This window comes from Chionomys nivalis, chromosome 3 (assembly GCF_950005125.1).
Source record: "Chionomys nivalis chromosome 3, mChiNiv1.1, whole genome shotgun sequence".
Lineage (NCBI taxonomy): Eukaryota > Metazoa > Chordata > Mammalia > Rodentia > Cricetidae > Chionomys > Chionomys nivalis.
Genome location: NC_080088.1, coordinates 52,014,544 through 52,302,901, shown reverse-complemented (window position 1 = coordinate 52,302,901; position 288,358 = coordinate 52,014,544). Strand labels below are relative to the sequence as shown.

General features: G+C 38.6%; 1 protein-coding gene across 5 annotated transcripts; it reads left to right on the top strand.

The window, feature by feature from the left end:
• The first annotated feature begins 50,492 nt into the window (after positions 1-50,492).
• Positions 50,493-283,950, top strand: Bbx (BBX high mobility group box domain containing). Of its 5 annotated transcripts, none has more exons than XM_057766021.1 (18): positions 50,493-50,623; positions 53,894-53,963; positions 151,313-151,386; positions 198,875-199,045; positions 203,909-204,151; positions 210,975-211,170; positions 215,754-215,821; positions 227,530-227,610; positions 231,432-231,506; positions 238,619-238,699; positions 253,453-254,458; positions 255,310-255,445; positions 258,329-258,477; positions 269,522-269,611; positions 270,912-270,971; positions 278,403-278,600; positions 280,650-280,833; positions 283,226-283,950. In XM_057766021.1, exons 4-18 carry the CDS (start codon positions 198,884-198,886, stop codon positions 283,311-283,313), a joined length of 2,817 nt encoding a protein of 938 aa, XP_057622004.1. In that variant the 5' UTR covers positions 50,493-50,623; positions 53,894-53,963; positions 151,313-151,386; positions 198,875-198,883; the 3' UTR covers positions 283,314-283,950. The 5 variants fall into 5 exon arrangements, with proteins under 5 accessions (XP_057622004.1, XP_057622003.1, XP_057622008.1 ...); XM_057766020.1 differs by having other exon boundaries at positions 50,493-50,751; XM_057766022.1 differs by lacking the exon at positions 50,493-50,623 and adding an exon at positions 51,078-51,153.
• The last annotated feature ends 4,408 nt before the right edge of the window (positions 283,951-288,358 follow it).

Below are 288,358 nucleotides of genomic sequence, written 5' to 3'. Positions count from 1 at the left end.
CTGTGATCAGGTTTGGGCCTCTAACAGCGGACAATCATGTGGAAAGGCTAATTATTGAAGTTTTACGGAGAACCAGCACTGCAGCTAGGTGTGGTGGCACACCTTTAAATCCCAGCGCTCTGGAGACAGAGGCAGGTGGAGCTCTGTGAGTTCAAGGCCAGCTTGGTCTACAGAGTGAGTTCCAAGACAGCTAAAGATATGCAGAGAAAGAAACACTGTTTCAAAACAAAACAAAAAACAAAAAAACAAAAAAAAAAAAAAGAAAAAAAGGAAAAAGGAAAGAAAAGAAAAAGACCAGCAATGCCTTCAAAATCTCTGATGATTCCCACAGTGGAGCAGGTTGGCACCTGTGTGTTAAGAAATTACAGAATTGCCAAGCAGTGATGGCACACACCTTTAATCCCAGCACTTGGGAGGCAGAGGCAGGTGAGTCTCTGAGTTCAAGGTCAGCCTGGTCTCCAGAGCAGTTCCAGGGCAGCCAGGGCTCAGGGTTACATAGAGAAACCCTGTCTCGAAAAAATAAAAAACAAGAAATCACAGAATCATGTTTACGTGGCTCCCTTTATAGTATTGTCTTGATCCATTTCCTGTTGCAATTTTAGAACATCTAAGGTTAGGTCGCTCATAAAGGAATGTGCAAGCCGGGCGGTGGTGGCGCACGCCTTTAATCCCAGCACTCAGGAGGCAGAGGCAGGCGGATCTCTGTGAGTTTGAGGCCAGCCTGGTCTACAAGAGCTAGTTCCAGGACTGGAACCAAAAGAGCTTCGGAGAAACCCTGTCTCGAAAATAAAAATAAAAAAAAGAATGTGCATACATCGTTCTGGAGGCTGAGAAGTCCAAGACTGGGGAGTCACATCCGGCAATGAACCTCATGAAGCTTCAGCTCATGGCAAAGCAGAAGGGTGCATAGCGCCCGCCCGTCAGATAATCAAAGCACAAGTGGTGGACTCCCTTTGTCACAGCCTGATCCCTGGTAACCAGCCGAACCCAGAGACACAAGAACTCTCCCACATGAGAAAATCAATTTGTCACCAAAGCTTTCCTCTCAAGACCCAAATATCTCCTACACGGTACTCTTTTTCCACACTGCCGCTGTGAAGAATGAAGGGGGGCACAAACCACAAGGCACAAGTGTGTTCCAATTACGACCTAGGATTTTGTCAAGTTTCAAACCCAGGACAAAAGGCTGAGGTGACTAGTTAACATATCAAGGAGGATTTAGCCACTCGGTTCTCCCAACAACCCTCAGTCCCTACCTGTTACTGGGTATAACTGGCATAACCTGTCCTCTACCCAGAACTCCAACCCAGGGGCTGGGCTACCCTTCTCCCAGAGGCTCTTTCCTATATAATCCCGCTCATTTTTGTCTTCCTGGCTGCCATACCTGGTTCCCCTCTCATTTTTCTTTTTTTCCCCTTTCTCGGCTTCTCCACGTGGCCCAGTCCACTCCAGAATCTTCCTTTTATCTACAATAAACTCCCCTCCACCAAACCTAGAAGTGGTCACGAACTTTCCTTTTTTATTTCTTAATTCAAAATTTTAATGTGGTTTCCAGGTACACTTTAATGAAGAAATAAATGAGAATAAAATCTTATGGAGAAGCATCTCAATAAAAGGAGGGTAATCAGGCTTGACTTTGTGAGCCAGGATCTGTGAGAGGTCAATCAAGTTTGGCTTCACAGGGTAGGACCTGTGAGTTGCACAGGCCTACCTGTGCCTGCACTGGGCTTAATCCTGCCCCCCCCCCTCGTTTAATCCATAATGGGCCTGAGAGTGCAGCTCGGTATAGAGGGCTTGCTTAGCACGTGTTAGGTTCTAGAATAGTTCCCTACTGCCACCCAAAAAAGTGGAACTTTCAAATGTAAGTTTTGAACAAGAAGCAGGTGGGCTGTTAGTTCTTGTTTTTCATTTTGCCCAAGTCAGCAAGTTACCTGGTCCCGAAACAAATGGATACGTGGATCGCAGCAATGGTGCACCCTTGATGACTGAAGTGAGGTTGAAATCCTAAACAGAGAAAAGAATTTTACTTTGTTTTTTTTGTTGTTGTTTTTTTTTTAAATGGTAGGAGTTGATCCCAGCTAGTACTGATCTTGCTCCCCAGGGGACAGGGGACAGGGGACAGGGACACAGGAACAGGGAGACAGCCGGGACTAATACACTGAATTATACTTTCTGTGTGCAGGAAAAGTTACAAGATCTGTAGACTGCCTTTAGAGAGAGAGAAATAGCTAATGTGAAGAAAAGCTGCAGCCGAGATGATGGGGAAAGGAAAAGGCAGAAGGGGGAAGGGTGGTGGGCAAGAGAAGACCAAGAATGAAGACTGCAACCAGGATCCAGAAATCCATTCCACCTGCCGCCGTGATCTAAGTCATTGGTTAAGTCATTTCATAAGCACGATAGAACACCAGTTTGGATGCTCTCAACTCACAATTTATAGGCTTGACCTCTGCTATGCTACCTTCCTATAGAAGGTATAGAAGTGATCAGCATAGATGATTACTGAAAAATAAACATTACAAGATTATTTTAAAGCACTCTCAGATGCGTCATTACTCTTGATTTTAACTCTATTGTTTAATTGTTCTTGGATTCTGAGCACCCCGTGTGCCAGGTGAGGAGGGACTTTTATTATTAAAGAGCCTGTCTTCAAGGAGCATAGAGGGCAGAGGTGAAACAGGACAGGTTTGTGGCAAAAAGGACTCCGGCTAAGTGGAAGACGTGGAGAGTGGATGTTACAGATAACTCATGCTGTTCTTTAGGGCTCAGTTCCCCAGGAATGACAGGGGCATTAGAGGGTTACTGGAAATATATGAAGGTTTTAAGTTTTCCCTTCTAGTAAGTACCTGCATTTGAGTTCCTTCTTTGTTGAAACATTCTTCCTCAGTCTTTAGATGTTGAACGTTTGTCTGAGGTTGGAAAGGAATGTACAGAGGAAGACACAGTTCCTGACTCGAAGGGGTTTTTCCCAGTAAAGAGTTCTCAAAGTCAATGAAGTTCTAACAGGAAATGGCTAAGCAGCCTGCCTTGACAGCACAGTTACTGGGCTTCCCCACTGGCAGACCCCCGAGACAAGAATGTGTTTGCATTTATTTGGGGTTGAGGGGAGTAAGGAAGTTAGAAGAGGAAGCAAAGTAACTGGCAATAAAAGAAGCATTACTGAGAAGTTTCCTGCTGGGAACAACTGGAGACCCATCCTCCGGGGCACTCTGAAGACGCTGTGGAAGGCGCCTCTTTCTGGCGAAAACTCCTAGCACCCTCTGTGCCCTGCTGTGTTCTAGGTTTGAGAGGAAAGTCCACAGGAAGCTGTTCACAATCCAACAACGTCCATGGAAAGGCAGCACCTCCAGGAGAAATGCTATTGGGGGAGGGGGATGCAGATGTGAATGTGAAAAGCTGCTAGGAGCGGCGGCAGTTCATCAAGGTCACACAAAGATGGAGGTGGTGACGTCAGAGTGCCAACCTCGGCGGGAGCGACTGTAGGGCTGAAACAGATGGAAAAGAGCATCTTAATTGTCACAGGAGATCGGTCTCCCTGGGGAAGAGGAGTTCATGACTACCAGGGAAGGAGGAACAGGGAATATAACTAAAAAGACAAACAGTAATCGGGTTCAGGCTTCTTCAAATATCCCTTCTATCGGCTTTATTTTCTTTTTTTTTTTTTTTTTTTTTTTGGTTTTTCGAGACAGGGTTTCTCTGTAGCTTTGGAGCCTATCCTGGAACTCCCTCTGTAGACCAGGCTGGTCTCGAACTCACAGAGATCCGCCTGCCTCTGCCTCCCGAGTGCTGGGATTAAAGGCGTGCGCCACCACCGCCCGGCTTATCGGCTTTATTTTCATTGAAATATTTCAGTATATTAATTAGCTGTTGGTTGTTGGCTTTTTTGTTGTTGTTGTTGTTGTTTTGTCTTTTTTTTTTTCAAGTCAGATAACATGGGCAAACTTGATCCTGCAAATAACAGGGGGACTAAATGGGTTTGATTACTGAAGTGACATAATTAAATTTTTATCTAGGCAAGACTGCTCTAGAAATCGCAGAATGTTGGGGGTGGCCGGGAAGAGGTAGACAGGAATTATCTAAATAATAGACCCATGGTGCACTGCAATCAGTGCTGCTCCAAGGGCATTGAGAGTGGAAACAGAAAAGCTCTCACCCTGCACACACCAAGGCTCCCAGGGCTGCATACCATAGAAAAAGATGCAGGAGGAAGGGAGGACCCCAGGAATGAAGGATGGTGACTCATAGAATTGATGTTGTCTTTGACTGAGATAATAAATTATAGCAGGAAGAAGAGATTTTGTGGTTGGAATTCGGGTCTGGTGAATTCAGTGTGGGCTGTTAGTCTGGACAAATGTAGTAGGGAGTTTGAGAAAGCGGTGTCTGGAGCCTCCAGAGCAAGCTAGAGCAACACTCGCTTAGGACTCTTTACAAAGGAGAGCATAATGAAACCACCGTGGGTCGGCCATCAAACACTCAGAATTAGTAATGCTTTCTTTTAAATATCATTTGAAAGGATCATTTTACATGCACACTAATTAGGACTGAGAATTCCCCTTTCCAATTTTTGGGGTTTTTTGTTTGTTTGTTTGTTTTTTTCTTTTTTTTTCTTTCTTTATTTATTAAAGATTTCTGCCTTCTCCCCGCCACCGCCTCCCATTTCCCTCCCCCTCCCCCAATCAAGTCCCCCTCCATGGTCAGCCCGAAGAGAAATCAGGGTTCCCTGCCCTGTGGGAAGTCCAAGGACCACCCACCTCCATCCAGGTCTAGTAAGGTGAGCATCCAAACTGCCTAGGCTCCCACAGAGCCAGTACGTGCAGTAGGATCAAAAACCCATTGCCATTGTTCTTGAGTTCTCAGTAGTCCTCATTGTCCGTTATGTTCAGCGAGTCCGGTTTTATCCCATGCTTTTTCAGACCCCGGCCAGCTGGCCTTGGTGAGTTCCGGATAGAACATCCCCATTGTCTCAGTGTGTGGGTGCACCCCTCGCGGTCCTGAGTTCCTTGCTCGTGCTCTCTCTCCTTCCGCTCCTGATTTGGACCTTGAGATTTCAGTCCGGTGCTCCAATGTGGGTCTCTGTCTCTGTCTCCTTTCATCGCCTGATGAAGGTTAATATTCAGAAGGATGCCTATATGTTTTTCTTTGGGTTCACCTTCTTATTTAGCTTCTCTAGGATCACGTATTATAGGCTCAATGTCCTTTATTTATGGCTAGAAACCAAATATGAGTGAATACATCCCCTGCTCCTCTTTTTGGGTCTGGCTCACCTCACTCAGGATAGTGTTTTAAATATGGGAGTTAAAGGCTTGCAGAGCTGTAAAACATAAACTTTTACGGAGCATAGTGTTTAGCTGTGAATTAAAATATAGGAAATAGTTGGGCTGGAGAGATGGCTCAGCGGTTAAGAGCACTGGCTACTCTTCCAGAGGCCAAGAGTTGAGTTTCCAGCAACCACACGGTGGATCTCACAACCATCTGTAATGAGATCTAGTGGCCTCTTCTGTCATGAAGGCACACATGCAGTACAGAACACTGCACGTAATAAATAAATCTTTTTAAAAAAATGCAGAAAATAGTGCTGGGGAGATGGCTTAGAAGTTATGCACTTGTAATGTTCAATTCCCAGCATCCACTTTGGGTGACTTACAACCAATACCTTGTACCTCCAAGTCCAAGCAATCCAGCACCTCTCTGGGAACCTGAACTCAAGTATACATACTGTCCCTCCTACACACACACACACACACACACACACACTTTCTCTCTCTCTCTCTCTCTCTCTCTCTCTTTCTTTCTTTCTTTCTTTCTTTCTTTCTTTCTTTCTTTCTTATTTTTGGTTTTCTGAGACAGGGTTTCTCTGTAGTTTTGGAGCCTGTCCTGGAACTAGGGCTTATAGATCAGGCTGGCCTCGAACTCACAGAGACCCACCTGCCTCTGCCTCCTGAATGCTGGGATTAAAGGCGTGTGCCACCACCACCCGACTCATACACATCCTTTAAAAACAAATACTAGAAAAAGCTACAGGGGACATAGAATGTAGAACTGTAGATGTAAATTGCACATAAACTACTATAAACTATGTCACTCAGAACTTTGGGTAACGGCTGGAAGTGCTAGATCACGACACCCCGACAGCAGCAACTGAATGATTCTGGAAATACTCCAATTGTGTTACAGAAGGGAAACTACTCACTTTAAAGTATGAAATAAAGAAGTTATCAATTCCTATGTGCCGAGCTCCCCTAATTCGACTCCCCTGCCCCAAGGCCGTGCTCTCTGAGTTCTGTACCTACAGAGGCCCTACACCATATTTCTTGTGTACCTTGAGGCCACCTCTGCTATTTTCCTTACTAACGCCGAGCAGAAAATTAGTCATAAAGACATGTGCTGAGGTTTGTGGAGGTCCCATAAATAACACTGCTGTTTTCCTCACTTGAGTTTTGAAGCAAAAAACATAATGTCGACAGAGAACAAGATACCACTTTTGTCATTATTGCTGATAAAGGCCAGGCTGGAGGTTGTGGCTCAGTGAAAAGTGACAATAGAGAGTTGTTCAATCTCTGCCTCAGATAGATTTATCCAACAAGTTATCTTCAAGGATAGATAACCTAAACCCTCTCCCTGTGTGGGAACTCACCTTGGAACACAGACGTGGCATGGGAAAGTGACCAGAATTCACACTCTCAGCAATTCGCTCTCAAATGAGTGGGAAGACAAGAGTCTGCACATCCTGTTCCTTAGCCTGCCCCTACCAACACATCATTGAAGGACATCGTCTATTGGGTGATTTTGTACTGAAGATATGCTCACGTGGGAAGCCATTCCCCACTTTTTTGTCGCCTCCTGCCCTCTCCACCACCTTGGCAAGGACCTAAAACAAAACAGGAGGTAGAGTTAGGAATGTCTTCAGAGGCTGCAGCCTAAGTGCCTTCACAGAGAGATACGGTGGCTTATTCCAAAGTCACACAGTTAATTAGGACAATCTTAAACTAGCATACTTGAACTGAGAGAGATGGGATTATTTAATCCTGGAACTCAAAATTGCCTTTGAGCAGACTCATCAACTAGATGGTGATGACCTTTTTAAAGAACCCCTAAGCCAGAGAAGGATCATAAGGGGGCTGCGGACTTTCTCACGGCCCCTGTTCACCTTGAATAGAGCGGTATCTGCTGAGCCTTTGGCTATGTTCCTCCTGTGCAAGATGCAGGCTTTTCTCCCTAGAAAATGGGGAAAACATACGTTCTGTTTGCTTGTTTGGGAATTTCCTCCTGACTAGCATAGGGCCCGGTGAACAACAGGCATTCACAAAATGGGATGGACAGATCGAGGAGTGAGTAAATAAACGAGACTCCCGTTTCCCTCAGAAAGGGGTCCAGGATGAAAAATGAACAAATACTCTTCCAGCTGTGGTGATAAAGAAAGCACAATAGGAAAATCAATTTATTAAACTCTGCCAAAAATATTTTCTAAACATTCTGATCAAAATGGAACCAATTATTAACAATTATCATCCCAACTGACTTAAGTAAAAAGAATGAAAAGGAAAGAGGTGGCAGGAAACATCTGAATTAACCACCAGCAGCAATAACAACAGCTTGTCTAGATGCGGTGCTGCCTGGGCCTGGGACACGGAAGGATCCACAAGAGTTCAAAGCCAGCCTGAACTGTAGACTCCAATACAAACAAAGTAGTTAGGAGAGTCTCACGCTTGATGAGGGACAGTTGTAACAATCTCACAATCCCCCAAGTTGACAAGAGAAATGAATCAGGCTCACTCCTTAGCAGAATGCCCCTCACACCCCGACTCCACCCCCACCTATTAAGCTGAGACCCTGACTGGCCTGGAACTTGCTAGGTAGATCAGGCTGACTTTAAAGTTACAGAAATCCTCTTGCCTCTGCCTGGTAGGTGTTGGAATTAAAGGCATGTGCTGCCACACCCAGCCAGCTCCTCCCCTTTTCATACCAGGTCCCCGGTAGGCTAGGAACTTTACACATCCTATTTTATCTTCAAGACCACTCTATGAGGTGGGCATTATAGACTTTACTAAACCAAACACAAAAAAGCAATTAGTGAACTCACTAATAAGTGTGCTACGCCCCTTCAAAACTCACGTTAAGATTGAGCTGTCATTGTGATACTATTAAGAACTGAGATCTTGAATAAATAAAAAGACAGGAATTGAAAAAAAAAAAAAAAGAACTGAGATCTTAGCTGGGCAGTGATGGTAAGCACCTTTAATCCCAGCACTTGGGAGGCAGAGGCAGGCAGATCTGTCCAGCATGGGAAAAACAAACAAACAAAAAGGTGAGCCCTTTAGAGCTGGGATGGTAGCTCCCTTGACAGAATGCTGGCTTGGCATTCGTGAAGCCTTGGGTTCCCAGCTCTTCTTGAAACTAGGTGTGGTGGCTCATGCCTGGAATTCCAGCACTCTAGAGGTGGGAGCAGGAGGGACAGAAGTTCCAGGTCATTCTTATTAATATAACAAATTTGAGGTTAGCCTGAAATACTTAAGAGTCTATTAAAAAAAAAAGAGTGGACTTTTCAGAGATGATTGCATTAGTGAGAGTAGAATAGCTATGTTGAGAATGTGTTTGGTATGAATTAAACCTCAGCAGGAGAGAGCAAGAAAGCAACAGGACTATGAGCCAAGTGAGCTTCTTTTATTAAGCCATACCTCGTGCATTCTGGTGCAGCAGCAGGACATAGACCAAGAAAACATAGGATCTAAAAAAACAAAAAAAAGATAAAAAAAACATGGACAAAACAGACATCGTTAGGGACAAGGGGTGGTTTAATAAACTGAGAGATAGGATGCTTAATCGTGCCACAAGGACATGTGCTCAACTATGTTCATAGCAGCTTTGTTTGTCATAGCCAGAACCTGGAAACAGCCTAAATGCCCCTCGACCGAAGAATGAATAAGGAAAATGTGGTACATTTAAACAATAGAGTACTACACAGCAAGAAAAAATAATGACAGCTTGAATTTTTCAGGAAAATGGATGGAGCTAGAAAACATTATTTTGAGTGAGGTAACCCAGACACAGAAAGACAATTATCACATGTACTTACTCATAAGTGGTTTTTACCATAAAGCAAAGAAATCCAGTCTACAAACCACAATCCCAGAAAACTTAGACAACAGTGAGGACACTAAGAGAGACTTACATAGATCTAATCTACATGGGAAGTAGAAAGTAGAAAAGGACAAGATCTCCTGAGTAAATTAGGATCATGGGGACCTGGGGTGTTGAAGTGGGAAGGGGAGAGACAGAGAAGGGAGCAGAGAAAAATGTAGAGTTCAATAAATATCAATAAAATAAAAAGAAGTAAACTGAGAAATGTAGATTAGAGGATTAAGAAAGATCTGTTGGATGAAGAGCATCACTGCTGATCAAAAGGCCAAATTGCAGTAGGCACTTCTGCAACATGAGGAGATTCTAGTGCTCCTGCCACACTAGGTGAAAGGGGCAACTACATGAACTGATGGACTGGTTAATTTGTGATTGGTTCTCTTCTTCTAACATCCCCACGATTGTTTTGTCTTGTTTTGGGGATCCAGGATCTTGTACACACTGGACAAGCACTCTACCACTAAGCTACAGCTCAGACCTTTATAACATCACTTGCATGATTTGTATACATTCAATAATATTTATTCTAACAGAATCATTAGCTCCATTATAAAATGCAATGTCCTGGATCTTCACACACATCAAGGTGGTGGCACATGCTTTTAATCCCAGCACTTGGGAGGTACAGGTAGGCAAATCTCTGAGATCAAGGCCAAAGCTAGACCTGTAGATCAACAGATGAGTTCCAGGACAGCCCGGGCTACACATAGTAACCCAGTCTCAAAAAACAAAACAAAAGGATAAGTTTCTGTCACAAGAACCTGTCTTTAGTTAGGTTTATGTCTTTTTCTCTTATTGACTGAAGATTTTTCTCTCCTTAATTCATGCGTAGTCTATTAATTTAAAAGTATTTATTAACTAATAGCTGGGATAATAAATTCAAATAAGTTAGCAATGAAGCATTCTATAATGGAATTAAGAATACAATGTTATTTAAATAGCATCAGAAAGAATAAAACACTAGAATAAATTTGGAGAAAGAAATGGAGGACTTGTATATCCAAAATTACAAAATTTTGAGGAAACTGAAGAAAATCCTAATAAATGCAGAAATATTCCATGTCAGTGAATCAGAAGACACAATATTGTTAATATTATCATTCTCTCTAAATTGATCTGTAGATTCCATTCAAATTTTTAAAGTTCTTTGTGGAGGAAATCGAGGAGTAAATCCATTTATATGGTAATGAAAAATAGCTAGGAGACCCAAACAGTTTTACAAAACAACAGAGCTAGGAGGCTTTCATATCCTGTTGTAAAATCTTACTATGAAGCTATGGTTACCAGGACAGTATGGAACCGACTTGAAGATAGACATGGATCAGTGGAAGAGAACGGAGAGTCCTGCAGCCAACGCTTACATGCATGATCAGCTGAGTTTGGGCAAAGATGCTAATGCGCTACTGGGAGGAGGGCTGTGAGCAGGTAGTGCTGGGGAAGAGATGAACTTAGACCTCCACCTCACAGCACATGCAAACATTAACATGTGTGTGCTAGACACAGAATGTATATGTAGTGTATATATAGAATAGATACATAATCTATGTGCGTATATAGAGAAAAGAGGCCTTTTAGAGGAAATCTATATAAAACATGGAAGCAATCTTCAAAACCTTGAGTTAGACAAGGATTTCTTAGGTAAGACACCAAAGGTACAGTCCCTACAAGAAAATAAATAATAAATCAGACCTTACCAAACTTTAAAAGTTTTGCACCTGCAATACATTATTAAGAAAATGAAAAGGCCAGGTGGTGGTGGCACTTGGGAGGCAGAGGCCACTCTGTGAGTTCGAGGCCAGCCTGGCTACAGAGTGAGTTCCAGGACAGCCAGAGCTAAGTACAAAAAAAAGAAAGAAAGAAAGAAAGAAAGAAAGAAAGAAAGAAAGAAAGAAAGAAAGAAAGAAAGAAAGAGAAAAAAAGAGAAAAAGAAGAAAACAAAATGAAAAATACTAGACTGGGGGAAATGTTTGCTACATTCACACTAAGCAGAAGAGTTTTAGCCAGAATTTATAAAGAATTTAAAAATTCAATGAAAGGAAACTAATAACAATCAAACCATGGACATGTCACTGCATTTACCGATGAAGATATGTAGGTGACTGTGAACCACACAGAAAGATGCTCAGCACCCCTATTTATTAAGCTACCACAAAAAGACACGAGAAGACACATTTCATAGCCACCAGAGTTACCAGAATACAGACAACAGCAGATACTGAAGAGGGTGTGGAGAAGTAGAAACCCTCATCCACAGATGATGAGAATGCCAAATGAATGTCTCTGGATGTCTCACTCAAGTTAACGTAAAAGTCTCAGTAACCCAGTAACTGTGCCCTTGAGCATGCTCTAAGGATACAGGGAAGTATATGCTCCCACGAAGATGTATTTTAGGATGCTCAAAACAGCAAGCAGTGACCAGTGTGTGACTGGTTAAATAAACTAGTCAGTAAATACTATAGAATATCATCTATCAATAAAAAAGGAAGAGATTGTTAACTCATACTAGATAAGGGATGAACATCAAAACAAGGGAAGTAAAATAAGCTAGATTCAAAAGACTCAAATTGCATGATTCCTTTTTCATGCTATATATGTAATTTTTCATGTAATATTAAAGTATATGTATTAGTTCATAATACATGCATATGCAATCGACATAAACTTGTAGACAAAGTAGATACACATTTACTTAGGAGTGATAGTGTCAACTGGCACTAACTATAAAGGAGCATATGAGCCTTACTTGAGGGATAAAGATGTTCTGTAACTAGCTTAGGTTGATTAATGCACCACCCGGTAAACTTACTAGAAGCAACTGGACGACGTGCCTGAAACGGGTGAATGATATTAACATATAGTTCAATGAAGTTATTAAAAAATAAGCTAAATTTTATAATGAATTAGAGAAAACAAATGTATCTTGTGATCTTATATGTAATATACACTTTTTGCCAGAGCTCAAACCTTGATCACCATGGAAACACTCCTCTTCTTCACGCACACAGGTCAGGTATAAGCCTCCTTGCTCTTCCTGTGAACTTTTATTACAAGGGTTAATTTAAAAAAAAAAGGCGGTGGTGGTGCGCACCTTTAATCCCAGCACTCGGGAGGCAGAGGCAGGTGGATCTCTGAGTCAAGGTCAGCCTGGGCTACAGAGAGATTTCTAGGACAGTCTCCAAAGCTACACAGAGAAACCTGTCTCGAAAAACAATAACAAACAAACAAAAGTTCCAGCCAGACATGGCCTAGCTCTTGGGAGGCTGAGGCGGGTGGATGCCCAGGTCAGACATAGAGTTACATGGTGAGACTCTATCTCAAAAAATTAAAAAAGGGCTCAGAGAGCTGGCTCAGTGGTAAAGAGCACCGGCTGCAATTCCGGAGGCCCAGAGTTTGATTCCCAGAACCCACGTGACAGCTCACAACTATTCCAACTCCAGTTCCAGAGAATCCAGTGCCTTTTTCTAGCCTCCTTGGACACCAGGCCTGCACATGCTGCACAGAAAGACATGCGAGCAAAATACTATACACAAAAACAAAGTTAAATAAAGTCTTTCTGAAAATTCCCTTTCTAAAGTCACCCCCACAGTACAGATTTCCCTCACTTCTCTTCCTTAGTTGTATTAGAGCTTCCGGTACCCTCCCGTACTCCAGTTACTTACACATACCTACTTACACACAGAATTGATGCCAGAGGGTCTTCTGGCTACACAAATTTCATCAGGTTACAGCCTCCAGCCCTACTGTTTCCACACTGTGTATGGGAGAATGTATGTATGTATGTATGTATGTATGTATGTATGTATGTATGTATGTATGGATGGATAGATGGATGGATGGATTTGGGTTTTCGAGACAGGGTTTCTCTGTTTAGCTTTGACTGTCCTAGAACTAGCTCTGTAGACCAGGCTGGCCTCAGACTCACAAAGATCCTCGAGTGCTGGAATTAAAGGCTTGTGCCACCACTGCCCGGGTATGGGAGTTAATTTTAACTGTCAACTTGACTAGATTAAGGAATACTTAGATGTCTGGGGAAATGTATTTGTGGTGTGTGTGTGTGTGTGTGTGTGTGTGTGAGAGAGAGAGAAAGAGAGAGAGAGAGAGAGAGAGAGAGAGAGAGAGAGAGAAGGTATTTCTAATATGTGCGTGCATGGGTGTCTAGATGAGACAAGTCTTTGAACCATATTGCTCAGTATGCACTAATGTGCCTAGGTGTCATCCAGCGTGCTTGAAGGCTTAGACAGAATAAGGCCGTGGAAGGTGAATTTGCTCTCTCATCCCGAGCTGGGGTATTGGCCTTTGCTCTCAGACACTGGAGCTCTCCAAGTTTCCAGTTCTCCCGCTGCTATGAGTTACAGTATTGGCTTGTGTTGGTATCTATGATCAAGAGAATCAGTTGCCACAAAAACTCCCCCACAGATTCCTCGGCAAGTATCACATAGACCCTATTTCTTTAGAGAACGCTGCTCATTGCACAATGCAGAATTACTTTCCTCTTTAGACCCACTCTATGGCTCTGATTTTGTTTTACTCAGTCAAATCCCTTTATTTGATCAGACTGTATTCCTCACACACACACACACACACACACTCACACACACCTTGAAACTTTTGACTACATTTTCCTCTTCCCTGTGATCTCTCTCCTACTTCTCATCTTCTGCAACACTCCAATGAGACTTGAACTCTTCATAAAAGAACCAGATATTTATTCTGTTTTATGGCACCAGAATTTTGTGACACACAGGGTATTAGTTTCAAAGGGTCATGGTGTGGGAGGGTGACCTCAGGTAGGTGGCTCACACAAACGTGGATTTAGATAAACAACTCTAGATACAAGAGCCTGAGTTGAGCTGGGGGGGGGGAGGAGCGGGTATTCGCTGCAAAAGGTATAGCTGAAAACCAACCCTCCATGGCTTCCATAAGCTTCTGGTGACCACTGGCAGACCTTGCTGCTCCGTGACACAGCCTTACATCGCTGCCTCTGACTTCACACGACCTTTGTTCTCTTTCTCCTTGTTTTTTTTGTTTTGTTTTTCTGGTTTTTTTTTTTTAAAGATTTATTTATTTATTATGTATACAACATTCTGCCTTGATGTAGGCTCGCACACCAGAGGAGGGAGCCAGATCTCAGTACAGATGGTTGTGAGCCACCATGTGGTTGCTGGGAATTGAACTCAGGAACTCTGGAAGAGCAACCAGTGCTCTTAACCTCTGAGCCATCTCTCCAGTCCTTCTTTCTCCTTGTTTTTAAGGACACTTTTCTTTGTTTTGGGGCCCACTCTAATTCTGATGGTTTCCTCTTGAGGTTCCAGCTCAGTTACACCCCAAGTGATCTTTTTTTCCAAAGAGGTCAGCTGCACAGGCATCAGGTAAATGTACTTTTGGGGAGCATTGGGGAGAATCCATTAGATTCCCCTATATCCTTTTTATATCTTTGGATACATTACTTTTCCTACAGAAACTGGAAAATTCTCTTCCGTTGACTTTGCCCAGTCCTACTCAGTGTCTGCATCCAGCCGACAAACCTCTCTAATTCGAACACTGTATTGGTTTCTCCCACTTCTGACCTCTGGCAACACTCACTGTTCCATTCAGTTATGCCTTGTTTATGTTCGTGTTTGTAGGTCTGCTCGCTGACTAGATCTTAATCTCCTGGAAGATGATGTCAAACTCCAAAGCTGTACTGGGCACCTTTGGCTGCAGGCTGAAGCTACGTAGAGATATTTAAGAAGCCCACCCCTCCAGTTTCCAACTTACTTAGTATGGGGTGTATCACATGCATGAATATTCCTTAAGAAGCTTCCTTATCCCATGCTAATGAATAGTCAAGATGGAGAATCATCCTATTTTGAAGCAGAGTTTCTTAACTAGGAGGGATTTTTTAATAAACATTGGCTGTGGTGGGGTAGTATATAAAACTAGACATTGCAATTATGTGTCCCCTTTCACATAGCCATGTACACAAACATATATGTGTATCTAAGACACTAAAATTTCATGGGAGAGAGTTAGGGAATAAATATTTGAAATGACTGCTTAGGGGACAATAATAATAAAATAGTAGGCTTCCCTAAACCGTATTAAATTACCTGTGGAGCTTGATAAAATGCAGATGGCCAAGATCCCAGAGTCTCTGAATAAGGAGTTTGGACCGTGTCCCTGAATTCTGTATATTCCATAACAGCTGACATCTGCCGCATGCTTCTATATGCCAAGTACTGTCCTCGGTGCAACCATGTATCATCTTCACATTGCCCACAAGGAAACAGGCAGAGTGACCAATTCCCCCAAAGTCAACCAGCTAATGAATGGCAGAGAAAAGATTTGAACCCTGGCGTTCATGCTTATTCAATCCATGGCCTCAAGCATGAAACCTCAGAACCATTGTCCTGGTAGGAAACATAACTCATAGTTCCCCTCCACAAAGAAGCCAACGCTTAAAATACGCAGAGGGCAAAGTACCTTTGTTAGGTTAACGTTCAGGAAATAAGTAGAGAACCGAAGGATCAGGAGACAGACAGTAGCAGGACATCCTGTATGCAGGCTGCCAGTCAAGGTCAAGGAAGTAGCTCCCACGAGCTGCCAGGGTTGGCTACCATGAAGCTAACTAAATGAGAAACGTTTGTCTTTGGTCTGAAAAGAGTAGGTAGCACTTGGGAAGCCTCCATTATGTTACTGGTAATGATTAACACAGAGGTAAAGCCACTGGATCTCAAAGTGCCTTGTGCCCATTGTTTGAAAACCACTTGATAATTTAGGGTCCCCTTTGAGCTTGGTTCCCTCACCTTTTGTATATTTCACATGCTTCTCTGGAGACCCTATGTGAACTCAAATAGCACAATATAATATAGAAATGATTTTTTGCGGGGGGTTTCGAGACAGGGTTTCTCTGTAGCTTTGGAGCCTGTCCTGAAGCTAGCTCTTGTAGACCAGGCTGGCCTCGAACTCACAAAGATCCGCCTGCCTCTGCCTCCTGAGTGCTGGGACTAAAGGCATGCGCCACCACCACCCGGCTGAAATAATTTTTTTTTGAGAAGGTGAAGCCTATAAAATGTTTCAGGTATAAATTCATATAAAATGCTGAGACCGTAGCTCACTTGGTAAAGCACTTGCCAAGTAGTCACCAAGTCCCCTAGTTTGATCTCTAGCACCATATAAGGGGGGCGGGCATGCATGTAGTGCACCTCTATGCATCTGTAATTCCAGCAACTGGGAAACAATAGAGGGGGAATCCAAGCTGGGATACATATCACAACAACAATAATAATATTGATAATAAGTGTCAATGTATATAATAAAACCGCAGGATCACAAAGGCAACAATTATATTTATGTACTCTCTTCAAAATGAGTGACTTTAAAAATTTGTCACTTTAAAAATGAGTGACAAAATACTAGCAATGTTTCTTGCTAACATTTTTTAAAAGATAATATGTACAAGTAACATTATACAGACTAAGCAGGTTGCATTTATGTATTTAAGAATATATATGAATATACATATGCATATGTATATATAACAACAATTAATGAAAAAGGAAGCCATGATTTTAAGAGAGCAAGGAGGAATGTATGTGAAAGTTTGGGGGGCGGAATCAGGAAATAATGCAACTATATTATACTCTCAAAATAATAAGAAAAAGATCTTATGACAAATCTAAAAACAATTTAATTTGAAGCAGCAATGAAAACAGACAGTACTTCAAGCTATTGATAACAACTGAAGTATGGTTAGAAAACACTGTAATTCTTGGTTTCTGTTGGTGACTGTCTTAAGCATTGCTCAACACAGGAGAAAGAAGACATCATTTTCAATTATTTACCTGTGGATCCTAGGTTAACAACCCCATTTATGGCACCTTGGCTTTTGAAATCCTATACAACACGCTTATCTTGATTTGAAGAAACTCATTAATTAGTTCAGCTCCATCTCTGTTAACAACTTTTGGCCAAGAGCAGTCTCCAAAAGCTGAGCATAGTCCTTCAGCGCAGCCCAGGTTTAGACACAGGAACTCTGCTAATGCTGAGAATTAAACTTAGCCTTGTGGAGAAGGATTAATTAGAAGAGTGTTTCTGGAAACAGAAGAACTTTTTATCTTTACTTCACTTAACAACAACTGGAATATTCATAAAAAAATAAAAAATAAAAAGCAAAACAAATTCTGGGGTGTATTGGAGCCTGCCCCCTAGTTACCCCTCTCCCCTGACTCAGCCCTTCTAATTTGGTAGGTTTGTGGAAGCCAAGGAATCCGAATTTTCCAAGTTGAGCCTGGATGCTTAAGTTACTGAGAGTTGTGCACTTTGGCCTGGGGTCTAACTCACTGGAGACCTCTTCAGAGGTTTCCAGATCTAAGAGGAAGAAACAAGCAAAGCCTTCCAGACCTTTCACAACAGACGCCAGGTAAGTGGATCAGGTAGATGGCCTGAGGCTGCCACAGTCTATCTCTAAGACCTTACCACAAGGGCCAAGCGGTCCTTTTCCCACCTCAGTAACTATTTCTACTCAAATGTCCTCTTGCAGGAGTGAGAAATACTGTTTGCCTTTCTTTCTACTCCTTCCCTACACCTTCCACTCCTTCCTATGCTGGAAGGTGACTAGAAAAGACACCACCATTCCCAGGGAGGCCTGAACCCTTGATAAAGCAGCCAGGCAAAAGGTCTAATGTTTCAAGGCCCCCATGATTTGGAGCAGATAAGGGCAAGAATTTCCTGGACTCGGGAAGCTTGCTCAGGCTTGCATGTGTGGGATGACTCCTTTCAAATCTATTTATCTGAAATCTGGAAGATAACTTTGGATTGTGTTAAAGGAACAATGATATAGACTCTCTCTCAACCATTCAACCTTTGACTTTTTTCTTGAAGATAAGGAGACAGGCATCAACTTTCCTAAGCCTTTTATACCTTTAGCATCTTCAGATAAAGATTTTTTAAAAATTTAACCAAAGTCAGGTAGCCCTTTCCAGCAGTCCGGGTCTAAGACGACTGGACGCATCAAGATGACAAGATGTCTAGAAATGTAGGGTATTTTTATGGCCACAAAGACACAAATAACATGATTTCAAAACATATTAAATGTTTTTCTCTTTTGAGACAAAATGTCTGGTTAGGTAGCATAAACTGATCTCCAACTTCTATCTCTTGCTTCAGCCTCTTGAGTGCTGAGATTTTAGGCATGACCTCTCATGTCCGGCTAAGAATTTTCTTTTTTTTCTGAAACAGGGTTTCTCCGTAGTTTTGGAACCTGTCCTGGAGCTAGCTCTTGTAGACCATGCTGGCCTTGAACTTAGAGGAAATCCACTTGCCTCTGCCCCTCAAGTGCTGGGATTAAAGGCGTGTGCCACCACCAGCCAGTTCAGCTAAGTAAACCTTTTATGTATACCAAATGACAGTTCTTAGCAATTACAGTATGATTTCTCTTACCCCTCTTGCTGCAAAGATATTTATAGTTTCTGACATTTAATTTAATTTATCATGTTTTAAATGTTTAAAAACATTTTATCTACTAAGTGACTGGTTAGCAAAATGTGTAGAGGTCACAAACCACTCTCTAGTGTTCCTTTTGCCACTTACAAGTAACTAACAATGGCACTTAGTGTTTGTGTGTGTTTTCTTTTTCTTTTCCTGGTATCCCTCAGGTGCCTGCAACAAAGTCAGACTCAGATGATATTTGCTGAATAACCACACACTGTACTTATTATTTTATGGCCACTAATGCCAATTCATTCTGAACAATTAAATATTCATCCGGCATCACATCGGTTTATAAACTAAACACAAGTCTGCAAGGCCCTGAACACATTTCACTGTGTCAGGAAATTTGGAAGAACACTTGAGACTGATACGACTCAGAGCTTCACGCTGCCCAATCTGTTGGTCAGCAAATTACAGCCAAGAGACCAGTTTTCGCTACTGCATATTTTACTGGACCTTTGCTTGTTTCTGTATTGCCTATGAATGCCTTCTTTGGTTCATTTACATACAAGGACACAAGGTGCAGTAGATCAATGGCCTACAGAACAAAAACTTTGTGTCTGGGACCTATTGGACAAGAGCTTAGAAAGCCCACTCTGAAAGCTCACCTGCCTAAGGAATAACATGGAGTTCCAATCCTAAATCTCAATAAAGGTAAACGTGTTGAAAGTATTAGGTAATCTAGGTATGCTGATAGCATGTTAATCCATTGTGTTTCTCAGGTTAATCAGATCTTTTAAAAATACAATCATGGCGGTGGTGGCGCACACCTTTAATCCCAGCACTCGGGAGGCAGAGGCAGGTGGATCTCTGGGAGTTCGAGGCCAGTCTGGTCTACAAGAGCTAGTTCCGGGACAGGCACCAAAGCTACAGAGAAACCCTGTCTCGAAAAACCAAAATAAAAAAAAAATACAATCATGGGCATTTACTACCTTATTTTCTGAGTCTCTTCTCTACATCTAAGGATCATAAGACAGAAAAAGACTTCAGAGAAAGATTGAACGGGAACCAACACCTTGAAAGCACAGAATTCACGGGGAGACCAGGATGAAAATGAGAAAGCTGTTATAACCCACTGATCCACTCTGCATGACCTCTCATTCCATGTATTGTGTGTTCGAGGAGGGAACTCAACTCAATGAGCAAATTAATGGCCATGAAGCTAAATGTACATGGTCATATAGTAACTGAGGTCACCTCTGAGAGACCCTAATGGTGAAGTATGTGCATTCGATAAATGTCCCTTTCTCCCAGTGTTGTGTGGTGTCGGGTCCCTTAAGACCATTGTGAAGGAGAAAGAATGCTGAGCACCACTAATCCAGGCTCCTCTGGGATTATACTCGGTATGATGGGAGTGGATGTCCATGCTTCAGGAGAACTTCTGAAATGAACTTCTGGTACCCGAGCAGCATACATACCACGTCCTTCAATTTCGCTTGCGTGAAAAACTATGCTCCTGATAGAGAGGAAAACGCTTTGCCATTTGAAGAAGACATATTTGGAACTGAAGTATGCATGTTACATATTATCCCTTAAAACATTTAACTTAACATCCATTCAAACACCAACTGACCATTAAACAGAGTCACTGAGATGCTAATTTGAACTTCCTTGTGCTGTTAAGTGTAACTTTTCTTCTGGCTCCCTAATCTGACCTAGATATTGGCTTGCCTTCTGCTGACTTCTGGTGCTGCTTCTACTGGGCAAAACAGTTACAACTTCATTAAGCCCAGCACACAGCAAAATCTCTAAGTTGTTAGTGGATTTTAATGATGTTACCATAGCTCTTTTAGCAATTTTCCAGCATATTCTGAGAGACAGATTTATAGTTGATATATTAATCCATTTGCAAACCCATATCTGAGGCCACAATGCTGGCCTGCAAAACAGGCAGTCCACTCATGCTATTTAACAGCCTTCGATTATTTTCAATTGTGTTGATGATGGGTATAGTTTGCTTTGTTCATGAAAATGACAATCCTTTTCTAGATAAACTTTTTTTTTTTTTGGTTTTTTTTCTCGAGGCAGGGTTTCTCTGTAGCTTTAGATCCTGTCCTGGAACTCCCTTTGTAGACCAGGCTGGCCTTGAACTCACAGAGATCCGCCTGCCTCTGCCTCCCGAGTGCTGGGATTAAAGGCGTGCGCCACCACCGCCCGGCTCTAGATAAACTTATACTTTTATTATTCCCTTTGTGAAAAGAAAAGACTCATATTTGTTTTGTGTTTAATTTTTGTTTTAAAATTATATTAAGCCGTATGGTCACATAATTTACAAATGCTCTTCTTCAGTTTCTTAAAATGTTTTAAATCAATTATTAATTTTTTTCAAGCATTAGAACTTTCACTTTTAGAAGTTCTATATAATTCATCTTCAGAAGTTCTATATAATTCATCTTGGTCATCTGTTATCCTCTCTCTTTGTTTCTGTTGTTGTCATTTGTTTTGAGAAAGGTTCTTACAAGGTAGGACAGGCTGCCTTTGAAGGGATAACAATCCTCCTTCCTCAGCCTCTTATGTGTTAGGATTATAGGCATGCTCAAAATTCTGGGCTTAGTCTTGTTTCTTTTAAAATTATATCAGATGCATCAATTTTCTTGACAATTTACATAGTTAAAGCCTTTGTGAATTTGTTTCTGCTAATTCCTGTAATTTTGTGGCCACTTCTGTGTTTTATGATCTATTTCACAAGTATGTGCGTGTGTGTTTGCACCCGTGGGTGCATATATGTGTGCATCGGTGTGCATGAATTCATGAATGCTTATGTAGAGGAGAGAGAATAATGTCAGGAATGTCACAGTCTTTTTCTGCTGCTTTCCACGGTTTCTTTTCTTTTCTTTTTTAAATTTATGTAAGGTTTCTTGCTGTCCCAGGAGCCTGCTGATTTAGTCTAGCCACACAGTTGGCCTGCTACCTTCTCTGAGGGAGCCCCTATCTCTGCCTCTTAAATACAAGATTATTGGTAGGCCACCAGAACTGACAGACATTATGTGTGTGCTGGGCATCTCAACTCAGTTTCTCTCACATGTGCAATGAGTGTTTGAGCCATCTTCCCAGCCACACAACTTGTGATTTTTGATAGTGAGTTAGTAATTCTTGGCATTTGTCTGTTCGGTTTTGTTGTTGCTGTTGTTTCTTTGTTTGTTTTAACCTGGATTCCAGACACCATCCTTCCCAGAGGGTTTCTTTCCCCAAACTCCTCAGAGACACTACCAAGCTGGGATCACTTTAAGCATGGTCTCAGCTTGTTGTTTTTTTGGACCATGTGGGCAGTGTAAATTCAGGCTGTAATTCTCTCAGGATCAGTAACCTGGACGGGATACTTCTCCTTTAGTCAGCACCATAGTGAAACACTGTGACTTCCTCACGGTTCTCATAGCCAATGAGGAGTAAGAAGATAGGGCTTAGCTCATGGCTGCCTTGACACCCATACAGATTCACACCGTTTTAGCTTCACATGCATCCTGAGGACACAGAATCCAAGCCCCCCTTCACCGTCTGCTGCTTAAAAGGGCATCTGGTCTTTTAAATAGTTTTTCTTGGCCGCTGACATCACACTAAAGCCCATCAAAAGAGTGGAACACTTGCAGGAGAAAGGGTTATCTTTCTTGTTCTAAACGCTGTTCTACCACTCAGGCACCCATGGCTTCTCTAACACCAGGCAACCACTTCCTGGCTTATGGGTGGTTCCTCCAGCCCCTTCGGCAGACAGGAACATCCCTCTCATTGGCTTGGATTGTTTGTTCCTCAGACGCTTGCCTGTGGATAGCTTTCCCCTGTACCCTAGAAGGTATGATTCAAGGGCTTTTTCACTCACCTTTGCAATGCAGTGAGTCATGGTTATAACATCTTCAACGAGTTCTCAAAACTGGGACAGAGTTTAAAAAAAGTTCTTCCCGGACACTTAACCCCACTGTCAAAGGGTAGAAGGTATCTACTGTGTCTGTAGTCTTGATAACTCTGTTCCTCATTTGTCAGATCTCCGGTTCCAGTTAATAAGTCTTTATATTAACTTTGTATGTTCATTTTGTTGTGTTTTTCCCTCTGGTTCTACATGAAGATATCTTTATCTCATAACCTCCTCTCCTATTCAAGAATCTTCTCACCATTATCACTCAATGAAGTTGCACTAAAACGGACAATATGAAAACGATATTTTTGCTAGATATGGTAGTGTGTACCTATAATCCCTGACAAGCTGAGGGAGGAGGGCCACAAATTTGAGGCCAGCGTGGTTTACATAGCAAGATCAAAGACTTCAGTATAAAGAGATATCACCTCTATTATTTGTATATTTACTATTTTTTGTAGGTAAAAAATAGTTCAAGATTGGCAATCTGAAACAATTCAAACTAATATTTTTGTGTAGTTCCTCCTGCATATCTCTAACAGCACTTACCCCACTAATTGAAAACATCAGTTTTAAAAATAATGTCACTTACTGTAAGATTGCAAACTCTTGGGAATAATTTTTAATCTTTTATAGCTCATGCATAAATACCTAATCCAATTCATAGTTAATTACTATATACTTAGAAAAAAATAAAATATGATTGTCGAATTAACTGATTGTGGGAAGTCATTTAGTCTTTTTCATCTTAAATTTCTTTTTTTTCTGAGATTATTAACACCTATTCTATCTAATGCTAAACTGGACTAAATGAATATTTGTTCCTACTTCCTTACTGTATTAGAAGTCAGATCACATGTTACTTCAAGTGAGAAGCCATCTTAAGAGTAATTCCTTTAATAATATAATTTCATTTTTCTTTTCTTCCTATCTTTTTGTGTTTTGTTTTTTGAGACAGGGTCTCTCTGTGTAACCTTGGCTGTCCTCGAACTCACTGTATACTACCACAGTAGAATTTGTAGATTTACTTGAAAAACACACATTATTTTAAACATGAAATTTAAACATAAAATACATTTAAAAAATCCTACTACTTAGCCAGGCAGCGATAACGCATATCTTTAATCCCAACACTTGGGAGGCAGAGGCAGGCAGATCTCTGTGAGTTCCAGGCCAGCCTGGTCAACCTGGTCTACAGAGCGAGTTCCAAGACTGGCTCCATAGTTACTGAGAAACCTTGTCTCAAAAAAACAATTTAAAAATATCCTACTACTCATAGATAAATCTAACAATACTTCATGCTATTATTTTTGACACTTTGGTGAACATTGTGAAACCTAGTATTAGATTAAAAAATATACAGTTATTAAAGCTGTAATCTGCCCTTTCCAATTAAAAGACAGCTCTGAGCATTTTACTCTATCTTTAAATACTCTGAAAAATGCTTTTAGTCACTAACATTCTATTACATGAAACACTAGCAATAATTTATCCAACTAATTACACAAAATATACAACTTATGCTTTAATTTTTGCAAGCACAGTAGTATTAAGGCAAACATTCTTAGAAATATTTATGCACATCTTTTATTGTTTCCTTAAGAGAAATCTGTAGGAGGTCAAAACATATGAACATTTCCATGTTTGTTTTTAACTGTTGCCAAATTTCTGCCCAGAAGTCATCTACTAATGTGCACTCCCAAATGAGAAAACATTTGAATGCCCACTCAACAAGGAGATAGGTTAGAAATAAAATTAACCATTTGGGTATTAGGAATATTGTTTTTGTTATATTTCTTTTATTTTTGTAACATGCATGTATTTATATTTACTAGTCTGAATTCTTTTGCATGTTAGGTCTCTATATGTACTTGCTTTTTTTTTAACTTTTCAAAATGATTAAAAATACCATCATTTGTGGGGTGGGCATTATTATAACATGAATAATAAAAATCCAGAGACAGATATTGGAGTTCAAACTAAAGATCCAAAAAAACAAAAAACAAAATAGCCAAGTCACTAGAGAAGTCTTACCTCTACCAAGGCTGGGCGGCTGCAGACAGAGCCCTGAGCCTCCATCTCCTCTTGTTTTATATTCCCCTTTAGTGCTGGGATTAAAGGTGTGAGCCACCACCACCTGGATTTGTTTCTGCATTAATCTTGTGTAGCCCAGGGTGGCTTTGAATTCACAGAATCCCTCTGCCTCTGTCTTCCACATCCTAGGATTAAAGGTGTGTCACTACTGTCTATCCTCTGGTAGCTTAGTTATACCCTCTGGGTTTTAGGCAAGCTTTATTTATTAAAACAAATAAAATATCATTATACATTATATTTAGAGAAATCAAATCAATGCATTTAGAAATTAATAATAAATATGGGATTAACCTATTTTAATTTTGATTTTGAAAGTGTTATGTATATTGTGGCCATGAGAAATTCATGTAAAACTTTTCTTATTTTCCTGTGAGTTTGTGAGTTTTCTATAGTGAAGTCTTTTTTTCTGTTTGAGACAGAGTTTTAAGCTGTAGCCCAGGCTGGCCTGGAACTTACTCTGTGGTTCAGGCTACCCACTCTAAACTTGGAACAATCTTCCTGATACTTCCTCCCAAGTGCTAGAATTACAGGTGTGAGCTCCTGTACCAGGATGGCCAAGTATTTTAATTATGTATTGAAATGTAAGTTTTCTTAGCATTTCTTGCATTTTTTTCTAATAATATTTTTTTTGAGATTATGCAATTACAACATTTTCCACTTTTCTTTTCTGCCCTCCAAACTCTCTCCCACATACAACAGAAAAACCAGTTTCTCCTCCCACTGGGTGACTGAGACAAACTTGCTTTGCTTCTATCCAAGAGGAATGAGAAGATGAAACGTAGTTTGGGGAAGGCTGGAGCCATCAGGAATGATAGAGGCGAAAAGTCCAGGCACCGGGAGGACTGTTCAGGTAAGTGGGACAAAGGCACTGCCCTTTTCCTGCTGGAATCCTCCCAGGTCTCTCCATTCTGACTGGACAACCTGCGGGTCCCAGAGGGAGGGCAGGTCTGGGCTAGTGGATGTTTCAGGCAGGGGGCTGGGGACTGGTCACAAAGGCTCACATTCCAGGGAGATAAGAGTGGTGTGGGCCTTGACCTCCTCTCAGCTTGCTTGTAATTCTTGCCGATTCCTGTCAACTTCAGGATGGCATCCTTGGAACTAGCATAGATCATTTTGCTCCTAAGAAGAAGACTCTCAGGGACCCAGATAACCCACCGGGTCCTCCTCTTTGTTCTCCTTGGTCTGGTAGGTTGTGTCATAGAGGGCACAGCTAGCCTAGCAGCTTTTTGACAAAGGTGAGTGAGGGCCACACACAGCTTGCTCTACATCACCTACCAGGGTTTTGTGCCAGTCTCCTTCCATCCCTCAACCAAAGAACATTGTCTTCTTGCAATCCATGTCCCCTGGAATCAAGGACTTCTGCATCTTCACGTTACTGAACATCTTGGTGACACCCAAAGTCACAGACATACTGGAGGCCATGTTTCTGGAAACAAACAAACAAAAAAAGACCAGGGGAGCTAACTGAAGAACCAAGCCACTGCCAAGGTCTGACTTGATTTGTTGTTTTCAAAACCAGCCTTATGATAAGCAACAACTGTACCTGCTACCACACAAGGCTGTCCCCACACTCAGGATTCGGAGGGGTTTTGAGGGCTTTCCATTCCACACTTTAGCTCATAGTTCAGAAAAGATGATTCTGATCGAAAGAATACATATTTGCCGGGCGGTGGTGGTGCACGCCTTTAAACCCAGCACTTGGGAGGCAGAGACAGGTGGATCTCTGTGAGTTTGAGGCCAGCCTGATCTACAAGAGCTAGTTCCAGGACAGGAACCAAAAGCTATGGAGAAACCCTGTCTCGAAAAATCCAAAAAAAAAAAAGAAAGAAAGAATACATATTTTCAGTTCAACAGTTATACCTTATTTTATCAGGATCTTAAAACTAAATTAACACAAGCTATATTTTTGTATGTAAGGGATATTAAAAATAAACCGCTATTAACTGTATCAAGACTTCTAGCACTTAAAGTCACTTGTACTGAGACAATATTTTTATGGAGCTGAAAGAGATAATTGTAAACTGCTGGTATAGTCACGGCTTAGGACCAGAGATTACCTTAAGAACAAGGTGAATTACCTAACAGTGAATTGAGAAAAAGAACTCAACTGTCAATTTGGTAGCCTGATCCGGATGCACACCAACTACTTTCAGCAGAGTTTGGATATCAGGTGAGCAGAATTCTTGATCGATTGACAGTATCTCCATATACCATCTTGATGTAGTCAATATTTACAGTAGAAACTGACCACATGCTAGGCAGTACTGTAGGTACTGGATGGTACAATATTCAGGAAACTCTGGAGTTCATAGCCGTGAACAATCTGGTATTGAAAACTAGACCCAGCTAAGAAGAGCTTAAATATTCAACTGAACCAAAATACCAGTTTGAGACAAAGCAGAACATAGCCATTGTCCTGGGTTAGTTTGTCTCAAAGCAGAAAACTTGAAATCCATCAAATCTGGGGTTGTCCAGAAGTCGGGCTTTGCTGAAGGCAGTGGCGTATTCCAGGGCGTTGTGCCTCCAGAAGCCAGTCTACATTCTGTTTCCCGTCTTGAAATACTATGGAAGTTACGCCACCCAGACATCTTTCAAATGCTTATCTAGGATTTGGCATCTAAAAATATTCCCTGGATCCAAGTGGTTTCAAAGTCTGATAGAGTAAATAGGGATTTCTTTTTTAAAGTGTTTACATATAAAAATTACAGCTCAGGATAATTTAATTTGATGAGTCTGGCAAAATAAATTATTGCTGTCACATAAAACAGGTGGTATACTGTTCCTTCTGAATGTCATAGTCTTGCCTTTAAGACTATGGTGTTATAAAATAAAAAACACATTATTTTTGATAGCAGGAGCCAATAATTATGTCAAATTGTATGCCAAAGAAGTGTCTATAATTGTAATGTAAAATATGTTTTTTATTGACAATTGGGTTGTTTTATCTATGTTATCTTACTTATTGTTCATATAATCTACTCATTATATCAGAAGAAATAAAACTCCATTCCTCTTGAAATTTATGTGACATACCCATCACCTGCCTTTGTCTCACCTACTTCCTTATTCTTTTAAAGCAGTATCTGCAGACAAATCATTGATCAATAGCTGTCCTAGGCAAAAGGCTGTGTGGCATCTCGTTCTTGCTCATACCCTGAAATGGGATTCCTTGGTCCTTGCTCTTTTTCCTCCTTTGAATAAACTATGGGTGACTTTCAACCTGTTCTAAGCTGATAACACCCAGGAGGCTTAACAAAATCATGCACAGGAATCAGACTCCTGGATTTATCCACTCCCTGGTCCCATGGAATTGCTCTGTGTTCTGTTCACCTCTACCTTCCTTCCTCGTCAATGCAGGCGACAGGCTTTTCCCTAGAGAGGACTGCTTGTATGGAAAGGTTCTTCCAGGTGCCCTCTGCATTCCTTTGCTTTGTTAACTTTTGACAGTCTGCTCAGTAAAATCCTCACCTCTTTGCTCCATGAAAAGAGACAATGTTCTTGAAGGCAACTTGTAAATTGGAAACCAGTATTTCAGTGCAATCCATTGCATGTTATGAGCTTCCCAAATGAACAAACCAGGCTGATGAGCAGTGCTCCTAGCATGTGCTTCTGGATAAAGGGGGTTTCATGGTGTTATAAATAAAGCCAGCTTTCTTGTCCTAAAAGTATTCATAGCAACAGAAGGATTTAAAAGTCTATAAATATGGAAAATAGAATAGTTACCCTAGCTGGGAGGGGTGAGACCTGCATTTAATCCCAGCCCTCGCAGAAGAGGCGAGGTTCTCTAAAAGTTCAAGGCCAGCCTGGTCAAGTTCCACGACAACCAAGGCTACTCAGAGAAATCCTGTCTCAAAAAAAACAAAAGAGAGGGAGGGAAAGGTACATGCCACTATGTCCAGTCAAAAATAATTATATTTTTAATGATGAGTAATATAGCAGAATAAACCAAAATATTTTTGGTATTTTGTCATTTGTATTTTGCCCTGTCTAGCTTAGATGTTAGCCTCAAGATTTCATTTTTCTTTTCTTCAGATATATTGGCAAAGCCAAGCAGTAGTTACATGAAACAAGTTTGCTCTTAATTTGAGCAAAAATCTAAAGCTATTATGGAGGTTAAGCAAAATACCTCAGAAACCAATAAAAGGCAAGAACACTCTTTAAGGCAGTGGTTCTCAACCTGTGAGTGTCAGCCCCTTGGGGGGGGGGGCTTTAACGACCCTTTCACAGGGGTCAAATATTCTGCATATCAGATATTTCCATTACAATTAGTAACAGTAGCAAAACTACAGTTATAAAGTAGCCACAAAAATAATTCTATGATTTGGGGTCACCATGTGAGGAATTGTATTAAAAAGTCACAATATTAGAGAGGTTGAGAATCCCTGCTTTACGGGTTTCAAGAAGAGAGGAGAGTAGGTAGGTAAGTAGGTAGAAATAAGAGATAAAGGCACAAAAGATCTCTGGGGTAAATGGCCCTGGATTGAGGTCCGCGTAGGGTGAGTTCCAGGTGCAGACTAACCAGCACCAGCAGTGCCTCAGAATCACAGCAGCCCTGAGGCAAAAAGTCTTTCTGAGCAGGCACAGGTTCCAGCAGAGACCAGTGTTGCCTCTAGGCTAATCAGAATGGCTCCTTAAGAGCTTTGTGATCTCAAGACAAGCAGAAATTTTACGTGAACGCATTCAGGGTTGAGGAGCTGCAGTCACCACAGATTGAATCTGGTCGGCCTGAAGGAACGCGGATGTGGACTCTGGTTTACAGGGCTGGCTGAAAAGAGAGGTTTTGTATTTGATTGTTTATTTGTTTGTTGGTTTTCTACAAATTTTCACTGAAACGATAGAGGTGTTGTAATCATAAAGATTGCAGTCATTTTCTCAATCACTTCGTAAAGGATGATACTAGTCAATTTTTCAGAGGGAGTTCCTCCCCAGCCACACACAGTGTGGGGTACTGCTGTGTTTTCAAATTTTGAAAGGATCTTGGAGATCTAGCACAAGTCCTTTATCTTACAGATTAAAAAGCTGAGCCTTCAGAATGCAAGACAAATCCTGCAGAGCCACAGCCTTAAACCCAGGGTAGAATCAGGGATCTGTTCTTCCAGGTAATATCTGTCTACTTCATTGGAGGAGGAGTTGTCAAGAGCACACTGTGGTGGCCGTAGATGAATGAGATATCAAACTGTTAGGAGCCTGACAGTCGTTGGCGCCACAGAAGAGGGAGAGGGCTTGATAGTCATCACCCGCATACTGTGGAAAAGCTGGCTTTACTACAACTCACCTGAGATGGTGGGTTTTCAAGTGTAATTCACCCGGAAAGCATTGTTATTGACTAAAGCTTCACTAGTACTATGTACGGCACATTCTTCAAGAAGACCCACATAATCCTTCTCATATTGCACAAAGACGGGCCATGATTCCTTCCTTTGTGTCTTCCACAGTGGGACTGTGAAGACAATCTTTGATCTACATTTTTACTCTTTCTATAACATGACTGTGATGTAATTCAGAAGGACCAGCAGAAATGACAAAACACAACTCAAGGGGTCAGAAATATTGTGAAACCGAAGGAATGTACATTGTGCAAGGGATAATTTACTTAAGGATCTGCACTAACCTGAAAAGACTAAGTGGATGTGCTTCCATAATGAAAAGTCATTATGGAATGGTGTCTGTATAGCTTACTGTGATGCACAGAGAACCATTCTCTCCTTGTCATCCTGTACATGCTGGCTGAACATTTATTCCAAGTGTTGCTGCCATTTGAGCACTTTTCCTATACACTAACTTAGATGCAATTGAAGCAATTTTAAATTCTCACTCAGGGAAAATAAAACTACCACTAGAAGAAAACATGTTTACTTTGATTTGTTCATATCAATACATTTTAAGTACACACACATACACACTCACAGAAGTAGAAACGCCAGAGGCTTAGTGGTCAACTTAGTATCTTGACTAAGTCCTCAGTGGATCAAATGGTCTTTGAAAAAGTTCCCTAACTCACCGCCAGGTCCTGAATATTTTATGACCAAGGACTTGCATTTGCCTGTGTACCCAGATTTGGTCAAATCAAGACATAAGTCATGCTTTTCAAGTTCCTCTTTAAATGCACAGATTCAGAATCTGTGGTAGGCAGGGCTTGTGCTCCAATGTCCCGCAGGACTGTGTGCTCAGCCAGGCTCATCATGACTTCCTGTGAGGTCCAGGCACTGAGTTTCTCACCCTCTCAGTATGCGTATCTATAAAGGGCAACTGTCGTGGCACCAAAGAACATGTGACATCTCCGCCACAAAGTTGCTCCAGTGATGAGCATGACAGCGATGATGAAAACAAGGATGATGACAAAAACAGGGAGGAAGAGGTTGCTGGAAGCAGTGAGAAGACTGGTGCTGGTGTCAGTGTGCTTTCTCCAAGAAGGCCAGCAAGACGGCTCAGTTGGTAAAAGTGCTTACCACCAAACCCGAAGACTTGAGTTCCATCTTTAGGACCCGAATGGTCGAAGTAGAGGACAGCTGGTTCCCCGAAGCTGTCCTCTAGCTTCCACATGCACTGTGGCACACAGTCCCACAACCCAAAATAAATAATATGAAAATTTAAAAAAAAAACAAAAAACAGTAAGATGAGAGCTAGAATGTGCTGTGTTAGTAGACTGGGAGCAAGAGGAACAAAGTGGAATACTATAAAAACTTAGGCCTTAGAGGCATGAGGATGTTGTTGATCCACCTTTACCCTAGAGGTGTACCAATCTAGCAGACAGGACACGTGTTTCTGATCCCGCATACGAAGCGGAACCTCACAAATGGCAGAACCTTAAGACAAACGAGCTGTCTCTCAATAGAGAGAGTATCCCAACCCATGGACCTATTAGGGATAGGGAAATTTCCTCTCTATAGTTCCTGCGTCCTCAGTTATCTGTTTCTTGGCTCAGGAGATGTATTGCACCGTCCTGTTTTTCCACTCTGTACACTACAGGAACACAGGATTTCTCCAGTGTAATCAAATGGCTCACATTCTGTGCAGTAATCGTATGTAGATAATGCCTAAAATTCATCATGGTCCCTATTTCCAAATCTTAAGATCTTTTTGTTCTTTAACATACCGTTATGGAAGAGATGGAATAGCCTTTTGTGAAATGGAATGTTCCTTTTTCTCTCTGAGTGGAGAGCTAAAGTACCTTTCTCATGACCAGAGCAGGTAAGCCACATGAATGAGTTCTAGCCAACGAAATGCATATATGACTGATGAATACTTCTTCCACATGGTCTCTCTGTTTGCAGTTCAACTGTATAATTTCAGTCCTAGGAAACAGTGTGACCAATGGAAGGAAATAGCCCCGGTCTGAATAATCACATGGAATAGAACTGGTGTCTCTTCTCACCAAATAATCTACTCTTATTGGTCTGGGATCCAAATGAGAAATGCATCTTTATTATATGATGCCACAGAAATGTGGGGAGTTAGGAGACTATCCTGCCTAATTTCAGTACTCATTTCTGCTTTTAGTTTGTATGTGTATACCTTGCTCCAGAAGCTGGAAGGGTTATTTTAGGTTTACACGGCTACCCAAGCACTTTTCCGCCAGTCACGTACGTTACACTAAACAAACAGATGAAGCCATCAATCCCATAGCTAAGTCCTGAATCTCTCCATCTCCATCACCTCTACTTTACTTACCAGGGCTGCTTTTCTCGCCTAGGTTACTGAAACGGCTACCTCTAGCTTTCTCCTTGCCCTCATTTTCATTCCCCCAGCTTCATTGCCTTGTCTATGCTGAGTAATCTTTCTGATATGAAAATTTGGTTTTATCCTTCTTTTGCATAAATTCCATGACTCGACAGCACCTCGCATCAAAGAACAAAATAAATTAGCATACTTTTACAGCTCCCCCCCTTTTTTTGGCTCCTCAGTCATCATACGCCTTAATGTACTACATGGCTCAACCGTCCCCAACTATGACTCTAGAACATTTGGGTTTCAAGACCCTGCTGGGAACAGTTGTGAACTGCACAAGTGGCCCATGTCTCTTTACTGACTGAAGAAGTTATACAGATTGACTATGTATGTGTCACAACCAAATGGGCTAATACATGAAACACAGGCAATTACGTGAACTATTGGTATCACTGCCATTTCCCAATGTGTGTATTTAGTCTTATGATTAATAATCAAAATTTAACTCAGATGTTAACTATTTCTAATGTGTTTTTCAATACAGGATGCTAAAACATAACCTGTCTACACATCAGGGCCTATGCATTTTCATGTTAATAAAAGAAAGAGGCTCCACCCCTCTGAATATTTACACATTGCTGCTCTAGGCATTGTACACTATTTGGAAATCCTCGACTGGACAGAGACACTGATTTTGTACACGTGGCCAATTCTGTGGCTCAGACTGCTCATCCTCCAGTCTGGGTTACGCTGCAGAAAGCAGTAGACATCCTTCCTATTTTCTATTCAAGTATAAGAGCAAAAGCTCAGGCCGCACGGAGGAGATGGATCCCTCTGACACCAGCAACCTGGAGACAGGGCGCGGTCCTTCCCTTGCTCTCCTGGCTGATTTGCTGTGTGTGCACGATTCTGTCGCCGCCTTTCCACAGCAGAGCTCCTGCGTCCATCCTCTGGCTTCATGGGTGTTGAAAGGAAGATGAAGAGGCAGCCACAGCAGGATGTCTTCCTGATCTCTCACGAATGGACAGCAACATGGTCTTGTTGGAATTACTCTACTGGTGACCTCAGTGTGACAGGACTCCATAGTCTTCTGGGAGTCACTCTTGCTAGGCCAGTAGATAGATCATTCTTCTGGCTTTCCCGCGATTTTGCCCTAGTCACCCTGTCCTTCTCATCTTAAGGTAGTGCATTGACTGTTTCATTCACTGAATCCTGACTGGCAGAAGCTTCGGAAAGTCACCCCAACTCATAAAAGCTTTGGAAAACAGGGCTGTGACATGGAACAGATGCTTTTGGCTCCGTTCTACCACTCTGGCCTCACCTTCCTCTTCAAGTCCTTAGTTGGAAGCCTCCACTAACCCCTCAACTGAGTCAAAGACTTACCCTTTCTGTTTCCTGTCCAGACACACCTCTGTGCCGGCACTTTGTACTACTGTATAAGATTGATCAAGTGTTTGTTTGAGCAATTTAGATAATAAATCTACATTTGATTAGTGACTTATTCTCAGGTAATTAGTTATATTGGTAGAGTGAAGAGAAATGAATAAAAGTGGAAAAAATGAGAATAACAATAAAATAAACAAATGTGTAACCAACTTTTAACAAAGAAACTTAGCAGCATAAGGAAGGATGTGTAGTTTTCTTATACAAGGGTACCAGCCCAAGTTTATGTAAAACAGGCACTACACACTTAGTTTGTTTTTTAACTTTAACTTTATGTTATTAGACATTCTAACTAAGAGACTAAGAGATCCATATAATCTAGACCAGGGATTAGCTTTTTTTTTTTTTTTCCTGGAAGGAGACAAATAAGCACTCTGGGTTTCAGAGGCATACAATCCTTTAGCAAATATACAACAATTTTCTTGAGAAAGTAGCCATACCTACATGGGCAGATAATACAAATGCATCAGTGTTCCAGTAACCCCCCACTCCCCCGGTCTATGGACATTGAAATTGAAATTTCATATAATGCACACATGCTACATGGTATCGTTCTTCTCTTCATTTCTTTAGCATTAAAAGATGTAAAAATCATATTGAAATACACAGTGGGAGACAGAAAGGAAGTGAAGAGCAAATCCAGCTTTTATACTGGCAGGAGTTTGCCAACCCTAGCTGAGAGGCTTAAGGAAAGGTCTGAGTTTGTGGTATGAATCAAATTAGATTTTAATTAATTGATTTATTTAAGATTTATTTTTTAAATTTATGAGTTTGTGTTTCTGTGCATATATGCACATGTTTGTATAGGTATTCAGTACCCATGAAGGTCAGAAGAAGGTATTTCATCCTCTCTTGTAAGTGCTGGATATGGGTGCTGGAAACCAAATTCTGGTCCTCTGGAAGGGCAGCAAGTTTTTTTAATGGCTGAGCCAAGTCTCCAGCTCCTATTTATTTATTTATTTATTTATTTATTTATTTATTTATTGTTGAAGGTACTAGGGAATTGAACCTCGGGATCTACACATGCTTGGTAAACACTCTACCACTGATCTATATCTCTAGGTAGTTTCTTAATCATGAAGTGGACATTGGTGGCGTTTCTATTTTTCTCTATATAAAAATGAAGCTTATAACACATTACTGGTAAAATCAATTCTGACATAAAAAAATATGGTTAAAGGTTTTGAGACCTCAAGGACAGCCCGGTATCACATGTAAGAATCTGTAAGTCCACAGAGAGCAGGCTACATCAAGTATGTGGGAACTAACATGTGACAGTGATGTCTTGAAGTTCTATGTATTTGGCAAGACTTATGGTGAACAGTATGTGGCAAGAATATATTATCCTACTCATTTATAAAATGAAAGGTAAAGAGGCACAAATAATATGTGGAAGATTAGCACACTCTATTTTTGTTCCCATCCAAAAATGGACAAATCACCTTAATTACAGTTTTCAATAAAACAGATGCCAAGAGATTATAGTCCTACACATTATACCTGTGCTAGTTCCCAGAAGAAAAAAAAAATTCTTGTAGCTTTTCAAAGACTCATGGAATTAGAGAGGTGGAAAGGACACCGCTTACCACCCCCAATTCATAATTGAGAAAGTCGTAGGCACAGAGCTGTTAAATGACAGCTAGCAAGGGGGTTGGATAAGGTTTGGAGGGGGGCGGCTCAGGGCAGACCCTGCCTCTGAAAACCACTGCCATGCTCCTCCTACCTAATCAAGATGTAAAACCAATTTTGTTCTATGTTTTAATAAAAATTGCCTAAGAGTAAATCTAACCATAAATTTAAAGTTTAATTGCACGTATTTCTATGAGTTACAAAGCATTTGCCTTTATGATATGTAAAGTATTCAGTTTGATGTTACATAAACTCTATTACAAGACACATAAATATAGTATAATTTATCATATTACTTACTGATAACATTATCTATCATCAAAAGTCCTGAGACGTGGAACCATAGTGGGTAAGGGAAGGATAACTTGTGATCCTAAAGAACAGAGTGAGGGGCTGAAGATTATGGCTCGGTGGCTAAGAGCTTTGGCTGGTCTTCTAGAGGACCTGGGTTCAATTCCCAGCACCCATGTGGCAGCTCATAACTGTCTGTAGTTCTAGTTCCAGGGAATATGACACCCTCACACAGATATACATGTAGACAAAACACCAATGCACATAATAAATAAAAATAAATAAATTATTTTAAAAAGAGCAGAGTGAGGCTAGAAAGAAAATAAATAATCATTGTCACTTCATGAGCACACACACACTAATGAGCTACTCTCTTGCTGCATTCCTATTGCATTTAAGAAGTTAAGGAATGATTTCCTACTTACTTTAGGCATTCCAGCCTTTTACTTCTGTCTAAAATTGTACAATTAGACTTACAGTGTTGTACAGACCTCACAAAAAAACCCATTTCCCATGGCTCTATGCTTACGAATCCCAAGAAGTCCTCTCCTGTTCTCATTTAAAACTGGAATGCTCCGACTCCCACACCCTGTCTCCATAAGACTCATCTCGTTTTTCAGTCCGTGGAAATAACTTATTGACTCTGCTTATTGTCTATTGTATTTACGCTCTCGCGTGTAACGTAGGCTCCATGGCTGCTGTCTTCCTTTGTTTTCTTCTCTGATTTAAGAAGGTAGAACAATCTTTGAACACAATAGTTACTTGGGGAATATTTGTTGAATCAGTGAAGTTAAGAAAATAGAGAAATATGGCATCTGGAACTTTTTGACATATTACATGTTTAATTTTTAAAAATACTTGGGGAATATATATGAAAAGACTGCAACAAACAGAATTATAGAATGCCAAAGAACACGGGCATGGCGCTCCTGCGGGTCAGAGTGAGGACGCATCCATTGCCTTGCAGTTCTCATGACGGCTATTGTTATATTCAATTTACAGTTAGTGAAAATGAGGATAGTTAGTCTGTCAAGAACTATACAACTGATGGGGTGGACCGAGAACTCAAACTCCACATCTACTTGACTCCAAAGCCCATGTGCACGGTCATTGTTGTGTGGCAAACTCCTGAGAGCAACCTCTATGATCAAGGGAGCAGATGGAGCCTCCCAGCCTCCTGGAATGGTGCCTTCGGTGACACACCTGTAGATTCACACTGAAAAGATCTTGTAATCTTGACATTTACTACTCGGCATGACTCTTGCTACAGCTAGAAGGATCTCCTAAAATGAATTTTAATCAAAAGAAAAGTAAGCAGCCAGGCACGGTGGTTCATGTCTCTAATCCTAGAGTTGGAAAGGCTGAAGCTCTAGGATTTCTGAGTTCAAAGTCAGCCTGGGCTACAGAGTAAGACATTGTCTCAAACCAAAGCAACATCAACAAACAAAACAAAAGGAAGTTAGTCCCTGTTTCATTCAACAAGCAATCAATCAATCCTCAAAGCACAGAATTTAAAATATCAATCTTTGACATCTTTGCCTGGACAATGGAAAATGGCTTAGCCAACTGAATACTTGTAGAGCTGACATACCGGGGCAGCAGGTAGCAGAGCTGCCTCCATAGCACACCTGCGTCTGTGTCTGTGATTACCTAAGGGTCAAGCAATAGAAAGCAATTTCTCCCTGGATATAATTATAAGCACTTTTCCCTTTCTCTCTCTCGCACTCTAAATTACACTGACATTTTCCCACATATATTTCTCCTCTACTTACAAACCGAAACATGGAACATGATTTACCACCTTCGTGTTTCAAGAAGCAGAATTGGACACCGGGTCCGAATCAAAATGGATATGGAGTCACTACGAAGGTGGGGAGGGAAAGGGACATACAGGACAGGGATGCTGTGGGAACACATGCTAGGAATTTGTGTTCTGAACTGGGAAGGGGAAAGTCCAGTTGAAAGAGCTCAGCCATAGAGACGTTTACATTGTGTGTGTGTGTGGGGGGGGGGGTCTCTGTGAATTCTGACAAGACAATTACTCAGTTCTGCCCCATCCACAGCTTTCTCTTCACTAAACAGGAGTAAGATCTCAGCTGTTGTCACAGCAATTATGGAGAGATGATTGTTTCTGAAGATTCAGAAACAAGTAAATCACTATTAATAAAGTCATTAGGAAACTGTTACTAAGACATAAAGATCCAAGACTTCCAGTCACTTTGCAAGTGTCAGGATGTGTCACAGGGACACCTCACACAAGTGACCATTTAAAGAAGAATCCCAACCACTCAACTCCTTAGAGAACACAGCTTACTTGTGGAACAATTACTTCTTCAGTCAAGCCATTCTTAAGTTTAGGTATTCATAAACAATCAGTGTGGTTGGGTATTTTGTTAATATTTATATATTACTCTATATGTCCAAACCAGACATTTTCTCTTTTAAAGATCACTGGGTGATTCCAATAATCCACACTTTGAAGAATATTATCAGATTTTAGAGTACAAAGGAGTACAAAGGATACAGCATTGAAGTTAAATTGAGTCTCCCCATCTCTGTCCCTGTTTCTATCTCTCTTTGTCTCTCTCTGTCTTTTGCTCTCTCTCCCACCTCTCTCTCTCTCTCTCTCTCTCTCTCTCTCTCTCTCTCTCTCTCTCTCTCTCTCTCTCTCTCTGTGTGTGTGTGTGCATGTGTGTGTGTGTGCCTATGCAGGTGCATGCAGAAGCCAGAGGCCTCAGGTTGATATGGAGATTTCCTCCACTATGGTTCTTCATATATGTTTTGAGATTGAGTCTCTCAATGAAGTTGGGCCTCACCATTAGCCTAGAATGGCTGGCTGTTGAGCACCCCAGGATCCTGTCTCTGTCTCCCAACAACGGGATTGTAGATGCATGCTGCCATGTGCTGCTTTTTATGTTGTTACTGGTGATCCAAACTCAATTCTTCATGCATGTACAGCAAACACTTCACTCAGTGAATAATCTCAGCCTCTCCAAAAATTGAGTTCTTGATCTACTGTGGACGAATATTTAGAAAGCTAAAAGAGTCAAATCAGAGGTACATAAACACTGGGATTTTGGCTGTTATTTAAATAATTAATAATACCACTACCTTTTGTAAAGAAAGTAGAAGAAAATATTTTGTTCATCTCATCCATTGTAATTATTGTGTCACCAAATTAAATTTCAGCATTTTTTAAAGAATGCTCTCGCAAATCTCTCAAGCATTTTAACTAGCTTACTCAGAAGATAAAATTGCTATTAATCACCCTAAGCATCATGGGCTGGACACTAACCATCACTGTGCATGACAAGTCACATAGAAGAGCTGTTACTTGTTGTCAGGAACTATTTTTATTTTCATGGCCATGTTTAATTCTTAAGTCTCAAAAGCAGGCACCACTTTTATCCCCATTTTACCGCTCAGAGAATGGAGGCCTGAGGATTAGTAGGCTTAAGGAGTTTGTGAAAGGTCATATAACTAGGAAATAGCAGAGCCCGTGTTCATTGAAGAGCTTCCTGATTCCAGAATCTCTAGCTTTGAAGCTTGAAGCAGTTCTGCTTCCATGGGAAGCTTTGGTACAGACAGACCCCAGGAAGACATGCAGATAAGGAAAATGCCCAATACAAATTGTATAGCTGACGACAGATACACAGTTCCAGCTGAATAACAGGTCTATCCCATGAGAAATGACATAAAGTCAAAATGCAAGTATGCTTCTCCCAAATAGAAGAAATAGAAGTAAAACCTCACATGTACATCAGTATCCAGCGTCTGTCAATCCTGTCAGACAGGCTTCAACTATGGAAACAATCATTCTTGTTACATGCATTTAAAGTTCTCTGTTCCGTGTAGTGACCACCTGAAGCCTCGAGTGGAGTGTTTTCTGACAGACATTTGTATAACAGTGAATACTTATGGATTTCTCAGTTAAAAGATTTATATTATATTACATATCAGTTTATGTTAAACACTAATGCATTTAGCCTCCTACTGAAATGTCTGAGGCATATAAAATAATGTGTCTCAATTACTCAGTACTATACACAAACTAAGAGTTTAAAAAGAATGAGAGTGATCACACAGACCAGAAAAAGGACATGTCCCAGAGTTGCATTTTGTTTTTCTAGAATACAAAGCCAGCCTAAGAACTTAAAATCCCATAATCCAGCCTTTTGCTTGACTAAGGTACCGCTCCCTTTCCTTCCATCCTTAAGCACTCCAGGCCATGAGGTTAGCTCTTTTAGTGTACTCTCCTCAATACGGCAAGGTTCCTTGTTCTGTCTCCACCATAGTCGTGAGGAACATTTTGTGATATGCTTTACATTGCAACTATACTTGCTACCAGAGCACAAGGTCCATTAACAAAGGGACCACATCGGTTTGATCTCTCCCTCTCTCTCTCTTTTGGTTTTTGAGATGGGATTTCTCTTTGTAGCCTTAGCTGTCCTAGCACTTTCACTGTAGGCTAGGCTGGCCCCAGGCTCACAGAGATGTGTCTGCCTCTGCCTCTCCAGTGCTGGGATTAAAGGCACACACCACCAGCTGGCTGGTGTCTCTTGTGATGCTGGCATATACTCATAGGTACTGGCACTGACAGGTGCTTAATAAGTGTTGCATGAACAAATATATGAGTGACCAGGAAACACATAGGCTCCTGGAGTGCTGTCCTTCCTTGTTTATCTGGGCAACAATGATCCGCGCTTTACTGATTAATAGGAAGAAGAAAGACTTCGGCCACTGCTTTCTCAGGAGATCACTAATATTTCAGTTTAGCTCTTTTCCATGCTTTACTTTGAAAATCCAAAGCAATTCCAGGTTATGAAGGACTCCAGGCACATTGAACCTTACAGCTAGGAAGGCAGCAGATGGGATGGTTGTGGGCTAAGAAACCGACAGACTTTCCAGCTACCTGCTTTGCCTTTCTGAACAGAAAGCATTTTTTGTCTTGTGATTTTATAATCCCAGTACCCAGGAGACAGAGAGAGGTGGCTCCCTGGGATTTGCTGGCCAGCTAGTCTAGATTATTATTATTATTATTATTATTATTATTTGCTAGTTCCAGGCCATCAACAGACCCTGTCTCAAAATAAGAGAGTCATATAGCATTCGAGGAGTGATAACCTAAAGTTTCCTCTGGCCTCCACATATGTGTACACATATGTGCAAATGCACCTCATGTGTACATGTGTGCAAATACACCTGCACACATAAACACACACAGAGTTATGTTTGGAAAGGATGAAGAACAAGACTCTCTTCAGAAATTAAGGGTTAGAAGCAATAATACATCAGACTTCAGCTATTGACTTGATGATGCACGAAGCAATGAGGACTGAAAAGACCGAGAACACTTAATATATTTTACTTTTCGTTAGTAATAATTCTGGTGTGGTGGCGGCAAGTCTAGCTATGGATCCAAACAAACTGCCTTGGGTGTTACATTCTTTACCTCAGTGTATCATTTTTGTAGACAACTTCTCAATGGTATGTGACTCCTACGGTTCCTGCCCTACTCGTGGTCACTCGTGCTTTCTGCATTGAAACTGGACCTCCAGATAACACTCCTGGCCTATCTCCCAGCCGGGATGATCCTCCTTCACTTGGGGATGGGGAAGGGGCTACAGCTTTCTCTTAGTTATTCTTTGTTGACACTTTTGCCTTTGTTTTTCTTCATCTGCTTTGGGACCCTTCTCTGTAGAATGTGATAGGAAGTAAGATATAAAGAAAAAAATCAAGACCATCTATGAATTTAAATTTTCTCACTCCACCGGATAGTACCGAAAGTCTTCAAAAGACACATAATTAAAACTGAACTGTGGAACACCAGTGGAATTGTTGCCAGGACTGGCTGAGGAACGTGACAAATAGGCAGGCATATAAAAAAATAACGTATTTCTGGATTGCTGCAGGTACAATGTTGGGTCATAAACATTGTAAGTAATTGTAGCCAAATTTCTCCAGGTTGAGGAGAAAAGGCAGATTCTGCAAATTACAGGGTAGTAAATGAATCACAGAGTAGAGGCAAGGGTTTAGAAAATGAGTAGACTACCCATTACACTCTGCCATCTCCAGCTAACTCGCTTTTAAGGGAAGTTTTCGCTTAACCACACACTCATATACCCAATTGCCAGCATCCCGAATCCCCATAGCCGTGATCTGAATCTGTCTCCATCATCCCCTCATTCCCATAGCCCAGAATCTATGCCCTTAGCCTGGTGACTGTCAGGCGATGTGCTTTTGTTTTTATGCTTTGTTATCTTGAAGTCCTTGAGCTCTGGGGGAGATTCCAACTGTGGTACAATTAATATTCCTTTTTTCCAAAGGAAGCTTATCTGACAACTGGCTTTATGGCCCCCGAAACTAAATGAAATCCGACTAGACATGCAAGTGAAGGAATGAAAAGTTCTGTGCCACCGTTGAAAAAGAACAAAACAGTGGGCAGATCAGGGAATGGAAGCTCACCCAGAGTTCACTTTCCTAACAGGGTTCTAAGAAACTGGGTTTGCAGAGGATGTCTCGCTTGCCCCTGCTCAATCCCTCTTTGACTTATTTTAGTATGATTTTACTTTTACTTCAGGAACGAAAAAAAAAACTTTCTTTGAAGTAATTTTTTTCTATTTTCTCTAAGTTCATTATTCATTTTAAAAGTATGTTTGACACAGACATGATAATAATACAACATTTATGTGGGCTATAAAATGGACAAGAATTAGATCCAGCTAAGTATTTCTGTCCTAGCAGAAACCCTAGTCTCTTCTACCACTGCCTCCATTTATCCCCTACGCTAGATAATTATTCATGTTTGCTGGAAGAATCAAGCACAAATGTTGTCTTTTACCTGGTTCACAACCTAAGCAGAAAACCTTGGTGAAGCCAAGTGGATCAGCCCTTTTTTAAGTGACACAATAAACGGGGTGGGGAAATGTTGGGGTAAGTTCATGATAATGAAGGTAAACACAATTTCTAATAAAAATGATCTCAATACCTGGAGAGGATGGTGCAACTGGCTTTTCTGAGATTTGATTCTTCAATTTTTCCTTTTATTTATTTATTTTTATTTATTTATTTTTTTATTTTTAAGCCCTATCCCACATCCTGCTGCAAGTTTGCTTTCATTTTTTTTTATTTAGAAAGAGTTATTTAACCCTCATTAAGAACAAATTTTTCTCTGATGAAATAAATGTAAATTAAAAATTTTATAAGTCCTGATAAAGTTGTATCAGATATTTTTTTATGAGTAGGCTGTAAAAAACATGAATATAATGGTAACAAAATAATAAAATGGTGGTCATTTTTGAGGAAAAACTAGAGGAAGACCAGATAAATAGGTTCCAATTTAACCTTCATTGTTTAGTTTTTTAAAAAAATAAATCTGAGGCACTATAAACATGCTAAGTTCTAGTGCCACTCTTAGGTGACTGGAACATTATATCATGTACTATAAATTCCATTGTGTTGAAATAACACAAATTTAGGTGGTTCTATAACAAGCTCAATAAATGTGGCATGCTGATTAATGGGTCAAGGTGAACGTGTTGGAAGGCACATGCTTTGGATTCTACCTTCAACCATACTTTAAAACATTACTAAGAAAAATGTAAAGAAGGTATGAACTTTGTTAATAAATCACAAATGTTGAAATCAGTAGCATATGTGTTGAACAAACTAATTGATCTACAAGATAGTTCTGCAAAGAAATCCAGGGATGAATGTTAGAGAAAAAAGAAAAGAAAAAGAAAGCTATTATTTATTGAACATGCATTGCATACTGTCCCATATATTGCAAGTGTTATTTACTCTTTACAACAATCTTCTGAAATGTTAATATCAGCTGAGCCAAACAGAACAGAAGTGACAAAATCTTCCCAGGTTCACAATGCTAGTATGTGTTAGAATGAGGATACGGATAACAGCCTATATTGGTATAGCCCTAAGGCCCTACTTCAGAACTACTGTACAATATTTAGGGTATAAACCCTTGTACCTCAATTCCCCCAAGCAAATTATACAGCGTTGGCCCATCCTTCAAAGAACCACTTTTTTTTTTCTTTTTGAGAATAAGCACAAAATAGGTCAACAGAGCTTAAAAACATCTTAGTTTGTATTAATAGAACTATTTTATCAAGGATCTGTGGTCACTCTGTACCCTACAGTGCTCAGCCTCCGCCTCTGCGTCACACTTGAAGGACCTCATCCACAAAGACAATAGGCAGGGTCTGTCTGAAAAAGAGCAAGAATCAAGAATGGTGCACTAAAGAGAGCGGTTGAGACAATGGCACTAGCTTGAGAAGGCCACAGAGATAGGTGAGGTTATGAGAGCTGTCTTTGCATGGATGCTGTGCCATGAGGAACAGGGATTAGATTATGCTATGTGGTCTCAAGGGAACAGGAAAAAAAGAACAGTAGCTAAGATTTGAAAGTAGAGAAATTATGTTAAACGCCAGAAAGAACTGTGTAATGATCAAAATTGCCAGAAGATGAAATGGGCCGTCTTGGGAACAGGGCTGCTGCCAGGAGCCGGGTGTGGGAGAACAGAAGCTCCTTGCTGAGAAGGTAGTTGAAGCTTCTGACAGGACAGTGCTAGGAGGGCCTTCCTGCTGATGTTGAATGGTAATCAGATTCACGAGTGGGAAACCGCTTTCCACGCAGAGACCAATTTGTATGATATGATCCTCAAGTGACTCGCTGGTACGCCCACTTCCTCCACTCACATACAGACAAATAAATAAAAAGAAAAAAAAGAGGAAGGAAAGGAGGAGGAAAGAGTGAAACTTTGCAGAGCTAAGAGCCCAGCCCAGCTGTGCAACCAGCGAGCAGAGTTCTATTGAGAGGATCATTTAATCTTTCAGTGCCTGCTTGGATTTTTTATTGTTAAAAAGACTATTCTGCTGAGTATGGTGGTGCATGCTCTAATCCCAGCACCTGAGAGCTGGAGGTGTGAGAATCTTTAGTTCAAGGTCATCCTCGCTCACAGGGGAAGTTCCAGGCCAGCCTGGCCTACAGTGAGATCCTGTTAAACAAGACAAATAACAAAACAAATTTCCCCTGCATCTCCCCTACCCCCCCCAAAAAAAAACCAATAACAAATAACACAATCAAAAAGCAGATCTGAAACATGGATAATGCCAATAGACATGCTAATGGGGGTGAGGAGGAACTCAGGAGTACTCAACACTGTACAATTATAGGCAACTCAGAAATGTTGAGTGGGAAAAACAGTCTTTACCATACAAGAGCACACCAATTGGTTATCCAATACCAAATAGCCAGCCCTGATAACATACAAAAAAAATTAGCATTACACATACACACACAGACATACACACACATACACAGACAAACAGACAGACAGATAGACACACACAAACCAACCATTAATGAAAAAAGAGCCCATGAATTTGAAGAAGAACACGGAAGGATATATGAGAGGGTTCGGAGGGAGGAAACGGAATGGGAAAATGATGTAACTGTATTACTTAAATAAAACAATTACATTATAAATAAGTATATATTACGTAATAGTACACAAATTACAATATAAAATTATATAAATAAAAGAAACAAACATAAAACAATGATGGTGGAAAAGACTATCTTGCTATTTATCTACATTATATGGATTTTAGTGAAGATTCTGGGTTATCTAAAATATAAAATAATTTAGGCAATTAAACAATATGAAAATATAATCTCTGGTGATTATAATGTCAGTTCTGCTTTGGGTTCTAACCTTCAACCTATCTTTTCTATTACCTCTTTCTTTTCTGGATTCTGAGTGTTTTAATTATCTACCTATCTATCTATCTATCTATCTATCTATCTATCTATCTATCTGTATCTATCTATCTGTATCTATCTATCTGTATCTATCTATCTATCTATCTATCTATCTATCTATCTATCTATCTATCTATCTATCATCTGTCTATCTACCTACCTACCTATCTATCTAGCATGGATGGCCTATCTGAGTTTGTTCCGCTTATCAGTTCTGCTGTGGGTTCCACCTTCAAACTGTCTTTTCTGTTACCTGTTTCTTTTCTGGATTCTGAGTGTTTTAATATTTATTTATTTATTTAGCATGAATGGCCTCTCCGAGTTTGTTCTGCTTGTCTTGTTCATTTGTTGTAGAGATCTTTGCTTCCTGCTACACTTCAGAGACTGTATTAGTTACCATTATAGCCACTGTTGGGAAACAAAATGTTGACGGAAATGTCATCGTTTTCTTCGAGGTGTTTGCCGTTGTTTAAAGACTTCTGTCAATACATCAATAATACGACCCTAAACAAAATATCTGGATGCCTTAAAGAGATAGAGATAGAATCCCACAGGGGATCACAGAGAGTAAGGATTCCAAAGAGCTCAGTCTCGGAGAGCTGGTTTTTTCTTCTCTTTCTTCTTTCTGCAACTTCTGCCTGCTCTCTTTAACCCTGTGAATCTCTATTGGTCTGCTTTCTAATTGTAGTCCCTTTACATTGGCCTTAAGAGAAGAGGCATGATTCTCCCCCCCTTACATATATGCATGTGTATTATACAGAAAAAAAGTGAATCTCAGAAAGGTCAAGTAAGAATCATAAACTTTTGTCTAAGGCACTGTAATGTTCTCAAGTTGGAATGTAACTTTCTCAAGTTGGTTTGTGTCAAAGAATGACTAATCAATTTGCTCTTTTTTAGGGGCTATTATACCCAGCTGATTCTTTGCTTTATTCTGGGCTGAGGCCAATAACTCCCTTTCATTCATTCATTTATTCATTCACTTATTTATTTATTTGTTTGTTGTTTGTTTATGGAGACATGGTCTCAGTATATAAACTAGGCTGGCTTTGAACTTTTACACTTTTGCCTCCCACAGATAGGATTACAGACACACACTACCATGCCCATTCACTGACACGTGTAGAAATGCTGGAGCCCATAGAGAATAATGTACAAGGGAATTGCAAACAGTAGGTCAATAAACTGTAACAAGATCTGTAACTCAAAAAAAAAAAATCTGTAAACTTCGTTGGTATGATAGCTAAGCTTCACAAAACCCTGAGCCATTCATCTACCGTTGACCGGTATATGTAAGACATAAACAAAAATAGCACTGATTGACTGCTTATAGATTTCCCACTTAACACACACACACAAATTTTTTTTTTTTTTTTTTTTTTTTTAGAAAGGGTTCTCTATGTAACATTCCTTTGTGGACCAGGCTGGCCTCAGACTCACTGAGATCTACCTGCCTCTGCCTCCTAAATGCTGGGATTAAAGGCATGCACTACTACCACCCGGCATAACTAAAATTTTAATTGCTCTTACTATCCCTATTTTATAAACAAAGAAAGTAAATTGTAAAGTGATTAAGAATTTTCTGAAAAAAAATTTTTCTTTTCGAGGTCAGTCTGGTTTACAGAGTGATTTCCAGGACAGTCAGGACTATGAAGAGACGAGAGAAGCCCTGTCTCAAAAAACTAAAATAAATAAATAAATAAATAAATAAATAAATAAATAAATAAATTTCCCCCCGAAGGTTGCTTAACATCAGGATTTCAACTAGGATTATAAAAGGAGGCAAAATAGGTGAAACGTAGTTACTTATGTAGATAAGTACTTGTGTGTGCACATTTATGTACATATTTAAATTGATCTTCCTAAAATAAGGCTAGGAAACTGGACAGTTAAGGCCCTGAGGAGGACCTTGCTAAGATTATGAGGTCAACCTGGGATTGAAAACAAGCAAAGAAGTGTTGATGTAGGTAAACACTAACTATTTGCATTCATAACCTTCGATTATAGAAATTAAATAAATTCTCGGAAAGCTGCGGGTTTTTTTTTTTTGTCTTTTTTTGCTGCATTTAAAATTTTTAAGCACCATTGGAATTTAAAATTCCTTGATACTCATTCTCAAATGAAATAATAAAAATCTGGAAATCATTTAAAAAAGGGTAAACCAGGACATTAAAGTTAGTCGTAAGCTTCCTTTTCTTAGTCATGAGGACTGCCCCATTCACCACGCTGGAGGCTGGAATTCTATCGCTTCCAGGAGCCAGTAATTCTGGTGCATACAGTGTGTCTGGCATAGAGAACCTATTCAACAAATGTCCTGGAGAAGACTATTGAATAGACTTATAGAACAACATGATGCTCAACACAAATGGACCACTAACATGCATGTATTTTTTTAGTATAATTATCTCAAATCTAAAGGCTCCGTGGACCCACTAGTTTCCAGTAAATAATGACTTGTAAAGATGCCTTCAGTCCACCCTCCCTGAGGCTTTCGTGCATCAGCCCTGGTTAGTTATTTCACGCATTAGCCCCTTTCACTGTAAGAGAGTGTTAAACTAGAATACAAAACCTTGGAGTATAATATTCAAGGGGACTTTGGAACAAACTAAAACTGTAATTTTACTTTTTATTTATGTCATGACGTTTTATTCTTTGTGACCATGTGCTTTATAAAAAATAACGTATTCACACTGATATGTTTTAATGTATAGGTAAATATGTAAACGTTTACCTCCTATACACACACACACATTTTACTGATAGTGTTGGGCAATATGAAAATTTGATCACTGTAACTTTAGATACTTCATTTATGTTAAATGTATTCAACAACAATAATATCCTTGTGACCATAAAGATAAAGTATGTTTTCCTGTGGTGGAAGTTGGAAGTGGAAGTGGGGAGTAAGTTAGCTTTTCATATTTTTCATCTTATATAATATACTAAAAGTAAGTCATAACACTCCAGTCAGCAATTAAATATTATCAACTCTTGCTGATTTTTAACCCTTCAAAAAGAAGTGCCTTAAATTTCTTTGAAAATTTTCCCTCCAACTGCTTCTTGTCTCAGAAGTTTGTCACTTCGAAAAAAGGACCTTCTAGCTGTTCAAAACCTATGAAAGTTCTGCGCTTAATTTTCTTCACTGATATTCTGTGCCTTCCTAGTTTGGCCCTGCCTCCTTTCTCTTGTGGGCAAAAAAGAGATAGCATAGCACGGACTTCAGAGCAGTGTATGTGAATGAGGGACACTTGTTTCCTTCTGTGAACTGAACGAAGAGGGATATTTTATTACCGTCACTATTATCACCTTAAATTCTATGGTTTTATTGGATTTTTCCTTTAAAATTTATATTCTCTTAAAAATAAACAGAACACCACATCTCTACACACGACTTTGTTTTCTAAAACTTTACAAACTTGCTTTTTTCTTTATTATTTCCTTTTTTCCACTCTTACACAAACATTTATTTATGGCTGTGGGAAAAATATCTTAGGTGGCATCAAGGAAATAAAATGGATGGGAGGGATGTGATATCCTATGCCTTTACTCTTAGCACTCTGGAGACAGAGGCAGTGGAATCTCTGTGAGTTCAAAGCCAGCCTGATTTGCATAGTGAGTTCCAGGCCAGGCAAGGCTACAAAGTCAGATTCTGTCTCAAGAAATGAAGAGAAAAGGTTATCTTATTCAGTTTTCTTTTAAATTTTAAACTATCAGCTAGGCTATAAAAATTATACTGTTTAATCTTCAAAACTCTTTATATTTAAGATTCTTGAAAAATTTGGATCTTGGTCAGAAGGAACCTCAGGAAAGCATCTGGGTCCTAGAATAGTGCCAATGCGTTGTAGATGCTGAATAACCATTTAATGAAGGCAGTCTTGGAAAAGCTTATTTTAATCTTCAAATAAAAACAAAAAATCAAATCTAAGAATGAAAGAGACTAAAAAAACTCATTTACCCAAGATTGCTCAACTAGTTAAGAACTTGAGTGTGAATCTTATTCTAATTCTCAGGTTGGCTTTTTTCTCAGTAACCTTTTGGCTTGTTTGTATCAAACTGTTAAACATGATCTGCCAAAGATGCAGCATAGGAAAAATATCATCAGAACTAGGTGCCACGGGACTGGAGAGATGGTTCATCCTCTTCCAGAGGATCCAGGTTCAACTCCCAGCACCCACATGGCAGCTCACAAATCTGTAACTCCAGTTTCAGGGGACCTGACACCCATGGCAAAAATATCAACACATGTAGAAAAAAAAAGACTAGGTATCACATCCACCACCATCTCTAGATGTCACCAAACATACAGTAGTCACATATGGCGGGAAACAATATAAAGCAAAAGGCTATATAATATATACTTTAAAATGTAAATCTTGGCTATTTTGAACCAAAAGGCCCATTTCTAAGGCAAACTGTCAATAGTCATTTTTCCACGAGGTGTTTACTTTTCAGCATATCTGGTATGCCCACACAGGTGATTGCCTCCCAACTTTTAAGTGCACATTCAGATGTTTTAGCAAAAGGTTTATCTTTGTTTCTGTGAGTTGTATTGATTTTGTTCCTCTGAATTCGCCTACGAATGAGGCATTAACAATCTGGATGCATTCTAGTCTTGATAAACTTAATGTTGCACTATTTTGGCCTATGTGATGGTTTACCCATTGACAAAAGAAATTCAAGCTGATAAAAGCGTTTCTCGGCCACTTGTTAGCAGGCCGGGATGTAAAATCATAACACAATGCTCGCCTCTTTCACGGGGCAGCACAAGGCAGCGATCAACCCCCCCTCCCCTCACTTCCATATCCAGTGGAGTTGTAGTTTATTACCATAACCCTCCCAAGTCAAAAGGACACCAGTTCCAAGCCTGGCAACTTGGTCCAGAGAGGGCTTCTCCCCTGATCCTCACTCCGCCGGGCCTCTCTACCTGTCCTCGCCCACTGTCTACAGGTCCCGAACATTAGAAAATAGAAAATGTGATGATCTTTGTGTGTCTCTGTGAAATGTGTGTATGTGTGCGTGTGTTTGGGTGTAACGCGCCTCCTGTTTGGCTGCGCCGCCCGTCCGTCACGGCGCGGGCCAATGGCAGGCTGCCTTATATAAAATGAGTGTTTTCAGTCTCTCCGGGTTGCATGTACTGTATGTGGAGCAGTGTACAGTGGAGCGGAGGCAGCGCGGCTCCGCGAGCTCCTCTCCACTTTCCCATAGAGAGCCCCTGACTGGCCGCTGAGGGCGAGCCATACACACGCCCTCGCGCCGCGGCGAGCCCGCGAGGTAGGCGCCCGCCATCCGCAGCCTTCGCGGGCGCTCTCCCGCACTTTCTGTTTTCCGACTCACTTGCGAGCCGCCGGGGCTGCAGCCCGAGGACTCCGCGGCTGGAGCGGCGGCGGCGGCGGCAGCCGGTAGGGTGGACTTGAGGAAGGCGAGGGGAGCCCGCGCGTCCGGAGCCCGAGCCGCCACCGGCCGGCGCCTCGCGGGCCACTTTCCCTTCAGCCAAAACTTTGGGTGGCGAGAGGTCGGGCCGAGGGTCGCGGCGGCCGCGCGGGTGGCGGGCCCGGGCTGGGGGGCGCGCGGCGTTGCCCGGCGAGCGCGAGCTGGGGGCCGGGCTGGGGAGGAGTAGGCCAGCCGGTGCCAGGCTGCGTTTGCAGGCGAGCACCTCTCGGCGCCCGGGCAGCGCCGCCTGAGGGGGCACGGAGCCGGGGCGCGGGCTGGAGGCGTCGGAGGAAAACAACAACGGAGCGGTCCTCACGCCGGCGGGGCGGCTCGTGGCCGCCCGGGGAGCCCCAAACTTCAAGGAGGCGAAAGTACGTGGAGGAGCCCCGGGCAGGGCTCAGCTGCCGGGGAGGGGGGGGAGGTGGGGCCTTGGGGGAGCCCCGGGGCAGGGGAGGAAGGTACGGGAAGGCTGCCCTCGGTGGGTCGGGGCTACGTTAGCGTGTGCGCGTCGGTGACCGGGAACAGCAGCCCCCAGTTGCTCGTTCATCTGGAGAGTTAGGATTGGGGTGTTCCGGCCCCGAGATCGGTGTCCCCCCCCCCTCGTCCCTCACCCTCCCACCCCCCAGCCAAATGCGCGGCGAGTGGAGAAAGTGCTGTTTTAGTGCCAGAGTAGCCTGGAGGAAGAACAGGGGAGAGGGGAAGAGGGCGAAGAAGGCGAGAGAGGGAGAGGGAGGGGAGGGGAGGGGGAGAGGGAGGGGAAGAGAGAGAGAGAGAGAGAGAGAGAGAGAGAGAGAGAGAGAGAGAGAGAGAGAGAGAGAGAGAGAGAGAGAGAGAGAACGGGAGGGAAGAGAGGAGGGGGGAGAGGAGGAGGGAGGCTGTGTCAGGATTTTGCTTGAATGTGGGATTATGTTGTGTCAATAAGTTTAAGGTGGAGAGAGCGAGGCTGGGGGTGGTGGCGGTGGAGGGGAGGAGGAAGGCCTTGGCTGTTTAAAGACTCATTCTGAAGGTAAGTTATGGCATTGCATGGTCGCGATGACAGAAAACTTGCAGGTCCTTTATCCGGGGATGGGGTCGACGCCTCCAGAAAGAGCCTCCCCAACCCTCTGAAGCCACGCTCGTGTTACACTGTTATTTGCTGCGATCCGGGTAGCTAGTAAATTACAGAAATCCGACTGGAGGCTTCTTTTCCTCCTCCACCTCGCTCGCTCACTCACCCTCAGAAATGTATTATTATTATTATTATTATTATTTTATTTATTTTGGGGATATCGCATGAAACTTAACGTAACTGAGACCGAACCCGAGTCCTGTAATTTACAAGGACCCTGGATACAGGAATCTGGAACACGTTTATGTGTGAAATACCCGCGATCATTTCTGCTAAATGAGGAAGGTAAAACGAAACGATGCAAAAAGCTAAGACACAACATGTACGACAGGGGGGGGGGGAGAGGGAGAGACACAGAGACTAGCTATTTTTTGCTTTCCTTTCTGTAGAAAGGAAAATAAAGCGTGCATTGCCCTTCCTTCCTTGTGTGTAGGGTCTAGTCAATATTTTAACTGTCTGAGGACAAATTAGCCCAGGTGGATCTTGTTGAAAAGTTTCGCGAGGTGGGGTGGAGGTGGGGGGTGCGAGGGGGGAGGTGGGTGGAGGTGGTGGGGGATGGGGACCGAGCTCGCTCTGCCTCGGCTAATGGTCATTGGCCTGGGGCTTTGAAACCATTGCCTGTCCTGCTAATGACACGTCCAGTTCTCGTCTACCGGCCGTGGACGCCGGGCTGCCGTTCCTCAAGCTGGCTGGCGGGGACTGGGGTACTTTCCCTGTACGGGGAGGGGCGCTCTCGTCCATCCCTTGGGGCTGCCCACTCGTGGCGTGGGTTCCCCACGCGCGTCCTCTCTCCTGCGCGCCGCCGCCACCTCTGCTCGCGCGACTTTTGTAGGCAACCTTTCGGCCAGGGGGAGCGGGGGTCCCCGGAGAGGACATCTCTGCGCGGCCACCCGGCGCCCGGCCCCACGCGCGCCACGCCGCGCGGTCCAAGCCTGGAATGGCAGCGCGGGGCCGGGCGGCGGCGGTGCCTCCCTGGGGGGCGGCAGAGGCAGCGGCGGCGGGATCTTCGCCGGGGCCCGCGGGAGGAGGAGGAACGGGAGGAGGAGGAACGGGAGGAGGAGGGGAAGGAGGAGGAAGAGGAGGCGAGGGAGGGAGGCGTTCCCCCCCCCCCCCCAGACCGCCGCCAGTTCGAGCCGGCACGGGCTCAGGGACACCCCACTCGTTGCTCCTGCGTTGTGGAAAGGTGTTTAGCAGACTTTTACGCCCTGAGTGTGGGATTTACACTTCATTTTTTTCCTTCCCCCTCTTCCCCAAAGCAAGATGGACTCTATTGCCTTTCTCTTTCTCGCTCTACCTCTGCCTCTGTCTTGTCAGCCTTTAAGATCGACATTTTGTACTAAGATGCAAACTTGATGGTGACCAGCAACAAAGCCTGGGTGGGATCCCTCCCTCCCTTTTTCCCTCAGCGTTTCCTAGCTTCCCCCACCCCGACCTCGCCGACCTGGTGGCCTGCGCTTGCTGTCGTGAGCTCTGGAGAATGTGTTTCCCCAGGTCGACTCCGATCTCCAGTCTCGGGATTGTGACCCAGCCAAGCTGTTGGGAGCTGGCTGTGGCCGCCCAAGTCTGCAGGTCTGAGGGCTGTGGTACCTGGAGCCGCTGCTGCCGTAGCTCCTCAGGCTGGCTGACTCCTGGGCACAGCGAGGCACGGAGGAGTGCCCATCGATCTTTACGATTTGGTTACTGATCACTTGTGCAAGTTGATGAATGATCGTGATGTAGGCTTTCCTGTTCAGAACGGATCAACTTTCTGCTTTGTACAGACAGGGAGTAGAAAGCAGGGTTCTGGGGAGACCCTGGAATGCCAGCTGGGCTGCCCCCACCGGCTTTGAATAAGCAAAGACGCTTTCCCTTTCTGCCCTTGCAGCTCTCTCAGGGAGGAGGGTGGAGACAGGCAAGGGGCTGCTGTGGAGCTGGACTCCTGGGTTTTGTGCCCTTCCTTGATAGAACTATACTCTTGTAAAGCCTTCCCCTCCTGATGATGTGCCTTTATTTGTTACTTATAGGTTACTATCATCTGACAAAGGCTCTGCTGCTGTTCATCTTCCTGTGGACCTCCGTTTACCTTCTTCTCGGGTAAGTATGCACCCACTTGAGAGCGGGAAGTGGGTATTGACAGAAAGGTCGTTATTAGACACTTATTGGGGTTATAATCCTCCCCTCTCCACCGCCCCCACACCCGGGGAGCTTGTCTCACAGAGTTTCTCTCAGGCTTTACAGTTTAGCTGTAGGCTATTGCCAGTTCAAGGTAGTTTAAATGCTTGTTTGCTTATCTGCCAAGTGTCAACTTGAAAACTAATTATCAAATAGACATTTTAGTTGGTAATGAAGTTTTACACAGAGTTGAAGACCTAGTAAATTTGTTAGACAGTAATGTAGAAGGCTTGTAATGTAGGAATGAACTTATTAAAAGCCCAAGGAAACACCATAAAGAAGACTTCTCTAATTATGTGATGCACTCACTTTCCCCCAGATACTCATTTTTTGTGGTACAAGAAACAGTTACTTTTAGGTTAGGGTACTATAGTAAATCTTTTATTTAATATACAAATATGATTAAAAATTGATCCTAATTTCCGTAAAAATTTATGTAATGGGAGAAATTAGGAGCATTTTACTAGTCTTGTGCATAAAACAAACATATACTCTGAGATTTATTGTTAACTGCCATTTTCAGATATATGTCTCCCAAATCTCCAAAATGGAAAATGTGGCAAAATATGTCTGGGGTACTAAGTGTCTGAAAAGTTTGTGAGAGATAACAGTGCAGTGCAAACAGGATTTGCACAACATTTAAGAACAACACAGTGTCTAGAAACTACAGAAAACTAATTAGCAAGTCAGCCCCTCTGCTGTAAAGGTATTTAGAGTTGCTGTTGGTCTAAGAAAATTAGCTGTACTGAGTTTTATAAATTTTATAAATTTATGATAATACCATAGTGAATTTAAAAATTGTGTTTTGTCAATGAAAATGGGTTGGAGTAAGTTTTCCATAAAAGAAAACTTGAGATGCCTTTCTTGTTTCCTGATTGGCTGGTTGGGATGTTGTATAGATTAATAGATATGTTAGTGTTAAAAGGGATTAAGTTTGAAGATCAGGCCTACATGGTAGTCTATGGCTAGTAACAAATACACTTGGACTTTACTGGAGGGTTTAGGTAATGCGGGGGTTTAAGTAATTTAAATTTAGGCCGGGCGGTGGTGGCTCACGCCTTTAATCCCAGCACTTGGGAGGCAGAGGCAGGCGGATCTCTGTGAGTTCGAGACTAGCCTGGTCTACAAGAGCTAGTTCCAGGACAGACTCCAAAACCACAGAGAAATCCTGTCTCGAAAAACCAAAAAAAAAAAAATTATGTTTTTTTAAGTACTATAAATATTACACTAGCCCTCACCGTTAGGTATTTCCTTCAATCAGAGCTCTCATTAAGTCACATATATAGTGGACCAACTGGAGTGGTTGTAGTCTGATTATTTTGTAAGGTGAATTTAATATGTACCAAAATATGTGGTTTTAGTATTGCCGATTTTTTTAAAGTGTTTTCTTTTCTCTATATGGCAATAGATTCATTTACACACAACACTACATTGTGTTCACTGTGGTGAACATTTAATGTTACTTTTCCCTCTGGTAATGTATTTGACCGATTCAGAAACTTAATATGAGAATCAATATCAGAATAAAAGCAATCTGACCAGCTCTTGCATTTCTTTGAGATAGCAAATGGCTCCTTCATTAAAACAGTGTTTTAAAGGACTGTCTTTGAAGTCAGTAGAGTTATCGTGACAGTGTAAAACTGGTAGTGAGAGCTTTAAAAGTCACCTTGCATTGTTTGCATCCACAATGTATTTACTGGACATGAGGCTTTACTTATCAAAGTAAGAATTTAAAGAGCTTTCTGCTTCTGCATCATCAAGAGTTTCCAAACTTCTCTTATTCTGCATATCTCTATTAAATTCAGAAACTGAAGCTCTGATTTGCATTTCATGTAAAATGCCAGCTATTAAAAGGGTGGATTATCTATGGTGCTATGTCTTTGGAGTATTGGGTTGGTTTGAGGAAATCTTCCATTATAGACTTAGGTATCTTAAAAGCTTTACAATTTGAGACTTAATAAATCCATCTTGATCTTTGCATCTGATTAAAAAAAGTGTTAAGAGTTATGAGTCGATGAGATAGCTTTATTTTTAATATAGAAGGAACAATGAGCCTGAAAATAATGTGTTATTTGGCAGCTAAACTAATAAAACCACTTTTTCATTAAGATGTAAAATTTCCAATTATTATTCATTAGCTAGGATGTTTGAAGGGTGTACGTTTTCCTTACTTCATAAAGAGTAGAGGTGCCAGCAATGTCCACATCTTCAGTTCACGTGAGTCTTGCTGTGAATATCAATTTTATGTTAGAAATCTTTATTTGAAGTAATGACGGATTCCTGGCACTATCTTTAAAAAAAAAAAACCAACAACAATCAACTTTTGGGAACGTGTCCCTACAGATGTGCCTGCCTGCTTTTGCTATACTGTAGGTAATGCCCAAGTTTCTTCCTAGTGTCTCACTGCCGTGCTGACTGTGTTTCTAGCTGTGCTAATTAGATTAATTTAGATGTACGGATCATCTGCAATGTGGGCATCAGGGAGCTAAGTGTTAAGCAGATACTTAGCTCAAGAAAAAGGCACTTTTTCTGAACTTGTACTTTGGCGTCCACTCAGTCTTTAACACCTCACCACCGAGGACCGCTTTTAAAACAGGCTTGACTGATGTTGTGTCTCTCCTGTGCCTTGCATCAGATGTGCCTATATTTTTCAGTCATATCTCAGGGAAGCTAGACTTCCGATTTCACGCAATATGCATAGTTGATCATTTTAACATTTCAGGGGTTATCGTTCCTTGGAATGCCAGGTGTATCATCTTAAAGCTGTCCAGATTTACCCAGAAAAATCCCCTATGTTAGTGGGGATCCTTATCATATTTTTCCTTTCAAAGAAAAAAATATGTTATAAATACTGAAACAAATGCCGATAAAACAAGAACATGCTTAGGAAGACAAGCCAGTAAGGAATTCTATCTAAAACATAAATAGAAGATGAGAAAATGAGGGAATGAAATACTTAACAGTTTAAATTCCATGGAGTATTTGATTTATCCCCAAGAATACATAGTTAAATTATACCAATTGGTTCAAGGATCTCGGTAAGTGAAATAACTCCACATAGTGAGGAGGTTGGATGAAAAACAAAGGGAAAATAATTAAGAGAAGACTCAAAATACTGCAAAATGTGGTTAAATAATTTTATGAGTAGTTATACAGAGACCTCAGAATGACTCTGGGGTTATAACAGAAACTCTTGGAATGGAATAACTAAGATCCTAAAAGTGACAGAAGGTTGTATTTTTTTTTGTAAAAGGAATATCAAAATTACTTATTTAAAAGGAGATAGGAAGATTAAAAATAGTTAATACAAGCTGGACGGTGGTGGAGCACACCTTTAATCGTGAGGCAAAGGCAGGGGGAGCTCAGAGTTCGAGGCCACTGTGATGTACAAAGCAAGTTCCAGGACAGCCAGGGTTACACAGAGAAGCCCTGCCTTGAAAAACTGAAGGGGGAAAAAAGTTAAAGCAGCCATATTTCTTAAATTTCCTTGGCTGAGTTGTATGCAATATAATTGTACTTCCCAAATAGCATCTGAGAACTAAGCAGGTCTCTTGAGACAGTGTACGGTATCATCTGATATTTTATGTCTCTATAGAATCTTTATAAGTTGCATTTGTTCTCAGCCGTTTTATTAAACAAAAACACCAAGTATGACCCCCTAAACTTATTTTAGAACTTACTGTTTGAAAATACCAATCTTGAGTGCTTGCTAAAAATGGAGGCTCCCTTACTAGATATTCTGCTCTGACGAGGCCACCCAGAAACTTAGATTTAAACCAATTCCGAAGGTGATTTTTGAAGTAGGTGGGAAATACTTTGAGAAACTCGGGCATAACGGACCAATGGCTAAAGACTGAGCAGGAGTCACCCTCTGAAATTGTTGACTGCTGAGTTCTGTTCTGGCTTCCCCAGATCGATCTAGGCTGTGTTTCAGTGTGTTCAGTGCAGTACTGACAGAGCCCTCATCACTGTAAATAACCCTGCCTTAGCGTGTACAGGACAAGGGGCAGAGGCTTTGCACACAAGGTGCCTTAGGTTCTACTCTGTTCTCTTTGTTGCAGACTAGTTGGACTTAGAGCGTGTCGCCTCTTAGCTTTAAAACTTCTGTTATTGTATGTGCAGAATGTAATTACTATACGATAGTGTGGGAACTACACAAGATAATAGCATATGTAATGATTCTTAGCTGTAATCAGCACTCAGTATATATTGTGTCTGTGTTTTATTGGACAAGTAATTAGGGAAGGAAATAATAATAATTAATAGTAAAAATAGCCAGGAAGAAGAAAAAGTCAAGGTGTGTGATAGTGGCTTTTTCATTTGGGAAATGGCTGTTTAACACATTTAAAAAGGCAGTGCCAGTTTGGGATTTAACTATGTTGTGGGGTACTACATGTACAAAGTCCTGGCTTCATCCCCTCCTCCCCCCTCACACACAAAAAGCATAGCACAGGACAAGTGGACAAGAAAATGACGTCATATTTCATGGTGGTTAGCTAAGAGCATAGAGCGTTTTTTTTTTTTTTTCCTGATAACTTTTATGAATACTGGGATGACTTAGAATTCAGTGGCTCTCAACTTATGGATTGTGACCCCTTTGGAGGTTGCATTATCAAGTAACCAATTCATAACAATGGCAAAATTACAGTTATGAAGTAGCAATGGAATAATTTTGTGGTGGGGTGGTCACCACAGCATGAAAAACTGTATTAAAGGGTCACAGTATTTGGAAGGTTGAGAATCACTGTCTTAGATCATGTGTTCCTAAACTTCCATTAAGATGTGTAACTGATGTTTCCATATGGGCATCATGATGCCCCTTAGTGACAGACACAGGTAATGTTTTGCAGGTCCTCATACCTAGTACTCTGTCCTGAGCTATATCCAAGCCACACTGTGGACTTTTAACAAGGTTCTCTGTGTGATAAAAAAACCTATCATTTCCTTATTAAGAAGATGTATCGGCATACAAATAACAATGATATAATAAAAATCTTAAATCTACTCATGGACACATATGTGAGATTGTTTATAAGCTGTGGTATTTTATTCTAACTAATTATTCAGGACATTCTTCATATGCCATTGAAATCTGCCCTCTGCCGAGGTAAATTTTAGTGTCTGATAGGTTACATAGCAGAACATAAAGAGGAAGATAAGTTACAGAGAGGATGAATGGGACATGCATTAAAATCAAAATTTTAGTCTAAAAACCAAATGCCTAACCGGGTGGTGGTGGCACACGCCTTTAATCCCAGCACTAGGGAGGCATAGACAGGCAGATCTTTGTGAGTTTGAGGCCAGTCTGGTCTACAAAGTGAGTTCCAGGACAGCCAGGGGCTACACAAAACCCTGTATCAAAAAACAAAATAAGCCGGGCGGTGGTGGCGGAACGCCTTTAATCCCAGCACTTGGGAGGCAGAGGCAGGCAGATCTCTGTGAGTTCGGGACCAGCCTGGTCTACAAGAGCTAGTTCCAGGACAGGCTCCAAGACCACAGAGAAACCCTGTCTCGAAAAACCAAAAAAGGAAAAAAAAAAAAAAACAAAAAACAAAAAACAAAAACAAATGCTCAGAAAAACAAAACTTGAAATTTAATGCAAAGAAAGTATAGAAGGCCGTGTGGTGGTGGCGCACACCTTTAATCCCAGCACTCGGGAGGCAGAGGCAGGTGGATCTCTGTGAGTTTGAGGCCAGCCTGGTCTACAAGAGCTAGTTCCAGGACAGGAACCAAAAACTACGGAGAAACCCTGTCTTGAAAAATTTAAAAAAAAAGTATAGAAGTTAAGTATCAGGGTTCTCAGCATTATCATTTTAAGTTTATACCTTGTTTTGCACATAGACATTCATTTTTAGGTACCTTCAACAACCATTTAATTTATGTAAATGAATTAAAATAAGTAATTTCTTTTTTTCCCTAAGTTTTAGGATTAGCATCCCCAGGAACTCCTTCCTACTTTATGAGCTCTAATTTGTCACATTTTAAAATCCCTAATAAATTAATAAGCTTTGTATATCTTGAAAATGCGTTTGCACTTTCACATGTCTTGGTTATAGAAGTATTTATTGAAGTGTTTTTTTCTTCCTCAAAACTTTGGTATCAACGTTCATTTGTCACCAAAACTTAACCCTGACTGTTACAGGGTTATTTAAATAATTTTCAAGTCCACTTAGACTATACATTTAACTTTAGATATCACAATATATGTTTATTGTTTGCTCTATTGTAATCTAACTGGGAATTTTATGTAATATGTGCTGTTTGTAGCATTTTACTGTATTAAAACCCATGGAAACCCTTAAAGTCTGAATCTTGATTTGTATAGAGATGTATGGGTTTTAAATAAGGAGGGTGATCTATTGAGTTAACTTCCTTAATTCATAGAGTGAATTATCGGCCATTCCTACCAAAGAACCTCTTTCTGCTGACTTGAATCTGTGATGAGCCACCTGGTTTTTTGACTTCACTACAAGCTTGTAACTGCATCGGCTGTGCCTGTGGAATCCCTGTGGTTCTCCATGTAAGGGTATAGGCATAAAGGGTGTAAAGCCAGGGAAGCTAAAGTATTGTCTTTAATGTCTGTATCCTCAGTTGAGCGGCGGGACATGGCTCCTGGAATAGGAAGGGTTACACACACAAACTAGCTTACCTTTAGATGAGTTTCATGTTTTCCATTTTGTTATGGTTTTTAGTTTTATTAAACAAACACAGATCTCTGAAATCTTTAGAATCATTAAGTCTTCTCTTAGAGTGGTGAACACGGTGCAGGCTACCTTTACAATATTTTGCGGTTACTGGAGGTTTACCAAAACAGTTACATTGTCACTTACATGGTGTTTCTTCCCATCCAAAAAATAAAATTTGGTGGTGTGGGCATTTAATCCCAGCACTCGGGAGGCAGAGGTGGGTGGATTTGGGAGTTCGAAGTCTGCCTGGTCTACAGAGTGAGTTCTAGGACAGACAGCCAGGGCTACACGGTGAAACCTTGCTTTGGAAAAACAAAAAACAAAACCTCAAAATCAACAACGAAATGATAGAGTGTTTTCTGAAAATTTATTCTATTCTTAGATAAGAATAATTTTGGTTTTGTTTTATAGAGATTCTCTATTCCTTTTTTTAAAAATTAGGAAATGGTAAGATTATGCCTTTTACTTTTAAATTCCTATGAAACCACCATAGGTAAATGAGAAACTTGCCATGAAGGTGGTGTGTAACAGTGTACAATATGCTAGGGATAAAGTAGCACTTTGTCTGGTTTATAACTATGCTAGAACTTTCCGTCAGTGGTCATTGATAGACACTGAAGCTGTTATACTAAAGAATTGCTGTTTTGATAGTTCATTTATCATTGATATGACTGTACTCCTTGCTGTAGGAAAGCTGCAGATTAAAGACTCGGGTTTTATTAGTGGTGTTGATTATTGTAATATTAATAAATTCTGAGTTGTCACTTCCTCTGACCTCTTCTTAAAGACAGGTTTTTGTCGTATAGTCCAGACTGGTCTTGAGCTCATAATCCTGCCTCTGCCTGACCAAATGCCGGGATTATGGGCCTGCACTACCATACCTGACTTTATTTCTTTTTTTTGGTGTAGCTTTCAAAACTTACCTAAGTATAGTTCAGTGATTGACTACAAATGGGGTGTAGTGGTTCACAAAACAAAACAAGAAAAAAAATCTGTATGTAGCCATCAGACTTCATCTTTCTGAGTTGCAGAAATTTAAATTTTTTGTTTTTCTTTCTGCCTTCTCTCTTTCTTTACCCCACTTTTTATTTATCTTCAGCCACTTCTTTTATCTCTTCTCCCTCTCTCTCCTTCTTCCCCTTCATCCCTCTCCCAATATCCCTCTGAGCCTGTACTCAGTAATATTGCTTGTCATTATTTAAAGATAAGAATATGGGGGTAAATTTTATTTTTTAAACTTTAATTTGATTTTAAAAATGAATAGGTTTTGGGTTGCTTTAGTATTTAACACTGCTCATATTAATAAAATTGTTTGTAAGTGAGTTTGAGAATGTAAGTGTTCTTTCATGTGCCAGTTGGGGTAGTTATGAGGAGACGTTAGTAGGACTTGTGAGATCAGGACACCTGCTGTTTTGATGGTGTAGACTGAGCCGAATTCCTTGTTCTTTCTTTGTTTTTGAAGGCGATAGGATGACTGTGTAGTTTGATTAATACTCAGTGGAAAGCTACATGTCTTTTTTGTAGAACTGTTTCCCAAATTGTGTTTTTGGCTTTTTTGAGACAGGATTTCCCTGTCTAGTTTTGGAAACTGTCCTGGAACTCACTCTGTAGATCAGGCTGGCCTTGAACTCTCAGAGATCCATCCACCTCTGCCTCCCAAATGCTGGGATTAAAGGCGAGTGCCGGGATTAAAGGCGTGTGCCACCACTGCCACTGCCCGGCCCCAAATTGTGTTTTACACTAGGAGAGAAGCTTGGACCGAGAGCCTTCTTTTACTAGTTTACTTTCCATAATCACTTTCAGATGAGAAATGTCCCTGTTCTAATGACAAAGAAACCAAGTCTCAGGATAAATAATTTGTCTGAGGCCACACAGCTAGTGAGGGTTTTTTTTCCCCCAGGTGTAGACTGCTAGTGTGCACTGTGTGGTCTCCTGGGGCTTCGTCTATACTTAACTGCCATCAGGACCACATTCCAAGAAGCTAGACATGAAAAGGGTTGGAGAGCCGGGCGGTGGTGGCGCACGCCTTTAATCCCAGCACTTGGGAGGCAGAGGCAGGCAGATCTCTGTGAGTTCGAGACCAGCCTGGTCTACAAGAGCTAGTTCCAGGACAGGCTCCAAAACCACAGAGAAACCCTGTCTCGAAACTCCCCCCCCCACAAAAAAAAAAAAAAAAAAGAAAGAAAAGGGTTGGAGAATATTTCCACGAAGATGTGCCCGGATTTTCTTTCTCTCCAAAGAGAAGTCTTCATTCTGAAGTGATGGGACTGTATTCCTTATCACTTTTAGAGGAATGATGTGAGAAAGTCTCTGAGTTGGGCCTAATGCAGGAGATTACTGTGAAAGGCAAAACCAGCTCTAAACTTAGTTTGCAAGCTAGTCAGTTTTCTTTTTTGTTGTTTGTGTAGTATGGAAGTGCCCATAGCCATTATTGTTTTAATATTCATTAATTCCTCTCACACATTAGTAGAAACCATTGCTTCTTTTATGAGCAGTTACTTTTCTTAACTGAATAGTCTGTGATGTTTGTGTTTTAGAATTTTTTAATAACCAATCAATAAATATATTTCACTAGAGGAATTTGACAGTATAATATGGGGGGTGAGTATCGTAAATTACTTTTCTGACATTGACTTTGAAAGAAAATTCAATATTAGTGGGAAAATTAGTGAGTGTATTTTAGTTTACATCATTCATATCTGAGTGCCCGTTGATCAAACATGCTCAGATGTGTAGAGTTAGCCAGAAGTTCCAGATTCATCAGTTTTTGAAAGTGGGTTGAGGAGATATGTGTTTTCCCTTTTTTGCCCAAGAAACTTGTTTCTATTTCTTTTGTGATAAGTAGAATATATTCCATAAAATAAAAATTTGTGTGGGAAAATACTTGTGTTTAAAATATAAAGTAACATATTTTGTTGCTAAGATCTTTATTCATATGAAACCAGTTTTTTTTTTTTTTTTTTTTTTTTTTTTTTTTTTTTAGTTTTTTAAGATTTATCTTTGTGTATACGAGTGTTCCCTGAATGTATGTTTGTGTACCACATGCATTCATGCAGTGCTCGTGCAGGCCAGAAGAGGGTGTCAGATCTCCTGGAACTGGAGTTCAGACCTTCTGAACTGCCTGCCATGTGGGTGCTGGAACCACACCTCTGTCCTCTGCAAGAGCTGTAAAAGCTCTTAGTACTGAGCATCTCTCCATCTTCCCAGTCCCACCCCGCAAGGGTTTCTCTGTGTAGCCTTGGCTGTCCTGGAACTCTAAACCAGGATAACCTGGAATTCACAAGGGTTTCTCTGTGTAGCTTTGGCTGACCTAGAACTCTAAACCAGGCTAACCTGGAATTAATAAGGGTTTCTCTGTGTAGCCTTGGCTGTCCTGGAACTCACTCTGTAAACCAGGCTAGCCTAGAATTCACAAGGGTTTTCTCTGTGTAGCGTTCGTTGGCTTTCCTGGAACTCACTCTGTAAACCAGGCTAGCTTAGAATTCACAAGAGTTTTCTCTGTGTAGCCTTGGCTGTCCTGGAACTCACTCTGTAAACCAGGCTAGCCTGGAATCCACAAGGGTTTCTCTGTGTAATCTTGGCTGTCCTGGAACTCACTCTCTGTAAACCAGGCTAGCCTGGAATTTAGAGATCTGCCTGCATCTCTCTCCTGAGTACTGGGATTAAAGTTGCGTGCTGGAATTAAAGATATGTCACCAGCACTCAGCTAGGTTGTGTGTACCAGTTACCTTTTGTTTCCTCCAGCTCCCAGAACTGGGGACTGAGTCCAAGGCCCTGTGTGCTTGCTAGGCAAGGGCTCTACCACTGAGCTAAATAAATCCCTAAACCCTCAAATGTTTTTTAAATCTGAAAATTCAGTGCTCAGTGTAGTTCAGTGATAAAAGATTGTAAGTTTGCTTTCTTAGAATGGGTCTCCTTTCTCTTTATTCATGAAACTTGAAAATACCATATATTGGTAAAGTAGCATTTGTGGGTAGTCATCTTATTAGAATATTGCTTTTCTTGCGTTGGTCAAATAATGTTGAACCATAGGTGCTGGCCTTTCATTTGTTTAACCTCCCACTCTCACAGCTTTCATACTGTTCTCATTCAAGTAGGTTATAATTTGAATTAGTTTAATTTATGATAATTGATACACTTCTTTCTCCTTGATGTGTTAAGTTATACTCAAATAACAATATTTTGCTAAAAAGAAGTCTGATCAAATGCTGATGAGATTTAACTAGTCAAAGTCTTTTCAGTTTAATTCAGCATTTATGAATCAAGTGCCTACCATATGCTGATACTTGACCTGGACTTTGGAGGTATAAAAACAAATACAATAATCCTTGTCCTCAGAGCAAACATGTAGCCAGGAGATGTAAATATCAGTCATATACATTAATATATACTAGTTGTTCTGATAGGTGGGATATAAAATAGTACTAAGTAAATACTAGTGAAAAACAGGTCACTTCTAGCATAGGTGTTGAACCCTGAAATATGGGTGGGAGACCTTCTTTCAATGATTCTTGTTCTAATTGTCATTAATTATAAAACTAATTTCTTGGAGCACCGGGATTCATTCTTAAAAACTAAGTTTATAGTTGGTAGTGGCATATTTCTGTTAATCTCCCAGCATTTGTAAGACAAGAGACTGGAGGATGATGGCAAATTCCAGGCTGTTCTGGTCTACATGATGATTTCCAAGCCAGTTAGGGCTAAATAGTCAGACCCTTTCTCAAAAACCAAACCTAAAAAGCAAACAACCCCCAAAACCCACAAATCAGTTTCGATAAAAAAATCAAGTTTGTCATGTTAATTTTTAAGTTTATTTAAATATCAGTATGTCCTTTTAATAGATTTATTAGGCTACCAGATTTTGGTAACAACTAATTCAGAGTTGTATTTAAGTCAAGTTTTTAAAATTTTGCTTTATAGCTATTGCTATTAATGTCATAATCTGTAACGACACCATGACTGAACAGAAGTGTTTATGTAATATCCCAGAGAGGATTCCATATACACCAATGTGAAAAGCATGATTAAAAGAACGAGAAATTGGAACTAGAGGTGAAAGGGCCCAAAGACATGCCAGTGCAAATACATCTATAGTCACTAATATTTTTACTTAGATAAATTGTACTAATTAGAAATACCTTAATAATATTTCTAGTACAAGTATTAGCATGGATTCTATGGAGGCCCATGAAAGATAATAGTGAGTTGTGCCTAGTTCCTTTATCAAGTACTTTTCAGGTCTTTCAGGGTGTTTTCAACCTGTACGTAGGTTCCTTATTTAGGAAGCTGTGGGACTGGTGGACACTCCAGTTTGGTTCTTATTTTCATTTACTTATAATGAATAGGGTCTGATCTTATAATTGTGGCTTTTGCATATTTTCACCTAGTTTCATTTGTGGCCCTCTCTCGGCTGGTGACTTCTGACTGTTGGCCCAGTATAGAGTAAAACTTTGTTTCTAAAATACTGTACACAGTGTTCCCAGTTGTCAGCTCAGGGTGCTTCTACAACAAATCTATTCAGAAATGATATCATAAGGAAGACGCTAATCTGGGAAAATATTCTTTATAAAGTCACATCACGGATAATGACTGTAATGTTTTCATCAGAGTAGCAAAGAGGACAGAAACACTGTGATTAATAATAATCTGATCTTTTCCCCATTCTCTGATTTGGAGCCATTTGGCTTCATTGAACAACAAGCATTAAATCTCATTATTTCCCAATCCTCATGGAAATAATGAATGTCTATACAAGTCTCATATGTAGACACATGTTCTGGTCTTATTTGGTGCTGTAAAAGCTCAAGGCCCAGAGCACTCATTCAGATTTGTTGTAAGCCTGGGCTTTGTTTTATGTTAATGATTTTCTCCTTATAATCTCTGCATAAATAATGAAAATTGTACACATTTTCTGTAATTTGAAAGGCCCCGAGGAATGGGATCACTCTGTGTGTACAGAACTGTGCCTCTGTGGACACACTCACAGAGTAGTGATGAGCGTGTCGCGTGAAACTCTTGTCATGAATCATTTGTTTCTTTTTAATTTCCTTAAATGTGATCCTCTGTGTCATTCCTGATGCATAGACTTTGAGCCCAATTTGATACAGATGTTAGGAATTAGGAAAAATGTGTACTTTTCTTCATTAATTGAATGGTTTTCTAAAAAGTTTTGACTCAGTTTGGTAATGTCATTTCAGGACACCTCATATTTATTTCTAATTGATATTCACTTAGCAGTGGCTACTGGTTTTACAGATTGAAATTTTATCATCAAATCTCAATGTATTCAGTGTTCCCTAAAGTATATATTGGGGAGCTGCATAAATACAGCATTATTTTGCTTGAGGCATCATAGTACCTGATTGCAAATTATACTATAGATAATAATAACTATATTTTTAATATCTATAGTAACAAAAGGAGTGTAAAAAGACACATTGATCAATGAAATAAAAGAGAACCACAAAATGAACCCACACAGCTATAGCCAACTAATCAAAAAGTTTATTTATTTATATTCATTCGTCTGTCTGTCCGTCCATCCATCTATGTATTTATTTAATGTGTTTATGTCTGTGTGAGTGTATGTGCAGGTGTACTGTACACATGCCTATCCATGTGCAGAGGCTGGAAGAAGGCATCTTATATTCTTCTTTTACTCTGCCTATTTCTTTACATTTGGTGTCTCTCTGAGCTTGGGACTTTCACTTTTCTGGGCTAGGCTAGAAGTCAGCAAGCCCTTTCTTTGTTTCCACCTCCCTTTGAAGCTGGGATATGCAAAGTTACAGACATGCAAAGACACCTGACTTGTTCATTGGATCTATAATCTAAACTGCCCGTCATGATTGCACAACAAATGCTCTTACATTTCTGCAGCCCCCCCCCACCTTAATTTTTGACAAGGATGTAGAAAACAGATATTGGAGAAAAGACAGCTTCTTCTACAACTGGGTCTGGGAAGTTTGGATAGCCACATACAGAAGAATAAAATTAGGTTTATATTCTTCACTCTGTATAAAATCAATTCAACATGGATTAAAGATTGAACTTAATACAGAAACTCTGCAACTGCTGGAGGGAAACACTAGCAAACACTTTGACATGGGCGGAACCTTTCAATAGCACAGGAAATAATCCCAATAATTGACAAATGTGCTTGCTTGAATCTATCTTCTACACTGCAGACAATGGAGAGACAGCATACAGAATGAGAAGACAACCTTTGCCAGCTATCTATCTGACTCTGTAAAGAGCACCCAAATATAACATCAAAACCCATACTAACTATTAAATTGGCCAGATGAATTGAACAATTTTTGAAAGAAGAAACTGAAATGGTCAGTATATATTTGAAAAGTTTTTCAACATTCTTTGTCAATCATCAGGGAAATGCAAATTAAACCTGCATTGAGATTTTGTCTCACCTGATTCCAAATGGCTATTGCGAACAAAACAAATGACAGCAAATGTTGGTGAGGATGTGGGAAAGAGAAACCTCTTTTACTAATGGAGTTGTAATCTGGTACTGTTATTATGAAAATCAGTATGGAGGTTCCTCAAAAAACTGCGAATGGAACCACTTTATGGATCTTGCTATCTCACTCTGGGTGGCCCCTGAAGAAATCTGTAAGTCACAAGAATCCACAAAGATCCATGTTTATTGTTTATTACTGTGCTGTTCACAGTAGTTGATGCAGAGTCAGTTTGGATGCCAACCAACAGATGACGAATGAAGGATATGGTATGTATACACAGTGGAGTTTTTTTTTTCTCCCTTTTTTTGTTGTAAAGAATATTTTTTTTTGTAGGAAAATAGGATTAAAGATCATCAGGTTCAAAGAATTCAGATTCAAAGAATGTCATGTTTCTTCTTCTGACAAAAGTAGAAGACCATGACAGGAGGAATGAAGTAAGGGAGGGCAGAGGTGTGAAGAGGAGGTAATGGGGTGGGAGATGAAGTATCATTTTCATGGAGCTAGAGTTATCCACATAGAGTTCTACATATACGTGAAGGAAAAAGGGAGGCAATTTCTAGGGAAGAAGGGGCCAGTGAGAGGATGGAGGGGTAGCGGAGGTGTGAAGATGAGCAAGGTACAACGACGAATATGTGTGAAAGTGTAATAGTGAAACTTATTATTTTTGTGCCAGCTGAATAATGAAGAAGACTAGTAATGTTTGCAGAACAAAATGACAGTCTTACGATATCTCTAATTTAGTAATAACACATACACACTCTGAAATAGAAAGTTAAGGGCTCATAACATCTATGGGTTATAGGGCTGATGAATATAGGTTGATAAAACATGATTAAAAACGGAAATTAGGGTGGGCTTGAACTTTAACTTTAGCCATCTCCTCATAATGCTTGTTTAATCTAAATGAGAGAAAATGAACTAATGGAGACCCTAGGTTTACCCTCTTAGGCCAAACTTCCCACCCTAAATATATGCTCATCCAAGCCTCTGGTCTCCAGGTTTAAAACGATGTTAAAACTCAGTAAAAGAATTTGAGGATGTATTGTTGATATCTTTATATTTATTTATAAATTACATGTCTCAGGTAATTACAACAAAGTAAAATATTAGAAAGTTACAAAGGTCAATTTAAAAAAAATTCTTATGTTTTCCTCTCATTCCAAATAGATTTTCTGGTTTATATTCTGGGGTTCAAGACCCCCACTCTGCAAACCAAACTGGTTAGTGCCACACCAATTTTAAGTTCTGTGAGGATCAGGGGCTTTGCCTTATTCTTTGCTATTTCCCTTAGCATATAGACAATGACGGGGGTTCCAGAATACTGTTAAATGGATATGCAAATCAGGATAAGGGCAGGGTAAGGGTAAGGGCAGGGTCTAGATTACATATGAGGAATCTGGTAAGAATGGGAACTGTTTTTCATTGCTATATTTTTTTGTGCCTCTAAAAGTGCCTGCTACACAGGGAATCAGTAAATATTAGCTTCCAGCATAGGGGTTTGGAGACTATAGATGAGCTTGAGGTGTCTGGCAAGGCCCATGGATTGATGACTGCTATAAAAAGTTTCAGGACAATGTATGGAGACAGATTCTGTATAGGTAGGTGTAATGATCAGGTGGTAGGGTTAGCTAGCAAGAACGTCTCCCGGGAATGGCTTTGGAGATCTCAGATCTTAAAGGTAAAATTGAGACCATCTTAGACAGTGAGGTCTGATTTTACTCATCTTTGTATGTTTTACTCATCTGTGTGGTATGTGTTCTAGGATGTGGTTAGTAGGTGTCTGATTAATTTTTGTTGAATTGGTTGTTTTATACTGCACTCATGGATAGGAGCTTCTGGCCTATAGGAGTGGACCAGGGGCCTGTAAATGTATACAGCGCTGCCCACAGTTATGCTTTGGTGACCTTGACTGCTCTGATCCTATTCCTTCTTCCCCAGTACTGGAAGTGGGTATGTCACATGTCAGCCCAACCTTATACTACCACAAGTAGGACTGAATTTAGTTGCAAATACATTTTAGGAAAGTAGTTTACATTTTCTTTACTGCTTTGGAATTATCTTATTCAGACCTTTTTCCCCCCTTTTTTTTTACGGTGGTAGAAATTCCTAGTTAGATTCTGTTCTCACCTGTACCATCCGCTTAGCTCTGCATACCCACTTAGAGTGTTTTTGAGCTCCTCTCATGTTCTAGGTGCTGACCTAATGGAATTCCTAACCTTGGAGTGACAGTTTAAAATTGCCTTTTGTATTATTGACTGATGCCAGAGTTGGGGAGAATAGACATTATCTCTCCGAGATGCTGGGTTTTCTCTTTTAAAAACTAGCCACACGAATGCAGTTCTTTGCCTCTGCCATACCCATCAAGACAGGTACATGTTTATTTAAAGCAGTTTCACATCTGCAGACGAAGTAAACTGCAGAATTCTAATTTGCTTTTCTAATGCCTTGTAGTGAATGTAGGAAGTTCCCTTTTTATTGTCTTACAAAGACAACCTGATCTGCCCAAGCTATCCACAGATGAATGCAAGTTGAATTTTTTTCTCAGAAATCCTCTTGCATCTTTGGAATGATCTCCAAATAATATTTAAGACAGCTTTATTCTGACCTTGTTGGTCATTAAATTATCAGATCTTTATTGTGAGACTGTAACCCTTATTTTACTATGCATGGTGCCCAAATCATACACTTGTAACTTAGAGTCTGTATTGTGATTTAATTGACATGGTCTTATTTATACGTATGAATTGTCTGTGAGGTGGCTAGTAAGATATTACTCCCATTTTACAGACAAAGATGCATGCTTAAAATTAGTGGCTTGACCCAGCTGACTGAGTTTGTACTAGCTCCCCTGAGGGCAAAATTTACATATTCTAGCCATTCTTCTAGAAAGCTGCCTCTGTGCAAGACAGAATTTGTGAGCTAAGACTTTTTCCCCTCTTATTTTCAACTTGTTTAGATTACTGTCACCTAGAGCAGCAGTAAGCTTTAGTTGTTTATGTCGAAATGAATCCTAAATTTCTGATGTGCTTAGATGTATTTGTACTTTTAAGTGTTTAAGGTAATGTGAAAAGTTTGTTCTCTGACAACATTTTTTAGAGCAAATGATGGGAAGTAAAAGGACTGTACACTGATGAAGAACGAACTCTGAGTATGTGTATGTTCGGTTCTCTTCACCTTACCTCCTCCCACCTCTCTCTCTCTCTCTCTCTCTCTCTCTCTCTCTCTCTCTCTCTCCTTGTCCTCTTCCTCCTCCTTCTCCTCCTCCTCCTTCTTCTATTTTTTTTTTTTTTCTGAGACAGGATTTCTCTGTGTATCCCTAAACGTCCTGAAAGTCAGAGATCCATCTGCCTCTGCCTCCCGAGTGCTGGAATTAAAGTCCCTTCCCCCTTTTTAAAGATGAATTCTTGCTATTTTGAGAAAGCTAGCCTTGAATTTGAGATTCAAATAGCAGGTTACAAATGTGTGTCATATGCTTGGTATTTTTATGTGGGATTCACATTGTAGTTACAGGGTCTTTTTTTTTCTCTATTGAAACATTTCCGAAATTATAATGAAAATTAATTGGAAACTGTGATTCAATATCTAGATATTTGAACTACTCTTATTTCCAGAACACATAATTTTATGTCAAGTAGTGCTTTCAAAGAAATGGAGGCAAATAGTGAAGTGATATATATCACTAATTTATATATATATATTATACATTAGTTTGGCATGTTTAGGAGAGGCTTAATAACCAATTTGAGGATCTAATATAGTACTGCCAACTTTAAAAAAGGAGACCTTTCAATAGAAAAGTTATTTCATTAATATTTTTTTTCCTTTTTCATTAGTATTTTATATAATGCAGAGGTTGGTTGCATTTGTTATTTGTTAGGCTATACATCTAAATAACCTCAAAAGTAAAGAGATACTATAATTACTTTACTGTAGGAGAATAGTGAAAGATTGATTACAGTAAAACTTTAGAACCATTTGTGTGTGTATGTGTGTGTGTGTATGGGGCGGTGGTGGTATGTGAACAACAAGCTCATGAAAGCCAGAGGTTGGCTGTAGGTGTCTTTCTTTCTCCATTGATTTCCACTGTATTTTTTGAGACGTGGTCTCACTGATTCTGTTAGGCTGGCTGGACACTCAGTTCAAGAGATTCTAATGTCTCCATTAGGACTGTAGAGTAAGCTGTGGTGTTGAGGTATTTTAACTTTTTAAAAAATAGGGGTGCTGGGTTCTTATGCTTACACTGCAGTTTACTTTACTGATTGAACTATCTTCTAGCCCAACTTGAAAAAAACTCGTCTTAAAAATAGGGTTGCATGTATCCCAGGCTGGCTTCAACCTTACTGTGTTTCCAAAGGTGATCTTGAACTTCCCATCCTCCTTTTTTCATCTCCCAAATGCGGGATTGTTAGTGTGCTTCGCTATGCCTGGTTTATTAGAGCTCAAATCCAAGGCTTCCTGAATGCTAGGCAAGCACTCTTCCAATTGAGCTACATCTCTAGCCCTACTTAAACTTAATTTCTGTAATTGTTATTTAGTTAGTATAATGTTTTTGGACATGCTGTAATGTGAACAAATTGAGAACTTGCAGTTTGGCAAAAGTAGAGCATACTGTTTATTTTGTGTAGTATATATTGATAGCAGTGTTAGAACCCTTGAACTTGTTTAAAGTGGCATAGGAAAAGAGAAACCTTAAGATAGTGAGGTAGAATTCCTCCCCGGACTCAGTGGCCCCACTCTTTTCTATCAACTCCTGTGTTGCAGGAATCATCATTCTCAACTTTAGATACAGGAACTGAGCCTCAAAGGCTCTCCCACTTTTCATGTTGTTCTAGTGGTCAATGGATTGGCCATTCTGTCTCAGCTCGTCATCATCCCCTCCCCCGTCTGCCTTTTGTTCTGTGGCATGGCATTTGCACCACCCCCTGGACCTATGTGGACTCCCACTGAATTGTAGTGCCTTGGGTTTTAAAGCCTTATTCTCCAGCTCAGGATAAAATGGCCTTTTTAAAATTTGTGTTCATACATTGTCAAGTAGATTGCTGTGTGTACTTGTTCCTCAGTAGCTCCTTTCTAGAATCGTTTCAAGATTAAGGTAAATTCGTGAACTAAAAAGTTAATGTTCTATAGAGATGGAATATCTGTGATCAGAAATATAAAAGTTGAATGGTTTTAGGTTGAAGTACTGTGAATCTAAAGAGACTAAATAGAATATTAACTATAAAAGAGATACTGGAGATCTTGGAGTAATGTATTCCATCATTTGAAGTTTGAAGAAAGTCTCAGATTAAGGAAGTATGACCCAGGCATAAGTGGCAGGGCTCTGAGTATAACACCCCTTGGGTTGTTTTGCTATGAAAATGGGTTGAGTTTCAAAATAATGTAAAAACATTAGTTGGTTGGTGTCACTGTGATCACACAGAATTATGTGACTTTTTGTTTCTACTGAGAATGAAGCTAAAACTGTTAGACACATTGTATGTTCCTTTTTTTTTTTTTTTTTTTTCCCGAGACAGGGTTTCTCTGTGGTTTTGGAGCCTGTCCTGGAACTAGCTCTTGTAGACCAGGCTGGTCTCGAACTCACAGAGATCCGCCTGCCTCTGCCTCCCAAGTGCTGGGATTAAAGGCGTGCGCCACCACCGCCCGGCTTTGTTCCTTTATTTTATGTTACCTTAAAATCACTTTATATATCTATTACTTGAAATTACTTTCTTAACCTTCCTATGCAAGTTCTCATTGACTTTTTGATATGACCTGATTTTGGTGGCTAACAGATAGTAAAATGAAACATTGCTTCAGTGTTGTTCCCTGGTTTTAGAAAAAGAATTTGCAAAACAATCACACATTGTTAAATGGCATGCTAGTTTATCAATTACCCTGAGTTTATTACTGGCTGATCTTGGGAACAGTCATCTCTGCCTCAGCAGCTCATCCTAATCCTAAGGAGAACAGCCTTTAGACCTTGGTCTGGGGGCTCTTAGACTTGTTTTATCATGAGAGTGTAAACCACTCGAAGCCGATCAGAAGTCTATCAGACCATAATGGAGCTAGTTTTCTGACTGACTTGTACCCATGATGCTTCCTGGTGGTCGTATTCAGAAACTTCTGTAGTGAGACAGTGCTCACTACTAACTGGTCATGGACTGAAGCCATTCGTATGCACATGGACAAACAATAAATTAAGATCCATGGCCATATTTTAAGCCTAGTATTTTTATAACTTTTCTGTGAAAATACTCCTGTTTTACAGTTCAGGAGGAAGTCTGCTGTGACTCTTCAGAGTTCTGCTCCTGGGAGTTTGCTTGGCAATGGGCATTATTCAGTCTTGATCTTCCAAAGACTAAGAACCAGGTAGTCCAGATAGGTACCCTGTTCTATTCTTTGGGTAAATTTTAGAAAAAAAGGCACTTTTTCTTTAAGGTACTTTATTTCCAAATGCTGGAAAATTGTCAAAATAGATTGATTTTCTTGGAACAAGACACTTTATTGTCTTCTGTCAGGAAATCGCCTTATAAGTGTACAAAATATTTGTCTCTGATGTAATGGCACCTTGTTGGGGTGTACATTGTTTGACTTACAGAGATGTAGGCAGAGACTCTGTAGGTAGTTATAGTCCAGGAACTCATGCCTTTAAACACAGATATTAAAACATAAACTCTAGAAACTGGTAGAGAGAGATTTTAAACATAAAATACTTATTAATTATGGAACTCATTTGAAAATTATACACACAGGACAAAAGGCTAAGTAGTGGAGACATTACTTCTGTAGTGCATTACTGACAAAGGCTCGATTCTGTCACACGCCTCTTGGCTTAAACAGTTTTATATATTTTCAGTTAGTCTGTTTTATAAAGTTTGATTACAGAAGAAAAACTATCTGACCTTTATGGAGGGGGTTTCCTTTATGAGATGGGTGCTGTGATAGAATGCAAAAATGACTTTAAGCATCTCCTTTTAGTCATCATTAAAAGCTAATAGTCATATCATATAAGTGAAACTTGATGGTATTTTTAACATACCAAAAATTGGCAACCTGTGAAGAGGCAAGGATTTCTTAGGAGGATTTGAGTTAGGAGAATGAGAGGGGAAAACGAGCCTTTTATAAATCTTAAGTGGCAGCTAAGTGGAAATAAAAGCTTTTAATTTTTGTGGGTCAAGGTGATAACAGATTAGTAGAATCAGAAAGTCTTCAGTGTTGGACATCAGTCTCTAGGGTGGGCGTTCAGAGAGCTGAGGACTGTATATGTTTAATCCTTGCGTATTTACAAAGACAGTAATGTAGCATCTGTATTTGGACTAGTCCCTAAACTTATTTTCTTTTTTAAACAAGGGTGATGATTACTTTCTTACTCTTTAAAGAATAGCAACTGCTGGATTATTTATCAGGAAAACCATTACTATGTGGTGTGTGTGTTGGGGGTGGGAGTTAGCGTTTGTTCTTTGGCTCCAGCTCTCTCAAGTCTGGGTCCTGCTCAGTAGGTAGTGATGATGTGTTAAGTGGTTAAAACCACAATTTTGTGAGGTCCTTCGTTCGTCTCAGTGAGGTAGATGGCTGTAAAACACAGACTGCAGACAGATTTTGGAATTGTGTTCTCTGACCAATCCTCACGGTCTGGTAGAAGGGACAGTGAGACAACCCTGGCTTGTAGGGAAAAGTCAGTTTGGATAAGGTAGCTCAGGGGTGCTAATTGTTTCCAACAGGAAAATTGTACCTGGAAGCTCAAGCTAATCCCAGAACCGTAGCTTTTATTTAGGTCCTGTGAGCTAATGACTGGTTTTCCTACACAGTGATACCTAACCTGCCTTTTTTGCAGTCTCCTAAGCTCTCAGCAGACTGACAGTTGTTAGAATGGTCACACGGCTGCATATTCGTGTTTTCATTCTTCAGTTCTTCAGGTTTCACAATAATGTTACTTGTTTCCCAATTATTTCTGTTGATAACTTATTATTTTATTTTGCCAATGTTCCAAGTTTAGGAAATGTTAGTGTGGCTAACTTCAGGATCATTATTTTTTTAGAACCAGTTGTCATAACAGGGTAATAGTTTGTTTATTTTGGCTTACATAAAATTTGGATTTTTCAGATTCTAGGTCACATGATTAAGCAAGTCATTATTAAGTGATTTTAGTGATGTTTTTCTAGGTATGTATAATCCTACTTTATATGAAACAATTTCTGCAAAAACATTCGTATTAAAAATTCAAGATTTTTTTTTTTTTTTTTTTTAAAAGACAAGATCTCATTGTGTAGCATTGACCAGTCTAGAACTCACTATATAGATTAGGGTGGCCCTGAACTCACAGAGATCACACCTGCCTCTGCCTCTTGAGGCCTAGGATTAAAGACATGCACCATCATACTAGGTTAGAAACTCTCTGGATTTTGACTTTCATTTTCGTTTATGGAAAAGCTTGGAATTATTGAGTTAAATAACCAAACCTTATGCTTATATACAAACCTTTAGTAACTATATGTTAATCTAAAAAATGCTAAATAAGGTCATGTTAGGTTAAGGTATATAATCATAGTATTTGGGACCTAGTGAACTATCGTATTTAAATACAAGATGTTATGGTTATTTTATGTAAAGATGATGCATGGTTTGTTTTTCTCCCAAGTACTGCTTATTTTTAGAAAGAAAAATAGTTGTATTGATCTGCTGAGTAATTTCTTACCCGACCAGTTTCTGCTGTGGTCTTGAAACTTAACTACTCTGCTAGTTGACTTATTCTGACTTGTGAGTAATGAGTATTTTAGATAAACTTCATAATATTCCCAGTGAAAGATTAATCAATGCATGCTTCCTTGCTTTACAAATGTTTTAGCTATTTAATTAGCAATTACTAAGTTGTTGTGTATCATGAAATTATACTAGAAAAATATTTCTCCCTAGTAATAGGAAACAAAGCTCAAGCACTGTTAATTTTTTTGTGTGTGAAAGTTTATATGAATAGTTCTCTTTGGATCTTAGATACAGGGTGATGGGGCAGGTCATATTAAATATTCTACAGAACTGTAAGGACAATTGGAAAGAATTTATGATGACTCTTTAGACAATGCGTGTAGGAAACTAGCAGTTTTGGTGACTGTGCACAGCTACCTGCTCAGTTAATCTTACTGAGCGTCATGTCATCTTAGTTCTACCTGTGATGACTGGTCCTTGCTTGAATGTGCATTATGTAAATGAGCTCTTATGGATGGATGAAGTATAAAGAATTTAGAGATTTTCTGATCACATAATTTTGAGGTCTAATCAGTTCCAGATTTCTGTGACATGTATTCCAGCTGGGTTACTTTTAGCTTTGTATCTGTCTTAACTTTCAAGAAATTAATAAAATATGACATTAAATATATGTATTTATGATCTATTTGTATACAAGGTACTCTTCTAAATATAATTTTCGGCCTATTAAAAGTCATAACAATAGTAGACCTAATTTACCTGAATCCCCCAGCTTGTTTCCTTTCTGTATGTGTGTGTGTGTTTTAAATCCTTTTTTTCTATTCTTTCACACATTTTGAGGCAGGGCTCTCACAGGATGAGTCCCTTACTTGGAATCACATAAGAGAGACTAGTATCTGAGTCCAAAACCACTTCCTTTTCTGCTGCCCTCCAATGCCTGGACTTTTTCAGTTTCTGGACAGTTGCTTTTTTTTTTTTTTCCATTCTCATTTGCTTAGCTTTATTCTCAATATCTTAGATATAATTCTGGTCTCAGGTACATTCTCAGAAAATTAAGTTGGTCTTTTAAATCTTCACCTGGGAGGTACATGCTTTAGACATATGATCATGTGTCAGGTTAGACAACTCTTATTTGAATGTCATGCATGACACTCTTAGCTATGTGTATGTGGGTAAGGTGCATAATTTCCACATATTCTGCTTTCTTTATCTATGAACAAAGAATACTGGTTACCTTTTGGAATTGTTTTCAAAATTACTAGATGTAACCGATGTAAAATACTTGAATGCTTTATATATAGGCAGACAGCATTTATATGTTCATAATTTTTATTTCAAAGACACTCCTGTTTATTAATTGTTTTCAGTATATCTAACTTTATATTACTTTGTCTTTTAAAATGGGATATGTAATCATACATATTTATAATAGAAAAACAAAATTCAGAGAATGAATTTTTTTGTGGTGAGGTGGGGGATACTGATGCTGCAGAATAGTATGCCTATAAAGATGATAAGGAAGAAGATAGCTAGAACATTATTTAAATAGGAAATGAATTGAAACATTTGCTCAATAAACATTTATTGAACTTACTGTGAGATAGGCACCATGTTAATCTCTAGACTATATTACTGTTAATAAGATGGCTGTTAATGTTAGCTGTATGGAGCATGCTTTCTAGTGGGGGAAGACAGACAAAATATATGAACTGTCTATGATGGTAGTTGCTTATATGTCAAAGAAGAAATAAAGCAAGGAAAGGAAGGTGAAAAGTGGAGGTTGCTCTTTCTCCATGGCTTGTTTTTCATCAGGGGTCACACTCTGTACAGAACTGTACAAGCCCAGAGGGGTGTGTCCAAAGATGTTAAGAATGGTGCTGACCTCAGGGACGTCTGTCCTCTTGTCCTGTCTTGCACCAGATTTACAGGGCACCCCTGTTTGGAGCTTTTCTGGTCAGTTGGAAGGCAGTATGTACATAAGGACTCCTCTGTTGTGCTTGAAGAAGACGCCTGGTACTTTGGATGTTCTTTTCTGTGATTGGCAAAATTAGGGGCAAACCACACATATTCCTTGCAGCTAGCGTTGCCATATATCTTTGTGGTTTTTGTTTTTAATTTGTGGTAGAGGTTAAGTGAGTCAATAATAGACATTTAGAACTGAGAAGACTGTAAAGAGCAAATCTGCCTTGTTTTATTTTGTTTTTGAGACTAAGTATCAAACTCAGTACCTGCTGTCACAGACTCCCAGGCACAGCACTGGCTAGCATGTACTATTTTCTTAATTTCTTAACTTAAAAAACAAAAATGCTAAGACAGGTACATTTATATTTTAGATAATTTACAAGAACCATGAAAAAAGGAATATAATTAATGTTGAGCTAGTATTTTCTTTTCAAAAAACCTTAGGAGTTTAGATCTCCTGTCCACTTCTATACATTCATTTATAAACTTTCAGCATATACTTACTGAGTAGGCAGTGAAAATGTCACATAGAGAATAAGAATAGGCAATGTGCCTTTGTAACCCTGAGCGTGAAGAATGTACACTATAGGATGGGAGAGGAAGTGTAGAAATAACCTTGACCTTAATCAGGCAACACAGGAAGAAGAATCTAGCACATTTCTGGGAATATAGTATATGCGCAACACCTGTGAATGCCTGTATTGATTTTCAAATAAAGTGGTTAGTCATTCAAGAGAAATACAGACAGCTTGTTGAAGATGTGGGGATCCAGTGATGTTTGACCTGGTTTTTAGAAATGTCTGGATGTGCTTACGGAAACTTGAAATGGGCCTCAGAGATTGGGTTGAATGTGAACAAATTTCCCTGAGTATGGGGAGATTGCCTTACTACTTATAAGGTTTCGTATTATTTTTTTTCAGGTAAGAGCGAATAGGCTGTCCATAAATTTTTGTTGACTGAATAAATAAGGGGAAGAGATAGTCCTAGTGAGAGGAAATTGCAAGCAAGAACATGCCAGAGACAAGGAAACACAGAGAAATTAAAGAACTCCGACAGTAATTCAGTCAGCTAAAGAAGGGCTTAGTGCAAGAGAAATGGGGCTTCTAGGTTTGAAGGTCAAACCCTGGGGGTCCTAATTGCTGGTCCAAGAAGTCAAATAGGTTCAGTTGTCTATACCTGCACTACTGAGCTGGGAGCGAGCTGCAGGAGCCTCAGGTAAGGAGAATGAGTATCAGAATGGGATGTAATTAGGAACTCATTTCAGGTGGCCGTAGGGACTATGGAGGCATGTTTGCAACCAAGTGATATTTTAAAGGCTGAATTGGCAGCATGCTAAGCCAAGGCTGCAGCTCTGTGGAGTGGTTTTGAATGCCTCCTTTTGCCACAGGTGTTCTTCCTAAGAAAATGAAAGCGTCAAATCACATTTACTGGATTAACTTTTCTGAGAGAGTTTAGCGCTATCTCATTCATTCTCCTAAGAGCCCTACAAACATCATATAACCAAAAAGAAAGAAAGAAAAAAAAATCAAGTAAATGTTTTACATCAGCTCTTAGGTAATTTACAACAGTTCAATTTTTATATACTGTAAATAAATTTTTATAGCCCCTTCGCGTCTCTTGTGTATTCTGTGCTACACACACAGAGAAAAGGAGAGAGAAAAGACAGAAATAACCACATTAGTTACTTAACCAATGTAGCATCTTGCTTTAGTCATGTAGCTCGATGATACTGTGGTTTTTTTTTTTTTAAATATGAAAATTCTCCATGATCATTAGACTTATAAAGTGGTTTCTAAAAAAGCAGTTCAGGGAGTTTTTTTTTTTTTTCTTTTGAAGAAACATGTAGAATAGTAATGCTGTTTTAGCTTTTATTTAGAACAATACATATTTGTTAGGAAAATAATTCTTTAGAGATGCTATCTCAGCTTTTGTCTTTGTATCTAGCAGAAATGGGTAACACTAAGAAGAGAGTGTCTAAGCGTATGGTATTCCTGATTCTTCCCTTCAGAAGGATAGGCCTTATTAACCCACTGTGTAAATAGATGAGATTCTAGCTGGCACTTTTGCCTTTCTGAAGTGAGTAACCTGTACTAGATCCTTTATTTCATCAGGCCTCAGCTTTCCCAGCTAAAGAAGAGGCTCTTCTGAAACGATCAGAAACATTTTTCATTTTTCTAGAAGTAATTTCCTGTGACTTTTGTGAGAGCTGTAGGGGGGAGGACCTCCCATAAATATGGACGATGTGTCATTATAATATTCAGATGATTTGCTGTCCTTCAGAAGTTTGTGATTTGTGCTCCCCAACAGGAGCCCCAAAGACCCATGTTTACTTTAGCTGCAGAACATTAGGCTTTTCTGAGCAGAGTGCATGGCGCATGGACGATGCCCCAGTACATAATTGCTGGGTTTGTTTCAGTTGTGAGAGACATTAGTGTGCTGAGGGATTCCTCTTGGACTTGTCTGATCCTCTGCTCATGTTAGAGAAGCAGTTGGAACAACTCTTGCTGTATTCAGAAGGAAGCTCTCAAATGGATGGCCACAAAAACCATTCTATTCACTGAATGAGCATTTATTGAGGTCCTGCTACTGCCCCAGCAGGCATATATTAAGCTCTGAGAATATAAAGTAAATACAAATAGACCCCCGCCAGCTTCTGTTAGGGACTAGGAACGAGTATGTTCTACTCCAGTATTACTAGTAGGAAAGGAAAGTGAAATCACACAACTGCTTTTAAGGGTATTTATTTATTTATTTATTTATTTATTTATTTTGACACTATGTGTCACCTGCTGGAACTTATTATGTATACCATGTTTTCCTTGACTTTATGGAGATCAGCTTGCTTTGGTCTCTGAGTACAGGCCTTAAACGTATGCACCACCACAACTGGCAAAGTTATTGTTAAAATAATGTCTTAAAAAGTTCAAATATTATAAAAAGATTTATTTCAGTTTCTTCTCCTTTACTTTAAGATTATTTCCCTTGGTTTCTTCTTATGTCAGTTGTCTTTCCTAGCCTGATTGGAGGCAGGGAGGTATGCAATCTTTAAGGACATTGCAGCCCCAATTGTATAGAAATCTATAGATTAAAACTCCCTTTAGTCTTTTTTTTTTTTTCCTGAGTAGTAAAGGTCTCATTTTACAGACTCTGGAATGTCTATGCTTCATTTGAGTCCATAAGGAAGACAATTCAGACTTTTTATTTTTGAGTATCAGAGTTATATGTGGTTGTTAAACATTTGTTAACTTTGCTCAGCTTGAGTATATACTATTCAGTAGTGAAAGTTTGGCTTATTTGATATTTTAGATATCCCACTAAAATGAATGATAGGCATTCTCCTTGTCTTGTATTGTGATCGTAACCTTTTATTGTTGCTGATTATCAAGGAGTATGTACCATACAGTATAGTAAGCATTCATTTATTTGAGGCTTTATAGTCTCATGTTACTCAATCTGACCTCAAATTTGCTGTGTAGCCAAGGATGATCTCAAACTCCTGATTCTTCTCTTTTCTTCCTGGTGTGCGCTACCCAGTTTTATGTGGTGATGAGGATCGAAACCAGGGCTTCCTGCTTGGTAGCACTCTGTCAACTGAATCCCTCTTCCAACCCTACGACAGAGTTTTAAATAATTTTGTTTAAACTTAGAATAGCATTATAAAGTAGAAACTGTGTTCCACTGTGACTGGGAAATAATACCCATGTAGTTGTTTCTTTGCTTCAGGATTTAAATTCTGGTTGTTCTGTCCTTAGAGTCTAAAAGTCAGTGACCAATTTTCTACCATACCCTCTGCATCTAAGAAATGGTGCCTAAAATCCAAGCTATATTTTTTTAATGCATAGGCCAAAGGACAGATTGAATAGGCGAGGGTATGAATTTGAAGCTATCATTTTGGAGGGAAGCCAGGGTCTGTAAATAGAAAAGGTGCATTTTAAAAGCCAAGGCAAATATGAGAAAACTGTAGCCAGGAGGAGAATACAGACCAGCAGTAGAATCCAGTTGCCCATACACTAAGGCGAGTGGGTAGAAGAAGCTATGGAGGCTTTGAGACCTATCTGTGATACTCAGCTGCTACTTCCCTGGTCTATTCCTAGATAAGCAGAATGTCCAGAGTTGAGTCAAGAATCTTCTTATTTTTTATGTCCTGCTGTTGATTCTGAAATGCAACAGATGCCCACAGGAAACCAGATAAAGCCAAGTAGATGGGATGGGGTTTGGTATCTAAACTCAGGGGTGGGGTGTGGAGGCCTTCTGCTTTTCTGAAGAGCAGAGGGTGAAGATCAAGAAAACTGACAGGGAAAAAAAAAAAACTGACAGGGGTGAGACTGTTGGTTACAGATTTGAGGTTTTAGCTCTCCTTAATTTTTAACTACTATTCTTACGTAATTGCTATAGAAAATAAATCGTCTTTTCCTTTGTGATTTCTGTGTGTAGCATGGTCTGTCTTAAATGCCCCAAAAGGTTTTTAAATAAATAGACTGATAGGGCTGTACGTGGTGGCGCACTCCTTTAGTCCTGGAACTTGAGAGGCACAGGCAGGTGGATGTCTATGAGTTTGAGGCCAGTCTGATCTACAAAGTGAGTTCCAGGACAGCCAAGCTTGTTACACAAAGAAACTGTGCCTCAGAAAGCTAAAAATAAATAAACTGATAATATTACTTATTTTTTGATCACAGTATTGGTTTTTAAGAATAAAAGGTATAACCATTTACCCAGTTTAATTTATTCATATTCTATTATTTCTTTTGAGTTGGCTGACATTTAATTCCTGAGTCTAGTTAGTCTTCTGTATCTGTAGGTCCTACATCTTTACACTGATCTAACCACAGGTAGAGAAAATTTCTGGGGGAAAATTGCACTGGTGCAAAACATGTCCTGACTTTTTGACTTCTCATTATTCTGTGTATACTGGAGTGGCATTGTAATTACTTGATTGTATTATAAGCAGTACTGAGACACGTAACATGTATTTGAAGATATTACAGGCTATATGAAAATACTACACTATTAATATAAGGGGTCTAACTAAGTGTGCAAGGGTCTGGATAGCTACTGCGAATCCTTGAGCCAGTTGCTTGCAGATGCTAAGGAATAACAACCCTTATTTTCCAGGTTTCTGTGTTTGAATGTTTCAGGAGAATGATGGCGATATTTCAGCTCTGTTTGTGATTTTTTTCCCGTGTGTGTGTGTGTGTGAGTGTAAATATGCACACGTGCATGTATATACATGTGGAAGCCAGAGAACAATCTAGGACATTGCCTTCAAGAACTCCACAGCTTCCTTTGTGACAGGGTCTTTCATTTGCTTTCATTTATTTGATGGGTGGAGGAGGGTGTTTGTGTTACAAGGTGAATATAGAGACCATAGGACAGCTTTCTCAGGAGTGTTTCTTGTTCTACCATGTAAGTTCTGGGGATCAAATCCAGGTAGTCAGGCTTTGTAGAAAATATACGGACTCATCTTCTTTGCCTGCTTTTCAAAAAAACAAAAACCAAAAAACAAAAAAACCCTCTAAGTAGCAGTTAGCCTGTCTGATGCTGGCCATGTGGTAATGTCTTCTGGGATGTGAATGTGAATACCCCAAACTTGTAGTGGTAATTTCCTCTGAAGCCCTGAAAAGTAAAAAGAGAAGGATAAATGTTGGAGGTGTTGGAAATGCTCTTGAAAATTAGATAACATATGCAAATATTTTATGTCAATTAAAATTTTAAAAAGAAAGATGGCGTGGAACCAGGTCTGTCAGAGGATAGCGCAGCTGCACCAAGCCTGCCTAGAGGGCTGTCGTGAGGCCTTTGCATCCGCAGCAATTACTAAAATAATTATTATAATTTTTCCTTTCCCACACTGACTAAATCTCTTTATTCCATAGAGTACTTTTGGTAAAAAATAATGTAATGTAAATGTTTGAAGATGGCTTTATCCTAACATGGAAATCTATACTTTTTAGTCTCCTGTAAGACTAAGGTCTCCCTATGACATCTACCTGCTTTGTGTCCCACCTTGCATCTTTCCTTTTCTGCTTGCATGTTGTCTGTTTTGAGCCCGAGATCTGAGAACATGATGAATGGACCAAATACTACAGTGTAGTTGGAATACTTTTCTTGAAGTTGCCGCTTAGTTTAAGGTTTTAGCTGTAGTTAGCTCATAGAGGAATTTCTAGGTTGCTAAGGACACTTTAGCAATGGAAAGAATGTACAGAGGGCAAGATAATCCACCAGGTCGTTCTTCATTGAAAACCCTAGAAAAATCTTGGAGAGTGCTTATTTATTTTTCAAGAAAACATAGATCTTTATGACCACATCAATGCTATGATCATAAAAGTCCAACAAAAATATTTACCAGAAAGCAGAATTGGAACCCAAACTGCTATCACACCCATGTTTAAGAACACAATCTTTGAGTTCTAAAAATACAGCATTGCTGGCTCAGAAAAATATGAGTTATAGAAACTTCAGAGAAGAGCGTCTATAAGTTCTGGGAGGGCCAGTTAGGGTAGCAGGTGATCGTAGTGAGACTGAAGATGTCTCCTGTGACAGCCTGTGACAATATGGATAAAGTAGCTCAGCGTGTTATTCTCAGCTCAAATTCTTGTAGAGTTCAGTGAGTAGGAATTTCTCAGGGTCTTAACGTTTTCTGGATAAGTAATTCCCTCAGCCCCCCCCCCCGCCCCCCCGCATGCAGACAGTCTTAAATGTTAGGGCCATCATGTTGTTGCTGGAGAAGGTAAGGGAAAATTTATATTTCTACAAAAATATCGCCTAAGTTAATTGATCGTAGAAAACTATTGTAATGTAATTTTAAGTGGGAGATTTTGGATTTTATCTATAATCTTGTGAGGTGTGAGAATCAAGAAAGCCATGTTCTTCATCCACAAACCCTTGTTTGTCTACAAAAGTGTGGCTCAGGAATCTGAGTGTCACTCCCTCATGTGCTCTGACGCCACATCATTGTTTGCCCACCAGGACTTTGTTTTCCTAAACTTGTAGTGTAGGAAACTCAACAGGTGTTTATTCAACAGGTTGCATGCTTGCCATTATATATGAAAATCATTCATGTTGGGTATGTTATTTTAGTGTATATACATATTTATTCTTTTAAACCCTATGCTTTAAATGTTTAAATGCTGGCTGTGAGCCAGGACCATTCTGCACAGTACACTTTCAGAGCCCTTTTCTGCAGGGGAGTATTAACCATAAATATTAGGTAACTTTCTGCAGTTATTCTTAATTAACAGGTCCAGTGAGGCTGTTGCGTGGTCTGATTCTTTAGTGGCTATAGATTTTTTTTTGTGTATATGCATAATATATAATATATTATATACACATATAATATACACATTATATATACATATATTATTTTCCTAGCTGCTGCTGTTGTACTATTATTAAAAAAGATGTATTAATCTTTAATTTATATGTATGGGTATTTTGCTGCATCGTGTGCATGCAGTGCCTGTGGAAGCCAGAAGAGGGCATCAGATCCCCCTGGAACAGGAGTTACTGAAGGTTGTGAGCCTTTTGTTGGTACTGGGAATATAGGGCCTAGTGCAGGATCAACAAATACCCTTAACTGCTGAACCATCTTTCCAGCTCTTTATTTTCATTTCTTAAGAGATTATTTTAAAAAACATGCATTAAGGTATATCAAGTGATAATCCTATAAGGATAAATACCCATTTATATTTCTAGAAAATACCCAATTTACATAAAATAACCAAGGCAGATGTTGGAAAACTTTTAAGACTCAAACATCTTTACATAGATTCTGGTAAACCTGAAGTCAGATACAGATCAATCTTTGACTATTTTAATATTCTAATTCTTAAGTTTTTCTACTCAAATTTTTAAATGGCAGATGGAAATAAACTCATATTTTTATCAAGTCATAGATTTTGGTCTGTATTTGCTACTAGAACTCAGACTTATGATTTTAGAATGTTTTCTATAAGATATCCATTTTAATATTACATCCTGTTCTATAATATGTGCCTCTTATTTTCCTAATTAAGATAAAAATAACATGGTGAAATGCATTGGTGTCTAAAATTTTGTTTACTTTTTTCCTAAGTAGGCAGTCCTCTCCCCCCCGTAACCTAGGTTCACCTCAAAGTCATGACAGTTCTCCCGCTTCAGCACTCCAAGTGCTGCCAAGGGATTGTATGCTTAGCTGAAATGTATAGATCTTAAATATACAGTATAAAAATGTACATTGGATTTTAACAGAATTCTCCTAATTCTGTTAAATCACACCTCTGTTATATTATAGAAGTACTGTTTCAAGTGATTTTCCAAGGAAATTGGTGTCCTGTGAATATTTACCTTTTTTTGTGGATTCCACCTGTTATACCTATATTCCCAAAGGTATGGTGATGTGCAGTGGGATGATTATTCCATTTTTGAGACTAATGTAGGCTTTATCAGTGTGACGGTTGTGTAAAGTGACTAGGTGTCTTAATGGGTTCTGTTTTCCTAGAGTCTGATACTAGCTAGAGATACTGAACAATATCAGTTCTTCACTAAAACATACAAAATTTCTATTTGTCCAGTTGCAAGTAGTTTGTCAAGTTCTGTAACAAATCAGGAATATTGTTTTTGAAGCTAAATTATTTTACAGATAAAGTCTTTTGTATATATCTGGGATTTACCATTTCATTCTATTTATTTTATTTATTTATTTAAGATTTCTGCCTCCTCCCCGCCACCCATTTCCCTCCCCCTCCCCCAGTCAACTCCCCCTCCTTCAGCAGCCTGAAGAGCAATCAGGGTTCCCTGCCCTGTAGGAAGTCCAAGGACCTCCCACCTCCTTCCAGGTCTAGTAAGGTGAGCATCCAAACAGCCTAGGCTCCCACCAAGTCAGTACGTGCAGTAGGATCAAAACCCAGTGTCATTGTTCTTGACTTCTCAGCAGCTTTCATTGTCCGCTATTGTTCAGCGAGTCCAGTTTTATCCCATGCTTTTTCAGACCCAGTCCAGCCTATAATTCGTGATCCTAGAGAAGCTAAATAAGAAGGTGAACCCAAAGAAAAACATATAGTCATCCTCCTGGATATTAACCTTCATCAGGCGATGAAAGGAGACAGAGACAGAGACCCACATTGGAGCACCAGACAGAAATCCCAAGGTCCAAATGAGGAGCAGAAGGAGAGAGAGCACGAGCAAGGAACTCAGGACCGCGAGGGGTGCACCCACACACTGAGACAATGGGGATGTTCTATCAGGAACTTACCATTTCATTCTTTAAGCATCCAGATTCAGGATGACATCTGACACTTTCATTTCTAATATCCTCAAAAAACTCACTAATGACTGCTATCCAGTTTCCAGTCCCATTTCTTGAATTCTCTATTGAGCATTGCCTGAAGCAACTGTGATAGAATGCTTACACTTTTTCCCCCTCCACTATCATTTAGGAAGTAGATGTTAAAGTCCTCTTTAGTAGAGACAACAGTTTGGTTCTTGCCTGGCACAGTGCATAATACCTGTAACCCAGGGTCTGATGTTAGTGGTAAGTAGGGTGTTCTGTAGTTAAGGTGCAAGGTTGAGTGAAGGATGGGTAGAGCCTTTGCTCAACAAATGCTTGAAACGACATCGTTGGTTAGGGTTAACAGCATCAGCATCTTCTATTACTCATGAATACTCTCACGTCTCCCACCAAGATTCTGAAACAGAAACTCAGGGCAGTAGTAACCTGTGGTTTAATAACTCTGTTAGGTGATTGTGATTGGTGATAAAATTTGAGAATGACTGATTTAGAAACGAGGGAAACAGTGAGTTCTTTTGGAACCTAGCCCCTGGAAGATCCTTCAGGGAGCTTGGATGTCTGAGACCATAGAGATGCCATTGAGAAAAAGGGTTCCCTCAGTACTCTATTGTTTGTCATACAATGTTCTGGGAGTTGCCTCAGCAGGCAGGCACTGAAGGCAAGGTGAATTTCCCGATTCTCTGTGCAGTTGGTAGCATTATGTACTCACAGCAGCTAGATGGTGGGCGCACTGGTTGTAGGGGAGAGGGTCTGGGTGGGGTATCATTACACTGAGGCTCAGGAAGTTGTGGAATTTGCTCCAAGTCTCACAGCTAAGAATGGGATTTAATTACTTATTTGGGGAAAAAAGAGAGGGGTGGATGGAGGCAGGAGACAAAGGCCATGATGCAGGATCTGGAAAAGAAACCTTTGCTTTCTTTCATCCATCTGATATTTTGTTTTTTTCATTTTCTCTTCACTGACTTAGAAATCAGTAAAGGGACTAAGTTTTCCTTTAACCTATTACATAAAATGTAGCTTCAGTGTTCATTTAGGTGATAGGAGTGAAACGGAGCAGGAAATGGAGACCAGGAATTGGCACCCTACCTGACGTCAGTCTTCTCTCGTTATTTTCACCCTCAAGAACCGTGCTCTCAGCACCAGTGGCTGCCAGTCATTGACTTAACAGTGAAGGTGACCGAGTGGGCCATTCACTGGACCCTAAATTTGGCCAGCATCTCAGCTTCTTGTCTGATACCTTCACAGGAAACAGTGGTTGCCAGTTTCCAGCCCTGAACTTGAGCCGCAGTGTGGCTACATACTCTTGCACCCTGTGCTTCTAGACTCCACTCACACATGTAAAGGGAACATGACTCGAGGCAGCCAGCAGTGTGAAGGGTTTCCCATCCTTTGGTCCCAACTCCAGTATTGCTTCTTCTGAAATGTCTTTTTGATCTGTTTCTTCTTTTCTGTTGTAACTCAGAGCAGGTCCTAGTTTATCCCATATACTTGCTGCTTTTAACCGTGACTCTTTTCTGGGTATCCCTGGTTTCTCTTCCTAAAATTCATTTTACACATCTCTTTTCGTATTAATTTTTCTACAGTGCAATCTGACTTCCTTACCTCCTAGGATAAAAGGATATCCATGAATTGTCATTCACGAAAGTTGAACAACTTTTCTCTCAGAATTCTTCAAAAAATCATGTAGAAACCCAGCAGAATGAACAGATTTCTCACACATATAGCCACATCTCCAAAATGAAAAGCAGGGGAGGATGAATTGCATTGTTAATGTTCCCGACTCTGGTTTTGGGAATTGCTTCTTGTTGAGGATATTCTTTGCATTATTGAATGTTTAGCATATTTGTTAACTAAATGCTAGTATCACCCCACAACTAAATACGTGTCCAGTACTATTGCTCAAGTCTCACACAGAGCAAAAGACACTTCTTAAGGAGACATTGTGCTAACTAACCTAAGGGATTGAGCCAAAACTTGTAAGTCAGATTGTATAGCACTTGTGCTTGGGACAGGTTGTCTTAGTTATATAGAACCTATTTCAAATCGTACCATAACTTGATATAGTCCCTTAGGGGCGCATTTTGCCAATATCCAGCAAAAGTTGAAAACTAGGAATCCACATATATATATATATATATGTGAGTTATAGGCACACTATATGGATTAGTTGTAGATATGCTAGTTTATATTATATAATATAAACAATACAACATTATATAACAACATATCACATATTATATATTAACATGTGTATATATAGCTAATACATTAGTTATATTTGTATACATACTAGTTACGTATGTACTAGTCATATATCCCAGAGAAACTCAGATGTCTGCGCAGATGGTGTATGTGGATATTCCTAGTAGAATTACTTATAATGGAGATCTGGGAATAGCATCAGTGACCAGCAGCAGGGAAACAGGTCAGTTATGCTGATTAATAGGAGAGAACTAATATGCAGTTGTTAAAATGGGTGGATTAGTATGGATAAGTCTAAAGAAGTTGCAGTAAAATAAGAAAAGTGCTGGATAAGTTTTCATGATAGCCTCTGTGTGGCCTAGAAAACACCCCAAACAGTGCTGTGTATCATTACTCCAGCATCTCCTTAGAAGGAAGGAGCGAGGAAGAATGGCAGCAAGGACAGCAAGATGGAGGACTTCAGTTTAATTGATTTTTCAAAATGTCTGAAATTCATGATTGTTCAGTTTGGTACATTCATGTATATTTTATGCTTGTTCTTTGTGGTCTTATTTTTCAAATTAATTTGTGCACTTGCATTCATCTTTTCAAAAATAGAAACTGTTTTAAGACTTGACATTGTGAGTTGCTGTTCTTGACTAAAGTCGTACTATTTCCTGAGAAACCTTCTAGCCGTGGATTTAGTTGTAAATGTTGAAAAAAAGTGACTTCTGCTCTGTTTCTTATTCACGTTTTCATGTACTAAGCCGTGGCTTTATGATTCACTCCTGTACAAACGTGTAGATCTGGATTCTCACACATTGAAATAAATGCAGCTGTGTTTATTTCAGTGCGATTATGTTCAAATAAACACACATGCAATCCCTTATGAGCATGAACCCGTAAAACACTTGTTGATTTGATTCTGAAATTGTGTGTTCAAATAAACACACTTGCTTTAAGGGAAGTTTTGCTTTACTCTGTGTTCATGTCTTGGCCATGTGTTTTATAGAGGGCAGATGTGAGTGCCCTAACAGAATAATAGTTCTTTAGAGTCTAAACCATTGCTTCAGACTAATGTACATTTAATATATTGGTAGTTGTACCTATATAACATGAATAGTCAAAAAAAGTACTTTGTTTTATTTTAGACAATGTAACTAAATGGAATATAACTTTAAAAACATTTAATATATTAAATTTAATTTATATAATAAATTTAATATATTTTAAAAACAGATTGTATTTATATTTATTTATATATAAATATTTTTATATTCATATAATGTATAATATATTTACATATAAATTTAATATATTTTAAAACAGATTTAATATATTTAAAAAAATCAAAGTTAAAAAAAGATTTTTAAAGCCTGCTTGTTGCATAATCAGACTTATAAATCTATGTATTTAACATTTAAGATTTTAGAATGAAGGTAGAGAAAAATTCTATCTATATCAAACGGTACTGTTCAGATTTATATTTCTTTTTGAAATGGTAATAGGTAACCTGAAAATAAATGAGTTAACAGCCTTCTATAGGATATCTTAATCAAATGCAATGTAACTTTCAGGGAGCCTATATTTGAGGTTATCATTTCTTATCGAATGAACTGTTCACTATAGCAGTCAGTGGGCTTTTTCATCCCCCGAAATGTGGGGGTGGTTTCTATGTGCGGTATTATGAAAATATTTAGGGAGTAGGCAAACTGAGGTCTGTTTTTAACTTGAAAGTCTGAGCATTTCTTTATAGTCCTTGTAAAGTTCTTTGGTTCAGAAGTGTTTTGCGACCCACAGCCTTAGGCTGTATGGTTTGCCCCTTCTGCTGTTTGGGAGGAGCTCAGGATAGGAGTGTATATTGGGGAGGGGAGCAGTTAATGGAGAGACAGTGCTTCATCCAGGGCCCAAGTGTTTGTATCCTCAGGGACCTATCCTGCCTTGCCTACTCAGGGTCCATGAAACTTGTTCACAGCTTCTGGGAAGCCCAGTGTGGCTCCCAGCTTCATCTCACAGGACCACATAGAAGGCCATTTGTTGTAGTAGATGTACAGATACCTTAACACAAAGCCTGCAGTTCTTCTAAGAAATCTGTGTTTTTTTGTCAGTCATTGTGAGTTTGTTTTTTTTTTTTTTTGGAGTTTTTATCAGGCATTTCAGAAGGTTAAATATTTTAAACATATCTCCTTGGAAAGTAAACTATTATAGAGCAAATAAAATACAATCTTTTTTTCTTCTTTTGACAAAGATTAGTGAATTTCACAACAAAATAGTCTGGTTTATATTACCTAGTATTTAATCATTTCTGAAATTATCTTAAAGTGAAAATCTTTTAATTGTTTATGTTCATATAGCCCACCTCATCCACTAGAAATGAAATTTTATAGAATGAAATTTCGTTTTGTCTGCTTTTACTTGCAATGCTTGCCGAAGGGCTGGAATGCATTAGACACTATATAAGACGAGTCTTTAAAAAATTATTCCGGTTCTTGATGTCTTGTCAACAGCTCCTATGCTAGCTACTTGAGTGTGTATTTCTTAGAGCTCTTTCTTTCAGTACCCTTTCCTCACGCCATCTCACACAGGAAAAGCACAACATGGGCACCATTTCCCTTCGCTTTTTTTTTTTTTTTTTGAGATGGTTTCTCTGTGTAACCCTGGATATCCTCGAACTCCCTCTGTAGACTAGGCTAGCCTTACACTCAGAGATCTGCCTGCCTCTGCCTCCTGAGTGCTGGGGTTAAAGATGCGCCATCATGTCCGGCTCCATTTTCCTTTGCTTTACAAATTTAGTTACTATCATTCTTCTTTAAAGCTTCTCGTCTGGTGTGTGAAATGCAGTTTGAGTTTTACAATAACCTATGAAATCAAACACTCAGGTGTTTATTGGACAGTTTTGCTCCCTGAAAGTGTGGGCTCATATATTCTTTGCTCATTAACTATTGAATTGCCCCCTTTCCTCCATAGTCTGTATACTCTTTCTTTGTCCATTTAACTATGCATGTGTGAGTTTATGCGGCAAAGAGGCAGTTTTCAGCCCCTCCTATGAACTAACTGGTGTTTTCTTTCAGTTCTAAGCAAATGATTTTTATTTATCACATGCAGGAGTTTTTGAGTTGGTGTTTGAAGTTACGTGTTCTTACATCACTCTGTTTTTCTATTCCTGTGGAAATGTAAGACTGACAAGTAGTTTTAGAACACCCTTACCATGTGATGGTACACTTATTCTCTTCTTAGTCTTTTACACTTTAAGAAGTTATCCACATAAATGTAAAATCACTTCCCGAGTAGAAATATTATAATTAAAATTTGTCTGAATTACATGTAAATTAATAGAATAATTTGCAGAAAGCTGTCATAAAATGACTTCCTTTCTGGGAACATTCATTCCATTTAGTTTCCTCTTCCCAACCTTAGGATATCTCCCCTCCTTCAAATCTTGCACACCTCTTTTCTCGTTTATTCTCATATATTTATTAGTTCTTGTTGTCATGATGAAAAGGATTTGTGCTAAACATAATTTCTCATTGATTATTCTGTTTGATTAAAAAGAACCAACATTTATCATCCATCTGACTACCCTGTGGGCTGTTATTAGTATTACCAGTTCATAGGTTGACCCTGTCTCTGTCTCTGGATCTCTTCCTCCCTCCTTACAGAAAATTGAGTCATTATAACAAATGACATTTGTATTGGCCTATTCAGTCTTTGGCTTCCCCTTTGGATAATGCAATCACTCATATTTCAAGTGTGGCCTATCCTGAGTTACATATTTTTATGTATTTTGATCATCAACTATTTATATCAGTACTATGCACAATGTTTTGTTTTTAAAATGTTTCCTTGCCTGGTGGTGGTGGCTTATTGGAAAGTAAATTATCTGTTCTATTCTTACTGACTCTATACAGGCTTAAGTGAGGTTCAGTCAAGATAGTTTCCTATAATCTCTGTATGTTATGGGAAAGTTTGGTTGAAGTGGGAATTATTTACTCTTAATGTTTATCATGACTTCTGCAAAAATGCCCCAGGTCTCTTACCCCTGCCTTCAGCATGCGTATCTTTGACAACTGCTTTCAGTTTTCTACTGTGGTTATATATTACTGACTTTTCTCTCCATTTCAGATAAGCTTCACTGTTTTTGGTGGTAGGCTTTTCTTAGTGTTTTCTTCTGATGTCCACTTTCTGTGTCTAGCTCTTGTTCTCCATACATTTATTAGATTATTTTGCTTTAGTTGTTTTCTTCTTTTCCCCAGTTTATATTTTGAAATAATTCATTACCAAAGTTATTATTGTTCTCTGAGTTTTCTCTTGATGATGATTGTTGCCAGTGACTGGGATATGGGCTGGTGTCTTCCAGGTACTAGGCTTCTTGTTCAGGGAATTAGAATAAAAGCTAACACACAGTGCAAAAGGAGTAAGGAGATTTTATTCAAAGTGAAGTGGTGGTGCAGACCAGAAAAAAATACATCGTGTGAGGCACACGAGTGAAGGGGCTTCTTCTTTACAGGATTCAAAGGCAGAAGAAGTTTAGTTAATAGGGGTTTTAGTTTGGGTTATTCTCTGTTTTGATTGACAGGCCTGGGTAAAGTAGGTCTTTGCTCATATATTTCTTCCCACAATGCATCTAACTTTAATCGTATGCCTGTATAGACATCCATAGGCATACAATGGTAAATAGGGGCTTCTCCCTAGAAATTCACTTTTAGGACACATTTTGCCTTATTGCACATGTACCAAAAACAGTTCAGGCCAGATCAGCTTTCTTACTCTCTACCTGGATACAAGTGGAGACCCATTTAATAGAATATAAGTTTGATGGTCCTTAAGGGGAAGAGAAACTTACTCCATTGAGTTCAGTGTGCATGCACCTGCATGCAGGTGGGGATCCTAGATTGCTAACAGGTTTCTAGGTACATTGTTCAGAGAATTGCGTGTGCATATGTTCTGATGAGGGTCCTAGGTGCTAAGCGTGTTGTTAGAAGCAGGTGTGTGCATAGGCCCAAACAAGTGGTGTTCAGGTTCCCAAGTATTCCTTATGTTTGACTGATTCAGTAATTCCTCTGGGTGAGCTTTGATAGTGTGGTACAAAATTTTCAAGGTAGTATGGTCATTGTTATACACTTTGAAATATTTCAAAACATATAACTTAATTCTTAACTCATGTTATTTAGAAATGTGGTTTAAAATTCCCAGTTAAATATTTCTTTTTTTTTCACTGTCTTTTTGTGATTGATTTCTTAAGTCACTGTGATAGCAAAGTGGGTTGCAAGAAAGTAATAGGGATTTGTTAGTACTTTTTGTACCAATTTCTATGTCATGACTTTGCTTTGTTTTTTCTTTTTTCTTTTGTACTTAAAATCTTTTTATTGCTTACTTTATTTATTTATTTATTTATTTATTTATTTATTTATTTATTTATTTATTATGTGTGTGTGTGAAGGTCAAAGGAAAACTTGCTGGAGTTAGTTCTCTCTTTACATCATGTGAGTCCTGGGAATTGAATTCAGGTCGGCAGGCTTGGTGGGAAGCTCTTTTACTTGCTAAGTCATACTACCAGCTTCTTTAGTTGGTGTTTTTGAGACAGTCTCATGTAACCTAGGCTGGTAGTGAGCTCTCTATGTAGTCAGCATCTCAAACTCCGGATCTCCTACCTCCCAAGGGCTAGAGTAATAGGAATGTACCACCACACCTAGCTGCGTGTCTTTGAAACAAAATGCAGCCCCTTTAACCTAAGCTTCAAAGTGCTGCACCCTATTTTTTATGTTACTGTCATGTCTATGTGTAGAGTTATAGGTGTCTGTAGTTTTTGAAACGAGAGGGACTGACATGCGTTCTTATTTTCCTCTGCGCATCTCTTGACCATCTTAGGTTGATAAAGATAGGACAGGTCCCCCGTGTTGTTAAAAGAGAAAAATCTGGTTTCTCCACTCCTCTGTTCCTCCCTTTTCTCCCCTCACCCTGTTTTTACTGAGACATTTTAGGATTACCTGTTCATCTATTACTAAAATGTTTCCTTTGGTACGTACTCATGGGTGCTTTGGTCTCAGCTTACTTCAGTCAGCACTGTACGGCTGCTTTCACATGGGCCATGTTCTTCATTTGGTTTTTGTTGTTTTTTTTTTTTTGTTTGTTTGTTTGTTTTTTCAACACAGTTTCTCTTTGTAGCTCTGGCTGTCCTGAAACTTGCTCTGTAGACCAGACTGGCCTTGAATCCACAGGATCTGCCTGCCTCTGCCTCACATGCTGGGATTAAAGGTATGCACTACTGATCAGCTGTGGGTCGTGCTTTTTATTTTATCAAATTATTGACTGCGCTGTTTTCTGATAATGTCTCAAGCCTCTCTGCTCTCATTTGGGATAGCCATCAGGTGATGGAAATGGATGTCGTGTCTGTACCTCAGCCTTTTCTTTTTGCCTTTTATTCTTTATCTCTTGTATCTGTGTGTGGGTGTGTGGGTGGTCACAGCACACGTGGATGAGTGGCTACTTCTTTAACCATTTTGTTTATGGGTATTGAACTCAGGTTGGTGAGTTTGGCAGCAAGTGCCTTGACCTGCTGAGCTATATTGCAGACCCCTCTGAAATTCTTTATTTCTCTGCTGTTTGTATATGTGTGATTCTTGTGGTGTGGGCACACATGCTGCAATGAATATGTGGAGGCCAGAAGACAATTTTGTGGGAGCAATTCTCTCCTTCCACTTCTAGGAACGGAACTGAGCTCCCCAGGCTCGCAGAGGAAAGACCTCTCCCACTTCTGGAGAAATCCTTGGGCCCTGTGTGACTCACCACTTTACTCCTCTGTGGTGTCCTGTTGTTCTACTCTTTCTGCTCACTTCAATAAATACTTGTTTATTTTCAGTTTTTCCTAGGATCTCCTTTCTAGGGTTTAATGTTCTTTTTATGTCCACTCAGAGGATTTTTGAAATCCATATAAATTATGAATCTGATAAAAACAGTAGGCATATTATAGGTCCCAGCAGTCACACACAACTGCATTCTGACTGAGATGTGCTGCCATTTACCCTTGTTAGCTGCTTACTTGGTATGTGGGTTCGAGCTTTGACTTTCTAGCAGAGTAGCCTAAAAATGCTACTTTCCTGTACTTTAAGAATAAATTTCTCTAATAATAATAAGATTAGGCAGCTCATTAGACACTGTGTGCCAGGAGCGGAATTAGACTAATTTTCTGACATGTTATCTCATTTAATGCCTTTTTCCTTTACAGAAATCCTAAGTGTATGGCTGTGGCAGTTTCTCAATGTCTTACTTACTCCCTTGTAGAATGACTGACTGACTGGTCCTGTCACTCTTGTGAAAATTCACTGCAAGAGCAAATCTTTGATCCCTCACGGTCCTGCTGGTTTCCCAAGTTTAAAAAGTTGTCAGTGTTGTCAATAAAGGTGCTTAGCCTGTCTTGATTGTCCATATTTGGAGATTTTGGAAAGCCCACTTTCCTGCTCAGTTTGTGGATATGTGAGATGTGTGTGCGCGCTCATGAGAGTATGTGGGTGGAGTTCATTAGCTGTCTAGACACCCTTTGTGCAGCTCTTCCGGCTTGCTGTTGGTTGTGTAGGACATTCACTTTTTCTGAAATGACAAGTGTGCTTATTTTATGGAGCAATTATTTTGTATATAGGAATTTATAACCTGCAAGTATACTGTCTTTATTATGGTACTTAGGATGTGCAGACATTCCTGGGCAGAACCACTGAAAACATCTGACTCCTGACTTTTCCTAACTTCAATATTCAGATAATTCTCTCTTTGGTCCTCAAAAAGTCATAGTGAATTTGTTACATGCTGCTTTTACAATAGACAAAAAAATGAAACTTTTTTCTGTGTAATGCCTTGTTTGGAGACTGTTGGTGATTATTAAAGGAAGTCAGCAGTACCTAGAATGAATGGGGGAATTCTCATATGTCATAGTAATTTCGTATTAGTTAAGCCTTTATAGATAAATGCTTTATGATTGTAAATAAACTCTCAATATATGACTTCCTTTATTTGAAACCTTCTGATCATTACTATGTTTACACATTCTTTTTAAAAAGGTTAAAATTAACATCAATATTCTATAATCATTTAAGTGTTTAATATACAGACATATAAACGGGTTGATTTTAAAAGTAGGATTTAAATTATCAACCATTCAAATAAAAATTATGTCTATTGAAGTATGCCTAAGGAAGGCAATCTTTTTCTTTACACTGTCTTGTTACATTAAAATGCTCATTTTTAAGAATGTATTGCAGTCAAAAATGTTCCACTAACTGATGTTAAGTGAGCCACCCTTTTGTTAATTTTGTCCTAGGAAGCAGTCTGTGCCTTTATCTCACTATCACTGTACCAATACATTTGCTTTCTTGCCTCTTTCAAACTTTTAGCAAATTTGAAATTAATGTTTTCAATATTATCCCAATTTAAACAAATTAGCCATGTAAAAACAGTGATAACATTATCTTCCATCTTATATCCTTGTGAGAATGAGATCATATCCACAGTAATTAACTTGCATTAATGCAACTGCTTCTCAGTCTTTCAAAATTATGATCCTTTAATATGTACCAAAGCTAATTTAAACAATACCAGAAAAGAATCAAATAATTATGTTAGAAGGATTAAGAAGTGTTCTTGAAGATTTAGTTAAATCATCTGGTATTTCTAACTCAAATTTTTTTGAGTACAAGTAATTAGATGTTAAAATGTTGTATAGGTGTTAAAAACACACATATGTATGTAAATATATACACACACAACATGGTCATAGTTTTGTTAACTATTTTCAACATATTTTGTAGAAAATACATTGTTTTGGTCAGCTGAGATAATCATAATTTAAAATCTCTTGCATTGTCTTCATAAGTATGATTATACTTTTCTAGATTGTATATTTCTATGATTTGGTTTATTAATAGTTATCAATTACTGAATCCTCAGTATGAATTAAATAGCTAAGAATCTTTCAGAGACTATATTACTGGAAAGCCACAGGTCAAAACTGTAAACATTTTCATTTTAGAAACAAGGAAATTGAGAAGTGAAAAGTTAAGTAAGTAATCTAGAATCTGGCACCTAATAAAGGTCTCAACTTTATTACTTGAATCCTCTTGCTCAAAATTCACCTGATAAATTACATTTGAGTATTTGGTATTTCATTGTTTGAAGTGTGGCAGCTTTAGCTAGATCTGTGAAGAAACATAATTTCAAGGACATATATATTGTTAGTGATTGTTAAAATCCAGGTGAGGAGCAGGGGAGATGGGTCAAGCTGTAAAGTGATTGTTGTTCAAACACAAGGGTCCCAGTTCTCATAGGAAGAAAGTAAAGAAGAAAGTAGGCGTAGTTGCTCAGGCTGCAATAGAGGAAGACTTCTGTTGTTGTCCCTGCCTCCACATACACACCAATGTGTGTGCACAGAAACACGCACACACCACACATAAAATGTGTAGTAGGTGAATCTTTGGAAGTTATTAAGGATAAGGATCAGCCATACTGTTGGTATGTGTGTGTGTGATAGTAAGCACTAAGGATTTAAAGTAAAGTCAAGATAGTTCTTTGTTGGCAACTTAGTAAATAGAACTGAAAAACGGCCAGCAATGTTGAAAATCAAACTTTTAAGTTACCATCGTTAATACAAATGATGATGAAACTGAGTGCCGAGGGATACTTCTTGACTCCTTCCTTGGTCGAGAAGCATTTTCCTTCAATGGCAATGCTGTAGAGGGCACTGGGAGCGAACTCGTGGACTTCTTTGGGGTAGGGAGGTGGAACAATAGTGCTATTGTCAAAGTTTTTACTCAGGTCTGAGACCCACGTATCTGACTATTATTAGACTTTTGCACACTGAGAAACGAGATAGAATGTGAGGTGTGTTAGAACCAAAGATTCATATAAACTCAAAAAGAAGTGAGCAGGGAACAAAAGCTGTTTCTACTTGTGTGAACTCTAGTGGCATAACCAAGTTTCTGTCTTGGATAAGTTCATCTCCCAAACACTTGGGAGTCTATAAACTTGATAAAGTTACATGTAAAGAATTTTCTCATTATTTTTTCCAGCTGTATAATTGTAACCTAAACAGGTAATTTCCCATTGTTCCCCTTCATCTTCACTCACCTCTTTGCTGTGAAAACATAGACTATTTAATTATTCATCTAAGAAATTGTGAACCATTGCTAAATTTGGAAAATATTTTAATTACTAGGTAAGTTTCATAAGATAGTCATTTGCTGTTATTCCTGGATGTCTTGAATATGTAGGTTTTTTATTTTTTTATTTATTTATTTATTTTTAGGGAATGTGACATTTCTCAACCTCACTACCCTTTTCATTTAGGAAAGGCCAGCCTGGGCAGTGCAGTAAGTGTTAGTCTGTTAAACATCAAAATAAAAAAATACATATATTTGAAATGGTCTGCAATGATACTGGTCATTATACTAATTTCATCAGATAATACTATCTAATTTAAATAACTTTAGTAGACATGTGGTCCTTGAGTAACATACCATCTCAAAAGTTTGGGAAACAGTTGCTTAACAGGGTTTTAAAATGTTGTTAAATGAAGCGTTGAAGATGGGAGTGCTGCCTTCAAGATTTTCTTGTATGTTTGACTGGAAAAGAAATGTGATGGGGATGATGTAGTGGCATTTCACTTGTATTTTAACAAATAAAACTTGCTTGAGGATCAGAAAAGTAAAACAGCCACACTGGCCAGCCTTACAGACCAGGCAGCAATGATACACACCCTTAATCCTGGTAGCCACGCTAGTTTGCCATAGAAATTGGGTGGTAGGGGTGCACGTTTTAATCCCAGCCCTAGTGAGGACTGTGAAATGGGAGGACATAGCTCTGAGACTGAGACTGAGGTAAGAGCCAGTGGCTGGCTGCTTCGCTTTTTGGGTCTTCAGGTCGAACTCCAGCATCAGTCTCTGAGCTTTTATTAATCGTGCTTTAGAATAAGGAAAACAAAGTTTATAAAAAGAACTTTAAAAAATACTAAAGAACAGAGACCACATTTGCATCACAAATTTTATCAGCTTATAATTTTGCTCAATTAACATCCCCCTGTTAATAATTCTAGAAATCATTCCAAATTACAGATTTTATACATGTGCAATATAAGCCATATATATATATATATGTTGTGTGTAATGCTATCTCACCCATAGTCCCATTTAGTTTTCACAGCCACCTGTTGTTGGGATGCCTACACAGATGTAGATGGAAGAATACTGAGGGTCAGGCAGTGCCAGGGAAACACTGGAGTGGAAGTGGTTCATGAATTTGAAGACTGCAGTGGATCCCAGTCCTGTTGAGATTGTTAGCCTGGAATTTTGTGATTTTTTTTTTTTGTTTTGGTGTACTAAGAATCAAAATATGCCTTTGTTTTTCAGAGTAATTTTCTTTTTAAAAATGAATTTATTTTTATTTTTAATTATGCTTTGTGTGCGTGTGTGTGTGGGGTTGGGGATATGTGCATCGCAGGTGGCCATGGAGGCCAGAAGAGAACCTTGGGCCATCTGTTTGAGTTACAGGTGATTATGAGCCACCTCCCATGGGTACTGGGAACCAAACTCTGTTCCCTATAAGAGCAGTATATGCTCTCAATCACTGAGCCATCTCTCTAGTTTCTACTTCCTTTTAACTAGAGGATAGGCTACCTGAAATTAATTAACAATTGCTAATTTCAGTTCAGGAGTTTTCCACTAATTCTCTGACTGGGATAATTCATAATTTTTAGTTTTCTTTAGAAGTCTCTGAGTAGTCCACTATCTATCTATCTATCTATCTATCTATCTATCTATCTATCTATCTATCTATCTATCTATCATCTATCTATCTACACACATATACACACAGCATATATATATATGTTGAGTAAATTTGTGATGCAAATGTGCCTTCTGGTCTTCAGCATTTTTAAGGTACAGCTCACTATTCAGAGGATTGATTGATCAGTTGATTTAGTCATATATCTTGGAGATAGTTACCTGTGATTTTTTTGGGGGGCAGTGTCTTAACATTAGGGTTCTAAGTCTGTGATTACAAGAAACCAAAACTTACGTTATGATTTTTTTCCCCCTAAGACTCCTTAAAAACATTAAATCAGCAGAAGACACTTATTAATTGATTTGTTCTTATGGTGCTGGCGATTAAACTCGGGCTCTTATGCATGCTAGGACCGAGTTACATTCCCAGCCTGAAGACACTTCCTTCTATAACGTCCCTAAAAGCATATAATATTTGTTTCTTGTAAGCCACATTAATTAAACACTAGGATGGAACCTTAATGCCCTAGCCCTCAGTAAAGGAGTCTTGTAGTGTTGGATTGGGTGTGGAGCACAATGCGAAGCCCACATTTGGCCTTATATTTGTAAAAAAAAAATATGCTTTGCAGTGGGAAAATGGAATAGAAGGAAGGGTTGGAAAGCAAAATTGTTCTGCTGTCTTCCTAGTTGAGGAATTGAAGGCTAACTAGTCCTTGGGAACGCTACTCATATCGTCCAAACCTCAGTCTCCTCACCTGTAAAGTGGGAAAACTGGAGTACTCGCTAGTGCATAGGAATAGATATTGTGATAAGGACTGCAGCGAAAAGATGCACAAATGGCTTTGATATTTCTTGGCACATAGTTTTTTCTAAGTAATTGATAATACGATGTAGTAGTTGTTTTGCTACGGTAACGCTGAGTGAAAAATCAATGCTTGAAGTGCATTGGAAGCAACTGGACTACAAAGCAGGTAAAGGCTTACCAGCCCATGTGTGATGTGAGCTATGCAGAGGCATTGAGGTAACTGATGGCAAGAAAGTGTCAATTGCATCATGCTGTCTTTTACCCCAAGGAAGTAAGATGTTCACAGAGTGAGTTACAAAAATCCAAGACTTTTTTTTTAAACCCATTTGTTTTAGTGACTGTGCTATTTTAAACTCCATTGGTAAAGTGTGTGTTTTTGCTTCTGTCTGAATAAGCACTTCAAGTTCTCAGTACTCCTTTGTGTCTAGTCAGTGTGCTGTCCAAGCAGTTAGATGGCAGACTAAAAATGCTGCTTTACTTTATTGAATAATCACTCTTTAAGATAAACAGTATCTGGAACCAGGTACATTCACTGAGCTGTAAGAGGGAGACATGGGGGGAAGTAGTCAGGAAGCATGTAGGTGGGAAGGGTTTCCTGTTTCCAGGCAACAGCAAGGCGCTACAGAGGAGAGCAACTTGAATATCAATTCATTCAGGAGAGGGCATTTTACCACCTTGCCTCCTATTAGGGACACAGACTTAACTCTGAGAGAGAGGGCAGGGTTTAAACTTCATTTTTCAGTAGTTATCAGAAGCCTTTTCTCATTAGCTTTTGTGTGTACTGAAAATATGGTGGGCCAGTGACTCGGTTAGAATTCTACGGTATTTTCAAAGCAGCAGCGACTACATTTGCCTTCTTTCTAGAAGCACGGCGTTTCTGTGGCTTCATTTTCCTGCCAGTCTGCTGAGAGAGCCTACGGTGCTCTCTCGGGCCCTAAGCAGTCTTTTTCTCTGTCTGACTCCATCTGCGGGAAGGAAGGGGAAGCGCAGCGCCCTGGCTCCAGTGGAGGTTCAGCTCTGTGGTTCACCCGGGCAGATGAGCACTCCCTGAGCTCTTGCTTGTGACATTTCCCCACCTTGAACTAAATAAGACAGTGGTAGAATTGGAAGTGTGGCACAAGACGCAGGCACAAAAGGCACCTCTCTAGTTAGGATGGATTAATTTTGAGTTTTTGGAGATAGGTAGTTATTTAAATTTTGAGACACCCCCTTCCCCAGTGATTTTATATCTGTTGGTGTCACCTGTGGCCCCCGGACACTCATTCTGTACTCCAGCCCCCTTGTAAGTGGGGGAAGAACTCCATAAGCATGCAGAGCCTGCGATCTTTCCTGATTGCATTTCCTCTGGAGTTGTTGTTGCGAGCTGCTTTTCTCCTAAGATCTGCCTTCCATTGTTTCATTTTACTGCTTGGGCTTAAGTTTTCTTCAGAATCGGAGTCAGACGAGTGGCCTTGTAAAGGGACCGGCAGATCACACACTGGGATTCCTTCTTTGATTAGACATTGAGAGGAGAGGAGAGCAGGTGCTGCCCACAGTCTTCTTGGAGCTGCTGTGTGTTTATCACTCCATTACGAGTCTGCTGTAGTCACTTGTCCTGCGATTTTAGGTACCTTAAAAAGACTTCCCACTTAAAGGACCATAGAAAGCTGTGCTGCGGCTTAAGCAAACACACAGGGTCCAGGCTTTATGTAGGATCCCCTCTCGCCATGCATGTCCTGGGATGAATCACTTCTTGAAGGGTCTAATCTGTCTCCTTATTGTCCTCTTGGGAAGGGGTCACATTATTTAAGTGTAACTTCTGAGAGCCTGGCAGGCCTTTTCAAGGAAATGTTGATGGATGCGCTGTAGTTCCTCCCATCCCAACGGACGTCTTTATGCTTCTTTCTACTTAGACACTTAACCTATGTTTAGGGCGCCTCTTTTATTACCAGAAAGAAGAAGTTAAAAGAGTAATCCTCACTATTCATACGATTTGTTCTTCCCCAGTTTGAGCCCTGGGCTTTTAATCAGGCACGGAGCTGCCTCTCCCAGTCCCTGCATTCATTCTGTTTGTGTTTAAGTGCACTAACGCCCTATCCTTGGTGACCTTAGAGTCCTTATTTTCTGTAGGGTTTTAAATGTCTGTTAGGATTCTGAGCTAGTAAACTCTGGGATATCTTTGTTGATTATATCATTGTTTATGGCAGAGGACCCCATTTCCTCAATAACTGTATTGCATTTGAAAAACTTATTTCTGAACACAACAGGTATTAAGAAAAAAATTCTTATGTTAAATTGATTATTTAAATTATTTTTATAGTCAGTCTAGATACTTTTAATCATTTTTGAGTCTACATAATTTTTCTCATTTTATCAGTTCTATTTATTTCATATATTGGAAATTATAAAAAGATAGTAGTTAAAGTAGATTATAGCCCCCCCCCCGGCTCTCTCTGCTGGTTGCCATCCTGATTTTAAAGACATGACTCTGTTGCAGTAATTTGGACAGAAGGTGGGCATTGGGTTTTCCTCGGTTAATTTTTAAGATTATTATTCTCCCAGTTTCCCTTCAACATTGCAGTGATATTTAATTCTCATGGATGCACAGCATTGTTTTTGTATTATGGCCTCACATTCATGCAATAAAATTTACTTAGAATTTGTTTTATTTTACTGTCAATAGCAGTAAGATTTCCTATCAGATTTAATTAGGAAAACATTGTAGTCTTTTGATGTCAATTATATTAAATGTCTATTCTTATCTGATATTAGGTATGTTATCAGAAGAAACTATCCCATGGTTTAAAAATATTAGGGAATATTTTAAGTAAATGTCCTGATTTGAGTCTCCTATAATTATGGAAATAAATGTTTAAATATGGAGAACTTAAACTCAACCTTTTAAAAGTTGACTTGTTTAACCATAACTCAAACGCATTCTTGGATGAGTTTTGTTTTGTGTATATTTCAGTAGAATCCATCAATCAAGCTTTTGAATTTTCAAGCAAGCTGTGGTTTTGTTTTAAATATCTTCAATTATATTTTCCTTTATTGAGCTTCTGTAGAGTAATTATGTTTATACTATGGCTGTTGCTGCTGTGTGCTCTTGGTAGCTTGGAGTAGATAGAGGAAAAATTCAAAATCTTCCCCGCCCCAAGTCCTAGGAAAGAAAAGACTTTTCCCCTTTTGTTTGCTTGTTTGTTTTTAGACAAGGTTTCACTCCGTAGCTCCTACTGGCCTTGAACTAGACTTGTCTAGAGAGACACACTCGCCTCTGCCACCCTAGTACTGGGATTAAAGGTGTTTCGCCTTTCCCACTCTTTGTTGGTTTGTTTTGAGACTGTCTCAAAATTAGTAAACAGGCAAGGTTGGCCTTGAACTCTTGGCTTGGGAGTGTTACCACGACTGTCTTCTTTTGTACCTGGCTCCTACTGAGTCTGAAATGAAGATTCCATATTTTCCTTATCCTTCTGACTTCAGATGTTTTAAATATGATAAATAGATAATAATTGTGGAATTAAGCAGAGATTTTTAAAAAGTAGCTTCAGGAATAGAATTGAATGCCAAATTATAATGAGGGGTTTGCTAGTTTCCCTGTGTTGTGGGTATGAGCTTTGTATCCACTGCATTCATACTATATGGTTAACGTCCTGAATTAGCCATGTCTTTTATTTGACCAAAAGGAATTTCAGGTAAGGATTTGAGTTATTCATAAATAATATAATATACCAGGAACAGGGAAGAATTTATAGAATTTATTAAATCTTCTTATTAATCATATACTGTGTCCTCTTAGGAATACTTGTCATATATTTTTAGAAAAGAGTTATGGTATATTATTAGTAGTGCTATTATTAGAGTTTAATACAGCTTAGATCACTATTACATAGTATTTCTGCATTGATAGTGTATGTATAAGATGAACTGAGATATTTCTGTAAAAAAAGGCTATAATTTAAAATTAAAAGATTGAAGCAGAAGTAGTTATTTCTTTGTTCAGACACTAGATATTTTGTCTAGCTTTTTGATTAATAAAAACATTTTTATTTGCTTGCAGAATATTTTTAAGTACTTCTAAAGTACTTTCTATAAGTAACAAATGTTGAGTAAATTTTGAAATATTTGAAAATATTTGGAAAAGGATTTGTGCAACTTTTGAGAATTTCTAGCAAACAGATATCATGTGTGGAAGCTCTTAAAACATTTTTCAGTTTTGCTTAAAGTCATTTATTCTCTTGCTTAGACAACATATATAAGACTAATGTGTTTTTAAGATATTGTTTCTTTTCTATAGAAGCACTGAAGCTATGTCTTTAGGGTTTTAAGTATCCTATTCTGCCAGTTAAGGGAGTGTCCTTGAAAATCATAGCCATTCAATTGCCAAAGAATTAATACTTTAAGTCAGCTTCTAGGCGTGAATTTAGTTCCTTCTTGTGTAAAGTAGTAGTGTCTTGCCTCAAGGTTGTTGGCACCTAACTAAGGCTGCGCGTCTGTGCTGGTGCTTTGTTGCAGGGCTATAATGTATCTGGTAAACTATAATGCGCTACTGTAAGTTCCAGAAGTTTGTTTTAACAGGTGTCTTGTTAGTGTGTGGGGTGAGTGAGTGGGAGTGGACGCCAAAGCACAACTCTGTGGAGTCAGTGAGTTCCAACTGTGTGTCGGCTCCAGGGTCCGAACTCAGGTCATCATGCTTGCACGCGTGAGCACTTTACTGGATCATTTCTGTGTTCTGCGGTAACGAGTTTCAACTGTAAAAAAGAAAAAAAGCTTAAATTTTAAGCTTTTCAATAATTCATGACTTATTTTTCTGCTTCCATAAATGGGATTTAACAGAGAATCTCCAAATTGTGTTCTATTTGTTTATTTTTGTAAGTGTACAGTTGCCATTGTTCAGTTACGGGTGAGAAATGGGGGTGCAGGCGCCGTGTGCTTGTTGCTTCCCTGAGAACTGTAATGCTGTTCTTTAGAAAAAAATCTGGGCTTTTGTCGTTTTTCCATTATCATTTGCTTATTTCCAAGGTTGTTAGCAGTCTAGTTGATTCGCTACTAATTAGACAGTGAGGGAAATGTGAATTCCTGCACTTCTGATGACAAAGTTAGCGTGTTGTGAAGTTTAAGGGCCTGCTTTAAATACATGTGACCTACTGCATGTTAAATTTAGCCACGCAGAAGGTTTTCAGTGGGCTTTTTGTTATTTATTTGTTGTTGTGACTTTATGGGGTTGTCTTGTATTTCAGATAGCTTTGAGTCTTATAAGCAGGCTTTTTCATTAACTAGGATGGTACTATGCTAAGTTTGTTGGTATAACTTTTAAGCTTTAAAGAGCTACAAGGACCAAGTAGATAAACTTTTCAACCACTTTATCAATGACTTTTAAAAGATTAACTCCTTACTACCCATAGTGCATGATAACGTGATTTTTTTTTAAAAAAAGTTTTATTTATTCTATTATGTATGTGAGTGTTTTGCCTGCAATTATGCAAGCATACCTCGTGTTCCTGGTGCCTTTGGAGGTCAGAAGAGGGTGTCAGGTTCAGTGGAACTGAAGTTATGAGCAGTGGTGAGGCTCTGTGTGAGTGCTGGGAATTAAACTGGGTGCTCTGTTCTTAACTGCTAAACCATCTCTCCAGCACCTTTAGATTCTAAAGCAATTATTGATTCAGTTATAGTTTAAAGAGAAAATTGAATTTTTAAGTGCTAATTTAGCTTTATGAAATACATATTATAAGTAAATATATTCTAAGTGTTCAGGATGTAACTCCTTGGTAGAGCACTTGTGTAATACAGGTAGCCCCTGTGTCAGTCAATGGAGAGGTCAGGTTATTTATCTGCTAAATAGTATTCAGTTTTCATTTTGGGACTAATTTTCATAGAGTTGCTTTATTTAAAAACGGAAAGGCCAAACATGCTATTATTCAAAATAAATTGTACTTTAAACTGTACACAGCATCCTTTTTTCTTCCCTCTTTTATTAATCAGAGTCTTTTCTCATATAACATAATCTGAGTACAATTTCCCCTCCCTCTATTCCTTCCACTTCCTCCCCACTTCCTTTCCATCTGGATCTACTCCTTTTCTTTCATTAGAAAAGAACAGGCTTGTAAGAGGCAACAGCAAAACATAACTAAATAAAATATAATAATGTAGTGTTACTTTCTTGTCAGGTCTGTCAGTTCACAAATAATGACTTGGAGACTTACTAACTATGAAAGCTCGACTTTAGCTTAGGCTTGATCCTAACTAGTTCTTATAGCGGAAATTAACCCATAATTTTAAATTTATATTCTGGCACATGGCACATCTTTGTACTGCCCATCCTGCCTCCTCCATGTCCCACCTTCCTCTTCCCAGTGTTCTCTCTTCACGGAAATCCCATCTATTCTGTCTTGCCTCACTATTGGCCATCTAGCTTTTTATTAAACCAATCACAGTGACACATGTTCATATAGTGTAAACAAATATTGTGCAACATAATAAGATGATATGAAAAATCATCACATTAAAGTTGGACAAGCCAAGCTAACAGAAAAATAGAAGAGCCTCAAGAGAAGGCACAAAAATCGGAGACACACTGGTTCACACATCCAGGAGTCCCATGAAAGTACCAGCTGAAAGCTGCTGCACTTATTCAGAGGACCTGTAAGCTGTTCACAGTATGTTTCTTTCCTTTTCTTTTTCTTTCTTGTTTTTTTGAGACAGGGTTTCTCTGTAGCTTTGGAGCCTGCCCTGGAACTAGCTCTTATAGACCAGGCTGGCCTCAAACTCACAGAGATTCACCTGCCTTTGCCTCCTGAGTGCTGGGATTAAAGGCGTGCACTACCACCTCCTGGCCACAGTATCTTTCTTCTGAACTTGATTCAACTATTTTGTAGTTGATCTGTTTTTAATGCTGAAGTCAAGTTATTGATGCAATACTTTTATTTTCCTCTTTTTTAAGCTTTGTATACCTTTTAGAAGCAAAATCAGCTGTTTTAGCTTAGTTTGTAAAAGTCATCCTGATAATCTTGTATCTAAACCTGTGCGATGGGAGCCAGGGACCACAGCCCCTAGTTATCTTCTAGACAGAGCAATCTGCATCCAATTGTTACTATTACTAGTTTTCTTTTTGGGACTGGGTCTAGCAACTCACTATGTAGACTAGGTTGGCCTTGAATTCATAGATCTCTACCTGCTTCTACCTCTTGTGCGGATCTCTACCTGCTTCTACCTCTTGTGCATGTTACTCTACCTGGTATTAATAATTATTTTTATTCCATAAGTGCCTTAAAAGGAAAATAATAGAGCAGTAAGAAACTTGTGGATTCAGGATGTGTCCCCAGGATTGTTTGTGTATTTACTTCTGTTTTCAAAGCTGAGTAAGTTTGAGAATTACTGTCTTTAAAGGACTGTACTAATTTATGCTTATGCATAAATAGATTATTTATAAGCATACTTCGGGGAGTTTTGTCTCTGGTCTGTTAAAATATATTCTCTTCTAGATTTTAGAAAATAATTTAAAAGTTAGAAATTGAATTGCTTTTGGTGATCTTTTAAGAATTGAGTTACATATTAGGGGCCTGGAGTGGTGGGTCAGTGGTTGAGAGCATTACCTGCTGTTCTGGAGGACCTGAATTTCCTTCTCAGCACCCACATCTGGCAGTTCAGGCAGATACTTGTTTCCAGCGCCAGGGGATCTTATGCCCTCTTGTGGCCATTGTGTGCACTGCCCTCAAGTGCTATATCCACATAGAAAGCATATTAAAAACAAAACAAAACAAATACTACAATGAATTTAGTTACATATTGGAATAATTTGGATTTTCTTATAATTCTAGATAATCTACACTAGAAATTTCTTTTCACGATTCCTAAAGAATTAGAGTATGAGGTTTTCATTTTGCTGACTTCTGTAAAAGTTTTGGTTGCTGTCCCGAAACAGAATCTGTTTTGGGGCAGGTACAGAGGTCAGTAGTAGCATGGCTTTGTCAATGGGGGCTTGAGTGAGAGCAGAGAAAATAGGGGCATCTGGCTCTACTTCAAATGAGACTTTACTAAGTCAGAACAACACAGTTGGAGGCCAAGACTAACTTTAATCAGCTTTAATCACAGTTTTAGGCCTGCTTCCCCTCTCTCCCCTCCCTTCCTTTCCTTCTCTCTTCCTTCTTTCCCCTAACTCCCCTCCCATTTCCTCTCCTTCCCTCCCTGTCCTTCCTTCCCCCCTTCCTCCCTCATACCTTTCCTAATTAACTGATTACTAAAATGTATCTATTACATGCAAGCTTGGGACTTGGAATCCCTACTTTCTATGATTCAGTTTTGCAAAATAAATGTGAAGAAAGCGAACCACTCAGTATAGACGTTACCTTTTTTTCACAGTGCACATCACTGGCAGGAATTATCTTTGTCTTTTTTTTTTTTCATTTGTTTATCTTTTTCTTCCCATAAAGTTGGAAGCACTGTCTGCTCTTCCTCCTTTCTAGTGACTGGAACTGTATTTGCTACATGGTAGGTGCTCAATAAGGGACTCTGGCAGTATTGACATGCATGAATGATGGTTCCGATTGCTCTTATGCTTCATGGAGGACAGGGCGCTAAGCTGTTGGAGGCTGGGAGAGAGAGGGAAGTGAGCACACACAGCGATGAAAATTTGGACTGCCAGCTGTGTGAAGATTCTTGATCACAAAAATTAAGGGAAGGATCTCGGAGAATCGGGGTGGGAGGCAGATAGTGCAAGAACAGTAAGGGAGCCTGGGTTGCGTAGCCATTTTATCCTGGAGACAAGCCAGTAGCTAAAATGCTTCAGTGAGCTGTAGGAAGGGAGGGAGTAAATGAGTGGTATTACTCAGAGAAGCAATTCTGAATTAGGTATTTGAGGTTCAAATCCCAGTGCAAAGCCTCCATAAGCTGAGTAACTTTGTTCAATATGCTTAACTTTTCTGCACGTTTCCCAATTTTACTTTTAAATGCATCTATCTTTTGTTCAGTCATTAAGATTATGTTAACTAATATTTTTAGTAATATAAGAAAATCAATGTTATTTTTTAATAAAAGCATAAAAGTAGAAAAGGATGGGGTAACAATTGTGCATATATCTCGATAGAGATAGAATTCCTACCGTGTGCTAGGATTTGGGTTGCCAGGCTAAGACACCGAGGATCAAATGTCAGTAGTGATGTGACTATGTATTTATGTCAACAGAAATCACATATCTACCAATGAAAACTTATGAATATAAAGTCCCAAGTTAAATAAAAACTCATCATAAATTATGTAAGATTACCGATATTTAAAAATCCCAAGTAATATAAAAAAATAATGAATTAGGGATGATGTATTTCACCTGCTTCACCCTCTAGGTTCTTATAAAACAACTGAGAAAACAGTTATTAGATAGAAGAAATAATTATGGTCAATGGAGTTTAATCCTAATCCTGAATTATTCTCTGAGTTTTCTGCTTCCTGATGCATTGGCTTTTCTTTTGCTTCCAAACTGCCTTATTGATCAGGTCCCCTCTTCTTTCAGGTAATTATCTGAAAGCTGAAACATAACAGAAGCGGCTGGAGCAAGCTTATGTTATAACTCATGTTTGTCTTACAGAGGACCGGGGTTCAGTTCCAGCATCCCTGAGGTGGCTCACAACCACCCCTAACTCCAGTTTCAGGAGGTCTGAAGCCCTCTTTTGAACATTTTGGCCACCAGGGACTCATGTGATGCACATAAGTACATGTAGCAAAACACTCATGCACATAAATAAAATAAATGAATCTAAGAAGAAAAATATAACTGAAATGATAACAAATGATTCACATTTCCTATCTGCTTTCAGTGCAGCAGCATTGGTTTAAATGTTCAGTTGATTTCAGTTGGCACCGCGAAGCAGAGGAACCTAGGTCTTGATGTGGTTTTTGAGTAGTACCACCTAGCAGTTCCCTTTATGGATTTGATCCCAGCACATACACACATGTGCGTGCTCTCTCTGTCTCTCTCTCTCTCTGTCTCTCTCTCTCTCTCTCTGTCTCTGTCTCTCTCTCTCTCTCTCTCTCTGTCTCTGTCTCTCTCTCTCTCTCTCTCTCACACACACACACACACACACACAGAGTAGCAGAGGTGGAATTTCCTCTTTTTTCACTCTGGGAAGGTATCAGAAAGAACAGTTGTCCTGATTATTGTTCATTACAGAATTTCTGTAACTGTTTTGAGAATTTTGCCCTTTGAATCACAGGTGATGCACACAGATGTATTTAGAGAATGAACAGAATTTAGGAAAAGGAATTTTTGTGTGAGTGTGATTTTCATAGTTGGCTAGCAACTTTGCTTGATATTCTCTGCATTTTGGTTATTTTTTTATTGCTTTTCATCATTTTTGGGGTCTAAAATGATCCATTTATCTTGATTTAATCCTGTCACCCCCCCCCGAAATATGGTTTCACATCTATAATATGCAGTTTTACAATTTTATGTTTCAAGCATTTCCTTAAAGTGAGCCTTTGTAAACATCACTAAAATAATTTTCATCAGGAACCATTCCATGGGCTCCTTGTTACCAGGTTGGACCACTTAAATATGAAGATTTTAAAAGTCAAATAATTACCATAATACTTAAATGCCTTATAGCATGACTAAACTGAAAGTTCTTAATGTGCATTTGTATATGTGCACCTGTTTGTTTTTACCTGCCTTGCTTTATATTTCTTCTTTATGATTCTCTGCAGTTTAAACCCTGCTCAGAGTCCCCACCTACCTCCACATAGATCATCCGTTGACTGTGTGGCCTGCTTGCCTTTCTGTCTCATATCTTGAAGCTTACTAACTCATCATTTATTTTATCATGTAAAGCTGTGTCATGGGCCTATACCCAACACAAAGATTAGGGCCGAAAATGGCGAGTAAACGGTTTTGTAGTGTGGGGGCAGGGATGCCACTCTGCAGTGGCAGCACAGTCGAGTGTGGTTCCAGTGGAGTCACGGTAGGACTGTTCCAGTATCTCCGGAAACCTACTTGCTGACCTTTCATGACCTTATTTCCCTAACACGACTCAAAATAAGGCGCGCTTCCAGGCATTACCCACTCTCAAGAATCAGCCAATTTCCTAAAGGTTAATGATGTCCCTGATGGACCACCCATCCAGTCTTCAGGAGGAAATTGCACACTAAGTACAGGGCTACATCATACTTTTTTTTGTCATTGGTGCTGTATCTTAAGAGAGCCTTCAGATTTATCTTTTACTATGATACTCATCTAAAGAAAAAAGTTATACCATTTTCCAGCAAACTCCTTTGACATTTTCATAGGATGGTGAAGAAAGTCACAGAAATAATAATAGTAATAGTAATAATGATAGATCAAACCATGCTTAGATTATTCAGGGAGACAGTGAGAGCCCATTCAAAAAAAATGTAAGACTTGTTACTCACATAGTTAATTAGATGTGGTTGGTTCGAGAAGGAAGAATCATTTAGAATTCTGGAAACTTTCTGTGCCTCCCTACATAGTGTTGACAAATATTTTGATGCCTTTCTGGCATGCTAAAAGCACTGGATTTGGAGTAAGAAAACCTATTTACAATTTTGACTCTACAGCTTAAACAGGTGACATGTTGACTCACCTTTCTGGATCTAGGTTGTCTTTCTTGGTAAAGTAGGAGTAATAGTGACCTTGGTGGCTTTCTCTAAAGTGATTGTTTTTGCAAAGTATGTTTGCTAAATTTCTTTTGGTAAATATTTGGATCGTGTAGATGAATTTTAGATGTTTCTGTAACCAGAAAGACTTTGCTAAAAAACTTTTAAATTGTAGCTTTCAAATATAAAGTCTCTCAGTTAAAAGGATGTAGAAGGAATATTCTACAGGCAGTCGATTAGATCACTAAGTCAGTAAGTGCTTTCCTTGTCAGGCACAAGGTCTCCTGTTTGAATTCCAGAACTTGTGGCCACATGGTGGCTGGCATTCACAAGCTTTGGGCAGGTAGAGGTAAGCTGGTTTTAAGGGTTTCTGGTTATCCAGCCTAGCCTACTTGGTGAGTTTCAAGTCAGGGAGAGACTCAGTCTCCCAAAAACATGAAGGACAGCTCCTGAGGAACATCTTAGATTGTTCTCTGGCCTCCATAGAAATGTGCACACAGTCATGCACATTGCACATATGTGTGCATACCTATGCACGCACATGTGTGAGCATGCACGCACACACACACACACACACACACACACACAAATAGCATGCAAATAAACCAAATATGTACTGAGGTGGGAGAATGTATTTTTTTTCTTTTTTCTTTCCTTTCTTTCTTTCTTTCTTTTTTTTTTTTTTTTAAATTTAAATCTGAGACTGGGTTTCTCTGTGTACCTTGGCAGTCCTGAAACTCACTCTGTAGACTAGGCTGACCTTGAACTCAGAGATCTGCCTGCCTCTGCCTCCCAAGTGCTAGGATTAAAGGTGTGTGCCACCACTGCCTGGCTGGGAGAATACATTTCTGTTAGATATAATTTATTTAATTTTTAGAAAATAGAAACTGTGGATATACACCGTTCATACTGGTACCAGCTTACAAGGAAGAAAAGGCCCATGTCTTACAGTAACATGCATTTATCTCAAGATGCCTAATGGGGCTGGAGAGATGACTCAGTGGTTAAGAGCACTGACTGCTCTTCAGAGGACCCAGGTTCAGTTCCCAGCACCCACATAACAGCTAACAATTGTCTGTAACTCCAGTTCCAGGGGCTCCAACACCCTTACATAGACATATGCAGGCAAAATACCAATGCACATAAAGTAAAAAAAAATGTTTTAAAAAAGATGTCTACCAATAAAAGAAATGTTCCATTGAGACAGAATAATGAAAGTGATTGAAATATTCTTAGTAAGATTTTATGAACGGAAAGAGGGAAATATTTGAAAGTATGTGGTATGTTTTTTTTTAACTTCCCAGTGAATTATATGCAAGCTTATATAATGCCTTTTATAATTATTTTGGTACCCAAAACTTTATGTTAAAAATTTTAACTTTACAAATATAATTTAGCTGTTGTTAGATGTGCCTATAGCTTATATTAGGAATTAATTAGTTCTTCAATTTAATGATTTTTGTACTTGGTAAGATCTGAAAGAGTGTGATGCCAAAAATCTAATCTATTTCCTTATATTAATAAAAAGGCATATTAAGGTCATTATAAGGTGTATGGCTACGGATGCATGGTAGAACATCTACTTAGCCTGTGGTCCAGTCCTCTGCAACAAGCACACACACCCAAGTGTGATTCAGATTAAAGCAAAAAGTGTTGTCAGCACGATATTTTTGAGGAGTGGTGGAAGTAAAAGCGACAAGAATGTTTGTAAAATTCTCTGACTAGATATGATCATAACTGTATAATTTTATAAATCTAATTAGCTATTCTTAGACACCTCTTGGGTTCTGCTATGTCTTTTAACACAGCCTTGGTAGTTCAAGTTTGGTCTTCATTTGACCTGTGGCACTTCTGATCATAGCAGTCAATGAGTCAGCCAATCTGAACATGTTTGTCTGACAGTGATCTTGTGCTCACCCCTGTACTGGAAATGCACACACACACACACACACACACACACACACACACACACACACACGGGATTGATAAGTTTCTGAGATTGTTAATAGGTTATATGTGATCATGAGTCCAAGGTGTATATTTAGTCGGAAAACTATTCATATACTCAGGAATATGAGCTCTGAAATACCAACTTAGTCGCGTCCCTTTTAACTTTCCCAACTACTTGCCAGTGAAAGTAATCACTAATTTGCTAAACCTTAGTCACTTGAGAGCTAAGATAACAGATCTTTTGAGAGCAGTTTCAGTGGCAAGAAAGTCTTGAATCTTTCAGATAGAAAGTACTATTAAAAACTTTGTGACAGTTTTGGTTCTGAATTGACAGCTATACAGTGGACTAGGTACTGAACTTTTGTGTGTGCACCGTTGTTCCTGTTTGGTAGGGCAAATGGGGAAACCAAAACCGAGTCACAGATGAGGCCATCAGAGGTCTAATAGGTTAGGCGCATGTAGTACGCAGCCTGATGCTTCTGAAGACAATGAGCAAATATGATTTTCCCTAAACCCTGTTAAGTTTACCTGTTAAGGAGGGTAAAAAGTCTTTTAAGATTTAAGTTGAAGCTATAGAGAAAAATAATGTAGATTAAAAGCCAAAACACAGATACTCTAAGCAACCCAGGAAATAGTTTTGTATGAATGTAAAAAGCTAGATTTGCAGTTTAACAGTTGAGGGACATCTTGATACCTTGATAGTTGGAGATATAAATGCTTCTCACCATGGTTGCACATATCAGTGATTGTTGATTAAAATGGTTACTTTCTCCCAACAGGGTCAGATAGCAGTTATTAAATAGGCAAGGATTTGTCATTTTTCTTTTTATTCTTTTAGGCACCATATATAATTTGGTATTACGTTCCCCTTTCTCTCCCTGTATTACATTCTTGGTGTCAAGCTTCTATTTAGTTCCTCCATATTTTTTTCTTCTAGGGACCAGCCTTGTTTTTGATTCCTCTAAACTCCTTATTCCCTTCATTCTCAGTCCAATTCTTTGCCACTTCTTATATGCTGTTACTGGGATGAGTACTAGACGTAAGGCCTTCAAGCTAACTGCAGAAAACGTAGATGGTAAAGGTGGAGATTCAGATGGTGATAATGGTGAGGTCAGGGTGATTAGTAATGTGATTATTTCCAGAGCCTATAGTTCTGACTGTGAGATCCATAGTCATGCTGCTTAGTTAACATCAGCATCATCTCTTATACTTATCACTGTGACATAGGCAATATTGAGTGTCTTGGACAACATCTTTCTTTATTGGTAAGAGACAATTAAAAATCATACTGTCTATATAATAGAATTACTGGAGATATTAGACAAAGGTATATTACATCATACTACCACTACTATTTTAATTATTATTTAGAAAACTCTTACTAGTAACTGTGGTGGCATACTAAGGATAACATGTTCTTGATCCCTTGCAAGTGCTATTATTTTTTGTAGTGAGGAAATTGAAGTTTGAGAAAATTATATAACCTGCCCACAGATCAATTTTTCTGGATTCAAATCCAGATCTGTATAAGTGTAGAATGCCCGTCTGCTCTTGACTAAAGCAAGGTGCCTCCGCGGGCACAGATCGGGTAGGGCTGCTGCTACCTTTCCCTGCTGCTACCTTTCCTTGCTGCTGTTTCAGTGGAACCAGAGCAGGGGACTTGGCTGGACTGTCTACAGGTTTGCATTCATATTCTGGCATTCATGTTTTGATTTGTAATCCTGAGCAATTCTCTACAGTAATATGAGACTTACATTTGTAGTCAATACCTGGAAATGACGGCAGCATTTTATAGAGTATAATAGTTCATGAGAACAGGGGTCTTAACTTATGATATGGATACTCAAAATAGGATAGAAAATATGAGTTAACTTTAAAAGACTTCATCTTCTAGCTGATGTTACTTGAATTGTATTTATTGTTTCTTAAAAGTGGAAGGCTTATTTGGTGCTTCCCTTAATATTTGAAGAAGTCCAAAGGCTTGGGGGCGCTGGCTGAGTTAGCAGCTTGGAAATCTCAAGTACTAAACAGAACAATAAGCAAAAACATTTAGTGAGCAGATGATTAATAATAGTAATAACAATTTGTGTGAATGATTGGGTGGGAGTGGATCTGATATTAAAATAAACCAACATTACATATTTAAAGTACATTGAACTATCCTGAGAATCAGTTCTAGCCAAGTAGATTGAGGCTTGGAAGGGACACACAGTTAAAGTTTTGTGTCCGTTACTGTGCACTTAGTAGCACTGATCTGGAACCTATATGACCTCTGGAAATAAGTGTCACAAACGTGATGTGTTTTATGGTTGTCACGTTACTTAATCCATTTTTATTAGGATGAAAGAGATCTCATTTTTGGCTGATTTCCACACCTGTAACAATTAGAATGGGAGGGAGAAGGGTTCCTGCAGGTGCTGAGAAGGTTTAGGAGGAACCTGACCAAGGGCGGAAAAGCCACAACAGTATCATTTCTTCTTTCCTTTTGGTTTTCCAAGACAGGGTTTCTCTGTATAATCTTGGCTGTCCTGGAACTCACTTTGTAGACCAGACTGGCCTGAAACTCACAGAAATCCTCCTGCCTCTACCTCCCAAGTGCTGGGATTAAAAGTGTGTGCCACCACCGCCAGGCAAATACATTTTAATAAGAATCTTTAAGTGAAGCACATGCATGCTCAAAACCCACTTTGTTTTGTGAGATAGTTTAAGAAGTTATTAGCTTCTTTTTCCAGGGAAGGGTGTTAGAGGTCTGTTCCAGTCCCCCTCCCCCTTCTCTGGAGTTTGCAGTGTAAGCAGGAGCTAGGGAACAGGAGCCAGGGATTAAGCCTGCTCAAGGGCTTCCTGGTAGACATGCAGAATTCCTCTAAAGGAACCTCCTGGTTTGGGGGACATGAATACTCAGCAGGATTGGTGCTACTAATAACTTCCTGGGAAACACTAGGGTAGGCTGAATTATGGTGATGAAAGCAAGTCCTCTATTTTAGAAAGATTTTCATACAGAATGGTTTAGAATTAGGAAACAAGAGCAGAGTTCAGCCTGGCAGCTTAGTCACTTGAGTGTTTCATCTGAGGGTCTAGATGGCTCTATTTGTTCTTGTTTGCTGTGTTTTTGTTCATTCTTGAAAATTATATGGGTGGAAAGAAGGAGTAGATGACCAGAATGATGCTCACATTATTGTTTTGGTAAAATAATTTGGAAAATACAGTCATTCTCTCATTTATTTTTAATTGAAATTAAAAAATTTACAAGTTTAAATTTTTTTGTTGATGGTATATTTGTTATTTTATTACAAATATCACATTTCTCCACAGAATGGGCTCTTTTCATGTTCAAGTATATTTATTTTAGTCAAACACTCAAGCTTTGTTATTCTATACTATCCTTTTACTAATTATCCCTTCATTGTGCCTGAACTTTTTATTGTATTTTTCTCACTGGATTTCACCTTACCATTACTATGTTTAAAATTTTATTATGGAACATTTCATACATCTATGATAAAACTTTTAGTTTATAAGACCATATGGCTTTTATTTAAAAACCTATCAAAGTAATTAGTGCACACTGATCATAATAACATGCATTAAATCAAGAATTTTTAAAATATTAGAGATAAAATATTTTAATTAACATTTAATTCTTAATAAAATGCATTATTGGTGTTTTTTATAATTGGTGGATTAGCATTATTCAAGATTAATACTCATTTCCATTCCTTCTAGTGTATATAATGTGAAATTTTTTTTATATAGATAGCCTTGAAAAGAATGAGAAATATTTTGTGGGGAGAATTTGTGGGTTGTATTCATGAACACAGTGATCCATCAGTTAAAAATATCTTTAATGATTTATCAGTGGATGATTCAATTGGTCGTCCTCCAATTTTAAGTTACAAGTTGGCAAGCTACTGGAGTTGCAGAAGAATGAGTAGTCTAGGACCATTCATGATCCACTGGCAATACTAATTGTCACCTTGTATCCTGTAAGGAGTTTGGTTGGTTCTCGCTACTCTCTTCAGAGTTTAGTTTGTCAGTGTGAGATGTGAGCTCTAATTGTGTAAAATGGGAGAAGAGGGCTGGAAAGGGGAGATAGGAAAAGCCTCCATACTCTGAAGGCACAGTCCAAAGTTGGCCTGCTTTAGAGAGGAGTACAAATGAAAGTGACCTAGGGGGGCACTTAATGTCCCTGTGCATTTCTCCTTTGGAAAGTCAACTACTAACAGGAGTTTGTATATTACCATTTGAAGGCTAGTATGCTAGAAAGCATGTGTTATGGGCTCTTAATTTAAAACATGTTTGTTTATTTATTTATTTATATTCCATTTAAGTTTTGGTGTGTTTTTTAACCTTGAGCCGTGCTGGCCCAGGTACATAGTAAATGTCTTAGGGTAATAACATGGGTCTTAGCTGCTTCCATACATCTGTTTATAAGCTGTCCTTCTTGAGCATATCTTAATGTATAAGTTCCCAGATCAGGATCAACACTGAGTTCCCTCTAACTGTTCCTCCTGTATATCTCATGTTAGTCATTTTGCATGGTCAATTTTGGCAAAGCATATTTTAAATAGATTAATATAAGGAATTTTATACAATTTTATAAGTAAACAGCCACAGATTACTTTTTGGCTCCTGCCTTATTTTTTAGGAGGTGTCAATTCAGAAAATTCTCATAGTATAAGAGATCTCCTGATATTTAGATTCTTTCTTCCATTTTACAAGCGGGAAGCCTTGGGTTAAGCCAGTAGCCCCAGGTTACAGAGGTATGAGGAAAGTAGACCTGAGCTTCCTGACTCCAGCATTACTTGCTGTGCTACCTCATACCTGCTGCCTTTGGCTAAATTGCATTCCTTACCCCAGTCTTACTTAATATCCTTTATCCTGTGGACTGACTAGCTTTGGGCTATTCAGCATTATTTTTTAAATAGAAAAGCGTTTACTTTTTCTTTGAGGAGTTTCCTAAAACAAAACAAAACAAAACGAATATGCCTTTTCCACTGCTGAATACTTTCTCCTACCCTGTGTTAGGGCTGGGCAAGCTGGGGGCCCTAAGCTCCTGGGCTGTGGGGGGAAGGGGAGGGAGACAGGAGGGGATAGTCACAGGTCAGAGTAGAGGTGGATTGGCAGAGCAGGGACTGGTAGGAGTGGGAAACTTACATCATTTCCCTGCAACTGGAGGCCCTACATTTCCCTGTGCGATAGTTCACTAGATTGGAAGAGATTCGTAAAAGAAAGGAAAGGAATGACAGGCTTGATGCTCCTGTTCATAAACCCATGCTATTAGATGAAACTGTCAATAACTAACTAGAAGCCGCCAGGACTGTCTGTGCTTCCCTCTCTCCAGCTCAGTTCCTTTCTGCTCCGCCCCATCCCTGCTCTCTGCTGCTCAGATCAGCTTCCTGCTTCTCTGAAAGCTGTTGTGTAGAGCTGGTCTGCCTTCACTGAAAGCATTATATTTGTAAGCCTAAGGCAGGTTTTCTATAAGTCTTGTTGGTTTGGTTTTCTTTGGCAGACAGATTGCGAGGAAAAGATTTTTTTTCTAAAAAAGAAAAAGGTGCAGGCTGAAAAAGCAAAACCATCATGAATTGTGTTGTCACATCGTGCCGGTGTTATAACCAGCTCAGTAGACTGCTGCACTGAAAACATTTCTGTGAGAGGTATGTGCTTGGAAAACGGAAAGGTGACTGACTGTTGGCCGTGGAGCGAACTGCCCGTTCAGCAGCTGCTCAGCTGTTGTATGATCGTAATTCTTCCTAGTGTTTTGATATGGAAAGGGCAATCATTACTTGAAACCTAGTGCAGTTAACTAGCTTAATGGTTAAAAAAAAATGTTAAATCTGTGTGTTCTGTCCCCACATCAGAACTTCTTCAGGCCTGGCCATCCTGGGTCTAGTGAAATTTAGGGTGTTAGTGCAGACTCTTTTGGTGGTGTTTGTCAGTAAACAAGATGATGATCTTTAGTACCTGTCTCATTATTTATGAACCACATGACAGAGATTAATGGGAGAGACTTCAAGTGGCCTAGAAGAAGCTTCAGACTCATTAGGAGCTTTCTGAACTGGCAGATGGCAAATGTAAAAGGAAATGGTTGATGCTTTACCATAGTCTAAAGTGGAAGCTTTAAAGTTCAGAGGGTGTATTACATGGCAGTGGAAAAATCTGGAGGTGTCACTAAAATTCGGAGTCATAGCTCATGACCAGTGATGCCTGGTCAGAGCGTTTTGAATACTCATGACTGTCTTTTTGAGAGCAGTTATGATGTTTTTATTACGTAGTCAAGGACAAGGATTATGAACAACAATATAACCAACACTGAAGGAACCTCGTGACATTTTACTACTTAAAATCAGGATATTCTATTACAGAAAATTTTAGAATATATCAAAAATAGGAAAATATATAATATTTTATCATGTGAGTGATTGGATAAGCTACTAGTGATAGAAACCATCCAAACTATGAAGTATTTTATGTTTGATTTTAATTATTTTTGTCAGGAAAGAAACTGAAGAGTTCTTAAATGTTGGCATGTTTCCAGTTAGTAATATTTTGTAATTAAATTATAGTTATTTCCGTATTATGGGGCACATGCTCTTGCACACCATTAGCACAGAAATCTTGAAACCTGTTGTTATAAATAGATGCTAAGTATCATAACCAAACTTAAGTTCTATCCTCTAGGAGAGTATTTTGTTCTTTAAAGGAGATTTAACTTCTCAAATATTTACGAAGAGCAAATCTTCATGCTCGTAGAAGATATTAGCAAGCTAAATATGTAAAAGGTTATAGGGCTGGGGGAGTGTTACTAAGTGCGGGGAAACTTGTGGTTCAGTTCCTAACACCAGAGAAGAATAAGGGAACATGTGAGTGAATGAATGAATGGTCCTGGGAAAAACTCCACTGACACCATACACTGACACCATACACTCAGTGTTTACTGTAGTCATTTTTATGTTCAGCTGCATGTTAAAAACCAAGGAGAGTGTTTACTACCGTTACCCAGTCTTTCTTTCCTCCAGAGGTTCTAAATTAATTGATTGAGGTGAAGCCGGGGTACTGATAGTCTCAAAATCATTTCCTCCTATTTCTAATTTAGTCAGAACTGTTAACAGTTGCATCAACTAAACACCCAGCTTCTGATACCGTCTATGTGGTCACCAGATCTGCTTTTGGTGTGTGTCCTCTAAGGTCTGAACTCTGTCACACATAGCCCTTCAGATATTCAACAGTCTTTCTTCCTCAAGGCGTAACTTTTTAAAAATTTTCCTAACTTCTTCAGTCTTTAGAATTCCTTCCCCATTTTGCTGACCCCCCCCTTCTTTGAATTGCCCTTGTTTGCCAATATCACTCTTAAATAGGAAGCCCTTGCTCTTAATCATTCTGGCTATCTGTGTGATGTCCAGCACAGGATGCGGAGGACAGAGAGACAGAACGGTGCTGTAGCCCCTTGTTCTGAACTATATCTAGTTGGGTGTTTAATGGTTAAGTTGACCTTGGCGCTTTTGACTGCATGAAGTCAGCTAAGGCTCTTAGCTCCTTTTCATGTGAACTATACTTAAATTAGACCTCCCCTATTCCATGATTGGAATCCTAGTTCTAGGATTTACACTTAGGAAACAAAAGACAAGTGGATCAGTTAGTTATTCTACACATCTGCATATATAACATGGCTGAACTCAGTGCCAGGTTTTTCTTGTGTGTGTATGTGTTTGTTGTTTGTTTATGAGATGGGTTCTTGCTATATACTCCAGTCTAGCTTTGAACTTGTTGATCCTCCTGCCCCATCCTACCAGATGTTGTGTGGATTACAAATATGTACCACCACTTGTATATGTAGCAACAGTTTAAAAGAGTGATCTGTGGGTTCATTTGGACTTACAATTAGTCTTGTTAATTAAGTCCATCTCTCCAGTGTTTCCTTCAATTCATTACTCAAAGCCTGCAATTCATAGTTAAGAATCCATTTGAGAGCCGGGCGGTGGTGGCGCACGCCTTTAATCCCAGCACTCGAGAGGCAGAGGCAGGCGGATCTCTGTGAGTTCGAGGCCAGCCTGGTCTACAAGAGCTAGTTTCAGGACAGGAACCAAAAACTACGGAGAAACCCTGTCTCAAAAAATTAAAAAAAAAAAAAAAAAAAAAGAATCCATTTGACTTAATAGCGTGTCATACTGTCCCTATTCAGTATATCATCAAATGTTTTCCTAAAACTAGATTTATTCTATCAAAATAGTCTACTGGACTACTAGTTTAACATGAAATATCAATAGGAAATGCATTTATCATAACATTTATATTTTTGTTACATTTACTTATTTACATGTGTGTACACTTGCATACTTGTGTGTGTAGGTCAGAGGATAACCTTTGGGACTTAGTTCTCTCTTTCCACCATGTTATTCCCTCAGTCAAACTCAGGTCACTGGGCTTTACGCAGGTACTTTTATCCTATGAGCCATCTCACTGGTCTTGTAAAAACGCAGTCAATGAATGACAGAAATAGAAAAAATGTTTTGTCAAGGAGCAGATGACTTATAGAAGGTCATTCTGTTAGTCTCTGCATGCACAGCTTGCTGTACCCTGCAGTGTTCCTAGTGTGCAGCTCGAGCACCCATTGCAGCTCATCAGGGTAGAATGGCAGAGAAACCTGAAAGGCAGCAGAAAGCTTCTCTACATTGACTCTTCACTTTCCTGTTCCTAGGTAATAATATTGAACCCACAACATTAGCATGTGGCCATTTGTGGATTTGGTATTCATTTACTCTTCTGCCCAAAGCAAAAAAGAGAGGAGTAATTATTGTTCATAAGTTAACTGCAAAGAATAATTTTCTTAGAAATTTGGGTATCTTGACTACTTTTCTTTGGAGATCTAGATAACCCCAATACCGCCTATCTTCCTTGCTCCCCTTACTCCCCCCTCATTTCCCCCTTCCTTGCAGTTTCTCTTGCCCTCATCCCCATTGGTATCTATACATATTCAGAGTTGGTGGGAGAGTAACACCAGCTTGCTCTGAGTGAATCAGCACGGAGAGCTTTTATATGTTAAGGCAGAGACATATATGGTCAGTCTTCACATTTGCAGATGAAGAAACTGAGGCATAGGAAGGGGAAGTTTTGCTGTAGCTCTGTATGTTTGCACAGTACTGACAGTACTGAGTACTTAAAACATTTAGTAAATGCTTGGTTACTACTATCCACCCCCATTCCTTCTTTCTTCACCTAGGAATTGGATTTTACCTTTCTTATTCCCAGACTCTGCCCTGGGGCACTCATTGCTTTAACAGTGTTGCAAATGGAACAGATTTTTCAAGAATACCTATTACTTTAGAAAAGCTCCAGTGATACAGTAGGAGCTCAGATAACCAGGTTTATTTTTCCTTCTCTTGACTTATAGGAAAATAAGCTCCTTTCCCCCTCCTGCTTTAAAAAATTGATTTTAAACAGTGCAGTAAAGAAGAAGAAAAGAGTTTCCAGAGACTAAATAGTCGTGAGCCCATCTGCTTACACCTCACCAGAATGGCCGCATCTTCCAGTGAAATTTGATGGTCCCACTGGAACATATCTGCTACTACCTGGCGGGCTACATCATCAGCAGTGACGGGCTTAATTACATTCATTGTACTGTATGTGTGGGGATCGAAAATATACTTCAGTACATTTCAGAAATATCTTCAGTGGCAGTTATAGAAACAGAATGGCTTTTAAAAAAATAAGTACATTTAGCCAGGCAGACCAGGCTATTCTTCAGTGTTTTGGCTAATTAGGTCTGATGCTATGTGAATCTTAACAATTTAGAAGCCTGTGGTTTTCTTGGTCTAAAGGTAGAGTAATTTGAGTGGAGTTGTTTTGAGCTTGCCGGGTCCCTCTGCTCCAATGGTTCTTCATCTCCATTTTCTACTTTGTAGCATATTTTGTATGGCTTGCCTAATACTTGTTTACTTTTACATGGCTTGTCTTCTTGTCTCATATCCTAAAATCCATTTCTATGAATACTTCATTGTTTTTCATACCTGTGCTTTTTAACAAGATTTTTTTATTTTCTGGAGGTGAAGATTGAATGCTTGTATTTTGTTTGTTTGTTTTGTTTTTTCCAGACAAGGTTTCTCTGTGTAACAGTCTTTCTTGGCTATCCTGGAACTAGCCTCGAACTTCACAGAGATCTGCCTGTCTCTGCCTCCTAGGCCTGGGATTAAAGGCATGCGCCACCACTGCCTGGCAATTGAATACTTGTAGAACCAGAAACTTTGTGTGGAAATATTATATAGAACTGTGCAGTCATAAAGCCTTGTGACAAATAGGTGAAGGTATGATTACTGGTAGAATTAGCTACCTCCTGAGCAGTACAAAACATGAAGAACTGAAATAACCCGTGAGATGGGATTTGGCTGTGTTCAGAGCTGTGACAATAAAGGGCAAGAACAAAAATCATAAAGAATTAAAACCTTAACCTGTCTAAGTAACTGTTTAGACAGTGCTTATAAACTGTTTTCTACAGCTTCCAAACAATTACTTTTTATATTATGCACTATCTCAGTCATTTTCCTGAGAATTAACATTATTAAGAGACTGGGTGGAGGGTATCACACTTCAGAAAGAATGTTGGATGTCTAACTTTAGGGTCAACAGAATGTTAAACGTTGTCTGTTCACAGGGAACTTAGGAACCTCTAAAACTGTTCATGTATTGTTTGTGTGCACATGCATATAAACAGCTGCACAACACATGTATGAAGTTGCCCCTTAAAGTATACTAAATGTCAAGGAATTGTAAGAAAATAGTGTACTGGTTGCTGAAGTATTTATAACAGGTAAAAGTCATGGTTAATGAATGATGAAACTTTTGATTAGAATTATTATTATTATACTTCATATTATGAAAGCTTCAGAGAAAGTCGATCATAGGTATCTATCAAGCAACACAAGTAAGACACCAAGTCAACAAATTATGACTTACATTTTGAAATACAATACATTGGTATTTACTATAAGTATGAAAAGTATCAAAAGTACCTTTATGAATTTTTAAAAAAATTTTTTTATTTTCAAGACAGGGTTTCTCTGTAGCTTTGGAGCTGGTCCTGGGACTTTCTCTGTAGATCAGGCTGATCCTGAACTCACAGAAATAGATCTACCTGTCTCTGCCTTCCGAGTCCTAGGATTAAAGGCATGTGCCACCATCGCCCGACATGTTTTCATTTGGTTAGGTTGTACTTGAAGTTGTATGGGTATCCTGTTCATTGTGAAACAAGGGTCTCTTTTAGGTTGAGGCTCATGAGACTGTCTTAGAGGTGGTGATGAGATTAGATATTAGGTTTTTTTTTTTTTTTTTTTTTTGGCTGGAGGTGGTAGGAGGAAATGCAATGCGCAAATAGAATGTCTTGAAGAAACCAGAATTATCATTCTGGCTAGAGTTCAGAAATGGGTCTGAAAAGTGGCGTGGTGCAAACAGAACCAGAATTTATGGGATTTAGTATGTGATGAGAAGGTTTATAAGAAGCAAGTTGGTAATGTTGAACATTTTTAAACAAGAGAAAAGTGTTTGGGGTCACATTTCATAGGGGTCTATTTAGTTTCTACAGGAGGATATCAGACAGGACAAAAGTGGACTGATTTACTGTATTTAAGTACTTGAGTATGTTAAGTTCTGTGGTTGCATATGTGATAGTAAGTGAGGCAGAATAAACCACACACCAACATGATCATTTTTGGGTGGGTTGAATGATATAGCAATATCTTAGCCTGTTCAGACTGGGTAATTTGTAAATAACAGAGGTTTATTTCTTACTCTTCAGGAGATGAAGCAAATAAGATAGTCTAGTAAGGTCTCATCTCCTGGCTCTGGATTACACTTTCCTACTCTGTACTTATACAAGCAAGGTAGCTCTTTGAGTTCTTTTAACAAATGAAGGCACTAATGTATCCATGAGCTCTCTGCCTTCCTGACTTCTTCTCCCAATGACCCTATCCTAAAATCCCTCACCTCAAGGAATAGGATTTCAACATAAAAATTTTAGATGTATGTAAGCCTTCAGATCATAGCAAGTGACAACTACAGAAACGGGAAGCCCCAAGAGAAGTACATCTGGGGCTTTAAGGGGAAACACGGTATGTTTAAATTCCAGTATTGAAGTGTCTGTGAGATAAGTAGGTTGAAGTACTCATTTAAAAGTAAAATATGTCTGGGCTTTGGAAGAGAGAAATGGGCTTGAAATACAAATTTGACAATCATCCGCATGTGATACCTGAAGCCCTCAGATCAACTCAGGAAAATAGAATAATGAAGGCTGACTGGGGAACTTCAGCCCAAGGCATTGCTAAGGACACAGCCTTCGGCACAGAACGGCATTTTGATCATTGCTTCTTACTAGTTTTGCTGTATTTTATGTTGATTGTTTATTGAGGTAGTTGTAGACTTACATGTGGTTATAAGAAAGAATGCCGATATTTCCTATGCCTGCCACTTGGGTTCCTCCCATGGTCACTTATTTCACATGGCTTACAGAGTACCTGTATACTACAGTCAACCTTTCCAGCATCCCAGGACCCCTGTCATTACCCATATTATAGACACATTCACTTCCCTTTTCCTTACTCCTTTACAACTCCTTGGAAACAATGTCTGTTCCTGTCTATATTTTGTCATTTCAAAACTGCTTTAGAAATAAAGTTACATAGTAGGTGAGTAGTCTCTTGGGACTGACTTGTGGAGTCAGACTACTTTCTGGAGAGTCATGTAAATTGTGTGTGTATCAGCAGTTTTATTGCTGACTAGTATTCCTTATTCTGGAGATATCATAGTTTATTAATTTTCTTAAAACATACAGGGTATTTTGAATATGGAACCATCATGAATAAAGATGCCACCAACATTCATGTACATGCTTTCGTCATTAATTAAATAAAATCTGTGTCTGTCTCCATGGATATCTGCTTACTTCAGTGCCATTTATTTGGAAAGCTATCGTTACTTTTCTCATTACCTTTCTTAAAAATAAGATAAGAATATTTGTGTGAGTTTATTTTGGGGTTGTCTATTATTTTATTGTTCTAGATGTTTCTGATATGCATTCTTAATTGCTATAGTTGCATGTCTTAAAATCAAGAAAGTTTATTATTTCTTTATTAATTTTTAATTGTTTTTAGCTATCCCAGTTCCTTTGGCTTTCTGTTTAAAATCTGAGAAAATTTTGGTGTATCTACTGCCTCTACAAAAATTTTACTGGGATCTTTTTTATTGGAACTGTTTTAAGTCTGTGTGTCAATTTGAACTGTCTTGGTATGTGTTTCTTGGACAATTGAAAAGTAATGTATATTTTCTGCTGTTGGGTCAAGTAAGTAGTCTGTAAAGGTCAATGAGATAACTGTTGATTGATAGATCACTGAGTTATTGTGTATGTTGATTTTCTGCCTAATTGTTCTGTCAATTACTGAATAAGAGTATTGCTGTTTTTCACTGTTGTTTGTTATAGGTTTGCCTGTAAATGGTTTCAGTTCTGTACATTCTTAATATTACTCGTGTTTAGGGTTGGCATATTTGTAGAGATTATGATCTTTTTGTCATGTATAATGTCCCTGTCTCTTATAATTGCCTTTGTTCTGAAGTATGTTATCTGATTAAAGTAGTATTCTTATTATATTTTGAGGGACCTTTATATACCATAATATTTCTTTTAATTTACTTTTAATTTACCTGTCAACGTCTTTTTTTTTAATTTTTATTTTTCCATTCAATTATTTACATTTCCTTCCCTCCTCCCAATCCCCTCGCGCTCCCCCACACCCCCTGCTCCCTCTCCCACCCTGCTGAGAGAGGGCAGGGAATCCTGCCCTGTGGGAAGTCCAAGGCCCTCCCCCCTACATCCAGGCCTAGGGAGCTGTGCATCCATATAGACTAGGGTCCTGAAAAGCTAGAACATGTCGTAAAAACAAGTCCCAGTGCCTTTATCAATGACGTCTCAGTCAGCCCCCATTGTCAGCCACAATCAGAGAGTCTGGTTTGATCACATCCTCATTCAGACCTGGTCCAGCTGGGTTTGGTGAGCTCCCATTAGAACAAGCACACTGCCTCAGTTGGTGGACCAACCCCTCGTGGTCCTGACTTCCTTGCTCATCTTCTCCCACCTTCTGCCTGTCAACTGGACCTTGGGAGCTCAGTCCGTTGCTCTGATGAGGGTCTATGTCTGTATCTCCATCCATCGCCGAACGAAGATTCTATGGTGATAGTCCGTCTTTTTGAAATAAGTTTCTTTTTTTAATTAATTTAATTTTTATTGAAAATTTCCACCTCCTTCCCTTCTTCCACTTTCCTTCCCTCCCCCTTCTCCCTCTCCCTCCCTCTCTAATAAATCATATAGTTACATTCCATTTTTAATGTCTACAGATCTATTTTAATTATTATATTTATTTCCCTTTGCATTTATTTTATAATTTGTAATATTTTTTTAAGCTTTATTTTATTGTGTTAGTGTTTTGCCTGCATGTTTGTGTATGCACTCCTTGCATGCAGCATCTGTTGAGGCAAGAAGAGGGCATTGAATCCTCCGGGACTGGAGTTAGACATGTTTTTGAGCCACCATATGGGTACTGTGAATAGAAGCCAGGTCTTCTGAAAGAATATCTGATTCACTTAACGACTGAGCCATTTCTTAGGCCCCTGTAATATTGTCTTAAATACTTTTCCATATACATTTAGAAACACTTTAGACAGTCATAGGATTTTATTATAATTTAGAAAACTCAAAAGAAGATTGAGGGCATCCTTACTATTTATGTTTTGTTATCACGTTTCAAGGTATTTCTTTTTCATATTCCAGTGTTCTTTCTTTTATTCTGTATGTTCATTGAATTTCTCTAGCTATCCTTTTAGGGTAAGTCTACTGTTAAACATTTTTCTGAATTCCTTTTTCTCTGAGTCTGCTAGTATCTTGGCATCCCAAAGGATACTTTTACTGGGTGTGGGATCCTAGGTTTGTTTTTAAGTCTTTCAGTATTCAAAAATTGCACAGCTTCTGTCCTCTGTGAGTTTTGATAAGAAATTTGTTGTACTGTGAACTGTTCTTTGAGAGAAGGAGAGATGATTAATTTCGGAAGTTTGACTATGAGTCAGTATTTGTGTGTGTGGAGAGGGATGGGATGTAGCCAAACATGGAATTTTTCCTGTCATTATTTTACAGTCCTCTTACTTCTTCCCTCCTTTCTGGATTAGATCTATTTATTTTTGTTCCACAATTTCCCTGAAGCCCTTTTAGTTTTTAAAAAAGTATTATTTATTTTTTGTTCAGATCGGGCAATTTTTATTCTATTATTCTTTTCTCTGACTTCTGTATTCAACTGCTAAACACATTTGTTAACTTACTTTGCTGTTCAGTTTCAGAATTTTTATTTGGCTCTTTTTTTTATATTTTGTATTCATTTGCTTCAGCCAAATTCACAGTTAGTCACTGGAGCATTTTATATTTAATCCTAACATGTCTCTCAATCTCGACTCTCACATTATTTAAGTGGAGATGCTCTTTGTTTTGATATAGTTTATGTGGTTGAAACCTGAATACTTTGATGTGTTTCAGTGCTGTGGCTCTCACTGAAATCCTTTCTGTAATCTCGGACAGTGAGCTAGCTGTAAGAAGAGCGAAACCATCTCATTATTGCATGGTGAGACAGCTTCATTCCCTTCTGTCCTCCAGTGACACATGAAGAAGACAGGGGCCCGAGTTACTGCTGTGCAAGGAATTCCCACCCTCTCAGGCTTCCATTGATTACATCCTTGCTAGAAAGGATATAAGGGCTTCTTCACCTTTGCTGTCTGTCTGACTTTTGTTGATGCGGTGGACTAGGGTGGGAAATGGGGAGTTACCTTACTGCTGCTAAGCAGTGGCCAACATTTTGATTGTCCACTAGGCTGTCTGTTACTCCATGCAAACAGACACAGAGAGGGAGGCATTACTCTTAGGTAGGTGGCTAGAAGTTCTTTGTCTTTTAATGGTCTACCTTGACTATATATGTGAATGGCAAGGTTCAAATCCCTAATTCTTACATGTCTTTCTCTGCACTGCTTCAGTTTGTGGGTTGTGGCTTACCTTTGTAATCAGTCAGTCAGTCAAGGGTGGAAGTCTAAGTGTTCTGTACTTGGTTTTATCTAGCAGTAGTAAATGTGGGGACACAGATTTTTTTTTCTTTTCCTGTGAGACGTTTGGCTTTCCTGCAATAATTATTAATCTTCTGAGTTGCTCCACTGCCTCTCCGTTGGTTCTTTGGCTAGGAGAAGCTAGTTTTATTGGGCCCTTGGGCCTTTGCTTTGTTGGCATTTCTGGATGATCAGCTTCTTCACTTTCAAGACTAGAAGACAGGAGGGAAAAAGAAAAAGGAAAACAGAGAACTCATCAGTGGGTTTCTTTTTAGAATCGTGTGTGCATGCGTGTGTGTGTGTGTGTTGATAATGGGAGTCATTATGTGGCCCAGACCGATCTTGAAGTCACTAGGTATTCTAACCTGGCCTTAAATTGAGAAGTCTCTTCTCTCAGCCTTCCAGGTGTATTGTCTAGCATTTTTTCATTGTATTTAGTGAAAAGAGTAGGGACACATACACTTTTCCCCATTATTTTGAAAGTGAAATCCCCTCATCTTTACAATATACCAAAGACTATAAAATCACTTTTATGGATAGATTTAAAAGAGCACAGCTTAGAATTCCAGGTGGAATTCTTAACATTGCAGTGGATCTTTGAAAGACAGAGAGATTCTCCTCTGGTAATTTAGATATCTTTCTGCTGAAGACCTGAGTTACCGCCTGATGACAGGCAGTGAGTGACATAGTGTTCTTTGATTTTTTCTCTCTATGTGCTATTTTGGTCTTGGTTTTGAGTGTACAGTGGAAAAAGAAATATATTTGGTAGGATTACACCTTTGTAAGTCATTTTCAGCACCATAGCAGTTCACTCAGTTCCACTAGCCTTAAGGTCAGTGGGCCAAATACACTCTAGTCAATCAGCTGAAGCAATGTATTCCTTATAAACGCCTTTATTCCTAAACATTCCAGAAACTTAACTTCTGTCTTTTTAAAACTTTGGGCATTGCCTTGGAAAAAAACCACAACTCAAACAAATAAATAAATAACAACAACAAAAAATAAAGTTTGGGCTTTGAAAGCTTTTTGTAGTTTAAGTTGTTAGTAAAGTTGACTTTAGCTCTATGAACGTGAATATATATAGATGCCATATGAAAGTAACACAATGTTAAATTTAAAGAAGTTTATTAACTTCCTTCAAATTCTTTCGTATTGTTCATTTGTAGTCACTCTATCCTCCTACCCTTACTCTTGGTAACCACTGTCTAGTCTTCATGACTGTGGGTTATTTTATGTCATATGAAGTGAATCATATGGTAGTTTGCTCTTCAAATTGACTTCTTTCACTTTATATAGTACCTGCGATTTATTCACGTTTTTGCATATACCCAGTCTAATTTTTGTATGTGTGCTGAGCAGTATTCCAGTACATACATAAACATACACATATATTCTCAAACATATACACACTTACATATACACATAGAGAAATACATTATTTATACAAAGAGGAAATTATCTGTTTATCCATCAAGTTGTTTTCAATTTATGGTAATTCTATAAATGCTTATATGTAGGTGTTTGTATGCCATGGGCTTTAACTTATCCAAATTAATATCTAAGAGTGGACTTCTGTGGTTACTAATAGCCACACTTTCCCCGAGTTACTGTACCATTTTATTCTTAAGTTCTTTCTATTGGTCTACCCTTTTCCAGAGTATTGGTCCTTCCTTGTTAAAACATCCTTAAAATTAAAGAAAAAATTTACGTGTTTGCGTATTTTTGCCTGCATCCATACACATATGTACCCACGTGTGTATCTGGTTCTTGTGGAAGTCAGAAGAAAGTGAGTTATAGATGGTTTTGAGCCACTGTGTGAGTGCTAGGAGCCAAATCCAGATCTTCAGCAAGAGCCCAAGTGTCTTAACTGCTGACTCATGTGCCAGCCCCATGAAAACATTCTTATAGGGGGGGCTTCCTCAAAAACGTCTGTCAAATCATTCTTATCTGTTATTTCTGACTGGTATCAGTTGATTGGCTCACTGCACAACTTAAGATCTTTATAGTTTCTTTTTATTTGTATTGATTAATTTTGGCTTTTATTCTAGACATACTTGTTACTGTGTTATGTAGACAGTGGAATCCTTTTAAATTATTCTCCGTGAAATATCGAGAATTTCCTTTCAATAGATAGTTGACTCAGTTAAATTGAGGATTCAAGTTCTGAGCAGTTCTCTGAAATTGTTCCCATATCAGTTCCCATGTCAGAGTCTGTTCAGCTTTTACCCACTTACTTGAACATGAAGTGGCAACTTTGAAATAGGATCATCTGTTTTAGAGTTCATTTTTCAGTTTTTGTATAAAAACTTGAATTATTTAGAATCAGAGCACACCTGCATGGTTGAGACCGAAAATTAGGAGCTTGAAGGAATCACTTTTCCGAACCCTTTCCTTTCTGCCCTCTCTCTAGGACCTTGTTTCTGATCTGTTGTGGTCTTTAATTACCATGAGGTTCCAATGCAGTTCTCATGACTGTACCTGTCTGGGGATAAGCAGTACATAGATAAGAGAACAAAGCAACAGGGGCTTGCCTCACCCTCTTGGGACCAGTGTTCCACCAATCAGATGAAGGCTCCCTCCTGCAGATTTTGTGTCTGTGGCTTCTGGTTTTGCTGCTTCCTCCTGCCACTACAGAAAGACCTGAGCCCAAACACACGAGAGAATTGAGAAAATGGTCCTTCAAAGTTTATTCTTCTCCTGTTTTCCAGTGACTTTTAGCTGCTATGTGCAATCTGTAAAGTTTTATAACTATCTGTAGTGGGATAGATAAGGCAGAGTGTGCTATTCTCTCATACACAGAAGGGAAGCCCACTGGGCTGGGCTTGCGTTGGGCTTTATTACCAGAAAGGAAGACCAGAAGGAGACTCAAGAGTTTATGGGGTTTGAACAGTTTGGAGACCCCTTTAAAGGAGGCTATGGATATGAAATTAGGTGCAGTGTTTGGAAGGGACTGTGAAAGCAAAGCTTAAGTTCCACTTATTTCAGTATGACCCTGCCTTTGTGAAAATGATAGCGCATAATTAAGTACTACTTATAGGTTGGGATTCTTATTTGTCTTCACTTCATATTCATAAAAGTGTAACATTTTTGATCCTGCTTTACAGGTGAGCAAAAAGATTTTCAAGCAGAGATTTTTGGACTTTAAATTCCAAAAGTAAGCTGAGCTTGATAATGCATATTTGTAATCTTAATACTCCAGAGACTGAAGCAGGAAGATTGACACAAGTTCAGTGCCTACCTTGGCTACAAAGTTGAGGCTAGTCTGGTTTATATAGTGAGACCCAACCTCACAAATGAAACAAAAACTTTCCATTAAGCACAAGCATACCAATTTCAATAGTGTGGAATTTGGCTGCATGTAGTACTCAAGCTTATATCCACACAGGGCTCAGACACCAGATTTCTTAAATCCACTTGTGGCTCCGCTGTTACCATTCCAACCTTGAGAAAATCCCTTAACTCACCTTTACTTCTGCGTCTGTAAGTGGGGCTGTAGAACCTGCACTTGTAGCATTAAATGGCTGAAACAGCATCTAGATGGAATAACTTCTGCTCCTGAGAGTGCTCTTTATCTACCATGGAGAACAGTGCATTTAGATGAATTATGTTGAACTTCTTGTGTTTATTAGCACAACTTCTTGAGCTCCTAAGACAGGTTATGAGAAAAAGATTTTTTTTTGCTTATAAATAATTTTTGGCCTCAGTGTGTGGGTGCACACCTCGCGGTCCTGAGTTCCTTGCTCGTGCTCTCTCTCCTTCTGCTCCTCCTTTGGATCGTGAGACTTCAGTCCGGTGCTCCAATGTTGGTCTCTGTCTCTGTCTTCTTTTATCGCCTGATGAAGGTTAATATTCAGGAGGATGCTTATATGTTTTTCTTTGGGTTCACCTTCTTATTTAGCTTCTCTAGAATGGGGATGTTCTATCGGGAACTCACCAAGGCCAACTGACCGGGGTCTGAAAAAGCATGGGACAAAACCAGTCTCGCTGAACATAAAGGACAATGAGGACTACTGAGAACTGAAGAACAATGGCAATGGGTTCTTGTTCCTATTGCACGTAATGGCTTTGTGGGAGCCTAGGTAGTTTGGATGTTCACCTTAATAGACCTGGATGGAGGTGGGTGGTCCTTGGACCTCCCACAGGGCAGGGAAACCTGCTTGCTCTTTGGGCTGAGGAGGGAGGAAGACTTGATTGGGGGGGGGGGTTTAATGGGAGGTGGTGGCGGGGAAGAGGCAGAAATCTTTAATAATCAAATAAATTAATTAATAAAAAAATAATTTTTGGCCATATTAAAGGTTTGGGAAATAGGCTGAGACATGATTATTGGCAAAATATGCTCAGATAATAAAACAGATATCTAATCAATGATATTTTTACATTCCTTCAAGCATCTAGAAATTGTCAAGAGTTTAGGAACTTAAATTCTAAATTTATTTAATGAAGTTTAAGAAACATTTTTTGCATTTTCCCTTTTTTATTGATTTTTATTGAGCTCTAAATTTTTATCTGCTCCCCTCCCTGCCTCTCTCCTTCCCTGCAACCCCCTCCCATGGTCCCCATGCTCCCAGTTTACTCAGGAGATCTTATCTTTTTCTACTTCCCATATAGATTAAATCCATGTATGTCTCTCTTATGGTCCTCATTGTTGTCTAGGTTCTCTGGGATTGTGATTTGTGGGCTGGTTTTCTTTGCTTCATGTTTAAAAACCACTTATTAGTGAATACATATGATAATTTCTGTGTCTGGGTTACCTCACTCAAAATGGTGTTTTCTAGCTCCATCCATTTTCCTGCAAAATTCAAGGTGTCGTTATTTTTTTCTTTTGCGTGGTACTCCATTGTGTAAATGTACTGCATTTTCCTTATCTATTCTTTGGTTGATGGGCATTTAGGTTGTTTCCAGGTATGAACATAGTTGAGCACATGTCCTTGTGGCACGATTTAACATTCTTTGGAAAGAAACACATTTTTCTAAGGTGGTAGGTGAAAGTACAGTAAACGTTTAAAGAAGAAAGATCATGTTCCTGTAACTGGTACGAGGGCTGCATTGTTCTAATTGCTCTATTTTTACTATTGTCAAGGCCATCTTATTTATAATTTATAAATCAAACTGCGATTTAGTACATATCATAAAGAGAGTTAAGTGCTATTTTGTCTTCAGACATTCACTGAGGACATAGCCTTATAGATGGGGGATGTGCTAAAGCTATACACTTTAATAAGACTATTTTATCTCACAGTTGTGTGAGTCAAGAATTTGGGAGTAGCTTCTTTGAGTGATTCTACCTTTATGGGAAGTCAAGATGTCAGCTTTCATTTTGAACCTTGAGTGGGGCTGGGGATTGTTTTATGTTAGTTCACTCATGTACCTGGTTTGTAGGAACCCATGTTAGTCAGCTTTCTGTCACTGTAACGAATACCCAAGGTAATAAGCTTCTGAAGAGGAAAGCTATGTTTTGGCTCATGGACTCAGAGTTTCAATCCCATGATTGATGGGACCTATGATGGTACATCTTGGCAGAAGTCAGTGGTAGAGCAGGAACACTCATCATTGGCACTGGAATGTAAAAGAAGGAGAAGATCATATGCTATCAAAGGGCATGGCCTCAAGACTGGAAACCTCCTCCTGGGCACTGCCTCTTAGAGTTTCACTAGCTCCTAGCAGCACCAGGCTAAGTATCAAGCCATTAATACATGAACCTTCTGAGTTGATTCCAGATTCAAACTATAGCAGTGTATTCCCATGGCAGTGATAGAAGTATGGCTTATTTGAAGATAACTCATTCAATTATTTAGAAAATAATGCATAACAGGAATATATGATTCATTTTTGTTTGTTGTCAAATCCCCACAATTTTCCTACTTAATGTCTTGCTTTATTTTTAGTATCTGAAAGGTTTTTCTTTTCCTTTTTAAATAAATACCCATATTAATATTAAGTATTTTTAATGAAATGTTTTTTCTCATAGTAATAACAAAAATATTACAGCACTGGAAATGCCTATCACATTACTGCATTTGGAGTCTGACTTTTCAATTAGTTTATTAACTGAGATGTTTTTCTTTTCACATAGGAATGAAAACTAGTCCATAAAGAAATGTTATCTAATACACTCATCAATCTGTCATGACACATTATTGATATATGTCTGTCTGTCTGTCTGTCTGTCTATCTATCTATCTATCTATCTATCTATCTATCTATCTATCTATCTATCCATATTTGGCCATTAGAGGGCTCCATAGTTTAAAATTTTCATGAAAAAATGTTCACTGTAGCAGTTTTAACTAGAATAACTAGGAAAGATATAATGTAGTCTACATTTTTTGAGTAAAATTGGTAGTGAGTTGAATCATTGAATCAATTGGTTATAAATGAAAATTAAATGCACATACACGTCATGTATGTTTTACAAGTGTTTTTGTATTGTTTTATTGGGATGTAAATAAGACATATTACCCAATTCCTTACATCACTTTTTAAAGTCTGATCCCAAAATATAGAACTGATTTGTTACAACTTCTTAGAGAAAAAAGTGAATAGGTGAAATTGTTATTGCTTATCTCTTGTTTATGTATCTTGTACAATTTTTATGAATAAATTTCTTGTATTCTTTTAGGTGATTCTTTTCACCTAGTTTAATGAACTCCAGCAATCTCAGTGGTATAATAATAGAATGAATAAAACAATAAGAAACATTTTGAAATTTCTAACTACAACCAAGAATAAGATGTTGCATTTGCCAATGCTTAACTTGTAGTCGGACTTTTTCTGTCCTGCTAACCAGCTCCCAATCACCACACAGAGACTACTTATTAATTATGAAAGCTTAGCTAATAACATAGACTTGCTCTTATAACTTAAATTAACCCATTTCTCTTGACTTCTTTGCTGCCTTTATTACCTCCCTCCATAGTGGTGACATTGCTAGCTTTGCATCTGGTGGCGTCTCTGCCTTCTTCTTCCCTCTGTTCTCTCTGTCTCGAAAATCCTGCCTAGCTATTGGTTGTTCAGCTTTTTATTGAACCAATCACAGTGGCATGTCTTTACACAGTGTAATCAAATGACTTGCAACATGTGCTCTTAGCTACTGTGGAAACAGAGTGAAGTAGGAGGATCCTAAATTCAAAGCCAGCCATAAAAATAACATCTATTGATTTTTATTGTGTTGAAAATTTTAAAATGTGAGCTGGGGAGATGGCCGAGCAAGTAAAGGTGATTACTGCCAAGTCTAAGGACCTGAGTTCCATCCACAGTACTGAAACAAAAGAGAAAGATTCTTGCCAAGTTGTTCTCACCTCCACACACATGTCATCCTTCCCCCTGCAAGTGAATACATAAATCATTTAAAAGTACGTAAGTGGTACAATTTCTCTGTTTTAGATACATAGTTTATGCTGTTTTGATCTGAAAACTTGCTTTCAGAACATTTCCTTATGTAAGTAGAATAGAAACAGACAAGAAAAAAGAGTTAGAAACTCAACATGTTAGAACCTAAAGACAGCATATCTTTATCATATAGAAAAATTCTATAGGGAAAGTCTATCCTGTTCTCAAAAACAGTATTTTTACTTCCTTGCTCTTCCCCACTTGAAATAAGTGTTTTGATTTTGTTGTAATTGTGAAGTGTTTACTTTTTAAATGTTTGATCTGAGCTCTGAAAGCCTGCAATTTCTAAAGCAGCTGCGCATGTCTTTCCCTGCTCAGATTTGGGTCTCTTCCTACTGAGCTTGCAGAGCTGAGAGTGCATGTTTTGGGACCTTTAGCTGAAGGCCCCCAGTTCTTGAGTAGCTTTGTCATTTAGCACTTCCTCATCACAGACGGAAACTGAAGTGCAAATTCATTGTTAATGAGGAGGAAACAGACACAAGTGAAATCTAGTGACAACAGAAGAACCCGTGTACCTGATCATTTGAAAACGACTCTGGGTGTGTGAATATGAATATATAAATGCCTGCTTTTTAAAAATAGTTGATAGCAAAGCATTAATTTAAAGTAAAAAATGAACCCCACAAATGAATTATTGTAGCTGGCAGTCCCTTCTTAGTACTGAGTGTTTACCTGCCAGACAGTAATGTGGAATGATTGTTTGGTTTTTAAAGCCACTGTTAGATAAGTTGGATAGCCTCAGAGCCATTTTCTACCTTCATTTACAGTACTCATTAATACACCAGACAATAATTGTCATTTGGGACATAGGATACTTAGTTATCTTTATTGTGGAATTTTAAGTGTAAGGAAATATTCTCTGTGGGGGAAAAAAATCTCTCAGGAGGGCAATTATAAAGCATGTTAATCCTACCAAGATATTAACCTCATGATCTTCAGTTCTGGGGTGCATTCTGTTCCTCGAAAGTTAAACTAAAAATACTCAAGAAGACAAGTTTCAAGAGGTAATGAGATGAAAGTGTGAGCCAGTGTCCGTAAGGTACAAATTAGAAAATAAATCCTTCATCAAATGTAAGTGACAAATCCTTTGCTGTCTTATAATTAGTTTCTTGTTCTTTGGGGACATTAATAAAATACTAGTTTAAAAAATACAAAACCCTTTTATGCACATAGGAAAGCCTGTGTGAATGATTTACCCATTTAATTTGTACTCCAGAGAGGTTTTCCTCTTATTTGTATAACTGATAAGTGTATCTATATCAATTGGTAGCTTTGTGTTCTTTTTTTTTTTTTTTTTTTTTTTGGTTTTTCGAGACAGGGTTTCTCTGTAGCTTTGGTGCCCGTCCCGGAACTAGCTCTTGTAGACCAGGCTGGCCTCGAACTCCCAGAGATCCGCCTGCCTCTGCCTCCCGAGTGCTGGGATTAAAGGCATGCGCCACCACCGCCCGGCTTGTGTTCTTAATATATAAAAGGGGTAGGAAGGCTTATATCAGTTACTGTAATAATTTTTTCATTTATTTTATGTGTATGAATTTATGTATGTGGACCATGTACATGCCTGGTACCTACAGAGATCAGAAGAGGGAGTCAGATTCCTGAAACTAGAGTTCTGGACAGTGAGCCACTATGTGGATTCTGGGGACAGAACCTGGTACTCTTTAACTGCTGAGACATCTCTCTAGCCTCCTATGTAATATTTTCTGGTAGAGTCTGTGGTCCATAAAGTGCCTTGGTTTCCAAAGGGCAGTTTAATGACAATAGTTAATAGTACTACTACTTGACTCTCTTGTATTAATCTTGCTTTAGTTTGTTGCAACAATGAACATAAGGCTATGTTGCTGAATTATATTAGTATGAAGTTGTATGTATGAAAACTTCTGTCTGTCGAGACAGGCATATGATCAATTCCTAGTTCCTTCAACAATTTGACTAATACTAATATTAACTGTGATATAAAGTGTGAGTTACCCGGATCTCCCTTTGATGTTTTTCTGTACTCAGAATAGACAGGGGTTTCCTAGACACTGCTGCTCTTAGGTATAATGGACTACAGGTGTCCAGGCCTCTAGTTCTTTTACTTTGATTTTTGAAAATTGTATAATTTTGAAATCTTTGGATCTCAGAGTTGAGGCCTCTGTTCTCTGTATGAGTTTTCATGTAATAATAACTCACTATATTTCTGCTTACCTATTTCCACTGATAGAGAAATATTCAATATCAACTCACTTTACCTTTTGGACAAGCTTGATAGTTATTAAGTCTTAATATTGAGTATCTCAAACTTCGTGCTAGAAACAGGTGCTAATTAAGTTAATTTTAAGCTCTGAAATCACTTTATAAAATTATGTATGCTGCCATTCTCTTATGAGACTCCAAAGAAATATATAAACAACACCTTTCCTTCAAACCTTCTGGTCCCACGGATTTCCATTACTTACCAGTGATCTGCTCCAGAGGCATTTTGAGTTCTTTACTTTCTCCTTTGACATCTGCAACACTGGGTAAAGTGGGCTTTTGTTTCTTTTTGCTGGAAAGTGTATTTGCTAAATCCAGCTTATTTTGAGGGACTGTACAAAGCTGATCCGTTTGCATCTTATTTTATATTTCCTTTCTGTTAAAGTAGGCACCTCCATCCTCTTCCATTGGATGCTTATTCATCCCACTTGGCACTATTTAGCTTAGATTGTATGTGTTACTTTTTAGTGTTATAAACAGATAAAATATCTGTGCTTACTTATAAATCAGTAGATTTATTTATAGTCTGCATACTCCACAGTTGAAGATTTTTCATTCAGATGAAATGTCTGTTAGTCTGCCTTGAATTTTTGTTCTGGAACTTCCAAAGAGAAACCCAGAGTTTTCCTCTTAACAGTGTTGCTCGTCTGCACTGCTGGCAGGCACATCATGCACCATGCTCAATTCTGCAAAATGAGCACACATACAGAGAACTTAGTAATCATGTTCAAGTGGTTGCTTTGGGTGGAAGGAGGGTAATCGGAATGGAGTGTGAGATAAAGAGAACTTAGTTCATTAAAATACTTACTTTTTAAATCAGTAATATCAGATTGTGTTGCAGATTTAACTCTAAACAAGAAGACTTGAATTTTGACCTTGAAGTCTGCTTTATAGTGTACTTAGAATGAGTCTCAAGTTGTAATATGACACTCTTGATATTCACTAGGTTCATTGAATCTAACTAGATATCAAAATCGGGATCCAACATGTTACTCTTCACTCCAAGATATAATTAAAGTTTGGTTATAGTTATATGTCACAGCAAGTTCTGACAGTTTCAGACCACTGGAAAAAGCTCTGTTGATGTAGATTCAAGATTGAGAAAAGTACATTTATTAGTACTTCTATCCTTCTTTCTTTTTTTAAAAATTCCTCTTACTGTCACTCTAAGAAAGAAATACTTTAGTTGCTTTTACGTAACAGTGAAGTTCGGAATTTTATTTATGTGTAAACCCTTGTATTACAAATATTGTATGCAGTGTATATGAAAAGAGCTTGAGTCATATGAGATAATACATGAATTTAATGAACAAAGTACTAGTATACATTAGTGATTTTACGTATAAATATTTATAACAATAATCAGCTCTTTGATTTGTTGTGACTATTTATATAAAAGCAACTCAAGTACTGTAATTACCTTCACAAACTACAGAGATTCCATTTAAAAGTATGTTCAAAGTTGGGTGTGACTTTTTTGTTTGTTTATATCAATCAATATATATATATACATATATATATACACACACACACACACATAACTTTTGTGAATACATTCCTTCCGAAGGTAGCATCTTGAATTCACCATGGGTTATTGTTATTTTGGAGTAGACTCCTCTTGTGCTCATATCAGGAATACTCCTGTGGTTATAACATGACAAGAGCAAGAGTCTTTCTGCCATATATAGCTAAAAGGTACAAAGATTTTTTTTTTATGGATAGTAGAGGTAGTAGAGGAGTTTTTGTTCTTTTGAATATCACAATATACTTAAAACATTTTCTTTGGCAGCTTCATATATGTATATAAACTGTCTCCATCTTATCCATGCCCAATCTCCCTCTTCCTCTAGAATTCCTGCTTCATACTTCCTCTTCCTGTGTTCATATCTTCTTTTTAGTAATACGCCAAGTCTAATCAGTGATTCCTTTACCTATATGGGTGTGGGGCAGTTCACTGGAGCATAAGCCTCTTACAAGCATCCATCAACTTCCAGTAACTCTTCAGCTAGGGGTGTGGTCTTGTGGGTCTTTCCTCCATTTATACTGGAATATTGACTGTCTTGATCTTGTTCAGGTCTGTATGCGGGTAACCGCAGCAGCTGTGAGTTTGTGACTGTTTATAAGACAATTTCAGTCTTCCTCCCCATTCTCCATTTCTTTCATATTCATTCTCATTCTCCCTCTCCTCTCCTCCCCTCTCCTCCCCTTCTTCTCCTCTCCTCTGTATTCCCTGAGCCTTTTAGGGTGATGAGGTGATAAAGATGTCTTATTTAGGACTGAGCTTTCATCTCTCACCTCCTCTTTGCCTGTAGACCAGTTATAAGTTTCCACATTAATTGCTGACTACTTAAAAATGAGGTTATCTGACCAAAGTTAAGAGAAGCACCAATCTATGAATATAAACATAAATATTTAAAAAACAGTTTGACAATATGGCTATTTAGGAAGACATCAGTAGTAAGTTCCCTCTAGGACCTGTGATCTCCCCAGTATGAGCCTTTGTCCAGATTTACGGTACCAGGCATGAATTCCTTCCTATGGAGTAAGCCTCAAATCCAGTCACAAAGTGATTGGTTACACCCCTAATGGTCATGCCACTATTGTACCATGGGTGTATCATGACTGGCCAGTTGATACTGCAGTATGCAGGATCTAGCATGGGTAAGACCATTGATGTCTTTTCTTCCCCAGCATCCTGTCTGGCACCTTCTGTACTGTGAAAGTTAGCCAGCAGAGGCATTTTTTAGTAAATCCTAGCTTGATTTCTCTGTCAACAATACAATTTTTTAATAAAAAAATGCACTTTGTTTAAACAAGATCACATAATTTGTGATTATAACTTTATATTTTAAAATTATCTGTATAATTTAATTTAGTAATAAAGGGAAATGAGAAAGACCAATGCCCTTTACTTTTTAGGACAGACCATTTCTTATTTAAAATAACATAAATTGCTGATTACTTGACTTTCTTTTTTATCATGTGACTTTTGACTAATTTCTTAATAAGAAAAGAAATTGATGAAGTGAAAGCAGCCATGGGAACTCTTTCTTATGTCAAAGGACGAGGTCTTGGGTAGAAGTCAAGGTTTCACCAGTGGGATTCACTTGTAGAACCCTTCCTAAAGGTACAGGTGTGAATTCTTAAAGTGTGTGTCGGATGGTTTGGCTAATTTACTTTCCAGCTTTGTGTGCAATGCCATAGAGCTAATGAATTTCTGTAAAGTACCTGGTGGTTCCCTGTCAGTATTGTAGTTCCCCAGGCGAGCTATGCTCAGGGGCCTTCGTATTTCTGACATAGCTGTTGGTGAATATGGTTTTATGCTCTTTCTAGAAGTGAAACTTAATCTGCCTTAAATGTGTAATTTCCCCTCCCTGAGAAGGTCAAAGGCACATTTGTGCAATTCATAGGCACATAAAAGGGGCATTCAGCGCCTCCCTGCCAAGCCATTTGTGTGGACTAATACCTGCTCATTTTCCACATCTACTTATAGAAATTCATAGTTCTACTGTGTTCCTTGAAACAGTAATCTCATGGAAAATGATAATTATGATAAAATATTCATATTATCAAATCAGTTAATGTATACTGAAATTGGTAGGAGTAAAAAGTGGCTACTTAGACTGGTCAGAATTAAACATATGCTGAAGCCACTGAAATTAAAATAGGACCTACAGGGAAACACCATTTGAGAGAGTAGCAATTCATTCTGCATGCTCTGAGAATATTTAAAGCAAATTTCAATGTTTTCACAGTATTATTTCATTGGGTGTTTTTCTATCTTCTGGTATTAACTCCATGATGAGATTACCACGACAATGCTTATTGAGACTCATTGAATAGTAAACACTTTGCATTTATATCACCTCCTGACAGTTCTGAACATGAGGAACTCACAGAGATCCACCTGCCTCTGTCTCCCGAGTGCTGGGATTAAAGGCGTGCGCCACCACCGCCCGGCTTTGTTTTGTTTTTTGATGAGGAATAGAGAACCTGAGAGACTTTGGAATTGACCCACATTTGCAGGATATGCCTCAGACTGCTAGACTGCTAGATTTAAGACAGTTCTATACAAGTGACCGTACCCTGCCATTTAGGAGATTGTGGGCACAAGAAAAGGTTGTTTTCTTATTTGTCTACATTTCATGTTCTACTTTCTGATGTAAGACTTTTGCTGTAGTCAGGTCTGCCTTCTATGTCTTCTAACATGTCTCGCAAGCCGTGCTCCTCGTATTGAACACTATTGCTCATCCTTTCCCTCTTCCACTCTCTTCCACCCTCTCTGACTGCCACCTCTATTTCAGATTCTACTTTTATCCATCTCCTGCATAGCATAGCAGTCACTGTGTGCATACCAACTGGTGTGTGTGCACATGCGTGTGCGCGCTCTCATGTACATGTGTTTGCATATGTGTGCACTTGCATGTATGGATGCACCAAGGTGGCTAGGCTGGCTGATAAGTGCACACCAGGGTTCCCTGGTGCTTCTGCTTCCCTAGTAGTACTAGAATTATAAGCCTCTTTTCCAAAGCTTGACTTCTTCTACTTGAATTCAAGTTCTTATGCCTGCAAAACAAGCATTTTGCTGGCTGAGCTATCTCCCTAGCTGACGTTCTAACTTTGAAATAAAATTGTTTGCTTACCATGTTATTATTTACTATATATTACTATATTATTGTGTGGCTTTTCTGTGTGCATAATTTATCAGCTATATCATCAGTATGACTGTTATGCATTTTATGCTAACACATAGTAATAGATCATTAATTTCTTAAACAATGGAAGATTACTCTTCTGTTCACAGATGAGTAAGTAGAAGATAGTTTTTAAAACACAATTTTGTAATTGGTGCAAAATTGCCATTTATTCTTTATGGCATTTCTGGAGGGCACTATTAGACAGTGAATGTAGTATTTTGCCAATACTAGCTAATATTTTCTGGAAACTTTTTGTAAAGTAAAGAAATGGACAGTTTTTGTAATTCCTGATAGATGTAGGGGGAATTTGTTTGCTTTTATTCTCATTTTTAGTGTTTCTTAGTGGAAAAGGTCTGGGTTATGAAGAAATGCCAGGGGATGGGAAGGTGACAAGATCAGATTTGCATGTTCCTTTAAAAGATTTCCATTCTTAGTATAGCTGACATTTGTAATGCCAGTTGAAAGCTGGTGCCTGGCCAAAAATGCTTGTGAAATAGTTGTGGTTTAGACTTCAACTATAAAAAGACAGGTAGGTAATAGTAACTGAAGGGGTTTATTTATTCTTTCTTAATGTTAACCACTCTCATGCATGCACACACATACATGTGTCCTGGAGATAATCTCTCTCCTTATAAAGATATTTTATTTCAGTGAATGGTTTAGCTGGAGATCAGTGCATGCCTTTTCTAGTTCTGGTCTGTGGTAGACCACAGTGACCCGAGGTATACTATTCATTGGCTAAAACTGCATAGCAGTGGGCCTAACAACCTCACTCTACATAACCGTGGAAAGCATCAGATGCTGTGATTCAGGAGGTTAGAAGAGTATATAGAATAGCGGGAAACACATGTACAGGACAGGGGAAACTTTTTTAAAAACAAACATGAATATATGTTACAAACATGAAAAACAGAGTTTAGAGTTTGTAGTTCACTTCACCTATAAACGTGCAGTGTACATGTAAAGGAGTAAATTGAAGAAAAATCTTATTTGTGTAAAAACTTAAGACAAGAAGTGTCTTTTAAAGAAAATCTGTGTTGAAAATAAAGATTGGAACATATATATATATTGTTTGGAAAATGGAGTATGCTAAGCAGATTTAGTGACTGTAGGCACTAGAACTCTTAGATTGTAGAGTGGGCTTGTTTTGGCTATTACAGATTATAGTGACTCAATAGAGTTTTTGTCTCTTTCAAATCAGAAACATTATTGGACGTAATAATTCAAAAACCTGATGCTTCATAGTCATCCTTTATCCTTTTTCATGTGTAAAAACATGAGTTTTCTGTTTTCAGGAGCTTGGAAAAAAAATGTTTCCTTTTGTACCAGGTTGACTCTATTGTTCTTGAGCTATATAAATGGAGAGGCCTCTGCATCGTGCATTGTAGCATGCCCAGCCATTTCTTTTAATTTGAGTATAATTGTTCCTTAGCAAATAATTGCAGTCCAGAATGACTTTTATTGAACTTGATTGAATTAGGGGTATGTATGAGAATGAGTTGGTTAGCTTAATCTATTATCCAGAGAATTGATGAAAACATCAGAAAAGCAGTCATTCATGGGGAATAAATATGCTTCTGTGTAAGTGGGCGCATAGTCACCTTGGGATCCTTTCTGCACTGACTGAGTAGTAGCAACATTGGGGTGCTTAGCACAATTTTGGCTTAGAAGCTTTTTGTTTTGTTTTTTGATAATATACTTTTGAATACTATGCTGGACATTAACACTAATTAGAGGTCTGTCTCAAGGTAAGAAGTGAGACCTCACATTTTCTAGTATCACAAAATTTTTTCAATACACAGTTCCCCAAGGGCTGGACTGTACCAGAAAGCTGTTTACTTCAGGATATTTCATCAATTGATTAAGCTATCCTTAGGATAGGTTTGTCACTTGCGCTGTGTGTGATAAGAGGTGAATAATATATATTTAATAGATGGTGTTTTCACTTGCTATGATAGCTTCTCAGAGCATATCCATGTTAAGATGTGTTATATCAGGGTTGCTCTGGTAGGCAGAATCATGGGTGTGGAGCAGAGGTCTGGAAAATGGAAGGGGCACCCATTGAGCCAATTGGAGCTGACCATGGAAAAAGTTAGAATTTTGAGGGGGTGAGTAGGCTTGAAAAGAAGCCTAAGTAGGACCCAGAAAACACAGGTAGATACTTGGTTGTTCAAACAATAGCCTACTTAGGCTTTGAACTAAAGGTACAATCAAATCACCATTGGGTTTGCTTGCATGAGGGCTGTTGTCCCCCACCCTCCCTCTTTCTGTGTGTGTGTGTGTGTGTGTGTGTGTAGGTCAGAGGATGATTTGTGTGAATCTCTTCTTTCAACATGTGGGTCCTGGAGATGCGACTGAGGTCTTCTGACTTTGGTGCCTTTTATGTGCTGAGCTATTTTTCTGATTATAGATTTTTTTTAAAATACTGTTTTAAAGTAATTTATATATCTTATGAAAATATAGACTTTTATACCACTTATTTGTTCACTTTTGGAGATTGTGATGTTTACTTCCTAAAAAACATTATTTTGAATATATTCATGTATATCTAAATCATTCATTCTTATATATATACATATAATATGAGAATATATCTAACACATATAACATTTGCGCTATACATATACATATAATATCTCCTTTGTAGTTAGCTTAAAAATAACTGGTTTTCCCACTTCTAGCATTCCCCAGTTATTTGTCTATGGTTTGGACCCTGTGAACTTTCTCTTTCTTAGCATGTCCCTCAGTGTTTAAGTTCAGGTCTCTTTTAGGTAGCCATGTTGGTGAGACTTCATGGGTGTAGCTTCCCTGACATGGCTAGGAGACACACTCTCACTACAAGCTTCCTGTTCCTCTGGCTCTTAAAATATTTCCATTGTTTCTTCCACAATGGTCCTTGAGCCTTAGGTACAGGAATTGTGTTATAGATATATCAACTGAGACTGGGAACCCCAAACTTAGTTGTTTTCTGCATTTTTTTTTATCAGTTTTATATTTCTGTAATGGTCTCTTTCAAAAAGAGAGATTTCTTTGTAGGTGAGAACTACCCTTATCAGTGGATATATTAGAATGTAGTTAGGAATTATGGTGGTTTTTATCCAATATCAAGGAGTCAGCCCTAAGATCATCATATCCATACAGGTTGCATCATATAGAGTGAGCATGTTGTGTTTGTATATTTAGGAATATATGTCTGTGAATAGTAATAATTAAAAAGAGGCCATTAATTTGAGATAGAACAAGGGATGGTGAATAGAAGGGGTTGAAGGAGGGGAAATGATATAATGTTTTAATTAAAAATATGCCAGGCGGTGGTGGCACACGCCTGTAATCCCAGCACTCAGGAGGCAGAGGCAGGTGGATCTCTGTGAGTTCCAGGTAGCCTGGTCTACAAGAGCTAGCTCTAGGACAGGTACCAAAGCTACACAGAGAAACCTTGTCTCTAAAAACAAACAAAAAAATAAAAATATTATTAAAAAATGACTGATTTAAAAATTTTAGCCTTATTTTCAAATATCTGGAGATGACTCAGTAGTATCTTGTGTGAAATAATATGAGATCATTTAATATTCATTATTTCCTCTGCTAATAGCAGTGACAATCATCGATTTCTGACAATAACTTCATTGAATTATAGCACATTTTTTTGATTAAAGAGCCATATTTTACATATCCATGTTGACTGATTAAGAAAAAAAGCAAAAAACATTTAGATAAGTCATAAAATAACTGATTAAGAAGCTCTAAGTAAGTAGTTAATATTCAATATGTATAGTATCTTTCCTTTTTAGTTGAGTATAGATTTATTACCACTGAAGCAAGCTAGAAATTGTTTCAGAAAGAACATGAAATAACTGATTCTTTAACAGAATATGATTTCAGAATATGTCTGTACTTCTGTTTAATCTCTGTGTAATTTGACTTCATGTTTTGTTGCTGATTTGACTATCTTCCATTTCCTTAGTTTTTTTTATAGTTAGAAAAAAAATTTTTGTTCCAAGTTTGATCTGTGCCCCTTACCCTTAGCTGTTTTCTTTTTTGTTCATTTGTATCACTTTATTTCATTCATTATGTTTAAATTATTCAAAAGAAGTCAAAGACAGTACCACAGAATTCAAGTTTCTCTAGCTGAGTTGGGCCAAAAAAAAAAAGTAACTTGAATTTAGTGCGAATGTCAAATTCACAGTTTCCTACCTAGCAGGAGGTTTGTCTGTAAATGTCCATTTCATTGTAGCCAAAGTTGGGGAATTGACTGCCTATAATTCTGAGTCTAGGTAACTTGACTCTGCCTTGAGTAATGTAGGGACTGTCTTTTTAATATTAAAGTCAATGATAAACAGTTTGGGTCATTTTCTCTAAAAACCAGTGGTTAACAAAGGAATATTTGCTCTTTTATCTGGGATTTTTTTGGCCAAAGGAGATGTGTCGTCTTTGTTTGAAAGGTCTTTGTGGCTCTCATTTTAACCACTTTGCTATGTGTCTCCCACAGAATCCTGCTGCATCACAGAAGCCGGAAGTTCTGATGTTCCATTGAAATCACAATGGAAAGTCTTGACTTGACTGGTAAGAGCTGCTCTGGACATGCATCTTTCTTACATACCTGGAAGCAGTGAGGCAGTCAAGAACCATGTGCTATCAGAGCTGGTCTCAGCCTTTTCCCATTCGATGGATTCACCTTCCATATTGATCCGGGAAGTGTGACCCTTGTATAATTTCTCATGTCAGTGTTTTTGTGTGTAACATTTTAATCTTCATCAAGTAAGTTAAACTTCTTATAGAATCATGAATTTTAACTTTGCAAAATCTCTTGTTTCATTACAGCATGTGTTATTGGTACAAGTCAATCTGTTGAAGTTCGACATAAATTGCACACCTAACAGATACCTAAGTGGTTAATCTGTCTTGAAGCAACTTTTCATATAGTATTAACCTTAGGTAAAAGATGAACCAGCAGCCATTATTACCTAATGACAATCATATACAAGTGTGTGGCTGTACCACTTAAAGTATGAAAACATTTAATAAAGAAAGTTTGGGTTGTAAAATAATGTACACATGAAAAATTGTATCATCCTTCGAAACACAATCTGTCCTTTTGTACAAAACTTATTTTTTAAACTTTTGCTTTAGAAAAAAAGTTCTTTATCAGCTTTAAAATACGCCAATAATATTTTAAAGTTAGTTTTAGTAATAATGATATTATAGTTTTCCCAGTTTTGGAATAGAGTATATGATTAGTAGTACATGAATACTGTGTGAATAGATGTTTTAAGATTATAGAAATTAGTGTGAATTAACATAACCAAGTATATTGCATAGTCCTATCACAGCTTTTAAGAAAGATGCTTACTTAACTTTTCAGAATTTTTTCTTGTTCTAAAACATTTTTGTAGCCTATTAAATGTCTAAAATAATTGCATCTACTTTACTCTTTGAAGAAGTATATTACTGGATGTTATTCTTATGCTGGAGCATAAATATATTGCTTTTATCCTTTTGAATGTCATTTTCTGGATATAATACCTAGTAAAAAGCATATAATCTTATTTAATATATATTTATTGTAAGCACATTTAAACACCAACAAAATCTTAATATGATTAAGAGCAGACTTTTGTTACTGTTTTTCCTCCACCCTGTACCATCTTTTAAGGTTTCATTTTTACTGATATAAATTCTGGCTTTGAGAAGGCCAATCTGAACACAAGCTTTTACTGAGTTAGTAGGCTACAATATGGGATATTTGAGAGTTGATCGGAAAATGTTCTGTATGTTTTTTATTCCTAATCCAAAGGAGAATTTAGGGAGGCCTAAAGAAAAATTTGTGTCATACATATAAGTGCATATGTAAAAAATAAGGCAGGACATTTTATTTTACCTATTCAGAAAACTAAGCCATAAATAGGCCATTTTATAACAAGTTTGACTAAGTAGTCATATGATCTTTGATTTATGAATGAACTAATTTTTTGCAATAAAAATATGTTACAATGACTCTAAATAGAAATAGTAGACAGAAATTTAAAATGTTGATAAAGTTTAAGGTGAAATTTAATTGAAGATATGCTTCTAGTGTATATTTATGTGTGTTTATGTAATCTTTACATCATAAATATAGTAATAAGAATCAGAAAAGATGACATACAAAATCAAGAGTAATCTAGGAATTGACAAATGGATGTCAGGGTCTAGTAAATTGAGAAACATCAGTCAGCTTAGACAAAATTATCTTTTGTTATCAAGTGTCTTAGCCAGTGTTGTATTACTTTTATATACTTTTATATAAAAGAGAGCATTTAATTGGGTGCTTGCTTGTAGTTTCAGAGTCTATTCTCATTATAGCAGGGAGCACGGCAACACACCCATAGACATGGTGCCAGAGAAGTAGTTGAGAGTTAAACCAGAAGGCAGCTGGAAAAGGGAATGACTTTGGAATTGGCATGGGCACCTGAAACCTCAAAGCCCACCCCTAATGACGCATCTCCCCGACAAGGCCACGCCTCCTAGTCCTTTCAGATACTTCCACTCCCTGAGCATTCAAACAAATGAACCTGTGGGAATCGTTTTTATTCAAACCACCACATGGAGTTCCCAAATTTTCATGGTATCTTAGGGTAAAAGTTATTTTCCTTTTTTGTTCACAGTCATAGCTACTCATGCTCTTTATTCAGGGAACGAAACTGAAGGAGCGTTACCTTATGAGACACAACCTTAAGGTTGAAAGAAAAGCAATTGTAGATTCATAGCTTTAAAATGACTGTGTGGAGTGATCTGTGCCATTGTCTTTCATATTTCATTGCCCCAAACAGATGACTTGGTCAAAAATGTTTATCTGGGAGTGGCTTTGGAAGTGGAGTAGGATCAGGTGGGACAGGTTGTCTGTATGTTCAAAATAACCCTCTGTACTTAGGTTTAAAATTACAATAGGCTTAAAATTCCAAGCAGCCCTTCAATAGGTGCATGTGTTTAACATAAATTACCTGAGCACAAATCCATTTGTTCTGTGGAATACTATCTCTGCCCAGTTTTAAGAAATGAATCGCTGACATGATTACTTATTCTTTTTTGTTGTTTGTTTTTCAAGATGGGTTTTTCTTTGTAGCGTAGTCTCCTAGAAATAGCCCTGTAGACCATGCTGGCCTCGAACTCACAGAGATCTGCCTTCCTCTGCTCCCTGAGTGCTGGGACTAAAGACGTGCACTGCTGCCACCCAGCTACTAGTTCTTTTATATTTGAACTTTAGACCTTTGCCCATCACTTTCTCACATGCACATATAACTGAGATTATTGTCTAATAAGTACTTTGAAAATGAACAAGTAGTGCTGTGGACTGGACTATCTGCAGTTTGTATATAGATTTGGGAAAGGAAAATATGCTCATAATAGTTTATGACTTAAGTTTTATAAGTTATTAAAGCTTCTTTTCAAGTAAGGATTCAAATATGTATCCTAGGCTGATCTTGAATTCATGATCCTCCTGCCTCAGCCTCCCAAATGCTGAAATTAAAGGTATGCACCATCTCAGTGTTCTTCTGAATTTTGCTACCCTACTTACAATGAAGAATTATCAAATAAGAGACAGTAAAACCTACACTGTGTGAGAAATATGTGCAGAGTTGTATATACTGCTCTGTGTACCTAGGTGTCACCCAGATAGACATGTACCTGATACTCTGCTTTCAGCATTGTTGGTGTTGCAGATTATCAAGTAGGTATACTATAGAGAAATCAGTAAAGGTTTAATATCAGCCGTCACTGTCAACCCCAGTAATGCCAGACCTCTTCCTATAGCAATTACTTTATTGAGCAGTTGAAGGACAGAAACACACAGGAGGACTCTTTGAGTTCATTTGGTGAAGTGAACATTTAGATGGATGAAAAGTTTCAGGTCTGAGGTTTAGTTTTTTCAGTTACAGTGATAACATTGTCCTTTTCTTTTTGTATTTTCAATTAGATTAAAAAGTAGTGGGTACTCCAATAGTATTTTATGTGTACTTCATTTTGTTGTTTTCCACCCACCCCCTTTTCCTGTTGTCATTTTCCCACCTAGCATTCACCCATCTACTTTGTTAGTTGTCTTCCCCAACTTCCTTCCTTATGCATCTGTCTTTTCTTCTAGTCACTTGGGCCCCTTTCTAATTTTATCTTTTATCTAGTGTAGTATTTACTCACGCCTGTATACCTGTGCTAAGAGACACTGCTTTTCTTTATTCGCTTCGAGACTGATTCACTATTTAGAAAACACGAGGTAAATCTTTCCAATAAGATTATTATAATAGATCCTGTTGCTAGTGAAGGTGTTCCACTCTGTCCATCCGTCTGTTCGTCCGTCCGTCCATCTGAAACATTTGAGTTTCTAAGTGCCTCTATACTTTAGATTGTTTTCTTTTTAGTGCTTATAAATACATATCCTTGTTTGAGCCTGAGAGATGGCCTAGTGGAGTGCTTATGGGGCAAGTATGAGGAACTGAGTTTGGTGTACACTTAATAATCCAGCGCTGGGGAGCCGGAGATGGAAATTCTTGGTGTTTTCTAGCCAAACAACATGTCCTAATCAGTAAGGTAGTGAGGTTCCAAGATGACATAATGGCCCTAAGTCAAAAAAAAAAAAAACAACACTGGAGGTTGGCCACACACACACACACACACACACACACACACACACACACACACACCGAGCAGACCTGCATACACACATGTCTACGTGAATGTGAACCCACATGCACACATAGTTTTATAGATTGCCAGCTTCATAATACTCACTGCTGCTTCTTGAAATTTAATAGGCATAGGCAGAAACAACAACTTAGCGTTATATGGATCACATTTTTGTGTTTTGTTTCTGAGCTTTAGGATAATTTTTAAAATCACGTGTTGATTCTTGTGACCAAAGGACCCTAGACTGACCAATCTGAACTCACCTGGTCAGTATTAACAGACCTGACACTCTGAATCCCACTTAGAGATTTCAGTGACCTCTTTACAAAGGAATGTTATCAATTGCATTTATAATGGGTAGCGTAGACTCATGTGCTGAAGGTGTAGTCCCTGAAAGGTTCTAGAAACCTTGTGATATAGGATCTAGGTGAAGGACTTTAGGTCATTGGGGGAGTCTCCTTGGGGACTGTATCTTAACCCTAGCCTTTTTTCCCTCTGTGCTTCCTGGATACCCTGAGGTAAGCAGCCTCTGTGGCCCCACACTCTTGCCACAGTGATATTCAGCCTTGCTTCAGGCACAAAGCAGTGGTTAGAGGTTACCTCAGAAACCTTAGACCTAGAGTGAATACTTCCTCTTGAACTGTCTTTCTTAAGTGCTTGTCATGATAAAGGGTCTGACTAACACAAGGAAATAAAGAGAAGCTTAGAAGGTTAAATTAGAAGCCTTGTGTCAGTTGGCTAGGATATTGGGTGAATTTAAAACAGGGAACTTTGGTGAAATATCAGATATAAGAGATCTTAAAAGAATGCCAGGGTAAGTTTATTCTTTCCCCTCTAAAGGTAGACAAACTACCGAGTAGTTTTAAGCAAACGACATTGATAGGATTGAGCAGTAAAGAAGTAAGGACTGGTAAAATTGGTTTGGGGGCTTTGGTACTGTCTTTGTTCAGGAGAATTCTGTTCTGTGTTGTTGTAACGACACTGTCAGATTATGAAGTCTGGATATAACTTGAGATATTCAAATCAAGTAAGCCTGTAGTTAGAAAAATAATCCCAGGTATTACCGAAAACTGAATTTGAAAAAGCAGCATGTTGTTAGTAAAACCTGGCCAGTCACTAGAGGGCAGAGAAGCACTGTTCTTATGCCTGATGTGAAATTTTTTGTTTTAAAAATTGCTGAACATGATAGAAGGATAAATTGATGCAAACTGAATAGAAGTTTCTTTTTTTTTTTTTTGTATTCGTATTGTCTTGTAAAATTCAATGACATGCTTCCCACTGTGCTGAAGGAGCTTTTCTGGCAATTGCAGTGACTGCTTCTCAAAGATTATGGTTGAGTGTTAGTGTTGCTCAAGAGGACCTACAAACACTGATGGTTACAAAGGGTGTGGTCGTTTGTACATGGAGTGTCCTGAAATAGGACTGTAGTGTATGTAGATGGTTAGGTGCAACTATGAGACGATTCTTTATCGTTGTCTCTAAGAATTCACGAAGTGTGGTATGTTTTCATTTTCCTGATCAGCTCAAATATGTCAAAGTCGTAAAAGCAGATGAATTAATTCTCTTTCTAAAATCTTACCTATCTATCTGTCTGTCTGTCTGTCTGTCTGTCTGTCTGTCTATCGAGACAGGGTTTTGTCTGTGTAGCTCTGACTGTCCTGAACCTTACTCTATAGACCAGGATGGCCTTGAATTCGGACAGCCATCTATCTCTGCTTCCTAGGTGCTAGATTAAAGAAGTGCACCGGCCTAAAATTTTTATATTTGATCTGGTGACTTCACTCAATTTTGTTTCTGTTCTAAATTTTCTGGTTTTTTCTGATATATTTAAAAATATTCTTAGTAACATACCTTCTTATTGTCCTATAGGATAGAAAAAAATTACCTTAAAGTAAGTAGAATTTGAATTTTATTTAATAAAAATTTGTGTTTATAGGATATACCTTTCTAATAGAGACAGTACAGGATATCAGGAAAAATACTGAATTTTGGAGTCCGATTCGGCGCTCTAGTTTTTCATTTGTGACCTTGGGCAAATCACATTACCTCTGATTTTCATATTCAAAATTGGAAAAATGGTATTTTATTGTCGGAGGCCAGGTTGCTTTGAGCGTCGTGTGTGGACCTGGTGAAGATGAGTGTTGTTGGGTAAAGGTACACGATCAGGGAAACCTCAACAGTTGCTTTTAAACAGTTGATTGTATTGCTAGTTTAGTATGACAAGGGCACCACCACTTCATAATAGTACCATAAATGTGGACTTCAAACCAAACCCCAAGTTATGATTACAGACTTCTCTGTCTCTGATTTTCTTGGCTGCTTAATCCCTGCAGCTCTGACTAACTCCCAGTTCTGTATGTCTATCCTCTGATTATCTTTGTGTTTCCCCTCTGTTTCTCCTGACTGTCTCTGGTCTTTCTCTGTTTCTCCTGTCCCAGGCACCCTAAGGAAGACCCCAAGCCTCTAGCAGATGATATCATCTCCAGCATGTTATAGATGTGAAGGATTCCCTGGGATATTGAGAAATACCAGAGGCGAATTGTTCCACGGTAGTAAGTCAATCAGCATTTATATAGTGACTACTGTTCAAAGTACGGCTGCTGATACCTTGGGAGAAAAGTAGTAATCTAGAGTTCAGTGCAAAGGACACAAGTTTTTCTTCTCGGGGAATCTGGTAGGTTGGCCCCACATGCAAATGAAGACAATTTTAAAGCTGATAAAAATCATGTAAATGAGTTGTATTGTTTGTATGCTAAAGGGACATATGGTTAATGAGCAATCAGGTGGTATTAGCCAGATTTCTCACATGAGTTTAAAATGTGAGTTTGAAATAGGAATGAGAGAGCAGTAAGGAAAGTGTGGAAGTTATTTCTGCAGGCCTTTGGCTAGTGTGCTCACTTGTCTCAGGGACTCTGTTGGGATGGTAGTCAAATGAGCTTGATAAATTTTGGCCTAGCAAAACTTAACCTTTTATTCACTTAAAGGAGTTAGGTCAAGATTGCTGTGGATGTTTGCTCAGCATTAGCTTTTCTCCAAAAAAAAGTGACAATACAGAGCTCACTTATGATGAATGAAAATGTTAGCTGTGAACCTCTGAGACAGTGTGTGCAGAAAAATGGGTATGTTTTGTACAAATTTCTTCTTCAATTTGAGTTGAGATAGTGACAGGCAAAGGGTTTTTTGCCCACTGCAGTGATTTAAACTTGACTGTTGTTTGCCTCAAGAAAGCTCTGAACCCTTGAGCGTGACTCCAGGTGTACTTGCCAGTCTCTCCATTTATGTCCGTCACTCACTTTTCATTTCCTTAGCAATTCTTCTGGTATCTATTACGTTTTTATACAGTTCATTCCAACTTTAATATCCAAAGTTGTTCTTGATCTTGTGATATGAGTAGTACTTAGTGGTCTGTAACTTTAGCTGACAGTATCAATGTTTTACCACTGTCAGGCACTACTTACGCATCTGCATTCTGAAACTCCCGCAGAGGGTACCACGGTTTAAACTACTAGGGCTGCTAGTACTTACATAGCTAACAGTTGTTTATTGAATATAGAGAGGAAAGTTGTAAATGCAGTGTGCCCTCATATATCAGTCCTCTGCTCCGCAGCAATCATTTCACTAAATGATTGAGTATTGAAAGTAGTTCCGCTAGTAGGTGGCTGTGTTAAAACACAAGCAAATAAATAATGTAATCTTGAACTTCACTCTTGAAAATTACGTATCCTAATTAAGATGAAGAATAGTTGCTGTTGTCCTGGCTCTGTGTCAGCAGCTGGAATTTGTAGACCTAACTGGGCTTTAGGTCCCTGTTTGTATCACAGCAACCTGCTTAGTTGTGTCTCATGACCATAACATGCAGGTCATACATTGGACTTCCCTTTCGTTGCTTAGGATTGGTTTGTTCTAGAGAAAGAATACATTTTTTTTTCTTTTTTAAAGCAAGTATAATAAATGTCTTGACTTTCCTACTTCATCAGCACTAAAGCTTGAGTTCTGCCTTCTTGCCTCTACTTCTTACCGCCATCCCTGTGGTTGTGACCAGACTGATCCATCCTACCCTTTTGTACTTGCTGTACCACTTAATCCCAGGTCTTTTCTCACACTCCATTGACCATCTTTTAATTGTATTAGACTTCCCTGGAGGTGATGGATCTGTGTAACTGTTGCTGGAAGCAAGCTGTTCCTGACTTTCTGCTCTGGTTCTTCCTCTAGCGACTCCTGCTGAATGGCACAGAGAGGCCAGATTCCTTTTCTTGGTACCCTCCCTCTGCCTTCTCACGCCTATTGAAGCTTGGGTCTTACAATTCTTATGTGACGTAGTTTTCAGACTTTGTTGGTAAGCTCCTCTGAACTAAGCACCGAAAGTAATGATGCCACAGACCTGGCTGCAAAGGACAGGGCATACATACCCCAGCTTTCTGTATATCCTAAACATCTCTGCTGGGGTTGAGCTCAGTATTTGACCTTTAGCCCAGATCAAATAAATGGTTCCCTTTTGACCTTCAGGGTCAGAAAATAATTTGATCTTATTAGTGTTATTCGTCTGCTTTTAAAATCCCCATGTAAGTCTAACAGTGTTTACATTAAAGAAAAAAATTAGGTAAAAGGAGAAATTTTAATATACAAAATGAAAAAAGATAAAATATTTAATGATTTATTTTTAATAAAATTCACCTATATCTAAATCAAGGTTGGAATTGAAAAAATCGTCTTAAATTTTTTAATACCCATTTTTTTTTAAAATACCAGATTACTTATTATTAAAAGTATAGTTGTTACCTCCTACCTGTAGCATTCATGGACTGCAAACACCTGAGATCTGTTAGACTATATAGGTCTGAGGATAAGAAACCAGATAGCTATCATACTCCTTTACCATCTGCTTACTTAACTAAACTCTGGGAAAACATTTTTCCAGGTGTTCTGTTTTCTAAAGATGTGGTTAGCCATCTTAACTGAAGAACACGTTAGTTTTTGTTGCTTAGGAATGTAAGGAGAAAAGCATGCCTTTGTACTTGTAAAAGAAAAACCAGGAATTACATGAATTGAAAATTTTACTGATAGGAAAATGCTTTTGCTAACCACTCTCATATTGTCTCTTTGACTAATGTAAAATGTTTGATCTATTAAGTATGCACATTAATATTTCAAATTATCAGTATAAGTTTCTTTTATACTATTAATTCACTTAGCACTTTATTAATTTAGTTAGACTTCAGAGTGCGTTGCCAAACCTACAGCTGTAATTTAGTATTCTTAATTTAATGTCTTCTGAAAGAGAGACATGGTCCCTGATTTCAAGCAACAAATATTAAAAATAAACTAGTAGTATTAACAGGTTGAAGTATTCATAAACACGGTGGAGAGATTAACAAATATATAAACTTTTGACAGAAAATTTTCTTTCTGAAGGAAGATAGAAGTGCTAAATTAAGAGTAAAATTTCAGTTATGTATTCAGTTTTATTCTAACTTCATGGCTGTTTTACAACAAACCTGGAAATGAATATAAAGGCCCAAAGTTGATCTGTACTTAATTATTCAAATAATTATGCCAAAATCAGATTTACATGTATTATTAAAAAGCATTTAGTAAAGTAGTTTTCGCAGCCTCATAAAAGTTAGCTGTTGCTGGAACAATATTCATTTTGTCCAAGAGTTCACATATGGGTAAGAAAGCTGTGACGAAAAGTGAGCAGTAAATCTGTTTTCCTGAAGTTAATTTTCCAATATGTATCCATTTATTCTGCTACTTGGAAAATCCACATTTCTAAAAGGCTGACTAGGCATTATTGAATAAAAAATAAATCATGGACAACAGAGAAGATGGCACCTTAAGGCTGATCATTGTTCTGGGAAAATCAGTGTCCTCAAAGATGATTGCCTGGACACCAGCACATTTGAAAAAGGGTTTTCTTCTGCATGTCTGCCAAGCTGCTGCCTCCTAACTCTCTGATTGTGTATGTTTCTTTCATACTCAGCCAACTGACACTTAACTTCCTTTCTCTCTGTCTGCCAAGTACTGTGTTTCCTTTGAATGGTGGCATCATTGCCCTTAGGTTAAAGTCTGCTTTGAGCTTAGAGGAATTTTGGCTGCTTTTGAAAAATCCATTTATGGTTATTTGCTGTTATTTAATCCTTACACGGCACCTATAGATAAATTTGTTATAATTAGGTAGGTGGCGGTGTTGCCTCTATAAATCTTGTGCTGTTCAGTGAACTGGGTGTTTTATCACTTAGCAACCCGCAAGCTTCTAAGAAGCACACTTGACCCAATGAAACCAGTGCTTTGGGAATCTGAATCAGACAGCCTTTAGATTTAGGGGTTCCATTGGGAATGGCCAGCAAGTTCCTACGAGCTGTCTCCATCAACCTCCTATTGAGGACATAAGTATGTGAAGCTATGCTCTAATTTTTATGTGGTGGCTGGGGATTGGAACTGAGAACCTCATGCTTGTCTGCAAGGCCTCTCCCTTGCCTAAGTGTTTTTGACAGAATTGATAAGAATAAAATGAAACTTATTTTTGAATGGGATGATAATCTTGGTTTAACTAGTTTGCACTTAAAAATAGACTGTAGGGGTTTGAAGAAGTAAAGTTTAGTTTCTGATACCCAATGAATTACCCTTTACCAACACTGGCAACATGTCTATCTTCTACCTCTGAATTCCTTGTACAAAGCATTCTGGAAGGCTTTTTTTCCTTTTTTTTTTTTTTTTTTTTTTTTTTTTTTTGGTAGAGATAGATCTTTTCTTCCTTCTTTTTAAAATATTGTTAGTTTTTTTTTTAAATGTTACTTCTTTCTAAAGGTGATTTCTCCTAAAACGTGGTTGAAGAATATATATATACACACATATATACATATATATTTCAGATTGCTGTTTAACTCTTAAATATGTTAAATAGATGCCTTTTGTTGAACAAATATTTTTCTTTCTTTCTCTTTATTTTTGCCCCTTATTTTTATTTCTCTTTGTACAACCTGAATTTTCTTCAACAAAAGTGGCATTAGGTTTGTAAACAAGATGCAGCTGTCTTGAAATATGTTCATTGTTTCAGCTGGGCATCCTGTAGTTACCCAACAAAAGTTATTTGATTTGGGGGTAGCATCAAGAAATCAAAATAAGCATTCACATTCAGTTGTGGCAGCTCTAGGCAGTGTCTGTGCCTATAACTACAAGTCTTATCATGGGTAGCGCATGCTAATGTTGAGCTTTGCTGAGATTTGAGCTCACTGTTGAGACTGTTAATAAGAGAGATAAGAAACAGAGACCAGTATCCCTTCTGAATGTTTGATCCCCAAAGGAGCAGTCAAATCTTCATCTCAAGATTGATTCATGAAAGCTTACATCAGTTTATAACTAAGATGAGGGATAAAAATCTGTGTTTGTTCTTTAGTGAAAAGAAGTGAGTACTTTTTTTTTTTTTTTCGCCAGAGGAAATAAAAGAATGAAATGGACAGAACCAGAAGCACATGGAGAATGATGTCCCAGAGGACTTTTAGGAACTGCAGAATTGAGTGGAGCAGTAAAAACTATTCACACATTTTATTAGATCCATATAGAGCTGCAAACTGATGGTCTCTTTGAGAAGCCAGTGTTGTAAATATTTAGATAGGAAAAGAATATTAGGTCCCCAGGGTAACTGAATGTTCACAATGGAAGAGTGCATTGAAGTAACAAATAATATATTTAGAATGCAGTATATATAAGTGGTTTCTCAAGACAGTTTCTCTGTAGCTTTTTAGAGCCTGTCCTGGAACTTGCTCTGTAGACCTGGCTGGCCTTGAATTTACAGAGATCTATCTGCCTCTGCCTCCCGAGTACTGGGATTAAAGGAGTGTGCCGTTGCCACCCCGTGAAATCTTATATTTTCAAAGCCTTTTTCTTGTGATTCTTCATCTCTGATAGCCAAAGAAAGATTAGTGTATTTGGGAAAGCTTTAAACACCAAATCCTGACTCGTACTGGAACATTAGAAGTGCCGCCTTTAGTTTGCCCTGTCTCAGAGGAGTGTTCTTGTGGCTGCGCTGTGGAACGGAGTATTAGCACAGATGCCGTGGGTACACTTGTTGAGACCTTAAGGACCTCTTCACCTGAGCTTCCTGAGTACAAAAGTGATTATCTTACACATTCACCTATGATTCAGCACAGATTATAGAGGAAAGATTGTTCTTATGTTTGAATTACAGTCTGCAAAGTAAATATTGGTAGGATTGATCTTTCCGTATAAAAACCCTCGACGTGTACTCTGAATGGAAGGGATCTTGGATAATAAGACAGCAGTTAAACGTGTTGTTTCAGGGAAAGACCCTAAGTGGGAAGCATTTGGTGACCCTTTAGAAACTTCATTCAAAGTTCATGTTTTTGAAATTGTGTTGTACTGTGGGCAGTTCTTCAAGATGACACCTAAGTATAATGTTGAGTTTCATAGTGGCTGAAGTAGTTGAGTCCCGTGAGAAGTAGCTGAAATGAAGGAGAATTAAAAGTATATCCGCTGTTGTATTACAGTCCACAAGAGTAGTGTACCAAATTAATTTAACCTTTCTTGGAAAATATTAGGTTCTTATGATACATTTAATCCAGAAATGTTCTCACATAGTATTTTTCTTTTTTATCAAATGTGTCTGTCATAGCAATGGGTGCCCAGTGCATGTAGGGTCTCATATACTGTGACGAATACTGAGAAGAAAATAGTTACAAGGAAGAGAGACTTATTTTGGTCCATGGTTTCAGAGGTTTAGTTGACTATGAGCTTGGTCTTATTACTTTGGGCCTGAGGCAAATCCAGGTATCTGGGTGGAGGAGGCTGGAGGCAGCAGAGCTGCTTACCATAAACCACCTTGTCAGCAAAGAGGCCAGAGGGGTGGAACAAGGTGTCTCTGTAGGATGTGCCCATTAGCCTACTTCCTTCAGCTAGATCTGATTTCCCACCAATGTGCCCATTAGCCTACTTCCTTTGGCTAGATCTGATCTCCCACCACAGCATTCTATGGACCCATCACAGTTTAATCTGTTACTAGGTCAGAGCCCTCAGAATCCTGTCACCTTCTAAAGACCATAACTCCAGGTGGGACCAAGTCTTTAATATCAGACTTTGGGGAAGGGACAAATATCTTGTATCCAAGCTCTGATATACATTTATTTTTAATATCCAAAGACTCTTTGCCATTTTAATAATACGATTTTAATGAAATAGGATTTTTTTTTTGTGTGGAAAATGTCAATGATTTACTTTTTTCTTTTCACTAAAGTTGCCCTTAAAATTATATCTTTATGGTTTTCTTAACGATGACTAAAAAGGAATTTCAATATTGAAATTCTCAGCCATGAACTTGTTCTGCAGCTTGAGCAGATTTGTTACTTTTTTATCTGAGTTTATTTCAATGAGGAGGTTAAGTTAGGTACTCTAAGTTATTCTGACTCTGATTCTGTGATTGTTTTGAGTAAAGAATGGAGTTTTAGTTTGTTTTATATGACTATAACAGAGTGCCACAATCTGGGCAATTTATGAAGAAAATAATTTTTTTCTTGGTCCTGAAGCCTGAAATTCAGGTCAAGATGCTCATGTCTGACAAGGACCTTCTCTTTTCTTTATTCTGTGGTGGAAGGCGGGAGGGTGAAAAGACCAGGTGTACTAGAGAGGACTGTCAAAAACAATTGCATTAATTCTTTTTGAAGGTAATGAATTCCCTTCGTTAGTAATGGCATCAGTCTAGTCAGTGAGAATTTGAAAAATTCATTTGAAAAGTTCTTAGTCCTACACTTGAATTGGGAATAAGTTTCTAACATGGAGTTTGAGGGTCAGAATAAAGCTGTAGTTTAAGTCCACATAAGTATAAACAGTCTTTGTGACTCCAGTAGACGATGGTAATAGAGAAAAGGAGCCTCACAGTTTTTAAATTAAAAACACATTTATTTTTAAAGTTGTAATATAGTTAAATCATTTCATCTCTTCTTTCCTCCTTCCTACCTCTTTATTGTACTTCCTGCCCCAGATTCCCTCAAATTCATGGTCTCTTTTTCTTTGTTATTGTTGCATAGGTATATAACACAACATGCTACGTCTGTTAGTGTGCTTGTATGTATATTGGTTCTGGAATGACCACAGTGGTATAACCACAAAATGTAAAGTTAGTTCTTATTTAGGAAAAAAAGTAGTTATACTTATCTGATGTAATTTGACTCAAATCATTAATACCACTCCTGTTTTCCACAAGAAAAATAGAGCTTATTGGTACCTTATCTTTAATCCCTTTAAATTATAAATTAATGGCAAAGAGCCTGGAAAGAGGCATCATGTGTACTCTCTGGGTGCATAACTGGTGCTAGAAACGTCACCTGTTAGTGTGACTTTATTTTTTAAATAAGTGCCAGTACCACCTCTGACGCAGAAAGATGGATCTGAGTGTCCTACTGTTAGTAACTCACTGTATCACTGGCTTTTTAATTTGTCACAGATTCCAAGTTTATCATAATTAAATAAAAAGATCCCTTTTGCACTGAAATGTTGAACTTTTATATCAGTTGAAAGTTCTTGGACAGGAAACCTTTGCTCTAGTAATGACTTTGGACTCTGGATGTTCAGCAGGATGACTGATCCAGTGTATTGCTGCCAAGTACGAGGAAGACATGGAGAAGTGTGGTGTGTAGAGTTGCTTTGACTCACCCTTTCCTTTGGCAGCGACTGCAGGCCTGTGGCAGCAGTACAAAATCTGTGTACTTGCCCATTTCAAAGCTGCTTTTCTTAGGCTCCCAGAGCAGTTTGTATAGAGATGGGGCCAAAGTAAGATGTCTACAGACACAGTCTCAAAAGCAATTCACATGTAACTACAAAGGACCCCTTTGAGATTTGTGTTATCACTATATTCCCCAGACTTCTTTTAAAGCTGTTGCAGAAGAATTGTGTTTGGGCTGTGCCTAATAAATCTTACTGAGCTGAAATCTGCTGTAGTGTTTTCCAGATTCCAACTGTAGGATTACTTAGATTTAGAGGGGCTGCTTCTTCCAGGACCAGATGAAGTGAACCTGAGTTAGCGATAAGTAAGATATCCAAGGCATTCATTTGCCTGAAGTTAGTATTTGCATCTGAATTACAGATTTTCACTCAATGTGCTTATTTACCATCAAAATCTGGTACTGTGAATATCAAGGCATAAATTCTAAAATAACAATCAGGATTTTAACCGTAATGTGAAAGTTAAATACAACTGTCAGCTGCTCCAAAAGCTTATAGGAAGACACAGGAAGCAGTCCAAGAAGAAAGAATGCGTGGTGTGTCTCCACTTTCTCTGAAAGACGGTGGGAGAGAAAAGATGTCACTTTAGAGGAATGTTAGGACTCTTCTCAAATAATGAGGGTGCATCCATGAATCCTGTGTGTGGGCCCGTGCTTCCCAAGCACCCCTGAGGCTGCACTGCTCCCACAGCTACAGTAAATCTAAGGACCATGTTGGTGGAAAACAGAAATGGCTGCATATGCCCATTTAGTGAACAATACAGATTCTCCCTTTTATAACTGATGGGTTTATTGTGGAATGATACCTCATCTCCTTCCTATGGCAGTGGTGATGGAAGACAACATAGTAAGTCCCTTATTTGATTTTCAGATCCACCTAGGTAGCAGTTTCCATGAGGACCCTGTAAAACCAAAGTGTAGAACATCTAAAGGATGATTTTAATGAAAAAGAATAAAAAAGTCAGTGTGGCACAGTGGAAAGAGCTCTAATCATGTGATCAAGAGACAATGAGCTTAAATATGCTGATAATTAAATCTGCTCAGTGCACTTTAGCTAACCTTTGACATCTGTGGATTTCTTTTTCTCCCTTTGTAAATTAGGTGGTACCCAATAATTGTATCTGTAGTCCCATCTTCTATAAAATGAATGGTTTCACTTGTAAGAGAATAACTCCTTAAGCTGAAACTGTTCTGCCAGGTGTAGCAGTAGTAACAAACGCAAAGTTCCTGGGGAAATGCGTTCTGACAGGCTGCATACAAACTTGTCAGAGTAGAGTATCTTTCAAATTAGTCATTAATTTTTGTATTGCAATGTGAAAATACTTTAAAAATGTAAAAAAGAAGCTTATATGATGCACCACCTTTAAAAAAAATGTAACAAAATTACTGCTCCCTCCCATCCTAGTTTGCTCTCTGTTGCTGTGATAAATGCTAGGACCAAAAGCCACTTGGTAAGGAAAGGGTTTGCTTGGCTTACATGTCTCAATTAGAGTCCATCACAGAGGCAAGTCCGGGTAGAAACTCAAGGCAGGAACTGAAACATAGACTGGAGGAACACTGCTTACTGGCTTACTGCTCATGGTGTCCAGAGGTAGCACCACTCATAAGTGAGTGAGCTGGACCTTCCCACGGTAACCATTATTAGGAAAACCCCCAGAGACTTTCCTACAGGCCATTCGGATGGGTCTGGTGCCTCACTTGAGATTCCCTCTTCCCAGATATTTCTAGTTTGTGTCAAGTTGACAAAAACCAACCAGCGCATGCTCCAAACCTCTTCTGAAATAAACAGAGCTCAAGTATGGACTATAGCTGTGATAATTCAAGTAATTAGCACTTTTACCTGATTAAATCTAAATGTAAATGCTTGTTTGATTTATGGAACGAATCATAATTGAAATAACTCTTTGGTCTGTTTTCTCAGCCATGTGTGTTTATGCCGTGCTTCCTTTAGCATTAATTTCATTTTAACTGGTTGATTTGTGTTTCTGCCCTGCCTGCTGGTACAAGAAGGCTCTGCAGCTGTGCTCTCAGACATGGCAGCACTGTTAGGAGGTCCTGCTGCTTTCCAACTTTCAGATGTAGTTTGGTTAGTTCCTATGGCTTAGAGTAACAGTAATTACCTGCCTAATGTAATTATAGTTCTTTATAATAATCTCATAATATTAGCACTAGTAAATAAGAACGTGTTTGTTAAGTCGGCTTTCCTTACAAACTATATGTGGACCTTGATTTGTCTTCTGGGCATCTTAAACTGATCTGTTCTTGTCCTTTGTGATGGTGGTAGAGGTTCAACTTCAAATTTAATATTAATATTGCCAATTGCACGCGCACCTGTGTGTGTGTGTGTGTGTGTGTGTGTGTTTGGTATGTTTTAGTCCAGCTAAGATCAGTAATTGGTGAGGAGAAACTGTAAGGGATGGCTACTTCCTCATGTGGAGAAACTTTTTACAGGATTATGTCATCGGAATTTTAGTGTGCATGATCCGAGAAACTTTACAAAACATCCACTAGATGGCACCTTATTATTGTATCCTAGACTTAGCCTGTGGCATTCCTGACTAGAGGGTGAAATTTAAACAGAAATTGTTTTCTCAGAATCTTGGTTGTTAATGAAAACAAGGGTTTGTGTAAACTTTAAAAATCACTGGACGGTGAAAACATTATCACAGCATTCTTGGTAGCGTGTGTTCTATTGGGAACCTGCTTTCCTAATCGTTTTTATATTTGCTATAGTTATGAAATCATAGAAAAATAGAAAACTGGTTATGACGATCATCACTTAGTCTTGGTTTCTTCAGGTGTTGAACATTGTGCTTTTAACGGATATAGCTTATATTTTTTTATGGTTCTGAAGTTCTTTATTCTTTCCCTTTCAACCATGTAGCCTAGGCAACCCCCAAACACTGGATCCTTTTGCCTCAGCCTCTATTCACTAATGGGATTCTAAGAGAGTGCAAGTATGCTTAGCTTCAAGTTCTTAAGGTTTTAAGTGCCATTGGCCTGATCTTTTGGAATATTTCCTATTCATTTTCCAAGTTATCAATAAAAATAGTAAGAATAGTGATGATGGACGCTAAAAAGAAATCCCACACTAGCTTAGAATTGAGTATAATAAAGGATTATTTATTTAGGGGTAGACTCACAGATCACAGTCCTCTGTACAAACGGGGAACAGGAACTGAATCAGCAGCCAGAAGAGAGAAGGAACGCATGCTTTACATGGGCATTTATAGGTTTTCCTACAGCATAATAGTACCTACAAGCTTAAGGTTCAGCCTTGTTCAGCCTGTTGCAATTTTAGAGTTTATGCTTTATAGAGTTTTATACCCAGACATGTTTTTGTTTTGTTTTATTTTTGCATTGTATGCTAAGGGAAAGCTAGAAATATTAAAATTATCAAAAAGGATAAAAAAAAAACTGCACTCACAATTCTATTACATAGAGGGAATGTTATAAGCAGAGTATTTATTCTTCTTCTGAGCTTTAAAGTCAAATATTTATTATGTATTTTTACAAAAGATAGAGCATAATTGGTCTGTCACATATGGTCTGTCACTTTTCCCACTGTTTATTTTTAATGTCTGTTAACAGCAAGTGTCAGTTGTTGCTGGTGGTTTCTTTGTGTTGTTTTTGAGATTGAATCTTACTTGCAGCTTGGGCTGGCCTGTTCTGGCAGTCCTCCTTCTTGGGCTTCCTGAGTGCTGGGATTGCAAGCATAGCCACCTTATCCAGGCAGATTTTAGTTAGTCTCCCACTATTTCTATTTAGCCTTTTCTCCTCTGTCTTCTCTTTCCTACAGATTTTGACATATAGTATATTGTAGTATTTACTGATAACATTAAAACATTAAAAGCAGCAGAGACGAAGCTGAGGTGATACTGTCATGAGTTTGATGCCAGCCTGGGCTACCTGGTAAGTTTCAGGCCAGTCTGGGAAAGAGTAAAGACCCTGCCTCACGCAGCAGCAAACAATCAGCAGAGTTGAAGCTGGCACATCCAGCTGTGGTTCTTAGGAATACTGATGCTAATGAGGCCAATAGCTCGTAGTTGCTAATTGTAACTTATTCAAGTTGATTTGATTGTTTATGTTCTCCGATTAATTGTAATGATAATTACAGATCTCCATATGCACTTATTCTGTGGAAAGCCACAGTTCTAAGTAGGGATATGACTAGGACTGAAGATTTCTCTATAGAGACTGCTGTTTCCTATTTTATCTATAGGATTTCAGGGCACAGAAAGATTGGATTATCCCCCAAAGTAAGAGTGAGCAAGGAACCCAGGAACTCAGCATGGAGGTTATGGATAAGAGAAACGCAGGAGTCTGTGCTGTTAAGTTTCAGCTCAAATCACATGAAATACCTGGATATAGCCAGCTGGAGTGGAGCAAGTAATCTGGGGTTTCTTTCAAAGACACATTTAAGAACATGGTCTCTAGTTTCTGATGTCTTTTTCTTTTTTTCTTAAATTTTTTCATACAATATATTTTGATCATATTCATTCCCTTCTTCCGAATCCTCCCGGATTCCCCCACCTCCTTACTCACCCTACTTCACGTTCTTTCTCAAACACACAAGGCGAACAGCAAGACTATACCAAAACAAGGCATGAAACAAAACATGCACACATACACAAAAAAAGTTATTTTGTATTGGCCAACTATTCCTGCATGAGGGTTGTCCTGGAGTGCAGCTGATAAACCCTTTAACAGACCTTTAAAGAAAACTGTTGTTCCTTTTCCAGCAGGTATTGATTGTCAGTAGCTTCTCCATTGGGGTGGGGCTTTGTGTCTGTTTCCTTTCTCAGTGCTGGCATTTAGCCTGGTTGTGAGCCTGTGTGGGTCTTATGCATGCTGTCATGGTCTCTGTCCATTCATATGTTATCAGTCCTCTTATGTCAGGAAGTGGTGTGGGAAGTCCTTCTGTATATGTGTTGCTTTTATTGGGTAATGAATAGAACTGTTTCAGCCAATGGCTTAGCAGAATAGACTAAGGTGGGAATTCTAAGCAGAGACAGAGGAGAAAGTAGGCAAAGTCAGGGAGAAGCCATTTAGCTTCCAAAGGAGACAAATGCCTCCACTGGAGCCCACTGAAACTTTGCCGGTAAACCACGAGCCTCATGGTAAAATATAAAGTAATAGAAATGGGATGAAAAATGTAGGAGCTAGCTAGAAATACGCTAAAGCTATTGGCCAAACAGTATTGCAAATAATATAGTTTCTGTGTGATTATTTTGAGGGCTGCTGAGAAACGAACAAGCAGCCTCCACCTACAAGGAAGGCACTGTTTTCTTGGAGTCATCTACCATGTCTGACTCTTAGAATCTTTCCATTTCCTCTTCCTCTCCCTGAGCCTTGAAATACACACACACACACACACACACATACACACACACTTTTTTATAATGATGTATTTATAATGATGTATTTATTTTATGTACATTCGGGATTTATATACTGCTTTCAAAATGGTGCTATATTTCTTATTGAATGTAAGATTCTAAGTTACCGAGTTCCTAAAATAGATAATCTAGATTCCAGTTGTGCATGGCACAGCTCAAGTCTTTCTTTGTAAGGTGGCACAATGTAAAATTTTTGATATGCAGTTTATATGACAAAGTAGTAATTCGAACAAGATTCAGTCTCAGATTTTGAGGGGCCTTTTGTTTGTTTTGTTTTTCAAAATAGGGTTTCTCTGTGTAATCCCTTGTCCTAGAACTCACACTGGAGACAACATTTGCCTCAAACTTGGAGATCTACTTGTCTCTGCCTCCCAGTGCTGGGATTAAAGGGGGTCTTAATACCACCCAGCATTGAGGGGGCTTTGATACCACCTTTTCTCAGCTTTGTCTGGGTCATAACTGCTGTGAGTATAGGAAGTACATGGTTCCCCAATTGCATAAACATTTATTTAATGGATATTCATTAAACATATAATGTGTCCCAGGCATAATAGCAGCAGGCATTTGCTGGTGAATAAAATCCAACCTCTTCAAAAAGGGCAACACCGAAAGCAGGTCTTTTGTATTGTCCGGCCACTTACTTTAGCATTGTGTTTATATAAAAAAGAAAAAAATTTAAAACAGAAGGCCTGTTAGCTACTAATAATTATATTAAGCTTTTATCTGAGTTCCAGAAGTAAGGAAAGCCTGGGAGGAACCAGAGTATATAAGAAATAAAACTTAAGAGTTCAGCTGCTTCCTGTTGAATCAGTATGAATAGTTGTGGCTAGAAGATGGTGAAACACAGACAAGGGAGCCCTGCTTTTAGGTGACAGATAAATGAAGAGTCAAATCCTCTTTGTTTGACTACATAAAGCTTTTGATTCTTAGAAAAGTCTGGAAAATGTATACCCAGAGTAGAGGTCGAAAAGTGATATACGTGCACAGTAACATAAAAGTAGACTTTTTCAGCATGTCTGAGCTCCCTATTTTAATTGGAGCTGAGATAGACAAATACACCATTTTTGATTATATCTTTTCTCAAAATAAAATGTCCCCAAATCTAAATAGGGTTTTAAGAGTCCAGTATTTCTAAAGAGACCAAGGAGCACAAGTGGTACTAGTCATATAAATGGAAGAGAGGTTTCCATGTAAAACGAACATGTTGATTGGTGAGAGAGCTGAACTGTGAAGGCATTAGGGCCTGCTGTACCTGACAATGTAATTACACTGTTGGAAGAAAGAGCAGAGAGAAGGCCAGTGTTCAGTCAGAAACCACTGTTTATATAATATTTAGAGGAGATGATCTGTGCTTCTTTTGAGTTAGGTCTTGTCATACTTGTTATTTTAGGTCTCTTTATTTACTGACAGGTCCTTCAGGCTTGCTGCACACATAAGTAAGGAAGCACTAACATTTCAGCTTTCATGCTAAGTCATTGTAAATTATTATAATTTAAAATGGAGATTTGCAATTCTAAATAATAGATTAGAATTTCATTGCTCTTTTACAGATTTTAGAATGGCATTTCATATTTTAAAAATGACTCATCAGCTTTGCATTGTTCTGTTGGTTAGTCACCCCCAAACTTGTGAAAATATTATTTCCCAGTAGGTCTTGGAGTGTGCATTTATATGCGTGCTACTACCATGACTAGCAGAGGGAAAAGTGTTCATTACTTCCTATAGTTCTGACAAACATGGCATCTCAACAGTATAAACTCTAATGATGGTGGTATTAATAATGCTGATATATGGCATTCCTGTTTTATGAAGAACAAACCTTTTTTGATAGCTTGTAAATAAACACAAGTAGAAATATTAACTGAGACATTTTTATGACGTGAGGATTATAAGCAATCATATTGTGTAAAAAAAATACTAAGCCAGTCAAGGACACAAGGATACAGTGAATGAACTCTGTATTCTTGAAAATAACTGAGCAAAGGAAATTGTAATATTGTTTCTAAGGGGAAAACCCTGCTAAGATTGCTTTAAAAAATAGTGTTAAATTGTTTTCAGAATTGTAATTTTTATATATTAGCTGCTGTAGTGATTCCCAGCTAGGTCCGACCACCCTCCAGGAAGTGCTTAGAAACTTGTGAGACCATATCACAGTGATGGGATGAGTAGGACTTGCTTCATCCTGAGACTGGAGAAGGGACCTGAGGGATGTGGATGGAGCAATGAGTAAAAAGGTCCTGCCTGTACAGATTGATCCCTCCCAGAATGGCAGTGTCCCCACTGAGAAATACTGGTTTAGCATAGTGTGTATAACTAAGTCAGGCTGAAATAGTAAGTGGCTGAAAGTTTCTACCACTGGACACGGAGGGTGCTTTCCATGTACATGATCAATAAGGCAGATGTGTGTAATCCTATTGAAATTCTGGAAATTTACATTTAAATTAGTATTTTACTATGATCTGTGTGAGTTTTACTTGGTTACTTATCTAAGGGTCAGTTTTACTCCACTGTGTCACAGTCAAGCAAATCAGTGGGCAGGAACAGCTGTAGATTCCCCAAATTTTATATCTGCAGGCCATAAAAGTGAATCTAGACCCGAGGAGGAGGCCTCAACAGCAGTAAACCATGTTCTCAGCAGCTGCTGATCATGCTAGCACTGCAAACATGCTATAAAATGACAGCATGTACTCAGATTCTTCCTAGCCGTGCAGTGTAATGAAATGTAGTGATTCTCAGGAAGGACAGGAGACCTATAAATGTACTACATGTAAACTAAGTTCACTCTTCTTTTAAAGTCACAGTTTTAGTACTTTCATGAGACATTAGAAACGACTGAAAGATTTGAGGTGCAAAACTTTCTTACGGAAGAAACATTTCTTTCCACATCCTCAAGGTTACACATGATTCAGTGTTTTCTTCAACTGTCTCTGACATTTGTTCCCTTAGTTGTTTTGAGGACAGTTCAAGTATTCAGCACTCAATGAATGCACTCTTTATAGTAGTCATGCTTCCACTGAGTGTGGAAGACAAACCTGCAAACAAAAACTTTCTGTCCTAGGTGATAAGACACTATCAGGCGCTGTGTGGATGTGATACTATGGGGTGAGGGACTCACTGCAGCAATCAACCCTAGTTTCTAATCAAGGTCTGGAAATCGCATGAGTTATGGAAATGAGGCAGAACAGCATTTGTGCTCTCCCACTGCAGCCCAGAACATTGGCTAATAAGCTAGGATAACTGTGGCGTAAACATAGACAGTGGAGTTTTAAAATTCACTCTTAATTAGACTGTGATATGTTGAGTCTGTTTTTTATTTCTGTATATAGTTAAGTAAATGCTTCAGTTCTTAATACTCAAGCTGCAAACTTTCCGCAGTAATTGAATCACAGACAAAAAAGGCCCATTTGCCATAGTTGCAGTAATTAAGTAGTGAAGCAGTTAATTTTGAACAAGTGCGAAAAGATGTCTCATGGTCACAAAAGATTGGGAAAAGAAAATGACTTTCCAAGGCAGCATATTGATTTGGCACCTTAGAAACCTGATACTCTGTCCTGCTGAATTACATTTAAATTAATTGTTTTTAAATTAACTTGCTAGTTTCACTGTGTCTAAGTCAGATGAGAATCATACTCGAAAGCACGAAGGAAGCTAGACATTACCTACAGCCCACTGACTAGCCCATCCGTGGCTCTTGTGAGCTCCTGGTGTTTAGCTGCTTCATATTTTCTTTAAGCATACATGCACATCTAGTTTGGTTTCTTTTAAATTGGCATCATGGTAAATAAGAGTGACTACAATGAATTCTGTAGGAAAAAAAATTTGCTGATTTTTACCATCAAATTTTGGTGTATTTTCTTAGTTTCTTTCTGTTTTTCTGTTTCTCAAAGGTAGTGAGGTTCAGGTTGTTTTAAAAAGTGAACTTTTGTATTTTATAAACTCCTTTCTTATATATTTTATATGTCTGTAAAATCTCTGTCATTTAGTAAGAATGGATGGTGATGTTTTCTTTTTCAGCTAGAAGAAAACTTAGGGTACTATATGGATTTATAATCACAGTTTACTGTAATGATGTCAGAGCCAGTGGCATATGCATGACCTTGTCAGGTTATCATTCCTTAAATTTGAGCTTCACTCTGGTGACCCACATTATATGCTCACACCTGAGGTGGCTTTTGTTGCCCTGCTCTTAGTCAGTCTGTCAGTGTGCTGAGTGCTGACTTTGTGGATGAATGTCGAAAGTAAAACTTGCTTTGGGGATCATGTTCAAACAAAACTATCTTTTGATGCGATGTTATGTATGTGGGATGCATGTGCATATACATATGTGTGCCTAGTATTTGGTGCCAGTGAAGACAACTTAGGTGTAGTTTTTAGAGTATCATCTACTTCCACCCCACCCCCATTTTGGTACAGGGCCTCTCAGGGGCCTGGAACTTGCAAAGTACCTAAGCTGGCTGGCAGTGACTCTTAGGGACCCTCCTATCTTTACCTTCTCAGCACAGGGGTTACAAGTAGCACCAAAACAGCTTTCTTTTCTTTTCTTTTCTTTTCTTTTCTTTTCTTTTCTTTTCTTTTCTTCTTTTTTTTTTGAACATGGATTCTGAAGATCTAACTCAAGTCCTTGTATTTTCAAGACAACAACTTATTGACTGAGCTGTCTTCCCAGCCCTGCAAACGCCATCTTATGAGAACAGGCAATACTCTACCCACCAAGTGCAGCTAGGATTTCCAGTATGTACAGATCTGTTAGTTCTACACTTTGTAGAGTGTGCATATGTTTGTCTTTCTTTGTATGTGTCCGCATGAACTTCAAAAGCATAGTACTTTCCCATGAAAAAGTTCTTTTCAGACCAGTTTCAAGTGGTGATGAGAAGTTTCAATCAAGGATTACAAACTGTCCTTGTGATTCATTAGAACCTGCTGTTTCTCCTACTAACAACTCCAAGGGCTGCTTGTTACCAAAAATAAGAGCCTCCCTGTTAGTGTATGATGTTAGTGTCTTTCCTTCTCAAATTAAACTTGGAAATTCTTACTTATAAGCAGTGACTTTTGGATTAGAAAATGTTTCAGTAAATGATATAGTGTCATTTATAGTCTCTAGTAGGTTAAAATGGACTGGGAATAAAAGGAAGTTAATTGGCATAAGATAATTGTTATAAGATATAAGATGGGTTTTGTTGTTTTATTTTTTTATTTGCCTGATACATGCCTCTGTGAAGGTGAACGTGACGTTACAGACAGTTGTTAGCCGTCATGTAGGTGCTGGGAATTAAACCCAGGTCCTCTGGAAGTGCAGCCAGTGCTCTTAACCACTGAGCCATCTCTACAGCCCCCAAATAGGCTTGCTTTGTAATGAAAGATGCATATCATTATTAGACTTCTGTTGTAATAGAAAATGTGAATGATTAAGACTTTCAACTACATAAAACATATTTAACTATAAGACATTAAGGTCTTCAAGCTTTTTTTACCATTACAGTTTGCTATAGTATAAATCCTTGTCCCACATCCCACAGAAGGAAAGGTCTCCCTGTGATCTTATGGATGCTTTTAGTATGGTATGCTTTTGTACCTCCATGCAGGCAGTCCATCCAAGGAGTAGCCTAGATAGCTAAAACCTTGTAAGTCATGTGTCCGGATTTCAAGGAACATTTGCCCCAAACTTAGGAGTGTGATACCAAACTAAGCCATCAGTGTCAGCAGTGAACAGTAAGAGAAATGCTTTTCTAAGAACAAAGATGTATGCATTTGGCATTTGCTCAAGAATAACATTGCATGAAATTATAGTTTTTTTTTCCTTTCTCCAAGTGGAACATTTTCAAATTCTTATTTATTTATTTATTTTTATTCTTTTTTAATTAAAATTTCCACCTGCTCCCCGTTTCCCATTTCCCTCCCTCTCCTCCCACATATTGCCCCCTCCCCCCACTCCCCTTCCCCTATTCCCACCCCTCTTCTCCTCCCCCCACTCCATTCCCCCTCCCTCTCGATACTGAAGAGCAGTCCAAATTCCCTGCCCTGTGGGAAGACCAAGGACCTCCCACTTCTATCTAGGTCCAGGAAGGTGAGCATCCAAACAGGCTAAGCTCCCACAAAGCCAGTTCATGTATTAGGATCGAAACCTAGTGCCATTGTCCTTGGCTTCTCATCAGCCTTCATTGTCCGCCATGTTCAGAGAGTCCGGTTTCAACCCATGCTTATTCAGTCCCAGTCCAGCTGGCCTTGGTGGGCTCCCAATAGATCAGTTCCACTGTCACAGTGGGTGGGTGCACCCCTCGTGGTCCTGACTTCCTTGCTCATGTTCTCCCTTCTTCTGCTCCTCATTTGGACCTTAAGAGCTCACACCGTTGCTCCAAATTGGGTCTCTGTCTCTCTCTCGATCCATCGCCAGATGAAGGTTCCGTCCAGATGGAACTTCTCAGCACCTACACAGGGACACCTGGTAGCCCAATGAGCCAGGGACAAAGGGAAAAAGGAGGCAGGCAGGGTGGGTCCAGGAGAGCACAGCTGACCCTGCAGCCCTGGCAGCAGGAGCCTGCGCTCCCTCGCGGGGACCTTGAGGCCTGCCTGCTAGTCAGGCACTCACCACTCTGGGTGGGTAGCCTTAGTGTAGGAGCAGGAAGCTGATCCAGAATTATAGTTTTAACTGCAGTGTTTTGTTGTCTCTCATCAAAATTGCTCCTTAGTCTGTCTCCTGCCTTTCATCTTTTTGTCTTTGTTTCATTTTATTTTAGACTAGGGAATAGGGTAATGCCATCAAGATATAGTGATCCCCGATTTGAATTGCTTTAAAATACAGACAACTGGCTAGGTATTTTGAAACATGGCTATCATGGAAATATAGTTTAGGGTCACTAAATGCCTTCCTCATGGCCTCTGCCAAATCAGTACCTGAGGTCACAGTGCAAATTATAGAGAAAATGAAGAACAGAGAAAAAATTTATAAGCTTTAAGAAGTATCATACTGTGTAACGAGAGGCCACCAGAGTCCTGGACTTTAAGGACTGACAGGAGACAGTCTCTGCAGAGTAAAGATAATACTTTGTCAGTTTGACAGCTTCTTACCCTGAGGGTATTTAATCAGCTGCTTTCTCAGAAGACTGTCGGGTGGTAATGTGTGCGTCAGCTTTAAGGTAGTTGCAGAGTCACACTTGGACAACATAAGCACAGTGAAGGAAACCAAAGGAAAGGAGAGAGGGGACATTTCAACCAGGATCAGAACTGATGCCTGAGATTCATGCATGAGATACCCTGTCTTTTCTCATCCTTCTCTTCACCAGCTCTCACCAGTGTTGGTGCTGGGATAATTCAGTTATCCTGTTGTGAGTAATGGACCCTGATTTCCACTTCTTGGTGACTTACTTTCATGAACTGTAAGTGACGTCTCCTGCACATGACGGTTCCTCATGCCCCAGTGCATTTGACTAATACTCTGGGCAGAAGTCCCAGAAACCACGGACTTTTGCCATTCAACCTTCCCGATTGTTGTCTTTACAGATTTCCAGCTAAAATTCTCAATGCTGGTTGTTGTTCCTACCTTTTTAACCACAGGGTTTGATTATTTCTGCTTCTTGGTGTCTTAAAGATATTCAGTCACAGAACAAGGAACTTTGACAACTGCAAACTGTCCTGGATAGACCCTTTCTTGCCTGCTTCTCTCATTAGGGTAATAGAATAAAATTACCCCTTAGGAGCTTTTCCTGTATGGATCAGCTCATTTCAGAAGCTGAGTGGGAAGAAAAAAACTAAGCTGTTTTTTTCGCCATCTTTTATTATCAATATACCTGGTAATTTTTAACATTAAAAACAATATATTAGCCGCTTGTGTCTCACTAAATGATACAAATTCAAAATGCTCTTAGGTTTGTAATACACTAAGACAAATGTGTCTATGTCTATAGTTTACACGTATATCTATATAATGACCAGTTGGGTTTTTTTTTATTATTTTTATTTTTTTTTTTTGTTGTTGTTGTTTTTTTTTTTCGAGATAGGGTTTCTCTGCGACTTTGAATTCTGTCCTGGAACTCACTCTGTAGACCTGACTGGCATTGAACTCACAAAGGTCCTCCTGTTTCTGCCTCCCGAGTGCTGGAATTAAAGGCGTGTGCCACCACCGTCTGGCTATAACCAGTTGTTAAAAGGGACCCATGTTTTATATCAGTTCAGAGACTGAAAATGTTTAGTTTAAAATGTCTAGTTTACTGTGGTATTGCCTAACTGTAATCCCAGAACTCAGGAGACTGACAGGAAGATGACCACTTCAAGGCTAGCCTGAGGGGTATGGACAGTTTGAGGCAAACCCGGACTATATAATGAGAGCGTGTCTTAAAACACAGACACACATGCCCATATGCACGCACACACTCATAGTTCTGCCTTTCCCTCTTACAGACCAGGTTAGGAGGTTTTTAGTGGGGTTTGGGCCATGAGCACAGCCCAACACTCTGCAGCTTTACTTACTTGCAAACTTCAGCTACAAATGTCTGTGTCCCAGGAACCTAAATCCAGAAGTGACTGGAAGACAAACTTTTGCCTTGCTTCAGTTCAAGCAGTAGTGGTTTACAACTTTAATATGAGATAGCTATTTGTGTTCTTTTTTGCCAGAGGACTTTGCTCTCATTTTTGGTGTTAGAAACTGAACAGTCATTTCTTACTGTCTCCGTGGCTGTGTGAGATAAGTCTCAAGGCTCATGGTTATAGGTTGGAAGCGGTGGATCAAGGCCCCTCATGTTTCCACGTGAGATGGCTGTCACGTTAGCATCTCCCTCTTCCCAGTACACTAGTTTTCTTTATATCACCTCACACGATATTTGTAGTAGATGAGAAATTGGAATTGGGGTTCCATCTAAGTTTGGTAATATACCTTCAAGGTGAACCCTAAAATTTTTTGTAGCTGGTTTAATAGACTCCTGGGCTAGATGGAAAACACTAAAACAAGTCTTACTAGTAAGAGAACTTATTTGAGTTTTATACTAATTTTATATATGATCTATTTTTATTTTATATGTAATAAAGAATAAAATATAGCCCAATAAAATGACTAGGTTCTATTAATATTTACTTGTTTTAAAAAAAATCATTAAATGAACTTATGGGTCATTTGATAATGAAGCTCTTAAGGTAGCGATTTCATCATAGTTAAGCTCCTAATGTTAATTCAGGTGGGGCTGAACTATACTGCATTGCACACTCTTCCCTTGTAAAAGGAAGTCTCAGGTTAAAGATGATAGAGGTCGTTACCATTTTTTTCTTTTCTTTTCCTTGTTTTTTGTTTCTTACTTACCCTACGAGCTCCGTGATCTTTAGAGGACACAGTAGAAACCTTTTAGAGTTTAGTTCTGTTTCTAAAGGTGCTATAGCAGTAGTGAACTCCTTCAGTCACTTAGACCTGGCAAATGCCAAATAGCAGTGCAGTATTGCGTCTGGGCTTCTTGGGCTCCAGTCCTACTCATACAGTGTCCCTGCTTTGCTGGCAGTGACACTGGACAAGTTCCTCTCTGCCTCTCAGTTCCTTACATCAAAACTTTGCCCAATATAGTTCCTCTTTCATAGTGTCATTGCGGGAATTAAATAGTTTAAAAGTTAGTGTGCTACCTGCAATATTGGTAACTGGAGAAAGAAAAGCAAAGGTCTACATACTCTTTCCTAGTCATGTTTTAGAATTCTTATTTCAGTTTTTGCTGCAAGTCCACCTTTATTTCCAATAAAAATGCACTGTTCTTCCCTAGCCTTGGAAATAGCAAGGACTGTAGTTGCCACCAACACACATATCATAGGAAGCCTTATTAAAACATTGGAAATTTTTTTTTCTTAATACAAAATCTAACTTTAAAGTATCAATAATTAAAATATAGCTCAGTGAAGATGTGCAGCATTCAACATTGTAGCTAATTTCTAAATTATAGAATCCACTGTTAAACCAGGAGGAAATGTAAAAATTGTGGAGAAAACTCATAAAAATACCATGGCAAAAGACACATCTATACAGATAAAACTGCAGATAAACTTCCATGAGTATAAAGGTTGCTGAAGGAACTGTGTCTGTACCCTCTATGTGTGTGCTGTGGGGTGTAGTGGAGGATTGTGTACAGGGAAGGAGGTATTCCCTACTACACTTCAGTTGTAACTATGGTTACAAGGCCAAATCACAGCATCAGAGTGATGAGACTTTGGGGTCAGTTAGATCAACTTTCTTTTTTAAAAACTTTTATTTATTATTACTCTGTGTATGGTAGGGAGGAGCAGCATGGGGAGAAAGTGTGTGTGTGTGTGTGTGTGTGTGTGTGTGTGTGTGTGTGCATGCCTGTGCGTGGAGATCAGAGAACAACTTTCCAGAGTTGAGTCTCTCCTTCCACCCGGGATTGTGAAGATGGAACTTAGAGTCATGAGGTTTTCAGAGGAAGCACTGTTTCCCACTAGCCCTAAAACAGCCTTCTGAGCTCTGGAAGCCCTTCCAGTTTTTTTACTCTATCAGGTTACTGATTTGTCACTGGGCAGGCCTGATACTGGATCCTTTTCTTTAGAGCTAAGCCAGGATGAACGCAGGTATTGAATGTACTGTTCGTCTCATGGTTCTCTGCTTCTCTGCAGAAAGGATCCCTACAAGCAAGGAAATGTGTGAAAATCTCAGGATGTCTCTACATGTTTCACATGATCCTTGACTGCCTTTGACCACATTTTCTTCTTCCTTAGAATTCCTTTCCTAACACATCTTGCTAGTTTGTAATTCAAATTTGAGATCCAGGAAATGGCCAGCCACCTGACTCCCTTCCAGTTAGTTCAGCTCTTAGCAAGTTGCAGAACCTACTGCAGTCTTAGGTTACAACAATTGTTTTTGTTAGCATCCCGATGTGTATAAAGAAAAGCCAAGTGGAGCTGGCAAAGTTTTACAGTGGCCGAAAGGTCTTGGAACTAGGTTGACAGTGGACAGTGCCTTCAGCAGTGTGGGGAAGGAAGTTCAACTGTTAAGGGTTAAGTGGCTAAATTCAGGTTATCAGAGGGAATAAATCTGAATTAATTCTGATGAATGGATTCTGGTCTGAAATCTCCGTTGGCTTCAGTGTCTCTGAGGTGCCCACATGAGGAGATGGCAGCATTGTGTTATATCCTCCGCATTCTCTCTTGGCTTGGGCCACATTTGTCTCTCTCTATTACACGCTGTCTAGTTTCCCAAATGCTTTTATTATTATAAAGATTCTATCTTACCAGTGAATCTTTTATTGCCTGAACTCATCTTTCATAACTAGTACCATTTCTTTTAATGTGAGTTCATACCCAAAGGTTGACATGGGATGGAGAGGTCTGAGCAGGGGCTCCGTTAAGAGCTCACCTGAAGAACATGAGAATCATGAGAGGCAAGTTGCTTGCAAGGCTCGAGAAGCAGTGTTCTCTTCACTCCAAGATAAAGCTTGCCTTCCTGTTTGAGAAAAGCTGCAGCATCGTATAAAATGTTTGTGACATTTGCCATTAGATTATGAATAAGAATAGGCTTGATGTATTTTCCCTCTTAGATTGTTTGTCATTTATGTTCCATTTTTTTTCCAAAATTTCACTCGAACTTAATTTTAATTTTAAATAATTCTACTAGTGTATATTAGTTGTACAAAATGATCGGTTCCCATGTAATGTTTTACACCAGAATATAATATATTCTCATTCTATTACTCCACCTCTATTACTCTCTCTTGTCCTCCTTCCTCCACCACCTGGTCCCCTTCCTATTCCCAAATAGTCTTGCTCGCACTTTCATTGTTTATTTTCTTTAACTCCAGACTCCTCATATGAGAGAAAATATGTAATACTTATCTTTATGAGTCTCGCTTGTTTATACAACATGACAATCTCCAGTTTCCATTTGTTCCTCAATGACATGCATTCATTCTTCTCTATGGTGAGTTTGTGCCCATATATTATTTCTTTATCCATATATCTATTCTTAGTATATTTTAAAATCTAGTAAATATTAGCTATATCATGCTCATGGTGGCTCACACCTTTAATCCCTGTAGTTTAATAGACAGAGATGGGTGGATCTCTGAGTTTGAGATCAGCCAGGTTTACATAATGAGTTCCAGGACAGCCAAGGCTAATTATTGGGACCCTGTCTCAAACAAGAAAACAAAATTATGCTATGGATTTTTGCTTTTTTACTTAAAAGTGTTTGCAGTAAGCATGTGAAGCTGCATGCTCCTCTGGGATTATATGCTAGGCTTCCCTTCCCTGCATTATGCCTGTGGCAATAACAAGCTGTTGTGATATCTATTAAACTGTAAACTATTTACTGTGTACAATACTGAATTTACTTCAAGTACTGAGAATTCATGATGTTTTTCCACTGCACCTATCATAAAAATTAGATGGAGATTCAACTTCTCTCCATCAATAAGACACTTGACAGATTGATTGAGTACCCATGGACTATTATTCACAAGGACATCAATACTAACAAAAGGCAGAGTACAGATACATGAGCTCTCCATTCTTGAGTCCTTCTCCCTCCCCCCACCCCGCCAGTGTATTCAGAAGGCTAAATCTATGTGATGGATGTTGGTGATTCTCTCTCTTTTTTTTTTATAAATATTTATTTATTATGTATACAGCATTCCTTCCATGTGTGCCCACAAGCCAGAAGGGGGCGCCAGGTCTCATTATAGATGGCCATTAGCCACCATGTGGTTGCTGGGAATTGAACTCAGGACCTCTGGAAGAGCAGTCAGTGCTCTTAACCACTGAGCCATCTCTCCAGCCCCTGTTGGTGATTCTCTTAAGTACTGATAGTTACTAATGAAATGCCCCCCAAAAAGCTTTTTGAAATGGTGATAGTTTTCTTTACAAAGTAAACATTGATTAAATACTACAGTCCATGACAATTTAGATGTAAGACACTACCTGTGTTTGTGGTTGAAAGTGCAGAGCATTTAAGGCTATGGCAGTCAGTGGCATCTGAAAGATACTAAAAATCTCTGTATGCTTCTCTCACTGAACTTTAAAGTAATTATGTTTTTTCCTACTTTGCATAATTGAATAATGATATGGACATAAATGAATATAATATAAATGTTTTACAGATTACATAGTGCTATAAGATTACAAGGTAACAGGTAAAGCAGCAACTGGAGGTGTCAATGGCAGTTTTTACATATTATAAAATATATTTGGAACTTAATGAAAGGCACTCAAATTTCCAATTATAAGGTACTTTATTAAAATTAAAAGTTTCAAAATCGTGTCAGAAAATGACCTAATTATCTATTATATCTATCTTTGACAAAGTCAACATCAGTTAGAGCCTTTGGCAGCTGTGGTCCCTGTTGTATGTGTCAGGTCAAGAACTCTTGTGATCTTGACAAATCAGTGTCTAAGTTGAACACGCCCTCCTGTGGTTCCTGCACACATTGCCTCTTGGTAGTATGGAAAGAGACTGGATACTCCAGGTAGAAAGGAAAGAAATCAAGGAGCAGTCATCTCAGTAGACTAAGACTTGCTTAAGGGGAGAGTGGTGCAGAGTTTTAAATCCTTGAGTTTAACTCTTCTTTGGGTTGCCTGGGAGCTTTCTGTGGTCTCTCCCCAGTTTGCATGGCTCCTGAGTGCAGCACAGGGAACATCCACTCAGTATGCTAGGAAACATTGTTTTTCTCTTCAAATAATAAGTTAGGAGATACAGAATTGGCCAGCAGAGGGAGCAGATTTACCTAACCTGGGCAGTGAAAAATGCTTAGTCGAAGATGCCTCAGTGAACAAGGATGCTTGCAGGCATACTTTACAGCGTTCTCCCACTGTGTACCAAGAAGACAGGAGGCTGGGGCCCTGGGTTGTAGTGAACCTTGTGTCCTTTATGTTCTCACTTTGCAATTGAGAATTTTTGTTTTTCTTTTGTTTTGTTTTTGATTAATTCTGCAAAAAGAGTATTTTAAAAAATAAATGCCATACATATTATTTAGAAAATTAAAACACTTCTTCAGTATGAAGCCCTGGAATTAGGGTATCTTCAGGTCAGAAACCTAAAAGGAATTTAATTTGAGAAAGGTTTCATAAAAAGTGAGTTGTGAATGTTTAGAACAGGATACTGTTGGAAACAAATCTTCAGGAAATACTTCTTGTTTCATGTGTTCTAAACCAGGAAATAGAAATATATTTAAAAAAGACTTGCCAAATGTGAAATATAAAGCAAATGGCTTTCTGCTGAACTCTAGTTCTTCCAGTTTTGTGAGTAAATGCGTATCCAGGGTTGTATTCTGAGCACTGGGCAGTTTAAAGGTGAGCAGCACTTTACCTTAAATCTGGTATAGAATGAGTTAACTCCAGGAGGTCAGAGCATGAAAAAGCTAAGGCACTCAAGGTGCTGAGTCACTCATCAAGATACTAGAGTATTCGAAAAAGAAATACAGTTCTTTTCTATCTTTGAAAAATGAGTACTTTTTTCCCTTTGCAACTATTTAGACTGAGAAATTTTGCGTTGAACAGTGAAATAAGTTAGCAGTCATGAAATTATAGCAACTAAGTCATATTAAATAAAAGCAGTTCTTTTAAATTTTGATCAGTGTGTGTGTGTGTGTGTTCATTTTTGAAAAAAAAATGTGTAATTACACCTTAAAGTGGAAGAGCACACATAAACTACAAAAGATAAAGTGGTCAGACTTCAGTGATAAATGCAGAGAAAAGGACAGTCTCTCCTATGAGATCCGAATTACTCATTAGCAATTATTCTTCCATCATGACTGTTACATAAAAAACAATTTCCAAATAAAATCACCAGATATTTCAGTTTGGTGATTTGAGTGGATGGCTACTAGACATTTCTGAATTGGGTCACACAGCAGGCTTTAATGTAGATAGACTAATTAGAAACGTTACAAAGAAGTGAGAACAAAGAAATATGGAAGGAGTCACCTGCTGGAAACAGCCTTGGATTCCTTCATTAAATACTTGTTTACGTAGAGTGTGCCAGACCTAGGAACTGACTTGGGGAACAAGTGCAGTTCCTGCTCTGTATCATGGACCCTGTGATGCAGAGAAGGAAACAGGATGTTCTGTGTGGCACATCACAGCAAAGCTTCTTAAACCTCTTCTGTTTGCAGCACTTTTTTTTTTAACCCAAGAAAATTTTAAGTGCTCTTTGGTATCTAGGTATTTGAAATAGGTATACAAAATAAATATTTACTAATAACAAATTGTAAGTAAGTTCATTTCAAAGCCGTTTTTGGTATACATATAATTTTACTATTTATTAATGATAAGAAAATAGTGATGATATATATATATATATGTATATTTTTACATAATTAAATTTTGGTTGATTAATACTGCAGAATAGTGTCATAGTATATTTAAGTATTTTCAGAGTTGATTTATTTTATAATTGTCAGCATTAAGAATGCCATCTTGTCTGGTACAGCCCCTTTGGATATCAGTATGGCAATTCCTCAGAAAATTAGGAAACAACCTTCCGCAAGACCCAGCAATATCACTTTTGGGTAGATACCCAAAGGATGCTCAATTGTACCACAAGGACATGTGCTCAGCTATGTTCATAGCAGCATTGTTTGTCATAGCCAGAAACAACCCACAGTTGAATAATGGATAAGGAATATGTTGTACATTTACACAATGGAGTACTACACAGCAGAAAACAATAATGACATCTTGAAATTTGCAAGCAAATGGATGGAGCTAGTAAACATCATATTGTGTGAGGTAACCCAAACCCAGAAAGACAGTTATCATGAACTCACTCATAAGTGGTTCTTAAACATAAAGCAAAGAAAACCAGCCTACAAATCATAATCCCAGATAACCTAGACAACATTGAGCACCCTAAGAGAAACATGTGGATTTAATATACATGGGAAGTAGAAAAATTCAAGATCTCCTGAGTAAATTGGAAGCATGGGGACCATGAGAGAGGGTTGATGGGGAGGTGAGAGGAACGGAGGGGAGCAGAGAAAAATGTATAGCTCAATAAAATCAATCAATAAAAAATAAAATAAAGAATGCCAGCTTGTATAAATATATAGGAGATAATGATAGAAATATGCTTAGGGGACATTTCAGAACTTGTTGGAAATTCTGTCCTTAATCTCAAGCCAAAAAATTCATTTTTTAAAAAAATAAAATTTAAGTTAGCAACATAAACAATACTTTATAAAAAAAATCCAACATTCTAATAATACAATCTAAAGACATGCTAATTTGATACTTAAATCTGAGATGTATTGATAAGAGAATGCTAAAAGATTTTTGTTTTCTGTAATTGAACCGTATGTTTATATATGAGCACAATGCATTTTATGTACAGTAAACACACCACAGTTCCTAGCATTGGTGATTGAAGCAGCATGTTTGTTTATACTGCATGCTATGACATGTGTAATACAAAGTATGTACACTTTGTGTCCAGAACCAAGGCTGTGGTGAAGTAACATTGTAACATGGTGAGCATTGCCAGAAACAGCTTGGATTCATTATGTACACCATTGATTTTGAATTCATTTGGTGATTCTCTGTTGAGAAACCTCTTATTGTTGCCAAATTTTTCATAGCAAAGAAACCTTTAGCTGTAAAATAAATCAGGGACTAGGCCAAGCGGGTCTCGTATGTTATGTAAAGATAGGGGTTTGGACTTATGCTTTAGTATTTTAAGAGGCTGTTTAAAAAGTCCGTCGGCAGATTGATTTGTATGTAGAAAACTGATATCATTGCAACGTTAGCTGAGAAGACCAAGCTGATGGAAAAGAGTGGAATATATGTATGAAGTAGAAGGGGCAGATCTCGTTAAGAAACTAGATGTTGGGGGGTATATAGCTATATGCAATAATTTGTGAGAAAAAAGCAGAAAAGATAAGTATTTTCATATATAAATGTATGTTCGTAAGAAAAACAAATACTGCATATAAAATATTTCTGAATATTTGGGTAAAGGTAAGAGATACCTAGTTCCTAGTCGCTAGGATTTGGCATACTCCTCAGGGGTGTCTCAGGCAAGGTAACTTACTTGGGAGTCTAGAATGCATAGTTGAAATATGAATCAGTGAATTAGAGATGTGAGGGTCTGTGACATGGTTAGGAAAATCTGCATGCTAGAGAGCAAGAGCGGCTCTATAAGGAGCTACTGCTGCTGAAGGTCACAGCCGAAATCAGGACCACGTCAGTTCACCACAAGCTGAGCACTATGAACAAATGCCTGCCAACCAATTCTGCATAGGTGCTAGCTTCATGGCCTTTGTATAGTTGGAGACCTGTCTGTCTGACCTGGGAAAGACCAATTTATACAAAAAGAAAAAAAGACTTGGTAAAGGAGACTAGGGAGGGATTCAGAGAGAACTCTCAAAGAGGGACTATGTATAGACTGAAGACAAAGAGATTGATGAAGCAAGTTGCCAACAGTTTGTCAAAGAAACTCAAAGTATAATGTAGCTTGGGGTAGCAAAAAAGGAAGACTGAAGTGCAGTTGGAGTAAGGGCAGGGGTTGACCTTGACTCTGCCTAAGAAGAAAATAAGTTTGGAATTAACCAGGTAGGAATTTGACATGTTAAGCAGGAAGCAAGGACATTCGTAGAATGTGTCATATTGTGGCATGAACAGCAGTATGGAAGATGATTCAAAACTGAGACCTAGGTTTGCATTCAAGCCCCATCATTTGTTGGCTCCATGACTATGGTTTTCATTAGCTTTGTCATTTACAGTTGCTAAGTAATGATTATAGCATCTTTCCCCAAAACTTATATTAAGAGTTAAAGTATTTGGTATGTAGCAAATGTTCATTCAATAAAGTTTACTGTTATTATGAAGTAGTATTCATTAATGGTCAAGAACCAGATTTTGAAACTAGACTTCCTGAGTTCAAATATTTTCTCTACCAATTATGTGTTTCTGGTATGATTTATACATATCATTTGTAGAGTACCAGATGTCAGTATTGTCGCCTTGTACAGCATAAATCGATCCTACTCATGTGACATGTGTCTAGTGAAACTTTTGTTAATTTATAAGAAGGACAAAACATGTCTGTATATTACATGTGCCTCAGTTTTATTGTTTCTATCCTTTAGACTTGTTGTCAGTTAAGTGTTAATAAGTAAAAAGCTCTTAGCATGTGGTGTGTAGGAAGCATACATGACTAGCTGCCATTATCGTTATTTTTCATGCTCATAATAGTAATAGGAACTGGGGAGAAACACATTTTCTGTATGTATGCTTGCTGGCCAGAAGAGGGCACCAGATCTCATTATAGATGACTGTGAGCCACCATGTGGTTGCTGGGAATTGAACTCAGGACTTCTGGAAAAGCAGTCAGTGCTCTTAACCTCCGAGCTATCTCTCCAGCCCCGAAAAACACATTTTCTACAAAGCACATTGGGGGTGATAAGACAAGCAAGTAAGTGGTTCGCAGGTGAGCACTGAAGACCAACCTCAGATTGCAGAGTTTTGAGGAAATGTGAGGCACAGGAGTAGCCAGAAACCCTAGAGCTGGCCTGGAGAAGGAAGGTGGTCAAGAGACTCAGAGCTTGGGTGTGAAAGGTCAGTACCAATGACAGGACGAGAGCCCCGGTGAGCCCATTCCCACAGGCTGTGTTTTGAGAGAATGAAAAGCAGTTAACAGTGGCCACAGAAAGGAATAAAGGAACTGGAACGTATTTGTAGACTGATATTAAAATGTGTGTGGCATTAACTGTGACTTACTACATCTATCATACTCCCTTGCTAACTTATGTCTTTTTTCTCTCCTCCTCTTGCAGTTCCTGATTGTCTTTCTGCATGTTTACTTTCAAGCTTGCTTTCTTTTCGCCAACAGAACAACGTAGAAGATAACAAAAACAGAGAAGTCCTTTCTGTGCCCACTTTCCACCTATTCTCTAAGCATTACTTTTTGTCTAGCACAGATATCTCTGCTTTGACTGTGTAGTAGGAGACTGTTCGTTTGTTTCCCATCCGCCCAGACCAAAATAATCACACAGAAACTATATTAATTACAACACTGTTTGGCCAATGACTCAGACTTATTTCTAGCTAGGTCTTACGTCTTGAATTAACCCATTTCTATTAATCTGTGTATTGCCATGAGGCTGTGACTTTCCGGAAAGGTTCCTGGTGCTTCTCCTTCGACAGCTACATGGTGTCTCTTTGACTCTGCCTACTCTATATATCTCTTCCAGCCTGTCTATATTCTGTCCTGCCATAGCTAAAGCAGCTTTATTCATTAACCAATAAAAGCAACACAGATACAGAAAGGCATCCCACATCATGACTGATGGGGTAAAACACAATTGGCTGGCACAGTCATTACTCTAAAGTTTTTCTGGAGAGAAATTCCCATGAGGGCATAATATTACATACACTGTATAGAAAAATATTATCATAAAGTCAAAGGTCAAAAACTACAGTATAGCCTATGTGTAAGTGTGGTTAGTTGGAAGTATCAATGACTGGAAGACAGGAGGCATGAGCTGGAGCCGGTGCAGTATGTGAGGAAAGCTGGAGCAGAGAGGACAGGGCCACGGGCCCCAGACATGGAAGATCACATAAAGCACAGCACAGAAGCTGTGAGGAAGGGTTGGAGAGAAGCAATGGGGAAGCGCAGATGACAGAACAGAGGCAAAGAATGGGCTGAATGGGAGTTACAGTGAGTGAGGTTGAACACCAAGGACACAGACAGGTCCGAACTGTGCTGGTGATTATGAGGAAGAGGAAATACCTGTGACCGTATTTTCTTGTGCTTCCTCTTGTCAATGTGATAATGATTACCTAAATGCTAATAAATGCATGTAAATAAAAACCTTTTGTAATATGTAAACTAAAAGACAATTTTTAAAGCCAGTTGAAGAGTAGCAATTTAGGTTGCAAATTCCTCTACAAAATACTAGAAAACGTGATCGTTACATTGGGGCATTAGTAGATGGTGGGAATTACAGCCCAGTACTCTATACTAGGTTTTCACTATACATTTCTACCTGTGTCAGATGTTTATTTACTTATTAGGTATGTAAAAGATTAATAATGATAAGATGATAATAAAATTGAAATATTATAATAAGATAAAATAAAAGTATGGATATAATGAGAACTTTAATACATTTGGTAAAAGGTGTGCTGTTGGTGCAATATAGATGTGTCGATAGTCTCTTCATTGGCAGGCACACTTCCTCCAGTGGTATTTATTTTTTTTTAGTTCAAACTTATTTGCCAGTCTGTACCACCACCCTAACTTTCAGTAAATGGCCTGTGGTCCCTCTGGAGAGCCCATGCTGATGTCTTTCAGAAGCCTGAATTCCTTCTGGTGCAGTTTGCTACCATTGTCCAAACATGGTTTTTCTCCTATCTTTCACTTGCAGATTTAATGTCTTTTCCATCTTGACTAAGCACTTACATTTTGCTGCTATAGCTTGTAGTTTGAAGTGTAACAACAAATGTGGCATACGTTTCTCTTTTCATCACAATTTCGTGATTTGAAAGCTCACTGTTATTATAGACTTAGCAACTTCTACATAGAATTTTCTTCCTGATGGGTTGAGAACATTCACCTTTTCCCTTAAAGGAAGAACTTCACAGCTTCTCTTTCACATAGACTTTGCATATCTGAGTTGCTAACATCGCTACTCACTCACTCGTACCTTTCCTGGAGTCATTATTAAAATGAAAGTTGATTGGAAGAGGTGGGCCCTCCCGAGTCTGGCTGTGTATGATGTCAGCGGTAGCTACCAAGTGGACTAATACACAGGTAGTGTCACTGAACCATTGTCTGGTTTGTATCCAACTGAATGACACACTATTTCGTCATGCTACTTTGAATGGTTTATAACTTAAAAATAGTTTATTTCTGGGATTTTTCTCTGTAATTTTTCAGAGTATACTTGGCCACAAGTAACAGAAACTAGGGAAGTGAAACTGGGATCAAAGGAGGCTTGGAGTGAAGAGTGTTGGGCTTTGATTCAGGGCTCCCACACTAAAGTCTTGGAAAGGAGGGGCTATTTGACAGCAGTCTTTAAGAATGAGTAACAACTTAGACAGAAAATGGGATTTCAGGGTAAGAAGGAGCAAGGCTTCAAGGTCGGGACATTTGTTGGCCTCTACAGAAGCAAGCCTCCTGTGAAAAACTAAGAGAAGACTGGTTCAGATCACGCACCAGTGATAGAACTGCTACTTCACAGTTGCTTTTTGGCTACAGAGTAGAGAAAGATGTGAAGCAGCCCCATCTTCATTCAGGTTACAATGTGTGTTGCTAACATAGTTCATGAGCCTCCCCTATTTTCTCCTGTGTCTGAGATTCCATCCCTAGGATAGGGATAGGGTTTTATTAGACATCAGGAAAGTTAAAAGGATCCTGTGCTGCCGAAATAATGTTTTAAAGAAGGATGTGTACTGATGGTCTGCGCTATAAGACAAGGCGATAGAAAGACTGAGAGGATCTTTTTCAAACATACTGTCTTTGACTACAAACAGACAAGGAAATGATACCTCTCCTTTTTCAGTTTTTGAGATTGGAGATACTGTCTGCAGACATATGGACTACTAGTGATTGGCAGAAGCCTGACTTTTCTAAGCAGAACCTTAGACTATTCATGAGTGGGTAGATGTTGCCTGTTAAAACTGTGCTGTCTCTCTGGGATGTGGAAGAAAGTGGTGTGCTGTGCGGACACTGAAGGAGAGCCTCTGGGTCAGTGTTCTGGGCACTGTTAGCAAACTACTGTTGAGTTTTCTCAGGAGGAAGGACCTATCTGGTGACTAACTTCACAAGTCATTGACTACAGAGGGGGGCATCTATTTGAGGCCTGCTAATAATAAATCTATTTTCCCTACATTATTTTCTTTGACTGTCTTTAATGTTGTGTTGTTGTTGTTGTTATTGTGGAGTTTTGCTCATGAGGCAGGTCTTAAGTGAGTAAGTTTGAAGAACACAATTAACTGAAGTTCTCTCCACCATATAAAATGTCAGTGAGGAATTTGGAGAGATTGTTCAGTGTTAAGAGCCCTTACTACTCTTATAGAGGCCTTAAGTTTGGTTCCCAGCACCTCACAATCACCCACAACTTCAGCTCAGGGAATCCAGTATCCTCTTCTGGCTCCTATGGGCACCTATACTCATGCACACACACACACACACCTACCCATCTACACACATACACATAAATGAAAGTAAGAAAATATTTTTAAAATATTCAGTACAGTGAGTTCACCCATAGAAAACACACTGGTGGCGTTGCTTTTTGTAATATTAAATAAATATTCTGTGCTTTGTATAGAGGTCTACATTACTTGTCAGCCTCAGCAGCAACGTTTTGTTCTCATTTAGTCTTTCAAGTACTGAGCCCATTGATCAAGTAATCTACCATTGATTGTCTTACAGTCACAGAGGATAGAATAACCCCTGTTTGAATGAAAGTTTTTGCTTATTTATTTATTTATTTATTCATTCATTCATTCATTCATTCATTTATTTTTTGGTTTTTCGAGACAGGGTTTCTCTGTGGTTTTGGAGCCTGTCCTGGAACTAGCTCTTGTAGACCAGGCTGGTCTCGAACTCACAGAGATCCGCCTGCCTTTGCCTCCCAAGTGCTGGGATTAAAGGCATGCGCCACCACCGCCTGGCCTGAATGAAAGTTTTTGGTCGCTTCATTTATTCCATATAGATTGCCAGCTGAATCTGTTCTCATTTGAGAAACAGCAACCAGATAGATAGATAGATAGATAGATAGATAGATAGATAGATAGATAGATAGATGGATGGATGGATGGATGGATGGATGGATGGATGGATGGATGGGTGGGTGGGTGGGTGGGTGGGTGGGTGGGTGGGTGGGTGGGTGGGATAGATAGATAAAATTGCTGTTCTCTCACTATCAAAATTAATAAAATTTTCACCTTCATGTAGAAGATCAGTGGTAGCACCACAGACTTATGTCTTCTTTGCCTTTGTCCTTCCTACTTCTGATTCTTCTCTTTATTTCTTACTGTTTTTGAGAATTACAGTCAAGATCATCATTATCCCCTATGGTTTTACCTTCTTCTTGTGGTTTGAAAATAGACTGATAGGAAATTAAAATCTAGCTTGTTTTATTAGATAGTTATTAAAGCTGTAAATTATCGAAGTGTCCAGTTCACAGCTGGAGGTGTTTTGCACCTTTAGATTGCACTCTCCTGATGCTTCCATCTGAGATGCACTACTTGTATTTTCATCTCTCGTGAGTGCCGAAATTAAACGTCCTGCTTTGTTTCTGACACTGTGCTGGGGTTGCTGGCCCTATTTCCTCCGCTCCAGGTGGCTGTTGGTTTTCACCCACCACAGGCCACCTTGGTCAGTGTGTCAGAGTCGGACAGTTTTCTTTCCCCTGCCCCACTCAGAAGAAGGATATCGGAATTCAGAGAAACGGAAGAGGTGGTGGTTATTGTGAAGTCACCATAGTATATAAAAACAGTGGATCACTGCCACAGTTAATTACTGGGGTTTGTATAGCTGTTGATGCTTACACCTAACTGATTTCAGTACTTTGGTATGACAGGAGACAGACAGACAGACGACAGTGTCCTGAACCATTATGAAAAGACTCAACAGTAGATGAGGGTGTATTTAAATTAATATAATTCACAGGAAAATGTGGTGAAATGGCCAATATAAATTCATTATGTGTATTCTGTGTAAAAGAATTATTTTTGAAGTTATCAAAAAGAAGGTATAGTGTGGACTGGAGAGATGGTTCAGTGGTTCAGCACTGGCTACTCTTCCAGAGGTCTTGAGTTTATTTCTCAGCAACCACATGATGACTCACAACCATCTATAGTGGAATCTGATGCCCTCCTATGGCATAAAGTGCCAATGGAACACTCATTCATATACATAAAATTTAACAGATCTTTTTTAAAAAAAAGGTACAACAGCCAAAATCATGAGTACTATATAAAAAGAGTAAGAACAAGTAATGCAGGATGAGAATGAAGGTGAACTTTAAACTACATATACTAGCCATTAATTTGATTCTTGATATTCTATTTTATTTATGAATATTGACTTATATATACACAGATATATAATAGACCTCTGTTTGATTCAACCAGCCTCATAAATATTCAAGGAAAAAAACACAAAACTCACATCTGTGCTTATCTTGTACAGGATTCTCCTTGTCATTAATCCCAAAAATGTATGGTAGAGCAATGATTCACACAGTATTTACATTGTATTAGACATTATAAATAATCTAGAGATGACTGAAAGATAGGGAAAGATACTTCTGTATGTTACTCAGCTTTATGTCACTGGCAGAATAAGATGAAGTTAAAGAGGGAAAGATCATTTGGTCATGCGCAGGCTGTGATCACTGACCTCATTACTTTGGCCTGTAGTGGTGGTACAGTACACAGTGGTAGGGGCAGAAGACACTGCTCACCCTACTGCAGTCAGGAAGCAAAAAGAGATGAAGGGGTAGGGTCCCCACATCCCCTTCAAGAGCATTCTTTCAAAGATTATCTTTTTCTGCCAGCCTGTAAAGTTCCATCTCCCCACAGTACCATGAGCTGGAGATCAGATCTTCACAACATTGAGCTTTAGGGAATATTTAAGATCTACATAAAACAGTGTGCTTGTATAAAATACTTTACTATTTTATGAGAGATTTAGCCATCATAGGATTTTAGAATCTGTGAAGGATACTGGAACATATGTTTGTATGTACAATAAATGCTTATTATACGTAAAACTAATAGTATAATGTGATTCACAAGTCTGGGTACTAAATTCATTTTTCTAAAGGCACTGACAATACTTTGCTTTCTCCAATTGATTAAATGCCTAACTGTATAGTTTCCCATTGATTTCTTTTACTATTAAAATATGTGTTATTTCATAAAATATTGGGTCCCAAATATGGGTTTAATTACCACTCAGACAGCTTATTCTGAATGATTAATAAACCGCAGAAGCAACCATTTTCTTTACTTTCTGTATGGCAATGGTATTTTTGGAAATTGGGCTCCTGTGCCAAGCTTTATTTGTAGATAAAATTGGAGTTGTTAAATGGCCTATCAATTCACAAGAAATCTAATTTTTTTTTTTACTAAGAGTGTGCCAGATTAATAGTTCTAGTCGAGTTTTCAATAACTTCTTGTGCTCCTAAAGCAGCCACACGAGTCATACAATTACTTCATTCAGCAGAAATTCTTGCTACAAAAGCCACAGGGACACCATGTTGCTTCCTCCTCCCCCTCCCTTTCACTTTCCCTTTCCTTCTCTCCCTTCCCCCTCCCAGTTCTCTCACTTTCTTCAGCTTGCTTTGTTTTTGGCCTAGTGATAGATGGATGCATACTTTATGAAGGTTTTTTTATCAAAATGAAAATTTTTATTTTATTAAAATACGTATTTTATTGCTATCTTCAATGAAAGACTTATTTCACTGTCCATCAGCAGTGAGCTGGTTAAATAAATTGCATTGCACTCATTTTATTACACCATTTTTATCCGATTGAACAAGATGTGTTAATCTAATAGAAAGGGCATGATGTATACAACTTTGGAACCATGGAGATGGCTCGGTGGGTAAAGGCTCTTACACGTAAGCCTAATGATCTGAGTTGATTCCTAGAGCCTGTATGGTGGAAGGAAGAACCAACCCCTACAAGTTGTTGCTCACTACCCCAACCACATACACAAATAGGAGAATTTAAAGGGTGCTGAATGATGTAGTTCTTAAGACTATTATAATTGGTTAAAGGATTCATAAGAAGTTAGAGAGAGACAGTGATTAACAGAATAGTGAAATGGACTTGTGTCTGTATAGAAATTTAGTATGGATAAAAGTGTCATTCTTGGGAAATGAGGAGAAATCTAGATTCTTTAAGAAATGGTACTGGTACAGTTGGCTAACTATTTACAGTAATTGAGTAAACTAGATCCCTACTTTACTACTTTTATTAAAGTGTTTCAGTGTCTAAGATGAAGTCATACAAGTTCTAAGAGAAAACACTAGTGGGTAGCTTTTGGCTTTAAAGTGAGGAAAGCCTAAGAGTGATTCAAAATCCAGAAATACAGAAGATGGATGAGTTTGCCCGTGCTATGTTATTTACAAGACCTGAGAACAGGGTGGGATCTTGATGTTTTATGTGCATGGACCCAAGACTGTTTTAACATGGTGTCTGAAGTTCAGTGGCATTATATTGCGTGCATTGGATTGGCTGAAATATCCATGGAGCGAGATGAGGAAGTGTGTTTGTTCATAATTGTCAGCCTGTGTCCCCGAACCACTTAATGTTTGATAGCATTTCACTATAGTGCCTGAGTTTTACATGAATATATATGAATAGTAATCTGTATTTTACATCAAATGAATGAGAAATTATAAATCAGAAAAAAATGAGAGCATATAAGAAAGTACTTAGTTAACTTTTAGGTTCTAGGGTTGGTCCTGTTGCAAAATGACATACATGCTGTTGCAACCTACAATACTTTCATCAACTTTTTTCAAGTCATTAAAAATAATGGAGAATTGAGGATCTAAGGATAGTGTGTCACAATTATAACCTGATTCTCTCTTAACTATTTAAGCCAATTATACATTTAAAAATTGTAAATATATAATTTTTTTCCTTTTTAAATCAAGCTGCATGTATGCTAGAGAGATGGAAAAAAAGCATGTGCTTGTTTTATTTGATTGTAGATAGGTGACAGGGATCACTCTGCTTTGTGATCCACAGTGTGTTCACACACCAAATGCTTGGAAACTGCACAGGTTTTGAAAAATGTATTTTATTGTATAAAATAGTTTTATTTTAAATCTAAAGCAAGTATCAAGTGACTTTTAGAAAGCATTTATTTAATATTGCAAGTACATATTTATCTTAGTATAGAATGTAAAATTCATGACATGACAGAACGTGTAGAGGACCCCTCTCAGAATCCCTCTGCTCTCCCAAATGTCATCTTTCATCAGGTCTTGTGTTAGGAAAGTGGGAGACTCTATTCTGAATAAATATGAACAGGATAATGTAACTGATAATCACCTAATAGCTTATTTAGGTTTTAAGTTTTGAAGTTATGGAGTGGAAAGAAGTAGACTTATTAAGGCAAATTTTTTAGCTCAATTTAGCCCATTAAAATGAATGCATGATTATGTACTTATGATTCTCACTGAATCCAGCAAGTGCCTAAGCTGATATATAATTTAGAAATTAAAATTATAACCCAATGAGAGCTAACTGGACAAAATTAAGTAATTTTAATCAAACTGACTTTGGTTCATATTCACATTCTTTCTATCTTTTGCACTCCTGCCCCAGGACACAGTGATGAAAGGCAGTAATAGAAATAAAGAACATTCATCAGAAGGAGAAGGGGCTGGAAAACGACCAAAACGGAAGTGTCTTCAGTGGCATCCGTTGTTAGCCAAGAAACTTCTTGATTTTTCAGAAGAGGAGGAAGAAGACGAGGAAGAGGAAGATATTGATAAAGTAAGCCTTCCATTAAACCATAGATATCTCAAGTATATACGTAGGCATGAATCATTTTCTAATATAATAATTTTATGTCTTCTAGGACTCCTAAGTTTAACTTTCATTGTTCTTTCTCACAGTTTAGAGTAAAAGGATTCCTTCTCTATCAACCCACTGTGATAACAGAGATGCAGATGGGGCTCTTCGTGAAGCTTAATGTCCTCACTTGGTTCCCCTGTCTTTGCTTCCAGCCCAGCCTTGCCTCTTGTTGTTAGACCATTTCAGAGATGTTCTTAGTCTTCATTGCTGTGGCCCTTGTTGTATCTGACTGTACTTAATCCCCTCCCCAAAGTCTCTGTGGCAATATTTCTTCAAGTTCTTTTCTGGAACATCCCTTTCCTATGTATGAACAGTTAGCTCTAGGACTTGGTATAACTGACTTTTCATTGTTTCAGTAAAGAACTACATCCTTGAAGACTTGGGGCCAAGACGTTGTATTTTAAAGTCGGGATTTCTTCTTAGCACTCATAAATATTTGCCCTGTGGTTTTAGCTGTGCACTTGTTTTGACCTCCCTTCTGCCTCAAAAACAAATATGGTGCCTGGCTCATGGCAGAAACACAATATATGTATATATTTATGCTGAGTGTAGGGACAAAAAGCATGTATTTGTCACCACAGATTTTACAAATATATGGCTTTGGTGTTTTTCAGGCTGTTGACATTGACTCAGCCATCTTTTTAATAAAAACAAACATCTAGCAGAACTCATCTTTTTATGAGGAATGAGCTCATTCTCACTGTAAGCCATAATATCGACATTAATCTGCTCATGAGACATGTTTCAGTGCCCATTTAATTTCAAGATTGGTTTTGGAAGGGGATCTTCAAATCATGGCACTCTTGTTTCAGGAAATTGCTGACTTTATGCTTCGTTTGACTTTTCTGATTCATTTGCTCTGTTGATTACTTGGTCCTTGAGGTTGGCTCCTCTTTCCATGACAGCATCCCCTTCTATTTATACAGCTTCCTTCACCTCCGTTCCTTCCTGATTTCTTTCAGTTGATTTTCATATATTACTTTACCCTCAAATATTCATGCTCATATCTGGGTGTGCAGTTTGGGAGACTGAGTCAAGAGGATTAAGAATTTGAGGCTAGCTTTGTAGTAAATCTTGTCTCAGCAAACACAAGTAATTTGTTTCTGAGCTTGTAATCTTGATCTCTGTCTCCATCCTGGATTTTTATCCTGAACTCTGAGCTCATATTTCAGACTCTCTGTCTATCTATCAGTCTGTCCCTCTGTCTGTCTGTAGCTCTATCTATCTATCTATCTATCTATCTATCTATCTATCTATCTATCTATCTATCTATCTATCTATCTATCTATCTGTATCTATCTGCCTATTTAGTTTGGGTGTGTTCAAAACTAAGTTTCTACTTTTCTCCTCCAAATCTTCTATATTTTCCCTTTCTCAATAAAGGCCACTGCAACATTTTCATAATACTTATTTCATCTAAATTTCCCCAAGCTTCCCCTCTTTCCATCTATCCACAAATCCTTTCAGACGTTCCTTTTATAACATGTTTTCTATGTGACTTTTTAATATCTCTTTTGAACTCTCTTTGTGCAAGCCACCACTATTTCTAGCAGAGATTATTTTATTCCTACCCATTTTTCTGCTTCCATGCTTCTTTTGTATTGTCTATTCTGCAGAAAGCACTCACAGGGATCCTTTGAGAATGGAAGGCCAGTCATGTCACCTCCCTCCTTAACAAGGGCAGGGATTTTTTTACTCCCTGCTCTGTTAGAACAGGGCCTGGAGCATGGCAAGTCCCAGTAAATAGTTGCTGAGTGAAAGATTAAAGTCATTAGATCCTTTTATTCTGTCTTAGAAATGTTCCTGTCTCCCCTTTATTCTTAGAAATTTTACTCATTTATAACTTGATCATTATCCCACTGGCAGGTGTCCACCTAGCTAACAATAGCTACTTCAAATGCAAACTATCCATCACTATTTATTCTGCCTTTCCCAGGATCATTTTTCAATTTTCAAATCAATTTAAATGCCAATCACTCTTGGTTTTATCTTGAATATTATTTCTGTTCTCATATCCTATTCCTGTTCCTCTTGTCTGGATTTCTGCTCTTTTTTTTCTGGACATTGGAAGTAAGCTTTTAATTGACTTCTCAAGGTTTGGTTGCTTATGATTTTATTCAAAAGAACTTGTGGTGTGCAGTACCAGCAGGAGCTCTTTGTTTAAAATACAAATGTCTCTTGCTTCGGAAATTTACTCAAGGCTCTACATTTATTTTAGGCTCTTGTCTTGTTACTGCAACAAAACACCTGACAAAAGCAACACAAGTTCCAGGACATGTAGTCTGTCATAGCAAGGGAAACACAGCAGCAGTGGTAGGAGGCAGCTGTCACAAGCTCACAGTAACGAGAGAGCATTAGATGTTCTGCTCCCTTCCTTTTTTTGTTCAATCTGGGATTACAGCTCAGAATTGCTCCACCCAAATTTTAGGGTGCATCTTTCCATCTCATTTAACCTAACCTAAGAAAGTCCTTAAACAGAGATGTCTAGAGATTTGTTTCTATAGTGATTCTAAATCTTGTCCAGTTGACAGAACCATCATATCAATGCATCTAGCTTAGGTACCTGTATTTAAGAGATGCTTGGTAAACTAAAGTCAGCTGTTTTTTATCTTCATTTTCTTTGGTTTATAAATTTGCTCACTTTTCATTTGATTAATTTAATGAAATAGCTATAATATTAGTAGTAGTTAAGGATTTTTTGTGACAGTTTGTTTCAAATCAGTAGCTGGTGTATGGGTTTAAATGCCCACTTATCAGCATGGCATAGCACATTGTTCCTGAAATAGTCCATATTTCTTATTTACTTACTTGACAAACCTTATTATCATTTTCTTGTACCATAGAACTATGTGTGGATGCTCGAATGAAGCTTCAGGCCCCAATTCTTGCTCCTCCACACCTTCCAGCTGATCAGCCAACATGTTCTGATTCAGCTTTCAACACCTTTATTTATAAGAGGTTATCAGTGCATTGCTTTGTAATTTATTTGTCTATATGTACTTACATAATGAATTTTATTCCTATCTTTTCCTTAGCTTCATAGTTTCAAAATACCAAATAAATGTCCTTTGAAAATTCAGATAACTGCTAATAATTATATATATAAAATGAAGAAAAAAAAATCTGTGCTCTTTATTTTCAAGTCAGCCATAGTTTCAGGACTTTATTATTTCCAATTTGCTATATTTGCAATATTTACTTAAAAGTAGTAACTTGTGACTGGTAAGATGGCTCAGAGGGTAAAGGAACTTACCATGCAAACCTGGCAACATAAAAATTGATGGAGAGGACCAACTCAATGAAGTTGTCCTTTGACCTTTACAAGCGTGCTGTGTCAAGGGTATCAACCTCTTATCATACACACAAACACATACACTCTAATAATAATTTTTAAAAATGGTAAATTTGAATAAATATTTTCCTTCTACAGTTTTGTTAGCTGTTGCCTGGTAAATATTGTATAAAAGAGCACAGTTGCCTTCTAGTTTTGGTTCTAGCACTTCTTGAGAATTGGCTAGAGATATGAACTTTTAGGTCTCACTTCTGAGCCAAAGAATCAGAAACTCAAAAACTCAAAGCCTAGCAAAGTTGGTTTTTTTTTTTTTTTTTTTTTTAAGTTTTATTTTAAACAAGGCCCCAGAGAGTCCAGTCTAGTGAGCATCAGAGCTGCTGCCTTTCTGTGTAATGCAGACTGATGACTACCTTGAGCCTTCTTGGCTTTGACTGTAGAACAAGTAATGAAATACATGAACTTACACAGTCTGGATTTCTGTACATGACTGCATTTGTTTCTAGGAAAATCTCAGAATTATACTTCAGTTTTAGAAATACTGCAGTCTCACTATTTTCTGAGATTCCGTGATCACAGATGTGCTTCATGGAATGTGGTATAGCACTCATTTGCTGGAAGCACTCTACAAGAAGTAGAGGAGAAAGATTAGACCATAGGTCAAAGTGTACGAGGCCTGAGAATTACTGGATTCAGAAGGGCAGTGAGTAGACAGATTCAGTACTGTATGGAGGTCCTTGCAGACATTGAACAGTGATAACAAAGTGCTTAGAAAAGAAAGATTTTAAAAATAAGGTGACTGCTTAAGCCTATGGGAATTTATCCTTATTGCCCTAACATCTTGGAAGATAAGACTGATGTTTACAGGATTAAAGATGTTTTATGAAGTTCTTTTAAACAATTATGTTAAATACTTTATGTAAGAAGCTCTTCTGTGTCATGTGCAAAAGTCTGGGTGTTTTGTATAATTGCTTTTAATTATATTTGCTTTCATGATAAACTTTCTCGTTATTAACTTTCTTCAAAAAGTGGTACTTTTTGAAGAGCAGAAAGAGCTAAAATATATGTACTTTATGTGGATATAATTAATCTTGAGGCCCATAAACCACAAAATAATATTTTGTTCACTTAGCAATTGGCTAAATGTTAATACCAGATGAGTTGGCCTCTGTAGTTATAAAGGTAAATAAAAGACTTTTATCCCCAAACGGTTCACTCTTTAGCGAGAGAAAAAAGGTAAGCAGTATCAACACAATGTAATACATGGTGTAATAGAAATACATACAGATTGCCATAGAAACTAAACAGGACACATGTAAGTTAGCTATCATCCACCAAGAGCAGTCAATGATTTTTTAAAAAATTACTTTTTCAGTTTCTTAGATGTTTAAATAGAGCTAAGAAAAAATACAATTACAAATCAAAAACTGATTGCTAAATCAAAATAGTTTGAGTTGTGTTAAGTATATGACTTTTGCTTTGGTTGGTGATAGGTTCATCTTCTTGAGGCGGATGGCCTAGAGCAAGATGTTGGTGAAACTGAAGACGATGAGTCACCAGAGCAGCGAGCTCGGAGACCAATGAATGCATTTCTTTTATTTTGCAAGCGTCATCGCTCTCTTGTCCGACAGGAACACCCAAAGCTTGATAACCGAGGTGCTACCAAGATACTAGCTGATTGGTGGGCTGTTCTTGATCCAAAGGAAAAGCAGAAATATACAGACATGGCCAAGGAGGTAGGTTGCAAGGACAAGGTGTGACAGTGATTATGGACACCCAGTTCCTTAACTCTTCCACAGCAAATGTGCAGCAGACATTGCTGACACTGTCATCTTCTGTTGTCATCAAATGCCATTGAAAAGATGACAACCTCAGGTTCGGTTTTTCACAGGAATATATTATGATCACGTTATGATGTTAAATAACTAGTGTGTATGTGTGCGTGCGTGCGTGTGTGTGTGATCTCAGATTTTTAAAACAATTACCACAATAAGAAAATTGGACAAAGATTTGTATGCCTTCTAAACTATGTTGTGTTTTGAATAAAAACAATTTTTGTAAACACTTTTTGTAAACAGAATTGTTAAGAGAGATGCTTTGACTTGTTTCTGTTCTGAAAAATAGTGCAGCATGAAGATTTAAAACTAATATACGGATGAATGACAATAGAACAGGGTATACTGTGACGTATGCATGCTCACAAAAACTGTGAACAATAATAGTTGGTGAGAAACATTTCCACATGGGAAGAATATTAAGAAAGGTGGCACATTCATTCCAAAATGATAGCAGTAATTAAATGTCTTCAAAAGTTCTGTACTATATTTGTTTCTACATTAATATGGGATCTATAACAATCATTGTCCACATGTATTATGAGTGGACTTAGTTCTAAATGAGGCATAGGTACTGTATTTTGGTTAAGTCTGAAAGGAATAGTTCTAACATTATTTCCTTAGAGTTTCAACTTGCAAAAAATTTTCATTCATGAAAATCCCTGCCACCCCATTAACTTCTGAGGGGAAAAAAATGAACCAGCAGGGGATAAAATAATGTAATTGTAAGATATTTTATTAGACATCTCAGTATGTGTAAAAATAATGCCTTCACTTGACGTGGTTTTATTGAGTTTAATAAGGAATCCTGCAACATAAAAATTTCTTTGAAAACATACAGGGAAATTTGAATCCAGAGTAAATGACTAGTGTTGCTGTGTAATTAATGATCGCAAAAGGCTTTAGGAATTTACTAATTGTTCAAGATAGACTTTTAACTATGCTGGGCATCTATAAAACTTAAAATCAATTACAGCAGCTTACGTGATTTTAAATGTTCCAATAGATTTCCACAAGCCTAACAGTAATTAACAATAAACCCTTCTCATTAAATAGGTTTATATCCTTTCATACTCATGCTTATATGATAAAGTAAACAATTATCTGGAGCCTCACAGTGAGCTGCATGTGCTTCCTATAATTAAACACTTGAGTTTGATTTTGGACAACATGCAGCATATTGCCAATATAGTGTTTGCCTCTTCTTAAATACAGCTAATTTACAAACCCAATAGGTGGCCACTTTTAAGAGGAGAACCTATTATTTTTACACAGGAAATCCTTTATTAATTACTTAATTAGCTTCACAATATTTGCCATTGTGGTACTATAATGAAATCTGTTTAGGTAGCCCCCTGCAGCCTACAAGTGGAAACCAGAATGTCCCACGTTGCATCTTGCCTTGTTTATAGTTACTCATATAAAATATTGTCTCATTTCTACTCCATAGTCTAATCGATTCAGCTACTTCCCAAATTATCACACAATTGGTCTCTAGTGGTTATTTCTTTCAGCTTATTTACTTAGTGTTTCACAGTTACATTAAAGTGCATGTAATCGTGTTGAAGCCTTTTTTGTTAATATTGCAGCCTTAATGGGAATGTCAGTTCAGTCAGCCAATGCTTATTAAGAAGTTTCAGTACTCAGATTTTATGGTAGTTAGTAGTGATACAAAACTAGACACAAAGAAGCCTCTGGTCCCCAAGCCCGGGTCGTTTTGAAAACTACTTCAGGTATAACTTTTCAACTTTGAACCCTCAATTTTGAATATTTTACTAAACACATGACATTCTTTCAGCACATGTGTGAATATGAATGCTTTACATTTATTTGCCATCTGAATCCTTGCCTTTATTAGAGTGAGAATTTACCCACAGGGATAGCCTCAGAATGTGTCCTGAGGCATTTTGGTTATTGTGCAAGCATCGTGGTTTATTTACCCAACTAAGACCTTTTACTGCACAAGGCTGTGCAGTCTTAGGAAACCATTATTGTGGCATGTAGTTGACTAGAACATTAGTATATAGTTTGTACTTTTCTCTTTCTGATTTTAAAAGAAGCATATCTTTAAAAGATGAAGTAGCAATACAATTTTTCTTTTTCTATTCATGACAAGTCTAGGTTTCTGTGAAGGAAGTACAGATTCATATTCCCCCCTCCCCAACTCTGTATAGATTAGCAGCACTTCTCCCCTGTGCTCTGTACAGGTTATAACTCCCCAATACTGGTTAACACCACTTCTTCTCGTGCTCTGTATGATTAGACCCCCCCCCCCCCCATACTGGATAACACCACTTCTCCCCGTGCTCTGTACAGACTAAACCCCATCCATACACACACACACACACACACACACCAAGTACTGAAGAAGTTAGCACCATTCTCTGCTGAACTCTGACCTGGTTGTATGTTGTAATTTCTGCCTGCTGTTGAGGAAAGACCCAGCTTTAACAACTAAGTATGGAGGGAGTTCCTTCAGCTCCTCATGGTGGATATGATTATAAGAAAAAAATGTGTGTTAGGACTCTTTGGTCAAATTTCAGATAATTTTCTGTATAATCAGTCAACTGATCTGGTAGATTTTACTTCATATATTTGTAGCAGCAGCATCTGTCTTTGGTTGTTCAAGTATTCACAGAATGTCTATTCTAGAATCTCACCAGGATCGCCATCTCTTTTCATTCTGCAGATCTAGACTGTAAATAATAACTAGAAACACTAGTGGACACTGAGTTAGTACTCCAAATGCAACTGAAATTAAATAAATGGAGAAAATGTTTCATTAATATTAAGGTACATTGTAGATCAAATTTCCATTTACGTAATGATCTGGAAAGCATTTATTGTTTGAGACCCCATTTTAAAGCATTAACATAATAGATTATTGCCTTTTGTTATATAATAATACCATTGTCAGATATAAAGGAGGTAAAAAAACGGTGACAGAGGGAATGCATTTAGTGACAGTACTGAATAACAAAAGAACAGCAATTTCTTTTTTGTTATTCTAACAAAATACAATAGTGGTTAGGGCCAGGAAAAGAGTGTCAGCATTACCGAATGCCTTCTATCAGTGCAGAACTCTCTGTAAAGTAAATTTACAATAGATTATTTAATCAGCTGGAAATTTGTAGGAAAAGTTGAAGGCCATAAGGTGAATTTTGATTTTCATAGAATTTTGAAAATCAGTATTTTAGCAAAAGTCTAGATATGTGCGATAATTTTTCATCAAAATCTTAGGATCAATAATCTGTGATTGATGCTCATGGAAGATAAATGAGCTTCCCTCTCCCCTCCAACCTGGCCCTGGATGTCTGGATAGATGGGGCCTATCTCTTGAGGCCTTTCGCTCCTGTGATGATGGATTTTGTCCAGCTGGTTGACCTACATGGCAGTTATTACACTTGGCTATTTGCTCTGGACTGTATACCAGGTCTCCCAGCATTACTTCTTTTCCCTGCCTCCTTTGTAATCTCTTTTCTAGTAACCTTGTCATAACAAATGACAAGCCTTTCCTGTGTCTCTTAAAAGCTGAGTCAGATCAAATGATTGATGAAGGACCAAGTTCCAAGGACATACAGGCATCTTTGCTTTCCGAGGCTGCTCTTGCCTCTGAACTTTGTTGCAGTCCATAATTTGTATTGGTTTGGTGTTTTCTGTAAATAAATTTGTGGTTTTTTTCCCTCAGTCATTCACAATTTTAGCCCTTCTGATCAGTATATACTTGACTAGGGGTCTAGTGTTGTATCTCAGTGATAAGATAGCTACTAAGCATGTCTGAGGCTCTAGGTTCAATCTCCAACAACAAACAAAAGCTAAAAAATAAAAGTGTTATGTGTGTGTATTGAACATTTATATTGAGTTTAAGAGTCTGCACAATTCATATTGTGATTTAGAGTATTATCCTTCATAGTAAATTGTCTAAAACGTCCCCCATATTCCAGGCCTTTCTCTTGGACTCATAGGAAACTTGCTGTTCTGTAGACCCATTGCAAAACCATTTTTCATGCTTGAGTTAGGGCAAGGATTGTAGACCATGTGTAAACAGAAATGCTTGTAAGGTAAATTATGGATTGGAAGCTGCATGAGAGGAGGGACTCTGCTTGATTCCCCCTTTCTGTTTCCAGTGTCTAAGAAGAGTGTCTTTGCAGTGAAGGTGAAGAGGATAGAGACAAGAGGATGAGAATGATTTTAAGTGCTGATTGTTGGTGCCTTATGCTATCTTCAGCACTATCATAAATTAGTGTAAGGCGGCCTTCATTAGTATCAACTGATAATTTATCAGGATGACAGTATAATTTCCATTATACTTGATTTTTACTGAAACAGATCATTAAGTGATCCTTAGCAATGTTACTAGTGAAGGATGTGTCAAAAAACTGAATATGAAGAGAAGGGCACTCTCAAGGAGCAAGAGATTCGGGTACTAATGCCATCTAGCCTCTTTCACAGCTGGTGCTTTCTGCTTAGAAAATTTTACCTACCAAAAAAAGATGATTTTATTTCTCATGATAAATTTATTAGTAAGTTTCTTTGAACATTCAGTTACTGGCACACCTTCCCCATGCACCTTTTATTGAGGCATGATAATGATGCATGTGTCTGCTCCTTGGCTTTTCACCCCTGCCTGCCATTTATCACTTTCTACCATCAGACAGCAGGCAAGGTTATTTGTCTGCCTCCACTTAATATGTAAATTCCCCATTTACAAGAATTCACTGTGGTAGTATGTCTTCTTATGTCAACTTTGATGTTTCCAAATTCATTCTGCTATACAGTTGTAAATTCATTTGGTGCTGACCTAGTGTCTCATTTTACTTCTTTATTTTTATGAAAAATAGAACTAAACACTAGAGTGGTGGCTAAGTGGTTATAAGAGTCCTTGTGTTCTAGTGTTCCCAACACCCACACTGGGCTGCTTACAACCATCTGTAACTACAGGTTACTGATGCCTCCAGTGTGCAAAATACTCACACACAGACACATACACATAATTCAAATAAAAGAAAACTTTTTTAATTAAAAGAGAAAAATATTCCTAGACTTTAGGGGCCTATGTGCTTTTTTTACACACACACCCCATATGTCAATAGGTAAATTTATATGTTATACATAAAATAATTTCAGAAAAAGAGTTAAGATAGCATTGGGATAAATATAATTCTTTGTTAATTAATACTACAGTATTACCTACATTATAGCTTTTATTTATGTAGTGGGAGCATTGTTTAGATTAGGTATTCTTTCCTTATACCTTTCCTCAAAATAGTACCTTTTACCCCTTGTCTAAAAGCAACTTGGAGCTTAGAACACATTACCATTGTAAAAGGCAAGCCTGCGAGGATGGAAGAATTGTGTTAGATGGTCATGGGGGTGTACGCCTATAACCTCAGTACTTGGGAGACTGAAGCAGAGAATTGTGAATTCAGAACCAGATTATATAACCAAATTTTTTTAAAAAATGTGCTAATAAAATAATCTGATAGTGATATTTAAAGAACATATAGGAAATTTTTTTTTAATTAAACAGTATAGCTCTGGGAAGGTATGGACGTTAGGAAAGAGGTAGTGGATTTAGAAGAAGGGATTAAAGGGAGGAAGCAACAGAAAAAAAGGTGAATGTAAATAAAAAGCTTGTGATGGATTGATTACAGTATGTCACATCAGAGTTTGTTCATCTCTGTGTGCCCACTGAAAAATATTGGCAGTTATGTTGTACATCATAGGTGGAGGAACTGGAGGTGATGCCCGTCGGTTACTAAGTGGAAATACAGCTTGAGCCCAGGTGTATCATGCTTCCACTGCTCTTCTGCTTGCCCTGTGTCTAAGAGTAACCAGAAAGTTGGCCAGCTAGCCTGCCTTGCTCCCTTTCTACTTAATCTTGGTTCCTTTTCTCATAATTGAGAATTTTACTTTGTGTTAGCCTTAAAGAACACTAAGGCAGAGATTTAATTTTTGTAAAACTATTCTTAGCAGGGTAAATTAACCAGTAAGGGCACAATCTGGCTGCTGGTCATGGTGTTAACTTGTGCTCTGAAATGTATACTAAAGTGTCCTTTGAAATAGGGGTTGTGGGCTGTAGAGATGGGGACTGAGGTTTGATTCCAAGCATCCATATGGAAGCTCATAATCACCTCTAGCTCCAGTTCCAGGGCATCCACTTTTCTCTTGTAGCCTCCATAGGCACCAGGCATGCAAGTGATGCCGCAACATACATGCAGGCAAAACAGCTATTTGGGAAAAAAAAATCACACATGTACACACAATTTTTAAAACTTTAAGAGAAGAAATTGGTGCTGTGCACTTTTGACAGTAACCCGAAGCGTAGATGGTACTGTGCTGTCCTTTAAGGCCCACAGAGGACACTGCGCTATGCTAAATGCCTGCAGCTTGTTTTATCCCCGCCTTTTCCACCCTCAGAGCCCTGGGCTCTTTCTAATACAAAAGCCTCCTCTGCCACCAAAGTCAGGCAACTTTTAAAGAACAAGAACAACAAAAAGAGTAGAACATTCTGAGTGTCTGATTCCCATATTCTCGGCTCACAAGTTAGATAACTCCACCCTGTCTCTAGATCTTGGTGCGTGACACTGTCATCTTCTCTAAGGAGAGCCACTGAAATCATGGAATGTGGTTTTCTCAGTCATAATCTGAATGAGGGAGGGAAAAGGTAAATGTTGTTGAACTTCTGGGTCTGGATGTTAATTAAGCCCTCATTTGTTTATAGTATAAAGATGCATTTATGAAAGCAAATCCTGGCTACAGATGGTGCCCTACTACAAACAAGCCTGTAAAATCACCAACACCCACTGTCAATCCACGGAAGAAACTTTGGGCCTTCCCATCTGACTCTTCAAGAGATTTGCCGACCCCCAAGAAGGCAAAGACAGAAGAAATTCCTCAGCTTAACTTTGGAATGGCTGGTAAGTTTCCACAATTTGCACCTGTTCTTAAAGGACAGAACAATGCACCAAGTGTTTTAAACAATTAATACAATTTTGAGAAGACCAAAATTTTTGACCAGTATGAAACTCTGGCAAATATGTAGCGTATCATGAGGTATTAGGACATGGTATACAAAGAAAGGAAGACATGCAGCCAAGTTGTACACACTGTGGAGATCCTGATACTGGCAGTATGGAAACATCACAGCAGTTTGGAGCTTGTCAGGAAATTTTATATTAACAAAATAAGCTTGTCCCTCTCTCCCTCTCTTCCCTTCTCTCTCACACACACACCTCCTCCCAACTATTAAGCAGAGCAAGACTGGAGTTATGGGTATTTAAAAACCCACAGTTACTTAGATCATCTGAGTATCTTATCCATGAACAAATCCATCCAAATCTGAGATGAATCTTAAAGAGAACCCCCACCTTACCCCTCCTTCGATCCCCATTAATGTTCACCTTTAGCAAACTTAAAATTCCAGATGGTGCCATTTGCTATTTTACTCTTTGGGTGGTAAGGAGTGCTAATGCATTTATGACCATGAAGTAAAACATTTACATTTTTGCCCAGAATGGCTGGATCTTTCCTCCTATTGAGTGCAACCAAGAGAGGATTTTGCCAGGAAGAGATTGGGAGGTTGAATAAGACAAAAGCAAGGAAGTTCGTGCTGAGCTTGAGTTTCTATACCATATTACAAGAAAATATTTTTCAGAGTCCTAAACCGTTTACAATATTGGAAGGTTAATAGGGATGCAGTTGAGCCATACTGTGATTGTAAATTCTTTTAAATGCCTAGTAGTTTGCATAAGCCTTCATAGTTCAATGGTGGGCTCATAATATGAAAAGTACGTGTGATATAGGATGAATGCCTGAAGAATGAAGCAACGTATGGACGTATCTTTGGGAAACAAAGCCTTCAGGTGATTGTTGAGTGCAGTGTGTGTAATGTAATTCCAGAACAGTTCCCAACATGTGTCCTGAAAACCCAAAGCAGAGCTGTTCCTGTGTTAGCTCTCACTTTGCAGTGTTAGCTTCAGCCCACTTGGTACTGGTCTTTGTGAAATGTCTGGACTTCTCAGATTACGGTGGTTTGGTCTGAGACCAAGAGAAGATAGATTGATGGCCAAAGTCAAAACTTGCTTTGATTGCCATTTAGCGTCTATTGCTATTCTCTCAATTCTAAATTTGTTACTTTGTGTAGAGTTTTCATTTTGAGTTTTCTTTAATGCAGTTGTTCATCACAAACCAAACTATAATTGTATGTAAATTATAGAAAGTGTGTAAATACATTTTTAGTAATAATGTTTCTGACATTTATTAATTTACTTACCTTTTACCTATAAAAAGAGAAGTAGAATCTAGACAAATCAAAACAACTATGAGATACTATCTTACACCTGTCAGAATGGCTAAAATCAAAAACACCAACAGTAGCCTTTGCTGGAGAGGATGTGGAGTAAGGGGTACACTCATCCATTGCTGGTGGGAATGCAAACTAGTGCAACCACTATGGAAAGCAGTGTGGCAGTTTCTCAGGGAATTTGGGATCAACCTACCCCAGGACCCAGCAATACCACTCTTGGGAATATACCAAGAGATGCCCTATCATACTACAAAAGTATTTGTTCAACTATGTTCATAGCAGCATTATTTGTAATAGCCAGAACCTGGAAATAACCTAGATGCCCTTCCACGGAAGAATGGATGAAGAAAGTGTGGAATATATACACATTAGAGTGCTACTCAGCAGTAAAAAACAATGACTTCTTGAATTTTGCATGCAAATAGATGGAAATAGAAAACATTATCCTGAGTGAGGTAACCCAGACCCAAAAAAGATGAACATGGGATGTACTCACTCATAATTGGAATCTAGACTAAGAAATGTGTAAGTCAGCTTTAAAAAGTAGTATTCCTTGAAGCAAAATACAGGAAAGAAAAACACCTTGATAAGCATTTGCCTCAAGAAATAAAGACCTGTGTCATGTGTTGGAATTTCATGACCAGAGCTCTCTCACTGCTAGTCATGTCCCTTTCAACAAGATGAAAGTGAACCAAATTACCTGTGATTAAAAACTGGTGTTTAGCTATCTGAACAAAGGCAATACAAAAGGAATTTTAAAGGTCAGATTAATGCAGAATCTAGTCTGTTTTATTCTTGTTCATTTGTTCAATGGTCCTTGGCACTCTACATCTCATAATTTAGAGAAACCCAACTTTGTCAAATATATGATTTTCAAGGAAGGAAAAGTATGTAGAATTTGATATACTACAACCCTTCAGTAAAAGCAAAGTGTTCTACTTCTGTGAATGTATTTTGATAGTTTTAAATAGCATTGTGTAAGTGATAGAAAAATGATAGTTTCTTGGCGTATCCTTTAGGATGAATAACAAACTTCTTACAAAGTCACATTTGGTATATAACTTGGATTATCATGTAGCTGTATTCCTATTTTTACTTTGTAATTTGAGTGGCACATTTTTATCTCTTGAATGCTATCACTCAGCCCTGGTTCCTAGGATGCCAGCTGCAAAAGTTTCACTCTCAAGCATCCTAAACACTTACTTTCTGCTAAATTCATTTCCCCCTCTTGACTTATACTTTTAAAAAAAATGTATGCATCTATTTTATCAGGTACAGTAGTTCTTAAAGTTAAGGTTTAATGGGAAGTAGACACTTAAAAGCACTGCAGGCCTTTGTTTTACCAGATTAGCCAGTGTTTGTGTTCTGTGTGTGTCCTCCTGCATGGCTGCCTACCAATGTTGGGCTTTCTTTTTTTTTTTTTTTATTTTTTTTTTTTATTCTTTTTTAATTAAAATTTCCAACTGCTCCCCGTTTCCCATTTCCCTTCCCTCCTCCCACACATTGCCCCCTCCCCCCACTCCCCTCCCCCATCCCCACTCCTCTTCTCCTCCCCCCAGTCCATTCCCCCTCCCTCTCGATACTGAAGAGCAGTCCAAATTCCCTACCCTACAGGAAGACCAAGGTCCTCCCACTTCCATCCAGGCCCAGGAAGGTGAGCATCAAAACAGGCTAAGCTCAATGTTGGGCTTTCTAACTCACCATCATTTGATGACATGTTTTTCTCTCTGATTACCTCATAGATTCCTTATCTTTTATTCTTTCTCCTCCTCTTCTCTCTCTTTCTCTCTCTCTCTCTCTGTCTCTTTCTCTCTGTCTCTCTGTCTCTCTCTCTCTCTCTCTCTCTGTCTCTGTCTCTCTTTCTCTCTCTGTGTGTGTGTGGCTGTATTTATGTCTATCTCAGAACCTTTTCTCAGTTAAAAAATTTATATATAAGGTGTGATCAAAGTTGATTCCTGAGATCTCAAGGCAGACTGAACAAAGCTGTACTTCAGGGCATACATTTAGACAGAAATGTCTTCTGGCAGTCTTACATATCCTCATCCTAAAGCTAAAATGCATGCCTTGAGACCTGTGTGAACCAGAGACAGGTGCATTCCCGCCTGCTCTTTCATTGGTGCTTTCAATTTTAAAATTTGAGACAGCCTTAAAGAGTAAAGGTCTCTGATGGAAATATAACCTGGAGCAGAGATCTACCACTGGACTGTTTAGTTATCTTTCTGTATCAGTTTACTGTTGAAAGAATTAAAGCAAAAGAGTTGGCTAACCAGTGGGGAGGGGCTTGTCCTGTCCCAACTTAATGTGGCAGAATTTGATGACTCCTCATGGGAGCCCTTACCTGTTGGGAGGAGTGGATGGAGGGAGGAGGCGAAGGTGAGGGGAGAGGAGGGGTGGGAGAATGTAAAATGAATTAAAAAAATTAAAAATAAAGTTTGCTAACATAAACATTACTTTTAAATCTTACAGCTATTGTAGCAAGAGCCTGATATGCCTGAAGATCTATAATGTCTATAACATATCTGTTATTTTTAATTTATTTTGGAAGTTTTAAGGAGATTATTTTTTAAAAGCTCACTAGAATTTGGAGGCCACTGTGAAATTTCTCTGTCCCGTGTTCCCTGATAGTCTAATTCTTTTGACCAAACCCGATTTCACATAGCAGAAATAACAATTTCAGATTAAGTCTCAAACTTCTCAGAAGACAAACATGAGTATGCTTGGATTAAAAAAAAAATTGCATCAAAACACCTCAATTTTGGAACGAAGCCTTGGGAGAAAGGAAGTTTGGTAGATGATACTTACGATAACAGCTGTACTCTTGGGGAAAGTGTTGTGCTGGAATGGTGGAGCAGTAGCATTTAAAAGGCCAGGTGTAGTGGTCATGTCTGTTATCCCTGCACTTAAAAGACTAAGGCAGGGAGAGCATGAGCTCTAGTCGAGCCGGGCTTCATAGTAAGATACTGTTTCCAAAAAAAAAAAAAAAACAAAAAACAAAATATAGAAAAGAAAAAGGGCTCTTTAAAGTATGTGCATTAAGCACACATGTACCAGGTTATATAAGAATGAATTTTGTCATTTTTCCATAAAATTCATATGTGCGTAGTTTGGATTTCTGCCTTTATGAATATCCTTTTTTATTCTGTATGGTTGTGTGTACTTCATGCTTCTGAGTTGATTTTCGTTTTTGATCTTTAGATCCTACTCAGATGGGAGGCCTGAGCATGTTGCTGTTAGCTGGAGAACATGCTCTTGGAACGCCAGAGGTAAGCCAGGCCTTAGTCTTCATTGCTCTTCACACTGTGCATTCTGTGCATTCACCACATAGATGTCTGCGTTTTGTTCACCTTGTTGCTGCAGTTCCACCATATACAGCTCACTGAGAAACTTTACTTGTGCATCTAATGTTTTGAGGGTAGCAGAAGTAGTATACATGAGCCAAAAGGGCAGACACACAACTCCACTGCAGAATCTGCAGTTGTTTGAACCTAGGAGTAAAAACTACAGTACTGTGCATTTGTTGTATTGTGTCATGGGTGTGTAGATTGTATCCTAAATAAGTTCACTTGGTTCAACACATTCCCTGTTTGTATCATGTTCTCATTTAGATGTGCTAGTGGGAAGCCAACAATAAAAATATGAGACTGTCTGTCTCCCTTGTCTCTCTAGTATCTGAGTAAATTCCAAACTCCTGTTTGAACATCTGGAATGACAGCATTACAAAACTGTTTCATCCTTTAAAATAGGGAGAGAAAAAAAAAAAGGACCCAGGGCCCTCAAGACCTTCTTTCTGTGATCTAGTTATTAGTTTGCTTTTTCTAAACATTTTTAGACTTGATTCTGCTCAGCTGTGGCAGTTAACCACACATAATTTGCATTTGTGGCACCTTCTATTTTCTAGACCCACTTAACATAGATCAGATGAATTAACCTGCAGGTCATGTTTTTTTTTGCTACATTCTGAGTCTTCGGATGGAAAATTTCCATTCAAACCAACATAGCTGTTTGGGACAAAATAGCAAGAGCTGTCAATATTCCCATGGAAAATTAATCTAGTAGCAAGCCTATCCCTAACATTATTTATTACTGCTATGGAAACATACTGCAAACATTTTCCTTTCTATTTTCATTTTTTTTTTTAGTTCAGTTTTATTGCAAGCCTGTGCTGTTTACTGCTGTTTTAAACTTTGACTAGGCCATGTAGATTACAGTTAAAATCTACTCAACTGTACAGGCTATTTATACTATGGTGCTGTTGTTACTAACAGTTTTTTATGTGGGATACAACATGGTTGAGTTTATATTAAATTTAACAAATTTATTTTTTTCATTTTAATGTAGTAAAAGTATTAATTTTTATAGAAGTATTTATTCTGGTGTGCAAATCTTCCACTGAAAATCGTATACATGTGACTGCTTTTGCAGCTCATTACTGAGCGTGTTTCTAGCTCCTGATAGCAGCATTGTGGACATCATTTCCATCCCTAGCTCATAATATGACCTCCTAAGGGCACAGCACATTCTCTAGAATAGAGTGGTCTAAGTATTCCAAAGGTGGATGTGAACAGAGTTGATCTTTCAGCAGTCTGACTCATGACCACTGCAACAGTCAGCATTACATCTTCTCACAGATTCAATTATATTTTATTCCCAACGTTTTAGCCTTCTTTTACCACTTCAGAACAAATATAAACAAATGATCCTTGCAGATCTTCTGGATGCTAGTAAGAAAAAGGAAATTAATTTACTTTGCTTAAAATTTTACCACTTATGTGTAAGCAGAGATTGCACCATCATTTCCCGGCCACCCAGACCCAAATAATCACACTGAAACTATTAATTACAATACTGGTTGGCCAATGGCTTAGGAATATTCCTACCTAGCTCTTATTTCTTAAATTAACCCATTTCTCTTCATCTGGATATCGCCATGAGGTTATGGCTTACGGGTAAGATTCTGGCAATTTTCTCCTTCAGAGCTACATGGCGTCTCTCTGACTCCGCCATCTTTCCTCCTCCTCTCCCACTGCTTGGATTTCCCACCTTGTTATATTCTGCCCTGCCATAGGCCAAAGCAGCTTCTGTATTAACCAATGGTAATAAAACATATTCATAGCATACATAGCATACAAATGGGGAATCCCACATCACTTAAGCTGTTTTTAGTAAGTTCTGCTTCCTTTAAAAAACATAGCATTTTGTGACACATGGTGTAAGCACTGCAGTGATAGTGAAGTGGAAGCATTTTGAGAACTCTACAGATGAAGAAGCAAACAGTGCAGGAGCAGGTACCTGTAGCAGTAGTTACATCCTCAGGAGTCCAGCTTTGTGTTCTTGTTCCCTCCCCTCATCTCAGGAGACATTTAGGTCATTCCTGAAAATAATCCTGAGCTATTAGAACAGTAAAATAGTAAAAACTTAAGTAAAATATTATCTCCAAATACCATCAGAGAGCTTACTTTTAGAGACCAGTAAGCTTCAGTTAGTCCATAGATTTCTACCTAATTATTTTTTATTGCAAATATGTATGTAGACTTAGTAAACAGAACTTCTATATAGACAGATTATCCTAAGATAAACACAATAAATATGTATTTAGGTTTTCCTATGAAAATTAAGATAGAGAACAATTCAGAAGTTTTATATTTTTATATTGGAATAATAACTGTGAAATCTATACTGTTTAGTTTGACTAATCAAAGTGACATCTTACAGAAATTCTACCACTGAAAGGTATAATCACAAAGACATTCAAAGTGACATGAGAGAGTCTTATTTTGAAGTAGTCTTAGAGGGAAGGGACTGTCTTTTTCCCTGGCCTGAGATTTCACCACATTTACAGAGCTCTAAAGAGAATGCTTTTTTAAAATGTGGAATTTAATATAGGAAATAGATTTTCTTAAATAATACAGGTATTTTCTTTACTGAAATGATAGATTTCTGCTGAAAAGTTTCTATGGCCAATGGTGTCATAGGTCTGCTTGGTGTACAGACAGTTTAGTTTCTTGAGATGTCAGTGAGCAAATTATATTGATGTTTGCATTTGTTTTCCTCAGTCTTCCAATTCTCAGTCATCATAATAGATCTATGGCACTATTAGTTGGGCATTTTGTGTACTACTGTTTCTGAGCCAAGTAAGACTGTTTGCTCTTGGCGTAGTAAGCTGGAATCCTTACCAAATTGAAAGGGTAAATATAAATCTGATGTTTTATAGTTCACACAAATAATAGTCTTCATGCCCATATTATATGTAAATATTTGAACTATTTGGAACAATTTCTTTAAGAACAGTATTTATTTTATAGAATTTATTGATTCGAGAAGAAAAATTGATATACTGAACAGGACCAAGACAGAAAGGAATGAGTCCTGTCTCAAAACACAGCAAGTCTGTCTCTGCTGAGTGTTTGTAAGAGGCACTAGAAATGCCCCCATCGTAGTGGAAGAAATGGAAGGGTATGATAGGACATTTTGGCAAATTAGTTAAGTCAGAAGTCAAATCTAGTTGCTTGCGCAGTAGCACCGAAAGATCTTCTTGAGCTGTAGAAGTGAACCACTTTAAACAAAACACTCGAGATTTAAGTGAATTCATTGTTTAATTTAAAGAAGCAGGAAATAAAAAGGCAGAAGGAACAAAGTAATATTCTTTTCATCAGATTCTTGATTGAAGAGGCAGTTAGAAAGTTCTTAAATATGGTATCAATGAGTTATTGGAAGATAAAAATACAAGTAAGGCAAAATATTTTATCTAAAATGGCTAAAAGTAATCTTAAGATAAAGTTTTCCATTATTTGTGCTAGTCTGAAAAAATGTAAAATTAAACTAGAATTTAAAAATAAAAGCAGGGGGTGTTAAGATTCATAGATTATATGGAAAGGACAAAATGTAGTTGGATTAATCTTGGCAAGGACATTTGCTGTTGTACCCAAGTGAGCAACAGTCATCTTGGCTAGAACAGAAGGAAGCAAAATGGAAAATAAGAGTGGTTAGGAAGAACGTTCATCGCTGCTGAGTGAAGGCGTGTCTGTTCAGTTTAGTAACTGAAGCCAGCATTAGCAGTGTATGAGATTTGCCTTAGACTTTGGGTCTCTAGTTTCTGAATGCTTAGTGGAACAAATAGATATGACAGTATATCGTTCCCCACTTTTTGCCTTGCCTTCCATCCTGTCCAGAGATGCGAATAATGATGCCTGAATCCTCTAACTCTGTGGCTACTGCAGAGATTAATTAAATAAAGCCTGTAAGGCATTTTTTACTCCTTGAAAATTCGTGTAAGTATACAGGATCATCACCATAAGTTATTCTAGGCATTTCATATTTAATTCAAAAGCTTAAATTATATCTATTAGTCCTGCAGGCTGCAGTGTGCTTTGCCATCACCAGTATGCATACATCCATCATGCACACACACCACACACACACCACACACACACACACACACACACATACACACACACACACACACTTCCTTGTTCATTGAAACCTGGGAAGAATTTAAACTTGTAATTTGCTCTCTTTGTCATCATTAGGTGATCAAGAAAAGATAATTTAATTTAGATTAGCTAAGCTAGGTAAGCTAGGTCAGTAGAAGAGGAGCTAGGCCATGGAGGTGCACCCCCTTTAGGGACCTGTCCAGTGAGGCCGTACTGCAGAGAAAATGTGCCACCATTTAGTGTGTTTAGTTGGATGAAAAATATTCATGGAATGTCTTTGGAGTGTAAGGCATGTCAGGGAATAGACCATATACACATACTTGCCCTTTATGAGGCTGATATCTATCTCTTAAGGCCCAAGTTTTTAAAGAAATCTAATCCTTCACATGAACTTTTGACTTCATGGAGAATCCTCTTGATTTTCATTTTCAACTGACAATCTGCCTGTTTATAAAAGAAGAAATGAATGTTTGATTGAAATTTGGAAGTGTTATACTTCGTTTCTTGAAACAGTATTAATCTTTCACCTCCTTCATGAGCTAAATAGTTCTCTTCCCTAACCCTTAAAATACTTGCTGTCACCATAATATGTATTTTAGAATCTAATTTTATTTAGCTTTATTTTAAGTTAATGATAAAAGTTTTATTTTTTATTTTTTTATTCATTTACTGTTATTAAATGGACCTTAAGGAACTTAGGATGAGGAATAACAAGATTTTGACTGAATACTGCTGAGCAGTTAACTATTACAGCTAACTTTCATATAATACTTCTTTCTTTCAAAGTGCTACTCTTCAAAGGGTAAGAACAACACCTCCTTAGCAATCCTGGGAGTTAAGTTTTGTCTTCTTTATGAATAAATATTAAACCATTAGGCGAGGGACCAGGGCCAGTAAGGTTTAGTAATTACACACTACGTTAGCTCCTAGCTGCAGTGGCAGAACTGTGCGGGCACTACAGCAGGTCTAGCCAGTTTTTGTGTAGCTCCTAGGAGACTTGGTGATTCAGTTCCACCTACCTTTCCTCGACTCTGATGTATGTCCTGTGTTACCGATACTAGAGCTAGCAGCAGCCACGGAACAAGACATTTTGAGATTGCTTTAAGCTAGACGTAGGGCTAAGCCCTTCACATTGGTTAACTCATTTTGTCCACCTGTAGAAGGAGCAGCAGGCCGCTTCCCGCCACCCGGCTCCCGCACAGCTAGCTTTACCCAAAATAATTACACGGAAACTGTATTCTTTTAAACACTGCCTGGCCCATTAGCTCTAGCCTCTTACTGGCTAACTCTCACATCTTGATTAACCCATTTCTAATGAGTATAGCACCACGACCAGGAATATTCTTAACCTGCATCCATCTCGGAGAGGAGAGCTATAGGTCTGCTTCACTTCCTTTTTTCTCCCAGCATTCTGTTCTGTTTACTTTGTCTACCTAATTTTCTGTCCTATTAAAGGGCCAAGGCAGTCTCTTTATTAACCAATGAGAGTAACACATAGACAGATGACCCTCCTCCATCATCCTCCCACCAATCCTATGGTGTCAGTTCCTTGTTGCATTCTCCATGGCCATTGAATGAGGAAGTCATAATACTAAGATTTAAACCCACTTGATTTCCACTAAATGAAGAAATATGCAAAACCCGAGCCAAAGAACAGTTGATTGCACTGATAGAGTTTACATGATTCTATCCCCATTTTTGAACACTGAATTCTAACTTTGTTTAAATATTGATATGGATAAAATGGAAAGTTTTCACTTTTATTTCTGATATCAGTGGAGTGTGAAAAATTCTTTTCTTACTCACCAGTACAACTTGAGTTAATTTGATATGTGCTTTTCTTAGACTAATCTGCTTGACTAGTCCAGGAGACTTAAACCCATTAAATTCCATTATCTTATTTCATCTCCTGGTCTTTACCTATCATAGCTTTTATCCTCTTTTCATGGGTTTATAGCTTCTAAATACTCTGTTAGGATATGTGCTATGTTTGAATTCTACAGTAAAAGGGAAGTAGGTGCCCAGAGGTTGGTTTGTTTCTTCCTCTTTACAAGTGCCCCCTTTATGTTACTTTGTAAACTGTTCTACCCATCTTGCCAAGCAGCCCAGCTTCTTCTATCAGTAGTGGGGCACAAAGCACAGGTAGTCAGATCCTTTTCCCTAATCTGTGCTTGGAGTCATAGATGCTTAAAAATGGCAAGAAGACAGAGTGGCTTCCCAGCTCATCAAATGAGGAAATTGAGGCAGAAAGATGCAGTCCTTTGTCTCAACTTTTACTACCGTTGCCTGTATAAACAGGATGGAGTTTCCTGTGCTCTTTTATGAGCTTGGCTGCACCGAATGTGATAATAGGAAAACTTTATCGATGGAGTGGAGACAGGCTGCTGCTGGCCTGGATGCCCTGAGTGAACTAGGTCCTCCCACCTCTACCCCTTTTTACCAGATGATACAACAGATTGTAGGAATAGCACAGGACCCTCAGGTCTGTAGCCTAATGCTAGTGCCGTATGCCATTGTCAGACATTCAGACACACTCCTCTCATCCCCTGAAATACATTCCCTGCCGCCACTGAGGCTTCCTTCTCCTCTCACTTCTTTCTCAGCTTCCCTTACTATAAAGATACAGGTGTAGTCTGGCCCTTCTGCTGAGGCCCTGACATCCTTCCAGACAATTACTGAGGACTGGCAAGTGCTATCTCTGACTTAATTGGGGCCCTATGTCTTTGCAGCTTTATTTCCCCTACCTGCTAATTGGTCTCCTGCCTCCAGTCACTCCCTGCCATGGTTGTCCTGCATGCCTCTGACATAATTATCTAACTGCATATCTCTCCTCATGCAATTCCTCTAACCAAAATCCTTAGCTAGCCCTCTGTTTCCTCCAGCTTAATTCCCAGACAACACAATTCCACTTTTGTCAGCCTGATTCATCTCCCACTATGCGTGTATGGCATCTTATTCTTTACCCATACTGGGAAAGTCACCATTTCTCAAAAGCGCAGCCAAGATTTACCTCTGTGCATTCTCACCTGCCATGACTGTCATATCACTCTTCCTTTGAGGAAGAGTCTGCCTTTCTTTCCAAGTATGTCTCAGATATTACTTTTAACTCCCTCCGCCCACACTATAAAGGATTTTTCTCTGTGCTCCCAAGGACCCTTCTAATATGCTTTCACTGTTTATTTCTGCAGTGTAGCTATCCTCTTCCCTTGAACTGCAAACAGACTAAGACTGAAATCATCATTTTATTCCCAGTTGTACACTGGATGCAAGTGGCATTTGAACTTTCTAATGGCATCAATTCTATCTGGTACCTAGTGTTTATTGAACAAGTGAATGAGAAATAAACATTTGAACTGGTAAGAGTAGGAACATGTGGTTGATCTACAATGTGCAGTTGCCCCTTTGCCGACTGTGTGTTCATCACAGTGCCAAGCAGCGTGCATGCAGCTCTGCCTTTGTGCTTTGCAAAGTAGGAACAGCCGTTGATAATACTTAGCTTCCTAAGCCGCTTGTAATCATAACTGGCTCAATCATGCTGAACCTGTGATTTCTCACTATCTGATTGGGTATTGTGGGAAAAATGTTACTTTGTCATAATTTTTAATTATACTCATCATTTCCCCTCCTTCATTATTGAAGCTAAATCAAAGTGGGTGGCGATTGGGTGTAAGAAGATTTGAATGTGTACTTATGCAGAAATCCCTGTAACTATTTTCTTTTTTGGGCATAGAGCAACACCTAGTGGCTTTATGTATTATTGCAGAGACTTTATTGAAACAATTATTTATATTTTCTTTTTTTGTTTAACCATAGCTTATTTCTTTTCTCTAAATTAATTTATAAGAATAGATGCTGAGGAATAAGTGGTGATCCATAAAAATCATTCTCCAATTAACAAAAATAATTAGAGTGTTTTACATAGCATTTTATACATTTCATAAGGTCTGGGACTGTAATAGGACCCCTTTATAGGAAATCTACCTTTCCTTATAAGTATAGCATTTTCTATTCATACAATATGTACATTTACCATATCATAGGATCATTTTCGCATTTTGAAATCTTTAGATAAAAATGCCTAACGTGTATCACATCCAATTTTACTTTGTTTGTAAGATATTCATACTTATCTTGGTGACATGAAATCATGGTTACAAATGTAAATTACTACTTTGAATATATACATTCTGATGAAATTTTAATGGGCAATTTACCCTACCTTAATTTGTTCTAGATAAACATTTACATCAGCTCTCTAGTTTTCCTAAAAACTGCATCATTTCCCTTCATTGCTTATTGAGAATTACATCTAAATCAAAGGGAGAATTTAGGAAGAGCTGTCTGTCCTCTATGCTCCTGGCATTATTTATTTATTTATTTATTTATTTATTTATTTATTTATTTTTTGCAACTCTTTCCCCTTCCTTTTTGTCTCTACTGTAAACCTTCATGATGCTTCTCTTCTGCTTTGACTAGGGTCAGGTAACCAAGTCACTAAGTACATAATTTAGTAGTATCCCAGTCCCGCAGGCTCCTAATTTTGTGCTGTTTCCTTTATGCTTTATTGACTACACTCATTCACAAATACCTACATTTTAAGAAAGGACATGGTCCACTAGAGCAAAATGCAGATTTAGTAGTTCTGTTTGTGCTCCTTTAGCCACTAGGCAGCCTTTACTTGTTCTTTACTTCCAGGTCACACATAAGAGAATGGAGTCAGTCAACAGATCCTCATTGTGCATCTACTCTGTCTGCTGCATGGTTAGCACAAACACACATGCTTAGACTTCCTTCTTGTGCCTGGTCAGGCACACTTTGATAAGTTCTTATGCATGAGCCTTCCATTAAATTAGTTTTATAAAATCATTTATACCAAAAGTTCATAAAGAAAATAGTTTAACTTTTAAACTTCATGATTTGCAATGATTTTACAAGTAAATAAATCTTTGTGGGAGGAAGTTTGAGAAAGAACATAAAGTTGAGTGGGTGGGTAAGCAAATCTGGGAGGAGTTGGGGTTGGGGAGAAACAACCAAATATGTGAAAAATATATTAAAAATGATTAAGTTTCATTTTCTTATTGTTAATATGACTTTAAGCCACCAGGGCAGTTTTATTCCTCAAAGAGTCATTACCTCTCCCACCTCGTGGAATCTGAAGTAAGAATGCACTGATGTATTATTTGTAATGACATTGTAGACAGCAACAGGCTGCATGTATGATTGCATCCCATGAGATCATATTAACTAATGATGTCATAGCTGTGATGTCACACAGTTCCCAGAACTTTGTTAAATTGAGCTACATCCCATGGTCTTTGTTGGCTTGCTTATCTTGTTTTTAACCTTTTTGTTCTCCTAAAGTAGGATCTCATTAAGTTGCCAGACTGTCTGGTACTCTTTCTAAAGCCAAGGCATGTCTTGAACTTGATATACTACTACCTCTGCCTCCCAAGTAGCTAGTAGGATTACAGATCTGTGCCAGGAGACCTGCCTAAATGATAATGTATTTTGCTGCAAATATCTCTTAAGGTTTCTGTTTTGTGTATATTTTTATTAGAATTTTATAAAGACACTACATTTTTTTTAGTTTCTGCCTTGATTTTTTAAATCAAACTTCATTTCCCCAGATATCCAGAAGGTAAATGCATAGGGTTTCTTTATTATTCCTAAATTTGGTTAGACATTCCATGCAAGAAGAAAATTTCCAAACCTTTGTGGCTACTAATTTGAGGGTTTATTGGCTTTCTTTTTAGTGTGCTTGGTGTCTTTAGCTTGTTATCTTTGGTGCAGTTGGTGGTACATTTAGCACAACATGCTTAATAGTCAAGTGGTGATAAGAGAGGTAAGCTTGCCCTAGACGGCAAATTAATTAAGGGTTCTGCAACTTCTCCATGATACTTATCACTGGAGGAGTCTTCATAGCTCTTTAAAACATTCAAAGTGACCATAAAATTTTCAAATACATGTTCCTACTCTACAGCCTGTAACACCGTTAGAAAAATACCTTCCTCTTCAGCCATCAAGTGGAAAAGTTGAGTGGGAACACACACACACACACACATGTTGATGTGCATATGTGTGTGTGTACATTTGTAAAACTTCTGTTGCCTTTTCCTTTAAAGTGAAAAAAAAATTAGCTACTCTTCCTTGAAAACCTAACTTCATTATTCAGGAATGTAGGAGAAACCCACTGATTTGGGGACTTAAAAGAATACTTCTCAATTTTTATTTTTCCTTCAGTATTTTTTTTAAATAGGGTCTCATGCATCCAAGGGAGACCTTAAACTTCTGATTCCCCTGCCTCTACCTCCTGAGTGCCACAGGCATTTGCTACTGCACTCAGTATAATTCCACAAATACCTCTTAGTACATTGTGCCTAGGCAGTTTGGAAAATAATGTAGTAACGGACCCTGGGAGAGGATTCATAGTAAACAAGTGTGTCTTGTGATGATGAGAGCTAAATAAAGGGGGATTGAGTACTGAGGGTGAGTGTCAGGTACCTCTGTGATCCTAAATTAATTTCATCTATAAAAAAGGGGGAGACTTAGTTCAGAATAAAGAAATCTTCCTTCACTTGAATTCACTACTGAAATGGTTATGTCTCCCAATACATATATTTTTATTTCTTGCATAAAATTAAAGAGGTAATGTATATTCTTGGAAGAATCCTGGGGAGATACAATTTTAAGTGTCTATTTTTTAGTAAGTATTGTTAATAGTGAAAATAACAAGACAATAACAGAATGCTAAATGTTCACTAGTATAATATCTTACAAGAAGAGAATGTTTAGGTAGACCCTAACCTTCTTAAGATTAGGGCTCATGCTATAAACATGTGAAAAACCTGGTAAATAAGAATTTAACTTTAGTTTTATTTTCCCAGAATTATCCTGTCAGAGAGAATTTGTGTTTTTGTATTGCCTGTAACAGGAAATGTTGAGGCAACATAGTGCAGGGGAAGAGGTGTTCTCTGATTGTGACAGGAAGCCAGCAGTAAAGTGCTAATCTCTGTGCACATTCTGAAGGTATCATGCTTCTACTAGCTCTTCGATTATTTGCCACTTGAGTGGTCACTTGCATAGAATTTTGTAAAGTGTATTAGTTATTCTTTGTTGCTGTGATGAAATATCATGAGCAAAAGCAATTTGCAGGAAAACTTAATTTTCGCTGACAGTTCCAGAGGGCTAGCATCCATAGTGGCAGGAAGGCATGACATGCCAGCAGAAGCAGGAAGCTAGCCGATAACATCTTTATCCGCACACAAGAAACAGAGAGTAAACAGGAAGTTGGGCAAGTCTATAAAACCTCCCCTATCCTCTAGAAGTTTCCATGGCCTTCCCAAACTGCACCACCAACTGGGGACCGAGTGTTCAAATACACAAGTGTGTTGTAGATGTGTCCCATTCAGGCAGCACTCAGCAATTACTTTTTTGTTGGTGTTGCCTCAGTTGTTAAATGGTGAGGTTGACAGTGCTTTAGGTGGCATTTGTTTGTCTGCTGTTGTCATGATGCTCACTCTGTCTGTCTGTCTTTGTTTCAGGCATCGACTGGGCCTTGCCGGCCTGATATTTCAGAGTCACCTGAGTTGCGTCAGAAGTCACCATTGTTTCAATTTGCTGAGGTAATGTTTGCATCTTATACTTAATTAATCAAGGAGTCATTTATAAAGCGAGTTTAAATTTGGGCTAATGACAGCAAATGAAAACAGCAAAGAACTCTACTCAGCTCAATTAATTATAGACAAGAACATATAATCAAACTTTGTAACAGGTAAGGGACTCCAGGGGCTTTTAGTTTGATTGGTTTTGAGACAGTCTCCTTATAGCCAGGCTGGTATCAAACTTAGGATCCTGCCTCAATTTGCCAACTGTACGGATTACAGATATTCACTTGTGGTATTCTAGAGATTTTAATTGAGAAATAAATACATATTTATAGAAGCTTGTTAAGTCATACTAATTGTTATTATGATTAAACTAGAATGATTATTAAATCATACAACACATTGATTGATAAATCCAAGACTGAACAAACTCAGGATTCTTACCTATGCATATTTGTTTTTGTTGTTGTTATTGTTTTATACTTGCTTCTTTCCTAACTTGATATTGTTTTTTTTTTTAATTTTTTAAATTCATCTATTTATTTTACATCCTGGCCACAGCCTCATCCCCAAATCCTCCCCTCTCAATTCCTTTCCCCCATTACCCCAACCCACCCCACAATCCCCTGCTCTTCCATCTCCATCCAGGAAAGGGTGAGTCTCCCATGAGTATCAACAAAGCATGGCATATCAAGTTGCAGTAAGACTAATCTCCTCCCCATATAGCAAGGCAACTGAGTATGAGAAATAGGATCCCAAAAGCCATTAAAAAGAGTTGGAGATAGGCCCTGTTCCCACTGTTAGGAGTCACATAAGAGGACCAAGCTACACAACTGTAACATATATGCAGAATGCCTAGGTCAAGTTTATGCAGGACACCCGGTTATTGGTTCACTCTGTGCAAGCCCCTATAAGCCCAAGTTAGTTAATTGTGTGAGACTTCCCATGGTATACTTGACCCTCTGGCTCCTACACTCCTTTCTCTTCCTCCTCCATAGGATTCCCGAACTCTGCATTTGCTTCCGTCAGTTGCTAACTAATGCTTCTCTGATGACAGTTGGGTCAGGCACCAGTCTGGTCATAGGACACGGCCATGCCATGATATTATAGCGTGAAGTTTGCCTTTGCCAGAGTCTTACATCATAGGACAGAGCTGCTAGCTCAATGTCCGTGTCAAAAGCAGAAATTAAAACTCCTTCTGAAGATATCTCCATTAATCTTAGAACTCAATATGAACTCTCATCTCCCCTTCCAACCCCAATATTTAAGCCAATTGTTCTGCCTTGATCCTTGAAATTTTCCTTCGTTTTCCTGTCCTACTACAGTTTAATACAGGACAACCGTATTTTTCAGATGTCTGTCTGTTTGCATTGGTACCTCCTGCTAGTCCTTTGAGAATATCCCTAACTGCTTTGCTTATATCACCAGAATGTTATATATATTTATTCACAATAAATACCTATCTCTTCTGTCTTTGAGGGCTGGAATGAGTTTGGAATGTTTTGAATATTGATTTCTGCAAGGACTAAATATAATGGAGAATTCATGCTGTGGTCCCTTTACAACAGTTAGAGATAAGTTGATTGAGGGTGGGCCTAGCTTCAAGCAGATATGCTGAGTGAGTGGTCCGTGAAGCCCTAATGATAGAGTGAACTCTATAAAGTTGAGATTTTTAGCACAGTATGTGCATGTTGAGGCCTCTATTCCATATAGAAGTTTCCAAAGAGATCTGTGTCAGTATATTTCTTTAGAAGACTCTATTTGTGTCACTAGCTAAAATCATACTTTATAGCAACATGTATTTATAAGAGTATCTTTTTGTTTATAAGAGTATCCTTTTGTTCATTAAATGCTTTTCATAAAAAACCAAATGGATTTTAATTGTGATTCTATTTGGTTTGCTATGTGACTCAATTCCTGAAGAAATACATTATAGGTTAGGTTTTCCTTTTATATGAATTGTTCGTTTTTTTCTTAATTTTTATGGATGGCTAGTTGGAATGAGAACTATTATTGGAAGTAAATCCTACTAACTTCATAATTCCCAAGACTTGAGGAAAATTCTTGTAGCTTTGCATTTGTAGTTTATCACACTTGGACAAAGTGTGATACCTGGGACTTAGAGAATTAGGAACTGAACCTAGAAAAGTTGCTCATTTTCAGCTTAGAATGTCTTCAGACCACTTGGCTAAATTTTATCTTTTTATGATGGTCTGTTTTTTGTCTAGTTGATATTTATTTTTAAATAGCTTATCTAATTCAAAAGATGTGGTACCTTTAAATTTTTCCTGGTGGCTTCAGTAATAAATAGTATCAATACAATAGTCAGGCAGCCTTTTTATTAATCTTCTTTCTTTCTTGTATATCACCTTTGATTCTGTGCCTACATGTTACCATAATGTTTTCTAGCTTTTCTGAAAGTCATTTTTATGGTTGAAGAATTGGGATCAGGGTGCATTTACTGCTTAGTAAGTACTCTGTGACGAATGAACACAGTTCTCTTCAGGTACTACAGTGGGCTGAGATGATAATAACGCAAGCTTCTGCTCACTTCCTCTCACTTCATCCGACTTTGTAACTGAACTTTATCCACTCTGGAACAAAAATTAATAACTGAATTGTTCTTTAAAAATTCTTGTAAATATTTTATTCTAGCCCTCAGAGCAGTTTGAGGGTATCACTGTTACTCGGTGAAAACAAAGCAACATATGGTATTGCAGAATCATCTATGCACTGTTAAATGCTGAAGTATGCCTGTTTTGTTTGATGAGAGGCTACACATGTCACAACAGAAGGAGATCAGGGCTGAGGAGTGTCTCAGTGGGTAAAATGCCTGCCACATAGGCATGAGAAGTAAGCATGAGTACTTGCCAACTATGGGAGACACGGACAGGAAAATCCGTGGGGTTTGATGACCAGTCAGTCTCCGTGAAACACTGAGTCTCAGGTTTAGTTTTAGATGCTTTAAAAAGTAATATGGAGGAGAATGATTGAGGAAGACAACCAGCATCAACGTTTGTCCCCTACATGCATGTGCACATGCATGTCTACACACAGAGAAGGAAATACTTTTGTATTTAAACAGTTATGTCTTGGTCTGTGCCAGACAATACATTTTTAGGAATATTTATTTCTCATCATAATTCTATAAAATAGGCACTATCACCATCACTAATATACAATTGGAAAAAGTAAGTCTTGGGAAGTTTAACTGAGGTCATATACCTACCTGCTAAGTGGAAATGAGATTAAAATCCTGTTACCCAGACCCTACTTCCATGTGCTTCTACCACACAGTTTGAGAGATGCCTCTATACAGAAAGTAGTTTGTAAGGTGTAGGGAAGAATATGGCTGTATCTACTTAAAGCTTCAAGCTTTTAATACTGTATTTTCCCCCTTTTGTGGAGTGGAAGGGGTTTTAAGACAGTTTTTCTGTTGTAGCCCTGACTGTTTTGGAACTCACTCTGTAGACTTGAACTCAGATTTTCCTGCCTCTGCCTCTGCCTCTTTAGCGCTGGGATTAAAGCCATGTACCACCATGCCTGGCTTTAATAATGCTGTCTTTAAAAAAAATAATTGAAATGAAGAAATTCATCTGACTCTGTCTAATGTGGCTGCTTGATATACACTGGGTATTCTTATAAGTTTCATCTTTCGAAATGAGCCAGACTCTTTGTTCTTTACAACCATTGTCTTCCTGTATCATTTGTACTCGTCTTTTAAGAGGGATTTAGAATGGCGACTCACTTCTGAATCTACATGGAAATACATGGCAGAGTCTAGTAGTACGATGTAGTAAAGTATCCTCAAACGGTAAGCATGTCTTGTTTCCTTTTAGATATCTTCAAGGACATCCCAACGTGAGGGTCCTTCAAAACAGTGTCAAGCATCAGCTCTGTTTCAGTTTGCAGAGGTAAAGGCTTCGTTTCTTTATGACTATTATGTTCAGAAATCATGTTCATCTTAGAAAATGCTGAAAAAGAATCCTATTATGTTGGACTTTAGGCATGCCCCTTCCATTACTAGCATAATATACAGAGTATTTATGACCTTTTTTTTTTTTTGCCATTGTCATAATCATAGTCAACTCAGCTCTGGATTTCATAACCATTTTAAAAGCATTCGTTAGAGTTCATTCACAGCAGTCACCAGTGATTTGTTTATTTCATTTTACCTTCTTAATTTACTTTAATCTTTTTAAAAAAAGCAACAACAACAAAAAAAAACCTGCTGTCAATATGATTGCCACAAGATACCAGTTAATTGTCTCCAGTAGCAAATTTAGATGCTGTAATTGAGGAATAACTTTCTCAAAGCAAATACAGTGTTGAATATGACTTGTTAAATTGTCACTATGTAGCTTTCCACCAGATGTAGCTGCAGCCAGTATTTTATTATTAGAGTCTAATCCTTGGCTCTGCTCAGGTCAATTTTCGCCGGATCTCCAGTTTCGTTAGCTTGTCATCCAGATAGCACACACCAAACACTATTTAGTGATTGATGTGCTTGGTTTGCCTCAACTGTGTGCTCGTCCCTAGAGAGCTCTATGAGAAATAGTAAGATGGACACAGATCACAAAAAAGCATCCTGTCTGCTTTAGGTCCTTGTACTTTTCATTCCAAGAAAACTGCATTATCAGAATCTAAGTAATGTTTTATAGAATCGAGAGAAAATGATAGGCAAGACTGTTCTGTTTAATATTGATGTATCAAATCACTGATTCATTTGAGTAAGGAGCACTGAGTATAAGAAATGTAAAATGATATCCTTTTGGCAAGGGAAAGCCTAGCATTTCACTTTGAAAATGAGAAAAAATTACTTTCAACTCTTATATTAAGAAAAAAAAAAGCTTCTTCATCTTGGGATACTTCTGAGACTCATAGCAGCAGCGGGCCTGCTTCTGGCAGGCCACTCAGTTGCTTTCGTTGCTGAGGACTATTCTGTCAGACTAATAACAAATGCAAAGTATTATTTCATGGAGAACAATTTGACGAGTCTAAGCACATTAATATTTCATTATGATTTTCTATTCTGATAAGCAGACTGTTGTTTTCATTGTCTGGGGGGGAAATAGTTTTGTTTAATATCATTTCCTCACTCTTTTCCACCCATTTATTGCAGCTAAATATTTTTCAAAAGTTTAAAAGAATGACTGTGTTGTTGGCTTAATTTATTTTTATCATTCCCATCAAGTTTTTCTGAAGCATTTCATAAAAGATAGATTTGTTTGCTGTATATTCTGCCCAATCAAAGTCTTCATCCTGTAGCATGAATTAGAAGGGTGTGGTGGCTCATCTTTGATATACCTGATATTCACATATTAATTTCCAAAAATAGTCTACTTAATATGAAGTGCCGTTGTGGAAGATCTTGACTAAATGTGTGTGTGCCTAACTGCATGATTAAGTGATACTTACAAGATACCATCATCAGATCCATTAGCAGCCTCTGAAGACCAGGGTCAGTGTTGAAGGATAAAACTGATAGTTGTAAGGGCCACTGTCCTGTGATTCTGAAGAATGAAATCAGTGAATCTCCTAAAGGAAGCAATTTGTGCTCAGTGCACTCCCCCATCAAATGACAAAATTTGGTCCTTGCCTCTCAGTTGTACTGTTTTTCCCACACAGAACAAAAAAGTTACTAGAGAGTCTTCAGGGATGCATTGCTAGAGGTCACAGTGCTGCTTAGCAGCATTCATCCCCAAAGTCTTTCGGTTGACACAAAGCATCTGTGGGATTTCAGGAAGCTTAAGATTGTTAATTTGAAAATTTAGCAGGAGCTGTTTGAGGGAATTGTAGCATAAGTCATGCATGATGGATAACCCTGCCTGGATAATGTGAGCAAACACAACTTCTGCTATACCCCCAAATCTGATGCAGTCTTCTTCCCACTTCAAGCCCCAGGGAACTGATCTTCTTATATTTTGCATAAGATGGTAATATAAGCCATTTTAATTTTTGAGCAAATTAAAGTGTGGCACTTGGAGTTATTTAACAGTTTGTGCTACATCTGCTTTACATAAGAGAAGTCTGTGCTTATCTAGAGATTCATAGCAGGTCTAGTCCTTCTCCTTATGATGGATGAGAATACTAAGTTTCAGTCTAGGTTTTTAGCGTCTGACTATACTGTTAGCCTAGTTGTAGGCCGGCTCATATAAGGCTAAACCAGAGTTAACTAAATGAACTAATAAAAGTTGTCTGCTGAAATCTGTGATAAACACATATATTGTAGTAGAAGTAGAGTAGGCTGTAATCGCAGTGATGATATGTCCCTCTTGTTTTTATAGTTATTTCACAAAGTAGCATCATCTTTTATTGTCCTAATTAGTCCATAACAAAAGTTTTCATGCTTTAAAATAAGTCAGTGTTTCCCATAAGGCTTGTTGAAACACAAAGGTTCCTAGACTCTACTCCTAGGACTTCTGATTCACACAGTCTGAGAACTTCCACCTGCAGCAAGATTCTTTTCAGAAACCACATTTTAAGGCTGCTATTCTCCAGTTGCTACTGACTTGCAGTGTCTTAGTGTTATTGTTAGTGAACTTTCTCATACCTGTTATTTTGTGAAGGAAGGGTGGAAACAGGAAGGGCATAGTGTTTGAATGAAAATTACCATTTATATTTTCTGAGGTGTTCTCGCTCCTATTGTTACCTACTTAAGAAGGGAATCAGTGTTTATATATTTAGGAAACATTTAGCTCTGTAAAAGTATTTAATTTTTAAAATATTTATAAAATTGGACACAAAGTATTCCTAGAAAGCATTCTTGCTAATTTCATTTATAAAATCTTCAGAGGCATTTAACTATGTGTTCTCTTAGAAATGGGTTATTTATCGTGAAGTATAATTAGCAAAGAAAACGCTCGTTAAAGGTTCTGGCTATATTTCCTTAAGTTTAAATGGTTTTTGTGTTTCTTTTCTTTTTTTTCTTTTCTGCAAGCTCTGGATTTCCTCATTGAACACTAAGGAGGACTTTTTTCCCATTTTTTAACCAAGTGTAATCACTATAAAACCTGTTGAAATTAACCTTCATTGAACCATGGCTCAGTAAAGCACTTCTTTCTTTTTAATAGGTTCCTTGTGAATGTTTATATTAAAGGAGAAAAATAATATTCGTGCTTTATAAGTCCTAGAAAGAAATACAGTGTAAAGATTGCTTGCCCCCATTGTTAGTCTCTTCATTTTGTTGCTCATGTTTCATCTAGATTCATCTTAACCCCTCCCTCTGTGATTCTAAACTCTGATGTATTCAGTTGATCAAAATGAGTTCCCTATTGGCATTGTTGATGTTCAAAGGTAAAGTGCCACATCACTTACTTTAGATCTAGGTCCTGAAGACTGATGGCGGAATATAAAGTCAGAAGGGAGCTATTGTTTTCCATTATTTAATAGGTCTAAAAGCCATGGACAGTGCACACATTCTCTGTCTGATACGTGGCTGGCTCTTAAACCTAATATACACCTTTGCATTGAAAAATAACATACTTACTAAAAAGACACAACCAATCTATTTGATTTAGACAAATTGATTTGGACATTAAACCTTTCCTTAGAAAATATTTACCCTGCCAGTATAAGTAGAGTCGTAATCATACCAAATTTAAGGTTCTGTCTCAGTAGGATACAAGTCATAGGTACAAATTTAGGGCATTCATTTTCATGATTGAATACTTAATATATTACAAAATATTGCATTTCCATAAAAATGCCATATACTTCACTACAACTAATCACAGGATATACTGTGGGGTTTTTGGAGGCATTAATATTTCTTTTAAAGTAAGCAATACCAGCTATCCTCATATGTCCACTTGTTTTTTGGTTTATTTGTGTAGTACTTATTCATTTTCTTCCAGACTAGTGTCTATAATGCATTATAATTGCAAAAGATTTCACTATCTCCTGATTTGACTCTGATCTTTACCAGCTTGTATACTCACACGCAAACGGAAACATGAAGGAGGACTCTAACATCCAGAGTGATAATTTTTCCTAAAATTTTTTTTGCATCTCAGATCCTATTTCACCTCTTTACTTACTAATATACCCTCTTTCTATCCTTTATGAATGGATACTGTTTATCTAAATTGCATAATAGTGAAAACAATAGCATTATCAGATTGACAAACACCGTACATGTTGAGGAAAATAGAATTCACAGTCACTAGCATAGTATACAGTACTCTCTAGCTACCAGAATTGCAATCACACTGATGGGAAGGAAGCAGCTTGTAGGCTAGTCATTGGAAAACAGACATTGATAGTATTGTTTTTACTTAAATGGAAACATATGTCCCTTACATTGAAATTTTTTAGTAGGAGTGAATAGTAACAAAATGACAGATTAACATTATATTGCTTATTCTTGAAATCAAAGCCATCATCACAGATGAAATTATTAAAATAAAATGTATAACATAAAAAGGGAGTGGGCCCCAAGAAAACTCTGAGAAAAACTATTATTTAATAGGATCAGTGTAGAAAGAAGCCAGCAGAGATTAACAAAGAATGGCTTTAGAGGTCCGTCTCCAGTAATCGAAGCCCCGAGAGGAATTTGCCAAAGGAGAGATCAGCATGTCAGGTGCTGCGGAGAAATCTAGACAGATGCTAAATTATCATATGTCCAGTCTTCTCCCAACCTCTGAAAAAAATACTTCCCTCTCCAAAATAAAACAAAAGAAAAATGAAAATGAGGTATTAAAAAAAAATGCTCAGGGAACATAGTAAATCATTCCATGAGATTTTTGCCAAGAGAATTTGGAAGCATGAACCTCTCACACACCTGCATCTTTAGAAATCAGGCTTTTGCCGGGTGATGGTGGCGCACACCTTTAATCCTAGCACTTGGGCGCCAGAGGCAGGTGGATCTCTGTGAGTTTGAGGCCAGCCTGTTCTACAAGAGCTAGTTCCAGGACAGGCTCCAAAACTACACAGAGAAATCCTGTCTTGAAAAACCAAAATTAAAACAAAATAAAAAATAAAAATAAATAAAAGAAAAAAAAGAAATCAGACTTTTAAGCAACTTTGAATATTTTATATATTGTCATGTAGCTGTGACTAGGTGAATATCTTCTCAGAGATTTAGAAAAATCAAGGAGCTGTCCTACTATGTAAGAAACCACTTCAAGCCTACTACTGAGCAGTGCATTCACACAGGGCAGGGGACCCCTTAGTGTGACCTATACTGCAGGAGGCAACAGATTCAGCAGAGATGAAGTGCAGTCAAGGGACAGAAACTGTAACAAAAGGAACAGCAGAGGGAGCTGGAGGAAGAAGTCCTGAGATGGACCTGGGAAGTGCAGCCCTTTCCGCCATGTTTGTTGTCTCTTGGTGACATTTGCTCACACAACAAAGTTGATAGTTTGCACATTATGAAATTTTATAAATTGTATCCTTGGACATTTCATCTCTATAAACTGTTCAATTTCATTGTGTAACCATGTTTTGGAATGGCACTAAAGTGTTTATATTTGCTGGTGATCATGATAAATCATAAATGTTGACTGTTATACCGACTGTTGAAATGAACTGTGGCCTCAGAACCCTGCTGGTTCTCAATATGAAATCTAATCTCTACAGTATAATACTGGGCAAGCTTTCTTGTATTTTAAAGGGAAAATAAATGAGGCTCAGAGTCCTGATTATTTGCTTAAGTCTACATTGCAGAAAGTAATGAAGTCTGGCTGACTCAGAAGCCATGACTCCTACATTATATGACCCCAGTTCAGGAGACTGATATTTACATTCAGCGTTTTAGTCTTTAAGGTACTGAAAGTCAGTAATAATAGTATGTGAGCTTTTTCTTAGTCTACCGAGGGGCGAACAACTAAATTCAACTTGATATTAATAGTTAAGATGTAGTATGTATCAGTGAAAACTTGACTAGTGGAAAAATATTCCAAATTTCAGAAAGAGTGAGACTCCTTAAATTATCTTCAGTAGAATCAGATGTGATTGCAGTGAGTTTATTAAAAATGTAGCATCTAGGAGGGAAAAATTCCTTATTACTTCCATCAAGTAGACTTTTAAAAAATAGCCCAGATAACATATTAAGTATGTGTTTCTGTGAAGGGCTCTTGTTCCGTGGGTATTCTAGAGAGAACCAGTGAGCACCCGATATGCAGTCTGTCCCTGAGTTGACACAATTTCCTGTGGGACCTATGTCACTGCAAGTTACTGAACCGAATTGTCTTCTAAGCCAAACTGAGAAAACTTTATAAAGACTGAGAAGAACTCAGAATCATAGAAAGGGACTGTGCTTAGGCCATAGCTACCTGATCCCATGATGACTTCTCCATGGGAGGAATGCTGTGTGCATGTCCTTCTGAGTAGATAGATCTCTCTTCCAACTCTTACTGAGGTTAAAAATTAAAAATGAAGTTTTCATATGAAAATAACAGTGTTTTTCACTTACAATATTGCCCAGACACTACTTAGCCAAATCTGTAAAAAAGTTTGCAGTTAGTATAATACCATGTGTGCTGGTGCAACCCACACAGTACGGGCAAGTGACTGTACCCCATAGGTTCGAGGTTCATTATTAGTCTTTGAATTCAGTTTCTTCATGGTGTTCTAAGGCAGTCAATATTTTATATAAAATTCTTATCCTCCTCTTGCTCCTGTCATATTACCTGTCACATGAGTTCTTCCCATAGAGAACCCACATATTTCTTTTAATTGATTAGTAAATGGAAAATAGTTCCATATATCTTTCTACTTAGCCAATTGATGAGTTAGTTCTTAAGTAGAAGTTAACATGCATGTCATGCTAATGTTAAATTTAGAGCTGGTTATATAAAGGATAATATTCTTGTCATTATATGTCCATCAAAGCAGCACCTATTTTTTGAGGAGCTCAAAAGACTCTCAAAATGATTATTCCAGATTTGATCTAGTTAATGCAGTTTGGTAGTTAGGAGTAGTGTTAGCCCTGCAAAATTAAGAAAATTCCCATATATATGAAAGCAAAGATTCTGGTATCAAAATTAATACTGTTTATGTGATTTTTTTGTTTTTTTTTTTGTAGATTTCTTCAAGTACTTCACAGTTGGGTGGCGCTGAGCCCGTGAAACGCTGTGGAAATTCTGCACTCTTTCAGCTGGCAGAGGCAAGTCATAAGAAATTAAGATCTGCAGATGTAGAAATCACAAAATAATGATGATAGTGTTTCTTAAACTGTGCTGTCTCACCCGTGACCATACATAAGCTGTATTTGTTTGCACTAGTGAGAGGACTGCCTTTAGTGTCAGTGAATGTTGCTACTAAAAGTCGCTAAACACTGAAAAAGATTGTCCAGGGATATCATAAAAACTGTTTCATGGGTAAATTTGTTTTTGTTTCTCAAGACAGGATTTCTAGTATAGCTTTGGAGCCTTTCCTGGAACTAGCTCTTGTAGACCAGGCTGGCGTTGAACTTACAAAGACCCGCCTGCCTCTGCCTACTGCGTGCTGGGATTAAAGTCGTGCACCACCACTGCTGGTTTTGTCTGTGTTGGGTTAGTAAGTTTAAGGTTTGTGAGGTTAAATAAGACCACCCTGAGCTCCAAAAATAGCTTGTTATTTTTCATTTCTTTTGACTTTCTTCATTCACTTCTAAATCTCTAAAATGCATCACTTTTAGTCAGAGTGATTTGTGTGTATGTGAAACATTCAAATGGCATATTCTAAAATCCGGTTTTTTAGAGTATCACTCACACATTTGATGTGACATGCCACTATTACTCCATTGGCAAAGAGAAAAATATGTAGAAGTTGCCATAAATTGTAGCATTTCTATCCTGCTGAGACCACTCTGCCTACAGGGAATGTGTGGCAGGATTTCAACACCAGGATCCTCAGTTGGTGTACTCTGATGCTAAACTTTCCTTCCAGTGAGCTCCCTCTAAGTTCTTTTGTGAGTGGCATGGTTCTTTTATAAATTCTTGGCAATTTACTGATCTTAATGAGATCATATGTCATTTTCTCATAAAAATATGAGAGTTTGATATCTTTAAATTGATATCTTTAAATTAGGCTTTTAAAAGCCAAGCCAGGTACAAATTAGGACTATAAGGCCCTGAAACAGTAGCAAGTAGATAGACTGGAACTAATCCATTGCATCAGATGCCAAGCTTGACATAGTTCTTAGGCAAAAAATCCAGACCCAAAGAGAGGACTGCGAAGACCAGAAACACTGAGGAAAACTCGGAAAACAGCAGGGACTGGTTCCAAAAGAGAATAGTAAAGGTCTTCTTTAAATACAGTCAATAAAGAGAGTGCCTTTGGAATTTGGCATGCAAATGAATCTCAGTCCGGAGAAAGACAGATTATGAGGTTATGGATTTCCCAGGCTCTAGATTCTCAAGATAATTTACTTGAAATGACCTTTTTTTTTTTTTTTTTTTTGAGTAATATGGATGTCTGGGCCATCTGCTTTTTCTGGTTATATAATTTCTCTTTGTGTACACACCTATATAAAACTATAAAGTATTGAACAACACCAAATATCAAGCAAGCTAACTTTCCATATAGCATTTATCTTTATTAAGCCATTTTGGATGGTACCATATGAGCCTCTGAGATGCTTCGCTGTGCAGTGCTGCTAGAGAGGAATCTGCGTTGTCATTTCCTTTCAGTCATGAGAGGGATTTCTTATTAAATCAAAGCTCATTAGAAAAAAAGCATTCTTCTAATTTGTAGGGATGCATCCCAAATATGAAACAGATGCTATGGCTTAACAGATGCTTGGATGCTCGTGTCATAATTTAAAAGGGAAAAATTACCGAAATAAGCCTATTTCAGTTACAGAAAATCAACTTAGCAACATTTGACTAAAAATATGTGCTTCTGATGAAACTCAGTTGCTGAGAAATCATTTGCCAAGATCTTTGTTATTATTTGTGCCACATGAATCTGATACCACATCATGAATAGTGGGCTTTAGAAGAGCATTCCAGTTGCTAAGTAAGCATCAAATGCACTATAAATGAGCCAGCATGGCCAATGATCACCAGTAGATTAATGCTTTCTTCCATTTTTGTCCCACTTGTAATTCATAGTCTTTTTTTTTTCTTTAACAAATAATGTATAGTCATTTCTGGTACCTCTGAAATGCAAATATAGAGACAGATGTAAAGTTATACATTCCAAAGTGAAAACTGTCAAGGAAGTTGTTCTGATTTCGACTGGACCCTTCTCCTATGACCACCTCCTATATCTTGACAGGCCTCTCATCACCACCTCAGCTCCCAAATCATCCTAGGGATGATATGTGGAACACCATGCCTTTTCTCTCTCCTGAAGATAGACTTATTCTCCATTCCTTACCCCGCTCTGTCAGGAAAGTGAAGACAGCTCTACTGTTAAAGATTAAGAAAGGAACATGGAAGCAGTATATTCTTATGGTTTGGTGAGAAACAAGAAATGCTTTAGACATAAATGTTTTGTGACATCTTTTACTTATCTGACCAAGCACAAACAAAACAAGGGAGCTGGCAGCAAGGAGATGTGGAATGGCTTTCACTATTCTTAGTTTTGATATGGAACCCAAGGGTGAAGTAAGTAAATAGAAAGTAGATTAGTTTGATCAAGCAGGAGGCCACTGCAGACTAATAGGGAGGGATTGGCAGATGGAGAACCTGGGACAGTCACATCAGAGAAACAACTAAGATGGAGCTGCCTTTGCACAAGCAGTTCTGAAGCAAAATGTGACACCACCTGGATTGTGCCCACACAGCTGTTTTGATCAAAATACTTAAAACTGTGGTTTAAAAAAAAACAAACAAAACAAAACAAAACAAAAAAACTTGAGTCAACTTCCCTTCCCACCCTATAAGACCCATTCTAGCCTGGAGGCCATATCCCTCCCGATCACTGACTGCCTATCTGTTCAGTATTTCAAATATCACCCTGCCTTAGGCATTCCTTAAGAAAGTCCTTGAGACATAATCAGCAACAAATGAATAAAGCAAAGATAGTATAGTAGTTAGTTATTCTGATTCTGCAGCCGAACACTTGGGGGAAGCAACTTAGAAGGTTATTTTGTCTTGAAGGTGCAGGCCTATTGGAGATATCAGCTTATTTTGTTACTGGGTGAGGACTAAGGCTAGGTTATAGCCTCAGGGCCCAGCCTCCAACAACCTATCGCCTCCAGCCAGAGCCCACCTCCTGAGCATTCTGTTACAGCTTGAGACAGTTCCTAGACAAACTACAACAAGCCGTTCTACTTCTGCCATATATTTCCAAAACTAAGGTTTTAGTCCTCCTGAAGGACCAGCAGCAAGGCTCGGAGCAAAGTACGAGCTCCTTCTGCATTCTTGGGCCAGAACAGAAAGAGAAACAGGTGAGCAGATATCCCAAAGCTAGGGATTATTGCTTACAAGAAATTCTTCTACCTTGGACCTGGGTGGAGGTGCCTACCACCAAGTGTAATAAACCTGAAATCAGTCCCCAAACACACAGAATGGAAAAGAGTCCCTATTCCTACAAGTTGTATACACACAAACACAGTAATAATTAATGTAATAAAGTTCTAAGACATAGAAGGAGCAAAAACCATTTTATATGTATGTTTATTGCCATACTCTGTGCCTCCCTCAGCAGTCAAAAATAATGTGGAATGGTAGCAGGAGGCAGACATTTGGATTCTCCGGCACTGTCAGTTTAGGTTTTAAAAGGTGAAGGCCCTGATTGGAATGTAGATATTTTTGTATGTGGAGGTGGCCACATGTTCATATGTGCTCAGTTCACATGTGAACACACGTGTGGAGGTCAGAGGACCTCAGTTTTTATTCCTCCTCAAGCCCAGTCTACCGTGTTGTCTGAGATAGGCTCTCTCACTAGGGCCAGTAGCTCTCTGCTTAATGTTTCTCAGCTCTGGGGTTACAAGAGAACCACCTCACCTGGTCGTTTACATAGGCATTGGTGATCAAGCTGAGGTTCTCATGCCATCTATCTGAACCCACAGCCGGTAGCTTTTAATGTCTGAAAGTGACCCAGAAATCCTAAGACTTGTTTCATGTATTTTGAAGGCATCTATCCAGCCAGGAAGGCAGTTTTCTGCTGAGATCAGAAAACTGAGAATACAGTGCTCTTTGTTCAAGCTTCCGTGAAGTTCATACTGTTCAGTTAATCAGTTCCTTATGCTGGCAAGTGCTAAAATGCATTGTTTCCAGTCATTTTGAGATTAATTAGGCTAATCATCTACAGAGCAGCGCAGCAACCTCCCTGGGATGACAGTTGGGTAGGAGAGGTGCTGCAGTTTGGAGATGCTCTGAGGAGAATCAGAGATAGCTTTATCTACACTTTTTTTAAATTCTAGAATTAAAATATCTGTAGCACCAACACTGTCTGTAATCACTAACTCAAACAGACAAAAGCATTTCAGGGCTTTCTCCATGTCAATAATAGTGGGGCTGCTGAAGTGACCTACCCTGTACACATGTTCAGCACAATGAGAACTAAAACCTGTAAGCCACCGAAGATCAGAAGTATGTAGAAAGTTGGTTTCTTAGAAAGTGGCAGGGGCTGAGCCTATGTCTAAAATCACTGCTGTGCATTCTGGTAATTTTTCTGAAATTACTTCTACTACTGAGTTTTGTTTAACTTATGATAATGAGTGCTATTTATTATCTACTATGTGTTAAGCACAGTCTGAGTACTTCATAATTCTCAAATCTGTGTTCGGAGACAGGTACTATTATCGTTCCTGGTTTTCCTATTAGGAAACCAAAGAATGTAGAAGTTCGGCAAGTTCACTTAGTAGCTTGCTTATGGTCATGTAGACAATAAGAATCAGAGTCTAGATAGGAACCCAGATACTTTGTCTCTCTAGACCATGTTCTTAAAGTAGGCATTTCTGTCAGAAGCTGAAGGAACAGTATGTTGTATTTCCCCCAGATAAACCTGATAGAAGATAAAAAAAACTATTGGAAAAGTTTTCATTAACTATATTTATTAAATAAAAATATAGGCATTCTCCGAAGCTTCAGCATCTTTTTATATTCTTTATTGCTGTAATGATGTATAAATTAAGTAAAAGGTAAGGTTCTATGTATGCTATGAATACCATTGGTTAATAAAGAAACTGGATTGGCCTGATAGGGTAGAACAGAGATAGGTGGGGAAAACTGAACTGAATGCTGGGAGAAAGAAGGTGGAGTTGAGAAGCCATGTAGCCCTACTGGAGACAGAACGCCAGAACTTTGCCCAGTAAGCCATAGCCTCATGGTGATACACAGGTTATTAGAAATGGGTTAAATTAAGATATGAGTTAGCCAGAAATATGCTTAAGCTATTGGCCAAACAGTATTATAAATAATACTGTTATTTAACAGTGTTAAGAGCACTGACTTCTCTTCCTGGGGACTCAGGTTCAATTCTCAACACTCACGTGGCAGCTAACATCTGTAACTCCAAAATCTGATACCCTCACACACATGCATGCAGGAAAAACACCATTGCAACTAAAATAAAAATGAACAAACTTTTTTAAAAAAAAAAAAACAGATTTATAAACAATATCCAAAAATGAGGCCAGGCAGTGGTAGCACACGCCTTTAATCCCAGCACTCTGGAGGCAGAGGCAGGCAGATCTCTGAGTTCGAGGCCAACCTGGTCTACAAGAGCTAGTTCCAAGACAGGCTCCAAAGCTACACAGAAACGGTAACTCCATGAATAATCTTGCTTAGCTATTCTCCCTCCAATCCTTTTAACATTTCCCATTACTGCTAATGATTAGAGGTACTTGACTGAGGTATGACTAGACATACGTGTTCTGTATGTATCCTGAGTGTCCGACCCTCCCAGCCACCTCTAGCCCAGAACATAAAGGTGCAGATCTTAGCCTAATTTCTCATTCTGAAACTTGAAATTTTACAAGGGAGCCTTTTATTTAATGTTGGTGTCTTTCTTATCTTTTGATTCAAGTCTCTAGTCATTTTAAACACCTCCTATAACTTTTCTTCTCACTCCAAATTGCACCAGTGTATTCTGGGGGGAATTGAAATAGAGAAATGTTTTTAATAACTGCCGTTAACAACTTCTGAGAAGATATCAGATGGCCATATGGTACCACAACTCTCACCCATCCAGAATCTGTAATTTTCAAGGAAATAGTCAGTGAAGAAAATATTTAAATTATCAGTTCACCTGGCCCAGTATTTTCAGCCAACCAAAGAGAAAATTGCTTAACTTGGCCAGATTTCAGTGCTCAGAGATATATAGATCACTGTTCTGTGACGGAGAACAGTTTCTCCTGCATGACGGAGAGTCTGATTTTCTTAGCAGCAATGCTGTCATTATTCTCAGGAACCGCTGACTTTGTATTTATGTTAACACACAAACACAAACACCCCATTCCGGTTTTAATTAATTACAGAAGAAATGCACATCTTAGAAAATGTTTCTAACTGCCATCTTAGAGTTGTATCTAAACTGTTTGGGCAGTCAGTACAAAATGATTGTAAATATACCTTGACTGCAAAAACATTTGTTTTGTTCTAAAAAGCAGAGATTTTGAAATAAAACCGATTAGTGGCAGGAGGTCTGTTTGCACACTGTCTTGTTTTTAACTTAGGGGACTGCTTTATAGTAGACAGTAAAAGACACAGTCTAAGAAGAAGAAATGTGGCCTGTCTTGAAGCTGCCTACCACAGCTTTGGGCCAGCCAAGAGATGGCTGCTGTGGCATTATTTCTAAGAGTTTAATAGTTTTCAATTCCTATTTTATTGTCATTTAAGGCAGAATAAGAATTGGATCAACATCTTAACATTTGTTAAATGTTAAATTTGTAGTGTCTGTGATTCAGAGATAAAAATTAGATGTGGCATAAATTTATTATTCTCTTAAAGCCAGTCCTCCATAACAGACCCCAAGCCTAAAATGTGTTCTTACCTAGACTACAAAAGGCATTCTCTCTGAGCCCAAGAACATGAAATACAATCTCTTCACTGCGTATGTTAGCCCCTTCAGAAGTGATACTTAGTTCTTAGCATCTTGAAGAAGATGATAGCCTGTGCATTGGTCTAGTACATTGTCTATGAGGATCAGACTCACTATTTCAACTTTTTCTTTCCTTTGAAAGGAGTTACATTATCTCCAGCATACCATCTCTAGGCTTTTCTGATTATATGGAAGTCACAATGTAGTTTCTGTTGATGGAAGGAACTTTTAAATATTTGTGATTAATTTTTATATGTACTCTTGGGACATTCTTGACAAGAATGCTGTGATTGTCAATTGAGGCCTGGCAGTAGCGTGATTATAATTAGCATTGTTTTTAGAGACTCATAAAATAACTTTTCCTAGTTTGAATTAGAATGCACTTTAGACTCATAAATTACCAAAGGACTAATGAGCATTCAATTTAAAACAATATCTGTTGAAAACCTTTTCAAAGATACGAGCTTATTCTTGGAAAAGAATACAAAGGTGGACAGAATGCATTCTGTGCCCATTGAGTTATAGCTATTGAATAATAGAGTAGGACCTGAGGGAACTGACAATAATTATCAAATATTTATGTCCATCTTTAACTTAAAACATTAACATTTTAACTTCTTTGAATGCTGCCCTAGGAATTCCATCACTGGAAGGTGCCCTCATGATTTCCTGTTCTCACTTTTAAAGAAAGTTAGTGCTCAATTTAAATTAATAATAGAAGGATAAATTGTCATTTACCATGTCTGGCATTGTTTCAAGGCCAGATTAACAATCGACTCTCTATTAGGGGCATCTTGACTAAATTAATAATAGTCATTAATTCTGTATTCCCCACAATGCAATTTTGTTCCCTTGAGCTCGCATTGCTTGATGTTCTTTTTATGCCTGTTGTATGGCTGGCTACATGCATGTCCATGCATGTACGTAATGTATGTATGAACATTTTTAAATCTAGGGGTCAGTAATTCTCTAGGAGCAGGAAGAAAAAACTTAAATTGGGTTCAGGAAGATCTTAATTTCAGAAGAACTTTTTAAAAAATGCATAACTGTGATTAGTTTTTGTGTAGCAGTTTCCTCTGAGATTGAAACATTCCATTCTGCATTGATAATTTTTTTGTATGTCTGAACATTCCTAAGCTCCACTGAATTGTGGGTGCATACGCCCATAGTAGATGTGAGTAGACATACACATACACAAAAGTAAGACTGGACACTGAAGAAAAGGCTCAGCATCTAAGAACCAAGTTGCTCTTGTGAGGATCTGGCTTCATTCCCCAGCACCCATATGGTGACTCAAGCCATCTTTAACTCTAGTTCCAGGGGACCCATCTCTGTGGGCACTAGGTATGCATATAGTACACAGTATGCAGGCACACACATAAAGATAAATAATTTTAAAATTTTTTTATTGATTTTTATTGAGCTTTACATTTTTCTCTGCTCCCCTCCATGCCTTTCCCTTCTTTCCTTCAACCCTCCATGCTCCAAATTTACTCAGGAGATCTTGTCTTTTTCTACTTTCTACTTCCCATGTAGATTAGATCTATGTAAGTCCCTCATAGTGTCCTCATTGTTGTCTAAGTTCTCTGGGATTGTGATTTGTAGGCTGGTTTTCTTTGCTTTATGTTTAAAAACCACTTATGAGTGAGTGCATGTGATAATTGTCTTTCTGTGTCTGGGTTACCTCACTCAAAATGATGTTTTCTAGCTCCATCCATTTTCCTGCACATTTCAAGTTGTCATTATTTTTTTCTGCTGTGTAGTACTCCATTGTGTAAATGTACCACATTTTCCTTATCCATTCTTTGGTCGAGGGGCATTTAGGTTGTTTCCAGGTTCTGTCTATGACAAACAAAGCTGCTATGAACATAGTTGAGCACATGTCCTTGTGGCACGATTGAGCATCCTTTGGATATATACCCAAAAGTGGTATTACTAGGTCTTGAGGAAAGCTGTTTCCTAATTTTCTGAGAAATTGCCACACTGACATCCAGAGGGGCTGTACGAGCTTGCCCTCCCACCAGCAATGCAGAAGTGTTCCCTTTACCCCACAACCTCTCCAGCATACGTTGTCATCAGTGTTTTTGATATTGGCCATTCTTAGAGGTGTAAGATGGAATCTCAGAGTTGTTTTGATTTGCATTTCTCTGATGACTAAGGATGTTGAAATCTCTTTAAGTGTCTTCCAGCCATTTTAGATTCCTCTGTTGAGAGTTCTCTGTTTAGGTCTGTACTCCATTTTTTATTGGATTATTTATTCTTTTGATGACCAGTTTCTTGAGTTCTTTGTATACTTTGGAGGTTTTAAGGAACCTCTTTGCAGAATGGAATGTTTCAATCTCAGAGAAAACTGCTACATAGCAACTAATCAGTTAAAATTTTTTTAGAGTGTTTCTTAAATTAAGATCTTCCTGAACCCAAATTTATGTGTAGGTTTTTTTTCCTGCCCCTAGAGAATTATTGAACACTAGATTTAAAAATAAGAACAAAGCAGATAGCTCATCAAAGTTCTGTCATACTGCTTGTGGAGCTCATATAAATGTCATTATTTCAAGTAATAGAAGCATCCTTCATTATTCTAGCATATGTTTTCTGTGACATAAGACTCCAGAGGAGTATTAGCACAAAACATTGTTTCACTGTGTTCTAGATACTATGAGTTCTGTAAAATCCTAAGGCAAAAAATATTAACATCTGTAAATTATAGTATAGGAACCTGAGGCCCAGAGAAGTTTAGGGAAATCCTGTGGATAATCTTACATAATAGAATCCCTTCCTTCATCAGCAATACCAATCTGTGTCAAAGCCTGTGTACAATTCTGAAGTCTGCCCCAGAACCAGCACCTTGAAACTACCCCTTAATCCCAAACTTGCTCACCCCCAACAGGGGTGTTTACATCCATGTCTGTCCCCAGGTTCTTTTTATATCACATAGAAATACCTAGTGTGATGAGGGAATAAATATTAAAAACAACAAATAATGGAGTTGAGCGGGTTTTAAATGGGAAGCACAACAGAATGAGGATACATTAGAATCAGATATATCGTTTAGACCAAAGGAAAACTGAGTTTCAGAAATAAACCAGCAAAGTAGCCTTGAAGTGCGACCCAAAGTACCATGGGATTCAGTCTCTCTCACTCTGTTTCTCCCTTTCCACTCTAGTTTTGCTTTGTTATAGTTTGTCTCTGCCCCTGTAGATCTCATTCCTGTCCTGCTCTTCCTCTCTCTGTATATAAACACACACAGTACGTACATAGCTGAGTAAAAGAAAGAGAAAAAAAATCTCAATTCTTTTTATGATTGATAACCTCTGAATATATTTATAAAATATATTCTATATTTTTATGCATGATAACCCCTGAATATATATTGTAGCAGAATATGAACTGTGTAAAGCAAATAACAAAGGAGAAATAGAAAAGAATTATATCAACAGTTTAAAAGTACTCTAAAATATATTATGAAAATCAGTGTGTAAATGATTTTTGCAAAATTTGAATGCAAAATTGGCAAAAAAAAAAAAAAAAAACACCCTGCTGTTTTCAGGGGTTTTTTTTTTAACTAAAGAAAGAAATTGGCTAATCTAAATTAGAGGGAGCAAAGTTATCATAAAGATCCAGGAGAGAGTGAAACTACGTAATTATTGTTTTGTGTTGTTGTGGAGAGGGAGTAAGGACAATGATGTTCAAATCAGAACATGTGCATGAAGAAAGGCTCATGTGTGGTAACTCTGGATCGACCTGGTGGTAGGATAATAATTTGGGTTTCCTACATAGAAAAATTCCACTGTAGGCTATGGCAAGACCTTGCAAATGAGATTTGTCTCACTTTTGGTAACCTTTGACACGTTGTAGAAAACAACTCTAAACAAAATGGGGAAAAATCATTCTAACTTTCAAAGAATAAGCTTCATTTATAAATGTAGGCTATTATTTCATGGAGACATTTAAAACTGTAAACTTGTAAACAAGAGGGTGAAGACTGGAAATTAACAGTTTCCCTGCCAAAGGCCGTGGTCACGGGTGCTATTCCAGAGTAGGTTTGCTCTGTTCTCTGACATCCCAGCACCTGCCGACTGCCTTCTTCTGTTCCTTTATGGTCCCCTTCTACTTCCTTTGAGCCACTGAGAGACCTTGATGGGAGACTGAGGAAGGGAACTGGGGAGGAACTGTATGCTGGGAAAGCCAAACACCATTCTTCCAGGGACCAGCTGCCTCTAGGGAGGCCCCAAACCTGGCCTTTGGGTTTCAGGAATATCTTCTTACCCCTTTTGCCTCTGCCATAGCCTTCCTGCTGTTGCTAACCCCTGGGTTTCCTTGCCTTTTCCTGTTTAGTTGTTGTAATTTTTCATGAGCTGTTATAATAAACGCGTTCCCTGCATGGAGGTCTCTCTGCTAGGTATACCATAAGTTGTTTCTGCCTACTCATTTATATCGACTAAGTGCATAAGCCAGCTTCATTTTCTATTTGCTGTTGTTAATATTGTTTACTTTTCTTTTTAAAGCTGAGAGAATGTTGTTGTCATTGTTGGTATGCAGCATGCAGTGTCCAGGGTTCAACAAGACTTTTGAAAGCTAATTGTATGCCTTCTGAGCAGAATAGGAGATGGAATTATAAGACATTCTTAGATGGCTGAGGCTTATTAATGTTCAAAACAAAGCTGATGAAGAGTCTGGAAGATCATCAGAAGGCTGTGTCCTTGTCACTGTCCTACTCAGCATTGTTACTGAAGGTTTAGGCCAAGCCATGAAAAATGTGTGGCTGACACAGTGCTGCTGGAAGATAATTCAAACTTCGATAGTGTAGGGTTTACAAGGAGAAACGGGAAGTCATTCACCTAGGTACTAGGTATATAACATAAATTTTTAAAATATAGAATTGAGGTGACCAAGCTTCCTAGCATATTACATGGATAAGGAAATCTGGGATTTGTAGAAATCAAAGTGTAATACGTTTAGGCAAAAGGAAAGATTTCATCTCTGGGCACCATTAAAAACCACCTAGTATCCATGCTGAGAGTTGTGTGTCTTTTCTGGTACTGCATGAAGACTGAGTGTCATTTAAGGAGAGTATTGCCACATTGAAATATCTGTTCTCCCCAGTCATTATGGGGCTCTTATAATTAGCAAGTATTTTGCCTCATTGGTTTTTTTTTTTTTTGCTTGCCTCGCAGAACCCCAATCGAGGTTATAGTGTTACCCACCTGTCAGACTCTTTTTGCTCCTATGAGTTAAATCTAAGCCCTTTGGCTCACTGTATAACTTTGGGTAAGCTCCGATGTTTGGTTATGAACTCAGTTTTATTCAGTAAAATCTAGTCTTACTTTAGGAACTGTGACAAATAGGATAGTCAGTTTTTGCTCAATATTAAAGTTCTCAAACAAACCTGCCCCCTCACACAGAAATGTTGCCTGTCTTTGTGCAGAAGTCGGTTAACTCTCAGGAACACTGTGTAAAATGAGCCCTATATTGGAAAGAAGGTTCTACTAGTGACTCTCAAGTCTGGGTCAGATTTGGGTTTTGGTCAGTGAGCAGATTTGTGATTAGTGGTTTTTAATAGAAGAATTTGTTTTACTTTTATAATTTTACCTCCAGCAATATAATTGTATTTCTTATAATTTAGGACTAACACACTCTATTTGAGGAGGGTGGGGGTAGCTTCTAAGAGCTTAAAATAGGGAAGTAAAGCATAACTAGTACTTGGTGTAATTACCTACACAAGAAATATTAGGCTATTTCCCAGAATATGTCCCCAGAGTGAATGTCTGTATGTATTCCATTTCATTCCTAGCTTAGGATCCTATCAAGGGTGATAAGGAGAATCATTTTGAAATATATTGAACAGAGAATAGAGTTTTCAAAATACTATTAGGTTTGCTAAGTTGAATCTGTGCTGCAGATGCAAACTGTTGGCCTAGCACTGCAAATGCCTCTGCTTAGATGAGAAAAGCCCCTGACGTGACCTATGAAAGGCAACCAAAGTGACAATGGTGAAGGAAACCTTACATTTATTTTGAGAATGTCATTCTGAGCTACTTCTAAAACTAGTATATGGAGCCCACATGGGCTAATTTATAAATAACTAGGGCTAGAATAGTTGAAAAGGAAATTTATGTCAAAATTCGCTCATTAGAGTAAAATATGCAGGGAAGAATAATTATGTCAGTGTTTCAGCATTAACATAAGTTAACATGTGCTTCAGGCGTGTTTCTGGTTCAGTACAATAAAGGGAAGAGCCCAGTGTACATGGTTAGGTACTAGCTGAGTTTTAAAAGTTAACATACATGAGTCCATAGAAAGACAGCTCTGCACACCTCTTTCTTATTTCACATCTTCCTGGGAACTGTCTGAAGTACTGGGCGCTCTTACCGTGTTTTTCATTGTTTCTTAAAAAGTGGCAATATCTGCCTCTCCAGAAGTTCCTTCTTAGTCCAAATGTTACAGAATTCTTTCACCAAAGTTTGTGATATATTCAAAGTACTAAGGGGGGGATGAGAAAAAGGGTGTCTGATACTTAATCCAGTGTATTACCCATTCAAAACTGAGTTTCCCATCTGTCGACAGTCCTAAATGATAGTTCTGTAAGACAGACCAGCTTCCTGTGCTGATTTTGTGCTGACTCAGCAAGCCCTAGTGCTCTTTGTCTTCCCATGCTGCTAAATTACATATGTTACAGCTGCTTTGTCCTATGCTGCACTTGACCACATCCGCATCTTCGGCCTCTTGGTAAATTCCTCAAACATAGAAACCTAGCCCTGTTGTTTTTGATATCATTTGTGTCCTCCTTATGTGTTTATGGGTGGAAACTGGGGTATTGAGATGAAGGTAACAGCTTTACCCTTTTTTTTAATGTGTAGTACAGGCTGGCCTCGAACTCGTGATCCTCCTGCCTCTGCCTCCTTCAGCAAATCCTACCAGCATGTGCCACCACAACCAGCAACGGCTTTACTCTTAAATGTCCTAGATGTGTAAAGAATTTTTGGTTTTTTGAGACAGGGTTTCTCTCTAGCTTTGGAGCCTGTCCTGGAACTAGCTCTTATAGACCAGGCTAGCATTGAACTCACAGAGATCTGCCTGTCTCTGCCTCTTGAGAGCTGGGATTAAAGGCGTGCGTCACTGCTGCCCAGCCAATAAGTTGAAGAAAGGTGTACATGTATAGTAAATATGTAGTTTATTATAGACTTTGTTCTGTGTACTTTGTGCAGTACATATTCAAATGCATGACTATTCAGGCAGCAAAAATACAGTAAGTGTGCTACAAGTAAATGTGATAAACCACTTCTGACAAATAGTTTACATTGTTTTTTCTCTGAATCTACAGCTAGGTTCAAAGCAGATTAGGATTTTCACCAGACAAGATTAAAATAAAAAAGAAGAAAAAGAAAGAGGTTTTCAGAGCTTCGGTGTTTCTCTAGCTCTCTGTTGGCATCTATAGACCTGTAATGCATGTTTACTAATTGAAATTCATTGAATCATTATAACATTTCTAATTTCAAGTAGATCAGTGGAAGTTACTGCTGTTTTCCTTATTCTCTGGGATGTGGGGCCAAACATCAGAACAGAGTGCGGGGATTATACTGACATAAGTATATCATCTATCTCACTTAGCCTCACAAAAGCCTCCAAGATAAGATCTATCCAGTTTATAAAGTTCTCGACAATTAGGAGTGAAGTTCTGAGCTAAACAAGTTTCCAACTAAGAGCCAAGTTTGTCTTTAAGCTCCAGAATACATCCTCTATCAAATCTAATTTTCATAAGTTCTGATGATGCTAGAAAATTATTCATGGATGTTTATCTATAGTTCAATGAAGTTAGTTTGGCAGAAGTGAGCTGATTATTGTAAATTTTGGAACTTTTCTTAATTTCTAAAAGAGATATAGATAAAAAGTTTTGATTATAAAATAATGATGTTTGGTGTTTTTCTTCTTACTGTTGTTTAGATGTGTCTGGCATCAGAGGGGATGAAAATGGAAGAAACAAAGCTAATAAATTCAAAAGAATCAGATGATGGAAGAATGAAAGAGATGGAAAAGGGGAAGGAAGAGAGAGACATAAAAGTGGAGAAAAACAATGAAGCTGGGTTCCAGAAAGAAGCAGAATTTGAGAAACCATCTAAGGGAAATATAAGGGAGTCTAAGGACTTCAGAAACTTCGAAGAGCTACAAGTGGATAATGTAATGGCTGTAAAATTGGAAGACCCCAAAGAAATGAGAAAGGAACCAGAGGATGATCAGAAATACAGCCACTTCCCTGATTTTTCTTACTCTGCCAGTAGCAAGATAATAATTAGCGATGTCCCCAGTAGAAAAGATCACATGTGCCACCCTCACGGAATTATGTTCATCGAGGACCCCACCATGCTAAACAAACCAGAAAAGATAAAAAAGAAAAAGAAGAAAAACAAACTGGATCGACATGGAAGTGACAAATCCACACCCAAGAAGACCTGCAAGAAGAGGCAGTCTTCGGAGTCCGACATCGAGAGTGTCATGTACACCATAGAAGCTGTTGCAAAGGGAGACTGGGGTGTTGACAAGCTTGGAGAAACCCCAAGAAAGAAGGTCCGCACCTCCTCAAGTGGCAAGGGAGGCATTTTGGATGCCAAGCCACCAAAGAAAAAGGTGAAGTCAAAAGAGAAGAAGGCTTCCAAGGAGAAGTGCTCAGACATCATCAAGGAGTCACGACCTCCGGATTTCCTTACTATTTCTGCCAGCAAGAATGCTCCTGGGGAGGGGCCAGAGGGCATAAAAGCAGAGCCATTGACGCCCACAGAGGATGCACTGCCACCTAGCCTACCAGGGCAGACTAAGCCTGAGGACAGTGACTGCCACAGAAAAACAGAGACCTGTGGCTCCAGGAAATCAGAGAGGTCTTGCAAAGGTGCTCTTTATAAAACCCTGGTGTCAGAGGGCATGCTCACCTCCCTGCGAGCTAATGTTGACAGAGGTAAGTGACTTCTATAAACCTGAAAGGACTACCAGGCCTAGCAGAGTCTTCCCTTTAGACCTATTGAAAAAAAAAATCATCATGAACAGTGGAACATCAAACTAGTCCCTTGTGTGAGTCGTTCATGTGTCATATCCGTTTCACTTTACCTGTGTACCTCCTAGAAAGAACACTTAAGGAAAGGTTTGCTTTGTTTTGTAAGTAATCAGGATAAAAAAATTCCAAATTACTACTTTTTTTTGTTTCTCTGTTATGGGCTGGCTTCATCAGTTTTAAATGGCACAGTTAGCTTAACTACTTAAATTGATGGAATTTCCTGAATGACATTAATAAATTTGGCAGAATCTTTACCTGTAGGCTCCAAAAGCAAATATCCTATCTAGCTCTTTTGTTGGGTAATCAAAACTAAAAATGAAGTGTTATTTAAAGCATGGTAGCCTCTACACAGTATTTTATCCATGTTTGTTTTATTTTGAAGCATCTGCCTAGGGAACTGTTTCTTGGTGGACTGTATACAAATAAGACCTGAGTAGAGAGAGCTTAGGAGGATGTAATTCTTCAGGGATGTCTTCAGTGAGTCTTGAGAAATGTAGAATTAATATTGTCTATTAGCCACAGACTCGCACTTGAGGCTGGTTCTCAAATGGACTGGACTGCTTACTTCAGAGGGAAGATTGTTCTCTACAGTTCCCTGATTAGAAGCAGTCCAACCTGAGTCGTTCCAGGTACTGATAGCTACAAATAGAATCATGGAAACGATAGGTAAAGGGGCCAGGAAGTCACTTGCGAAGGACCTGAGCTAATTTCTGGCCCTAGTATTCTGAGCAAACCCCTTCACTTGGGTTTCCTAGGGAAACGGAGCTCAGGAAAAGGAAATTCCTCTGATCATGAAGGGTGTTGGAGTGAAGAGAGCTGGACATTTAACCAGAGTGGGACCAGTGGGAGCAAGAAGTTTAAGAAGAAGCTAAGGGAAGACTCCTTCCTTGGGTAAGTGCCTATGAGCACAGGCAACCTTCACTGCGTAACCTAGTATGGCAAGAGTGTTAAGTAAGCCTGAGGTACTAACTTTGTTTTGTTTTGTTTTGTTTCTGTTAGCCCTTGTCTTAATAAGCTCCCTATTGAAAACAGATCAGGGGTCTTATTGATTCCTGCTCTTAACCAGCCATATGAATTGGTAATGTCATTTGCACTTTAGCTATGGTACAAACTACACACATTTTAAGCTTGGGCCTGAGTTTGATCAAGGTCCACCACAGTGCAGTAGTGAAATAACTGTGGATATTTTGCTATCAATTACTGGAACTCATGTTGCCATCTGGAGCCTAAGATGGATTTTATTTGTATATTTACATTTTGCACATTTTATGCCATTGTTTACATTTTAGTGTGTTTAATATTTCTAAGTATAGGTACACATGTTTATAAAACAGTGATAGCTCGACAATATGAGGTAAATAAATTATGCTATCCTTATAATATTGGTGTATTTAAAAAACCTCCTGTTACTCTAAGAAAAATAATTCTAATATATATTATGTATTGAAATGTGATACTGAGGAAGCAATGGCACATATCATTATAAAATTACTTAGGATTATTATTTCATGATTGCTGTTATGCCATCACACCTAAAATCAATCAATATAAAGGGTTTTGTTAGTAAGTTAGTAGAGATGGTCCTTGATATTGGTAAGAAAAGTATGTACATATTCACTTGTGCTGTTTTGAAAGTCCTTTGAGATTTCACATTAGCCTAATTTGAAAAAAACACATTGAATACAAATAATTCTCCATATTTTTTATATTTTTAAAAGTAAGCATTAAATATATTGTACTTATTCATAATATTTCATTTCTGTTTGTGGAAAACAGAATTTTTTTTTGTAAATAAAGTGCTTTAAAGTCTGGTTAATTCTGAGACTTCAGGGCATCATAGAGGGAAAAGGTAGAGGCTTATGGTACAAGATTATCTTAAAATACATATATTTCAATATTATATTGAAATAATATAGTTAATAGTTTTAGTACTAGTATTTTAAAAGTCCAAAGTATTTCAAATTATCTTTATGTACTTTATGCTTAAGTAATGGTATGAAAAGTCTCCATTTGTTGTTCCTAAATGATACTTTCAAATGTAGGATTCTTTAAATTTAAAAAAAAAAAATGAAAAAAAAAAGTGATCCTAAGACATTTCTAGATAATACTATGCATATCACAAAGACCTTCCTGGACTATGTGAGTCTGACTACCAAGCCAGGATAGGAGGCAGCTCATGACAGACAGATATAGGGAAATAAAGTAAGCAAGCATGAAAGCTGGGGAGGTAGCTGAACTGCTGAGTGTAGCTGAGCTGCTGAGGTGTTTACCATTGTAGCATGAAGACCCAAGTTCAATCCCAAAACCCATGTTCTTAAAGGAAGAAAGAAAGGAAAGAAAGAAGAGAGAGAGAGAGAGAGAGAGAGAGAGAGAGAGAGAGAGAGAGAGAGAGAGAGAGAGAGAGAGAGAGAGAGAGAGAGAGAGAGAGAGAGAGAGAGAGAGAGAGAGAGAGAGAGAGAGAGAGAGAGAAAACCTTGTCATGGTAGCAAACCCAGCATTAGCAAGTCAGAGACAGGTAGATCCTGGAGTGCACTGGCTAACTAACTAGACTTAATCAGCAAACTCCAGGCCAAATAAGACTCCCTGTCTCAAAGAAACCAAAATGGATGACTCTTAAAAAAATACCTGAGGTAGTCCTCTAACTTTCACACACACACAGACACATACACATGTGCACACACTCACCAAAGTGGTAATAATAAGCAGCAAGCTTGCCAGTGAAATTGATGATTCCACTCTGAGCAGCCAGGCTAGCTGGCATGGAGGCATATGCCCATACCAGCTCTTTGAAAGCAGAAGCATGAAGATCATGGGTTCAAGGACAAAACGGCTAAATATGGAGTTCCAGGTCAGTCTCAGCTACACAGAAGTACCTTGTCTCCAAACCTAACTTGATCAATTAAACTGCCAAGTTATAAGAGATACCTCATCATTGCTGAGAAACAGGGTAAATGCAATAGCCTTTGAAAATCTGTCTCAGGAGAGTCATGGGTATGGGAGTACGTATCTGGGAAGTCTTCCCCAATCTTTCCATTTCCTGTCTCCCAAGCTTCTGTAGCTTCACCCAGCTGTCGCAGTGTACCTTTGTTAGTAATTCTCATTGAACAAAAGCCAACAGCTAGCCTAGGATCCAGCAGGCATGCTGCCATTGCTGTGCGGGGCCCTTAGAGACAAAACCATCCCAAGGATTCCCTGCCTTTGCCAGTCATTTGTGGATTTCATTTAAAGTGGTATTGCCTCTCTTGCCAGCCTTTCAAAACTGGCTTTACTTTGCTAGCTGGGTGTTGTTCCTCATTAGTCAACACTCTAGAATTTCTTTCCTAGCATTCAAATTTTATATACTTTCTAAAATTCGTGTATGTTTTAAACAATCACTAGTCAATAATTTTTAAGACTCCACTTATAATACTCTCAATATATCATATGACCTGTAAACTTGCTAATGCATGAGCATTCATATGAATTTTTAGAATGAGACCTATCTGAGTAGATACACTTTGTGTCTAATTTTATGAGCCTGAGCCACGCCAGTAGAGAGAATGTCAAATTTTCTACTTCAACCATTCTGTATTTTCTAAGGAGTGTGGATTTATATTGATGTCTTCTCAAGAATTTCCAAAAAGGTGGGTTTTTTTTTTCCCTTCATGGATTTTTTTTAATGCCCTAATTCCTAGGGACCCTGTTTTCAAGTTGAAGTACCTAAAAATATTTCATGTATCAGTTTCTGTTTAAATATTTGACCATTTGCTAATTAACTCCCCTCTCTCCTAATAGTTCGGCAAAGCTGGATGAGGAATTTGAAAAGAAATTCAACAGCCTCCCTCAATATAGTCCTCTTACATTTGACCGGAAATGTGTATCTATTCCAAGGAAAAAGAAGAAGACTGGAAACATGTCCTCAGAATCGACTAAAACCAGCAAAGGTTAGCTGTGGCCGCGCCTCTGATGCCCTTCCACTAACTTCAGCTCCCTTAGAGAGTTACCTTGATTAGAGTTAGAATCAAGGCAGTAGGGAGGTAGAATTGCAGGTTGATTTCCAAAACTGTCTTGCTCTACTTCCTTTCTCCTTTCTTTCCCCTTAATTCTCCTTAGCCTCTCTCTTTGCATCATGTCTATACATTTGCTCTTAAAGATGTACTCAGGTGTCTTACGCATGGTCATGTGGTCATGCTGCCACTCTCCAGAGCTTTCTGGGAATTTTGAGATTTTGTTGAGCAAAATCCACTGACTGAATAATACTTTTATCTGATGAGTCTGCAAGAGAACAGGCTCTGGAGCTGTGCAAACCTTCTTTTTGTCTGAGAAGCAGACACTGTTACTTACCATCTGTATAGATCCAAACAAAATAAAACTACCTAGATTACTCCAGTAATATACTTTAAGTTTGAAAAAAGTGCTTTGTTTACATTTATGTTTTCAAGAGCATCAGGTTCTCTTTCTGTGTCAAGAATCTCTTCAAATTATCAGTGTGACTTGAGTAGATCTCAACACTCAATCAGGGACAACATTCTCATTTAAAGGAACTTTTTAAGGATGTTTGCATTTTCAGTGGTCTCAACACCTGGACAGCTGTTGACATGTCTGTCCTGTGTGGCAGACCCTGGGGCATGATTTGAATGCCAAACATGGTTTCCAGTCAGGCCCAATGAAGAATTGACCTTCCCAGAATCTAAGTATTGCTATCAACAAGAACTTGTCTTTTGATTTTTCTTTAGGCCTAAAGATTGGTTAGGGAAACTTTTTTCTAGTGATGTTCCCCATAGTGATGTCATTTCATGAGCTGTCCTGCCACAGACAGGAACTGGAGAGATGATGCACAGGAGTGGCTAAGCTACAACTGCTTCGGGGTCAAATTGATCAGGGTTTGGTAGATGAGTTGTTTGTAATTATCTTGCAAAAGTGGTGACCTGTTTCCTGCTTGTGTCAAATCAGATTTAGTCCCTGATTTTATGGATTTTGAGGGAATATTTAAGATATTTAAAATATGGAAAAATGCATTTATGTTTTTTTCTCTAATAAAAGCTAAACCATTCTCCCTCAAAATCTATAAACCCTTTGCACACTGTAATTGCCATAACAAAGAGGGAATTACTTTAGGATATGCATCTCAGGATATTCTTGAAAGGTTTGTAAAATACCCTGCTTCATAATTAAAGGCTGAGAGGGACATAAGAATAATTGTAGAATTACCCATTTCCTTCTGTGGTTACTAAGAAACCCAAAGAATAAAGAATTAACCAGGAAATACAGCATCTCCAGCCTTTCTTATCTGAGAAAATCAAATAGTGTTCTGTGGAGACCTTCTAAGGTGGGTAGGAGGACTAGAGCTGAAGTAGATCTGTTGACAGGCAGTTGAACACCAGAGACAGCTATCACACGAAACGACAGTCTTTGTCATGGAGATTCTTAGGAATAAACCATGTAGTCCATGGGGGCCAAAGATGCCAGCTGTCTTGAGCCACCTACCGCCCTTTTTGGCTTTAAAGATGCTGACAAATACTTCACAAGCCAGTGAAATGGCACTTACTTGAATGATGTTCAAGACACATTCCTAATTCGACTCCTTACAGTTCAAGACATTCGTTATACAGCTGTGAAATTGCTGAATTATCTACCCTGGAAAGTACTGATAGATTATTTTTCGAAAGCCAAAACCCTGAAGTTAGGATCCATTTTCACAAAACCTTTCTTGGTTGTCTATTACATGCGTTCTCCTCTCCAGCTAAGATTAATAGTATTTCTTCAACGTGAAATAGCTCTTTGTAGTTTTGCATTGTGCTTCATACAGCATCATCTTAACTTGTTCATTATACTTCTTGAGCCACAAAGCTGCTGGTTCTTCAGTGGTATGTGAGAATTGTATATGTGGGAACTCTTCTAACTCTTTTTAGATTATACTCCATGTTGTGTTTTATAAAACAAAATGGAATTAAAATAAAGCAAAAATTAAAAAATATATTCTAGTTAGCAAGCTGGAGAAATAGTATTCATAGCCAATTTGCAATTTGGCATTAGCGGTATACTAGACTGCAGGTTATTAATGAAATTATCATACCAGCTGTGCTGTAATTGCCCGATCTTTAGGGGATAGAGAGATTGTTTTCTTAGACTCTAGACCCTTTGCACTTTTGCATAATGAGTTATTCAAAACAAACACTGTGTATGAGATCATTAGTTCTTCTGTAGGAGAGCATGTATCCACGGGAAACTCATTTTTTTTCCTTCTTTTTCAAGGCAGGGTTTCTCTTGAGTAGCCCTGGCTATCCTTGAACTCATTCTGTAGACCAGGCTGGCCTCAAACTCAGAGGTCTACCTGCCTCTGCTTCCTAAGTTCTGGGATTTAAAGGCTTGTGCCACCTCTACCTGGCACAAGCAAACTTGTTTTTAACCCCAACAATTTCCTATTGACTGAGTTTTCTATACCATCCGGTTCCCACAGTCATTAAGTCCCAAAGAAATCACACAGAGGTCTACATTAACTATAAACTGATTGGCCTAGTAGCTCAGACTTCTTATTAACTCTTATAACTTATATTAGCCTATTATTCTTTTCTATGATAGCCACATGGCTCAGTACCTTATTGCTTCTTCTGTGGCTGGGACAGGACTGTGGAATAAGCTTTCTTCTTCCCAGAATTCTCCTGTTCTTGTTGCCTGCCTCTACTTACTGTCTGGTTGTCCCACCTATACTTCCTGCCTGGCTACTGACCAATCAGCATTTATTTAAAATATAATTGACAGAATACAAACCATTGTCCCACACCAATTTCCTATTTGTGTTTTTTCTCCTTCATTCATTGTCATTCAACATTAGTTTTTTCCTGACATATACTTGGTACCCCCTTGGGTATTTGTGAGTTCTATGAAGTTTTTAAAGGAGAAATTACTATCTATCATTTTATACTGAGGCGTGTCTCAGAATGACAGTGCTGACTTGGGTTTACTCTTCTATTTCCCATTGAACTCAATGATTCTTTTTTCCTTGCTCTCACTTCCTCCTCATGATCTTCCCATTCTTTCTGCCCCATCTCTTATGCCTACACCTTACATTGTAAGGAATGACAGTGACTGCCATTTCCTGCAAGTGGCTTTGGTTTATTTTGTCATGAGAGAACACAGCATGATGATTTAGGAAAAGAGTTTCCCTTTGCTTCTAAGAACAAACTCTCCAATAAATTGTGATCCATTTAGCTCATAGTGCAGTTCAGCTATAGAAACCCAATCTTGCATTGTTTTCCAGGTTATCTCTCTGTTCTTTCCTTGTGATTTTGAATGAAAGCTTTATATCATGAGTCTAAGTTAAACTGTAACTCTAAGAGGGTTTACTTTTGGAACATCAATTTATCAGTACTGATAATATATGAAGTGTTATTTACAATAAGCCTCAGAAGTCAGAGTTCTAGGAAAACCATAATTCTCTTCTTTTTTAAAATTTTTTGTTTTGTTTTTATTGAGCTATATATTTTTCTCTGTTCCCCTCCCTTCCTCTCCCTTCCCCTTCTACCCTCTCCCGTACATGTTGCCAATGTACTCAGGAGATTTGTCTTTTTCCACTTCCCATGTACATTAGATCCCTGTATGCCTCTCTTAGGGTCAGAAAACAGCAATTTTCTAACAACAGCCAGGTCCTGTAGAAAACATAAATTGAGTTCAAGTTGGAATGTGTTTTAATTAGACTCTGTCTTAGTCCTTGACTTTTCCTTATTCTTTATATCTGTGCATATTTCTTTGGCCTTTGTCTGTAGATGGAGCAGCGGGTCGCTTCCTGCCACCAGATAGCTTTACCCAAAATAATTACACGGAAACTGTATTCTTTTAAATACTGCTTGGCCCATTAGCTCTAGCCTCTTACTGGCTAACTCTCACATCTTGATTAACCCATTTCTATTAATGAGTGTAACACCACGAGGTGGTGGCTTACCGGGAAGGATCTTAACCTGCGTTCATCTTGGAGAGGAGGGCTATTGCGTCTGCCTCACTGCCTTCTTTCTCCCAGCATTCTGTTCTGTCTTTCCCATCTACCTGTGTTCTGACCTATTAGGCCAAGCAGTTTTCTTTATTAATTAACCAGTGAAACAACAGATAGATAGAAGACCCACCTACATCATTTGTCAAATATACTGCTGTTTTGTTTTCCAACCCACATTACATTTTAATATTAAAGTTAAAAATGGTTACATGGGGAACTAGAGAGATAACTCAACAGTTAAAACACTGACTGCTCTTTGAGAAGACCTAAGTTCCCAGCACCCACGTGGTAGCTTACAGCCATCTGTAACTGCAGTCCCATGGGATCTGACACTCTCTTCTGGCTTCCATGGGGATTGCTTGCATGTGGTACATAGTCATAATGCAGGCAAACCACACATATACAAAATAAAATATTAAAAGTGGAAAAGAAAGTAATGGTTAAACAGAAGCTAGCTAGATGTTACAACTGCTTAGCATATATAAAACACTAATATAAAATTTAATCCAGCTACTCTCTCCTCTCCATAAGATGGCTAGGAATTTTTTTGTTTTGTTTTTAGATCATAGTGTTAATAAAAGAAACGGTTTCACAGAGTAGAAGCTAGAGTCTGCTGTTTGAAGTTGATGACACTTTCCTTCTGTGAGACTGAGATCTGAAGATAGGTAGGCTAGCCTCTCCTGCTAGGAGGTTGTAGTTCCCAGTTTAGGCAGAACTTGGTCATTTTCCCTCAAACTGTTTGAGTCTTCATTGCTGCCAAACTTTCTCAGGAAGATAGTGGCAGCAGATTTGCATCTATAAAAGGCAGACTATGATGAATTTCTTTCTAATTCTTATTGTGTTTATTTTGGTAAGTTATAATCTTGTGAGTATACCCAATTTTACTTATTTATATTTTATTTATGTTTTTAATTCTCATTCAAAGTAATGCATTTTATAACAGTATTCTCACTTATACTTCATTGAGCCTCTTCCCCCAACTCTCCTCTCCCTACCTTACAAAGTCTTGAGTTCCTTAATCATGGGTGTCTAGCCCAAGTAAGTAGCTCCACCCCATTCATGAATCCTAACTTAATAGTTTGTGCCTGATATACTTTCCAACTTGGATGAATGGGTATATCCAACTTACTCAGATCAATGCCCAGCAGCTGGGAGCAATTTTCTACAAATTATTGCAAAGGAATTTATTGATTCATTAGTTATGCAACCAATACAAAAATGCCAGCCTAGTCTTAGAGGAAAAAATCCTTATGCTTTTATATTGATTAGAACACACAAAATTATAGAACCTGGGAAAAATTACTGGCAGTAGAGTTAGACCTGGCATTTGTGATATAACAGTTCAGAAGAGCAGGTTTGCCTGAGTCTTACCTCTGACCTTGAAAAAGTTACCAGACCAAGCTAACACTGAAGTGACTTCTGTGTCCCTGCAACACATGCCCAAAATGTCCATTTTCCATGAGACCCTGAGCATGAATGCTTTGGAAAGGCCATTGTTAAGATTTCAGTGTCAGTGTTCTTAGCCTCTTTGCTTGTGGTAAGTTGAAATGCAATGCAAAGGACTGATACAAGTGTGACCTGAGTCACTTACATAGCAGCGCTGTGCTGTGTTGACCTCAGGAGGCTGCACTGATGCCAGTGTTCTCTTAAACAGTTTGGGACAGAAAGAAATGGAGTAGGAGCCTCAAGTGCAGTGCAAGTGAAGAACAGTTATCTTTTCTTTGTTTTCCGAAAGATTCTCGCTGTAACATTTTTTCCTGTTTTTCATTTCCTTCCTTTTCTCCCCATTTGTGCTCTCTTAGGTGTTAATATAACAAAGGAAACAGATACTACTAAATTTCCTTGTATTTCCTATTTTCTATCATTTTTTAACTTTATTTTGTTTAGACAGCTTGTCAAGCACATGTGCCATACTGGTGAGCAGAAATGAAATTGTTCATTTATTGACTCCTAAATCGTTGCTTTCCTGTGACTGTGATTAGATCTTACTCATTACTTTCCTTTCGTGTTTTTGTCAATGTCTTTGAAGAAGCCATTGTTTGTTTACAGTATTTATAGTCATCTTTGGGGGATGGCTCAGAGTAAGGAATTTTTAATATAAGCTTATGTAAGCTCTTTATACACAAGCCTCTGTGTGTGTGTGTGTGTGTGTGTGTGTGTGTGTGTGTGTAAATACGGGCAGATTCATCTTTAGCTTTGTCCTTAACTTACACTTCTTAGATTTCTCTGATATGAGTCTTTTTCTTCTATTCTAAATCATCCTATACACCAAATCAGTCTGTTTTTGTATCCCTTTCCATGTGAGCCATTACGTTATAATTCTCACTGGTAAATTAGTAAGGTCTTTGTGCGCCCAGAAGTCTCAGAATGTTTATTCTGCTTTCTCCTATATGTCATTCAGGTGTTCCAGCCTGCAGGTGCCTGGGTTTTATAAAATCCAGGAAACAATGCTTGCAAACAAATTATGGAGAACATTGCTAATATCGATGTCGCATGTGTACATGACAGGTTTTACTTTATGCTTGTTAATTTACTTTTTCCTCGGTGCTTCTTTTTTTCTAAAAAAGCGAGCATAGAAGTATTTTCTATTTTCATTTCAAACCACTCCAACTAATTCAGAAGTTTTTGCTATTGGTTTTTTAGAAAAATGATTTATGATCATAACATTTGCAAAGATTTATGGTATCAATGATAAAAATACTTAAAACATACGTTTTAATGTTTAAAATGTTTTTTAAATTTTTAAAAATGCATTTAAATTTTAAAAATACATTTATCACACATTCGTGCCTATTAGTGCTTTGTTCTTTATGAAGTGAATCTTTTCTTGTAAATCTGTCCTATAGTAAACTCTATTCTAGGTATTCTGATTCTAACTGTGAATAAAATCAAAGAACCTGCTGCTATGGAGGTTTTATTATACTGGAAAGACCAAATAAGTAAATAAGTGCCAGGTAAACAAATACATTATATGTTTGAAGGTGAAAAGTGCTATGAAAAATAAAAGATTGGTAGAACAACTACACAAATGATCAACAAGGAAAATGAGCACTTGAACAACATTCAACCAACCAGAACTAACAGACACGACCCAACACTTGCAGAGTGTGTATGTAGAACACTGTCCAAATTTGATGTGTGACAGGCCATGAAACAAACTGATAATTTAAAATTAAATTAGCAAAGTATTTTCTTTGACTATAGGAGAAAAAAATTAAAAATCAGTAGTAGAAAAAATCTTAAATGGTGAGATGAATGCAAATGCAAACAACATTAAAATGGGAGGGATGCAGCATGAGCTGAAGAGATATTTACTCCCCTCTGAAAGAAGATCTGAAATCAGTATTGTAACTGGGCTTTCCCCTTGGGATTAAAGAAAGGCAAACCCAAATTGAAAGGAAGCAAAAGGAAATAGTAAACATTTTAAAAAATTAATGACATGAAAAGTAATAAAGAAAATGTCAGAGAAATAACAAAACCAGTTCCTTGAAAATTGCAACAAACATTTAACTAGATTGTGACCAAAAACATTATTAGAATCTGAAATGAAACAGGACATTACTATCAACTGAACATAAATGAAAAAATATGTAAATACCAAAAACAGAATGCCATACACTGGTAAATTAAATAACATTTCATAGGAAAACATGAACTACTGAAATCAACAAGAACAGACATGTGACTTGTCAAGAAATCTAGCCAGCAGTCAGAATGTGCTCAGGATGTCTGGAGTCCAGGCCCAGATAGTGCCACCAGCTAGACTCCACCAGGCTTTTAGGAAGAATTGCCTGCATTCATATGGAGCACATATATACATATACACATAAAAAACAAGGAATCAGTACCAATTCTTCACAAACTTAAAAATTTAGCAATGTCAATACCTATGACTCACTCTAACATCAAAGACATCACAAGACATGAAAATTGCAGCCTATTATATAAATATGGATGTACAAATCCTCAACCAACAGTTTTTGACAGAACCATCATGATAAAGGCATTCACCAAAGCAGGGGAAGAAAGATTCGCTTAATCCTCCTGATAAGTGACATCCATGTTATATTAGCAGTAAAAGAGTAAATGCTGTCCTGTAAGTATCCAAACAAGACCAACTTCATTCTCACATTTCTGTTCAACACTGGAGTTAAGTCTTTATGACTTCACATGAACAGAGAGGATCATTAAATAAACCATCAAAAGCTCAAGTAGCAAAAGATAACACAGATAAATAGATAAATTAGACAGTATCAAATTAAAATGTTTGTGCTTTAAAGAAAAACGAAACGATATCTTACACTATGAGAGAAAAGATTTGTAACTTATACATCTGACAGTGGGCTTATTATTTCTAAAAAAAATTCTTAGAACTCAACAATAAAAATAACAAAAATAGGAAAGTGATCAGAGTATTTCTTCAGAGATATACAAATCATTATTAAGAAAAAAGTTGTCTGCTACTGAATCTCAGTAAAATGTAAGTCATTATCACAATGAGAATGATACTGCTTCAGATCTATTGAATGACCATGAAGACTGAAAGCAATAAATGGTAGAGATGGTGGAGCGCTTGAAACCCTTATGAACGGCCAGCAGGAATATAAACCTGTGCAGCTGTTTCAGTAAACAGTAAATAGTGCACACTGACCATGTGACCTAGCACTTCTACCCCTAGGTATATGCCCGAGAGCAATGCATACATACATCCACAAAACACCTGTACATCTATGTTTATACCCAACAGTATAAACAAAAGGTGAAAACAGTCCATAAATTCATCAGTCCATAAACTGATCAAATTGGGATAGCCATACAGTGATATCTATGCTTCCTGTAGCACAGAAGAACCCTAGAAATGTTGTGCTGAAACTACTTGTTATATTGCCCGTTTATATGAGATTTTTAAATAGGCAAACCTGTGGAGATAGAACGTAGTTCAGAGGTGGCTTATGAGTGGGGAAATGCAGAATAAGATGGGTAGTCGCTAGCAGGTGTGACATATTTGAGGTGATAAAATCTTGGTTGATGGAGCCGGGCGGTGGTGGCGCATGCCTTTAATCCCAGCACTTGGGAGGCAGAGGCAGGCGGATCTCTGTGAGTTCGAGACCAGCCTGGTCTACAAGAGCTAGTTCCAGGACGGGCTCCAAAACCACAGAGAAAAACCAAAAAAAAAAAAAAAAAAAAATCTTGGTTGATGGTACATAAATCTCTAGAGGGCAAAATACTAACTATACTTTAATTGAGTGATTTATTTGGTACATGAATTATATTTCAATATAGCTGTTTCTTTGTGCTTGCTTTCTAATCATCTGAAATAAAGGGTTGTTGGGAAAGTGAGATCACAAGTGATGGGCATGAGGTTGGGCTGCAGCTTTGCATGGGACAGTCTGGAGGAGTAAGCAAGCCAACTTTGTTGATGTTTGGGTACAGGCAGCATTTTTAAACAGACATAACAGCTGACATAAAGATCCTTAAAGTAGGATTGAAACTACATGTGCAGCTAGAGGGTGGTGAACAAGGATATGGGGTAACAGACTAAACAGTTCTCCGCATCTCATAGGACCGTGTTTGTTATGTGAGGCTGCTGACATTTTAAGTACACAGAAATCTGGCTAGAGTGATGCATTTGTGAGTCACCAGCCTGTGGCTGGTGATGACAAATAATCACCGAAGAAGTGAGAGTAGAGGACAAGCAGCAAATCTGTGTTGTCCCCAACTTGGGTGCCTAGTGAGAGGAAACAGAGGCAAAGATCCATTAGGGAAGAGACAAAGCAAAAGGCTTGATCCTAGGAACCCAGTGAAGGAAGTGTTGGAGGTAGAAGGGTGTAATCCAAGTGGGCAGTCATTGTGTCACTGGACAGCCCTGTGCAGTGAGAACCATCATTCGGCTTTCATAGCCTTGGGTTGTAGTGACCTGAGGAAACTACGTTTTCTTGACTGTCAGGGAAGGGTTTCACACACAACAGGAAAATAAAGTTGTAGGCAACCCCTCTGAGGGCAGTTTTGCTACAGAGGATTTAGGGGAAGAGGCACTAACGGATGTGGAAAGTTTGAGCAAATGCCAACACCTCTTTTGTTTTTTCATTGGAAGGAATGTTTGTACACTGATGCTCAAGGAGGAGGATGGTCTAGAAAAACTGACCACATGGAAACATTGGTAGTTTGCTGCCAGCCGGAAGGCAGAGCTTGCCATAGACACTAATAAGTGTGAGATGCAGGAGGGGAGCCTGTAACACTTAAGAGCTTTTTGATCCTCACTCCAGCCCTGTGAGTTAGGCACTGTGATGATCCCCATTAACAGATGAGACAAGAAAAGCCATGTAAAATTATTCAGACATGAAGATCTGCAATGCATAGAAAACAACCTGCTTCAGGAAAGATGCTGTTAATTCTGATCCTTAACTGGAAAACAGCAGTTCCATTTTATCCAAACGGACTAAAACTCTGAGATGTCTCTTTAGCAAATATACTTCCGTTTTTAAAATCACCACCACCAAACCTCTTCCCTTCCTAGCCTCAAGAAAGGGCCAGAAAGCTGCCTAATGCTCTCAGGTCAATGGTTATCCTGAAAGTGCTTTTCCTGTGAGATCAGTTTCTTAGAGTGAGACATGCATTCCATCCTTTCCTTTGTGGCCTTTGGGAATCTAAAGTTAAAGCCTTCTCCATTTCAAACCATAATCTCTCTGCTGTTAGCTGATTATAGTCTGTTTCTACCCACTATATCTATAGCATCCTCCCAGGGAGTCCCAGCCCTAATGGAGGCTTTTGCCCAACACATTTCCAGGGAAAATCTCCCTGAGTTTTAAATAAGCCTAACAGAACGGGCTGAGCACTTGCTGGCTGACTGAATCTGCAAGAGAACACTTCTTGCAACTCAGTTTACTGACTGCATAGAAGGGAGGAGGGAGTGATCATTAAAAACAACAAAACGAAACCCACAATATTGTTGTGTGCAACATTGTGAACTTAAAATATATTTATAATATTGTCTGTAGGTCCTTTCCAGTCCCAGAAAAAGAACTTATTCCACAAAATTGTCAGCAAATATAAGCACAAAAAGGAGAAGCCTAATGTTCCAGAAAAAGGTATTGGTGCCTCCCCCTGCATTAAGGTTTCTTGGTCACCTCCGTTCCAGATTCCTCCTTGAGCAAAGCTTCTGCGCACATCTTTTCCTCCCCTCTGCTTGCTCAGTGCCATCGGCTCTCGACTTGGCGTCTTCATCTTTTCTAGACTCCGCAGCTATGCAAACCTCCATCATTTAGATTCCTGCTCAAGTCCATTCCTTGTCTCTTTGATCATAGTTCCATATGAATCCTAAAATCACGGTTTCTCATTTACGTTTGGTGCATTTTATAATTTAGTCTTCTGGGCCTCTTAGCCATTTATTTTGTTTGGCTATTCTTATTTTTCTCATTTGACAAGCTTTCATACCTTGACCACATTTTCCTACTTCTTAAAATCCTACAGTTTTATAGTCTTGTGAAAGTTCAGCCATTTCTATACTTTCCCTGTTAATTAAGAATTCTCACAACCTTTTTTATTCTACTCCTAAATTGTAACGTCTTTTCCCCATCTACGCTTCGTTGTTGGCTGGAGTTTTCAATCTCCTTCAGCCACAGAGCTGCTATTTCCAGAGGGCATTAGAAACTTGGGCACTCTGTCACCTCGCCCTTTCTGAACATCCATTGCTGTTGTGGGCTTGATGGACCCTTGACCTCTTCGGGGTTCATCTTAAGATTTCTGTTCTCATAACTCAAGACTTTCATTCTTACACATAAAAGATAAGTCCTCACATCTGACTCAGTACAGCTGTGTGACCTTAGAGGTGGGTTCTCCTCGGTGTCCTGCATGTCAATGTCACAGCTACCACAAACCTGCTCACCCGAGGCTTATTTGCACCCTTATTGCATGGCTGTGTGTGCAGCATGTTAGGCTTCTTACTGCGGCTTCTGCGCACTGTGTATGGATGTATGTGTCTGTATGTTCCTGTACCTGCAGCCTTTACTTATTTCGGTTTCATCTCCACATCAACTTCTGCCATTACATATTGATGATCTGCTTTCTTCTGCTTCTAGTGAGTAAACATAATATAGGTAAAATGTCAGCGTTTGTTATTTCATTTTACAGATCTTGAGATTGTGTTGATTAAAGTCAAGATATTGTCTAACGTATTTCACAAAGGACAGAATTTGCTTATTTTGGTCCATATCTTATGTAGTCTCATTTGTTTATTTGGCAAGTAGTTTTGAGAATAAAATAATTGAAGTTAAATCCTGTTTGATGTGTATGTTGTTTCGTGTTAAAGGCACTGTGCACACAACCGTGTTCAGTGCTGTGTATATCTGCTGGGAGTAGAGCTTCATTTCTACTTTTCTGTCCTTTTAGGAAGTGGGGATAAATGGTCACACAAGCAATTCTTCTTGGATGCCATTCACCCTACAGAAGGTAAAAGAAACAATATGTTATTTAATTATACATGGTCTAAGCTAAAAATGGAATAATTTTACAGTCTTTTAAAAATTCAAAATTTATGTCGGTTCAACCGTTAGACTTGTGTGTTCACATTGAGATTATTTATTATTTTAAATCAAAACTGTTTAAATCAGACAGTATGTTGTGTGGCATTTAGTTTGATAAAAGGAGATTTGTAGCCTTCAAATCAAATTAACCCTTTGTAACTATGGTGCAGGAGCATTGCAGTCAGGAGCGAAAAGTGGGGTCCTCCTGACTAACTGAGCATAGCAGGCTAACTGTTGTCCCTCACATGTCCATTTCCCAGAACCTCTAAGTATGTTGAAACAGAATTCACCTGAGGCATATGCATAGTCTAGTCCCAGGTCGTAGTCAGAATTCACCTGAGGCATATGCATAGTCTAGTCACGGGTCGTAGTCAGAATTCACCTGAGGCATATGCATAGTCTAGTCCCAGGTCGTAGTCAGAATTCACCTGAGGCATATGCATAGTCTAGTCCCAGGTCGTAGTCAGAATTCACCTGAGGCATATGCATAGTCTAGTCACGGGTCGTAGTCAGAATTCACCTGAGGCATATGCATAGTCTAGTCTCACAGGTCGTAGTGCAGATGTCACCTTTAAATTCCCACACCCCACTTACATATAACTGTCATTACAAGCATAACTGAACCCTTGGGTAGGTGCTAATTTCTGAGTTAAAGGGCCTTCCTTCTCTTCCTCCACCTGATCCTCCCCCGCACAGAGACATACAATATGTTCATTATAGATATTTTTTTAAAGACTTAACATTTTTAGCGATTAGTTATGTTACTTCACTAGAGCTGGGTGTGTTAGTGCATCTCTGCATTTGAGAGGTGGAGTTTAGGAGGGAGTTAAATGTTCCCCTCAGCTACACGGTGAGTTTGAGTCTCAGTTGGGCTACATGAGACCTTGTCTCTAAAAATAAAAAGGAAGTTACTCAAAAAGTCAGTGGTATCTATGAAATATTCCAGTTAAAGAGCTATTTGGAAGTTTTATTCTCTTCGTATCAACAAAATTGAACCTATACATAGTGAACCACCTAGTACAAATGAATAAATTGGGTCAGGTGTAGCTGTGAGCCTCTGTAATCCAACACTCAGGAGGCAGAAGTAGGATTACAACAAGTTTAAGGATAGCCTGGGCTACAGTGTGTTCTAGGCTACCCAGAAATTTGCTAAATCTAGAATGGGTACTTGATTGAATCCAACCCCTTCCCCAGCCAGTAGTGTGCATGTCCACCTGTGCCTGCGTGTGCTGAGCTCTCTCAGAGGACAGCAGGTGCCCTGCATCACTCTTCACCTTCAAGACAGGGTCTCTCACAGAATCTGGAGCTAGGCTGGCAGCCAGGCAGTCTCAGGGGCCCTGGTGTCTCTGTCCTGCACAGCAGGTGCTCTTAACCCACTGACAGTCTCACCAGCCCCCCAAGCCCACATCCCTTAACTCCATAAATACTGGGAGGGGGACAGGCAAACACATTTCATAGTTGGCTAAATTGCTTAGCAGAATTACACATTTTAAAAATATTTGTCCAAAAATATTAAAGTCTGATTTGATAATCAAACTGCTTTGATAGGAACAGTATTAAGTAAGCCACGTCTGCTTTTGTCATTTTACTTTTTCTAAAATTCCAGCCTCGTTTCTGCTGGCTGACCCATTATTTCACATTCACAGCTTAACTGGAACACTATTTCAGCCTAAGTGCAGGCAAAATAAAATATGAATTATACCTTTTCCAGCATTAAATCCTAATAGTCCCTGACTGAAACACCTCTTCTTGTGCATTTTAAAAATACCTTCTACACAGATTTCATAATGGTAAGGCACTAATGAACTGTCAGAGGAATCTGAAGGTGTCTGAGCTCATGTTACTCATCACTCGAAATGATGTTGTTTTAAGTTCTGACCCCACAGAAGTGCAGAGTGCGTGTATAGATTGAAGTGGAAAATACACTTGCCATGAATTAGGAGACCCGTGTTCTCAGACCTGCCACTAAGTAGCACTTTTTGGTAGGACAAATTGCTTGATCTCGTTATAATTTACTCTGTATTTGTACAAAACTCATGTAATTCATGTACAGAGCATAGGAATGACGTATATGCGAATACATAAACTTTAAGGTCCATGTTTCTCTCTCTCTCTCTCTTTTGTTTTTGTTTTTCAAGACAGGTCTCTCTGTGTAGCCTTGCCTGCCCTAGAACTCATGCTGTAGACCAGGCTAGCCTCGAACTCACAAACCATGTCCCTGTTAACACATGGTGACTCTCCTCTGGTGTCTTACGGGTGCTGTGATATGAAGCGGCACACCAGCAGCTCTGGTGTTGTGTCTTGTGTGGAGGTAGAAGATGCAGTCAGTTTTAAGTATCCTATGCAGTCCCCAGTCTAGTAGAAGTAGAGTTGTTGTTGATGTATAGTAAGCAGAACTTTGGAGACCGTGCTTTGAAAGGTATCTGTCTTTTACTTATAATAGAGTCCAAATCCATTTTACATGACCAGAAAAACAGAAATCAATTTCAGCATCAGAAAATCGCTAGTAATTTAAATGGACTTGTGTTCTTATTTATTTTCATGCCAGCCCTAATACTTGCTTGTCCAGGAGGGAATTTTGTGAGCTATCCGGCCCTTAGCCATTCTTACACCTATGGCCATACAATTGCTTCTTAAACTTTGCTTTGCAGGATGTAAATACAGAAAGACATGGATGAAACCGTAGTACAGGGTACTTTTAGCATGTATCAAAAAGAGCGGAGTGGGGGGGAATGTCCATGGCCTAGAGCTGGCAAGGTTTTCTGGTCAACTTAGAAGACCGTAGCCACCATGGCATATGGTGAGTAAAGCTGTCTAATTCCACAATGATGGCATGGTGCTAGTTAATACCTAGTGACTCCTAGAGGGCTTTTTTTTTTCATTATTGTTGTTATTATTATTATTATTATTATTATTATTATTATTATTATTGTATGTTGGTAGCAACCCCATGGGTGTATCAACCCCAAACATTTGATACAAAATTGAAAAATCAACTAAATCTTAAAGAGGAAAGAAACCAGGATTCTCTCTGCTTAAGCACTTTGGCCATTACTGTTCCATTTCTCAGACAAATCTGTCAACGTTTAGCCCTCATTTGATCCACTGTAATCCCAGCATTCAGGAGACTAAGGCAAGAGGATTGCCTTGAACTTTAGGGCAGCTTGAACTATATAATAAGTACCGAGTCGCCAGGGCTACACTGCAAAATCTCCGTCAGAGTAGTTTTTTTGCAGTGTGTAATACAGTTACAGGAGCCAGAGGGGTGGCCTATTTGTACAAGTACAACTTTAGACATGATCTATTCACACAGCCTAACTTGATCTCTTTTCCTAAGTTTGGAACTGTTACTCTGTAACTCCAGCAAAGTCTCCCAGGACCATAGATCTCCCAGCTCTGACTCCTTCATTCCATTCTCTTTTCTTTAGTTCATTCAGCATCTGACTTGTTTTAGTTCATGGGAGACCAACCAAAGGCAATGAGATTTCAGATAGAGCCATAATGATTTCAGTGTAACTTTGACTCTCCCAGTTGAATGTAAATTCCTGATTCTAGCAGCCTCCTGGGGTGCAGTCCAAGTGCAGCACTGTTTTCCCAAAGAGTACTCTCCACATTTGGGGAGTCGTTTGGGAAACAAAGCAGTCTCTTACTGCCAGCATCCTAATGTGGCTCCAGGAGTAAGCTGGCATTATCGCCCTCAGATGATGCACTCCACGTGTGCCGTGGTTTTTGTCGAATGTGGAAACCAGCCCTGCGGACTTGTTCCAGTGTGCTTGAGTCATTTTGTGTGCTCAATTAAAAGCCCAAAGAGAAATGACTAATATGCTTTTGGATGTCAAAGCCTTCCTTTTCTCACATTTCCGTTTGCTCGAGTGGGGGAAGAGGGGCTTGATTTTCTCCCTGAGCTGTTTTATTTTGTGCCCCACATGCCCTACCTCTCACTTGTTTTGCTGTGGGTTGGTGTAGCTGAATACCGTTTTGTCATAGGCACTATTTGTTGACTCGCCCTTTGCTTCCTTCATCATTTCTTCTGTCTTAGGAGACTCTCCCCGAGGGCTGACCTTTGCCTGGGCCATGTTCATGGCTGAATTTTCTGGATTTAATCCCAGGTCAAAGAATGAGGCAAAACCCTTAGCTCTACTCTCTAAAGCCCCAACACAGTCTTAATTCCATACCTTTGTCAAGTGTGAATGATCCACAGAGTTCATGATTCCTTTTAGATCTGGTAATGGGTTTAGATGAAACCCCTTCTGGGTAAGCACTGTAGCTTCCCTCTCGGGCACTGACACAGACTTCCCGTTCACCTAGTCTGTAACTTGTTATTTCTTTACCTTCCCCTACTAGGCTGACATCTATAATTGAGTGTTGCTGATGCCCTTTCTTTGCCTTCTTCCTCCTGTCTCCTGTGGACTGAATTCTCCTCCCATACCCGGTCCTTTAGCAGCCAGGCCTTTGGTCTTCAGCATGTCTCTACCAGGTCATCTGGAAGAGACTTTAAAAACAGCAGCTACTTAGTAGGATGTAATTACTTCAAGGCTCATCAGTGACAATCAACGAAAACAGTGCTAATCCATAAGTGTCCTTCCCACTTGAGACCCTGGAGCTGACTAAGAGGTTTATTTTTCCCTGACATAACCCTTACCTTATTATAGATTGTGGCAAAACCATCCTTTTAGGTCAGAGTGTCTTCTTTAGAGCTAATCTGGCCCAATTCACATCCTTACATGGAAAGATCATGGTCCCTCCCACAGTTAGTGAACTCTAGTTCAAGAGGAATCTTGGTGCCCGTGACTGTAGTGGAAGTCAGATGACTTCTCATGAACTGCTTGCCTGTGACTCTTTTTCCCTTTGAAAGGTGAACTTTTCACCTTTCACCTTTGGAACTGTGCTTTGCCCTTCTTACCACAAGGTCTAGATTTAAAAAAAAAAAAGTAGAAGTAGAAAAGTCAAATTGATGTGCTTTTGGGATGGTCCACCAATAAAGCAGTGACGATATTGGAGGGATGAGCAGAATTCCCCCTAGCTAGAGTGACAGGTGAGGCCCCTGGATTAGAAAGCAACGAAGCTGAAGCTTATGAATATGCAAGAGATATTATTTGATATTCATTTTAATTCAGGTTTGGAGGTTTGGCTTCTTTAAACTTGTCTAAGGCTTTGAGCTTTAAGGCTATATAGTAATTAAACTTCTTTGAGGTATTTCTAACTAAATTGTAGTGTTTTTTTTAATTAGAGCTTTTATTTTTACAAATGTTAAATATATACTGCCATTGGCTTATGCTAAGAAGTGAAGTACCAATAGTCTGAGCCTGAGTGCCTACCATCAAAACTATTCCATCCTTGAACTTGGGACTGAGTCTAAAATTGTAAGAAGGCTTTTTCTGATTGTGGGTTCTATACTTGAAACAGTGCTTAGAAGCATTGCTTAACAGGTGTTTGGGGGTATTGTTAAATTGGTAATTGCTGCCTTAAGCCTGTCCCCCACACAGTCGTGGTATTGCAATACTGAGATATTGATACAGGGGCAAAGAGAAGCTCATCCTCTATTTTGATGTAATTGGAGTGATTTTCCCATGTGTTTGGAGTGTGAATCAGTCTTTTTATTTTAGGTGTCTATAAAGGCAGGGGACCATAATTTACACAGCAAAATACCTTAATAATTTATAGTCTTCCTTTTACAAGGCTATATCTAAAATCTCTAAAAAATCTAGATTAAAATTTTCACTTTCACTTGCAAGAGTATTTATACCAACAGTGTTTCTAATCCCTGAAGCTGTTCTTCAGGATTTTCCTCTTTATCTTGCTCTTCTTATACTGTATGTTTAGAGATTTTGTTTGTTTGTTTGTTTGGTTGGTTGGTTTTTTGAGACAGGGTTTCTCAGTGTAGCCCTGGCTGCCCTAGAACCCACTCTGTAGACCAGTTTGGCTTCAAACCCAGAGATTGCCTGCTTCTGCCTCCCGAGTGCTAAGATTAAAGACCTGTACTACCATAGTTTAACAGAGTCAGTGCCTACCTCAGTTCTATCTTCCAATTTTATACTCTTTGTTTGGTTTTCTTAGTCTTTGTCATGTCAAATTGTGATTTCCTGACCTTCTCTTTCCTTTGGCAGAAATGATTTCTTTGCCTGCCTTTAGAAACTGGATGGCCATTAAGATGGATAGGAAAAATGCTTAACTTTTTTTTTGTCCAAAAACTTTCAGGCCAGCCACTGGCATTAAAAAAAAGAAAGAAAAAGAAAACAAAGTCCAAATTATAAAACTTGATTGTTTTTATTTTTTTGATCAATTTATCTATATGTATGGGCCCTTTACCTCCATGCATGGGTGTTTTACCTGTGTATCACGTTTGCCTGGTAGTCATCAAGGCCCAAAGACAGAACTGAATTCCCTGAAACTGGAGTTACTGAGGGCTGTCATCTGCCCATGGTTGTTGGGAATCAAGGCCAGGTCCTCAAGAAGAACAGGCACTGAGCTTAAGAGCTGAGCCATCTCTCCAGTCCCATAGTGTGTTTATTTACCTTTTAATGTTTACTACACTAGTAACTACATGTTCCTTTTTTATTTCAAAATAAGGGGATGGGAAGGAGGAATGCCTAAGGAAGTAAGTGTGTATGTAAGACAAGTATTCCCATGTAATCAAAACTAAAGAGCACTTTAATGGCATGCACCATCCTTACTCTCCATGCGAGAGTCACTGAGATTTCAGTCCTGTGTTATTAAATGATTTATTGGTTTTGCAATTACAGCGCTAAAATGCAGCCTCTCCATGAACGGTGCTTTATTCAATTATGTCATTAAGCATGTTCACTCTGCCCTAGAGTTAGGATTTCATTTGCCTGCTGACTCCACCAATGCCTGCCCTATCCGTGGTGAGAAATCAGTATGCATGAGAAAAGTTTAAGCCTCACAGTTTTCTTTTCTGCTCAGGCCAGACTGGTACTGAAAGGTAAATGTCCCAGCTGTAAATGTGCATTAAGAAGCACATGTTTAGTCTCTGGGTCTTCAGAAGACAAGAAACTACTGCTAGCACCCTGTCCAACTGAATTGGCCTAAAGGAGCTCAGAGAGGTTCCCTGATCACGCCCAGGACTTTGATCTCCTGGGATCCAGGTGAAAGTGCATACATTAACACCTCTACCCCACCCAAGCCTGCCAAAGATAGTTGACAGGGAAAGAAGGAACTGGGGATGTAGCTCAGTGGTGGAATGCTTGTTGGTCAGAAATAATATCCTGGCTGTATTACTTCACACCGTAAAAGGGATGAGGGGATGTATCTGAATCCTGTGAAGAAATATGTCTTTTCTAGAATGGTGCTGATGCTTTGTGGTTTGGTATATGACTATGCATTTATCCTGTTTCAGCCATATTTTCAGAAGACAGAAACACCACAGAGCCTGCTTATAAGATTAAAAATGCCCTATCCATTCCCAACACTCCAGAGCCAGCAGCAATGCAAGAACCTTTGGTGGGCAGCCAAAAGAGAAAAGCAAGGAAAACCAAGATCACACACCTTGTCAGGACTGCAGATGGCCGAGTATCACCAGCAGGAGGTACCTTGGGTAAGGATCAAGATCTTTAGGTCAATGTCCTGAGAACCAGCAGATGTCCACAATGGCTACATTGGCCAGCAAGTAATTATAAACCAGCCAATTGTCGTCTCTCAATGAAAATCCTGCCTATTTTGTATCTTTTTATTGGCCTCCACACATGCTCTATTGCATGCTCTAAAGTCGTACATAGCTGTTTCTCCAAGTGTGTGTCTGACTCCCTAGAAAGGAAAGGTAATCTTTTGGAGTATTGGCTGCTTTTCCTCAGCATGCCCGCCCCTCCACCCAAACAGTCTTAAGTAAATTCCAGGAGAGCCTAGATTTTGAAAGCTACTAGATGAGTTTCTGTAACTTCATGGTGTTCTATTCATGTCGCTACAAGCCAGATTATTAGATATTCAAAGCAGTGAATTAAGGAACCTGAAAATGTATTTAACACTTTCTGTAGGGCTGATTCGGAACACTAGTGGAGCCCGAGAATGTATCTGGAAATCTTGTTTTCTGGTCTAAACAGACAGCAAAATTACCCACTTCCTGTCTTAGCTTATAATCTACTTGTTTCCAGTGGAATTTTCTGAAAGGCTTGAGGTAAAGGGTAGGATGGGGACTGAACATTCCCTGAAAATCTTGAGGTGCCATGCTAGCTAGGCACAGTGATCTTAGTTGTTGAGTTCTAGCAGGCCTAGCATTCTATTTGATCTGATTTGGGTTATATCAGTATTTGCAGATAGGAATTACTTGCTGAGTTCAAAGTAGAGGGCAGGGCTGGAGAGATAGCTCAGTGGTTAAGAGCACCTACTGCTCTTCCAGAGGACCTGGGTTCAATTCCCAGCACCCATATGGTGGCTCACAGTTGTCTGTAACTCCAGTTCCAGAGGACCTGACACCCTCACACATACATGTAGGCAAAACACCAATGCATATAAAATAAAAATAAATAAAAGAAATATACAATAGGGCAATCATTAATTTTGCACTTTCCTTGTATCTTGTATTTTTAAATAGTTGTTAAGTCCATAAAGCAGATTACAACTCCTAGTTTTAGTTTCATAGCAGAGTGAGACTTTGAAGAAGGGAGTTCTGGGTCTGAATGAGTGGGAGGTCAGAGTGAAGACTAACATCAGTGTTGGTTCAACGGGTCCATCCTCTCTTCACTTTCTAATGTATATTCTGATCAGTGATTTTTATTTTTCTTTATTCATGATTAGCTCAAATTTTGTTGTATAAAGTAGTAGGTGCCATAATGACCTCTTTACTGATGTATATAGTGTGCTTTGATCACATTCGGCTCCCATTACTCTTATCTCAAACCCCAACTGATTCCCTTTTCCCAAATATTCTTTCTACTTTTTGTTTTATAGATTGTTATGTCCTTGTTCATTTATGTCCTCATTCATTCTCATATGTAGGAAAAAAGAAATTTTAGGAGATACTCCCTTTTTACATAGGAAAACAACATGCCACTTTTATGTCCTAATTATGACAGTCATATCTTTTATCAGTTGTTTTCTGTATTTAAATATGATGTTTGCATAATGAAGAAAGTATTCTTTTGTATTTTTATAGGTACTAGAAAGTCTTTTGTCTTTGTTCCCTTGTGTCTTTTGAACAAAGTCACAATATGGGAGCTCAGCAGGACTGATTACCTGTTGTTTAGTCTATTCTACCTGTTAGAATTACATTAAACCCCAAGTCCACATTACCATGACAGTCTATGCTATGGCTTCTTGAGAGGTGCATATCCATCACAGAAGTCTCTTGGGTTTTGTTTTGGTCACAGTTCACTTTTTTTCTTCTGACCCCAACACTGAACCATTCTTTGACTCTGAACAAAACAGACTTTTTCTTTTGTCGGCTTTTGGGCACAGTCCGCAGTTGGAAGTTGGCATTGAGCTTAATGAGAGTGCTTTATTATCTTAGAGGAAGATGCTCTGGATGAGCTTTGCTACTCAGAAGTGGCAGACGTGGACAGGAAAGATAGCTCCCCATGCTGTCTGTCACAGTGCTTCCTTAGTACTCTTCTCTGAGTCATCCGCCTGTGATGGATTTCTCTTGTTTCAGATGACAAACCAAAGGAGCAACTACATAGGAGTCTCCCTAAAGTGACTGAGACATACTGCAGTGATGATTGCTCACACAATACGGTTGAGGAGCCACGGAGCAGTACTCCGGAAATGCCTGCTGTGTCTGCATTCTTTAGCCTCGCTGCACTGGCTGAGGTTGCAGCCATGGAGAATGTGCACAGGTGAGTGGTCAGACGTGAGTGGAGGAAGCCGTGTTGAAACCAGCCAGCCATTTCAGAAGTGATTGCTGTTTTACACACAATGTTCTGGCTTTCGTACTGAGTTCAAGGGCACCGTTATTTATATGAATTGCTGCAAAGTATATTTGTGAACTAATAGTGTGGTAAACATGAGAGTCAATGGCAACCAAGTATTTTATCTTGAATATTGTAGTATGCTAAACTATTTCTGTGAAATCCCTGTGAGTAGAGAAGCAGTATTCTGTAAGCATCCTGGGGTCAGATCTTGAAGCAGAGGTGTGAGGGAAGGACAATACAGTATCCTGAGCATAATCACCCTCTCTCACTCCTAGCATCTGTTTTATATAAATTGGGAGTGGCTGTATTTATTAATTTTCTGATGCTATGATAAGACTCCATGACCAAAGCAACTTCTAGAAGTTGGGCTCTAGAAAGAAGCGTTTACTTGGACATACAGTTCAAGAGGGATAAGAATCCATTATGGTGGGATTCATGGCAACAAGCAGCAGGCATGATGACAGGAGCAGGTAGCTGACAGTGCCTTCTCAACCATGAGCGCAAAGTGGGGAGAGGAAATAGAAATTAGGGAGAAACCATAAGCACTCTGAAAGCCCTCCCCACGTCATATACTTCTTCTAGCCAGGCTTCATCTCTCTAAGATTCCACAACCTCCCCCGAACACCACTCACTAGGGACCAGGTACTCAAATGTCTAAGCCTGGGGGAACATTCTTCATTTAAACCACCGCAATGGCGCACATCTCATGGAGATGTTACGTGGATGACTTGATGCCTTAGTACTAAGGATGTTGGTAGCCATAAAATATCCCCTGTCAAAATACTGTGGGTGCACAGTAAGGACCATCTTGACATCTACCTCATGGGAAACAGAAGCCCATTCATTTCTGCAGCTCGAGATGCTCTGCTCCCCCGTTTCCTCACCTTGTATTGGATGTAATGACTTCCCCAAAGAATTAAGCTGTAAGGATCTGACCGCATCACGGGCATGAGAACTCCTTGAACTCAATAAAGTTTCATAGACAGCACATTATTATAGTTGAATCTTCTGCTACTTAATGGATCCTTTGGGAAAGAAAGAAGGGCTTTTTTTAAACCTGGGTGTTTTATTTTTTTTTTTTATTATTCAAAGTGGATTACTCACTGAAAAGTAACTTTATTTATGAGACTTTCAGTCAAGTACAAAAGCTTTGAAAGCCCAGTGGATGTACAGTGTGCTAGAGCTTCATGCCCCACTAACCTCCAGACACCTGAAGGCCCTGCCGGCAGCTCTGTCTCCTGGCCCTTTAGCTGTCAATTCTGGCGCTCCCTCACCCAGCCTCCAGATGTCTCCAGGAAGTCACATTCCTGTTCTCTTGTGCACTGCAGCTTCCCACTGGGGAGTGAGGGCTGGCAGACATTTGCTGGGAGATCTGCTAAGCCTGTGAGCAAGATGATGCTTCTCCACTTGCACCTCAGTGAGAATCATAATGAAGGGCTCAGCAAGGGCCACAGTCAGCTCACTGCTGCAAGCATTCTCCTCTATACAGAGCTGCGATTGCATCCTTGTGCAGTCTGTTAGCCTTCTGTGACTCACCCTTTGCAACAGCAGAACACCCAGGCAAGCCTTTCCACTCTCAGCAAACCTGCACCCGCCCTCCACAGCCTTGCTTTGCACTCAGGGAAGTGCTGTCCCCTCCCAGCTAGGCCATACCTGCCTTTGTAAGCAGATGCAGGAATTGCTGTTCCTCCTAGCCCCTGTGGTTAGTCCCCTCTCTCAGACACTCTGCTGCTGCAGCTTGCATGCCTCATGCAACTGTGTACATACCTTCCTGAGACCAACTGCACATCTGGCTGTAATTGTATCTGCTGATGTTTTGTCTCCTAATGTATTTTGAAAACAAAACGTTGATTTTATTCCTTGTGTCCCAGCTTAGGTGGATTCTCTTTTCCGGAGATTACGAATCAAGATAGGAGAGTTCCCTTATTGGGCAAATTGAGCACAGGAAAGTGCCATTTAAAATCTCCCTGCATTAAGATAAAGGTGTTCTCATAGAGCTTCACTCTTGGCTGAAAGTTTTCCATGTCCTGAGAAGTTGCTCAGCTTTGTGGGTATTTCAGGTTTTTATCTCTACAGAGTGGAAGGCCTTAACTTTGGATGGTAACAAGAAAATACATTGTTAGGGATTATTGGGTGGGGTACGTGATGAATAACTCTTCAGAAAAGAAAGGAAAGACAAAACTGGGTTTAATGAAATGACTAAGTAGCAATTAATTACTGTCGAGGAAGACAGTGGAACGTTCTTATCGCCCATTGTCCTTGCTTATCTCAGATTATATACCCTCAATAAGTGACTTTTCCCCCTTTTGTTTTACAGAGGTCAGAGGTCAACTCCACTCACCCATGATGGACAGCCAAAAGAAATGCCACAGGCTCCTGTACTGATTTCTTGTGCTGACCAGTGAAGCGCCCTTTAATTGTAAAACATTGTGCTTTACCTACTACCCTAGCCTTGTCTTTACCAGGGATGCTGGCGAGTCCATGTGGGAAGTACAGACTGCAGACAAGTGCTTGTTGTCCCACACAGCCCAGAATCACTTGAAGCAAAACTTAGCATTCTGGGCCCATTTGTTGTTTCAGAAGCCACAAGTTCTGAGGGCAGTGTTACTGTGTGATACTGAGCAAAAGCAAAGTGATGTGCTTTGCATGGAAGGAAGGCTTTTGATGGTGACCAGTGGTAACTTGGTAAAAGGCTGCCTTTACTGTAGCTCATCCAGCATCTCTTTTACCAACCAGAGAGTGTGAAACTAGTTTCATATATTACCTAGTTATTCTTTCAAAACAAACAAAAAAACCCTGACGCACTGCACTAGTTATTATTAGATATTCTTAGTCTTTTGTACATGAAGATTTAAGTTCTAAGATGGTTTATATAATAGGTTATACCTACATTTATATTGTAGAATAAATATTAAAAAGCCTGTACCAGAGACTCCTAAGCAGCATGGGCAGGCAGACGTACCATTGTTAGCGGTGTATGCTCGGCCTTGTGGTCCATATATTCTGCACTTTTATATTTGCCACCAGAATGGTAGTGGTAGTTGGCTGGAGAGAGAGAGAGAGAGAGAGAGAGAGAGAGAGAGAGAGAGAGAGAGAGAGAGAGAGAGAGGAGAGAGAGAGATTGATTTTGAGATCGAGAAAGAGACGATTACAATTCTTACAATCTCAATTTTTTTCTTAGCCTTGAGTGACCAAGAAGAATTTGCTTGGGGCAAATTGTGGCAAATATTTTCCCAGACAGGGGAAGCATCCTGCAGATTACAGATTACTGATGTTTTCATGCCTTGAGGATTCTTTTATTTTTACACAGGGGTCTAAGTGACCAATGGATCGTTCATACAAACAAAAAAAGACAAAAATATTATTCAGAAGTGACCTTAGTATTACTTCATTATTCTAAACACACTGAAGATGCTCACTTCATATGGACTTGGAGCTTCAGACCTTTTACATCCATCACAGACAGACTGGACGGGTTGCGATTGCTATGCACGGCCTAATAGGCACTGCAGGTTTAGGAGCCATTTGGAGTTGGTGTTGTTGAGGAGGTATTGAGTAAACGAGGGAGGAGGTGTCTGAAGTGCGCCTCTCAGTCAGACCCACCTACAGGTTTCTGTTTCCTTTTCATGTTTTGTTGCTTTTAAGCATAAAACCAACCATATGCCAGTGCCAAGTGGATTAACTGGCTTACAACATTCAACATATTGACTTAACCACCTGACGTTCACAGTGTCTTGTTTCCTAGCAACAGATGCAAAGTGATACATCAAAATTAATCTGAGGCTACAGATTTTACAGGGTATTTGTTCCATAGCACAAAGTATTTCCCCACTGTTGCAACACAGCACAAACTACCAAATTTTAATTTTTGGATCCCAGCAATAATTTTTAATAGTTTTCAAACTGGTGGAGTTTTGATAGTGCTAGCTGGAATTTGAAGCTTTTGAATTAGATCTCTAAATGGTGACAGTTTACATGGTTTTATCTAGCTTTCTTATTTATACTTGACTGAAGTGTAACGATTTTTTTTCTAATTGTAATTTGACCTAATAGCCATATAAAATGACTCTATTAATACTGTCTAGGTCTAGCTTCTCATGGTTGTAGATATTCCTTCAGTTCCGGTGCTGGAAAATATGTACAACAATATTAACAGAATTGAAAAAGATAGAGGTTTGTTTTGTTGTTATTTTTCCAAAGCAGGTAGGGAGGGCAGCAGAGTATTAAAATTGTGTCCTCAAAAATTCATGTTCATTGTGGGGATGTAGGAAGCAGGAATTAGTAAAAGGTAAATCAGTAGGTATAGTTTAACCCCATTCACATAGAAATAAATTGAGTGACTAGCCCCAGATTTTAGCATACTATTTTTACTATGATAACTGTTTTAATAATATTTTCTAAATTTCAAAACATAAATAAGTGAATGTTTGGAAATTGCTAGGTCCTGATGTTGGTGGCTGTTGGAGTTTTGGACCACTTGCTAGCAGTGATTTAAACATGATAATTAGCTAAAACCCAAAAAATTAGTAATCAAAGTAGAAAACCAACAATTGCATTGGTGCAGAACATGCATCTTGACAATGGTACTAACTTGTTATTCTCTAGAGTACATTAGAATAGATCTATTTTTGCCAGAGCACCCTCCTTCAGTCCTCCGAGTACATTTCACTAGAGTCCCTTCAGAGATTGCTGTATATTCCTGAGACCTTTTTTTAAAAAAGAAACAAGAGATGACCTTTTTCTACATGGTTAATATCTTACCTGATCGGCTTTTCCCTTAGGCAGGGTGGGGATGGGAGGGACTTCCTGGATATGGCTGTTTTCAGATACTTTAAAAACAAACCTTTTTGTAGAAATGCTTAATTTTTAAGCGGTTAGGCACTGAGAGTAGCAGAAATCCTGCAAAGCTTTATAGTTCTCTGAGCGAGGTCTTGATTTCAGTAGCTGTGCTTCCTATGCCCCATCTGCTGGAGAGGGGTGTTGGTTTTTTCAGGTAACATTTGTTAGCACAAACCGCTCCGCCCATTACGTCGTACTCCGCTGCACTAGCGTTGTCGTCTTCATGTTGCTCTTTTCCTTCTGGAAACTGGCATTGCTATGTTGCTCTGATGCCTACTTGTAATCTGGCAGCAAGCATCAGCCACACTAACGTTTGTCTCAAGAAAATAAGTCATTGCACCTTATGTATATCTCAAGCAAACCAAAATACAATGTTCTTCTGCTTTGTTATATTCCAAATTGTTGTAGCATATCTTTCTGAAACCACTTTGCATTTAGTTGAAGTTGTCAGTATTTATGCTTTTAACCTTAATTTCTGGATTCAAACCTGTATATAAATCTTGTTTTGAAAGTTGTCCTTGCCCTTCTCTGCAGTGCTGGAGTGGGAGGTTCTGTCTCAGGTGCAGACGTAGGACTCTTCCAGTGTTCTTTAGCCTTTTATTTATTTTAGTTATTCTGGTATTTCCAATGTAAATTTGAAGTGTCCAGAGTATGTTATAGTAACTAAAACTGCAGCTCTTAAGATGAGTGAAAGAGAAAATACTGTAAGACATCCTTGAAGTTTTGTTTGTTTGGGTACTGTAAAAGAGATCAGGAAAAAGAAAAAACGTCCCACGGTCACATTGGAAACCACAGGTTCCTGTCCCCAGATTAGGTTAGTCTCAAATGATGGATCAAAACTCTTAATTCATTCAACCCCCTCCTGAGTGATCCTGTCATTCCGGCAGCCTTTCCCCCACAAGTGTCAGAAATTACTTAATTTTATCAGATGTGGCCAAGAAGCCATGCTGAAAGAATTCCTATAGTATCATTATGACCTTACTTCCTGCCTTTACAGTTACTAGAGAAAAATGTTGACAACACTGTATGTGCAGAGGAGCGTCTGAACCCGTCTGGGGCTTGGAGTCCGACGTGTTGATTCCCTATTGTTTTCTTAAAGTCAAGATGCTTTGCTAAGTCATAACAAATGTGTTTGCACTCTGCAGTCTTTGACTCAGCGTACGGAAGTGTTTGCACCGATGTAAAATCTCAAATTGTAAATTGCTATGGAACAGACATTAGCTGAGAACTGAATGACGTGTTTTGTGTATAGGGTGGGGTGGGGAATACTACATAACTCTGTTCCAAGCTTGGCATTTGATGTTAATGTGAAGCAGTGGGACCATGCTGCCTGCTAAACTACTGTATGCGTCATAAGTGTTCTGAAGACCAGCAGCTGGAGGCTGGAGCACAGCATCCATTCAGCAGAGGAGAAGCACCACTGCTGGTTCCTCGGGGGAGAGGAAGGAAATCAGGGGAGGCCTGGAGTCACCGCTTGTAAGGGAGATGTTGGGGTGTACATGATGCTGTTGAGATTCACCTTTGATTGCACTGCTCCCCAGAGCCCTCAGATAGGCCGATCCTCATGGGCTACCTCGGCTTCTAAAGTTAATTTCAGTAAGTCTGTCTTTCGCTTCTGCCTTCAGTGCCACGATTTTCCACTGCAGTGTTTTGTCTTCACACACTGGCTTTTCCAGAGAGAACAACGTCATGCTGAAATGAGCAGTAGGAGCGAGTGCTTATCGCTTTTGACCTGTTAAGTGTTTGGAGTGACTGCTAGGTGGAAACTGAACTTAGCTTCTCCCCACACGTCCTTGTTTTGCACTTTATGCAAAGTGTACTATTTGCTAATTAGATGTTGTTTCTGTTTATACAGGCATTCCCAAAGAGTTAGGCTGGACTTGGTTTTATTTGAGTTTGGGGATTGTTAAAGTCTTACCTAGATTAACTGACAACATGTATATAATGAGAACAGAAGCAGCTGTGTGGTTCATGGAACCATGGATCTGGGGAAGCGTCAGGGTTTGATGGACTACTTTGCTTATGTTTGGAAGTGATAGCTACGTTCGTTATACTCCATGCTGAAGGACTGTCCTTTTCAATGGGGACGGTATTACCTTCTGACATTTCAGAACAAAGAAGCAACAGAAGTAAATGACATACGTTTGACTTCTTTGTATATCTGCACCTATCTGTGCTGCCCTTTCCTTCAAATATAGAAATATATATTATGAGGGAGGGAAAAGTGTCCTCTTTTGACCAAATTTTATCTGTGGTGGTGTGATTTTTACTGATAAAGTCACAGGAGGAACTTTATAGTTAAAAGTTCTGTGGCCACTGTTTTGTTTTGTTTTTTTTCTTTTGTGTTTGTTTGATTTTTTTTTCATGGCAGACAGTGGTCAAGCTGATCATGCCTTCACATTGATTTCATGCACAGAATTCATGTTTGTGAACATTACTACTACTTCCAAAGATTTTCTGATAACTTGGGCCAGAACTGGTGACTGAGTAACAAGGATCTGATAGAATGCCTCCAAACCCACCCACAACACGAATCTTACCTCACAAGCTCTAACCTAAATCATAGAGACACTCATGTTCCATGGAATGTCACTGACTTCTCTGTTGCTCA

Excerpts from the sequence above, each read along its gene's own strand:
- Bbx (XM_057766021.1), top strand. The coding sequence starts at position 198,884 with ATGAAAGGCAGTAATAGAAATAAAGAACATTCATCAGAAGGAGAAGGG. Across the intron at positions 231,507-238,618 it reads CTCTGTTTCAGTTTGCAGAG|ATTTCTTCAAGTACTTCACA; the intron begins GTAAAGGCTTCG and ends TTTTTTTTGTAG. Across the intron at positions 278,601-280,649 it reads ACCAGCAGGAGGTACCTTGG|ATGACAAACCAAAGGAGCAA; the intron begins GTAAGGATCAAG and ends CTCTTGTTTCAG.